At 45.4% G+C, this 244,565-nt stretch overlaps 2 protein-coding genes and 2 non-coding genes across 5 annotated transcripts; 1 reads left to right on the forward strand and 3 right to left on the reverse strand.

The window, feature by feature from the left end:
• Positions 1-2,692: 2,692 nt before the first annotated feature.
• PTCD3 (pentatricopeptide repeat domain 3) lies at positions 2,693-30,322 on the reverse strand. Its single transcript, XM_020889451.2, has 24 exons — positions 30,186-30,322; positions 28,499-28,551; positions 28,353-28,389; positions 24,705-24,750; positions 21,383-21,451; positions 20,793-20,897; positions 19,356-19,479; positions 17,393-17,508; positions 16,784-16,857; positions 15,097-15,184; positions 14,582-14,642; positions 14,017-14,102; positions 12,799-12,943; positions 12,092-12,142; positions 10,252-10,341; positions 9,930-9,958; positions 8,972-9,078; positions 7,784-7,862; positions 7,595-7,685; positions 6,646-6,731; positions 5,937-6,085; positions 4,190-4,231; positions 3,571-3,729; positions 2,693-3,285 (listed from the first exon to the last, which is right to left on the reverse strand). The coding sequence occupies exons 1-24, from the start codon at positions 30,287-30,289 to the stop codon at positions 3,207-3,209; spliced, it is 2,070 nt and encodes a 689-aa protein (XP_020745110.2). The 5' UTR covers positions 30,290-30,322; the 3' UTR covers positions 2,693-3,206.
• LOC139031756 (small nucleolar RNA SNORD94) lies at positions 4,664-4,799 on the reverse strand. The gene has a single exon (XR_011484233.1). It is a non-coding gene; the product is annotated as a small nucleolar RNA SNORD94 (small nucleolar RNA).
• A 313-nt stretch (positions 30,323-30,635) lies between the features above and the next one.
• On the forward strand, positions 30,636-114,261 carry POLR1A (RNA polymerase I subunit A). Of its 2 annotated transcripts, XM_020889449.2 has the most exons (34): positions 30,636-30,833; positions 36,998-37,202; positions 38,553-38,702; positions 42,359-42,466; positions 43,618-43,703; positions 44,116-44,219; positions 49,165-49,251; positions 49,879-49,984; positions 50,250-50,412; positions 52,205-52,375; positions 53,151-53,273; positions 55,919-56,149; positions 63,907-64,161; positions 69,852-70,043; positions 86,062-86,211; positions 87,834-88,017; positions 90,600-90,682; positions 90,798-90,956; positions 92,628-92,726; positions 93,714-93,866; positions 95,167-95,249; positions 95,693-95,858; positions 96,674-96,895; positions 98,002-98,216; positions 100,528-100,695; positions 101,702-101,837; positions 102,310-102,467; positions 107,291-107,417; positions 108,971-109,081; positions 109,694-109,996; positions 110,674-110,874; positions 112,113-112,230; positions 112,710-112,874; positions 113,251-114,261. In XM_020889449.2, exons 1-34 carry the CDS (start codon positions 30,757-30,759, stop codon positions 113,349-113,351), a joined length of 5,160 nt encoding a protein of 1,719 aa, XP_020745108.2. In that variant the 5' UTR covers positions 30,636-30,756; the 3' UTR covers positions 113,352-114,261. The 2 variants fall into 2 exon arrangements, with proteins under 2 accessions (XP_020745108.2, XP_070335477.1); XM_070479376.1 differs by lacking the exons at positions 30,636-30,833; positions 36,998-37,202; positions 38,553-38,702 and having other exon boundaries at positions 42,381-42,466; positions 43,618-43,668.
• LOC139031752 (small nucleolar RNA SNORA76) lies at positions 38,295-38,421 on the reverse strand. Its single transcript, XR_011484227.1, has one exon. It is a non-coding gene; the product is annotated as a small nucleolar RNA SNORA76 (small nucleolar RNA).
• Positions 114,262-244,565: the final 130,304 nt, after the last annotated feature.

Here is a 244,565-nt window from a genome sequence, read left to right on the forward strand (position 1 = left end):
TGGATTCAAGATTGCCGGGAGAAATATCAATAACCTCGGATATGCAGATGACACGACCCTTATGGCAGAAAGTAAAGAACTAAAAAGCCTTTTTATGAAAGGAGAGTGAAAAAGTTGGTTTAATGCTCAATATTCAGAAAACTAAGATCATGGCATGTGGACCCATCATTTCATGGCAAACAGATGGGTAAACAGTGGAAACAATGGCAGACTTTATTTTGGGGGGCTCCAAAATTACTGCAGATGGTGACTGCAGCCACGAAATTAAAAGATGCTTACTCCTTGGCAGGAAAGTTATGACCAACCTAGACAGCATATTACAAAGCAGACACATTACTTTGCCAACAAAGGTCCGTCCAGTCAAGGCTGTGGTTTTTCCAGTGGCCATGTATGGATGTGAGAGTTGGATAGTGAAGAAAGCTGAGTGCCGAAGAACTGTGGTGTTGAAGACTCTTGAGATTCCCTTGAACTACAAGGAGATCCAACCAGTCCATCCTAAAAGAGATCAGTCCTGAGTATTCACTGGAAGGACTGATGTTGAAGCTGAAACCCCAACACTTTGCCCACCTGATGCAAAGAGCTGACTCATCTGAAAAGACTCTGATGCTGGGAAAGATTGAAGGTAGAAGGGGACGACAGAGGATGAGATGGTTGGATGGCATTTCTGATTCAGTGGACTCAAGTTTGGGTAAATTCTGGGAGCTGGTGATGGACAGGGAGGCCTGGTGTGCTGCAGTCCATGGAGTTGCCAAGAGTTGGACATGACTGAGCAACTGAACTGAACTGAATTTGCTTTGTTGACTATGCCAAAGCCTTTGATTGTGTGAATTAGAACAAATTGTGGAAACTTCTTAAGAGATGGGAATACAGACCACCTTACCTGTCTTCTGAGAAATCTGTATGCAGGTCAAGAAGCAACAGTTAAAACTAGACATGGAGTAACAGACTGGTTCTAAATTGAGAAAAGGAGTGTTAAGGCTATATTGTCACCCTGCTTATTTAACTTACATGCAGAGTACATCATGCAAAATGCTGGGCTGGTGAACACAAACTGGAAGATTGCCAGGAGAAATATCAATAACCTCAGATATGCAGGTGACACCACCCTTATGGAAGAAAGTGAAGAAGAACTAAAGAGCCTTTTTATGAAAGGGGAGAGTGAAAAGTTGGCTTAAAGCTCAACATTCAGAAAACTAAGATCATGGCATCTGGTCCCATCATTCATGGCAAATAGATGGGGAAATAAGGGAAACAGTGACAGGCTCTATTTTGGAGGGCTCCAAAATCACTGCAGATGATGACTGCAGCCATGAAATTAAGATGCTTACTCCTTGGAAGAAAAGCTATGACCAACTCAGCATATTAAAAAGCAGGGACATTCCTTTACCAACAAAGATCTCAGCCTAGTCAAGGCTATGGTTTTTCCAGTGGTCATGTATGGATGTGAGAGTTGGACTATAAAGCAAGCTGAGCACCGAAGAATTGATGCTTTTGAACTGTGGTGTTGGAGAAGACTCTTGAGAGTCGCTTGGACTCAAGGAGATCCAACCAGTCCATCCTAAAGGACATCAGTCCTGAAGATTCATTGGAAGGACTGATGCTGAAGCTGAAACTCCAAGACTTTGGCCACCTGATGCAAAGACCTGACTCACTGGAAAAGACCCTGATGCTGGGAAAGGTTGAAGGCAGAAGGGGACAGAGGATGAAACGTTGGATGGCATCACTGATGCAATGGACAGGAGTTTGAGTGGGCTCCGGAAGTTGGTGATGGACAGGGAAACCTGGTGTGCTGTAGTCCATGGCATGCTGTAGAGTTGAACACGACTGAGCAACTGAAATGACTGTTGTCAAGTCTGCATGGCATCCAGTGTCCTTTGGTTTGGGAATCCAATAGGCTTTTTTGGCCTGGGTTGGGGTTAATTTTGGGGTGTGCTAGTTCTTCGTTGCTGCTGGAGGGTTTTCTCTAGTTGTGGAGAGCAGCGGCTACTCTCTAGCTCCAGCTCACAGGCTTAGTTGCTCAGCCGCATGTGGAATCTTCCTGGACCAGGGATCAAACCCATGTCCTCTGCATTGGCAGGTGGATTCTTATTCACTCTACCACCAGGGAAGTCCCTCAAGTCTTTCTGAGCTCTAACTGTTCTTGGGTTTGACCTTCTTTCTAAAATCTTTAAGCCCATGGTTGTGCAGGTCAACTAGATAACATTCTTTTACAGGTTAGTCTCTTTCCTGGGCTAAGCTGGAGACTCCTCCACCACCTCCCACCCTCTGCCCCTTTGTGTACCTTTCATTTCAGCATCCCATGCCCTAGCACACTGCCTTATCTCAAAGAAATAAGCCCATTTCTGGTATACTGCCACTCCACCACTAAGATCTAAATGTTTCTGTAAACCTTGCCTTACCTGTCCACACTAATGACTGCTATCTTATAGCTGGTCCTATTATCAGCAGTAAAACACCTTTACCTCATGACCAGGTACACTTACATGATGATATGATTACCAGCAACAGGCAATCATGTCAAGGAAACACTTCAGTTCTCTCATCAGAAGCCTTCATTCAGATCACTGGAAGTAGAGCACACCTGAGGAAGGTGCCAGCACTCAGAGAGAAAGGGAGAGAGGACACACTTGTGTAAGCCCCAAGCCCACTCTGAGACTGGGGTATACAGAAAGAAGGCAAACACACACATACATACCTTAGTTACAATATTTATTTACAGCCTTCATTTTCCCAGCTGTGCAGCCTAAAGTCCTGTAATTGTTCAGTTCTCAGATGCACCATGTTCCACATACAAACATCCCTGAACTTGGGATACTACTGACCCAGTATCAATGTGATGAAACTGCACAAACACTTCCTTTAGACCCTTTCTCTGAATTGGAGGAAGTGCCACTGCCACAGCATCAGCCAACAAAGGGTACAGTCCACAACAAGGCAGGGCAAATGGGCTGCAGGTGTGCGGAGCTCAGATGAGCCGCATCCCTCACCATGTGTCCAAAGAAATGAGGACAGGGGCGCTTCTGTTCACGTGGTAACCCTCACATGGAGGCTTAGCCTAGGAATCTAACCTAAATAAGCCAGTATGTATCAACTGTATTTCAAGGTTCACCAAATCTGTACCCTGTTTTCTTCAGATACCAACATCTCAGGTATCCGGTGTAATCACAGCTGTGCTTGGTCACAGCTGCTCCTGATTCACCCACTTCTTATTTGCCTTCGCTGATATTGCTATCACTGTCACTGTCGCTGTCACTGGTCATTGTGGTTAGGTCTCCCAGGGCTTCCCTGTAAGAAACATAAACAGGAGGGTCACACTGAAATGTAGGCTTAGGGGCTGGGGGTCTCTACAGCTCCACTATAGCAACAGAGGACAAGATCCATTAAGTCAACATATAGGCCTCCCTGACTCATATGACAAAAAAGATCATTAAACCAACACATCCTGACTTTCTGCAAAGAAAAGGAATTCAGGGCTAGAAAGCTACAGACATGTGAATGGGCAGACAGATGGACTGCTCCATCTTTAACTTTTCTTCATGGTGATGACACAGAGCCCAAGAGCCCACTTACTTCTGTTCTTGGCTGAGGCTGAAGTCAGCAATTAACCTCTGGGTGAGACCCTCACAAATAGGCAAGCTGAAGGAATTTGCCAGGTTAACGACCTCAATGGCCTGGGCAGGGCTGCTGGATGCTTTGGCACTATCCATAAACTCATTCAGCAACTCATTCCTGTAAAAGGCAAAATGTCAACATCTGCCAACTACACCCCTCACAGATTTACATACAGAATCTAGTATCTTACAAAGATCAGTAGCTTTGGAGAGAGTTACATGAAGTTTAAAGGGCTAATGAGATAATGAATACTGTTAATTCAACATGCCTTCATCCTCAACATCTTCAGCATCAAATTTACCATCTTCAACATGATTCAGCATGCCTTCATGTGGATCTATCCACAGTGTATTAACAACATGTTGTGATCACTGAGCACAGACTAAGAAAACTGCACTTGCCTCAGGATGCCTTAGATGGTGGGAGTGACTGTCCATTTGCTTGCCTAACAGAAAAGTGCCCAACTGCCACCACTGAGGTACATGAGAAAATTCCACACCGCCCCCCACCCTGTAAGAGTGAAACCCACATGGCTAATCTAGGATGTATGCAGGCAGGCCGGTTGACTTGAACTTACCTGGGGATCTTATTATGTTTCCTGAAAAGCCCCAGCATTTTCCTGTTCAAGATGAGACAGGAAAGAGATTAGGAATAGTAACAGAACAGATGGAAATCAAGTAACCAGAGCTATTTTCCCAGATGCAGACACTAAATGTCGTCCTCCCACCTACAGTGGAAGCTCCTAAAGACGTATGTCTGTAGGCTCCCAGCTCCCAGCTCCATCTCTACATGAGAATCACTCCAGGTGCCTCAACCCTCTTCTCCAACTTCATGTGTGAACATTACACACTGCCCAGGCAAATATGTTTTGTTATGAGCATTGAGAATTGCTGGGGTTCACCCTCCTCTAGAGGATCACTTCAGTACCCCCAAGGAGGGAATGTATCACGTGGGCAGTGGGAAAGGAGGCTGGCAAATAATGTACAATCTCTTCTGTCTTTTATGATCCAGCGTTTGAGTCCAGTGTGTCTTAAACTGATGTTATGAAGAGCAGGCTCAGATTAAGGCACAAGTTTCATGTAAGTGCTCACCAGCATCCTGCCACATGCAGGATGAAGGAGAAGCACATACACTCAGCTCCCATCATCAGCTGAGGTCCGTACCCCTGCGCCAATCATCACAGCCTGATTCACAACAAGAATGTGTGTCAACCTGCCCGAGTCAACGACTCCGAGCATCACAGGTCAGCACTGTGCAGCAGGCTGTGATTCACCACCAGTCAAGACCAGTTGAGGCAGCAAAGCCTCCACCAGCTTTTCCTAGAGAGAGTGAACACCCACACCTTGGACTGACAGTCCTATGTTCAAAATAAGGTCCTCTCTTGGGAACAACCATACACAACTACCCCCTCACTGGCCCTCAGAACTAACATTTACATCCAAAATAACACAGTGGAACCACGCAACTATGACCACCCCAACCAAGTATGCCTTTGTTGACGTCTCTTTTGGAAAAATGAATATGCATAAGATCTCCACTCACAATTAAACACTAGAAGTGAGTATGAGAACAAAGTGCCAGCACGAACACACAGAATACAGTGGCACAAACCAAAGATGGGTTCTAGTCAAGGCTAGGTTTAGTTGATACTGGTAAATGCCACTTTCCTCAAGTCCCAGTATACAGCCCACATTTTAAGCTGGGGCTGTGGGTGTGGGGAAACCATCCATAAATGAGATATCAATGCCCAAAACACTCTCAAAATTAAGATTCTCTGGTCACTGTGTTCTATTTAGGTGAAGAGAGATACAGAAAATGAAAATAAAGAGACTGAGCCCACTGAACCACATCCTCTCTTAAACACGCAACACTGATTCTTCTTTCCCAAGTTTGCTTTTAGTAGTATTTGTGCGTTCCCATAGAAAACTGATTACAGGGCTTCCCTGGTGGCTCAGTGGTAAAGAATCTGCCTGCCAATGCAGGAGACATGGGTTCGATCCCTGGTCTGGGAGGATTCCACATGCCATGCATCACAACTACTGAACTTGTGCTCTAGAGCCCAGGAGCCACAACTACTGAAGCCCGAGAGCCCACACTCCGCGACAAGAAGCCACTGCAGTAAGTCTGTGCACCACGAGGAGCCCCATTTTCTGCAACTGGAGAAAAGCGATGCAGCAACGAAGACCCAGCATAGCCAAAATTTAAAAAGCAAAACCAAAAAACACCTCATTATGTAGAAACTCAATTGTCTCCTGAGAAACCACACATCACACAGACATATTAGAGATGCTTCCAGTGACACGTGTGGTGCTTCGTGTACTCACCAGGCTTCCTGGGTTCTCCCAGCCCTTAAGAAGAGGATGGCTATGTAGTTCAGAGAACTGGCCGGCCACTCTGGAGCAGTCTGTCTGGCATCCTGGCTTTCGTAAGTCGATTTGATGTCTGCAGCACAGTCAGCAAATGCCGCCTGCAGCTGAGAGGCCCCGAGAGTCAGAACTGCCTCACTAGTTTTGAGTCACAACTGCCTCACTAGTTTTATGTCAATTTGAGAACAGGAGACTCCACAGGACCGTTATAATTTCTGACACTGCATTTTACCATTTGAACACATCGCATGTACAGCACATAGTGATACATATTAACAACAACAAAAAAAGGCAAAGCACCCGACCTTGATGTGATAATTTGTTTAGCCACATATTTCAAATCCAACCATGGGTTTTCTCTTTAAAGATAAAAAAGGAAAGAAAAAGGAAGGAAAGGTATTCTAATTGGTTATGTTGAGATGTGTCTTTTTTATGCTTTCAGCCACACCACACACATCCAATATCTTAACTTGGGCCCCCTGTTATGGAAGTGCAGAGTCTTAACCACTGGACTGCCAGGGAAGTCAGATGCGTAGATTTAAATCTGGGTTTAGATAGCAGAATTCTCCACAGAAATGAAACCATGAGAATTGCCCTCCCCAAGTCCTCAGTATTAGAGGATACGCTGGCTAGTGTATATCTAACAATGAGAGCAAAACAAGCCTACCTCTGGTGGGTGCTGATCCCTTGCCATGAGCATCAGAATCTCTTCTTTTAGGTCACTGCGATAAGTATGCCCATATTCTTTACTATCTTGAAACAAAAAGGAACAGAGTGAGAAGTGATCACCATCATTTAAAACCAACATTCTCTGACCTTTGTCCACTGTCAGCAGTCATCCCTACTGGGGCGGAGGAAGGGAGAAGAAAATAAGAAAATTCATTGCTGACATGTATTCCAGGATTCTAGAAACCAGCATGATTCACGGTAGGAAAAGGACAAGAGAGTAGTGAAGGCCAGCGCCAGTAACTGGCTGCTGGGCAATTGCTAACAGCATGTAGGCCACACTCAAGCAGACCCCCGCTCCCCGTGGTTTTACAGCACATGGGAATCATCAGTGCTCCTCATACATTATCATCAGAGCAGTCCTGTAAGGCAGGACGGCAGGGCTATGGTCTCAGTGTCTCATGTCAACTTGAGGCAAACAGGAACACGTTTTACGATCACAGTCACCTAGAGGGTGAGCTACAGCATCTTCTGCAGTCAGTTTACATGCATAAACCACACACACAAACCCAGTCATGGCTGTTCCTCAGAAACCATACTATCACCAATATCACTGTTAGCTACTGAAACACACAGATGCATCACAGTCCAGAGGAATGAATGGCACAGGCTTTGCAGGTTGAGATTCTGGGTGACCCATGTAACTAACACAAGTGCACAAAACCCAGCCTTTTCTGGTCACAAAGGAACCAACTGAAGTCCTTTCCACCCCACTGTTTCTCATGCAATCCAATATGAAACACAAGCAAGTCACCCTGAAGGTGACTTCAACTACAGTTTAATTTAGTGAAAAAATAGAAGCTTTCTTCCCTAACCACATTAACACACTTGTGAATCAAAACCTAAGACAACAGAGTAAGATGGGTCGGGACACACAAACTGAAACTGACCTTTCCAGATCTGAGGAATCATTTCTAGCCGATTGGCTACGTCTAATGCTTGGAGAAGATCTATTAACGTTTGGGAATGGGGAAAGAAGACCTGGTTAAGAAAAATACAAATACATTTTTAAAGTATTACTCAGCAAAGACACCCACAAACATCTACAATGATAAATGTTAAGTCATGAATCATCTTACCGAAGGTATTAGGTCCTTATACCATTTCAAGGTGACATCAATTTGTTCCATTAGACAAAGCAAACTAAAGAACTTGGAACTGTGATGGAGAAAGAAAACACATTTAGTCTGAAATCCCTACCTGGTAGGGGAATGATTACATTACAGCACAGTCATATAATGACATATTACATAGAATTTAAAGACAATTTATAAGTTACAATTTCAAGTGACACAGATCAATGTATGACTCAGGAGATGCTAACTGTGCTTTTTGGACTTTCCAGTTTGACACTTTCTTATCTTCAACTGGTCACTGGTATCTTCAACTGGTTTATACACTCTCAGCTCATGGTGGAGAGGAGTGAGGATACTACTCAACCAGTGTTCAGTGTGAAGAGAGGATTTGAACACATGGAAGAGAACCACCACACACCTTTCAACAGGCTGCCTCCTTACATTCTTGTTTTTATCTGCCTAAAAGCAAACCCATGTAAGGAGTCTCCTTGGGCTCTAACATCTTTAAAAACAAAAGAGGCTAAGATGAAAACTTTAGGGATTCACCCTGCTATGAATTCGAAAATATAAAATAGGAGGGTGTGGGTTCCTGAGTAGATCAGCTGGTAAAGATTCCGCCTGCAATGTAGGAAACCCCATTTCGACTCCTGGATTGGGAACATCCCCTTGAGAAGGGTTAGGCTACCTACTTCAGTATTCTTGGACTTCCCTGGTGGCTCAGAGGGTAAAGAATCCACCTGCAATGCGGAAGACCTGGTTCAATCCTGGGTTGGAAAACCAGATGCCCTGGAGGAGGGCATGGCAACCCATTCCAGTATTTGGCCTGGAGAACCCTCATGGAGAGGAGTCCTGCAGGCTACAGTCCACGGGGTCACAAAGAGTCTAACAGGACTGAGCAAATAAGCATAGAACAGCACAAGGAAAATATACATGGATTTAAAGTTACAAATAGCTTAAAAGATACACAGTGGATACCTCAGTCTGACAAATCAGTTTTATCACTGTTTGATCTACCAAGTGTTGACAAATCAGTTTTACCACTGAACCTTCCAAGTTTTCAACTAACTCATATTGTTAAGTCAGGATCATGCTATCTAAAATAAGGCTGCCAAGTCTCCCACCTGCAGAACTGACTACTGGCTGCATACAGGTGCTCCGTTAATGCAAAGGATACATTTCCAATGCACTTACTAATAAAAATTACGCCGAGGATCAGGACCAATGAATTTCCGGTTGTCTCCTGTGTTTAAAAGGCCATGGACCTGGTAAGCAAGCTCTAGATCTCTGAGAGAAGAGCACTGAAAATGTAAAAGCAGTAATAACCATCACTCAGTGATCCTTATCAGCCAAAGGTGGCTCATTACATAAAGCAAAACGGTAGATACCTGGGGAAACACGTATACTGATTTAACATATTACTGATTGACAGCAAATGAGTTATAAGAAATTGGAGGTGGGGATCAAATCACCAAGTTCGGTTAAATTTAAAACAAAATAATGTTCATCTAGTAATTACACCTTTATTTAGTATTAGACAAAAACACTTGGGATGCCATGCACAAGACAGATGGAGTGCTATCTCTAGCATCACTATGCTGGCAAAAGTCCCCATGAAATAACTCCAAAACCCACCCAAGGAGAAGTCATTCCCTTCTATGAAATACTATACTGCCATCAATAAACAAGATACCATGGAAATGAGTGTGGACATGCATGTCTGAATACCCAGAGGAAAGAACATGGAAAGATACACACTAAGTTGTGAAGCAATTATCCTCAGGGAATAAAACTGCTAAATTCATTCTGAAACTGCTTGAAAATTTTTCCTATGATTAGCATGATAAGCTGAAAAAACAAAATTAGACATAACCATCAATCTAATAAGTTAGCAACAGGCAAATATGAAATATTCTGAAACCTTATCTGAAGAAAGATATGAAAAAAGAACAAACACAATCAACACAGGGTAGGAATGCTGTGATTTTGCAGAGATTTTAGAGGAATAAAAAATTAGGACTAATGACATGAAAACAAGTTAAGAGTTAGGAAGTGAAAGAATCAGGGAGAGTCCTCCCAACCACCAATGACGAATTTAGGAAATGGATAAAAGAGGGGGAAAAAAAGGTTTTAAGCAAGAAATGGTACTTACAACCCTCATGGCTGACTGAAAAAACATATCTGAAAAATCAAAGTTCAGAAGAGCCTTGGTTACTATGCATAAAGTATGTTTTCAGGTCAGTAACATTAATTAAAAATCCTGTCAATGAAACTGGTAAGGTGTAGGACAAATCTAAAAAATGAAAACATAAGGAGAAGCAACATACAGCACAAGCCACTGACACGGTGCTTTCTCAGAATAATCACCCAAAGATGACTAAACTAAATCAAACGTCATCCTCATCATAAGGCTCTATAACCCAGCAGTCAGGGAAAGAGGCTGTCTGTCTTACGCCAGCAATTTCTGCACGTACCGTCATCGGGGTCCTGTGGAGAAAACTTCTTTCCCATTATTTCATCCATGATATCATAGATGATGAGGGATGATCCTTTTGAAGGGCTTTCTGCAGAAAAAAAAAGGCAATGGGGTTTTCTGAGGAGCCCACTTCCTGCACAACCATGGGGTAGGCAGAACTAGTCCTAAGGCTGCCTTTCTCATTCCTCCACCCAAGCCATGGAGCTGGCCAGGCACAGCCCCATGAGATGAATGAGTGCACCCTCTGCTGAATGCAGTTCTCCCCAAGGCCTGGGTCAGTTACAGTGCTCCCAACAGACTCGGCCCCTCCTTCTTAGTCCTCACAAGGCAGACTTGAACTGAAATGGGAGACAGACTGACACCTTCACCAAGCCTGCATACTTAGAAAAGAAGTATGTTTTCTGCTAATAAACATTTGTGCTCCTTTTAAATATGACCAGGATGAGAGCCAAGAAACAGAAAACTATAGAATTAAAATCCATCGATGACATTTCCAATTAAATGTTTCACATTATTTATCCATATTCCCTTCCCCACCTATCCACTTGTAAGTGATAATATAGTTTCAGTGACAGCATAGATGTACTTGTGAAGTTCTTCAAGGATGTTTACATTTGTTACAGTTCTAATTATTCTACTATCCTAATAACCTATTTTATATGTATCATCTCTTCATTATTTTAGGCTTTTTCCTTTGGGTAAATTCCTAGCAATTATTATTACAGACAGTCAATTTATATCCCTAAGTCACACTGACATTCCTACCCCTGTGACCCTGGGTGTTACTTAGGAAGCACAAGCACTAGGGACTTTAGTTAGCCAGGGTGATGTGTGATGTTGCAATGGAACAGGCTTTAGGGTGAGAATTACTTAGTTTTAGTACACCACCACCGAAGTTTAGTAAAATTTTATATGACAAAATTACTGTGGAAACGGTTCACCTGTTTTCAAGATAAAGTCATTAACTGCTCCTACTGTGCTCACTTCGGCAGCACATACATTAACTGCTCCTACTTCCCTATGTGTGAGATTGTGAATTTTGCAAGACTACCCTTCCAAAATAAAGGTTTTCTATTGTTTTCACACAAAAAGCCCATTACAGGAGAGAAAGACTGGAACTGCCATTTCTAAACCCAGGGTTGTTTCTCAGGTTGGGGCAAATGACTAAGAACCTACAGACTGTGAGTGCTTACTACATGCCTTCCACGCATGAACAGGGCACTATACATAATTCATTACATTGTGATGTCATCACTCAGGTAAGATATCCAGTCCCTTCCCACACATCTGGTAAATGGTAGAGATAAAATTTCAACTCAGGTGTGCCCTGCTCCAAAACCCATTCAACAGAGCACAGCTGACCTAAAATTAGGTAACAAATGGAGCCTTGAAGTTCTCCCATGAGGCTTCAAAATAATGTTAAGGCTTACTGTGGAGCAGCACTATCCAACAGCTTCCTGCAAAGATGGAAGTGTTCTATAATTGCATCACTGACAGTGCAGTCAGAAGTCCCAAGTGGCTACTGAGCACTAATGCTAGGAAGGAATTTAATTAAATTAGCCATGTGTGGCTAAGTGGCTACTGTGTTAGACAGCAGTTCTGCAGGGCAAAAGGAATCCCAAACTCAAGTACCTTCTGGCCAAAAACCATACACTGCCCCTGTTAGTACACTTAATGATCTTCCTCCACTCCGACTTAAGTTTTACATCACAAAAAGATGACACTACCCTCAACAGTAACTTTTTGCTCAGGCGGTAGACAATTCTATTATCCAATCTTAATTCATTGGCAGTGAAGTTAGCCTAATCTCTAAATAAATAACATAATGACATACATACCATGTTGATAAAACAGCTGAATAATATAATGGTATGTTGCAAGCGAGGGTTCTTATGTTACCAGGTACATAGAAAAAAGAAAAAAAAAAGTCAAACACAGCTATACGAAATATAGCTTACTGAGGTATAGTGAATAAAAACATTAATGGTGTTACTTAAGTAGAAGATGCATTCTGTTCTTCTGAACAAAGACATTTCCCAGCTGATATGATTACTCTAAAGGTAGAAAGGTGTCAAAGAGATAAAATTCCTCTTAGAAAGTCCAGACACCTATTACTAAAACATTACAGTCAATATTCTGTGAGTTTCATTTAAGAACACTAAAGGCTACTGAAGTGAACTGATTCAATAACATAAATACTGAAAAGCACACAATATACTAGCACACAATTGGGTTCAAATACTTAATTATACCAGAAAATGCCACAAGATTTTAAAACCAGCCAACTGTAAGTGAACAATTCTCCCCTGAATCAAGAAATCCATTAAAAAGTATCTAAAATCCTGAGTGTAATTTGCTATAAACAGCAAAAAGGATGATAGAGCTCCCATTATACTAAATATACATAATTAAAAAGTGTGAAATGGTGGAAAGGAAATTCCTACCATATTATGTAAACAGCACAGGAAAGTTTAGTCTCTCTTTTGATTGCCTGGACCTCAGGTCAGCACTGCCTTCAGAGAGGGACATGAGGATACACTCTCACCTATCCCGACGGCTTTCATTTCCCGGAAGGTCTGTAAGGCTGGCAATTTTCCAAATGCATAAAATCTTCGGAGGCATTTGAGAATAGTGTTAAAAGTCTGTAGATTGGGCTTCACGTTCTGTGCAACCATTTGTTTCAGTAGGTCCTAGTTGAATCAAAAGCAAGAGTATTATTTTTTTTTTAATGCCTGGTGGGTAATTTGTCCAATAAACTAACAGAACACACTAAAAGAATTGGGCTCTCTGCATACATTTAAAGCAGATTAATAAATAAGCCCCCCACTTAAGAATTATCTAGTGCCCCTGAGAGAACAAGGCCTTTTCAACAGTCACTAATCCCCACGTGATGTCAGTGTCCAACTGTCTTTAGCGGCCTAGTGAGTCTAAGATTGAAACAAAAGAAGAGACTAGAACAGACTGGTTTTTTCCTTTATACACAAGCAGTATGGTATGGTGTGCACTTCCCTGGTGGCTCAGTGGTAAAGAACCCAGCTGCCAATGTAGGACATGTGGGTTTGATCCCTGGGTCGGGAAGATTCCCTGGAGAAAGAAATGGCAGTCCACTCTAGTATTCTGGCCTGGAGAATCCCATGGACAGAGGAGAATGGTGGGCTACAGTACATGAGGCTGCAACGAGTTGGACACAACTGAGTGACTGGACAACAATGAACGGTACAGTGTGGTTTCTATTTCTGTTACTTTGTTACTGTGACTTCAATTTTTAAAAACTTTTCTAGTAGTTTTCTTCAATGCATGTCTTATTTTAATTAAAAAAAAAACACGATTATAAGGGAATAAATGAATATAATATAGCAAACTGGTCTTCCTGGATTCTAGCTGTATGCTTGGGTCACAGCTACTTAAACTAAGGGTTGCTAGAAGGGCGTGAACAGGTCACCACAAGTGGAGTGCCCAGTAGTGACCACCACAAAGATGCTCAGTGAATGCTCTCTCCATCCCAGGTACTCCTAGCAAAGGATGGTGGGTGGTGGTGGTGTAGCAGGTAAGTCATGTACAACTCTTGTAACCCCATGGACTGTAGCCCACCAGACTCTCCTGTTCATAGCATTTCCCAGGCAAGAATACTAGAGTGGGTTGCCATTTCCTTCTCCAGGAGATCTTCCCGACCCAGGGATCGAACTCGCATCTCCTGCATTTCAGGACTCCGAGCAAAGGATATTTTGGCCTATTAGTAGCCGAAGTGAGGGTTCCTCCTTACCAATATATTATTCCACTTTTCTTCAAATTTCTCATTCACCACCAATGCTGTTGCTTCAATCAATGAATTGAAAGTGTGCACATCAGCTATAAAAGAAAAAAACTACTTTAACAAAATTTGGGGTTGGTGATTAAAGGCCAAGTGTTCATGCACATGAGCCCACAAAAGTAGAAAACCATTCTTTTCTCTGGCTCTGGATTCTCGCTTCAATCACCAACATCACAGGAAAAGATTAAGAATGAGCAAATCATTAAGGTAAAATCCTATGATTTTATAGACTGCTGATATAAATGGTGCAGAGGTAAGAATGCAGAGGTGATGCAGAGGTAAAGAATTCACCAGCCAATGCAGGAGATGTGGGTTCAATCCCTGGGTTGGGAAGATCCCCTGGAGATGGAAATGGCAACCAATTTCAGTATTCTTGCCTGGGAAATCCCATTGACAGAGGAGCCTGACAAGCTACAGTCCATGAGGTCGCAGAGCTGGGAAATGACTGAGCACGCACACACGCCCACACAAGAGAAGGAAAGGAAGGACAGAGGGGAATTCTCCAAACACAACTCACCACGGAGTCTGTTGTTTAATAGTTCAGTGTACAAGCTTAATGCCTGTGTATGAGCTCGGTGCTGGAAGAGGGAAAGGATGGAAATTAAACACCATAAAAGTTGTCTTTAATAAATATTTGCATATCTACTGTTCTCAGAAGTAAAAGGATAGACCAGAATGGATAGTGTTTTTCCTTTTTACATGAGCAGTGTGGTATAATACAGTTTCTATTCCTGTTACTTCAACCCAGTGATTTCAATTTTTAAAAACTTTCCTAACAATTTTTTTCAATAAGTGTATCTTATTTTAATGAAAAAAACAACTCTGAGAATTACGTTGTCACAACTGGGGGATAGGAGGATGCATCACTGACATGAAGTGGGTAGAGGCAGTTCCCAAACATCCTTCAAGGCTCTGGAAACCCCCGATGACAACAAACTATGTGGCCCAGGTGAGAAGGGTTCTGAGGCTGAGAAACCCCAATTCAGTAGAAATTGAAGACAAAAACATAAAACTATCCAGAACAAATGTTACCTTCACCATTCCTCGAATCATTGTGCAGTAAGAATGTGCATTTTTCTCAGGCATCAGAGCAAAGATTCTCTCAGCATGGTTTTTGGCTCTAGACACAAGAGAGTAAACGTGAACCAGCAGAAACAGATAAAACCAGTAACGGCTACCACATGGAGTATTTGCAACGTTCCAAGCATTTTCTGCATATAATTTCAAGGAATTCTTTCCACCGAGAGAGGGAGATCTGGTTACTATCATTTTAAAAATGGGAAAAACTGAGGCTCAAAGACCTTAAATTGTCCAAAAATTTACTGGTTAAGTGGCAGAAGCAGGACTTGAAAGGTGTAATATATACTCAGCTTTGTCAACAAAAAGCAAACTGCACAGCAGGGTAAACAGTGAAGTTCCTCCACCCCCTTTCAACTGGATGTAATTAACAGAGGCAACCACAGACATGTGGTGTCCTGCAATCCTTTGTTCTATTCTAGCTTTTATAATCTGGCTCTTTCAGTCAGTCAGTCAATGTGTTCTGTTATACAAATCATGCTGCACCTTCATTTTCTCTGTTACCAACACATCTTGGAAAATAGAGCCTGGATTTGGGCCAAAATGGTACTCACAAGTCCCTCTCTTAACCACTATAAGAAATTATTAGTATCTACTGAAGAAAGTTTAATTTTTTTATTCTTTTCATTTTGATATTAACAGTAGTTTTCCTTTTCCAGATACCCTTATTAAATACCTTTCTTTTAGATAGTTTTACTCAGTTAATTTGAATTCTGAATCATTACATGATATTTATCTTTTGTTCAGTAGTGAATACCTGCTTGTTAGCCAGCAGTCTTAATTTAGAACTATGCCCTAGCATGCATGTATTCTAACATAATTTTAAAAATTCTGAACCTTTTTAGAATTAGAGGTATATAGTGCAAGTTCAACATTACTTTGCCAACAAAAGTCCATCTGGTCAAGGCTATTGTTCTTCCAGTGGTCATGTATGGATGTGAGAGTTGGACTGTGAAGAAAGCTGAGTGCTGAAAAATTGATGCTTTTGAACTATGGTGTTGGAGAAGACTCTTGAGAGTCCCTTGGACTGCAAGGAGATCTAACCAGTTCATCCTAAAGGAGATCAGTCCTGGGTGTTCATTGGAAGGACTGATGCTGAAGCCGAAACTCCAGTACTTTGGCCACCTCATGTGAAGAGTTGACTCATTGGAAAAGACCCTGATGCTGGGACGGATTGGGGGCAGGAGGAGAAGGGGACAACAGAGGATGAGATGGTTGGATGGCATCACTGACTCAATGGACATGGGTCTGAGTAAACTTCGGGAGTTGGTGATGGACAGGGAGGCCTGGCGTGCTGCGATTCATGCGGTTGCAGAGAATTAGACAGGATTGAGCAACTGAACTGAACTGGAGTGCAAGGTAGGACCACTAATGAAACTACCAAAACAACCATACCATTATGGTTACATGGAGTTAGGCGGGGGTGAGGGAAGAGAAATCAACACCAGTCCTGTACCTCTAGCTGGTTGGAGGTAAAGATCTAACAAAAAATGGTCCAAACACATATGAAAACCAACTGTGACATTTATATTGCACACAAAGAACAAATTGCATTTTAGAGTACTACAGGGTTGTATCTTCTTCAGGAGAGCATTCCACAACCCTACGGATCCATAAAAGTTCTAATTATACTGTAACATACCTCCAAATAACTCTAAGCTGATGGCCAGCTGCCTTCTTAGACTTCACGTGATCTCCCTCTTCGGCGGCCTCTTCCTGAAATGAGCCATCACCAACAGATATAAAACAGAATACAACAGAAAGCATTCTCCGAGTTATACTACTCAAAAGCAGTAAGGCAGAGGAAATTTTGGAAAAGCAAAGGAAATAAAGATTCGGTAGAAGGTAAAAAGAAGACCCAGTGTTTATTAAGAAATATTAATTTCTAGAGTATGCTCATTTCTCTCTGCCTACATATGTGTGAATTTTCAAGAGGGCTGGGCCAGGGGTTTTCCCCTCTGTCCCATGCACAACATATTGTCACTTTAAGGAACAACAAAAAAGGGTCCCGTCCAAACATTTCTGGTCACTGGTTTCTGCATGTGGCAGGTAAGGTCAAAATACATTTAAGGAGGGAACCAGGGTAAAACAATTGTTAAGATCCATCTCTTCCTTCACATCACATTTTGTCCAGGCTACATACTGTGCTACATCACACCTCAGCACAAATCTCTACCTTAACATAAGGCATAAGAACTCGCCTTGGAATGAGAAAGAATTACTATCAAAAGAAACTTAAAAAAATCATTACCAACTCTTCTGATTGTTCCTGTTGCTGGAAATTATAATTAGTGGAGGGTTCTTGGTTACCATAGTAACACAACAAATCCAAGAGACTGTTAGTTGTTTCCAGAGATACAGTGGTTCCTGTGGGTGGGGGAAAAAAAGGGTAGAGGGGAGAAACTTTGAAACATCAAAGAACTAAAGCCTACTGGATTAAAAGTCTTCACTCTTCCTATGAGGTGTGGCCCTCCTGGCTACATATCCAGTGTCATCTATTCTCCAAGGGTGAGTGTGCACCCCACATCAACTTAAGCATCTGGAGTGATGCAGACAGCACACAGTCCCTAACAGTGCTGTCTGATAGAAGAGATCAAATACAAGAGCCAAGTTTGACCCTGGGTTCATTTATTCTATGTACTCATACCCCCGGAGAAACTCTCATATCATTCTACCTATCATCTCTGAACTGAATGCTCTGGAAATGATTGACATGTAGCCCCCCAGGGCCCAGTTCCATCTCCACAAACACAATCGAACTCTTTCGCTTGGATCCAGGCCCTCGCTGAAATACATGCCTAAAGATAGCAGCCTTTAAAAATTACTGTCCCAAACATTATGTTCCCATCTTGACACTTATCAAGAGGGAGAAAAGGGAACAGGAAGAAGTATGAAATATAACTTAGTGCTTTAAAAAGAAAAGTAACTGCATTTTTCTTAAGAAAATATACTGATAATACAAATGCCTATCAGGAAACTTAAAAGCCTAAAAAAGACAAAATGGCACAGTGGAGAGGAAACAGGTGATGAAGTGTAACTTGACTGCCTCATAGCATCTCAGAGCTGTGTGACCCTGAAGATTACTTGAAGTCAGTCAGCTTCCTTTATAAATGACTACCAGCACACCAACTCATAAGGTGTTATAGAATTAAATGCCTACAAAGTGCTTGGCACTTATTAGAGCCTTGATAGTAAACTTTTCTGTATTTCCTCTCCTAGTATGTCAACTCATTCCACTACTCTGAATGAGTTGAGTGTTATAGCTCTGACCCTGTCTTTAGTAAGGTTCACTTAACAGCCACATGCACCTACACCACAAAGTGTGTAAAGCAGAGGAAGACAAGTCTTAATATAATGATGTTTATCATATTCAACAAGCAGAGTGAAAAGCCTCCCTAAATGACAATCTGCATCAGCAATTCATTTGTATACCTGATGCTTTAACAGGCTACACACCAAAATTCTTAAAAGTTTTCTGCAAATGGTTCTTGCCATATTCAAGACTATATTGAGTGATTCAGTCCAGTTTCTATCTCTTGTATGTTTGGCTGATTTTTATCCTAAACCACTGACCAGCACTCCATATTCCAGAACTTAAGCAATGCTGCTACCTTCCATGTCACCCCAGGTATATTCTCATCTCATGGTAGCTTACAAGCCCTGCCACCTATACCCCTGGAGGTTCATCCACATCAAATTCAGATAGCCACAGGATCTGAGAGACAGAAGGATTAAAGGAGTTGAGTTTTTCAAGGCTACAGTGCTAATCAGTGCCAGAACCTACCCAAGTTTCTGATCCTGCAGCTTAGTGCTCTTTCCTTTTTAAGTATTTATTTCTGGTCTGTTTTATACCTCTCAAACACACTTAAAAGAATAAAAGAAACGTGAATACAGCACGAACAAACCTGATGTTAAAAACAGAAGCTAAGGAAGAATGGCCGTAAGATTTCTCTACCTGCACAAGAGGACAACACACCAGCAAGAACAACTCTATCCTACCCACAATTTAAAAATGACACTAAAGCAGAACTTGAAACAGGACTTCTTGAACTATAAAAAATATAAACACAGCTACCAAGCAGAGGAAGTAGCATAGCACTTGTAACTCGTACTCACAACTATCTAGATCACGTGCACAACTGTGGCCTACTGCCATGCCCACATTCCCAGGGGAGCCTCACAAGAACGTGGGGGCTTCAAATGAACTCAGTCACCTGCTTGCAAAAGCTGATCAAATATGTCCACAGAAGCTTTGACTTTTTTGAGCTTGATTCGTTCTTGCAGAGCAGCCTCACTTATTTCTTCAATCTGAGGTTCAAAGTACTCAGGCATTAAACACTAGAAAATAAGATGGTTAAATGGAAACAGGTCAATGGGAAAGTACAACAAGATTTTGATTACACACCATAATATTCATGCTTCATGTATTAGATAGTACCTATCATTTTAACATGAATGCCTCTTTAGGTAATCTTACTTTACCTCTCCAGTCACCAAAATAAGATTACTTAGAGATCTCCTAAGTTGGGCCAGAAAATTTAAAAGCTCCTAATTACAGATGTTTAGTCTGTATTTGAAGAATCCTATATTGAACTAAATTCCCCAATTTCAAGCTTAACTTACTATTTTTCCTTTGCTAAAACCATCCTTCCTACGCTCCTCAATCTTGGTTGAAGGTTCCCCAGTATACCTAGTTTGTAAAGACAGAAACCTTCCATCCTTGATAACTTCTTTAACTGTAAACATTCAGTATTACCAAGGTATGTTGATTTTACCTCACTCACCAAATTATTCAAATACTTAGGGACCCAGGGAAGGCTTCAAGCAGAAGTGAACTAAACACAGAAGAGTAACTACTAGTCAGAAACATAGGAGAGGGTAGGCCCAACAAATGGTCATTCCACTGCTGTTACTGTCTTAGTTCAGGATTTCAGTATCTTTATGGACACAATCACACTGACATTCTAATTTGTCCCCAAGACTTACTGCTTGAGAAGCACAAGGGGTGTCTGGGTATGTGTGCTTAGAAAGTAGGGAGATGTGAGAGGAAGCAGTTTTAGACACAGTGAGTCTGAGTTACCATTTCCGCTACTTAACTCAGAGGCAGGGCCCACGTTCGGCTGCCCACTGTGTGACACAGGAAGCGCAATGCCGAGCACCCAGCGGGCGCGCCGCACTCACTCCTCACGACTACAGAACAGAGTGGACTGGAAAAACGCGTCTGGACTCCCAAGGAGAGACATCGAGGCCAACATACAAGAATGCCAAATGGAGTATAAGGGTTATTGAAGCAGGAAGATTCTAGTCAGAAAAAAAAGAGTGACCAAGTATGGAATCCTGAGAAAAAGACACCAAGGTTTGCGGAGTGGATGGAAAACCAACTAAGGGAACCAGAAAAGGAAGCCAGAGGTGAAGATCTGAGAGCCTGGTGTTGCAGAAGCCAAATAAAGAAAATAAAACGAAGAGCAAATACATGTAGTTTTAAAAATGATTAAATAAAGGTTAGTACTGTGAGCAATGATAACCATAAACATTAAAAGACTTTTCACCCAAATGCTGTAGGCATTCAAATGGCTACTTAAACGTTAGTTGTGACAGCTTAGTTTATATTTACATAGTAGTATCTAAAAATTGCAATTACCTCTCCTTACCGGTATATGAGGCTCAGCTATGTCTTTCTGAAAATATTTGGGATACGAATTAATAATAAATTTTGCTGCATTCTCTCCAGACTTCTTTGCCAACAAAAATGAATGCTGTTAAAGAAAAAGATATAGATGTAAATTGGTATTACATATAATTTAGATCAAAGTTACACCCTCAGCAAGAAGGTGCCCTCCCCCACCCGCCCGAAGAACACTGTAATACAAAGAATTCCAATTAGAAATTAAACTACCTCATTATTATTTACCCACCTCTGCTGAATGTGACATAATTTCAGGTTGGATCCTACATACAGCTTGAGGTGTGTAAAAACAACACATTTAAATTAAGTGAATTGCTCTGTGGTGGGAAAGATCTCTAAGTACTAAAAATCCAAACCAAATACCTTCTCCACAGCCAATCTCTAAAACTTTTTGATAAAAGAAGTAAAAGAATCAGAAAATCTACCAATTTATCTATCAGCCTCTATGAACTTTTCAAAGGTGTCTACAGGTAAAATAAGTCTTACGTGTAAGTCCTGTCACCCAAACCAACAAGGTAAAACATAATACTAGCTGAGTTACATAAAAATACTCACAGATTCCACAGAGGATGTCGGTATGAGGTAAGGATCATCCTGAAATGCATAAGGTGCAGCTGTGGTATCCTGTGGAGAAGACAAACAAGTCTCTTTAGCTGGGTTTTTATTAAGAGGACCTTGTGGAAGTTTTAACTATGCATGTATCACAGAAACAGAAATATGTATGTTGGTAGACACTAATACCTACGCTGTACCCTAGGCTCTGGGAGACTTGGTTACAGTTATGCACAATTTAAAGAAAACAATGGCTCAAATCCCCATGCATGGTTTTAACTAGGGGCTTCTATCAGCAGGGAAATCACTGTTTTAAATGCAAAGTCAAGAGCCTCTGAATTAACCAGCCTGGGCACCAGTTTCCTGAACTAGGGTGTCCCTTCAACACATGGTACTAACCACCCAAGAGGCTCCTTCAAATGAAGGATACTAATTATGGGGCCCTCTCAGGAAGTGGGAACAGCAGCAGTGTTCCCGTGTCCAGTTTCCCAAAGTTCCAAACTTCTTTAAGTTCTTTCAGGTAGAACCCTGAGCAAGATTAACTCTTTGGCACCAGCAGTCTCTCTTAGAAGGGCCCCCAAATTACTTCCTATATTCCCTCCTCTCCCCGAATTACTTCCTCTATTCCTCCCCTCTCCCTCACAGCCCCCTTCTCTGCGCCTCCTAGCAACTTTGTTTCACAGAAAAAACTCAACCTACATCCCAAATCTCTTCTGACAGTCCCCTTGCCACCCTGCACCCTGAAGTATTCACCTGGACTCTCTGGGGGAGAGCTTCCCTGTGGTTCTTAACAGGGATGCTCTGACCTAGGGCCTGAAAGCAGTACTTTTTGGGGCTCTCACTTCCTGATACCACTTTCAAATCCTGTATTCCCTTTACATTCCTCTGAGGCTCACTTCATGTGGTTCACAGGTGATCTCTGGGCTTCACAGGTGGCGAGAGTGGTAAAGAACCCGCCTGCCAATGCAGGAGAAGTAAGAGACACGGGTTTGATCCCTGGGTTGAGCAGATCCCCTGGAGGAGGGTATGGCAGTGTTCTTGCCTGGGAAATTCTATGGACAGAGGAGCCTAGTGAGCTACAGTCCATAGGATCAGAGTTGGACACGACTGAAACAACTTAGCACGCATGCATCCACTCTCTACCAAGATGTGACAGGTATGAAGGACAACTCAGAGGAAGCAGTTCTAGGATGGCTTCCTTGGACCATTACCCCATGATTCCCAACCACTGCCTGGTTCTGTCCTGTCCACCATCTTTATCAAATACCTGTTTGGGCCTCTAGATTTGGGTCAGATGCTGGACCTCTCTCACTTACTTATTCTTATTTGTTCCACACATTTTTCCCCCTCAGTGATTTCCAAGCCCTTAATGGTTTGAGAAACCACTCCTCAACTCTGGCCCTGTAGCTCAGATGCCTCACACCAAATCTACCCCCGACTGTACTTCTCTGACAGAGTCACCTCCCCTCTTATCGTCTCCATTTCAGTGAAGGATACCAAGCACTCTGCAACCCCAATCAAAGACCCTCTCCCGTTACTTCCATTCAACCAAGCTGTCATCAGTTGTGGCAGACTCCAGTTCCTTAAATCCTCTACCTACTCCACCATCCCTTTCCCCAGCCACCATTAGCTTAGTTGAGTGCCTGACTTATTCACTCACTCGGTATTTACTGAGCACCTCATACGTGCCAGGGAGACAACAGAATCCTATCCTCCACAGAACTCACAATCTAGTGGGGAACAAAATCTCCAGAAAACAAAGCAAGTAAAACATATAGTAAATTTAAAGGAAATATCTCCTACGGAAAAGGGAGGGAGGGAGGACAAACTGTCAGAGGAAATAAACATGCAATTCTACATGGTGTCATCCGGGAAGACCTCAAGGAAAAGATGTAAAGAGATAAAAGGAGGAATTTATAACAAATGAGAAGCCATTTGAGTTCTGAGTAGAAAAGTGATGTGAATCAACGTTTTAGCAGGGTCACTATGGCTGCTTAACGTGTGGAGGAAATCAAGAGAACAGAGGCTGCTGTAATTAATCCAACAGAGTAAGAGATGATGGTGGCTTGGATGACCTGGTAAGCACCATTAAGGGAAGAATGTGTGGTTCCTGAACGAATGAATAATTGTCCCCTGGATTTTATGAGCCCAAGCCCAAATCAGACAACTGTGCACATAATTCCACAACTTCTTTGATTTAAATGCGCGTTGGCTCAATCTCACTGAAAAACTGACAACAATCTTTGAGGTCTATTTCCCCGAGTTTACATTTCAAGTGCCTATTTATGGATATGTGAGCTGAAAATCTAAGTATCTTGCTAATATGGAGATGCAGTATTTTAAAAACAATCTCAGAAACTTCCAGGATGTATTTGGCCCACAAGTTTAACACCTACAATCGAAGAACAGTTCTGGAAATCTGTGACAACCACCTCAAGGAGGGTGAGAATCCACATAGATATTGTGGTTAAAAAAAAAAGAGAACTTGAAAATTCTATTTCTGAGGCATATACTATGGTTTCAGCTTATCTATCAAGACTACAGACCCTACTCTTGAATTGTGAAGGGAGGAATTTATTCACAAATAAATCGGATAGCTGGAGCAATAATAAAATAGCCAGTATTTACTGAGCATGTCCTTTGTGCCAGGTGATGTCCTAAGCCCTTTCACATGTACTAACTTATTTCTCACCCGAAACCTCAATGTTTGGTGCTCTAAGTAAACACCCATTTTACAGATAAGGAAACAGATTATCAACCAGATGTATTTTTCTAAAGTAAGTTTGATATAACATTCATAATACAAGCCATTAAAAAAAAAAGAAAAGGGGTAGGCAATTTTACACATCAAAACTAATTCCCTGATGTATCAAGAGAAAAGGTAACTTTGTGATAAAGATGAAACAGAGTATTTGGCCTCAAGACCCAGATTCTTAATCACTGAATTTCTTTCAGTATGGTGGGTAGGTACACTGTTCTCAAAGTGGTTCTACAGGTCACTTGCATATCACACCCACCCATTCCCTAGGAACATGTATTTCAACAAGCTCTTCAGGAGGTTAAAAATCACTGGCATAATATAAAAAGAAAGAATATGGAGGGGGAAAAACCATGGCACCAGGTCAAGGTTTTAATATCCTAAGCAGCCCTGGGCTAATCACTTTAAAAGCTTTAGATTTCTCATTTGTCTCATGAAGAGTCTGGACTAGATGGTGCTATGAAACTCTCTAGATCCACAACAGTTAAATTGTGAATAAAGAAGAGGTGTGAACATTAAGTTTATTATTAGCTGAATTAGATACAAAAACCTGAAATTCCTACTTACCCTGTGCACCGTGGATGCAAGTGCTTGAAGAACAGCCACTTTATCCCTAAGAATGAGAATCACAAGTTAAGCCTCACCAGGGCTTCTCACACTCACAACGTGAACAAGTGACTCTACTCTCAGAATGGACTGGCCATTAACAAAGACCATGTCTCAAGTAAAGCCAGTTCTGATCTCTAGAATAATGTCACTAGAATAGTAAGTTAGAAAATAAGAAAACTGTTCAATTCTTTTGACCAAAGGTGGTTAGTACATGTTCCTACTATGGTTTGCTACCCTCTCTGGCCTGGTCTCCATAAAACTGTTACCCCGGGCTAGCAATTTCCACCTTCATCTCATAAAACTTTCTTAACCCTGAATCTTACGTCCTATCCATTTTCCTCGGCATTCTTACTGCAGCTTTCTGTAATATTCCTGCCTTTATTATCTAAATTGGTGACTCCCAATTCAGCTATATATGGGAATAGACATATGAAAAAAAGAGAAAACATCTACAAAACTTTACATGTCAAGACTAATTCCCTGATGTATACAATATCTACTGGATTTTCTAAAATAGCAGTTAATGTAATTTTAGCGAGAAAGACATTCTTTCCTCAGTATTCCCTAACTAAATCTTTCATTAGCATATTTAAGTCTTATCAAGTGAGTACTCTTCATAACATACTCAACAAATCCAAGTGAAAACACTAAGAACATTCAAATCAGTCACCAGTTTCTTAAAGGGTTATTTTAAAAATAATCTCAGTGAGTACATTATACTGAAAAAAAAAAAAAAAAAAAAAAACTGGCAGAAAACAACCAAATTCTGTAAGGCAAGTATCCTTCAATTAAAAAATAAATTAAAAAAAAACTAGACTATTATATCTGATGTTATTTTGTGACCCCCTGCCCCCACTCTACTGTAGGTTTAGTGTTTATATTTCCAGAACTTTAGAGGGTACTTTTGCACACACACCACCATAAAAAACAAAACAAAAAGCATGTCATCATTCTGGGTATGTGTTCCATAAGTTTGCATTACCCATGTTACTATGTGCAAATCTAATTAATTTCTTTAAATGTTATATTGTATGATAACCATTTTTTAATCATCTCCTTACTATGGGCATTGGGGCCATTTCACTGTGTTATTCCCAAGTTGTAAAGAACACTCTCATCCATGTCTCTTTGGGTATATTTGCAAGTGTTCCTCCAGAATGGCTAACCAATTAGGTATTGCACATTTTAAAATGTGGTTCTGCCAAATTTCTCTCCAGTGTGTTGCTCCAGTTGACTGCTCTATCAACAAATGTATCTGAGTATCCATTTTCCACCTCTTCTGGCCAGTGTGGTAAACTTTAACATCCATTTCTTTCATGAGTCCAGTCACCTATGCACTGATCACAATTGGGCTCCATGCCCCCCCTAAAGTAACTACACAATACTGATTAACGTGCTCAAAATACTCTATCCTGTCACAGTTGTATGTGAAAACTCAGAATAACCCTCTACAATTTGTTAAAATCTTCTACAACACTTGTGATCTGGGAACTCACAGCCTTAAAAGATGCTTCATCTTTCAAATAAGGCAAGAGGAACTTACAGTCTTTATAGTTTCTTTTTGATCTAAAAGCACAAATTCTTGAGCCTGGAAAGCAGAATCTCTCTATTAGAGATTCTCTATCAATCACTTTGTCTCTAAGGGGACAGACAGTAAATATTTTGGGTTTTATGGGCCAGAAGGACTCTGTTACAACTACTCATCTCTGCCTTTGGAGCATAAAAGTAGCCACAGATAGTAAGTTATTAAGTGACTGAGGTTGTGTTCTAAAAAAGAAAAAAAAAATTTAATTGACACCGAAATTTGTGTTATGAAATAAGTCTTCTTTTAAACCCTTACTTAATGGGCTATAAACAAACAGGCCTCAATCTGTTAACCAAGGCTCTATATCAACTACCCTATTTCTCCTATTCTAAGAGCATTTTTTAGAGGCTGGCCTGCATGGTCTCCCACCGCCAGTTAGGTCATGATCACACCCCACCCTGCCTTACTGTTTTTCAGATTTGTGGGGCTTATACAGAAGAATTACCTGCAGGAACATGTATTTTAAACAAAATTCCCAGGTGATTCTGATGCCAATAAAATCATCTGACCCATTTTAAGGTACAGTTAAACAGCGTTTTCAACAAAGAAAAGTCAAAGTCACTCAGTTGTGTCCGACTCTTTAGGTGGGAATTCTCCAGGCCAGAATACTGGAGTGGGTAGCCTTCCCCATCTCCAGGGGATCTTCTCAATCCAGAGATCGAACCCAGGTCTCCTGCATTGCAGGTGGATTTTTTTTACCAGTTGAGCCACCAGGGAAGCAATAAAGTACAAAATATGCACTCTAACTAGACTGTAGGCCATCTGAACACACCCCCAATACACTTCCTCTCTTGTATTCCCCGTGGGACCTTTGTCAGAAGGGAAAGAGGCACAATGAGTTGGTAAAGCGTGCTGGACAGGAATGTCATTCAAGAAATGCCTCATTCAAGCTTATGTATATTCCTATTCTGATCTCGGCTCTGATTCTCTGGCCTGTGTTTTAGTTACTGGGTCATATCAGACTCTTTGCTACCCCATGGACTGTAGCCCGCCAGGCTCCTCTGTCTATGGGATTTCCCAGGCATGAATACTGGAGTGGGTTGCCATTTCCTTCTTGAGGGGATCTTCCCGACCTAGGGATTGAACCCACATCTCCTGCATTGGCAGGCAGATTCTTTACCACTGAGCCACTAGGGAAGGTAAAAATGAATCTGAATATATCCATACAATAAAATACTATGTAATCATTCAAAATTAAAATCAGAGTACAGAACAGTACATCTAACAAATCACTACTAAACTAAATGTCCACATACAACTTATATATAAAAAGTTATACAGCAGAACTTTAAAATAATAGCTGCCATCTACTGAGATCTGATTATGTGGTAGTAACTGTTGAAATGCTCATGTAATCCTCTGAGGCAGGTAGTATACCACCCACATTCTACTATAGCAAAGACAGATTAAGTAACTTGCCTTTGAATACAGTGATTGGTGGTAATTTTATTTCCTTTTTGCATGTTCAATTTATCGCACTCCCCTTTTGGCAATGATCATTAATTTGAGAGCCTTTTTTTAAAAAATGAGTCTGAATCTTCAAGTCATACTCAAAAAAGACCTAGTTTTTTTGAAGGATCTTTCAATGCATTCAGTAATATCATTACTATATGAATTTTTGTAAGTTTTAATTCTTACGTATTCAACAAATGTTGACTATGTATAAAGCAATTTGTTTAAGGATTTATCAAGTGGGTTAAAAAAGCTAAATTTTGCAGTCTGCACCATTTACCTACTAAAGATCATAAAGATAATTCTTTTTTGGGTCTCCTAACAATGTGAAACCTCCTTAAGAAAGAAAAACAGAAATTATTCTAATAATGATACTCATGACTGACCATCACTACGTGAATATTAACCCAAACTTAGTTCAGATAGGTCTTTTTAACTCTTAAGTAAATCTCACTCCCCATTCACTCACTACTCTCTACCTCCAATTGCTATTCCTGTCACTGGCTTCTTAGCTAACAACGTTTCTCATAAGCACTGAACCACTTTTTGAATGAACGCTGAATACTCACCAAGTTTTCTTTTTTGGAATGACTACTTCTTCAGTCCCTTAATGCAAAAAATAAAACAAAAGCAAATCAGTTTCCAATACTACTACTATAAAGAAGTATAATGCATTAACATAAAAATGGAGTCATTTCAATACATTTTTATATACCTGCTATATCAGCTCCTTCAACCTTTGGGACAGCTGCACTTCCAGAATAAAATCTGTAATAAATAAATAAATAAATAAATAAATAAATAAATAAATAAATAAAAGCTAATACTCATTAATGAACTTTCCAGCTCACCCCCAACTATGTGCAACTGAGCCAAAATTTTCCAATTACCACGGATCAAACTGATTGGATAATTCATTTCAAGGTATGCTGAGAAGACATGGCCTCAATGGCAAGTTCAAAACCATTACAAAATAAGTACAAAATACAGATATAACAGGGCCAACAATTTTTAAAATCAGGCAGTCTCATTAAATAAAATCATAGGAAAAAAAAGAAAAAATTTAGTAGTACTTGAACATCATTTTAACAGCTGACCTGAAATATGAAGGACTTTCAACTCTGAAGACCTAAAACACTGGGGCTAAAAGAAATGATTCAATGGGCTCCTGATTATACATGGATGATGATCTAATGATCATAATGATCTAATGATAATAAAAGACAAAGCCATTTAAAGCAAATTATGAAAGTAAGATCACTATGGTTTTTCATTCCACTTCCTTCAACACTCAGGAATGTACCAAACACCTGTATCCTAATATAAACTTGGAACTGTTATTCTTTTTTTAACCCAAAATATAGAACCACTGACCCCTGAATGAGTTTTAAAATGTTATCACGTTAAAAAAATAAGGTCAACATACCACACAGATCACATATATCTTGTAAGTATCTTCCTCCTAAACAGCACTGATACCCTTTAGAAAACTGTCAAGATGTGATTAAGATAGAAAATTACTTCCTTTCCTGGTTTTGGTCTCCAGTGTCCTCTTAAATCAACCCTTCTCTGCACTACCTGGTGGAGCGTTTTCTCTTTTGTGAGCCGAGTTGAGGGAAGGCCTTAATATAAAATGTATACTGCAAATTACACAACTCACTTATTCCTCACTGTTTTTCCATGGCTGCTACTAGCTCCAGTCTACACATAAGGAATTTGTCTACTATCACCTCGCAAAGGAAACGCAAACATCCAATCTAAAATTAGGTTATTTCCAACTTTCACAAGCAATTGCTGGCTTTCATACTTCCACAACGCTATTGCTTGTATTGAAAAGAAAACACACACACACACACAAATGATACATGTGCCAAGTTTTAACAATCACAGCGATTTCATTCAGATTGTGTTCACATCTTTTGGGCTTTCCTGTTTTTAAGAACACTTGGAAAATTTCTTCCGTCAAACATCCCCAAAACATCCAGGAGAACTCGTAAACTGCCTTTAATTTGAGAAAACCTGATATTCCCCCGTTCCTCCCGTGTGGGAGAAAACAAGTAAGGGCGGATAACGTTTGCCTTTTTTAAAAAATACGTGGAACGGGATGATTAATAGCCACACTTATTAGAATGCAGGATCCCCAAGAGAAGAATCCTAATCTCCCCGAGAGTTTAAACCCCGGCGTAGACCAGCCAAGTAAGAAATCTCCACCCCAAAAAAGCGCGTTTAGAGCCCTTGCGCAAAAACATGCCGCACCGCGTGCTGGCTTGCCGGGTCGCGCTGCCACGAGCGCGCGCATTCCACTCCACCGCATTTAGTTCTCCAGCACTAAGGGGGAAAGGGGATACAAAGAACCAAGGTGATCCCGATTCTTTCTCATGCGTCCTCCAAGCTTCCCTTACCTGCTACTAGGGCTCCGTCCACAGGGCCCTGTCCACCGAGCCGTCAGCGGTACGCAAAGCCCACGGCTGACCCTCAGCCACCTTGCGGACGCCAAGGACGCCATATTTGGCGTCTTCGCACAGTATGCTGGGAAAGCACGCCCTCCACCTTAAGGCGGGAGGTAGCAGGTGGGCGGGGAATAGCTCGGCTATTGGCTGAGACGGAACAAGAAGAAATCAATCATAAAATAGGTTACAAGCTCATGATGTGAAAGACTTTGCTTCAGAAGTTAAAGGCTCAGTAGGCCTCATTTCCCTCGAAATTCTTTCCTAAAAGATTATTTAAATTTCGTATATATGTTCGATTATTTTCCAAATACAGGGGCGCGCGAGAGTCGTGAAATTATTTTCTACCCCCCCCCCCCCCAGAGCGGAAATGATATTGTCCCTGTAAATCTCCTTAAGGCGAGCCTTTCTCGCGCGCAAGCGCAGTTTAAAATCACATGGTGGCAGACCGGAGGTGGTGTGAAAAGTACAACAGTGGTGACTGGGCCGTCTCTCTGGGTGTAGGAGCTCGGAACTGAACTGGAGGATGTTGGGCTCAAAGAACATGCCCTGGCGGCGGCTGCAGGGCATTTCCTTCGGGATGTATTCGGCCGAAGAACTCAAGTAAGGAGTTGGTGGGAAGCATGCAAGAGCCTCTTGGGGTCGGGGCCGTAAACTACTGTTCCCAGCAGGTCTTGCACCCGCTTTCTCCTCAGAGTCCATTGCTGTGTAGCGCATGGCCTGCTGGGACCTATAGTTCGGGGAACGTCTGGGACTAGTGAACGCTGCCTAGAGGCAAGTGTGACTGGTTTGCATTTGGGTAGGTGGGGGTTCCTAGGTGGAAGCGTTATCGTCCGCCAGTCTCCTCGTTAAATCAGCCTGGTTTGTGGAGTTACTGTAATGTCTCTGACGTAGTTTATTAAGCGCACGATGAGTCTCCTCTTGTCTGTAAGATGATTATGCCTCAAGACTCAATTCATGGGACAACTTCTTGGTTGGACCGGCTATATTCTCTGCCTAGTTACTAATACTAAATCAAAAAGACCCTCTAAAGTCCTCATTTTCGTCACCGTAACATTTGACAGAACTTTATTGTTTTCAGGTTCTTCTATTTCTGTGACATGTATTGTTTCCTTCCTAACTCAGTTTATCAACCTACTAACATTTATTGATCATCCACTTTTTGCCAGGCACTAAGCTAGGTGTTCATGAAAAGTGAAAATGTTAGTCTCTCATTCCTGTTCAACTCGTTGCCACCATGTGAACTGTAGCCCGCTGGTCTCCTCTGCCCATGGAATTCTCCAGGCAAGAATACTGGAGTGGGTTGCCATTCCCTTCGCCTGAGGATCTTCTCGACCTAGGGATCGAACCCAGGTCTCTTACATTGCAGGTAGATTCTTTACCGTCTGAGCCGCATTCCTGACGCACTGGTGGACAAGGTCCTTGCATTCAGTGGCTTATATTCGAATTCATCTCAGTCTCTTTAGCTGATTCCTCTTTTCCTTAAATTTTGCTGTTCCTTGAGATTCTATTCTATTCAAATAGCTTTTCTTTTCCAAAATGTCCTCCCTAGACAATTTCACCACTTTCATGATCTGTACTCTCAAATTTAAATCTCCAACCCAAATTTATTTCCCTGTTTTCTCAGGCTTGTTTTTTTCAGCTGCAGTTGGACATCTCTATTTGAATTTCACACTGAGATCTTAAACTCATATACCAAAAACTACACCTATCCCTACAGGGAGGGAGAACTTGCCCCTCCAAAATGGTATACCTTAATCTAGTGCAAAATGTTCACTATTTTGTGACAGGGCTGTAATTCTAGACCCATTTCTCTTGACATCTCATTTGCTTATTGGGATCTTATTGTGTGTCATCTATATATTTCTTTGTTCTCTACCCTCCTTTTCATCAGACCATATCTCTTGTTTGAATTGTCTTTTTCTTTTGTCTCCTTGCTCTTACACCACTCCAGTGCATCCTCTACCTTGCTGTTAAAATTATTCTTCCAAAGTGCAAATGTGATCATGCCCCTATTCCCCTTAAAATTCCCCAAAGGCTTTCCATTTCCCTTAGGTAAATAATACTTTCTTAGCTTAGCCTACAGGTTTACCCATGATCAGGCCAGTGCTGATTTTAGGTATAACATCATCCCTTCTTTCGCCCTACTAAACCACTTGCACATTCCATAAACTGCCATCAGGTTTCATCATCTGTGCCTTTCTTCAAGCTGTTTCCTCCACATGCATTATCCTCTCTGCCAGAGAGATCTACTTCCCTGCTTTCACCCTACCGCCCCCCCCTGGAGGCACTTGGAGAGCATCTCTTACAGTGAAAGTGCAGCTCAACCTCCCTCATTTCTGAGATCTTTCCACAACTAGTACAGTTGTATCATGGTTCCTCGATTACTTTTTGTGCTTATTTGGATTTTTGTCTCTCTCCACTGGCCTTTCTTTTATCCTCAGCTCTCATGACTGACTGGATGAATAAACTCCTGAGCTACAACAGTATGCTGCTCCTGAAATTTCAACTGTATCATCACTAGCCATAAATTGATACTATTTCATTCAAAAGCAATAGAATTGATTTTTTTAGAAGTGAATTGTGGAGTTTTCAGAGAACTGCATGAGTAAATTTATACCCATTACTAACATTTGATCTATTTGAGTCTAGGGTTGAGAAATTTCAGTAATTATGCTACCTTTTGTTGTGCTAAGTTCTAATAGCTTCCTAGCTCACTTGGAGTAAGAGCCAAGTCCTTAAAATGGCCTGGAAAGGTCATTCTGGCCTCTGGTATTTCTCTGAACTTACCTCTGTACTCACCCTGGCCTCCTAGCTCTTTCCAGAGTGCCATAGGCACACATCTATCTCAGGACCTTTGCACTCCCTGCTTCTTCCTCCTGTGAAGGTGACCCCCTGTGATGGCTGGATTCATCATCTTCAGGCCTTTGTTCAAGTATAAGCTTCTCAGTACGGACTCCCCCCAGCCATTGGCCCACTCTATCATCCTCCCCCTTTTCTTGCTTGCTTGCTTTTCTTCATAGCATTTTCTTCCATCTAATAAACTATGCGCTTACTAATTTTGGTTTTTGTCTGCCTGCTTTCAATAGGATGTAAAGCCCATGAGCACAAGGACTCTTGTCTGTTTTCCCAGCATCTAAAAGTGTGTCTGGCACATTAAAAGCATTATTTGTTAGGTGCGTGCATGGGTGGGCGGAGGAGCTGTCTGTTCCGCTCTTGGTCCTCTCCATTTTTACTACAACCGTTTGTGAGAGTGACTCTAGTTATAGGAGAGGAAATTCCTTTCCAGAGAATAGGGTGACTCTAGGAGGCAGCAAAGGTCATCCTGAAACCCAAGTTTGTTAGTCTTAAACTCTGTTCTCTCTGGTGGAATTCTTGCTGGTTGCCCTTCCTCTACATCCCATTCCTGCTATAATTAGAGGAATTTTCTCCTTTTCCCCAGCTAGAGAGAGGAGCTTTGTTCCTTACCATGGAAAGACTGAGGATGAAGACAAAAACATACATTCAGTTTTGGATATGAGCTCTTTGTATAGTCTTTATAAGCAGAGGACATAGTCCTGCCAATTGGCACAGGTCTGTGGTGGACCCACCGGCCTACTCTTTTTCTATCATTATAGGCTCCAGGCAAGGGAAGTGAAGTACCAACTTATGGAAGATGATAGAGGATCTAGTGGTAAAGGCTTTGCACCCAGACCTAATTAGTATTTGCCTCATTTTAATTAGTTTGTGTTTGCCTGATGCAGTAAATATTTTTATTTATAATTCCAGTTAAGTTTTAGAGCTCCAAGTGAAATGAGAGGCAGAAATGTAGATGAACATTTCTCCAAGTCCAGTGAAGAATGATTTAGCCTAAAGGTAGTGGGAGAAAGTAGTAATAGTAGTGAGTTTAAATCATTAAAAAATTTTAAACTATGCAAACAATATCATCAAGAAAGTGAAAAAACAGGACTCAGACAAAGTATGTGCACAGCATATGTCTGATAAAACGCATGTGTTCAGAATATATATAGCAGTCTTGCAACTCAGTAATAAAAAAGCAAATAACCCAGTTAAAAAATAGGTAAAGGATTTGAATAAACATTTCTCCAAAGAGGGTATACCAGTGGCCAATAGGTACATGGAGAAATGCTCACCATCATTAGTTATCAAACCACTGTGAGATACTACCTCATACCTGCTAAGATGACTGGAAACAGAAAGATCACAAAATATGCTGGCAAGAATTTGGAGATATTAGAGCCTTGCTGTGGAGAAGGAAATGGCAACCCACTCCAGTACTCTTGCCTGGAAAATTCCATGGATGGAGGAGCCTGGTAGACTACAGTCCATGGGGTCACAAAGAGTCGGACATGACTGAGTGACTTCACTTTCTTTTTATAGTTCCTTTTGGAGAAGGAAATGGCAACCCACTCCAGTGTTCTTGCCTGGAGAATCCCATGGACGGAGGGGTCTGGTGGGCTGCAGTCTATGGTATTGCAAAGAGTCGGATGCGACTAAGCAACTAACACACACACACAGAGCCTTGGTGTATTGCTGCTGGGAATATAAAATGGTGCAGCCACTTTGGAAAACAGTCTGGCAGTGTCTCAAAAAAGTTAAACATGTAACTCAGCACTTCCATTCCTTGGTATATATCCATGAGTAATAGACAAAATATATTCACACAGCAACTTGTATGCAGAAGTTTCTGTCACCTAGCCAAAGTGTAAAAGTAAGCCAATAAAAGTGGTATAGCCATACAGTGAAATATGGTGTGTACGTCCTCAGTCTCTCAGTCATGTCCAACTCCTTGCAGCCGCATGGACTGTAGCCCACCAGGCTCCTCTGCCCGTGGGGTTCTCCAGGCAAGAATACTGGAGTGGGTTGTCATTTCCTACTCCAGGAAACCTTCCTGATCCAGGAATCGAACCCTAATATGTTGTATCTCCTGCGTTGCCAGGCAAATTCTTTACCACTAACGCCACATGAGAAGCCCAAAATGGAATATTATTTGGCTATTAAAAAAAAAAAAGTATAGATAATAGGCTATAATGTGGATGAGCCTTAAAAATATGCGGGGACTTCCCTGGTGGCCCAGTGACAAGACTTTGTGCTACCAGTGCAGGGGGCCTGGGTTCAGTCAGGGAATTAGGTCCTGTGTGGTACAACTAAGAGTGGCACAGCCAAAATAAATAAAAATAAATATTTTTAAATAAATATTTTTAAATAAAAATGCATGCAAATAATAAGCCAGCTATAAGAGACCACATATCACATGATTTCCTTTATGTGAAATGTCTAGATGGGCAAGTCTCTGGAGACAAAAAGTAAATAAGTTACTGCCTAGGACTGGTGGAGGGAGGTAGAGATGGACGGAGAGTGACTGCTAATGTGTATACAATTTCTTTTCGAGTATGAAATGACTACCTACTCCAGTATTCTTACCTGGGAAATCCCATGGACAGGGGAGCCGGGCAGGCTATAGTCCATGGGATTGCAAAGAGCCGGACATGACTGAATGCTAATACTTCCCCTTTTTTGAACTGTGTGGGCTTTGGCATTAGGTCTGGTCTACGTCTTTCTCCTACCTTCAACACCACCTCTGCCATTCTGGGCTTTGTCACCTGGATTAAATCACCTGACCACTCTAAGCCTGTTTGTTCCTCTGAAAAACTTGTATTATAATGCCTCTCTCACACGTGCACCCCATTGTTCATCGCAGCACTGTTTATAATAGCCAGGACATGGAAGCAACCTAGATGCCCAGCAGCAGACGAATGAATAAGGAAGCTGTGGTACATATACACAATAGAGTATTACTCAGCCATTAAAAAGAATTCACTTGAATCAGTTCTAATGAGATGGATGAAACTGGAGCCCATTATACAGAGTGAAGTAAGCCAGAAAGATAAAGACCAATACAGTATACTAACGCATATATATGGAATTTAAAAATATGGTAACGATAACCCTATATGCAAAACAGAAAAAGAGACACAGATGTACAGAACAGACTTTTGGACTCTCTGGGAGAAGGCGAGGGTGGGATGTTCTGAGAGAAGAGCATTGAAACAAGTATACTATCAAGTGTGAAACAGATCGCCAGCCCGGGTTGGATGCATGAGACAAGTGCTCAGGGCTGGTGCACTGGGAAGACCCAGAGGGATGGGATGGAGAGGGAGGCGAGAGGGGGGTTCAGGATGGGGAACACCTGTAAATCCATGGCTGATTAATGTCAATGTGTGGCGAAAACCACTACAATATTGTAAAGTAATTAGCCTCCAGCTAATAAAAATAAATGAAAAAATATATATGTAATGCCTGTCTCAAAGGGTTAAAGTCACACACATGCATGCATGCTGTCATGTCAGACTCTTTTGTGATCCCGTGGACTATAGCCCCCCAGGCTCCTCTGTCCATGGAATTTTCCAGGCAAGAATACTGGAAAATCCTGGGTAGCTTGCTGCTTATAGAGCATTTGTCATGTAGTGAGTACTTAACTCCTTCGTATGAAGCCTTCCAGTGTGCTCTATTAGTGCAAGATGTGTCTAAATCTGGCTTTCAGAGACGTTACCACTCACTCTTCTTCATTCAGCCCCTGCTGTATGCAGGCCCTGTGCTAAGTGCTGAGCTGCAGTGAGGAGCAAGGCAGACACCAAGTCTGCCCTCTGGAGCTGTCAGCACAGCTGAGGATCCGGATGTTAAATCGTGAATTTGTAAGTGCTGAAGAGGAAACATCTGAGAAGTTGGGTAACCTTAGTCTTCCCTGCTGGTTTTTATCTCCTTAGGAAATTAAGCGTGAAGTCCATTACGAACCCTCGGTACCTGGATAGCCTGGGGAACCCCTCGGTGAATGGCCTGTATGATTTAGCTCTGGGCCCCGCTGACTCCAAAGAGGTGTGCTCTACCTGCGTGCAGGACTTCACCAACTGCTCTGGGCACCTGGGCCACATTGAGCTCCCGCTCACCGTGTACAACCCTCTCCTCTTCGATGTAAGTCCTGACCGGGCCACCCAGGCCACGTGGGTCTCAGGGCTTCAGGTGGGACTCGTGAGTGCCGGCCTGCTCCCCAGGGCAGGTGTCTCAGGAGGAGGTTAGCTCCAGACACTCTAAGTGAAAGTACTCTTTACTTGGAGATTTAAAACCTGGAGGAACCAGGTTAGCCTCTAGCCCTGCCTAGACGAACTTTCAATCTGATTCTTGTTGAGAATCGCCAAAGCTGGGTTATCTTTATGTAAAGCTAGGGGAAGGAAACGGAGGAAGAGGGACGAGGGGAGCAGTGTTCAGATCTATCCCCTTTTGTTTCAGAGGCTTTATGCCTTTCAGAAATGTGGGTGGGGTTTTCCTGGCAATAGAGCAAGAGTCCCTAACCCCCCAGATCTCATACCTGCTGATCTGAAGTGGAGCTGATGTAATAATAATAGAAATTAACTACACAATAAATGTAATGTGCTTGAATCATCCAGAAACCATCCCCTTCCACGCCATCGTCTGTGGAAAAATTGTCTTCCATGAAACCACTCCCTGGTGCCAAAAAGGTTGGGGACCGCTGCCATAGACGACTTTGGAATTTTCTAGGCCTCCCTGAGGCCTTCAGGCAGATTTGTAGGCTCTTGCTTAGTGACAGGAGGAACAGAGCACCAGAAGGCCCAACGCTGAGTTGAAAATGATGACCGTTCAGTCCTACTTAGACACTTCCAGCTTCTTAACATTGGTTAACTCAGCCTCCAGGATTCCCTTTAAGCTACTCAGATTAGTGTACATGGATGTGATTTTTGTCTTAATTGTATTAGGGGAAGAGGAATGTCTTGTTAAATACTAAGTATTTTAAACATTAAATATTTAAATAATTTTCAATATTTAAATAAGTATTAAATTTAGCATTTTAATAAAATAAAGGTAGTTCCCTACCTCAGATCCAAAGTAAAGTTCTAATGTTAATGGGTTAAAATAAAACTATGAGTGAAAAATACAGAAGAATATCTGTTAAGTTCTTAAAGCGAAGAAGGACTTTCCAGGTACATAGAGTGAGGTGGAATTCTTTTTCTTTTCCCCCCATACCCCAGCCCCAGCAACCCAGGGCTGCCTTGTCGATCATGGTTAAAAAAGGGCAGCCACTGAGGGGGCTGGTGACCCCAGTTATGCTCGATCACACATGCTCTGGCATTGTAGCCTGCCACGCCCAGGCAAGGTGGGGGCTCAAAGGCAACAGGTCAAAGTGGAATTCTTAAAGAGGTAAACTGCTCACATAGAAACAAAAATTGTAAGTATGTATGTTGAAAATCACTTTGACTGCTAACGTCACTTTCTAATATCCTGTCTCTGTTTATTCTCTCTCTTCAGAAACTCTACCTATTGCTCCGGGGCTCCTGTTTAAACTGTCACATGCTGACCTGCCCCCGGGCTGTGGTTCACCTCTTACTCTGCCAACTGAGAGTCCTGGAAGTTGGGGCCCTGCAAGCAGTGTATGAGCTGGAGAGAATTCTCTACCGGGTAGGTGATGTGACTGTCCTGGGAACCAGACAAGCCGGAGCAGAGGGCACAAGAGCTGTTTGTGTATGAATAGTCCCCTGAGAATAGTCACCAGGGCCTTCCCTGGTGGTCCAGTGGTAATGCAGGGTTCAGTCCCTGGTCTGGGAAGATTCCACATGCCTTGGAACAACTAAGCCTGTGTGCTGAACCCACACTCTAGAGTGTAAGCTCTGCAGCAAGAGAAGCCACTGCAATGAGAAGCCCCGAGCACCGCAACTAGAGAGGAGCCCCCCGCTCGCTGCAACCCCCACTCGCTGCCCCCACATGCACAGCAACAAAACCCTATGCAGCCAAAAAGAAAGGTCCCCAGAATTCTGGAGCTTTAAGTCTTGTGACTGGGTACAAATAACTAGGCTTGAAAATATGAAGCTATAAGAGTAATTAAAGAAATGTTTGTGAAAGCAACATACAAATAAAATTTTACCCATCAGTGAGCTTTTTCCCCCCCAAACCCAGGATCCAACCAAAGATCATGCATCACTTTGGATGATTATATCTCTTTGGTCTGCTTTCATGTAAAATATTTTAATACAGGGAATTCCTTTGCTTGACAATGACTTTTTTGAAGACATAAGACTAGTTGTCTTGTGGACTTCTCACATTCTAGATTTGTCTGATTATTTCCTCGTGAGATTCACAGTTTGGTAAGATTATACCTACCTGATGTAGGATCCTTTGTATTGCATTATTTTAGGAGGCACCTGCTGTCCAGTTGTCCCACTACTGGTAACACAGGGTTTGGTGATTTGGAGTGGATGGTGACCACCAGATCTCTATGTTGTAAAGAGACATTCTCTTCATGATTAATAATAACCTGGTGCTATTATAAATATCTTATTCATGATTAATAATTAATAACCTGGTAAAAAGTGAAAGTGTCAGTCACTCAGTCGTGTCCGACTCTTTGCAACCCTATGGACTGTAGCCCACCAGACTCCTTTGTCCATGAATTCTCCAGGCAAGAATACTGGAGTGGGTTGCCATTTCCTTCTCCAGGGAATCTTCCCAACCCAGCATTGAACCCAAGTCTCCTATGTTGCATGCTGATTCTTTACTGTCTAAGCAACCAGGGATAACCTGGTGTTATTATAAATATCTTACTTAAAATTCATTTCCAGTTGGTAGATCAAAATATTACTCACTTTTGTATGAAATAACCTGATTAAAGGGTTTCATCAATTCTGATACTTTATTTGTAGATTTTTTTCAGATTTTTGACACACTCATATTACTTGTGAATAATAGCAATTATATTTCTTTTCAGCCTTTAAATGTTTCATTTTTTGTTCAGACCTTGTTAGGGGCCTAGAATCTACATGACTTTGTTCAAGGGGCAGCATGCATCCTTGTCTTGTGTCTTATCACAAAGGGAAACCCTTCACCTTTCCTCTTCCCCTCCCCTTTCCTGAATAATTCAATCTTAATGACATTAGGTGAGCAGAGCAGATAGGCTTCCACACAGAAATGTGACCTGGTGTGGGTTGTCAGAGCCCAAACGAGGTGAGAAAAGCATTCAAAACAAGACCATATCTCTGTGTGCATGTGGCTGTAAAACTAATCTCAGGTCAGATTTGTCCAAGAGAGAGCTTGTGTGAGAGAGAGAAAAGGGTTTTCTTAAACCTTTACTCAGAGTAAATTATACTTTTTAGGAATCCCAGGTGTCCCTAGTGGTTAAAAAAAACCTACCTGCCAGGGCAGGAGACATGAGATGTGGGTTCCATCCTGGGTCAAGAAAATCCCTCAAGAAGGAAATGGCAACGCACTCCAGTATTCTTGCCTGGGAAATCCTTTGGACAGAGGAGCCTGGCAGGCTATGGTCCTTAGGGTTGCACAGAGTTGGACACGACTGAAATGACTTATCATGCAGGAATTTGTCCATTTTGTCTAAAGTGTCAAATCTGTTGGCATAAAATTATTCAGGATGCCCACTACCTTAAAATATTTTGGGGTGAAGTATACACACAGAAATGCATTAACTATACCCACAGTCCAATAGTTTTAAAGTAACCATCACTGGTATGAGCACCTTCAACATCAAACTATAGTCCATATTTCCAGAAACTTCTCTTTCTCCTCCTGGTGTGCTTATCTTTGACAGTTTGTCATTGTACTTGCTTCCCTGGTGGCTCAGTGGTAAAGAATTTGCCTGCCAATATAGGAGATGTGGTTTCAGTCCCTGGGTCAGGAAGGTCTCCTGGGGAAGGAAATGGCAACCCACTCCAGCATTCTTGGCCTGGGAAATCCCATGAACAGAGAAGTCTGGTGGGCTACAGTCCATGGGGTCACATAGAGTCTCACACAACTTAGCAACAACACTGTACTTAGCAAATTCTTTGTAGAAATAATTTGAGGTCTAGGATGCTGCCCCTTTTCTCCAGAGAGGCTTCTTACTGCTTCTGCCCTGTGCTTGGTGACCTGGGACCATCAGAGTCCACAGTCAAAGCTGAAGACTCCCTGGACTGCAGGCCATGGGTATCCAGGTGTTCTGTTCCAGGGCTCATCTAGTTCCTAGGGACACAGCCCTTAGGGTCCCCAGCTTCCCATGTTTGTGGGATGGGATGTGGCAGGAAGATACTTTGTTTGATTACTGTCCTTTCACTAACTCTAGGCTTTGATTTCTGTCCCATTCATCATTTAAGACCTTCAGAATGAAAAGTTCAAAATAACTCGATTGTAAAATGTTTCTGAGGCCACGCTGCCATGTTGTACAGCTCCAGGGAGCGTCCCACGTCTGTCAGCATCTTCCCCGGAGGGACATAGCTATGCTGAAGGCTGCCCCAGCGCTGGGCAGCGCGGCAGCCCTTGGCCCCTGGGCTCTTTGACCTGAATCCCCATTTTCCTTTTATTATGGCCTGGTTATCCCTCTCAGTTCTGACAACTCTTCAAAACTTTACATTTAAAAAAATATTTTATCCTGTTTTTGTTTTTTTTTTTACTTTTTCATTTGGTCTTAATAATCTGTGTGCTGTGCTGTGCTTAGTCACTCAGTCATGTCTGACTCTTTGCAACCCCATGGACTGTAGCCCGCCAGACTGCTCTGTCCGTTGGGATTCTCCAGGCAAGAATACTGGAATGGGTTGCAGTGCCCTCCTCCAGGGGATCTTCCCGACTCAGGGATTGCACCCAGGTCTCCAGCATTGCAGGCAGATTCTTTACCGTCTGAGCCACCAGGAAGGCTTAATAATCTAGCCCACTACCATTGGAAGCTGAATAATCTCATTTATGTATTATTTGTTTATTTGATCATGCTGTGTCTTTGGTGTGGCAGGTGGGATCTTCAGTCTTCGTTGTAACATGTGGACTCTTGCTTTTGGTATGTGGGATCTAGTTCCCTGACCAGGGATCAAACCTGGGCCCCCTGCATTGGGAACTTGGAGTTTTAGTCACAGGACCACCAGGGAAGTCCCAGGACATTCTCAATTTAGATTTTTTTTTTTTTTTTTTTTTTTAACCAGCAACATGACCAAACTGTTTTGAAAAGGCACCACAGCAGCCCTGAGGTTTCTCCTTTCTCTCCCCTCAGATAAAGCTTTCCCCTCCTTGGAGAGGCTGCCCCTGGTGCTGCTTGTCACGCGCTTGCTTTACTTTGATCACATGGTTTTTCTCTTGTTTTTCAGTTTCTGGAAGAAAATGCTAATCCTACTGCCTGTGAAATTCAGGAAGAGCTAGAACAATATACAGTCAAAATCCTGCAGAACAACCTCCTGGGATCCCAGGGTGCACAAGTGAGTTATCCCATCTCTTTGTTCCCTGTTTCGTTTTTAGCATAATTATCACAGTTCTGCTGCACTGTCTTTGAGTTATCCCTTGGCTCAGATGATAAAGAATCCCCCTGCCATGCGGGAGACCCAGGTTTGATCCCTGGTTGGGAAAGATTCCCTGGAGCAGGAAATGGCAACCCACTCCAGTATTCTTGCCTGGAGAATCCCATGGACAGAGAAGCCTGGCAGGCTGCACAGTTCATAGGGTTGCAAAGAGTCAAACACTTTTTTTTTTTTTTTTGGCTTCCCAAAGCAGACCTGGGTCAGCTTTGAATCCCAGCTCTGCCTCTTGTGAAGCCTGTGACCTTGTAAGTTGAAGCCTGTGACCTTGTAAGTTATATAACTATTCCCAAGCGACATGTTCCTCATTTTTGATGCCTGCCTGTAGAATTGAGAAGGTTAGAAGAAATTAGGTGCTTTGGGTACAGTGTCCAGTGAGGTTCTGACTTAGGTCTCACTTGGAGAATGAGGCCCATGTCCTGTTCCTGTTTCTCTCTCCAATGCTAAGTGACCACTGCCTCCCCATTCCCCCATAGCATCTGTGTAAGTATTAATTTGTTCAGCGAATGAATGGTGTAGGTAATCAACCTGCAGGGCTAATCTTGAGATCTGGTTCACCTAATGCCCAAGTTTCACACCAGAGATTATGACTTAATTGGTCTGGGTTGGGGCCCCACAGAGGGGGTTACAAAAGCCCCCAGGGTGGGTCTCATTTGCAAGACTAGCTCTGAACCACTGGTGTTGCTTAACTGTGGATGTGCCTTCCCTCAGAGCCCTGAGGTCCATCCAGGGGAGATAGCAGCTGCTGTCTCAGGTTTAATTTAAAATTAAAGTAGCATTTATTGATCCTTGCTTTCTTCCAAGCTTAACCACTGCCTTCATGATCTCTTTATCTTCGTAACAGCTTGGTAAGTTTCCCCTATTATGAATGAGGAAACTTGAAGAAAGAAGTCGCTTAGTGATTGACAGTGTTTGGTTATGTCAGGGTTTTGTGGAGAATTTTAAGAAATGGGGTGACTTCCTCTGATTTTTCAATAAAAGGTGAAAACTACAAAATATATTCCTACTAGATTCTCTTCAGGATCGCACTCAGGTTTTTTGACTTTTTTTAACAGGTGAAAAATGTCTGTGAGAGCAGGAGCAAACTCATCTCTGTCTTTTGGAAGGTACATATGACCGCTAAGAGATGTCCCCACTGCAAGTGAGTCCTAGTGTGCCACCTCCCCTCTGATTTTTTTTTATTTTGTTTTATGGATGTATAGTTGATTTACTATTTTGTGTTAATTTATGCTATATAGCAAAGTTGTGTGTGTGTGTATATATATACATATATATGTATTCTTTTTCATATTTCTCATTATGGTTATTGTAGGATATTGAATATCATTCTCTGTGCCGTTTATCCATTTTATACATAATAGTTTGCATCTGCTAATCCCAAATTCCCAATTCTTCCCTCACCTACCTGCCCTCTCCCTTGGCAACCACAGGTCTCTTCTCTAAATCTGTGAGTCTGTTTTTGTTTCTTAGATATGTTCATTTGTATCATATCTTAGATTTTACATTGTTGGGTTTTTTTCTCTCTCTCTCTTCACAACTGTCCTCATGTCTAGAACTGGGCGGTCAGTGGTCCGAAAGGAGCACAATAGCAAACTAACCATCACATATCCAGCCATGGTGCACAGGAGAGCTGACCAGAAGGACACTGAACCCCAGGGTAAGCAGGCCCTGGGCGGCCCTTGGTGTGTTTTTCATGTGTGACCATCAGATGTGTCCCAAGACTTGGGGATCCCTGGTCCTCTGTACCACATGCTTCTTGGCTGCGTGTTTGTGGTGGGCTAGCAGATGGTGGGTGTCCAGGGTCTTAGGAGCAATGGGCATCCTGGTGCATGCTCAGTCCTGGCCACTAGTGTAGAACCGCTAGGCTACAGTGCGAGGCAGTGCCCCACAGCCTGAAGGGGGCACCTCTTGCCACAGGTGGTCAGTGTTCTGAAAGATTTTTGAGGAAGAAGTTAAGAAATTTACTTGGTAAATAGTTCAAACCATTTTGTTGTCAAACAAGTGTGGATATATTTTGAACTAAAATGTAGGTGAGGGACATTTTCCTTGGTGGTCCAGTGGTTAAGAATCTACCTTCCAATGCAGAGGACGCTGGTTCCATCCCTGGTCCAGGAGATAAGATTCCACATGCCTCGGGACAACTCAGCCTGCATGCCACAACTATAAAGCCCGTGCACCACAACAAAGACCTAAGCGCAGCCAAAATAAAAATATATATATATTTAAAAATAAAAAATGTAGGTGAATTTTAAAGAAAAACTGTGAGCATCTAAAGAACATTAGCGCCTCCTGCAGGCTGCCCCTAGCTGTCCTCTCAGATCCCTGGAGTAGAGTGTCTCCCCTTCAGCTCTGCCCTCCCCTTAGGGGTACCTGGAAAGAAATTTGAGAGACTTAGTACTCCTGATTTTTCATTTTTGTAGTTTTAAGTTTGTTTAACAATGTTTTCTGGTTTTTCTTCTGAATTAGTACAGATTAAATAAGATTTTCCATTTGAAATATTGAGCCCAGTGCCTGCTATGTTGAATATGCTATGTAGATACTGGCCATTCATTTTTGATTATAATGCGGCCAGTGTGCCAGGGCAGAAAAAGCATCACCTGTTTTGGACACCTTGTGCCTGCGTGCATGCCAAGTTACCTCTGTTGTGCCTGACTCTTTTCAACCCCATGGACTGTAGCTTACCAGGTCCAGGCTCCTCTGTCCATGGGATTCTCCAGGCAAGAATACTGGAGTTGGGTGCCATGCCCTCTTCCAGGCGATCTTCCCGACCCAGGGATCGAACCCGAGGCTCTTGCATCTGCATTGGCAGGTGTATTCTTTACCAGTGATCCACCAGGGAAGCCCTTTCAACACATGAATCTTGAGGAAATATAAACGTTTAGACCATAGTATAGCAAACTTATTTATTACTTTAAAATAAATCTTCTATTTTAGACTAATTTTTAGATGTATAGAAGAATTGCAGACATGCTGCAGAAATTCCTATGTGTTTTTTTACTCAGTTTGCCCTGATGAAACATCTCAGATCACCATGGCACGTTTATCAAAACTAAGAAATTAACATTGGTATACTACTGTTAACTGACCCGCAAACTTTGTTTGAACGTCACCAGTTTATCCAGTGTGTGCTTGGTTGGTCAGTCACATCTGAGTCTTTGTGACCCCATGGACTGTAACCTGCATTGGCAGGTGGATTCTTTACCTTCTAAGCCATTGGGAAGCCCAGTTCATTCAGTAATGTCCTCCTTCTGTTCCGGGATCCAGTCCAGGATACTACACTGCATTTAGAAAATCTGTTTAATGCTTAACCATTAACAGACACAAGGATGGATTTTTCTACACTATACATAGCCCTTAAAACAATTTTTAAGGTTGGAAACTGCTACTCTAGACTTCAGGGCACTTTAGGGAATATTCATAGATTGAGAAGAAGGGTGGTCAGAATTCTAGAGGATAACTATTTGGGGCAAATATCTAACAGTTAGGCAGCCTTTAAGCGCCTTTGCCAAACCAATTCTTTGGAGTAATTGTCACTGCAACTACGAGAATATGATGGTGCTAACCAAAATCCTGTGCCTCAGAAACAAGTCAGCAGAGGTCTTGGACGGTTTTCGGATTGGATTGGTAGTATTTAGCAGGCATTTGTTTGTTGGGTACTCAGCCTTATGCCCAGGAACATCCTGTGGCTGAGCCCAGTGCCAAGCTGGGGACCTGACCTTGTGGCCTCCATTCTCAGGGAAGGCTGTGGGTGAGGCAGGTCAGTTACTGGGAGAGGTGATGCAGAGGCAGGTAGGCATTTGGACAAATGATCTGGCCACGTCCCTAGTATCTAATGGGGCCACGCAGTCAGGCCTGTGCTCAGTGGTCCCCACGTACTCCTGATCTCACTAGGAATGCTGTTAGCTTGTGAAATTCACACACTACCAGTGTGCTATTCAAGTCCCATTATGCCTGCTAGCGTTTTCAAGTGAGACATCTTAACACCCAAGGTGCTTCGCCCAGCATGATCCAATCTTCCTCACTGTTTGACTTCCCAACTTTTTTTTTTCCTTTCATACAGGAGCTCTTAGAGCTAAACTAAATACACGTTACAGTTGTTCTGAAGTCCTATGGAAGCAGATTTCATTTTTTTTTTTAAACAAGGTCAGCAGATAGTATTTGTTTCTTAATATTCATTTTTATTCATTTATTTGGCGGTACCAGGTCTTAGTTGTGGCATGCAAACTCTTGGCTGTGACATGTGGGATCTAGTTCCCTGACTAGGGATGGAACCCGGGCCCCCTCATTGGGAGCACGGAGTCTTAGCCACTGGACCACCAGGGAAGTTCCTGAGGCAAATAGCATTTTTGCAAGCTCAGAAAGTGCCTGGTTAGGAAGGGTGCAGTCCATGTGAGGAGGTGGCATTCTGCAAGTCTCTTCTGACTCAAACCTAGTGAGTGAATGACCTCCATCTGCCTTAATAGGGGTTAAACTGCGCTGGGGCCACTTCCTGCAATAGCAGCTCTTGAGTCAGGAGCTGAAGAGACCTACCAGATGCCGCTCATCTTCCTCAGCTCATCAAGCCAGCTTACTGAGACAGAAGTTTCCAGAAATGCCCACAGAATTGTCCTTTAGGTTAATGGGGTCTTTTCTCCCACTGAACACCCATAGCTTCCTATGTCTGGTTTATCCCCAAAGGTCAGAGCGTCTCTCCATTGCATTCCCCACACTTCCTTCAACTGCATTAACTGGTTGAATTGTTTTACTTTTATAAGAATCAAAATTTTAAATGTGTTAACTCTTGACCTAGCAGTCCCACTTTTATGATCTTATGCTAAGAATTATGCGTGCCCACAGTATTAAGTAGTTTTGAATTGAAAACCGCTTAATTGCCTGTTAGTAGAGACTAATTAAATAAATTATGGTACATTTTATTAATTGTTTTCTAAGTTACAGATTTCTATAAAAACTTTCCATGATGTATCTTCTACAGTTGGTAAGGAAACCAAGTAGAGAATTTGAGGTGAATGAAGCTGGGTTTTACAAATAAGAGTGGGGTTTTTAAATATAGATTATCTTATAGTATTTTGAACATGTGTATTTAAGCCAGTGAAAACTTAGTATCTGCTGGGTCCTAAATGCTGTTACTTGTTAGGAACACAGAGAAGACACAGAGCTACCCTGATAAGTGCATTAAAAAAAAAAATATTGAGTGATTTTATGGGGAGAGGTGGGTGCTGAGCCACAGGGTTTGTGGGATGTTAGTTCCCTGACCAGGGGTCAGAGCCAGGCCCTCGGCAGTGAGAGCACTGAGTCCTAATCAATAGACTGGCAGGAAATTCCCAAGCAGTATATAATTTCAATGAATGTGTTCCAAAAGAGGTTGATAGTTTTGACGGGAGGGGATATTCACCACTATACTAAGGCTGAAGTTGCTAGTTTTGAACCTAGAGGTCACATTACTCACTTTCTTAATCATCTAAATGCTTGGGGCCACACTTCCTGAATGTGACTTACTCTGGGAGTGGCTGATAAAAGAGTATCTCAGAGTGATCTTGCTTAAGCTGAGAAATCAAGAATCATCTACTTATCACCAGCATGACAGTTGTAAGAAGAAACTGAGTATACATTTATCCGTAAAAATGTTCATCTTCATTTATCCATAATTCTCCTGCTATGAACCTTTCTGGTAAAAGCCATGTGCATAAAGCTATTTATCAGTGTGACTTAATAACAGTAAAAAAAAATTGGGGTCAGCTCAGATGTCCAACTATTAGAGTGTGGTTAAGTCACTTACAAAACATCCTCTCAGGAATATCATGCTGCAATTAAAAATGATGGTGAGGGACTTCGATGGTGGTCCAGTGGTTAAGAATCCACCTTGCAGTGCAGGGGATGTGGGTTCAATCCCTGATTGGGGCACGAAGATCCCATGTGCCACGAAGCAAGTAAGCCTGCGCACTGCAACGGAAGATCCTGTGTGCCACCACTAAGTGACCCTATATAGCCAGATAAGTAAATAAGATAAAAATGATGGTGAGACTAAAGCTATAGGGCAACATGCAGAAATGCTCGTAAGATGACACTAAATGAGCAAAGTGGTACAAAGTAAATCCACACCTGAAATTATAATGATCTAAAACTGCATAAACCAAAGGACCAGAAAAGAATATATGAAAGTGGTCATGGTGATAACATGATATAATTGTGGGTGATTCCCCCCCCCCCCCCTTTGGCTCTACCTTTTAGGTTTCATACAATAGTTGTTTGGTTTCATTACTTGAAAAATTAGATTAAGGGGGAAAATATCCACCGCAGAGAATAGGTTGTCCTAGAGGTTGACTTTTTTAAAAAAAAATTTATTTATTTTAATTTGTTTCTTTGGCTGCCTCAGGTCTTAGTTGAAGCATGTGGGATCTCGTTCTCCTACCCAGGATCAAACCCAAGTCCCCTGCATTGGGAGTGTGGAGCCTTAGCCACTGGACCACTATGGAAGTCTCTAGAAATTGATTTTTTGGTCAGATTGCAGGCTTGGAGGAGTGGGGAAATGAATTGATAAATCCCATTATGGAAAGAGTGCCTCTAATTGACTTACTGTGCTCTATTACCCTCTTCCACTCCAGGAATTGAGGAAGCTCAGATGGGAAAACGAGGATACCTGACCCCTTCCAGTGCTCAAGAACATCTCATAGCTCTTTGGAAAAATGAAGGTGCTGTACCAGGCTAAAGAAACAGCCCATTGACTTCCTGGACTCCTTTACCCTGCCTTTTTATTTTTTCAAAATTGTGATTCTTGTAGATCTCTCCTGAAACTGAACCATAGATTTGGGGCAGGCTTAATGGTACATTGTCATTGATGATTTATAGTGTGGAAAAAGTCTTTATTCCTTGAACAATGAACTTGATGATTACTGTAACTGAGCCTGATCATTAAATGATAGCTGTGGGTGGGTATCGCTTAATACAGTTTGACATGTGTCTTGAAGGTGCAGTGTAACTCACCTAATTTTTTTAAATGTATTTTATTTGCTTATTTGTTTTTATTATTATTTTTTAATATTACATTTTTATTTGTTTATTTTTTTCGCTGCACCATGTGGCATGTGGGATTTTGGTTCCCTGACCAGGGATGGAACCTGCGCCCCTTGCAGTGGCAGCTCAGAGTCTTAACCACTGGACCACCAGGCAATTCCTTCATTAGTTTTTATTAAGACACATGGGATCTTACTCTCCCTATTGTCCTATATTCTGGGTTTTTTGTAAAAATTTTTGTGGTCATCCTTCCATGCTCTTAACGTATAGGTTTAAATGATCTTTTTGATTTATTTCAAATACAGGGTTCTTTCTGAATTACCTTTTTTTGGGACTGGAAGATGTTGGCATGGAGTCCAGGTTCAACCCCAGCATGTTCTTTCTGGATTTCTTGGTGGTACCACCCTCAAGGTAATACCCTTTCATTGGCTTTATTTCACCTAAAAAAGGTTTATGGAATAATTGAATAATGACCTCTGGGAGAGAAAGGAAGGGTCAAAGGTGCTGAAAAATAGAGCAGCAGTTCCACTCCCATGGCAGGTGCTGGGACTGTTTTCCTCTTCCTCTTTCCTGAGGGCAGGAGGAATGTGGGTTTCTTTTGGAGCTTGGGGTGTGTGAGTAGGGGTGGGTGAGAGACTGAGGGAAGTGTTCACTGATTCCACATGTCCTCCTGCAGGTATCGCCCTGTCAACCGCCTCGGGGACCAGATGTTCACCAACGGGCAGACGGTGAACCTGCAGGCTGTCATGAAGGACGTGGTTCTAATCCGAAAGCTTCTGGCACTGATGGCCCAAGAACAGGAGCTGCCAAGTGAGGTGGCAGCACCCACCACAGAAGAGGTCAGGAGCTGATGTCATAGTTCTAGCTTCCTACACTGTGGGTGCAGAATGCTATGGGTCCTGGGAGATACTGGTTGGCAATTCTGTATGGTTGTGTGTGAGCCATGAGTTTGGGAGGACCGGGCAGTGTCTGGGGGAAAGTATGGGTCTGAGCATGACCCCCGTGACCATGCCCAGTGACCTTGATTGACTTGCTTTGGTTTCTTGTTCTCATCTCCACAATAAAATGAGTGATCTATGGGGAGGTTTTATCTGTGGTTGTGGTCTGGGCTACCTGCTCTCACTGGCAGCTCTGGAAAGAACAGTGTGTGGTCCTCAGGCTCTAAGCCTGTCCCTACTGGGCTCTGGTACCAGAGACCCATGCCACCTAGCTCTGATTTTGGCTCATGAAGATCTCTAGCATCAGGGTCAGGAAAGCAGTGTTGGCATTTGGAAGTTTCCCGAAATAGGAGTGTCAGATTTGTGGCCCAGTTTTCTCCCCAATAAATGGTGGAGCTGAATTCCATTTTCCTGTTTCAGCAAACATTTCCTGAATCCCTTTTAGTGTCCTAGGTCTACAGTGGGTATAAGGATGAGTCAGGCACTCAGGAAGTTTGTTGAAATCGCTGACATCCTTCCCAGCTCTAAGATGCTTCCCAGATGCAAATAGGAAGGACTGTCTCAGCCTTGAGTATACCAGACAGGCTACCAGGCTCCCTTCCCCGGGTGGGACCCACCCGTCACCAGGTGGCGCCACAGTCTGTCAGGGACACCCGTGCTTGGGTAACTCAGCCTTTCTGCTTGAGTTTCTTTGGTTTTGCTTAAGTTTTCTGATCTGCCTGTGTAAATGTGCTTTTTAAAAAAATGCTCAATATTAGAGATATCTGCCATCTGCAGGTCCTGGTCTAGTTTCAAAGAGGTGGCCATAGGATTGCCACGTCCAGTGACCAGAGCTGAGGATTTCACGTTGATGTCTCTTGAAAGTAGGGTAGCCTTGGTCCAAGAAAAAAGCTAAATCTCGGCAGAAATGAGCAGCATCCTCTCTGATTCCTGAGGTCATTGCTGCCTGAAGTCACAGTGCCCTCTTTCCGTCTGATCAGTGGTAAGAGTTGTTTCTTCCCATACTTGCTCCACGACGGCCCTCTCATGAATCCTGAATGGCTGGGTGTGAATAGGCATGCACCATTCCAGGCACTGAGGATACACCAGTGAGACTGGTTTCACCCATTTCACAAGTAGTTGTGTGGCCCTGAGTCAGCTGATGCCTTCAGAAGTGGATTAGTCTGACAGGGGTGCTGTCATCATACAGGGGGCCCTGGGAGGCTCCTTCAGCCAGAATAGAAACCACACCTGTCTTCTCAGAAAACAGAAGTCTTCTGAGACCACAGAAGTCTTCTTTTCCTCAGGCTTGAGGACAAGCCCACTTTATCACCAGTGAGTTCCATGACATTCTCACTTACTGGATCCCCCTTCCATCAACGCTGACAGGTTTCTTCTCTCTTCTGATCCATTGGGTCAAGGGACCATCTGTCTCTCTCCTGTGTCATGCATACCCAGCCCAAGGGGGACAGTCCAGGTGGCCAGTCAGTAGGTGGTGCTCTAGGGCTGCTTACCGCCTCATGTGTTGTTGATACACACAGACAAGATCGATTTATGAGCACTTGGGCCACGAATCTATCAAGTTCAAAAGGCATAAAGGCCAACTTTAGAGTTCATAATTTGTCAGAGCTCAAGTAAAAAAGAAAAGTGGAACCAGGCCTGGCCTTCTTGAGGGCTTTCCATCACGCCCATTTTCTTGGTTGTGTCTTGGCAGGAAAAAGACTCTTCGATGGCTATGGACCGATCCTTTTTGAGTCAGCTTCCAGGGCAGTCCCTCACAGACAAACTTTACAACATTTGGATTCGCCTTCAGAGCCACGTTAATATTGTGTTTGATAGTGAGATGGACAAATTAATGATGGAAAAGTACCCTGGCATTAGACAGGTGAGCAATAAGTTGGATCCCCATTGCTAGCCAAAGGGGTTAAATAATAAACATATTTGTCTTAAGGAAGAAAATAGTAACCATACTTGTTTTTTTCCTAGCCTATGACTGTTTTATTTTAACTAATTGGCACTACTGTAGTTTTGGTTTACTTATTTTTATTTTATTATTTTTTTATGTAAAATATGAAAGATTTATTTTCAACTAGATAAATTAATTGAAAGAGGGGTAAAAGAAGATATTAATAAAAGATGGTCCTAACTGAAGAAGTGACTGAAATTAAAATTGCAGATCAAAAAACCTAAACATAATAAAGATGTGCATAGTATTGGGTTGGCCAAAAAGTTTGTTTGGGTTTTTCCATACTTTTTCGCCAACCCATTACCATTATACAAGCTTGTGGATAATAGAAGTGTCATCTTTCACGCTCGTGCTCAGTCACTAACTTGTGCCCACAATTAAATATGGCATATATATGTTCTAGAGCTGCCCTGGTGGCTCAGCAGTAAAGAACCCACGTGCCAATGCAGGAGATGCGGGTTCAACCCTTGGGTTGGACCGATCTCCTGGAGAACAAAATGGCAACCCACTCCAGAATTCTTGCCTGGAGAATCCCATGAACAGAGGAGACTGGTGGGCTACAGTCCATTTGGTCACAAAAGAGTTGGACACAATAACTAAAAAACAGCAACATATGTTTTCTAACAACTTCATATTTTTAAGTCTTGATTTTTTAATTTTTGTAATGATTTCTGTGGACTTTTCCCCCATAAAGATCCTGGAGAAGAAGGATGGTTTGTTCCGAAAGCACATGATGGGGAAGCGTGTAGACTACGCAGCGCGCTCGGTCATCTGCCCGGACATGTACATCAACACCAACGAAATTGGAATTCCCATGGTATGTGCTATTAGGTGGCAGATGGGAGTGGCGAGGGAGGGCTGGGGAGAAGGCGTGGGTGAAGACAGCATTTGCCTCTCCCCACATTGAGTCCTTAGAAGGGGACCCTGAGGCCACGGCGTGGCGTTGCTCTCACTCCCCACCAGGTCTCCAGACACCCTCCACCCACAAGGAAGACAGACCCCTGGGCTACCAGGGCGCAGCCCATAGGGTGCGTATCCCACCCACCTCTCCTCTTCCTGCCCATCTTGGTCTAGTTGTTAAACCTTCCTAGTCAGATGGAATACATGACAGAGACAAAGAGGACGAAGGGGGCTTTTTGTTCCGTGTACTTGCCTGGCATCAGGAGTCAGGGCTGCGGAGGAAGAGGGAGAGCCCCAGGGAGCAGGCATCACCCCTCTTCCCAGATCCTCAGGGGTAGGCGATTCGCCCCGTCCACCCATTAGTGTTTCCTCAGGGAACCAGTTTTCTTTTCTCACTTCCCCACCACTTGAGGCTGCGGTACTCATTAGCAGCAGCCCCTTCATCGACTTCCTCCTTAATGGGCCTTGAGGTCAGTAACAGAAGATGGTTTAATTCGCCCCGTGGAGAGGCTCGTTTCCTCGCACACGGCCCTGCTGCCACTCTCGGGGGAGGACTGGCAAGGAGCAGAGAGCAGAGCTCAGGTGTTCTGATGGCCTCCTGCATGCTGCCGCCTTGTCCCCCAGGCACACATGGGCTTCCCAGGCAGTGGCTCTCGTGTGAGGGGACAAGAGTCAGAGAAGAACACCCATTCCTGTGCCCACTGCCTCCTGGGCACCAGGGTCCTCTGCACCCGGAGGTGTCAGGGAAGAGCACTGGGAAGCCCAGTGGTGACTTTCCTGAGTCCGAGGCCCTGGGAGGAGAGGCCCGTGGCCTGTTCATTGCTTTCTTTGGACAGAGGAGAACAGGGACCTCTGTTGGCTTTAGCCTCATGGTGCCTCCAGGGTCCCCAGCTTCGGGAGAGACGTTTAGTGTTGCTCCTCTTTCCACCTTCAGCGGTCTTCTCTTTCTTGGATCTTGGTTCATTTGGTACTGGAGGGACTCTGAAGGTCCCCCTCTGCCCACATCCAGGCCTGCCCCAAGCCTAGGGCCACAGTGGCCTGTTGCTCACAGGATGGTTTTCAGGAGCAGAGTGTGTGAAACTGCCTGTTGGTCTCTTGTGCACACCCTTCCCATCGAGCACTCACTGTGGACTGGTGTTACAGAAGCAGAGGAAGTGAAGGTTGGGGGATAAGCTAGAGACCCAGTCGTGAACCAGACAGACTAGTGTGTCCCTGTGAGGCTTGTATTCCAGTGGTGGAGACACATAAACAGATAACACAAGTAAAGATATTCCTCTTCTTATGATGATGTGGTGGTAAGTTGAAAATGCCGTATGTCAAAAGTGCATTTAATGGACCTAACCTACTGAACAGCATAGCTTAGTCTAACCCACCTTAAACCTGCCCAGAACGCTTATGTTAGCCTACCACTGGCAAAATCATCCAATGCAAAGCTTATTTTGTGATAGTGTTGAATGTCTCATGGAAGTTATTGAACACTGTCCTGAAAATGAACAACGGGATGGCTCTAAGTGTATGGGATATTTATGATCCCAGGGCTGACAGCCAGCAGCTGAGGCTCACTGCCCCTGCCCACCTTCATAAGAATATTGCACCGTGTTTCACAGGCCCAGAAAAAGACCAGAATTCAAAATGGGGAGCATGATTTCTATCCAATACATGTTGCTTTCACACTGTCATAAAATCCGAAAAATCCTAAGCTGGGCACAGTCTGTACATAAGCGCTCTGTCAGGTAGTGGTCACTGCGTCGGCAGAGGTGGAGAGGGCCACAGGGCAGGGAGCACCGGTCAGGGTGGCGGGGATTGGGGTGGGGGTGCCATTCATGCAGAGACCTGGCCAGTGTTCAGCGAGTGCCTTTCCATGGGACTCCTCAAGAGTCTCTAACGTAGTTATATGCCTTTTGAAGCATCAGAGGGTTTTAATATTCAGTAGCTCAGAACTCGCTTCACCAGGGCACTCATTTTCCTTGGAGTGTGGTGCAGGCCTGGCTTGTCAAATGGAGCACTGCCATTTTCTCACGTATCAGGGGACTGAATCGGGTTTATCTCAGGCCAGGTAAAGAGATTAAGATGCCATGTCTGGGCTCAGGGCATGGCCACCATCAATTAGTGATGACTGCTGGGGGGTGAGGGGAGGGGAATTGTTGGTGGGGAAGGGTGATACTTGAGAGCAAGTATTCGCCAATTCTCTCAAGCTCATGTTCCAGGCTATATTCCATCTTTTGGGACTACGAATTTATTGGCAGACTAGGAAATGATGAAATTTTAAAATAGGTTAAAAAAAATTCTACTGCATAAATTACTATCCTCAGATAACTTTTTTTGGGCAGATTACTCTGCTAGAAAAGGAGACCTGCTCTCTTCCTTGGAGGGAGCAAATCTGGAAAAATGATTGTGGAAAAGACAGGGAGATGTTGCTTTTTTGGTTGAAGGACCTTTCTTGGCTCAGAGAGCACGTCCACATCTTAGGGGAAAAGTCACACAGCCTGTTGAGTCACACTGGGGGTCCTTCTGACCTTTTTCTGCCCACCCTGAATTTTCATATTCCCTCCTTGTTTCCAGGTGTTTGCCACAAAGCTGACCTACCCTCAACCAGTCACCCCCTGGAATGTTCAGGAACTGAGGCAGGCGGTCATCAACGGCCCCAACGTGCACCCCGGAGCCTCTATGGTCATCAACGAGGATGGCAGTCGCACAGCCCTGAGCGCCTCGGACCTCACGCAGCGGGAGGCCGTGGCCAAACAGCTCCTGACACCAGCTACGGGGGCCCCTAAGCCCCAGGGGACAAAAATTGTGAGTAACAGGCATATTTGGTCAGGGGCCTAGGCTGCTCCTTTTGGGCTCCCCCATCACTTCAGCCATGGTAGTGTAGGAGGGCTGTGAAAACTGTTCCTGCTCCTCCCACCCCACACCTACCCCCCACACCCCACAAGGGGCTGACCCCACCTGTGGGTATTCCCTAGGGCCTCAGCACCATGAATAAAACTTCATTTGATCATCCCATGCAGGCAGCACAATTCCAGTTACATACCAGGGGCTGGAGAAATGCCCTTTCATTGTAACTCCACAGTGATCTGCTGCCCTTAAACAGGGCTGCTCAAAAGTGGTCCTCGGCAGCAGCATTCCTCGAGCCAGTGGGAAATGCACGTTTGTCTCCCTTTTTTCCCCTTCCCTACCCCGAATTAGACTCTTTGGAAATGGAACACAGGAATCTGTATGTTAACAGGGCCTCTGGAGGGTTCCTCTGCATGCTGAAGTTGGAGAGCTGCCCTAGGAAGGAACCATTCTGTGTCTGTGAAAACTGACTGGTTTCAGCTGACGCTTCACTTTCTGGAGATTGCTAGTTCTCACCTGTAGCACTATGTTAAGGGATCTCCAGGCTTTCTCTGGGCTCCCACGGAAAGAGTACAAGATTCATTAGCAATGTCTGCTGAGGGCATAAGATGGGTGGGTAATATCATTTATGTTTGTGTCAGGTAACAGCCATTTCAGCTGGGAGGGGTATAGCAAACAACTCTCAACCAGGCAAGAGTCACAGAAATTGGAGTGAAACGGATTTGGGATTAATTTATAGTGACTGCCCAAGTCAGAGAGTGATGGAATGCGTCGTCCTTCCCCATCCACGTGTTTGTTAGGCTTCCCCTTGCCCTCTGACATGTCCAGACCCACTAGGTTTTCTTTTTGGTGGGTTCGAGCTCTGCAGAGGACTATTGACGCTTGAAGGGGCTTTGGTTGGAGAACAGAGAGGGAGAGGAAGCCTTGTCTCAGTGAGCACTGGTCCCCACTGCTCTTCACTGAGGCCTGTCCTCTTGCTTCCTCCCCATCTCACCATTGTCCCGAGGTCCAGTAGTAACAGGCCTTGAATCTTCTGCTTTGGCAGCTGGGGGCAGACAGGTCCAGCCACCTGTTCGTTCTTACGTGTTAAGTGACGTTTGTGTACAGATTCGCAGACTTATCCTGCCCCCTTTTTTTTTTTTTTTTAAATAATTTTATTCGGTTTTGAGTGTGTTGGGTTTTTGTTGCTGCATGGGCTTTTCTCTGCTTGCAGCAAGTGTGGGCTGCTCTGTGGTACACAGGCTTCTTATTACGGTGGCTTCTCTTATTGCAGGGCACCGGCTCTAGAGCACAGGCTTAGTAGTTGTGGCCCTTGGACTTAGTTGCTCTGTGGCATGTGGAACCTTCTGGACGGGGATTGAGCCCGCATCTCCTGCTTGGCAGGTGGATTCTTTACCACTGAGCCACCAGGGAAGCCCCTATTCTGCCATTTTTAAGAGCCCCATGTTTTGTTTGGAGCTATGTGAAAGATGCAAGAGAAATAAAGGTGTATTTTTCTTAACTCATGATGAAACAAGACAACCGCAAGATAACTTTCATACTATTAAGTCAAGCATGTGAGACAGTAGGACACTTTGAGAGAAAATTTGAGAGAGGAGAGCAGAGTGGGGTCAGGTGGTGGCAGGGCCCACTGCAAGCTCTGTGTTGCACTTTGCCAGGCACCATGGACAAGCTCTTGTTGCCCTAGGGTGGACAGCCTGGTGGGGGCACCCCCAGGGAATGAGTCCATAGGTGTGTCACCACTGTCGAGTGGTGTGGCAGACATAAGGGGACAGTGACGAGGGTGCTGACTGAACCCACATGATGCTGGAGAAGAAAGGAGGTGGGGCGGGCATGCAGGGCGAGTTTGGAGTCATCAGAAGATGATTGAGGACCAGCCTGGGGGCTGCAGGGGACCCCAGGGTGAAAGGAGGGTGTGTTTCCGAGGGAGAGGATGGGTTTGGGGGTAGGCTGCATGTCAGGGCTCTAGAAGAGGGAAGATGAAAAGGAAGCCATGGTTTCCAGTGCAGGAGATGGAATGCTCTGGAAGGAGGTGCGTCTGGGCCCCTCTAAACTGAGGTGATGGTGGAGAGCCTAAAGGCCTATCTCATGTGATAGGTAGAAGTATCGGACCTCAGTTAGGGGTCATAGTGTTAAGAAATGAAATTATCAGGACTTCTCTGGTGGTCCAGTGGTTAAGACTCCACACTTTCACTGTAGAGGGCACAGGTTTGATCCCTGGTTGGGAAACTTAAGATCTGGCAAGTCACATGGTGTGGCCAAAAAAAGAGAAATGAAATTTTCAGAGAATTAAGCTCTTTGAGCACAAAGTAGGACAGGCAGAAAGTGGGGGACCTGTGGGAGCATGAAGCAGGCGGGGAGGGTGGCCAGCCGGGCTTGCTCTCACCAGCGTCCGTCCCCCACCTGTGGTCAGGACCAACCCCAGAGTACCTTTGCATCTTCCCAAGGCACACAGAAGGTGTTTGTGGAATTAAATATGAAGTTTAAGGAGAGGGAGAAAGGAAGATGCATCAGATTTTGCCCAGACAGAAGCCACCTGTGACCCAGGAGAGCCGTTTGAACAAAGTGGGAGAAGTTGGGCCCCAGAACCTTTGTCATCTCCAACTAGAACAAAAGTAGAAGGATGGTGGGGTTCCTGACATTATTGGATGTGATGACGAGGCAGATACACAGGGACACTTCCTTCATGTGGCCTCTTTACATCTGTGAGGTCGGGAGTTGGCTTCAGAGAGGGCAGGTGGGCCTCACTGCACTCACTGGGCTGCTTACGAGAGGGGATGGAGATGAGTTCTGAGCTTCAGGGAAATAAGGGCGGTTGGCCTTATCTGTTTCCCAGCTGAAGTTCACATCAGCATACTGTCTCTGCTTCCTCCCCTAGCCCCACCTCTCAGCATCCTGTCCAGACTTGCCCTTCAGTCCTTGAACTTGCCGTGCCTGCTGGGAGCACTATCACTCCTCTAGGGGAGGAGCCTGCACACATTTTCAGCCAAGGTGCGTGTGTGTGCTCAGTCGCCCATTTGTGTCTGACTCTTTGCAACCCCCTGGACTGTAGGTGCCAGGCTCCTCTCTCTGTTCGTGAAATTTTTTAGGCAAGAATACTGGAGTGGGTTGCCATGCCCTCCTCCAGGGCATCTTCCCACGTCTCTTGCGTTGGCAGGCGGGTTCTTTACCACTGAGCCACCTGGGAACCTGAGAGGAAACATCTTAGGCTTTGTAGCCACGTGGTCTGTGTTGCAGCAACTCAGCCCCATTTTTGTAGCATGCACTGTGAAAGCCGCCAGGGCAGTGCAAAGCCATTGGATTGGGCCGTGTTCCCAAAAAACCCTAGTTATAAAGACAGGTGGTGTGCAGGTTGTCACTTTGACACTTGTGTGGGATCCCCCTCCCTGTGTGTCCCACCTCACCTCCCACCCTCATTGCCTTATGGGGTCATTCCATGGGCCTCCACCTATTCCACTTCAAGTCCTAAACCCCTGAGAACAAGGGCGGGGTATTAGACCCTCTACTCTCCCCAGCACCCAGCGTGGAGGAAATACTCAGGAAACCCCTGTGGACTGGACGGGTCCACGTTGAGGTGCAGGAGGCTCAATGGAGCGAGCTGAGGATGTGCCCCCCACCCCCCACCCCGCCCCGGGGCAAAGACAGGAAGGGGCCTTTTGAAACAGAAGCGCTCCTTATATCAGGACCTTGGGCTTCCCAGGTGGCGCTAGTGGTAAAGAACCTGCCTGCCAATGCAGGAAATGTAAGAGAGGCAGGTTCGATTCCTGGATCAGAAAGATCCCCTGGAGGGAGGGCATGGCAACCCACTCCAGTATTCTTGCCTGGAGAATCCCATGAACAGAGGAGCCTGGTGGGCTACGGTCCATGGGGTCACAAAGAGTCAGACACGACTCTAGTGACTGAGCATGCACGCACATATCAGGACCTGGGGACTAAGAATGATTCTTTTTAGTTTCCAAAACCTCAGTGATGTTATATGTAATGTTTATACACGTAGTCAGGTATATGTGCATTCACAGCCTACTTGTAATCTGTAAAGTAGTTTTGCTGAATACATTCCATATAGATAAGGACTAGGCCAAAGGACTGGGTTACGGGACTGGGAGGGAGAGACCCAGGTCAGGAGAGACTGCAGGTTCACTGGCAAGGGGGAGGAGTGGAGTCTCTGCCCCTTCCTCTGGCCCTCGTAAATGGAGGAGGAAGTGGCTGGGTTGGCCCAGCCTCATTTCCCGGTCCAGCAGTCAGCCCCAAGAGCAGCTTTTTGGCTCTGGGTCTGCTTCTGAGAACTCTGACCCGGGCACTGGAGCACACTAATTTTCACTGTGGTATTTATTTAGAGACAAGAGAAAGGAAGGGCCTCTGGTTTGGGTTGGCAAGGGGAGCACTCTGTGCTCCAGGGCTTCTGTTTGGATTGGCCGGAGCCTGCCAGATGGGCCTGCGAGCCTTCCCAGCTGTGGGGTTTGCTTATGCCGGAGGATGTCTTGAATTTGTGAGACTGTTCCGAGGCCCAGCCTGGGCTTCGGGGCCTGAGCCACAGGTCTGGGCAGTTCCTCCCTTGAGAAGCTAAAGAAATAGACCTTCAAAGTCAGCTCAGGCTCCATAACGTGCCCTGGGCAGACACTCATGGGAATCCTCAGAATCCAGGTCTCCTTGGAAACATGGATGTGGGGGCAGGAGAGGGATGGGTTTGGATTCCTTGAGGAGCAGAAAGACCGAGTTCCTGCTCACTGCTTTTAAGACTGCCTTTTAGAGTTTGAGGGGTTTGCTCTCTGCTTCCCTGAGTTGGAGGAAACTTTCAGCTCAGCTGAGCAGGAATGAGGGAAGGCCAGTAGGTGCATCTCTTGTTAACCTTTAGCCTCTCTCTATAACCAGCTCTCTGATCCAGCTTCATAATGTGGATGACGAGAAGAAAATAGACTCCGAGAAATTTGTTTCCTCCAACCTATTATCTGCTGAGTAATTTAGGGAAGACTTGGGATGGGAGGAGCACTCACTGAGTCTCCATAATTCCTCTGGACTGTTGAGGGCAGCCATGCGGAATGATTGGGGTAGCAGCTGCTTCATTAACTTTTTGGTTTTTTGTTTGTTTTATATTTTTGGCCACATTGAGTAGTTTGTGGGGTCTTAGTTCCCCAACCAGGGACTGAACACAGGCCCTTGGCGATGAGAGCACAGATTTTAAACCACTGGTCCCCAGGGAATTCCTGTGCATTTGTTTTTTAAAATAACATCTCTGTGCATCATTTAGGAAGCCCAGTAATTAATTATGCTGAAGCTCCAATACTTTGACCACCTGATATGAAGAGCCAACTTATTGGAAGAGACCCTGATTCTGGGAAAGATTGAGGGCAGGGGGAAAAGGGGACGACAGAGGATGAGATGATTGCATGGCATCACCGACTCAGTGGACATGAGTTTGAGCAAACTCTGGGAGGTGGTGAAGGGCAGGGAAGGCTGGCATGCTGCAGTCCATGGGATCTCAAAAGGGTTGTACACAACTTAGCGACTGAACAACAAAGATGAGAGGCCTTATACTAAAATCAGCTTTGTGGGAGGAGGTATCCTGTCAGGAGGACATGACCAATGGCATATTGATATTGGTAAAGAGCAAGAAAGTGTGAACAGTGGTTATCTTTGAAGAGTAAAACTACTTGTGGTTTTCATTCTCTTCTGTATTGTCTATATTTCCCCCCACAGTGAGCGTATCACTTGTGCAGTTTTTTGTGCTTTCTTTAGAAATAGTTGAAGATCTTTAAAAAAATTTTTTTTCTAAAAGTGGACATGCTCATTGTAACATGAATAGCACTAAGACATGTAAAGGTCCAGGTGGTGATCTTTCTCTTCTTCTATGTCCCCCTGCCCCGAGGATACCACGGAGCAGCTCAGCAAGGATCTAAATACCTTTGTCCTCGTGTGTATAAACAAGTAGAGTTGCATTGGGTTTAAAATCGCCTCATCCTGTCACCTTAGATGGCCTTCTCTGGTGGCTCAGATGATAAAAAATCTGCTTGCAGTGCAGGAGACCTGGGTTTGATCCCTAGGCTAGGAAGATCCTGGAGAAGGGAATGGCTGCCCACTCCAGTATTCTTGCCTGGAGAATTCCATGAACAGAGAAGCCTGCATACTACTGTCCATGGGTCTCAAAGAGTCAGACATGACTGAGCAACTGACACTAATACATCACCATAGATGGCACCTGGATGGTTTTTCTTTTACTGAAGTACATTATTGTCATTTCTTCAAGACTGGTCTACATTTAAATCATCCTTTTTAAAGGATCCCTGGCAGTCCCTGTTGACTCGGCTTCCACTTCTGGGGACCTGAGTTCAATCCCTGGTTGGGGAACTAAGATCCTGCATGCTCCATAGCCTGGACCCCCCCCCCCCCCCAACAAAATCCTTTTTCATCATTACATAATATTCCATAGTACATACTATGATTTATTCACTGATGCCCCTTTTTTGGGGCAGCCAGGTTTTTCCCAGTTTTTGCCACTGTTAACATGGCTGCATAAACATCATTCATAGAACCTTGCATTGGCACCTTTTTCGTTCTGAAAGCCCAAAGGAAATGAGTTTTTAATGTTCTAAAATCTGCTGTGAAATTACTTTCCCAAAAGACCATGGCAATTTAAACTTGTTATTAATTTTTAAGTGCCATAAAATACTTTCCGGGAGCATTGAACTGGGAATCAGGAACCCTGAGTTTCAGTCCTGGCTCTTGAGGATGAGGTTGGGCAAGTATTTCTGAAATGTGGAATTCACATTTGAACTAACGTACTCAGATGTGGCTACAGTGGAGATTCTAGAGGTCTGCCAGATCCTTTCAAGCCCAGGAGTTTTATGGTTATGTGTAGACCTGCTGTCTTAGGATGTGTCTATTTCTTTTTTCAGATTAATTCTCAGGAGAATTCAAACTCCAGAAAGATCATGCATGTCTGAAGAAGACAGACATTACTGGACAGGGGCTTGTAGCATCACTGCCTTATCCCTCCCCTGGAGGAGGAAATGGCAACCGACTCCAATATTCTTGCTTAGAGAATTCCGTGGACATAGGAGACAGGCGGGCTATAGTCCATGGGGTCGCGAAGAGCTGGACTTGGCTTAGCAACTAAACAACAGCAACAGTCTGAGCCCAGAGCTAGGACAGGACTCTGCTGGGTTAGCAGCTATTTCTCAGAGAACCTTAAGGCGTCTGTCTCGTAAACCAAAGAACCTTAACCGTGCCAGTTTGAGCCTTAACCATGCCTGGTTCTTGAGTTTGGATTCGGTAGTGGGGACCTGTTTCCTCTGCAAAGTGGCATTTTGGGATTCCTGGATGGCTCAGTAGTGAAGAATCTGCCAGCCATTGCCAAGAGACCTGGGTTTGGTCCCTGGGAAGATCCCCTGGAAAAGGAAATGCAACCCACTCCAGTATTCTTGCCTAGAAAATCCAATGGACAGAGGAGCCTGGTGGGCTGTAGTCTATGGGGTCACAAAAGGGTCGGACACGACATAGTAACTGAGCACGCACACACACTCTGAGACCCAGAGGGGCTTAGTAGTTATTTCTCATAGATTTCTAGGGTTTCACTCTGGACTGAAAGTTCCCCTTTTATTGAGTAAAACATGAGACAGACAGAAGCCACACTCAGCCTAGGGCGAGGTGAGCCCTTGGCATTGTAGCAGTGATGCCAGAGTGGCCGCTGCTCAGCCCGTCCTCTGCTGTGCCCGCAGGTGTGCCGGCATGTGAAGAACGGGGACATTCTCCTCCTGAACCGGCAGCCCACCCTGCACAGGCCCTCCATCCAGGCGCATCGCGCCCGCGTCCTCCCCGAGGAGAAAGTCCTGCGGCTCCACTACGCCAACTGCAAGGCCTACAACGCCGACTTCGATGGAGACGAGATGAACGCCCACTTCCCCCAGAGTGAACTGGGCCGGGCCGAGGCCTACGTCCTGGCCTGCACCGATCAGCAGTACCTTGTTCCCAAGGTGGGTCTGACCTTGAGGCCGTTCCATGGCCATCACCGGCTTCCAACTTGGCTGTTCAGGTCCAGGCCCCAGGCAGCTGCTGGAGTCAGTGGGGTCGCAAAGGGTCTTGGATTCTTCTGGGTGGGGTCTTCAGCCCCCTAGTTGCTTAGAGATAGGAGGTTTCGCTCTTGCTGCCTCTTAAGATGTCAGGAGAGAAATTGTAACAGTCATCCCAGGAAGCCGAGTTCAGTACCTGCATCTTAGGTCTTGTCTTCCAGCCTGTTTGGATTCTACAATATATCAGCCTCTGGCAAGCCTTAGCACCCCACCTATGAGGGTCCCCAGGGTCCACAGATGACTTTGATCCTTTAAGATAAGGAGGGTTTTAAGAGACAACTTAACCCCCAGGGTTTGATCCCTGGGTCGGGAAGATCCCCTGGAGAAGGAAATGGCAACCCAGTCCAGTATTCTTGCCTGGAAAAGTCCATGAACAGAGGATCCAGGCAGGCTGTAGTCCGTGGGGTCACGAAGAGTCAGACGTAACTGAGTGACTAACATAATCCTGAGGGTCCAGATGAAATTCCCTGCAGCCCATGAGGAATCTCCACTGTGAATCCCTTCTTTTATAAGCCGTTTGCATCGCACCATTAATTTGGGCTGTAATGTGGGGTAGTAATAACAATAAAGAACCGTGGCTGCTTGTTTACCAAGCACTTTTTCAAGGCCAGACACCATACATAGCACCTTGGAGGCCTCTCCTTTTCTCCTCCCCACAGTCCTTGGAGTAGATGCTGTTAACAGCCACATTCACATGTGAAGAAATGGTGTAACATGTCCAAGGACACAGCTGGAGTGGAAGCGGGTGGGGAGGAGGGGCCAGGAGCTCCCAGGTCTTTGTGGTTTTTCTTCTTTTTCCCAGCATGGGCCCTGCCACCCTTCCACAGGAGAGACAGAGGCATCTGCACCCAGGAAGCATAAGAGGCTGCTTAGAGATTGTCCCCCAGTTAGTGAGCTCTCCTCCTGGGAATTTCTCTTCCCCCATTCCACTAGGAGAATCAGGCAGGTGACCAGTATCCCAGCATTCCAGCCTCTTTTCCTCCCAGACACGCCAGCGTGGCTTCCTGTAGATCCAATTAGTTGAATATAACTTTCTTTCCCTTCTCTGCCCACCTTGGCTGGCTATTGATTAATGAAGGGGCTGACCATGAGCAGGAGGGGTTAAGGGCCCACTCAGGCCCCCCAGAAATTAGAAGAAATAGTTTGATTAATTTTTACTAACAGGGGTTTCCCTGATGGTCCAGTGGTTAAGACTTCGAGCTTCTACTGCAGGAGGTATGGGTTTGATCTCTGATTGGGGAACTAAGATCCTGCATGCCTTGTGGTACAGCAAAAAAAAAAAAATTAAACAAAATTTTTTATAATTAATAGTTTAGAAGAAATAATTATAAGGAAATTGACTAATTTGAAAATTGGCCTTTTGTGTTTTCATGTAAATTACGTCAGTTGTAGCTGTGATGGTGGTGGCAATAAAAGCCACTTTGCCCTGAGCACGCCGTGTGCCTCAGGTACCACTCTGAGCAGTCTGCAACATTCTGGCTTAGTCCTCACCACAGCCTTAGGCGGCAGGTACAGTTTTCAGGTGAGGAAACACAGGTGAGTGACTTGTCAGCCAGTGAAGAAGCTGGGACTCGAACCCAGCACCTTTGACCCCCCCAAGCCTGTGTGCTCAGCCTCCTGTGTTCTTAGTCCCCCAAGGCAAGGCTGGGCCTGGGTGAGGGTCTGTGGAAGGAAGTGGCTAACAGGACTGTGTTAGTTATCTAGCCTGCTAGAGAGACTATAACATTTCACCACAGTGGACACTACCAGTAAACAGCCGATGGTGCATTTTTCTTGCTGGCAGAGTGACCTTTGGATATTAGCCTCATGAAGAGTTGGGGTGCTCTGAAGTGCTTTTAGGCCAGTGAACCTGAGTATTCACTAGACCAATGTAAACTTGATTTTCATTGAATAAGATGGAATGGGGGACTTCATTGCTTACACCATGTCCTGCAAAGGACTGGCCTATTTATTTTATTATTTTTTTATTTTTATTTTTTCCATTTATTTTTATTAGTTGGAGGCTAATTACAATGTTTTGGTGGTTTTTGCCATACATTGACATGAATCAGCCATGAATTTACATGTATTCCCCATCCCCATCACCCCTCCCACCTCCCTCTCCACCCGATCCCTCTGGGTCTTCCCAGTGCCCCAGCCCCGAGCACTTGTCTCATGCATCCAGCTTGGGCTGGTGATCTGTTTCACCCTTGATAATGTACACGTTTCGATGCTGTTCTCTCTAAGGACTGGCCTATTTAATTCCAGATGTGCCTCATCACATGCTTACCTGCCTGTGAGTATAGGGTCAGAAATAGAACAAAAATAAAGTCTCATCAATAAATTAATTTCTTAAAAAGTAAAAAATGGGACTTTTCTGGTGGTTCAGTGATTAAGATTCTGAACTTCCCCTTCAGGGGGCAAAGGTTCTATCCCTGGTCTGGGAGCTAAGATCCCACATGCCATCTGTGCAGCTAAAAAAAAAAGAGAGAGAGAAATCAGGAAAAAGTAAGAAACAAAAACAAGACAATTCTAGGAGATGACCTAAGAATTCACTTTACTTTCAGACAACTTCTTTGGTCAACGGTAAAGAGCTTTTGATTCTTGATTAATTTTGTGTAGCCCTTAGTGTAAGTGCCAAGAGGAGAAATCCTATTCTTGGTGATAGTTATAAAAATGAAGGGCTTTCCAGGTGGTGCTAGTGGTAAAGAACCTGCCTGCCAATGCAGGAGACGTAAAAGATGTGCAATTGATCCCTGTGTAGGGAAGATCCCCTCCAGGAGAGCATGGCAACCCACTCTAGTATTCTTGCCTGGGAAATCCCATGGACAGAGAAGCCTAGTGGGCTACAGTCCCTAGGACCACAAAGAGTTGGACACGACTGAAGAGACTTAACACACACACACACACACACACACACACACATAAAAAGGAAACATGTACTTTGATGGCAAAGTCCTGAGATGGCAAGAGTCAGTTTTCTTAATCCAGGAAAGCCATTTTTTGTTAATTTTTCTTGATGTATCTTTATTTCCCTATTTCCTTTTCTCTTTGTTCATTGTCCCATTTCTTCTCTATTTTCAGGTTTCTTTTCCTTGACTAACCATAGTATCCAATTTAAGTACATTTTATTGCTAGTTTTATGTATTTAGTAGAGTTGCTTGTTGTCTTCTTAAAATAGATGAAGGGAATTTGAGATATTTCCTTTCCAAGAAAACAGTTAAACTTTTTCATTTACATGTTTCTTTGTGGATTCTTTTTTTTTTCCCTGTTCTGTTTGTTTTATCTACTAAGGGCCATTGTTTCATGGAAAGTTTTTTTAACAAGGCTTGAGACATACTTTCCTGACTTGGACTTACTCAAAAAATTCAAGTCACAGAATACGCTAATTCTCTAAGAATCCTGACCAAAGACATCGATTGTAATGTCATTTTGCTGTGATGTTAAGTGGAATAGGATAGCTGACAATTATGTGGGGTTTTGATCCAGATATGGTGTTTCTGATCCTAAGCAGATTTAGAAAATTCAGAATTAGAAGTAGACCCTTAGTAAATTGCTTTAATCAGCACTCCTTCCTAGAATTCATGATTATTTCATTGAAAGCAGTTTAGCCATTAAGGTAATTTTCTAGTCATGGAAAACTCTAGATGGAAAGAGAAGGCACTGACTAGATCCTGTAACTTGTAATTATGTTCTTTAAAAGGAAAAAAAAAGGGCAAAATCTATATCTGCCTCCAAAGACTGTTGTTGTTTAGTAGCTTAGTCATTTCTGACTCTTTGCAACCTCATGGGCTGTAGCCTGCTAGGCTCCTCTGTCCATGGGATTTCCAGGCAAGAATACTGGAGTGGGCTGCAATCTCCTTGCCTAAGGATCTTCCCCACCCAGGGATCAATGCCTGTCTCCTGCATTGCAGGCAAATTCTTTAACCACTGAGTCACCAGGGAAGCCCCCAAAGGGCTGTGGGATGAGTCAAATGCTTAATACTGTTTTCAGTTTTTCCCCTAAGCAAAATGAGACCTTGTCTTTGGAACAAGTTGCAGAGTATAATTTTTTGTCCGTGTTCATAACTCAAGGCCTTCATAAGAAGGGCTGAGTGCCCCATCTGATCTTGCCTTCTGTCTGCAACACCTATCTGGCTCCTCTGTAATAATTATCTCTGAGTTTACATAAACCCCATTGCCACAGTATTTAGACTGTTTGACAAGCATCCTTTTTAGCCTTTGAATTAGTGTGTGTAGCTAAATTCCTGGCACTTCTCCATGGCTGCACTTGAGAGTTCCTTAGTTATGCAATACAGCCATAATATTGGACAGTATTTAACAAATAAGCAAATGATAACAATCTTTAGATCCAAGATTTTTTTCTAGTTCCTATAAACAGGGAAAAGTTAGCAAAAACACCTTCTTAATAAATGTCAGTGGGCACATCTATTTTTACCCTAGTGTGCCTTATGTTGCCATGAATGCAGACCTGCAGATAGGGTTCAGGAGACTGGGGATCAGAAAAGATGACTGTATCCATCCAAACTGGGGCTGTTATAAAAGCCCTTGGGTTTGGGTTTTTTGGGGTTTTTTTTTTTTTTTGGCCCTGTTGCAGTTCTTGTGGGGTCTTAGTTCCCTGACGAGGGACTGAACTTGGGACCATGGCAGTGGAAGGGCTGAGTCCTAGCCACTGGACCACCAGGGAACTCTCTAAAAGCAAAATGTTTTGGCATCTGGTGGATAACAGCCTACCATGAATACATGCAAGATTGTGAAGACACACTGACATCAGGCCTTCTTTCCTTCAGTCACGTACATCAAAGCCCCCCTCCACCCATGACTCTCAAGGAACCTCTGCCCAAACCCCCCACTTTCTGCACTGGCTGAGTCCAAGTCACTCCGCAGGCCAAACTGCGGTACTGTACATGCCTCCAGAGAGACCATTCCTGACCATCGGCTCCTATCCCAAATCTATGTGATGACCCATCCCATTCTTTTCCTCCACAGGCGTTTAAAATTCTTTGTAATAATGCATCTCTCCAGTTATTTGTTTACCGTCTAGCTCTTTCTCGTTGTGAGGGATTGTGTCTGTTTCCGCCACTAAAATAGACTGAAGGCTGGTCTCACCCAGTGCCTCGGCGTACAGTAGGCTCTCCATAAATATTTGTTGAATGGGTGACTGGTTTAGAGGAGAACCAGGCCAGAAATGTGTGAAAAACACCAAAGCATAAAACCAAAATATAAAAACAAGAACACAGCCAATAGCAGCCAGACCAAATTTATCCGTAAATGCCAGAAATATGCCGAAGTTAACGAGAAGCAGATGGGATTAGGGAGAGAAGGCCAGGGGCCCTGCTTGAGTTTGAAGCACTCTTGCTATTAAACAGTGGGCAAAAGGCAAAGGTGGGAGCCGGTCAGGAATCCCTGGTCGTGTGCTCTGGGAGGCACTTTGCTCTCAAGATGGGAGGCCCAAGCACTGGCTAGGTGCGGCCATGACTGGACAACATGGGGATGTAAGGAGGGCTGTTGCTAGTGGGTGGCTCCCGAGCACAGGATTAGGAATTAGAAGGTGGTTTCTGGTTTGTTTGTTTTTTTTTTAATTTGTTCTTCTCTTTACCTGTTTTGACTTGTAGGATGGCCAGCCATTGGCGGGGCTGATCCAAGATCACATGGTTTCAGGAGCAAACATGACCATTCGAGGCTGCTTTTTCACCCGGGAGCAGTATATGGAGCTGGTGTACCGAGGACTCACAGACAAAGTGGGGCGTGTGAAGCTCTTTCCTCCTGCCATCCTGAAGCCCTTTCCTCTGTGGACAGGGAAGCAGGTAATTAGGGGGAAACAAATGGTGGATATTTATTTTAAAAAAAAGGAAACAGGCGACACTCAGTAAAAAGGTTTTGTTCCCAGGAGAGTCCAGGCCAGAAACAGAAATGACAAATCAAACAATAGTGTGACTTTCTCTTTAATGGAGTTTTTGGGTGTGGATGGTTTCAAAGGAGTGTCTACAACTGCATGTTTTCTGTCCTTTGCTTCTAACTGAAACTTCTAACTTGACACTGACCTCATCGTCTAGATATGGTGGTAATTGGCAGTGGTGCTGATGGTAGCAGTGGTTAACGTTTGTTGAGAGTGCTTCAAATATGTTAATTACTTAACCTTCACAACCAACCTGTGATGCAGGCACTATCATTATCACCATTCATCACCATTATCACCAGATGAGGATAATGAGGTTTGGAGAAGTTGTTACTTCTCCAAGTCCACAGGAGGTAGTGTTGAGATTCAAACTCAGGACTTTCTGACACCCAGAGCATCATATTATACTTAATCAATTATGTGATCTTGGCTCAGTGGGCCTCAGTTCATTATTTACAAAGCGAAAGTGTTCAGGTTGATGAGCTCTAAGGTCTCACACCCCTCTGCAGTTCTTTAAATCCATGGACCTGGTACTTGACTGGTTTTCTTATTAAGCCAACTTGTATTTCTGGGATAAACCTTACTTGGTTATGAGGTAGTATTTGCTAAATTTTTGTTCAGAAGTTTTTGCATCAGTGTACATGAGGAATTTTGATGTGTGGTTTTCTTTTCTTGCCATACGTTTACCTGGTTTTGCTATCGGGGTTAACATTGGCTTCACAGAATGAGTTAGGAAGTATTTACTCTTCTTCAGTTTTCTGTAAGAGTTTGTACAATATGAATATTATATTTTTCTTAAGTGTTTGGTGGAATTCACCAGTGTAGTCATCATTAGGAAAGCTATTTTTAACTGAAATTTCTGTTTCTCTAATTACATGTAGGGCTGTTTAGGTCATCTTTCTTCTTGGATGAGCTTTACTGCTTTGTTTTTTCTAGAAATTTGTCCTTTTCATCTAAATTGTTGGATATATAGGCATGAAATTATTCATCGTACTCTTTTATGTTCCTTTACTGTCTGTGGAACCTGAAGGTAGTCCCCCTTCTCATTCCTGATAGTGATAATTTCTGTCTTCTCTCTTTTTCCTCATCAGTTTGCTCTGAGTTTTATTCTCAAAGAACCAGCTTTTATTGACTTCCTCTATTTTTCTGTTTCTGTTTCATTTATTTCACTTTCATCTTTTTTATTTCCTTTCTTCTGCTTACTTTGGGTTTGATTTGCCCTTCTTTTTCTAGTTACTTAAGGTTGGAACTGAAGTCAGTAATTTGAGACTTTTTTCCTGTTTTAAAATTGGCATTTTATATATAAAATTTCTGCTGAATATATTGTATTTTCATTTTCATTCACTTCAAAAGACTTGCTAAATGCCTTTTTTATTTCTGTTTTTGACCCCTGAGATATTTAAAAGTCTTTGATTTAGTTTCCAAATATTTAAGAATTTTCCAGATATGTATATTACTGATTGCAGTTTTCATTCCACAGAGGCCAGAAAACATACCTTGAATAACTTGAATCCTTTTCAAATTACTGAGATTTGTTTTGTGGCTTCAAAGATAGTTTGTATTGATAAATGATCCGTGTGTCCTTAGAAATCACATGTATTCTGCTGTGTTGCATGAAGTGCTCTATAAATGTCAATTAGGTTCAAGTCTGAAGAACAGTGGATGGAAGTTCATGACCTTGTACAGGAGGTGGTGATCAAAACCATCCCGAAGAAAAAGAAATGCAAAAAGGCAAAATGCCTGTCTGAGGATGCCTTACTAATAGCTGAGAAAAGAAGAGAAGCAAAAAGCAAAGGAGAAAAGGAAAGATAAACCCATCTGAATACAGAGTTGCAGAGAATAGCAAGGAGAGATAAGAAAGCCTTCCTAAGTGAACAATACAAAGAAATAGAGGAAAACAGTAGAATGGGAGAGACTAGAGATCTCTTCAAGAAAATTAGAGATACCAAGGGAACATTTCCTGCAAAGATGGGCACAATTAAGGACAGAAATGGTATGGATCTAATAAAAGCAGAAGATATTAAGAAGAGGTGGCAAGAATACGCAGAAGAACTTCAAAAAAGATCTTATTGATCCAGACAACCATGATGGTGTGATCACTCACCTAGAGCCAGACATCCTGGACTGTGAAGTCAAGTGAACCTTAGGAAGCATCACTGCAAACAAAGGTAGTGCAGGTGATGGAATTCCAGCTGAGCTATTTCAGATCCTAAATGATGATGCTATGAAAGTGCCGCACTCAATATGCCAGCAAATACAGAAAACTCAGCAGTGGCCACAGGACTAGAAAAGATCAGTTTTCATTCCAATCCCAAAGAAGGGCAATGCCAAAAAATGTTCAAACTACTGCACAATTGCACTTATTTCACATGCTAGCAAAGTAATGCTCAAAATTCCCAAAGCCTGGCTTCAATAGTATGTGAACCGTGAACTTCCAGATATACAATCTGGATTTAGAAAAGGCAGAGGAACCAGAGATCAAATTGCCAACATCCATTAGATCATAGAAAAAGCAAGGGAGTTCCAGAAAAACATCTATTTCTGCTTTATTTGCTATGCCAAAGCTTTTGTGTGGGTCACAAAAAACTGAAAATTCTTAAAAGAGATGGGAATACCAGACCACCTTACCTGCCTCATGAGAAACCTGTATGAAGGTCAAGAAGCAATAGTTAGAACTGGGCATGAAACAATGGACTGGTTCCAGATTGGGAAAGGAGTATGTTAAGGCTGTATATAGTCACCCTGCTTATTTAACTTACATGCAGAGTACATCATGCAAAATGCCAGGCTGGATGAAGCACAAGATGGAATCAAGATTGCTGGGAGAAATATCAATAACCTCAGATATGCAGATGACACCACCCTTATGTCAGAAAGTGAAGAGGAACTAAAGAGCCTCTTGATGAAGGTGAAAGAGGAGAGTGAAAAGGCCAGCTTAAAATTCACCATTCAAAAAATGAAGATCATGGCATCTGGTCCTATCACTTCATGCCAACTAATGAGGAAACACTGGAAACAGTGAGAGACTTTATTTTCTTGGGCTCAAAATCACAGATTTTGACTGTAGATTGTGACTGCAGCCATGAAATTAAAAGATGGTTGCTGTTTGGAAGAAAAGCTATGCCCAACCTAGACAGCATATTAAAAAGCAGAGACATTACTTTGCCAACAAAGGTCCATCTAGTCAAAGCTACGGTTTTTCCAGTAGTCATGTATGGATGTGGGAGTTGGACCATAAAGAAAGCTGAGAGCCAAAAAATTGATGCTTTTGAACTGTGGTATTGGAGAACTCTTGAGAGTCCCTTGTACTGCAAGGAGATCAAACCAGTCAATCCTAAAGGAAATCAACCCTGAATATTAATTAGAAGGACCGATGCTGAAGCTGAAGCTCCAATGCTTTGGCCACCTGATGTGAAGAGCTGACTCATTGGAAAAGACCCTGATACTGGGAAAGACTGAAGGCAGGAGAAGGGGACAACAGAGGATAAAATGGTTGGATGGCATTACTGACTTGATGGACCTGAATTTGAGCAAGCTCCCTGAGTTGATGATGGACAGGGAAGCCTGGCATGCTGCAGTCCATGGGGTCACAAAGAGTTGGACACAACTAAGTGACTGAACAACAGCAAAACAAGGTTCGAGTCTACTATATCCTTGCTGTTCTCTGTCCTTCATTTCCTAATGCCCACTGTATTGAAACCAATGTTTCATATTCATGTCTGCTTTTGTTATTGTTATTTCTTGTGGATGTGAAATCAGGTCACCATGGCTCTATCCTGACCAGAAACAGAAGTCGATTTAACAGAATAGTAGGGGAATGTTGCAGTTTTAAGATTAAAATCTATAATTATGGATAGTCTAGTTCAGGAATTGGTAAGCTTTTTTTATAAAAACCAGATAGAAAATATTTTAGGCTTTATTGGCCATACGATCTGTGAATTACAGCTACTCAGCTCTGCCATGATAATGTGAAAGCAGACATAGACAAGGCTTTGGAATGAGCCTGACTGTGATTCATTTTGACTTCTTTTTTACAAAAACAGATGGTGGGCCACGTTTGGTCTATATGCTGTAGTTTGCTAGCCCCTAATTAAGTTGGATATATGTATTTGTCCAGGCTTCTCTGGTGGCTCAGTGGTAAAGAAATCCACCCACCAATGCAGGAGATGTGGGTTTGACTCCTGGGTTGGGAAGATCCCCTGGAGGAGGGGATGGCAACCCACTCCAGTATTCTTGCCTGGAGAATCCCATGTACAGAGGAGCCTGGCTGGCTACAGTCCATGGGGTCATGAAAAAGTTGTACAGAGCTTAGTGACTAAACAACAACAACATTTATTTGTTCACTAATTGTTCCTGTTTATAATTTTTTCATTGTTTCTTTTTTATGTATGTTTATTTTGTAAGCCATCTCAAGTTATCTTAGAAATAAAGGGATTTTAAGTGTTAAGTCAACTAAGATCATGGCATCTGGTCCCATCACTTCATGGGAAATAGATGGGGAAACAGTGGCTGACTTTATTTGTCTGGGATCCAAAATTACTGCAGATGGTGTTTGCAGCCATGAAATTAAAAGACACTTACTCCTTGGAAGGAAAGTTATGATCAACCTAGACAGCATATTGAAAAGCAGAGACATTACTTTGTCAACAAAGGTCCGTCTAGTCAAGGCTATGGTTTTTCCACTGGTCATGTATGGATGTGAGAGTTGGACTATAAAGAAAACTGAGCACCGAAGAATTGATGCTTTTGAAGTATGGTATTGGAAAAGACTCTTGAGAGACCCTTGGACTGCAAGGAGATCCAACCAGTCCATCCTAAAGGAGATCAGTCCTGGGTGTTCATTGGAAGGACTGATGCTGAAGCTGAAACTCCAGTACTTTGGCCACCTGATGCGAAAAGCTGACTCATTCGAAAAGACCCTGATGCTGGGAAAGATTGAGGGTAGGAGGAGAAGGGGACGACAGAGAATGAGATGGTTGGATGGCATCACTGACTCAATGGATATGGGTTCGGGTAAACTCTGGGAGCTGGTGATGGACAGGGAGGCCTGGCGTGCTGTGGTTCATGGGGTCGCAAAGAGCATGACTAAGCAACTGAACTGAACTGTACCATCCAGAATTTATTAGAATTTTGTTTAAACATAAGCAGTGTGTTCAAAATAGAACCAAATAATGGACAAAGACTACATAACTAGAGCTACAGGTATGTTCATCCACGTCAGTCTGAGAATCCAGCCAAAGGAAATCGTCTGAAATGTAGTATTGATAAAAGCTACTTGAAAAAAGTAGTCCATGACATCATGGTTTATAGTGGTGGAATATTAGAAAAACCTGGATACTCAGCACTGGGGCTGAGTAAATTGTGGGACATATATTTACTAAGATGTGCTGTGTTGTGCTTAGTTGCTCAGTCGTGTCCGACTCTTTGCAACGCCATGGACTGTAGCCCACCAGGTTCCTCTGTCCATGGGGATTCTTCAGGCAAGAATACTGGCGTGGGTTGCCATGCCCTCTTCCAGGGGATCTTCCCAATGTAGGGATTGAACACAGGTCTCCCACATGCAGGCGGATTCTTTACCGTCTGAGCCACCAGGGAAGCTTTGTGTAGTTTAAAATAGTGGCTTTAAAGCATTGTGTAACAGTCTGGAAAATTTTCAACGTAATGTTGAAAGAAGAAATAAACTACACAGTTCTATGCATAATAACAGAACCATGTTAAAAATGTATATGAGCAAAAATTTGATACAAAAAAGATTAAAATGATAGAATAATTTGGTTTGTGTTAGGAATAATTTAACATTTCTGGGCTCTGCTTACTGTATAACCAAGTAAAATTAGAAAATAGGCCCAGATTTTATTTATGTCACAGTTGAGATTTTTCCGGGTTTCTTGAAATGTTGGTACAGGCTGTTATTTCTGTACAAGTAGGTGAAAGAAGGGAACAGTTACTGCACTGCAGAAGAATTTGTTAGTGACCCAGTCTGATATTCTACAGAGAAAAGCCATGTTTTGAATCAGGAGAGAAGGAGCTTAGCTTGGGAAATTTTATTTGTACTGCCCTAAAAAATTAAGTCCTAGGCTATTTTTCCAGGGCATTTCATACAGCCTCTTGAGTGGTTTTCTTATATTATGTGACTGTACCATTATATACTTGTTCACTTTACCATTAATGGATGTTTGGGTTGTCTTCAGTCATCTTCATTTGACTGTTATTAATAGGGCTGCTATGAACATTCTTGTATATGTCTCTTATTGAACATATATATGCATTTTGATGGGTAAATACCAAGGAATCAAATTGCTGAGTTATAAGATTTACTTTCAACTATAATAGATAGTTTAGTAAACAGTTTTCCAAAGTGATTGTAGCAATTTATACCGCCGTCAGCAGGGCAGGAGGGTTATGGTTTCTCCTTATTCTCAGCAGTACCTGCCTGCCAATGCAAGAGAAGTAAGAGACATGGGTTCGATTCTTGTGTTGGGAAGATCTCCTGGAGGAGGACTTGGCAACCCACTCTATTGTTCTTGCCTGGAGAATCCCATGGACAGAGGAGGCTGGTGGGCTGCAGTCCATGGGGTCGCATAGAGTCAGACCTAACTGAAGCGACTTAGCACTCGCAGTAACGAATGAGTTTGAGCACCTCTTTATATCCTTATGGCCATTGGGATCTCACCTTTTGTGAAGTTCCTGTTCAGGTCTTTTGCCTTTTTTCGATCCTATGCCATTCTCTTATTAATAGGTAAGAGTTTTAGAAGTATATCCTTGTGTAGGTCCATTACCAGATTATAGGTATTACAAATACCTTCTACTTGATGGCTAGCCTTTTTGCCCTTTCACTTAATGCTGATCAGAAGCTCTTTCTAATGATCAGAAGCTCTTTATTTTATGTAATATAATTCACCAGGCTTTGCCTTTTATGGCTAGTTAGTCCTGTATAAAAATTATTTGCCTGCCCCAAAGTCATTAAGATATTTCTCTGTATCACTGTTTAGCAGTTTTATTGTTTTACCATTCATGTTTAGGTCTACTTATGCCCAGAGTTGGTTTTTGTGGGTGTGTTGATGTGAGGTAGGGGTCAGAATTCATTTTTTTCCTGTAGGACTATCCCATTGATGTGATGTAATTGATGAGAAGTGTTTGCTTTTCCTCTGCTCTTTAGTATTTCTTGTGTCCTAAATCAACTAATTGCATATGTGTAGGTCTACTCCTGGATTAATTTCAGTTCCTTTGGTTGTTTGATTCCATTGCACCAATACTATACTCTTAATTATTGTAGCTTTATAATAAGTTTTGATTTTTGATAGTAAGTCTCCAGCATTGTTTTTTAAGACTGTCTTGAATATTCTTGGCCCCATGAATTTCAAAGCATTCTTGTACATTTCTGCCAAAAAATAGCTACAAGGAGTTTTATTGGAGTTACATCACATTTACAGATCACTTTAGGAAGAATGGACATATTTCCAGTACTGAATATTCCATTCTTTCAGTGACATAGAAGTCTTGTTCATCTTTCCTTAGATTCATTTCTAGATATTGCTATTATAGATGATTTTATTATGGAATTTCCTATTTGTTTATGGTTAGTATATAGAAATACAAATAATTTTGTAGTATATAGAAATACAACTAATTTTGTATTGTCCTTGTATTCCACAACCTTGCTGATTTCATTTATTATATTAACTATAGAAGTGTAACGTAAGTTTTTATTTAAAGAGATAGTAATATCAAAGGAAAAAGGAAAAATTTCTTCTCTCTCCAACTCCATTGTTCATCTAAGTGCATACTCTCACAGAGAAGAAATAAAAATGGAATCATATACCTACTCAGGGGAACCATGAACCATGATTAAATTTGACAGTCAATTTTGAGCTTGTATTTAAAACTGCTTCTTTATCCATGTTATTCTGTTGCCTGAGACATGCATTTTCCTTATCCATAGGTATGTGGACCTCAGTTTTAACTGATCTGTAAGATGGCTTACTTTAAATGAGCTGTCAGGTCCTCCAAAGGGAATGCCATTATTTCCATTATTTCAGGAAATCCCATTATTTCAGGCAATTTGAACCACCCTAACATACTTCAGATGTGGCAAGAAGTTTATTTAACGTTTTCATGTGCTAGGGTAATAGAATGTTTCTTATAATTGTTTTGTGACATACTTAGTTCACTTAATGATCTATGAGTTTCTCAGAGGTCACAGTGATCAAAGAATCTGCCTGCCAGTGCAGGAGATGTGGGTTCGATCCCTGGATCGGGAAGATCCCCTGGAGTAAGAAATGGCAACCCACGCCAGTATTCTTGCCTGGAAAATTCCATGGACAGAGGAGCCTGGCAGGCTACAGTCCTTGGGATTGTAAAGAGTCAGACACGACTGAGTAGGCATGCTATGATATGGTCTATTGTGGGGTTCATCCTCTGTCTGTACGTGTAGATTGACTTCATTCTTCTTAACCCATTCTGTGTTTTACCCAGTAATATGGATATTCTATAGTTGATTTAACTGTCCCTCTAATGGCAGATATTTAATGAGTGTCCAGTTATTTTCCTTTTTGGCCACACCATACAACTTGTGGGATCTTAGTTCCCTGAGAATGTTGTGGTTGGTCTTTTATTCCTAGCATAGTTTATGACCAGAAAGTAAATTATACACTTCTACAATATTAGTGCAGGAAGAGACCTAGAATCTTGTCTGGCATCCTTGTTTGTTTTTTTTAATTGAGATATAATTCATACCATAAACTTTACCATTTTTAGTAAGTGTATAATTCCGTGCTTATTTTTAGTGTATTCTCTGTGGTGCAACCGTTTCTACTGTCTAATTCCAGAACATTTCCATAATCCCCAAAAGAAACTGTTCCTATTAGCATTCAGCCCTAATTCCTCCCTCCCCCATCCCCTGGAAATCACTTTCTGTCTCTATTGATTTGCCTGTTTGAGACATTTCATATAAATGTTATCATATAATAGGTACCTTTTTATGGCTTGTTTGTTTTAGTTAACATAATGGTTTCAAGATTTATTCATGTTGTAGCATAAAAAGTACCTCATTTCTTTTTGTGACTAAATAATATTCCATTGTATGGATATTCCACATGTTATTCACTTGTCAGTTGATAAATGGATAATTTGGCTTGTTTTCCACTTTTTGGCTATTACAAATAAGACTGCAGTGAGTATTTGTGCATAACTGGTGCATGAAACTGATGTACTCATTTATATGAATATGTACTTTCAATTCTCTTGAATATATAGCTAAGAGAGAAGCCACTGGGTCATAAGAGAATTCTGTATTTAACTTTTTTGAGGAACTAGCAAACCGTTTTCCAAGGCAGCTTACAATTTTAAATCCCCACCAACAGTACATGAGGGTTCTAATTTCTCCATATTCACTCCAACATTTATTTTTCTTTTGTTTTTAAAATAACCATCTTGGGGGAGTTCTCTGGCAGTGCAGTGGTTAGGACTTGGCACTTTCACTACCAGGGCCTGAGTTTGAACCCTGATCAGGGATCTAAGATCTTACAAGCTGAGCAGCACAGCCAAAAAATAATAATAATAATAATAAAATAGCCATCTTAGTGGGTGTGAAGTAGTCTTTCATTATGGTTTTCATTTGCCTTTTCCTAATGATTAATAATATTGAGCAGCTTTTCATGTGCTTACTGGCCATTTGTAATATCTTCTTTGGAGATATGTCTATTCATGCCTTTTGCCCATTTATTAATTGGGTGGTTTGTCTTTTTATTGCTAAATTCTAACAATTCTTTATATATTCTGGCTACCAGATCTGTATCACATATATGATAACACAGGTATTTTCTCCCATTGTATGGGTTCTTTTTTCCTTTCTTGACAGTGTCCTTTGACACATCACTTTTTAAAATTTTTATGAAATCCTATTTACGTTTTTTTGGTTCCTTGTACTTTTGGTGTCATATCTTAGAAACTTTTGCCAATTTCAAGGTCACACAGATTTACAGCTGTGTTTTCAACTAAGAGTTTTATGGTTTTATCCCTGACATTTATGTCTTTGATCCATTTTCAGTTAATTTTTCTGTGTATTATGAGATAGGGGTCCACCTTCATTCTTTTGTTGGTAGATACGCAGTTGTCTCAGCATCATTTGTTAATAAAACTATTCTTTCCCCATTGAATGTTCTTAGCACTCTTGTTAAAAATCAATTAGCCACTGAGTATGGGCTTACTTTTAGACTCTTACTTCTGTTCCATTGGTCAGTATGTCTGTCTTTGCGCCAATGAGTGCTGTGTGCTGTCGCTTCAGTTGTGTCCGACTCTTTGTGACCCCATGGACTGTATGTAGCCCGCCAGGCTCCTCTGTCCATGGGGATTCTCCAGGCGAGAATACTAGAGTGACTTGCCATGCCCTCCTTCAGGGGATCTTCCCATCCCAGAGATCAAGCCCATGCCTTATGTCTCCTGCATTGGCAGGTGGGTTCTTTACCACTCGTGCCACCTGGGAACCCATGTCCTGATTATTGTAGCTTTGTAGTAAATTTTAACATCTGGAAATATGAGTCCTTCAGCTTTGTCTACTTTCTCAAGATTGTTTTAACCGTTTGGGGTCCCTTGCATTCCCGTTTGAATTTTAGGGTCAGCTTGATAGTTATGCAAGTTGGAATTTTAATAGGGATTGCATTGAATCTGTAGATCAATTTGGAAAGTGTTGCCATCTTAACAACATTAAGTCTTCCAATCCATGATGTCTTTTCATTTACTTAGATTTTCTTTAACTTGTTTCTATAGTATGTTATTGTTTTCCACTTAAAAGTCTTAGAATTTTTTGGTTGAATTTATTCCTGAGTATTTTATTCTTTGTGATTCTATTGTACATGGAATTGTTTTTCTAATTTCATTTTCAGATTGTTCATTGTTAATGTATAGAAATATGATTGATTTTTGAATATTGATCTTATATTTTCCAGTTTTGCTCAAGTCATTTACTAGCGCTAACAAGTTCTTCTGAATTCTTTCAGATTTTCTCTGTATAAGATTATGTCATCTGCATTTAGAGGTTGTTTACTTTCTTACTCTCTAATCCAAAAGCCTTTTCTTCTTTCCATCCCTGATTGCCCTGACTCAAACCTCTAGAACATTATTGAATAGAGTGGCAAAAGCATGCTTCTTTCCTTGTTCCTGATCTTAGAAAGCATCACCTTTGCTTACTGAAAATGGCAGTGGTAGTTTTTGCATCAGTGCCTCCCCTTTATCAGGCAGATGATGTTGCCGCCTATTCCGAATCTGTTGACCGTTTGTGTCGTGAAAGGGTATTGAGATTGTCAGATGCTTTTCCTGCTCCCTTGATTTTACAGATGAAGTGGCAGATCTGTCTCCTTTCCTTAACATGTATTGGCTGCATGTGTTAGCCATCTCCCAGACTTTCCATCCTGACTGTGCCCAGCTGGCAGTTCCCACTGCGCAGGTGGCACTGTGGTTTAAGTGCAGCTCGTAGTCAGCATCCCAGGGAAGTCACCCTCCTACCTTTCCTCCTTATCTTCTGTCCTGGCAGTGCCGGCCTTTCTGAAGACTGAGGGCCAAGACCTTCCTGGTCATTTTCCTTGGAGATAACAAGGAGTACTGTCTGCTTTCTGTAACAATGTTGTTGCCAGTTGTCCCCCGTCTCCTGGTACACATGCATGAAGACAGCTGCTCTCGTAACTGCCCTGACCCCATTGTGTACATACAGATCCTTCTTTATGGGCCTGGTACAGGCATACAAAGAGCTGTCCATGCCAGTAGATGGCTCCCAATGCCTCCAACCCTGCCCCGCCTACCCACCCCCTCGCTGCTCCAGGATCTGTCCAACCGGTCTGCCTGCCTCAAGCCTATTGCTTCCTTGGGAATGCATGCCCTTGGCCTCTCCAGAACTGACCCATGGTCATCCCAGGTACAGCTGCTCCCATGTGGGCTGCTTGTGAAGTTGACCTCCTGTTGGTAGCTGCATAGGTAGTGTAGTGATAAAGAATCTGCCTGCCTATGCAGGAGATGCAAGAGATATGGGTTCAATCCCTGGGTTGGGGAGATTCCCTGGAGGAGGAAATAGCAACCTGCTCCAGTATTCTTGCCTGGAAATTTTCCATAGACAGAGGAGCCTGGCAGGCTGTAGTAGATGGGGTTGCAAAGAGTCAAACACGACTTTTTGAGCGTGTACACACACAGAGTGAATGAGAGCTTCCCAGATGGCTCAGTGGTAAAAAATCTGCCTGCCGGTGCAGGAGACACAGGAGAAGTGGGTTAGATCTCCAGGTCAGAAGGATCCCTTGGAGAAGGAAAGAACAACCCGCCCCAGTATTCTTGATTAGGAAATCCCATGGACAGAGGAGACTGGCAGGCTACAGTCCATGGGGTTGTAAAAGAGTCGTACACGACTCAGTGATTCGGCAGCAACAGATTGAGTGGATGGCCATACTGATTTAAGCAGGAGAAGGACTCCCCAGCCTTTCAGGTAGCCATAATTAATTCCAGTCAAATAAATCGATTTCTGGGATCAGCTCTGTAACAGTGAATCATGTGGAAGCCCATCGGGTGGCCAAGCTATCACCTCACCAGTGTGCCCTGTGATGGGCCTCACACAGAGACTCCGTCCTGCGTGCTTCCTGCTCACGTTGCCTTAATGACTGCTTCTAAAGTGCCAAGTCTTCTTGTCAGTGTCACTTGGGAGGCTTATTCTCTGCATCATTGATTTAGCCTCGAAGTCCAGGCCAGAAATGTGTTGGGTTGACCAAAAAGTTCATTTGGGTTTCTCCGTAACATTCTATGGGAAAACCCAAAGGAACTTTTTGGCCAGGTCAGTGTGTGTGGAACAAGGGATCCTGCTAAAAGTGAAATCTGAGCATGTCACTCCTGTGATCAAAACCTTCCAAATACTTCACACTTGAATGAAAAGCCTCCTGCCCAAAATGAATGATCTAACCTCCTCAGGGCTCCCGTCTCCGTTGTGGTAAGACCCTGCCTGTCTTATTCAAAATCCCAGGTATTCTCTCTTCCCTCTGCTCTACCCTAGCTGTTCCTTCCCCGCTTTATTTTCCTCCAAAGTGTGGATCCGCTTGGGACTGGAGGCTCCACTGAGGGCGGCGACTTTTTTATTCACCACTCCCCCCTAGTGCCTAGTTCGTAGTAAGCACTCAATATATAATTGCTGAATGAATGAATGGATCGTAACTGTATTCTATGCATGCGCAATGCTAAGGCTGAGAGCATAATCGTTTGCCCTGCAACTCACAACCAGTATGATGGCGTGGACATTGGGACACCCCCTGCATCTCAAAGCTTCACTTCAGTTCGCTTTTCAGTTAGATACTTGGGCCTCCTCTGTGAAGCTCTTTCAAGGGAAAGCTCTGAGTTCTTAGTCTTCACATTCTTTCCTCCTTAGCACCAGAGAGTCAACGCTATTCTGCAGAAGGATGTTACTGATTGTATGTGATAATTGTCACGTGCTTTGACGTGGCCTGAAAATGGGAGGAGGATGCTTCCGATGAGTGTTCCTGGACCTTTGCCCTGGTGCTGGGTCTGACATGTCAGCGCTGCCTCGGCCTCCCTCAATCCTGCTGTCCTTGTTTCTTTTCTTTTCTTTTCTTTTCCATTTATTTTTATTAGTTGGAGGCTAATTACTTTACATCATTACAGTAGTTTTTGTCATACATTGAAATGAATTAGCCATGGATTTACATGCATTCCCCATCCCGGTCCCCCCTCCCACCTCCCTCTCCACCCGATCCCTCTGGGTCTTCCCAGTGCACCAGGCCCGAGCACTTGTCTCATGCACCCAACCTGGGCTGGTGATCTGTTTCACCCTAGATAATATACATGTTTCGATGCTGTTCTCTTGAAACATCCCACCCTCGCCTTCTCCCAGAGTCCACAAGTCTGTTCTATACATCTGAGTCTCTTTTTCTGTTTTGCATATAGGGTTATCGTTACCATCTTTCTAAATTCCGTATATATGTGCTAGTATACTGTAATGGTCTTTATCTTTCTGGCTTACTTCGCTCTGTATAATGGGCTCCAGTTTCATCCATCTCATTAGAACTGATTCAAATGAATTCTTTTTAATGGCTGAGTAATATTCCATGGTGTATATGTACCACAGCTTCCTCATCCATTCGTCTGCTGATGGGCATCTGGGTTGCTTCCATGTCCTGGCTATTATAAACAGTGCTGCGATGAACATTGGGGTGCACGTGTCTCTTTCAGATCTGGTTTCCTTGGTGTGTATGCCCAGAAGTGGGATTGCTGGGTCATATGGCAGTTCTATTTCCAGCTTTTTAAGAAATCTCCACACTGTTTTCCATAGTGGCTGTACTAATTTGCATTCCCATATGCAAACCATATGATTATCTCAATAGATGCAGAAAAAGCCTTTGACAAAATTCAACATCCATTTATGATTAAAACTCTCCAGAAAGCAGGAATAGAAGGAACATACCTCAACATAATAAAAGCTATATATGACAAACCCACAGCAAGCATCACCCTCAATGGTGAAAAATTGAAAGCATTTCCCCTGAAATCAGGAACAAGACAAGGGTGCCCACTCTCACCACTACTATTCAACATAGTTTTGGAAGTTTTGGCCACAGCAATCAGGGCAGAAAAAGAAGTAAAAGGAATCCAGATAGGAAAAGAAGAAGTGAAACTCTCACTGTTTGTAGATGATGTGATCCTCTACATAGAAAACCCTAAAGACTCTACCAGAAAACTACTAGAGCTAATCAATGAATACAGTAAAGTTGCAGGATATAAAATTAACACACAGAAATCTCTTGCATTCCTATACACTAACAATGAGAAAACAGAAAGAGAAATTAAGGAAACAATACCATTCCCCATTGCAACAAAAAGAATAAAATACTTAGGAGTATATCTACCTAAAGAAACAAAAGACCTATACATAGAAAACTATAAAACACTGATGAAAGAAATCAAAGAGGACACAAACAGATGGAGAAATATACCGTGTTCATGGATTGGAAGAATCAATATTGTCAAAATGGCTATACTACCCAAAGCAATCTATAGATTCAATGCAATCCCTATCAAACTACCAACGGTATTTTTCACAGAACTAGAACAAATAATTTCTTTTTTTTTTTAAACCACATACAGATTTAAATCTTTCTGTGCTATGAGCCCACAGCAATTTATTTTCCTTTTCTTCCCTTGGTCTATTCAGGAATTTAATTTTCAGGTCAGGGGGTGATGCTCTCTAAGATGAAGTGAGGTTCTTAGTGGTGTGTGTTTGTTTCTAATCCTGTTGTTGTTCACTTGCTCAGTCATGTCTGACTCTTTGTGACCCCTGAACTGCAGCACACCAGGCTTCCCTATCCTTCATTATCTCCCAGAGTTTGTTCAAACTCATGTCCGTTGAGTCAGTGATGCTATCCAACTATCTCATCCTCTGTCACCCTCTTCTCTTTCCCTCAATCTTTCCTTGCATCAGGGTCGTTTCCAATGAGTTGGCTCTTCGTATCAGGTAGCCAAACTTTTGGAGCTTCAGCATCAGTCCTTCCAATGAATTCAGGGTTGAATTCCTTTAGGACTGACTGGTTTGATCTCCTTGCTGTCCAAGGGATTCTCAAGAGTCTTCTTCAGCACCATAGTTTGAAAGCATCAATTCTTCGGTGCTCAGCCTTCTTTATGGCCCAACTCTCACATGCTGTACATTATACATAAGTCACATAAGCAGAAAAGTAAAAACTGAGATCAGCTTGTCCCACAGACAAGAAACTGTCCCTTTGTTGGTGGTGGTGGTGGTGGTGTTTGGTTGGTTTGTTTTTTTCTGCTTCACCTACAGCTCATCAGAATGGAGTTGTCTGCCTTTCAGGATTAAGAAAGACAAGCAGACCTAAAAGGGAACATCTCAGCTTTTCTTCCTGCCATCAGCTTTGTCTTCTTTTTCTTTCCAGGTCGTGTCCACATTGCTCATCAACATAATCCCGGAGGACCATATCCCCCTGAACTTGTCGGGAAAGGCGAAGATCGGCGGAAAGGCCTGGGTGAAGGAGCCTCCTCGGTCCGTTCCCGGCTTTAACCCCGACTCCATGTGTGAGTCCCAGGTATGGCTGCCCAGCTGTGTACATTGGAGACTTCTAGTCCCAGGTTTAGGCAGCTTGACTTAAAACCAAGACAGAGAAGTCTTGCAAGAGGCAAGAGGAGTCATGCCTCGAAGGAAAGAGTTGTACTGATCTGTGTAGAGTCAACCACTAGCATTCCTTTTTAAATTTATATTTTTTATTTTCTTTATTTATTTGGCTGTAGGCTGTACTAGATCTTAGTTGTGGCACGTGGGGTCTTCAGTTGCAGCATGTGAACTCTTAGTTGTGGCATCCGGGATCTAGTTCCCTGACCTAGGGATTGAACCTGAGATCCCTGCATTGGGAGCTCAGACTCTTAGCCACCAGACCACCAGGGAAGTCCCCAACCATTAGCACTTGATTCTTACGTAAAGCTTATGACCAGCTTGGGAAGGTTCTTTCAGCAGAAGGCCTCAAACTTGACTCTGCAAAGCTTGGACATGCAGACCCTGAGACCCGTGATTGGCTGGCTATCATCACCTTGTGCTGAGGTTTCATACCTCCCAGCTCCATGGCTAGGAACCAGGCCTCGGCAGCATCTGCAGGACAGCCAAACCCCAGGGACACAGCACTGTTGCAGGAGAGTGAGACTGTGACCCCACATTGAAGATTTCCAGGGCCTCATATGCTCTTGGTGGGGAAGTATCCCCAGGGCCCCCGCTCACAAGGGCTTTGTCACAGGGTCTAATACACATGCCATTCATACTAGAACCCAAGCTGCCCCTTTTCTTTCCCTTCATAGATCATACGCTTAATGTGTACAGCACTCTTCTTTAAATTAGAAATCCTTTAAACTAGAAATTTAAATTGAGTTTTAAATTTAAACTAGAAATCCTTCTTTAAATTAGCTTCTGATGCTTGAAACAAGCTTTAGGGAAGTACAAATTCAGGCCTTAAAGGATATTAGAAAGGTTATCTTTTTCTTACTCCCAAGGTTCCAGGGAGGAAGTACCTAGGCCAAGGTCACGGTTACGAAGTTTAGACTCAAAATGTACTCCTTTTCAGTCACAAAGTTTTTGTCAAGGATGCGTGACCCCAAGTCAGAACGGATGGGTGATGGGAGTGGGGCCATGTTGGAACACACTGAACTGTCTATAGTTGGGGGGAGTGTAGTCCCCGAAAAGGAATTTTTTTTAATGTTCTTTTTTCTGTGCTATTTATTTTATTTTTGGCTGTGCTGAGTCTTTGTTGCTAGGTGGGCTTTTTTCTCTAGTTGGGAAGAGCCTGGAGGCTACTGTCTAGTTGTGGTGCACAGGCTTACTGCAGTGACTCCTCTGGTTGGACAGCACAGGCCTCAGTAGTTGTGGCTCCTGGGCTTTAGAGTACAGGCTCAGGTAGTTGTGCCTCACAGACTTAGTTGCTCCAAGGCATGTGGGATATTCCCATATCAGGGATTGAACCTATGTCTCCTGCATTGGCAGATGAATTCTTTACCACTGAGCCACCAGGGAAACCCTGAATGTTGTTCTCTATGTGCTCACCTGCTTTATCCGCTTCTTTGCATCAGGAATTTGAGGCAGGTGAAGGTTATAAGGTCAGTAAGACACTGAGTGAGGGAGGGGCTGGGTGCTCCCCCCCCAGCGCCAGTGGCCATCCGTCCGCAGGTGATCATCAGAGCTGGGGAGCTGCTCTGCGGGGTGCTGGACAAGGCGCACTACGGAAGCTCCGCCTACGGCCTGGTCCACTGCTGCTACGAGATCTACGGTGGGGAGACCAGCGGCAGGGTTCTCACCTGCCTGGCCCGCCTCTTCACCGCCTACCTGCAGCTCTACAGAGGCTTCACCTTAGGTGAGTCAGCCAGGTGGCTCTGGGGCCCCACCCGCCTCAGTCCGCTTCCCCATCCAGCACACCTGCCAGATTGTCTCTCCCGGTTCCAGGGGAACAGCCGGGCTCCCTTCGTGAGGCCATCTTCATGGGGCCACCAGTGACACTGCGCAGCCTTGCTTCTTCTCCGTGCTTCCACATCCCCCAACACACACCCATACACCCCAGTCTCTTCCTGTCTTCATAGAGCACAGAGTGACACCCCTTCCCCCATCTACATTTCCATTCTGTCCCTTTCTCAACACCTTTCTTTATGGTCTTCAGTCTCCTAGACTGATTTTTCTTCACTCATACCTCCATTCTGTCCTGCAAGTGCCCTTCCAGAATCTTCCGGGCACTCTGCGCTCCACCTGGAGTCTTCCTGTTGTCAGGACAGCCCACATCTCCCGACTCAGTGGGTTCTGTTGGAAACACCACGTTGAGGCAGACCTGTCAAGTGATCCTAAGATAGAAGGAGGAACTCTCTCCCTGGAAATGACAGCCCACTGTTTTAGGAAGTTGACTTTGATAAAGAAAACAAGGGGGCTGATATTTTCCATGCCGTGAGCTCATTCAGAGCCGTGTGTCTCTCGGTGTGCACAGCGGAGTCCAAGCCCTTCTGCAGTTTCCCATGCATGAGGAATGGGTGTCAGGCCTTGCACTGAGCAGGACCCCCAGCAAGTGTGGGAATCATCCAGCTGATGAGACTGAGTTCATGGACTGGCTCATGTGCACAGGGAGCCAGTGGGTCTACTAGAATTTGCTCATTGGCCTGAAGCAAGGCCATCATAATTATAAAATTTATATTGTGGAAAAGTCAAAATAAACACAGACATGAAAATAATTAAAAACCACCCAGCATTCAACTGCCAGAGATAACACCAATATTGACTTGATACGTGTCTTTATAGACTTTCCAAGTACAAACACTTTCAGGGAAAAAAAGGGGTTCCTACAGTAATACAGTGTTTTGTAATCTGCTCCCCTCTACCATTTACAGGTATGTTTATAAATGTCCTTCTGTAAGCAGATATAAACTGACTTCCTCAGGTCCGTGGCTATAAACTGTCCTGCTTTTGTAGATGTACCATGGTTTATTTTACCAGTTCCTGTTATTAGACATTTTAAGCTCTTTCCTGGTTCTCACAGTATTTCTCCGGTGAGCTTCCTTGAACAAATGTCTTTAAAAATGGAAAGTAGATGGACTTCCCTGGTGGCACAGTGGATAAGAATCCACCTGCCATTGCAGGAGACATGGGTTCGATCCCTGGTCCAGGAAGATCCCACAGGCCGCAGAGCAGGTAAGCCTGTGTGCCACAACTACTGAAGCCTGCACGCCTAAAGCCTGTGCTGCACAGAAGAGAAGCCATCACAATGAGAAGTCCACGCACGGCAACAAAGAGAACCCCCGCTCGCCACAACTAGAGAAAGCCTGAGCAAAGCAATGAAGACCCAGCACAGCCAAAAGTAAATAAATTTTAAAAAAAAAAAGTAGAGGAAGAATTCACACCCAGACCGTGATGAGTACCAAACCTAACAAGCAGCTATGCTCAGCATGTGATCCAAGGAGAAACTGACCAAAGACTGTCTGGTGCCGAGACTGAGAGGGAGCAGGGCCAAGCTGGGCGTCAAGCTTGAAGGGAAGTCCAGTCTAATGGAAGTGCCTTCAGCCCTTGCAGCCAAAGGTCACTGAAGGGACAGCAAGATGGCCTGGAGCTGACCCTGTGGAAGGGCCCATTGTCATGGTGTGGCTTGCTCACAGAGGGCAGATTCTTTCTCCTCAAGTTCTTTAGAGGCTCTCAGGCCTCTAGGACATTGCATGTGGGAGTCCCAGACATCTTAGCCCAGCTTTGCAATATGGCAGCCTTGAATTCCCTTCCCCCTGAGACCTTGACTGAGGGACTGTTGAGGTCAGTAGCTCTCAAATGTAGACAGAAAGTAGTTCATTGAAAAATGAAGTAGGAAGACTTCCTGCCTAAGATGGGGAACTCTTTAGCCCTTTGAAACCAGAAGGACAGGCTTCACTGAAGTGGCCCAGGCACTCTTCCTTCCAGAACAACAGAGAGAACCCTGCAGTTGTTGTCCCTGTCAGCCAGGCTTGGATGTGTCTGTGTGTGCTTGCCCACGGATTCTCACAGCTATATAGTGTGGTCCCTGCTGACATGTGATTTCTGGAAGTCAAAACCGGGATGTCTGCTTCCTCCCTCTTCTGTTTTCCTCAACCACAGAATGTCATCTTCACCTCTGTCCAATTCATCCAACATGTTTTTTTTTGAATGGAGGGCCTGTAGCTGGTGGCCAAGTATGGGACTTGGGCCTGGGTCGGCTTTCTACCTCTGTACCCATGGGCTCAAGTTTGAGCCTTAGCTTTGTCATTTGTAAGATGATAAGCACTTAAGAGATGGTAACAGTCTCTTTGAGGTGATGGGAATGTCACCATCATTATTTAGGTGCGCCCTGGGTGCCTGTCACCATGCCCCATGCCCCATGCCCTGACCTCACCAAGTTCACAGTCTGGTGAGAAGTCAGGCCTGGTTGCATCAAAACTGGTCTGTTTTACTTCACAGGAGTAGAAGACATTTTGGTCAAGCCGAAGGCGGATGTCAGGAGACATGGGATCATTGAAGAGTCCACCCACTGTGGGCCCCGGGTGAGAAGGGCCTGGGGGATACCGCTTGCCGCAGAGTCGGTCAGGCTCCAGCAGGATGGAGCCCACACCTTCCTCCCTTGCCTGCAGCCTCCAATGTTTCCTCTTTTAATCCTAGGCCGTCAGGGCTGCATTAAACCTGCCAGAGGCAGCATCATGTGATGAGGTCCGAGGGAAGTGGCAGGATGCCCATCTGGGTAAGGACCAGAGGGATTTTAACATGATTGACCTGAAGTTCAAGGAGGAAGTGAACCATTACAGCAATGAGATTAACAAGGTTAGTCCAGTGGCATGTGCACTTACCACCACCATTTTGAATGCTGTTTTGTTGTTGTTGTTTTTTAATTACATTTTGAGTCTCACTCTGGGCCTCTTGGAGCAATTTGACTGTTGGACAGCTGACTAGGTGAGACTTGAGATGGGGTGAGTAGAATTGATCACTTTGAAAAGCCAAGGGATTTGTACCCTCAGTGAGGGTCTGGAGAGGTTTTCCTTTGATTAATGTTGAGCATGAAGGCATTGCATTATTCTTTCTTTCTTTTACTTATTTATTTTTTGCCACAGTACCTGGCTTGTGGGATCTTAGTTCCCCAACCAGGGATTGAACCCAGGTCCTCAGCAGTGAAAGCGCCTTGTCCTAAGCACTGGACTGCCAGGGAGTTCTGCACTGGCTGTTGTATTAAATGTTTGTATTTTAGGGTAATGGCCTTAAAGGGGACTGAAGAAAGTCTTTTCCAGGGGTCTCTGCAGGGTGGAGGGGCACGGTAAAGGATCAGCACCTCCAGTGCTGCGTGTGTAGGAGAGCTGGGGTGAAGGCCCGTGTTTGAATCCTGGCTCTTCCATGGACTTGCTCTGAGATCTCCGGCCTTGTGTGATGTGAGCGATCTGAGCAAAGTGTCCTCCCCTGGGGCAGGGATGGGAGGAGCACCTGCTTCATGGATTTGCTGACAGAGTTCAGGAACTCATCTGTGCAGTGTCCTGGGTGAGGTCTGACCTTCCCGCCAGTCCTCCAAAGCCCCACAGCTGAGAAAGGAGAGGGAGCCCCATTCTTGCCCCAGAGCTGGGGCTCCCAGTCCTGCGGCTTGAAAGAGCCCGCCTGGCCCTCACCCCGGCCTCCTGGCCTTGACACCCCCCCTGAGGAGGAGGAGGGAGGACCAAGCCCAGCAGAAGTCAGTGTTTGCTGACTCAGTTCTGACTGGCTGTCAGCAGACCTTGTTGGTACAGTTCCGTCCTTGCGAGGTGAGGTTCCTTCCAGCCTTCCAGCATTGCTCGAGAACGGGGAGGCTCAGCTTCCAGGGCTCACTGGGGATACTGCACGTGGGGCATCATCTCAAGCGTCTCAGGATTACTGTACTTCTTTTCCTCTGTCTCTTCACATCCACTTTGTCTCTCCTGTGTGAGGGTGGATGTCTGCATCCCTAGGCAGAGGCTTAGATAAACTCAGAGCCACCCCCCACCTCTCCACAGCATCTCCCCAATCCACCTGGGGGCTCTGGCTACTCTTCTGCCCCAGGAACTGAAGTGAAGCACCTGTTTGCCACTTGGGCAGCATGTTGGCAGATAAGAGTATGACATGGGCACTGGTCATCATGGCTGCTTGTCCAGGGCCAGGCCATGCTCTGGTGGGTAAGTTCCCAAGGGCACCACCTTAGGTTTTATTTTTAATCAGCTGCATTTCAGCATCACAAACTAAAGATGGTTGCCCCTCTGCATCTGCCTTCCAGCTTCCCAGCAGAGGTGTTGAAAGCATGGCACCCGGAGCCACTCTTTAGACCTCTTTCCAGGGCTTCCATCCAAAAGGTTAATGACGATAAGACTTCTCCTTAACCTGAAATGGAATCTGGCACTGCTCTCCAGATTCATAGTCTAAGTGGGCTCCCGCATTTACCTTCTAAACCTGAGATTCCCAAGGAGGAGTCGCTGACTGATGTGTGTGTTCCATCCGCAGGCATGCATGCCCTTCGGCCTGCACAGACAGTTCCCAGAGAATAATCTGCAGATGATGGTGCAGTCTGGAGCCAAAGGTTCAACAGTGAACACCATGCAGGTGTGAGCAAAGGCGGGCTGGCCGCTTGGCAGAGGACTGGGGTGGTTGTAGGAGACACTTTTCAGATTTGTTTCTGTTTTTGAAAGAATCCATGTTCTATGTAAAGCATGGCAAGTACTGTGCAATACAAAAATATATATAGAAATCAGTACAGGAGCTAACCACTGTTAACATGCCAGTGTTGTAGACACATAGAGATAAATATCCAGATAGTGTATCGTGTGTGTACATGTTAAGTCGCTTCAGTCGTGTCTGACTCTTCGCGACCCCATGGACTGTAACCCACCAGGCTTCTCTGTCCATGGGATTCTCCAGGTAAGAATACTGGAGCGGGTTGCCATTTCCTTCTCCATAGTGTATCATATAGATGCCTATTATAAATTTAGATACTGTATGGTTATATATTTTCATGTTGCAGTGCTATCACAATGATTTCACAAATCTTAGCAACTTTTTTAAAAATTTGATGACCTTGAGAGAGTCTTAAGGACCATCTCATTGTTTGGTGAGTACAGAACAGTAGGAATGGGCTTTCAAGGCTCGAGGCCATCAGGAATTCCTTTTGACTAAGTAAAATCCAGACACACTGCCCCCAAGAGCATCACTAGGCAGTTTCATTCTCTTTTGACCTGAGAATATTCAGGATCACAATAAACTATATTTTCTGCTCATCTCAGTTTCCCCTTTAGGGAGGGTCCCTTTCAGATATAACACGAGATTATTCTGAAACATGGCTGCTTTTGCAAAGCACTGTCTATTTCACCTGACCCCAAATACGAAAATTCTAATCAGTAAGTGAAAGGAAGATACAGTTATTTTCCTGAAACATCAGCTTTCCTGGTTCATTAAGAAATGTAAGTTGACCTTCAGGAACTCCATTTCCATGCAGTTTTTCTTGAAGAGCAGGCGCTCCATCCTCTTCTGGGACAGAGTATCATTTAAGGCATGTGTGGGTGTTCAGTTCCATCTGGGTTTCCTTTCTCTCAGATCTCGTGCCTGCTGGGCCAGATCGAATTGGAAGGCCGGAGACCCCCTCTCATGGCATCTGGCAAGTCGTTACCCTGCTTTGAGCCTTATGAATTCACCCCCAGGGCTGGTGGCTTCGTCACTGGCAGGTTCCTCACTGGCATCAAGCCTCCGGTATGTATTTTTTGGTTTTTCCTTTTGGCTTTCCTCCTCATTTCTACGCTCAGGAGTAGGAAGCCTATGACCTTCACCAACAGCTTTAAGCAAAGATAGTCAAGAAATGAATGCCACCACATCCTTGCTTACCCTGTAGATGGCGGGGGCCCCTGAGGACTATAAGAGCCACATCATGTTCACCTTCGTAATGCCAGAGCCCAGCGTGGTGCCTGGCACATTGTGGGAGCTCGGGCAGGATTGCTGATGAGTGGGAAGATGAATAAGATCAGTCCCAGCTCGACCTCTTCCTGCCTCGTGCCTTCTCTCAGCCGGTTCTTCCCTGCCTCTGAGGGCAGCTGGGGCCAGGGAAGCCTTTCCCAGAGTGCTCTCCATTGCCAAAAGGAGCATCGCAGAGATTTAGTTTGCAAAGCTCCCCTAAGAGAGCCTCATGGCTCTTCCTTGACCCTGGGGAAACTGACCAGTTGTAGCAAATGCCTAGTTTTTCCTCCATCAACGATAGAACTCTCCTCTAAGAGAAAGGTTTTCTCCTCACACTTTGAGGTTTTCTCCTCACACTTTGAGAAATGGTTTTTCGATTAGTGCTTTCTGTTCCCTAATCCAGTGCATCTCTGCAAAGACGCCTCTTGTGGTCAGACAGTTAAGTCTAGGTTGTGAAGAGGACTGACCTTTTGTGTCAAGGCCATTGGCTACTCCCAGGGCTTCTCTCTTGGTCTCACACAGACTCTCCAGTGGTCGTCCATGGCCTCTGGCAAAGGGTGGTGGAGAGCTGATGTAGACCAGAGAGTTCTAAACTCTGGCTGCGACCCCTAAGTAAGTCATGAAACCATGGTAAAAGATAGCAGCTGGCTTTATGTGATGAAATAGAGTAGGGTGATAAAGAAGGCATCCGAGTGAGGGCTGGGGTTGTTTCATAAAGTTTCATAGTCTTAGCTTGACTTGTGTATCCTTATCTACACACGTGTGTGGATGTATGTACATGTTTGCTGATCATTGTTATAAATGCATGTCTCATTGTGGAAGTTTGGAAAACACTACGTGATGAGGCAAAAGTGCTATTTCTGTTTGAAAAATGGAGGGTGACCCTGAGGATGGACTCCTGAGAATGAGAACTGGCCCTTCTCCTCTACTTGTCCCCCTGCTCTCGGGCAGGATAAGACAGAGGTCACCGCACGGGAGGGCAGATGCCTCTGGTATCATCAGAGCTGTCAGAGCTGCTGGGGACATTGGCCTGAGCTGCCCTCCAGGAAGCAGGCTATCCTCACTGTGCCACCCCTGGACCTTCCCGCTTCTCCCACAGGAGTTCTTCTTCCACTGCATGGCCGGGCGAGAGGGTCTGGTGGACACTGCTGTGAAGACCAGCCGTTCCGGCTACCTCCAGAGGTAAAAAGCACCTGCCCTGCCACCTTTAGGTGGCTCAGTGTCCCAGGTCCATTCAACCTCTGTCACTTTTTCACATTTTCATTGCCAATTCGCTTAAGCTCCCTTTGGGGAAAAAAAAAAAAACTTCTGAAAAGTAATCCGTGGGTGTCCTGAGACAGAAAATAGCCAGTATTCTTCTCCTTCTAGAGGATTGGTCAGAGGTTTATAGGAAGGGCCTCGGCATCAGCAGGTATGCCCTTTCCTGGAGAGTGACTGGGCAGGCAACCAGGGCTGGAGATGGGAGCAAGGGTTGCACAGGGGCACGGGAGCCAGCCTGTCCTGGGGCTTGCTTGGCTGCAGAACAGCAGTCCCCTCTTCTGCGTCTGCCTGCCACCTGCCCCATCAAAGTCTGCTCCAAGAGGTGGGAAGTCCCAGTAAGCACTGAGCGAAGGATCTCTGTACAGGTGCATCATCAAACACCTGGAGGGGCTGGTGGTCCAGTACGACCTGACAGTCCGCGACAGCGACGGTAGCGTGGTGCAGTTCCTGTACGGGGAGGACGGCCTGGACATCCCCAAGACACAGTTCCTGCAGCCTAAGCAGTTCCCCTTCCTCACCAGCAACTATGAGGTAGTGTGCCGCCTTCCAGAGCTGGGGAGTTGGCAGGGTAGGGCCTGTGTGGTGGACCTCCCACCCTGAGCTTTGCCACCCAATCAGAGTGACCGCTGAAAACTAGAGTAGGGAGAATTTAAAAGCACCAAGCAATGAATGCCCTGGAACACCTGACTTGGCAGATGCTTCAAACAACTGCACTGTTGGGGGCATTTATGGTCCTAAACTCGAGTGCACTGTGGCTGCTGTCTGCCTGCCTCCTCACTGCTGCCTGGGCACATAGGGGCCCCTCTGCCCATTTTACAGCCAAGACAACTGAGTATCTGAGTTTAAGTGACGAGCTGGTGAGGAGCAGGACTTGTTTCTCCACCCAGACCCTCTGACTCACAAGCCCATCGTTTTCATTCCATGCCTTATTGGCCCAAGAGGGATCGTCAGCATTGGCTGAAGAGTCCCCCAGGTTTAGCAGTTTGGAAAACTGAAACTGACATGGCCTGTTGAAGGCCATGAGCAGGTGGTCAGATTGAAAGTTAAGGGCCAGCTCCTTTCACCGTGGTGCCTGTCCCCTCCTTTCTTCCCAGAAATACCCGTGTTCTGGAAGGACTCTGAGTGTCAGGGTTTCTGCCCCATGCCCTCAGCTCCTGAGACTGCCAGCTCCCGACTCTGGTTGGCATAGAGCGAGGCCCTGGTTAGCAGCGGGTGCTCAGCCCCCCAAGGGGCATCGTGAGGGCTCCACACGGGCCACCTCCTATGAAGTTGTGTGAATTGTGTGACATGGCTTTTGTGTTACACCCTCACCTCTTCATTCTTGCTTGTGTGATCTGTTTGTCTAGGTGATAATGAAATCGAAGCATCTCCATGAAGTTTTATCCAGAGCGGATCCCCAGAAAGCTCTCCGTCACTTCCGAGCCATCAAAAAATGGCACAGCAAGCATTCCAACACCCTCCTGAGGAAAGGTGCCTTCTTGAATTACTCCCAAAAAATTCAGGCGGCCGTGAAAGCCTTGAACCTTGAGGGCACAAACCAGAACGGCCGCAGCCCTGAGACTTACCAGGTGATGCTGAAGGAGGCGGGGGATCAGTGGGGTTGAGGGGATGAGGGGTGGTTTTCCTAGTGGAAGGTCCAGCCATGAAATCTAGCTTCATTCACTATTGGCCAGGAAAAATGGCCCTCAAATATCAATTTAAGGAGGGGAAATCTTTACAGAGTCCTCCCTGGTGGCTTAGAGGTAAAGAATCCACCCGCAATGCAGGAGACTCAGGTTCAATCCCTGGATCAGGAATATCCCCTGGAGGAGGGCATGGCAACCCACTCCAGTATTCTTGCCTGGAGAATCCCCATGGACTGAGGATCCTGGAGGGCTACGGCCCATAGGGTCACAAAGAGTCAGACATGACTGAAGCGACTGAGCACGCATGTCCACATCTTTACTAAGGCATGGGCAGGGTTCCAGGCAGCTCACTAGGGCTGGTAAGTTGGGTTCCCCAGCCTCCCTGAGGACGTGAACAGTCACCAGGAGGAGAGAAGGTGGCCGTGGGCAGAGACCACATGACAGGAGCCCTCAGTTGAGAGACTGGGGCTCAGAGACCCCTCAGGGTGGGGACTGGATGTCCAGCCTTACTCCTCCCTCTTTCCCCTCTTCTGCGATCTCCCACCTTCCAGGCATGGCTGAGCCAGGAGGCAGAGGAGCACTTGGAAGCAGTTGCTATGGGGCAGCTTTGGGGCATCAGGCGTGTGAAAGCCTGGACAGGGGACAGACGGGGATCAGCACAGTCACCTGGCTCATGGTGACTGTGTCCTTGTTGTCCTGAGGCAGCCCTGGTTTGCCTCTCATCCCAGGATGATTATTAATAACGTTGCATTTTATTCTACAAGTATCACAGTTTGGAGAGTAGCTTTCGTGGTCACCCTGCTTGTGCTTGAAGGGCTACAACGATTGGCTCCTAGAGTCGTGGTCAGGCAGTACGCCTTGGGATGGATTCGGTTTCTCTGTGCTTCCAATGTCAAGATGGCTTTCCTGTGCTGTCAGATTTCTCTCTCTTTCCCATGCTGTCATTTGAAGCAAAGGCCTTTGATCTTCCTCATCCTACTGGACACCCCAGGAAGAGAAGCCCATTCCTGGTGTTGTCCCACATAGCTGAGTCCTGTCCTTACTTCCAGATGCTGAGGATGTGGGCTGAGTTAGATGAACAAAGCCGGAGGAAGTACCAGAAGAAGGCGGCTCCTTGTCCCGACCCCAGTCTGTCTGTCTGGCGCCCGGACATCTACTTTGCATCTGTGTCAGAGACATTTGAAAAGAAGATGGACGACTACAGCTGTGAGTGGGCAGCTCAGGCAGAGAGGAGTTACGAGAAATCAGGGCTTTCTCTCGACAGGTAATAACACTGACCTTTTGCACCTGCAGAGGGAGACTCTGCTTCTTTCAGGCCCTTCCCTGCCTACTCCGACAGCCTCCTGGGTCTGAGACTCCAGTAGGAGGGAGGAAAGTGAAACAGAGGGCACCTTGCAATCCCTGAGGGCTGTGGGATAGATGAGAGCTTAGGCAGGAGTGCCTCCCCAACCTGGGCCAGGATGGAGGAGAGTGCTCTGCGGGGAAGGAGGCTTTCATAGTGCCCATTCTCTTGCGTGTGGGATGGTAGGTGTGCCTCAGTGAGAGGCAGGAAGTCTGGTCAGCAGCTGCCAACCCTGGGACCTGGCACAGATCATCCTTTGCCCTATGACACCACATCTCAGTAAGGAGCTGGGTCTGATGATTCCAGTGACCCTTGGAGCTTCGACTTTCAAGGCTTGGAGGAAGAAGGACCACATGGAGTCCCCAGCTTGGACTTGTTCACAGAAAAATAAAATGGGGAAAAGAAATTAATTAATATTTAAAGTTTTGTCAGCTGTAAATTTAGTATGGTGTAATGTGATATAATACATTATATTATAGCTCAAAGCTAATATAAATAACTGTAGTGATTATAAGTAGAATGTTAAGGAATTAATGAATGGCTCCTTGATCATTGCTGTCTTTGACTGCATCTGAAGTAGAGTTTGAGCTTGAGCTTCCCATTCCCAGGTGGCTCAGTGGTAAACAACCTGCCTGCCAGTGCATTAGACACAGGTTCAACGCTGGATCGGGAAGGTCCCCTGGAGAAGGAATAGCAGCCCACTCCAGTATTCTTGCCTGGAAAATTTCTTGGATAGTGAAGCCTGAGAGGCTACAGTCCATGGGGTTGCAAAGAGTCAGACACGACTTAGTGACTAGTGACTTAAGACAAGTGGGAAGCCAGGCATGGACCAGCACTGAGCCAGAGAGAATTGAAAGGTGACATGTGCCCCCAGGGAATGTCTGCTGGGGCACTGGTCTCAGAGCAGTCATCAAGGGGACCTTCCCGCTCAGTTCTCTTAGCCTGGCCTGCAGAGCTGGAGGCCTGAGATCATCTGCTCTAGCTTGGCTGCATGATGAAACCCTGCCAGATACACAGGGAGTCTGAGGGTCCAGGGAATGGGACTGTGACAGGGGGAGGAGCAAAGACAGATTCTTGTCTGGAGGACCTGGAGTGGAGGGATAGCTGTCACTTTTTATGCCTTAAACAGGTTTCTCCAGCCAGGCCTCAGAGGTATGAAGATGGAGTAATAAATCACAGGAGGTTGTGGTTTAGCTGCCAACTGGGTTTTCCCTAAAAGAGCAAGGCCCTGATTCCCTTTTACCTTCCTCCCTGCCGCTCAGGATGCTGCCATTTACTTTCAGAAGGACCATGTGGGTCCTCCCTCCAACTGTGCTGCATCAGGAGTGGTGCAGGCTTAGCCTTGGGGAGCATCAGTTGGGTTCAGCGGGCTGAGATGGGGAGGCAAGTGTGCTTCCATGACTCTCACAGAGGCTCTGTTAGCAAGCCCCAAGCTCTGGGGGCAACCCCAACATATTTGAAGGTTTTTTTCTGTCAGGAATACTGATATGCACTCAGACCTCACTGGTTTGAAGTAGTGGGGAGAGAATACACATCAGGTTAGTGAAAAGTCTGATTTTTATTAATAAAAAGAACTTGCATAGAAATGTAGTTTTATTACTTCCCTCTGCACTCACACATAATGTCCATTTAGTCTTGAATTATTGAGTCGATTCCTTGTCCTGTGTGCCGGGGTCACACAGTGTTCCTGTGGCTATTCTAAAAATAGGAAGAAGGGTTATTAGTAAGTTACAAATGTTATAAAATCATATGGCATGCATACTTCCAAAGTGGCCCATAGCCATTTGCACTAATTAAGAAGAGAAGTGCCCTACTCCTGCCTGCCCCACCTTATCCCCATGCTTGTTCCGTGAACCTCTCCCCAGTTTGTACAGAGGGAGGTTTCAGCCCTCTACAAGCTGTCATAGCCAGTGGGGAATAAAGAATTAGCCAAGGGAAATGTGAACAGTGAGTTCACAGGTTCCATGACATTCTCTGGGTAGACATGAGCAGTCTGAACGTCGACATCCAGAGCTTCAGCCACCCAGCTGGGCTCTGTGCTGCGTCATTTAGGGCATGTCAGGGTCATTGGCAGGAATTTAAGGCTTAGAAGGACCATTTGCCTGGTAAAACAAGCCCAGAAGGAGAGAGGTATCAGGTTCATGCACCCAGCTCACAGGGTCTGTCGTCAGCTCGTGACAGGCAGGTGGTATCGGTGTCCCTGACCCCTGATGTCCCCCCACCCTGTTTCCAGTTTGAGGACTCTGCTGCAGCTCAAGTGGCAGCGCTCACTATGTGACCCGGGTGAGGCTGTGGGCCTGCTGGCCGCCCAGAGCATCGGGGAGCCCTCCACACAAATGACCCTGAACACCTTCCACTTTGCCGGCAGAGGCGAGATGAACGTCACCCTGGGCATTCCGAGGTGGGCTTCAAGGGTACACGGGCTGGGTCTGTCCAAGCCTGCTCCTGGGAAGGAGGGCATTTCATTATTGTGTGAAAATGTGTGTGTGTGTGTGTGTGTGTGTGTGTATGTATGAGTGAGAGTGTGTATGTATGAATGTGAGAGTGAATGTGTGTATGAATGTATGAGTGTGTGGGTGAGGGTGTGTTTTAGTATGAATGTGAGAGTGGGGGGGTGTGTGTGTGTATGAATTTTTGAGAGTATGTGTATGTAAATGAGCTACAGGGTCATCAAAGTGGGGGGCGGGTCAGGGTTGGAATTTCCGGAGCCCAACTGGTTTCTGCACTTGGATCCATGCCCAGGCCTCTCAGCATCTCCATTTAGCTCTCCGCCAACTCCTGGATCCCAGTTTCCTGGAATGCTTGTGAAACTGCAGGCTCCCGGGATCAGGCCGTCTGGTTGCCCGGCTCCGGGGGCACCACTCACCTAGAACAGAATCCAGAGGGACCCTGGCTCTTCAGGTCAAAGTGTGCACCCTGCAGGTTGATGGCTGCTGGGCAAGGGGAAAGAACAGAGATGACACTCACCTGCCTGACCTGGCCGCTTTCTAGCTGAGTAACTCAGGCTCCTCAGCTCTCTCAGCCTTGGGGTTTGTGGGGAGGAGAAGGGCAGGGGCCACAGTGCAGTCTGGCCAGGCTGGCTCACGGAGCTGTGGCTGAGGCCTGGCCGTGGCCTTGTGCCCAGTCGGAGCCTTAGCAAGCACTGTAAGTGAGGCACAGGTGACAGGAAGCAAGAAGACACGGCCCTGTCCTTGAGCCCACACTTCAGTGGAGGAAGCTGACTGCAGAATCCCTTGCTGTCATACACAGGGCCAGAGCAGGGACACCCTGATCAGCGTATTTCCCCCTCAAGATCCTAAGGTCTCTTGCAGATCCTGAAAGAACTCCAGCATGTTGATGAGAAAGACTTCACAAAATAGAGACTCTGGGTGCTTCTTTGGCTCAAATGTGCCCTTGTTCCATGACAGGTTGCGGGAGATCCTCATGGTGGCCAGCGCCAACATCAAGACGCCGATGATGAGTGTACCTGTGTTCAATACCAAGAAAGCGCTGAAGAAAGTGAAAAGCCTGAAGAAGCAACTCACCAGAGTGTGTCTCGGGGAGGTAATGATCTCCTTCAGACCCAGCTGCGGGCGTTTTCCTGTGTCCCCTCCATCCATCCTCCCATCTGGGAAGAATGGCCTTTGTCAACTCTTCTGACCCTGGGCTCAGACTTCACCAGTGAGAGAGGCAGGCTTCCTCTGCTGGGTACTGAGCAGGGGTGGGTCAGGAAGCTTTGAAAGTAACCACTGGTTCTGCAGCATTCTTATGTGCCTTACAAACAAAGATACTTTCTGGGTTAACTTACCAGCCCCTCTTGAGCCCTCCCCCCACAGCCTCAGGCCCTTCTCAGGAGGTGTGACCTGCAGGATGGGGGTTCCTCTCCCTACCCTGAGAGGGATTTACATCAGCAGCGCACATTTGAAACTTTGGCCTGTGGTCCCAGTCCCTGTGCCTGCAAACTCAGTTTTCCCACTTGTAATGCTCAGTCCCAGGCATGGGGCACACTGGGCCCTATCTGTCTGTCTGGTTCTAGGTGTTGGAGAAAATTGATGTTCAGGAGTCCTTCTGTATGGGGGAGAAACAGAACAAGTTCCGGGTATACCAGCTGCGGTTTCAGTTCCTGCCACACGCGTACTACCAGCAGGAGAAGTGCATGAGGCCCGAGGACATCTTACACTTCATGGAAACCAGGTCAGGACTCAGGTCATTTGACTTTGGCAGATTCTTATTGTATGACTTTGTCATCAACCATGAGAGCTCCTGACCACAGAACTCCCAGGGCCTGAGGGCTCTTGCCCAGACGATTCGCCCAAGGGAAATGTTTAGGAAAATGGGAAGTCCTGCAGCTTCATCTGGCTTGTGGGTATGACTCCATTGCTCTGCCTGCCTCCTGCTCTCTGGCCCATGAGTTCCATCTACTTGTATTTGGAGGATTTAAGGTGTAGGAGTCCATGGACCATAAAGAGACCAGAACTTTATCAGAGTGATGGTGCTATGATGTCAGACCAGCATGTGGTATTCATTTCTGACATGACGTGGTTCCTAATACATTGATGTTCTGTCAGGAAGGAGCCCTGTGCTAACAACATGATGCTCTTAAACATAGTTCTATAACTGGGATTGACCTCCGAGTTTTTAAAATAATTTTATTTATTTATTTGTTTTGGCTCTGCTGGGTCTTGTCATGGTGCTGTGCGGCCTTTTGTCTAGTTGAGGCAAATGGGGGTTACTCTCTAGATGTGGTGTAGAGGCTTCTTATTGCAGTGGCTTCTCTTCTTTTGGAGCATGAACTCTAGGGCACTCGGGCTTCAATAGCTGCGTGGGCTCAGTAGTTGTGGCTCTTGGACTCTAGAGCACAGGCTCAATAGTTGTGGCACGTGGACTTAGTTGCTCCAAGACATGTGTTATCGTCCTGGATCAGGGATCAAACCTACGTCTCCTGCTTTGGCAGGCGGATTCTTTACCACTGACCCACCAGGGAGGTTCTACCTCCACCTTTTTATGGAGAAGATCTGGTTCCCTTCTGGTAGGAAGATTGAACATCCATTTTTCTCTCAAGTTCAAGTCACTGTCAGACACTGGACAGCACGGTCTGGACACTGGACACAGTGCTGAGTGCCCAGGATTCGGAAGGGGGTTTCCTGTCAGGGCTGGTGCAAGCCAGCAAGAGCCAGCAAAGCACTGCTGACTTGCCAGCTGACCTTGAATGGTGGAGCGCAGACTCAAATGGCTGCGGGGGTTGGCGGGTAAGAAGGCCAGTGAGGCATTTGGGAGCCCCTGGCCAGCTGGAGAGCACGTCAGCTGCCTCAAGAAGGCAGGAATGTGGGCCAGGGTGGCCAGACCTTCTGATTCAAAAAAAGTAATAAGAAAACTGCCTCTCATTTTTTTTCCTGTCTTTGGTTGGTTGGTGTTTTCTTTTGCGTGTGTGCTTGCTCAGTCATTTCAGTCATGTCTGACTTCTTGGCGACCCTATAGACTGTAGCCCACCAGGATCCTCTGTCCATTGGGATTCTCCAGGCAAGAATACTGGAGTGGGTTGCCATGCCTTCCTTCAGGGGATCTTCCCGACCCAGGATCGAACTCAGGTCTCATTATGTCTCCTGTGTTGGCAGGAGGATTCTTTACCTCACCTTTAGCATCACCTGGGAAGGCTTTGCTTGCTTTTACTTTTATAAATTAGTCTCTAATTTGTAAGCATTGACAGCTAAGTCATATCTTTGTAAAAGCCCATTGAGGCTCAGCTAGATATGTTAACAGGATTTGGCCTCAGACCCCTGGCCCCTGTCTTCAGTCTGGAACAGCCCTCAGGTCTTCCGATGCTACTCAGAATCAAAGAACCAAGGGCAGAGTAGAGGCAGGATGTCCACCCACACAGTGATCCCACAAATATTTGCTGAGTGCCGCCCACTCGCAGGGCAGTCCTGGGAAGCGTGGCCAGGAGGGAGCGACTGTCTTGCCCAAGCCCTCTTCTTCCCTCTCACCTGAAGACTCGTGCTGGCTGCAGTCTAGCCCCGCTAAGCAGGTGACGTGTAGGCCGGCCAGGGTTGTTTAGATGACCTTGGATATGAGCTCAGCCCTTTGGATGGGGCAGCCGGCTGGGCCCTGGGGAGCATGTGCGTCACCCCTCGCCAGGGTGGAGGACGCTCATTCTGTCAGGAGTGCTCGGAATGCTGGGTCACGTCGCAGGAGACCAGACGCCAGCTCATTAATTAACTGGGAGGAACATCCCTCCCAGCATGCCATGTGTTTGTGCTGGCCAGGCAGCCCTTGTCTGAGAAACGGGAATTAGGATCACGTGGCCTCTTGAGAATTACCGAGAGCGGGCCGATTGGCCCTGTTTCCATGCGTCTCAGGTGTAGGCTAGTAAGTCGCATGAGGTGTGCACCATGCTCTGCCCAGAGTTCTTCCTCTCTATCTTCATTTGGGGGGTTGAAAATCCATCACTGTTTAAAAATTTCTTCTTGTTAGGGAGAGCCCTGACTTCTCTTCTCAGTGGTGAAATACTTAGTTGGCTCCTACTTTGCATTTGGTTGGAGCACTTGAAAAGCTGTGATAAACAAAGCCATGTGCCCTCGCCCTTGGTGGAGCTACTCTGTGGCTTGGGCAGGCAGGGTTCAAGTGAGGGAGCGGCATGGGGGTGTGTGTGGTTGGGCTGCCTTTGGCAGGCCTGCCCCGTGTAGGCCCCATGCAGACCACGCGGAGATGGGAATGTGCCTTCAGAAGGGTGACCACCCCCTCTACACACCCCCAGAAGCTTTTTCTTTTTTCTTTCTCCTTCTCCCCTTTTTCATCTCTCTCCACGTCTTTTCTGTCTCTCTTCCCTTTTCCCCTCCTTTGAATCATGAGACTTTATTTTTTTGACCACACTGCACAGCTTGTGGGATCTTAGTTCCCCAACTGCGGGGATTGAACCCACAGCCCCTGCAGTGGAAGCATGGAGTCTCAACTGCTGGACTGCCAGGGAAGTCCCTCATGAGACTCTTTTTCCATAAATGAGAGAGGAAAAAGATAGACACACATGAGGTGCTTCCCTAATGGAGACAAATAAGTCGTGAAGCTCCCCTAAATATTCCTCCTGGCACCCATCCCTTTGGGTGTGTGTGTAAATGATTCAGAAGGCAGGCTGGGGATGTGAGGTAGGAAGGCTACTGAGCTCGGAGGCAGGAGGTGAGTTCCGACCTCCGGTCCCCAGCTGTGTCACACCAGTTGGCTTCTGTGAGGCTGACCTTGCACACGGCAGGTGGTGGAGCTGTTGGCAGGCACCTCGGAAACAGTCGAGAGTCATGTTCCCTGTGGTAATTAATTCATGTGGGAGGGAGGTTTCTCCACTGCTGCCCCCGTCCGGCTCCACCTCAGTTGTCACATTCCGACAGATGGTCTTCACAGAGTGATCACTGTGGGCCTGCAGTGACTGACTGCCCCCTGATCCTGGGCGTGTGGCGGGAGTGGTCCCCACAGTCGCAGATGAGGTCAAGGCCCTCGTCTATCTCTCTCGAGACTCTGGCAGAGCGGAGACCTGAACCTGTCCTTTCAGAAGCATCTCTTCCTCCCTCTCTTCCCAGTTGATTATATCTTTCTAAAGTCAAGCCGGGCATCTCCCTATCTGGCCCTCTCGTTCCTGTTCCTCCTGCCTGGTGACCAGGCTTTTTCCTGGATCAGTGGGTAAGGAGTCTTCCAAGGCAGAAACCTCAGCCAAAACCATGTGCAGCTTTAAAAAGTTGTGGGGGTGGGGGGGGGGGGGTGGAATTGGGAGGGAGAGTAGCAGTCTGTTGCTTTTACTGAACAAAATAGTAAACATGTGACCTGCCCATCCTCCAGTTAAGGCTCTGAGTGCCTGTCTTTTCATCCTGGCTTTGCCCCCCGAGCTGGCATGTGGCAGGCACATCACAGTTGCTCAGAGAACACAGGCTGGCTGACTGGGCAGATGAGGAACTGATAGTTTATATAATTAAAAGCAGTCTATGTGGTGTGCTGTTATAGCCTGACTCAGAAGACAGACAAGAGGATATATGAGGAAAAGAGCAGGGGACAGGAGACAGGGTGACGAATAGATAACCCAGGAGGAAGGGGCCGGGAAAGGCCTGCTGGGCTCTTTCTGCCTCACATTAGTCCTTTTAAATTCACTTGGTTCTGAACAGTCGATGGGCTTCCCTGGTGGCTCAGACTTTAGCTACCAACCAAACCCGTGGGTCGGGAAGATCCCCTGGAGAAGGAAATGGCAACCCACTCCAGTATTCTTGCCTGGCTATGGACAGAGGAGCCTGGCGGGCTACAGTCCATGGGGTCTCAAAAAAGTTGGACAGGACTGAGCAACTAAACAACAACCACCACAATCTGTTGACATGATTTACTACCATAAAGTACGTTACCACTGCCTTGGAGATTCTGTTAAGTTCTTCCACATCTTAGTTCTCTCATCAAATCGTCAGGGCTCCCACACCAAGGAGACAGAGGTTGTCAGCCCCAAGCACTTCCTGGAGATTCAGTAGGTGGGCTGGGGGCAGCCCTGGTCCCAGCCTTGATGCCCGTCCTACTGAAGGCCCTGCTGTACTAGTTAGATGGCCCCATGCGGTACCAACAACTGTCAGCCAGCCTACCAGGCCCCATGACATGTTTTGGTGGACGTGGGGGTGTTTCTGATCCCTAAAGCAAGATTGCATGACACCCACACTTTCCACACAAGAGAAGTAAAGTTCAGGAGATCATCGGTGGTGATCCAGGCCACACCCCTTGGGAATGGCCCAGGAGACCATTGGCGATGATCCAGGCCATGCCCCCTGCGAATGGGGAAGCACACTTTCAGCCCTGCCATTCTGATGCACCGTATGCCCCCACCCAGAAATAGCAAGAGGGGAAAAAATGAGCTGACTGGAGAGGCAAGGTCTCTGTCTCCTTAATCAGTCCCCAACATCACCTCAAGTGGGCGAAGCCCTTAGAGCATCTTATCCCTGCAGTGAAGGAAGAGTGGAGACGCTGGTACTGAACGGGGCTGCAGGGCTTTCTTCTCATTTTAGGTTCTTTAAAATTATGATGGAAGCCATCAGGAAGAAGAACAGTAAAGCATCGGCTTTCAGAAGTGTGAACACGCGGAGAGCCACCCAGCGGGATCTAGACAATGCTGGCGAGTCGGAGAGGAGTCGGGTGAGCGGGGGCCCCTTGGGGGGACCATCACAGGGAGGTCCAAGGCTGGGACCCTCTTAGGGTGGCGACTCACTGAGTCTGCTCTCCTGGGGTGGCTCTGTTTTCAGGGCTCCTTGCACCCCTTCCTAGGGTTGGCCCCTCTCTCTGCTTACCTTGGCTTGTGTGTGTATGGCCACATAGCATGTGGGGTCTTAGTTCCCCGACCAGGGATTGAACCTGTGCACCCTGCATTGGGAGCATGGAGTCTCAACCACTAGACCACCAGGGCAGTCCCTTACCTGAGGATTTATCTGCTGCTCTGAGTGCCAAGAAGCAGGGTTTCCTTCTTGGGTGTGGAGGGCCACGGAGGGGAGCTGCTGCTGGCAGCATGGCCTGCCTCGCCCGGGGTGCGGGCCTCAGCTCATCCATCTGTCTGCTCTCAGGACCCCCTCTCCTCTGTAGGTAATTTTTCTGTATCCTGAGGACACACTCAAAGTAATGATACCTACTAGACTTTTGGAAGTTTTCTATCTGTTTTCATTGGCTCTGCCTTTGACTTTCCAAGGCCAGATGAACTGAGACTCAGGGACCAGGGAGGCATTCTGAAGCAGGGAAGTTAGGCTCCAGTGATGGAAAAGGAAGGAGCCAGGGGGAAGCCATTGGAGGCAAAATAATCCAGGAATGATGATACCTTATCTGGGTCAGGAAGATCCCCTGGAGAAGGGAATGGCAACCCACTCCAGTATTCTTGCCTGGAAAATTCCATGGGCAGAGGAACCTGGCAGTCTACAGTCCATGGGGTTGCAAAGAGTCAGGCACAACTGAACGACTAAGATATACGTACATCTGCCCAGAGACGCAGAGGCAGTGTGGGGCTAGCTCCCTGGGTCTTGTCTGAGCCAACAGTTGGCTGTGCTCTACTTGGACAGGGGTGCAATGAAGACTAGTCCCATCCTTTTCCAGCTCCATGGTTTCAGCTATGACACCTCCTCTCTCTGGGCCTGTCTCCTCATCCCTAAAATGAGGGTCCGGCCTAGACAGAATGCCAGGTCTTCTGCCCTGGAGTCTACCAATTGGAATGTCTTTGGAAGGCTGCCCAGTCTTAATTCTTAAATCACCCAGAAGGAGATCATAAAGAACTAGGTGCCAGGGTCAGGAGAAAGAAATAAATATTTAGTTTCTAAAATGCCAAGGTAATTCTTTCTTTTCATCTCCACCCATGACATAAATACTTGGAACAATATTAGCACCATCTTCTTTATGACTTGGAAAGCCTTGGCACTTTTTTTTCCTTCTTAATACAAGGTTTTATGAGTGGTACGTGTAAAGATTCAGGCTGAAGAGAAGGAAATATGGAATCCAGGAGTGGGTAGGTGGGTGGAAGGGATGTAGATGAAATTGGGAAGGCGGTAGGTACTGTGTGATGAATGGATGGGTGAGAGGCAGGTGGGTGGCTGGATGGCTGAGTAAGGAGAGGCAGGTGGATGGGTGACCAGTTTGGTGCATGGATAGATGGATTCACCAGGCACGTGGTACTGGAGCTCATGTTTCTCTTCCTTGTCCCGGAACCCCAGGGAGGGCAGGAGGGCGATGAGGAAGAGGAGGGGTGCATTGTGGACGCTGAAGCTGAGGAGGGAGATGCTGACGCCTCGGATGCCAAACGCAAGGAAAAACAAGAGGAGGAGGTGAGGGGCCTTTGGCCGAGGTAACACCTCTGTCACACCTGAGGGCTCCCCCCACCCCGGTGCTTAAGGACATGCCTCTGCGTCAGGCTGGAACCATAGGGAACCTTGAAGCAAAACCGGCCTGCCTAGCACAACCACTCGATGGAGAAGGCAGTGTTCATGGGGTGGCGAGTAGGCAGCAGCTGGTCCAGGGCTGCCCTTCAGGACTGGCCATCCCTGTACCTGAATCAAACTGGGGGGGGTGGAGCCCAAGGCCTTCAGGAGGGAAAGTCAGGCCACCTTCTGTCTTTACCGTGAAAATGCATCCTTCCCCTTCTCAGTCCCGCTTTCAGCCACGATTGCTGCCAGGACAGAGGGTGGTGTGGAGGGGCCAGTGGGGCTCCCAGGTGAGAGAGCTGGGGTGGGGGCGCTCCGAGGAGGGGGCCCTGGGACCGAGGGGCTGTCGTCCCGAGGGGACAAACAGAGGGCAGAGGCCAGGCCGATAGAGCCGATGGGGCTGAGGTCGGCCAGCAGATGAGAGCTCTTCTCAGGGTGGGGGGACTTGTTCTGCAAGGTCAAGTTCAGGTCACTGGTCAGGCCCAAGTGACGTGGCCTGCACTCCATCCCCGCCAGGTTGACTATGACAGCGAGGAGGAGGAGGAGGAGAAGGAGGAGGAAGAGGAGAAGGAGGACGAGGACGGTCAGGAGGAAGGGGCCAGCCTCAAAGAAGGCGTTCAGCAGGAGCAGGAGGAAGGTGGCTGGGTCCCTGAGGAGAACTCGCTCCCCAGCGCCCCCCTGATGCGGCCACAGAAGCGCACCCTAAGCCGGGAGCCCCAGGGGGCTGAGGCGGTGGAGCGCCGGGTACAGGCCGTGCGCGAGTGCCACCCGTTCATAGAGGACTACCAGTACGACACACAGGGCGGCCTGTGGTGCCAGGTCAGTGCCCGTGAGGCGGTCAGTCAACCCCAGGTCACAGCCCCCTCCTGGGCCCACTCACTCTGATTTTCCAGTAACAGCATGTGGGGGTCCGAGCCATCAGGCCCTGTAGGTACTTTCACGTGGGAAGGGAACTTCAGTATAACCCGTGTGTTGATGCACATCACAGAGGCCGGCAGATGCTGCATTCCTCACACCACCTTTCTGCCTGGTCATCACTTCCAGGATTGCGGTGTCCCTGGAAGTCTCGCTGGTCTGGATGCCTAGACGTCTACACATAGACTGGCTTTAGTCCTTTCCTTTGATCCAGTTCAGTGATTCGTAAATGGTAGCACAGATACGAGTCATTGACCAGGATTACATGTACAGAGGGATGTGTGTTAACGCTTTGTGGTCATTGAAAGGATATCAAGGGTGATGTTGAATGGAGGTCATGTTGAGTGGAGGTGATTTTCACTAACGACATCTGTGAAAATGGTGCTCTGCCATTTTCACCTCAGTCTGTGGGACCGGACATGGCTGCCATGTGGTCATTAAGTCAGCCCATGTTCACGTGGGAAGCCAAGTCCACCACCCAGCTTGCCCCAGTGGGGCCCTGGAGGGGTCTCTCAGGGACCCTGAGTGATGTGGGGCTGGGTCAGCCCTGTCTCCTGGCTCTGCTTTCCTTCCTCTTGCAGGTGACACTGAAGCTCCCTCTCATGAAGGTCAACTTTGACATGAGCTCCCTGGTAGCATCCTTGGCCCAAGGAGCCGTAATCTATGCAACCAAGGGTATCACAAGGTGCCTCCTGAATGAGACCACCAACAGTAAGAATGAGAAGGAACTTGTCTTAAACACAGAAGGAATCAACCTCCCAGAGCTATTCAAGTATGCCGAGGTGCGTGTCTCCTCAGGGTCGCCTGCTGTCCTGCGGATGCGTCCTCACGCCAGCTGAGGCTCCAGCCGCTCTGTCCTGGACCTTCCTGGGCTATTCACACTTCTAACCCAGGGTCCCCAGACCAAGTCTGCAGCCTGGGCCACCTCTTGGGGATCTCCAGTGCACATGAGCCTAGTTAAGATTTGCAGAACAGAACCTGCTTAACTTTACTGAACCCAGAGTTTCCCACATTAATTTGTGTGCAGTTTCTTTTCTTTGAAATGAAAACCTCCGAACATAGACTTGTAAGAAATAGTTATACTGAGTGCTGGCTGGGGAGCTGCTTGATTTATCTGGTGAAGGGGGGCCCAGGCCTCCACACCCAGCAGAGTCCTATGTATCCCATTCCCCCTGCTTCCCAAGCACACCCACCCTTTTCTCTGAGCTCTCTCTTGCTTCCTCCCGGTTCACCTCATCTCCCAGAACCTTCTGAGATGCTCTCAACCCCCAGGCACAAGTTTTCCCCACTGCATTCCGAGTCGCTGGGACCAGCCCACTCTTCTCTCATCTGCACTAAGTTAGCAGGGCCCTCCAGCCTCACACACATCCTCCCACAGCATTGCCCCGCACACGCCCCACCTCTGCCCAGAGCCTTTCACCAGCTGCTTCTCCAGAGGACAGAGCGGGAAGGGCTCAGGCCTCCCCAGCGTCAGCCACTGATAGGGTGCACTCGAGTCATGCCCGTGGGATTTGTCTTAAGTCCAGGTGACCCGCCAGGGTCTCTGCTGTTTCCTGTGGGGGTGACATGCCCTAGCACACAGCCACTGTGAACCCTGCCCCGGGATGGCTGAATTGGAGCTGCAGGCCCCCGGTGAGGCCTGGCAGGCCCCCGTACCCGGGGAAGGAAATTGAATCTCTGCCAGGGAACTTGCCTCACCTACCAGCAGAGCCTCCACCCTCAGAAACAGGTCTCTCTGTTACACAAACACACACCTTTGTTCCTCACTCTGAAAGTGGGCGGCGAATCATCTCTCAGCCCTGGCTGATGGTGAGAGAGACCCTGGGCCCAGCCAGCATGCTGTTGGCTGCTCTGCTCACACCGCTGCTTAGGCTAGTCCTAGACTGCCTCACGCCCACTTTGTCATCAGCTGCACCTGAGCGCGCCAGCCGAGGAGGCAGCAAGGCCCAGGGGTGGGACGTGTCCATGGGAGGGAGCAGAAGGCAGGGCCCTCCACGCCGACCCCTCCTGCCTCCCCCAGGTTCTAGATCTGCGCCGTCTCTATTCCAATGACATCCATGCCATGGCCAGCACGTATGGCATCGAGGCTGCACTGCGCGTGATCGAGAAAGAGATCAAGGATGTGTTTGCTGTATATGGTGAGAGGGGATGCGAGTGGCAGGCAGGAGGCCCCGGGGTGCCAGTCTAGATCTTCAAGGAGCTGAAATATGGGTGCAATGAGGGTGGAGCCCACAGGGGACCCTCAGGGCCCCCATAAAGAAGGGTCCCTTGTGTATCAGTTTTGGCAGTCCCGTCCCCAAGGCCTCCCCACCCCCAGCATGTTTCTGATCTTGGCCTCAGAGGGAGAATCTCTTCCTCACCTCGCCTTCAGGATTTCAGTTCCCAGAGGCATACAGTATTGAGGCAGCTCGTGTCCTGCAAGGCTGCTGCTGCCCACGCTGCTAGATGCAGTCGTGAGGCCTGGGGACACAGGGCTTCCCACCGAGGTCGGGTCAGAGAGCTGAGTGAGTAGGTAAAGGAGCTGGGTTGGGGGGAGCCCTGGGGTTAGGTGATGCTGCTCCCCCCACCCCCTCTTCACTGCTGAACCCCCATCCTGCTGTTGCCACCCCTGTGACAGGCATCGCCGTTGACCCCCGCCACCTCTCCCTGGTGGCTGATTACATGTGCTTTGAGGGCGTTTACAAGCCCCTGAACCGCTTTGGAATCCGGTCAAACTCCTCGCCACTGCAGCAGATGACGTTTGAGACCAGCTTCCAGTTTCTGAAGCAGGCCACCCTCATGGGTCAGTTGTGGGCATGTCCTTGGCCTTCCCCAACCCCGCCTGAATCTCTTCTGGGCAGACAAGGCTCATCCCTCAGGCACCCTTCCACAGCCTCGCACTTTGGGGAGAGCCTGGGCTGTCACTACAGGAAGCGCTGGGGAGTGGGCACCAGACTGGAAGGCCACCTCTGCCTTTTGGAGGGGAGGGGAGGGTCTTCCTCTCTTCAAAATGCAGAAGCAACGCGGCCTCGTTCCTACCAGGCCCCAAGCTTCAGAACCACCCTCATGACTCTGGAGGTGCCCTAACCGCCAAGCCTCTTGCTGAGTGCCCCCCACACCCATCTCTTCTCCTCCCATCACCCCCAGCTACACCTCACAAGCGCTCTTGTGTCTCCCAGGATCCCATGACGAACTGAGGTCCCCATCAGCCTGCCTCGTGGTCGGGAAGGTCGTCAAGGGTGGGACCGGCCTCTTCGAGCTCAAGCAGCCACTGAGATAGCGCCCCCTGTGCACCAGCCCACCCGTCACAGGAGAGAACCGGGAGACCAGGGTCCTGGGCAGTTCACAGTGACGGCACAGGGCCTGGCAGTGACTTTGGGGGTCCAAAGAGCAGCTGGCCTTTGAGCTGGACTGAGATCACCTGGGAAGTGGATGAGTTGCTTATCCTCACCCCTTCCCATCTCAAGATGTGAATGAAGCCCTTACCAGATACCCCCGAGACCCCCTACCCCCGGCCCAAAGTGGCCGGGCCTCCCCCTGTGCTGCAGGACACTGCGGAGGTGGAACCCCCGGACACCCCAGGGTAGCGAGGTGAGGTCTCAGTGCTGTGAGCAGCCAGTGACTGCAGGCAGGCTTGCTGGGGGTTCACAACAGGCAGAACACTGCTGCCCCTTGTCCTGCTTCTGCTGGCTGCACCAGCCCCCTGGGACAGAGTTCTGTACGAGTCACTCCTGAGGCTCTCTGGACCAAGCACAAGATGATAGAGACCTCTCCCCACCCACTTTCTATGCCTGGGGCATGTGGCTTTACACCCCAGCCGGTCAGATCGGCCCTGAGCCTGGGGCAGGCCTCTCTGGAGCCCCAGCAGCTCGCCCCAACATGAAACCCTGACCCCTCAGCCGGGCTGCACTGTTGGAGGGAGTGGCCTGGCTGTCTTTCCCTAGCTCTGCTCTCAATCCAGCACTGGGTCCTGTGTCTCTCTGTAGGCTCTGCCCCATCCGGGGTCATCCAGGCTCCCTTGACCTCTGGTACCAGCAGCATGGGGCCCTGGCATGAACAGAAAAGTCAGAGGACTTGGACCCAGGCTTTGTAGAACCAGAGGCTGTTTCTATTTTCGTCTCATGTTATTCCAACTCAGGCTGAGTAATAAACATTGCTGGAACCAGCATCGGGAGGAGAAACATGGAAAAGACTTCAGGCTTTTGGTTTTGTTCTTCTTGGCTCTTTGGTTTATGGTTTCTGCGTTGTGATTTGAGAGCCCAGGACTGGAATTACTCAGTGCAGTCACAGCTCAGGTTCCTCTTCCTGTTTTTTTGGCAGAGGGTGTGGAAGGAGAACTCAGCCTTGGCAGCCTCCCCCTCTGACCCCAGCCAGTCTCTGCGGTGTCCCCCTTTCATAACCAGCTTCTAGCCCTGAGGCCAGGGGAGCAGAAGCTGGTGGGAAGGAGTGATGGCTGGGCTGGGAGGGGAGGCCTTGTCTGAGAAGAGTGACCACGCTGCTCCCTCCAGACACATGATGACCAGACTCAGCCTGTGTGTCCTGCACCAGCACCAGGGGAAACCTGGCAGAAACAGGACTCCCCTGGGATTTCCCTGATGATCCAGTGCCTAGGATTCTACTCTTCCACTGCAGGGGCCGCGGGTTCAATCCCTGTTTGGGGAATTAAGATCCTGCATACCCTACATGTGTGTGTGCTTGGTCGTGTCTGACTCTTTGCAAGCCTGTGGACTATAGCCCACCAAGTTCCTCTGTCCATGGGATTTCCCAGGCAGGAATACTGGAGTTGGTTGCCATTTCCTTCTCCAAAGGACCTTCCTGACTCAGGGATCGAACCCGAGTCTCTTGCTTTGGCAGGCAGATTCTCTACCACTGAGCAACAAGCATGAGTCTAATATGAGCAGGGTTGAGAATCACCAACTTATTAGAATAAGCCCTGGGTTGTGCCAAGTCACAGCCTGCATCCCCTCTAATTGGTGAGTTGACTTCTCCACGTGAGTCAGACACCTGATTTCCCTACAAAGATCTTAAGGTCTAATATCTGCCCTCAAGAAGCAGGTGTGTGTGTGTGTGTGTATGTGTGTGTGTGTAAGGTCTGATACCTGCCCTCAAGAAGCAGGTGTGTGTGTGTGTGTGTAAGGTCTGATACCTGCCCTCAAGCAGGTGTATGTGTGTGTGTGTGTGTGTGTAAGGTCTGATAGCTGCCCTCAAGAAACAGGTGTGTGTGTGTGTGTGTGTGTATGTGTGTGTGTGTATGAGATGAAGCTCTCATGGTGTCAAGAACACAGTGTGGTTCAAAGGACGCCTTGATTGGCTCTACCTGGAGCCTCAGCAAACAAAGAGGTGGTGATGCTTCTGGCCAGAAAGCGAGAGGTTCGTAGCTGCCTCTCAGCCCAGCACATCAGGGCACCTGCTCGCTCAACTTACAAGTTCCTAACAGCAGGGCTCCTGCAGGGGCAGGAGGAGGGGACATGAGCAGCAAGTGTTTCTAGAAGCAGCTCTGAGAAGTTCCTGTTTAAAAAGCTAAGCTTGAATTACTGAAAGAGAATTGTACCTTGAGTTCTTTAAGCAGCTCCTCACTTTTCCCTGGAGAAGTAATCAAGAGCTCTGTTGAGTTCAGACAGTCTGGTTTGTTCACAGCCTCAGGGAGAGGCCAGAACCTGGTACCAAGAACAGGGCTGAGCACCTCAGCTCACCTGGGCTGGGCTTGAGTGTCCCTGGAGCTGCTCAGCACTTAAGCAGTTGCTCCTCTTTCCCCCTCCTTCCCTCATCCTGCACTCACCCAATCTTTTTTTTTGTTTTTGATGTACTATCTTTCCATTCTGCATCTTTCCATGGTTATCTTTTTTTTTTTTTTTTTTCAGAAAGAGGTGGCAAGCTTCCCCAGTGGCTAAGCAGTAAAGAATCTGCCTGCCAATGCAGGAGACTCCGGTTTGATCCCTGAGTCGGGAAGATCCCCCTGGAGGAGGAAATGGCAACCTACTCCAGTATTCCTGCCTGAAGAATCTCAAGGACAGAGGAGCCTGGCAGGCTACAGTCCATAGGGTCACAAAGAGTCGGACACACCTAAAGCAGCTGAGCACAACAGGTTGTTTATTTTGTTTTTCTGACTGCATGCCGGCATGCAGGATCTTAGCTCCCTATTCAGGGATCAAACCCATGCCCCCTGCCATGAAAGCTCAGTGTCCTAACCACTGGACTGCCAGGGAATTCCTCCACACATGCAATCTTGATGCCCACTGCACCAGGCTCCCAAAGATAGGGGAAGTACATAGGCCCTGCTTTCACAGAGCTCAGTGTATAGGGCCCCAAACTGACAAGCACATGGGAAATTCAGACTGTGACCCAGCCAGAGGCTGAGGAAGTCACGAGACAGTGCATGAACATGCACCCTGCCCTCCCCTGCCACTCGGGGTGAGGCCCTCACCCTTGCAGCTGGCTTTGGGGTGAAGCCAGAGTGGGAAGGAAAAGTGAGGAGGCACTCGGGTGCCCAGAAACAGAAGGGAGGGGAATGAGAAAGAACCAGAAGTCCAGTCATCACCACCCTCCTCATGCACCCAGTCCCACCCAAGCTCCCCCACATTCTCCCTCTATGGTTCAGCCCCCCCACCCCCACCCCAAGCCTTTCTTTGCAAGTGGCAGTCAACCCTGTTCAGAGGTCAGGCATCCACTGACCACTGCTTTCCACATTGGCTGCCCAGCACTATTATCTCAGGGAGTGAAGCCAGCCAGAAACCACAGGCCTCGGGTCTTCTCTGATCCATGGTTCTTGCCTGGAAACATGAAGTGCTGGTATATTGAACCAGTCAAACCTCAGGAAGTGAACTGAGCAGCATGGCTGTGTTTCAGGCAAGAAACTAAGCTGTGAAATCAGACTCCTGGAATCTCGGGACCTCAGTTGGCCTCTCTGTGCCTCAGTTTCCTTATCTGTAAAACAGTGATTAAAATTAATTCAGTGTTCATAAAAGCACATGTGGCTATAAATGTTTACCTATATAGCAAGTGGCTTTTTAAGTGGGCGTGGGGGCCCCCTGGTCATTTGGCCATCCCATCTTTGATCATCACCGCTGGAGAGCAGGGGGCGCTACTGTTATCTAGTGGGTTGGGGCCTGAAATGATGCTACATAGCCTACACTCCAAGGACAGTAAAGAATTACCCCCCACTTTCTGCTTACTGGCAGGCTTCCCTGGTGGCCCAGTGAAGAATCCCCCCTGCCAATGCAGGAGACTCAGGTTCAATCCCTGGGTGGGGAAGATCCTCTGAAGGAGGAAATGGCAAGCCACTCCAGTATTCTTGCCAGGAGAATCCCATGGATAGAGGAGCCTGGTGGGCTACAGTCCACGGGGTCCCAAAAGTCAATGAGCTCGCAAAGGCCTATGTGGTCACAAAGAGTCAGGACACAACTTAGCCCATGAGCACACTCCCCTGGATGGCAATGCAGAGGCCCAGACATGCCTGGAGTTACTATAAAAGATGTGAACCAGCCGGAGTTCATCAGAGTCCTGGCAGCCTTCCTCACAAAGTCCAGGAAGCTGAAAGGTGGATGCTGTCAGGCTGGCCAAGCATAACGAGCTGCTTCCATAGCACAGCATCTGTACTTCCCAGGTTGTGCCGAGGTGGCTCCATGACCAACATCTCTAGAGAGTGTCAGAGAAACTCTGCCTGACCACTTCAGCACCAAGAGCAGGGCCCACCAGGTCCTCCTAGCCCTGGAGGGCCTGAAAGTGGTGGAAAATGACCAAAACGGGAGCTGCAAATGGACACGTCCAGAACAGAGATCTGGAGAGAATTGCCAGACTGGCGGCTTGTGTGAGTGCAAAGTGGCTTCAGTTGTGTCCGACTCTTTGTGACCCTATGAACTGTGTAGCTCACCAGGCTCCTCTTTGTCCATGAAATTCACCAGGCAAGAATACTGGAGCCCTCCTCTAGGGAATCTTCCCGATCTAGGGATCAAACCCGTGTCTCTTGCATCTCCTGCTTTGGCAGGTGGGTTCTTTACCACTAGCACCACCTGGGAAGACAGGTGGCAGCTGCCGACAAGAAGTATTACAACAGGGACTTCCCTGGCTGCTCAGTGGTTAGGACTTTGCTTTCCAATACAGGGGGTGCAGGTTGGATCCCTGGTCAGGGAGCCTCCAGGCCAAAAAACCAAAAGGTAAAACTGAAGCAATATTGTAGCAAATTCAATGAAATAAAAATGATCCACATCAAAAAAAAAAAAAAAAGCTTAAAAAAAAAGAAGCATTGCAACAAATGATACTGGGTTAATAAACTGCTTGATTCATAAAAAGAAAGACTGTACTTCCCTGGTGGTCCAGTGGTTAAAAACACACCCACCGATGGAGGAGACATGGGTTCGATCTCTGGTCCAGGAAGATTCCACGTGCTGCAGGGCAACTAAGCCTGTGTGCCAGAACTAGAGCCTGGGTGCTGCAACTACTGAAGCTGCGTGCTCTAGAGCTCATGCTCAGCAAAGAGAGAAGCCACTGCAGTGAGAAGCCTGCACAACTAGAGAGTAGCACTCAATCACTGTAACTAGAGAAAGCCCATGGGCAGCAATGGAAACTCAGCACGGCCAAATAAGTAAATGAATGGAATTTTCTGGCCCCAAATGTTGATGGTGCTAGAGTTGAGAAACCCTGCTTCCTACACATGTAAGGGGTTGGGGGTGTCAGGGGGTAACATTGTTTCTTTTACAAAATTGAATGATATAAATTTTAGCCACTCAGAGCCAAACAACAGCATCTCATTGTTGCTTTAGTTTGCAATTCCCTTGTCATAATTCTGAGCGTTTTTTCACAGGTGTATTGGCTAGTCTAATTTGCATTGTGAGAATTGTCTATTTGTATTGTTTGCCCATTTCCTATTGGTTGGTTTCCATTGACCTTTACTGTCAATGTTAAAGGGCTCTGATTTCTTACAGCTATTTTATTAGATAACCTTTTGTCAGCTGCATTACTTCCTCCCCCGCCCCCAAATTAAATGAATGAGATAAAGAGAAGTGAAAGTGTTAGTAGACTCTTTGCTACCCAGTGGACTGTGGCCCGCTAGGCTCCTCTTCTGTCCATGGAATTTTCCAGGCAAGAACACTGGAGTGAGTAGCCATTCTCTTCTCCAGCGGATCTTCCCAACCCAAGATTTGGGTCTCCTATACTGCAGGCAAAATTCTCCAAGCCAGGCTTCAGCAATACATGAACTGTGAACTTCCAGATGTTCAAGCTGGTTTTAGGAAAGGCAGAGGAACCAGAGATCAAATTGCCAACATCCTCTGGGTCATCGAAAAAGCAAGAGAGTTCCAGAAAAACATCTATTTCTGCTTTATTGACTATGCCAAAGCCTTTTATGGCAGAAAGTGAAGAGGAACTAAAAAGCCTCTTGATGAAAGTGAAAGAGGAGAGTGAAAAAGTTGGCTTAAAGCTCAACATTTAGAAAACTAAGATCATGGCATCTGGCCCCATCACTTCATGGCAAATAGATGGGGAAACAATGGAAACAGTGGCTGACTTTATTTTTGGGGCTCCAAAATAACTGCAGATGGTGATTGCAGCCATGAAATTAAAAGACGCTTACTCCTTGGAAGGAAAGTTATGACCAACCTAGATAGCATAGTGGAAAGCAGAGACATTACTTTGCCAACAAAGGTCAGTCTAGTCAAGACTATGGTTCTTCCAGTGGTCATGTATGGATGTGAGAGTTGGACTGTGAAGAAAACTGAGTGCCAAAGAATTGATGCTTTTGAACTGTGGTGTTGGAGAAGACTCTTGAGAGTCCTTTGGACTGCAAGGAGATCCAACCAGTCCATCCTAAAGGAGATCAGTCCTGGGTGTTCATTGGAACAACTGATGCTGAAGCTGAAACTCCAATACTTTGGCCACCTCGTGTGAAGAGTTGACTCATTGGAAAAGACCCTGATGCTGGGAGGGATTGGGGGCAGGAGGAGAAGGGGATGACAGAGGATGAGATGGCTGGATGGCATCACCGACTTGATGGACATGAGTTTGAGTAAACTCTGGGAGTTGGTGATGGACAGGGAGGCCTGGCGTGCTGCGATTCATGGGGTTGCAAAGAGTCAGACACGACTCAGCAACGGAACTGAACTGATATCGCAGGCAGATTGTTTACCGTCTGAGGCACCAGGGAAGCCCGAATGAGATCATACAGACCAAGAACTCATCACCTTGTGGTTAAGGAGGTTCACCGCTGGCTGCACAGAGCTGTGCTCACTCCTTGACTCTAGTTAGGACAGCTGGTCGTCTGCTGAGGTACTGAGCTTGACAAAGCAAGTTCTCCTTTGTGAGGAACTAACAAGAAATCTCCACATGTGACAGCATTTCCATGGTGCTAGAGAAGCCATGGTAACCACAGAAAGTTTCTGAAGTCAGGAGCAGAGCGTGGAGAGCCCTGCACTCCTGCGTGGCTGCTTTTAGCTGGGTTCCAGGCGCAGACACCCACTCTCCCCTGCATCTCATCCAGGGCGGTGAGGGATGCGGTTATGCTCCTCCTTTCACTGCAACGCTGCGCAGTCAACACATAGAAGCACGAGGAACTGAACCAGGCTGCTGGCTCGAGAGTCTGGGCTCCCGGTCTCCACACTGTGCCCACCCCCTCTGCTGAGGCACTGAGGAAAGGGTCTCACATCAGAGGAGCAGGTAAATGTGAGGATACCATATGCCTCCCCAGGCCAAGGAGCACCCCTTCTGAGTATGCCTCCTGGGTGTATAGACGGGACAGCCAGGTCTGGAGAGGGGCTCCTGTGCTTTACCTGGCTGGGGAACTGGCAGCTCACAAGATGAAACTGGAACGAACAAATGGCCAGCAGTCACCTTAAGGAGCTAAGAACTCTAATCTATGGCCCAAATCAAAGTGGAGGTAAAATTTTTTACTATTTATTATTTGGCTATGCTGGGCCTTAGTTGCAGCATGTAGGATCTTTGATCTTTGTTGCGCCGTGTTGTTCAGTTGCTAAATTGTGTCAGACTCTGCGACCCCATGAACTGTAGCATGCTAGCCTTCCCTGCCCTTCACCATCTCCCAGAGTTTGCTGAAACTCATGTCCATTGAGTCAGTGATGCCATCCAACTATCTCATCCTCTGTCTTCCTCTTCTCCTCCTGCCTTCAATCTTTGCCAGCATCAGGGTTTTTTCCAGTGAGTCAGCTCTTCATATCAGGTGGCCAAAGTTTTGGAGCTTCAGCTTCAGCATCAGTCCTTCAATGAATATTCAGGACTGATTTCCTTTAGCATTGACTGGTTTGATCTCCGTGCAGTCCAAGTGATTCTCAAGAGTCTTCCAGCACCAAAGTTCAAAAGCATCCACTTGCACCATGCAGGATCTTTAGTTGTGGCATGTGGGATTTAATTCCTTGACTAGGGATGGAACACGGGTCCCTGCATTGGGAACTCAGAGTCTTAGACACTGGACCACCAGGGAAATCCTTGGAGGTAAATTTTGAAGAGTTGGAGAAATATATCATGTGTGTTACTGGAAAGAATCTCAAAACCTGGGCGTGAGCCCTTGGCTGCCGAGGAGAGCAGTACCAGGTAGCAAGGATTCCTGTGATATTATCTGGTGTGATCCCCTCAGTCCAGCGGTACTCATCTTATCCACCCCATTTCATAGTTGAAGAAATAGATCTAGAGAAGGTGAGAGCAATGCTCTGGGGTCAGCGCAAATTCCAGGGAAGATGCCCAGGTCTGGCATCCCTCTTGGAGCTGAGCCTCTGCACATGCATCTCCTGGCAGTTGGAGAAGGCTAAGCACCAAAGAATTGATGCTTTTGAACTGTGGTGCTGGAGAAGACTCTTGAGAGTGAAAACATGGGCGTAAAACTCAACATTCAGAAAACTAAGATCATGGCATCCAGTGCATCACTTCATGGCAAATAGATGGGGAAACAATGGAAACAGTGAGAGATTTTATTTTGGGGGGCTCCAAAATCACTGCAGATGGTGACTGCAGCCATGAAATTAAAAGATGCTTACTCCTTGGAAGAAAAGCTCTGACCAACCTACAGAGCATATTAAAAAGCAGAGACATTACTCTGCCAACAAAGGTCCATCTAGTCAAAGATATGGTTTTCCAGTAGTCAAGTATGAAGGTGAGCATTGGACTATAAAGAAAGCTGAGCACCAAAGAATTCATGCTTTTGAGTTGTGTTGGAGAAGACTCTTTAGAGTCCCTTGGACTGCAAGGAGATTCAACCAGACCATCCTAAAGGAAATCAATTCTGAATATTCATTGGAAGGACTGACGCCAAAGCTGAAAGTCCAATACTTTGGCCACCTGATGGGAAGAACTGACTCATTGGAAAAGACCCTGATGCTGGAAAAGATTGAAGGCAGGAGGAAAAGGGGATGACAGAAGATGAGAAGGTTGGATGGCATCACCAACTCAATGGACATGAGTTTGAGCAAGCTCCGGGAGTTGGTGATGGACAGGGAATCCTGGTGTGCTGCAGTCCATGGGGGTCACAAAGAGTTAGATATGACTGAGTGACTGAACTCACTAACTGAGGATGAGTCTTAGGTTCTAATGATCAGATGGGTTTGTGATCTCCTTTGAAAATAGAAAAGGGAGCCCTGGGAAGACCCAGGTTGGGACCGGGTCGGGAGTTGGGGTCAGGGGGGAAGGTCCAGAGAAGTCTGATGGATGAGTCTTTGGGAAACTGGACGGCAGGGTTTACTGTGGGTCATGGGCAGGACAAGGGTAATGAGGCCGTCAAAGAAAAATATCACAACCTGGCTGGCCATCTAAGACCAAGGGCTGGCCATTCTCAGTGCCCACGGACCTCTGCCCTACTCGCTGAGCCTCTCAACCTGCTTTCCTGTCCTGCCTCCGAAGGCCTGGCCTGGCAAGCACCTTGGGGCCTGGCAAGCACCTTGGGGCCTGGCTGCTGCACCCGGCACAGTACTGTGTTAGGTGCCTCTCCCAAGACCAGTTCCTCACCCAGCAGTCTGCTGGCAGGGAACCAGCTGACCCTAGGTGAATGCTGCCCCAGCTTTGCACAGTGCCCTGGGCTCTCCCAGATCAGGGGTATTTTCCCTCCCCCAGCAGCTTGACTCACTTGGACTCCTCCGCATCCGGTCACAGCTCAGTCCCTGGGCAGTCAAGGTCTATCTGGTCAGTCTAGCCCAGACTCTGTGCTCTAATAACACATATCTGACGAAGGAGGAAGGAAAGAAATAAGAAAGGGAGGGGAGAGGAAAAGGGCGATGCAGGGAGCTCATGTGTCATGTCTTCAAAATAAGCACATTTTCTCCTCTGTTTTGCAGAGCCATGATTCTCAAAGTACGGTCCCCAGGTCAGCAGCCTAAGGGTCACCCAAGTGTGTGTAGAAACAAATCCTGGACCAGACCATAACCTTCCTGAGTCAGAGACTCTGGGGTGGGCCCCTGCTCTGTGCTTACAGCCCTCAGGGGGATTCTCAGTCAGGCTCTAATTTGCAAATCACTGCCCCAGAAATGTCAGGAGGAAGTGTTCTTACCGCACTGTCCTTTTTTAAAAAGCTAGTTCAGCCCCAGGGCTCTTCTGGCCTTCAGGAAACAGTCTCAGCTTTCCCAGACAGCTGCCCCTGCACTGCCCCGTGTTTGACCCATGAGGCAGGGTAGCATGTGGAGGGCAGCCTGGGCGGGGCGGTGGGTCTCCAGGAGGCTGCGGCACCTCTGTGTCACTCACATCCATTAATTCATTTGAGTTACCTGACAAATTTTTTTTTCTTTTTCTTTTTTTCATTTATTTTTATTAGTTGGAGGCTAATTACTTCACAACATTGCAGTGGGTTTTGTCATACATTGACATGAATCAGCCATGGATTTACATGTATTCCCCATCCCGATCCCCGCTCCCATCTCCCTCTCCACCCGATTCCTCTGGGTCTTCCCAGTGCACCAGGCCCGAGCACTTGTCTCATGCATCCCACCTGGGCTGGTGATCTGTTTCACTATAGATAATATACATGCTGTTTTTTCTAAACATCCCACCCTCCCCTTCTCCCACAGAGTCCAAAAGTCTGTTCTGTACATCTGTGTCTCTTTTTCTGTTTTGCATATAGGGTTATCGTTACCATCTTTCTAAATTCCATATATATATGTGTTAGTATGCTGTAATGTTCTTTATCTTTCTGGCTTACTTCACTCTGTATAATGGGCTCCAGTTTCATCCATCTCATTAGAACTGATTCAGATTAACGACTGAGTAATATTCCATGGTGTATATGTACCACAGCTTCCTTATCAATTCATCTGCTGATGGGTTGCTTCCATGTCCTGGCTATTATAAACAGTGCTGCGATGTACATTGGGGTGCACGTGTCTCTTTCAGATCTGGTTTCCTCAGTGTGTATGCCCAGAAGTGGTATTGCTGGGTCATATGACAGTTCTATTTCCAGTTTTTTAAGAAATCTCCACACTATTTTCCATAGTGGCTGTACTAGTTTGTATTCCCACCAACAGTGTAAGAGGGTTCCCTTTTCTCCACACCCTCTCCAGCATTTATTGCTTGTAGACTTTTGGATAGCAGCCATCCTGACTGGTGTGTAATGGTACCTCATTGTGGTTTTGATTTGCATTTCTCTGATAATGAGTGATGTTGAGCATCTTTTCATGTGTTTCTTAGCCATCTGTATGTCTTCTTTGGAGAAATGTCTGTTTAGTTCTTTGGCCCATTTTTTGATTGGGTCGTTTATTTTTCTGGAATTGAGCTGCAGGAGTTGCTTGTATATTTTTGAGATTAATCCTTTGTCTGTTGCTTCATTTGCTATTATTTTCTCCCATTCTGAGGGCTGTCTTTTCACCTTACTTGTAGTTTCCTTTGTTGTGCAAAAGCTTTTAAGTTTCATTAGGTCCCATTTGTTTATTTTTGCTTTTGTTTCTAAAATTCTGGGATGTGGGTCATAGAGGATCCTGCTGTGATTTATGTCGGAGAGTGTTTTGCCTATGTTCTCCTCTAGGAGTTTTATAATTTCTGGTCTTACATTTAGATCTTTAATCCATTTTGAGTTTATTTTCGTGTATGGTGTTAGAAAGTGTTCTAGTTTCATTCTTTTACAAGTGGTTGACCAGTTTTCCCAGCACCACTTGTTAAAGAGGTTGTCTTTTTTCCATTGTATATTCTTGCCTCCTTTGTGGAAGATAAGGTGTCTATGGGTTTGTGGATTTATCTCTGGGCTTTCTATTCTGTTCCGTTGATCTATATTTCTGTCTTTGTGCCAGTACCATACCGTCTTGATGACTGTGGCTTTGTAGTATAGTCTGAAGTCAGGCAGGTTGATTCCTCCAGTTTCATTCTTCTTTCTCAAGATTACTTTGGCTATTCGAGGTTTTTTGTATTTCCATACAAATTGTGAAATTATTTGTTCTAGTTCTGTGAAAAATACTGGTGGTAGTTTGATAGGGATTGCATTGAATCTATAGATTGCTTTGGGTAGAATAGCCATTTTGATAATATTGATTCTTCCAATCCATGAACACGGTATGTTTCTCCATCTGTTTATGTCCTCTTTGATTTCTTTCATCAGTGTTTTATAGTTTTCTATGTATAGGTCTTTTGTTTCTTTAGGTAGATATACTCCTAAGTATTTTATTCTTTTTGTTGCAATGGTGAATGGTATTGTTTCCTTAATTTCTCTTTCTGTTTTCTCATTGTTAGTGTATAGGAATGCAAGGGATTTCTGTGTGTTAATTTTATATCCTGCAACTTTACTATATTCATTGGTTAGCTCTAGTAATTGTCTGGTAGAGTCTTTAGGGTTTTCTATGTAGAGGATCATGTCATCTGCAAACAGCACGAGTTTCACTTCCTCTTTTCCTATCTGGATTCCTTTTACTTCTTTTCCTGCTCTGATTGCTGTGGCCAAAACTTCCAACACTATGTTGAGTAGTAGTTCACCTGACAAATTAAAAGACGCTTATTCCTTGGGAGGAAAGTTATGACCAACCTAGACAGCATATTAAAAAGCAGAGATGTTACTTTGCCAACAAAGGTCTGTCTAGTCAAGTCTACGATTTTTCCAGTAGTCATGTACAGATGTGAGAGTTGGACTATAAAGAAAGCTGAGCACTGAAGAATTGATGATTTTGAACTGTGGTGTTGGAGAAGACTCTTGAGAGTCCCTTGGACTGCAAGAAGATCCAACCAGTCCATTCTAAAGGACATCAGTCCTGAATATTCATTGGAAGGACTGACGATGTTGAGGCTGAAACTCCAATACTTTGGCCACCTGATGAGAACTGACTTGTCTGAGAAGAACTTGATGCTGGGAAAAATTGAAGGTGGGAAGAGAGGGGACGACAGAGGATGAGGTGGTTGGATGACATCACCAACTCAATGGACATGAGTTTGAATAAACTGCGGGAGCTGGTGATGGACAGGGAGGCCTGGCATGCTGCAGTCCATGGGGTTGCTAAGAGTCAGACCTGACTGAGTGACTGAACTGAACTGAACTGACAATCTGTGAGGGCAAATACAGCACCTCAGTTTAATAGACAGAAAAAGAGGCTCAGAGGGGTTCCCAACTCCTTGAGGGGCAAGATCTATGCCTGATAAGCAGTTTAAATAACCAGATAGAGAGACTTCCTGCACTTGAGTGGTAGGTCTGACCTCCTACAGCCCCACCTCTCCCCTCAGTAGGTGCGTGCCTGTGTACTAAGTCACTTCAGTCGTGTCCGACTCTTTGTGACCCTATGGATTGCTGCCCGCCAGGCTCCTCTGTCCATGGGATTATTTCAGCAAGAATACTGGAATGGGTTGCCATTCCCTTCTCCAGGGGATCTTCCAGATCCAGGGATCAAACCTGAGTCTACTGGGTCTCCTGCTTTGAAAGCAGATTCTTTACCGCTGAGCCACTGGGGAAGCACCTCAGCAGGTGAGGGGTGCCTAACTAGGACATCCTGGGGAAGGGGAGAAGTGAAGAACAAGGGGGACCTTGGGCCTCCTCCTACAGTGCTGGTGGGCAGCATTTTCCTCTGGACCCCAACAAAGCCCACCAATACCTCTCACCCACAAAAATTCCTCTATGTTAAAAATTCCTTCCAACAGAACAGTTCCACTTCTGGGTATATACACAAAAAATTAAAATCAGGGGCTCAGAAAGGTATTTGCATACCCATGCTCATAACAGCATTAGTCACAAGAGCCAAAAGGAGGAAATAACCCAGATATCTATCAATGGATGAATATGGTAAACAAAATGGGGTATATATATGCAGTGGGATATTATTGAGCCATTAAAATACATAATGACCTGAACCTAATCACTGGGTTGGGAAGATCTCCTAGAGAAGGGAAAGGCTACCCACTCCAGTATCCTGGCCTGGAGAATTCCATGGACTGTATAGTCCATGGGGTCGAAAAGAGTCGGACAAATCCAAGCAACTTTCACTTTCTTTCAGATACATGGTTCAAGAACTTTACTGGCAGTCCAGTGGTTAAGATTCCATGCCTCTACTGCAGGGAGTGAGGGTTTGATCCCTGGTCTAGGGAACTAAGGTCCTGCATGCTGTACAGTGTAGCCAAGAAAAAAAAAAAGCTTCTCCCCTCACCCACCACCCAAAACATGCTTGGGGCTTCCCTGGTGGCTCAGACAATAAAGGATCTGTCTGCAGTGCAGGAAACCAGAGTTCAATCCCTGGGGTGGGAAGATCCCCTGGAGAAGAGAATGGTAATCCACTCCAGCATTCTTGTCTGGAGAATCCCATGGACAGAGGAGCCTGGGGGGTTACAGTCCATGGGGTCACAAAGAGTCAGATGCGACTGAATGACTACCACTTTCCCTTTTTCAAAAACATGGTACAACTGGAAAGACATTATGCCAAGTGAAATAAGCCAGACATCCAAGGACAAATACTAAATGATTCCATCTCTACAGAATAAGGTAGTGAACTTCATAGAGACAAAAGGAAGAAGGGTATTGCCAGGGGCTGGTGAGAGGAATAATGGGAAGTTAGCATTTAATGGGTACGGAGTTTCAGTTTTGCAAGATGAATTTCAGTTTTGCAAGTCCAAGGTGGACGGTGCTGATGATTGTCCAACAATGTGAATGTACTTAATGCCCCTGAAACTGTACACTTAAAGATGGTTAATTTCATGTCATATCTATTTCACCACAATAAAAATTGCTATCCATTAATGAATCCCACTGCCCCCATCCCCAAATCCCCTGGAAATTGGAATAAATTTTGGGGAAACAAAGCATACAGATCATTTGGCAAATTCCCTACACAGCCACATGACTCCACTGTGACAAGAGAGAAAGTTCTGGACATTGGAAGCCCAGCCAGCTCAAATCCCACCTTTTTTGTGAAGCCTTTGGTAGCCTGCAGAATCGCTCACCGAACCACCTCCTCCTCTGTGTCTGATGTCGGGCACAGTCGTGCAACTTGAAAGAGTCAGATGGTGCTTTTTTTTTTAGAGTTTATTTTTTTAAATATTTATTTATTTGGCTGCCTTGTGCCTTAGTTGTGGCACACAGGATCCTCGATCTTTGTTGCAGTGTGTGTGTGTGTGTGTGTTAGTTGCTCAGTCGTGTCTGACTCTTTTTGACCCCATGGACTGTATGTGGAATTTTTAGCTGTGGCATGAGAACTCTTAGTTGAGGCATGCGGGATCTAAGTTCCCTGACCAGGGATCCAACCCGAGCCCCTTGCGTTGAGAGCATGGATTCTTAGCCACTGGATCACCCCAGATGGTGCTTTGCCAAGATGTCTCTCCTTTCACTCTGGTCACTTGACTCCTGGGAGCAAAGCCCTAGCAACTCACAGTGGACATGTCGAAACAAGCCTTTGTCATTGAAGCCTCTGAGATTTGGAGATTGCTTGTTTCCTTGGTGTAACCCAGCTCAGGGCTTTTGCAGCCTTGGCATCCCCTGGGGGCTGATTAGAGATGCAAATAATCAGGCCCCACCCTTGACCTACTGAACCAGATTCTGCATAAAGTGCTAAGCATGGCTTCTCTCCCAGAAAGGTGCTCAGTGGCTATTATTTCCTCCCCAGTCCTCTGAGGTTTCTACAGAAGACTCTGCTAATAGCCTACTTAAGAGTTGCCTTCCCCTTCTCCCTACTGAGAACCCAGGTTTCTGTTGTTGTTCAGTTGCTGAGTCTTGTCCGACTCTGCGAACCCATGGACTGCAGCACACAGGCTTTTCTGTCCTTCACCATCTGTGGAGCTTGCTCAAACTCATGTCCATGGAGTCATTGATGCCATCCAACCATCTCATCCTCTGTCGCCTCCTTCTCCTGCCCCCAGTCTCTCCCAGCATCAGGTCTTTTTCAGTGCAGCTCTTTGCATCAGGTGGCCAAAATATTGGAGCTTCAACTTCAGCATCAGTCCATCCAGTGTATGTTCAGGATTTATTTCCTTTAGGATTGACTGGTTTGATTTTGCTGTCCAAGGAACTCTCAAGAGTCTTCTCCAGCACTGAGGGACTGGCAATGTGCTCAGGTGAAAACACTCAGTTTCCCAGACTCCCTTGCAGCTAAGTGTAGTCATGTGACCTGGTCCTAGTCATGTTCATTTGGTTCATTTCTGACCCAAAGGAAGTCAGAGTAGGGCTTCAGGGACTTCTTGTCGAAGGCCACAGGCCCAGGTGGCAGGTTTCTCTGGCTTTGGGCCTTGTCCTTCCCCTTCCTTCCTGTCTGTTACTTCGACGTGGTGGCAGATTGCTACCCAGTGGCTCCCAGGACTCACACATTCCTGTGTTCACACCCTCAGGTCGCCCCCACCCACACTGGATCTGGGCTGGCCTGAGCCTAACTCTGACCAGTACAATGTGGTTGCAGTGAGGTTCCAGGGACTTTTTCTCTCAACCTGGGGCTTGCCTATAGGAGATCTCTTGATAGGAGATCACATTCCTGTCAGAGGGAGGGACATCCATCCAACCCATCATCCAGATCTGAAACCCGGGAGTCACCACACCTCCTTTTCATCTGCAGCTAATTGATCACCAGGACTGTCCCCTCCCGTGGCCCAAGTCCATCCCAGACTTGATCCAAGGGGCAGCCATCTACTGACCTCCTGTCTTCCTCCCGGCCTGGCTCCCCACCCCCCATCGAGCCTACATGTAGATGGATGTCATAGTGATCCTTCTAGGGAATTCCCGGATGGTCCAGTGATTAGAACTCTACACTTTCACTGCCAGGGACCCAGGAGCAATCCCTGGTCAAGGAACTAAGATCCTGAAAGCTATGTATTGCCACCAAAAAAACAAAAACAGAAGGTTGATCTTTCTAAATACAGATCTAAAGATCATTCCCCAATGCTTTATGGTAAGTCCCACGGCTCCAGCATGACCTACACATCCATATGTGACATAGCTACTGCCTCACTCTCCAGCCCCCTCTCTGTCCATTCCCCTCTCTAAATACCATGAACCCTGGACACGCCATGCTGCTCCCTGTTTCTCATACCAGCTTTGCCTATTGATAGCTCCATGTCTTTGCTTCAGCAACGACAAATGTCATCCTTCATGTTGACTCAGTATCATGGTCTGTTTAGGGTGCTCTAACAGAATACTACAGACTGGGTGGTTTAAACAACAGAAATTTATTTTCACAGTCTTGGAGGCTGGAAGTTCAAGATCAAGGTAGGTTTCATTCTCTATGTTTTTTTTTTTTTAATGTCTTTATCTTTTGTTCTACCTCATTTCAAGGAGATTAGCTTGCCTATTTGGAGGCCTGGGGTCCTCTGCTGTTGTTTAGAAGTTGCTCTGTAGGAGTTGTTCCATATTTTGATGAGTTTTTGATATATTTGTTGAGGAGGCAGGCAATCTCCCCATCTTACTCCTCTGCCACCTTCTTCTGCTCTCAAAGCATCTTTGTAGGTTTCATTCTGCTTCTTGTCTTGACTTGTAGGTGGCTGCAATCTGGCTATGTGCTCACATAATATGTGAGCATGGGGAGAGAGGCTGTGAGTTCTCTGGCATATCTTCCTTTAAGGACACTAATTCTATAAGATCAGGACCCCACCCTCATGACTTCACTTTGTCATAGTTACTTCTAGAGGGGCCCCATCTCTAATTACAGCCACCCTGGAGGTTAGGGCTTCAGTGTATGAATTTGGGAGGGAAACAGACATTCAATCCATAACATACATTCAATTAGTAGTGACTGGGAATTCTCTGATAGTCCAGTGCTTAGGACTGCACACTTTCACTACCAAGGGCACAAGTTCAACCCTGGTTGGGGAATTAAGATCCCACAAGCTTTGTGGCAGGGCAAAAAAGAAAGAGAGGGAGAAATTAGGAGTGGCTGCCTAGAGAAATGTGTCAAAAAGAATTCTGAGGTCCTTCCCAGATTCTGTGGTAAAAAGAGCAATGGTTGATTAGTCACGTCTACCTATGGTTGATTATTCATGTCTCCCTGGAGCTTCCCTGGTGGTCAGATGGTAAAGAATCTGCCTATAATACAAGAGACCCATCTTTGATCCCTGGTTCAGGAAGATTCCCCTGGAGGAGGGCATGACAACACATTCCAGTGTTCTTGTCTGGAGAATCCCCATGGACAGAGAAGCCTGGTGGGCTACAGTTCACAGGGTCACAAAGAGTCAAACATGACTGAGTGACTAATAGTTTCACTTTCATCCGGGGCTTAGAAAGGAGGGATTGTGGCGGCTCGTGTACTGTGTATTTTTCTTGTCTGTTTTATGTTTATCTTTTCCACTCTCTCTTTTGGCCCAAGCACAATGCCTGACACATTCTAGGCTCTCAATACATTTTTGATGAATGAATCAAGTGAGTAGTTGTCTTAAAGCACATTTCTCATCCATGATCTCACTTAAGCTTCACAACAGAATGTGAGGTCGGTCCGAACAATTAAAGATGCTTAGAAATCTCCTTGAAAGTGTTCACCCCTCTTTCTGTCTCTCACTCCACGCTGGAGTTGCTGCATTTGACCTAGAGGCTGCATGGATGCCTGGACCAGATTCTGTCCGGATCACAGGTGGCTCTTGCTGCCACTGTCTCCTAGAGCAGCTGAGGCCTTCGCCCTTCCTGCTGTCCCCCAACACCCCTGCATCCCCACTCATCCCAGAGCTGCCAACCCCATCCTCTGGCTACCAATCACTTCAAATGAGAAACAAACAAATACTGTGGCCTCTAAGTCTGATAGAGCAAGAGGGTGGGGTGGGGATTGATTAACCTTCTGATGGGAGTTGGGGGCACATGTTAACCATTGCTGTGATACAGGAAATTGAGAACAGGTAAGGGTATATGTAATGGGAGGAGGGTGTCACGCTTAAAGGGAAAATGTACTCAAGTCTCCAGTATACCACAGAGCTTTCCAGGTGACGCAGTGGTAAAGAATCCACCTGCCATAGGGTCACAGAGTTGAACGTGACTGAGCAACTGAGCATGCACTGAAGTCTCCAGTATCCCTGTTAGCAATGCAGCTCATGTAATTGTGAGCATGTGTCTGAGTGTGTGTGTGTTGGGGGGCTGCCTCTCCCCCACCTGTCACCCCTGTGCCCATGCTCAACCATGCTGCCTCTGCCAGCCTGGCCATGTGCTATGTGCCTGAGCCCCTTCAGGGCTGTGGATGGACACCCTGCCCTGGCATCGCTCCTGGTCTGCCTGCTAAGACTTCTCCCCACAGGGCAGCGCCATGCTTAGCCCTGTGACATGTGCTCCTGCCCAAGAGAAGCTCATGGCTAGTGTCAGCGGCTGGACTACCCTGGGCTGTGTTTGGGAAGGCCAGAGACTATGCCCCCATCTGGTTGGGTGGCAAGGACAGGTGAGCAGGCGCAGTGGTGTGTGGGTGTGTTTCAGGCCAGTGAACCCTGCTGTTTGCCTGAAGTCATGGTGGGAGCACGGAGCGGGGAAGGGGAGACCAGATCCGGAGGATTGTTGGAGGCACGTGCTAATGTGCTAAGTCACTTCACTTGTGTCCGACTCTCTGCAACCCTGTGTACTATAGCCCGCCAGGCTCCTCTGTCCATGGGATTCTCCAGGCAAGAATACTGGAGTGGGTTGCCGTGCCCTCCTCCAGGGGATCTTCCTGACTCAGGGATTGAACCCCAGTCTCCTCAGATTCTTTATTGTCTGAGCCACCAGGGAAGCCCCAGGCAGCAAAGAGCCAGCAGTAGCACCTGCTCTCTGGGCCTTGCAGCCTCAAGAACAAAGCAGGATTTCTTGCAGCCCTTTCACTCGGGATTCTCTCTGCTTACCATGGCCACTGTCTCATGAAGTTACTAATGGGAGAGAAGGAAGCTGAGCCCAGTTCTGCTACGTGCTTAAGGTGGGGGTCCAGGGCCCAGCTCTCAACCAGGGTGTAGCCTTTATCTTCCCAAGGCTAGATAAAGCTGGTGATCATCTCCCAGGCCCTTCCCAGGTCGTCTCAGGAGATCCACAAGGAGGGCGCTGGCTTTCCACTTCCTCAGCATCTTCCTGCAGGTCCCGCTAGTCCAGCCAAGAAGGCAGTGGAGCCCCTGGGGTGGAGTCACAGGGAGAAGGTGAGGCGCCCATGCTCTGGGGGACCAGCCTCACCACAGAGTACCCAACCCCTCCAGTGGTGTGTTGAGAAATGGTCAGGTCTCTGTTCAAAGCCTGCTTGTTGACAAACCTGAGTCCTGTGACAAGAACCCAGGGTGACTCACTCTTTATGAGGCTCCTGACTCCCCAGGAAAGTTGTTTCATGTTTATTGCTTTGTAAGAATGGAACTGGGGAATTTACTGGTGGTCCAGTGGTTAGGACGAGGTGCTTCTACTGAAGCGGGGTGAGGGTTCAATACATGGTCAGGGAACTAAAATCCCACAAGCCACATGGCTTGGCCAAAAAATAATTAAATAAAAAGTAAGAGGAATCTTTTCACAGCCATCTTCTGCCCATTATGTGTCTTCTACTGTGGGCTCCCATAATGGAGTCAGGGCTGTGCAGCCCCTATCAGCAACCCTGGGCCCCCTGCCTCCCTTACGAACAGAGCCCCACTTTCAACCAGGCTGCAATATACTCTGCTTGGTCTAAGCCAAGAGAAACTCCAATCCCTTTGCTCTTGACTCTGGCTGATGACAAGTAAGTAACTTCTGGGAAAATACATTTTTCACTTATATAGGGAAAGGGCCATTCTTATCATTCCTTTCCTGCTGTGTGTGGTCCTACAAGGGTATAGAGCTGAGGCAAACGTCCTGCCTGGAAGACCACATAACCACAGAGGTCCACCTCCGGTTGACATGATGGGGCCTGTTGTCACTGAGCAGGACCCTGTGGGGGCTTTCTGGGACAGACCTCTCCCCCATATCCTCTGCTTTAGCTCCTCTCTGTAGTCCCTAGATAATAGTATCTGATGTACACTTGCAGAGTTGTTTTACAGATGCTAAGACCCCAATCAAATGGAAGAAATTAACTAATCGATGACTAAAAGCATATAGCCCCCAGACCGACTGGTGCCTAAGGATTAATAAAGTTAACCCTTGTGACACCACCATGTTCCCTCACCATTAGCCAATCAGAGAACTGTGACGAGCTGTTCACATACCCTGGGACGCCCTCCCTCACCTGGCCTTTAAAATGCTTTGCTGAAATCCTTTAGGGAGTTTAGGGACTTTGAGCGTGAGCCATGTGATCTCTTTGCTTGGCGCCTTACAAGAAACATTGCACTCTGCCCCAGGCTGGTATCAGTAGATTGGCTTTACTGCATGTGCGTAAGAAGACCCAAGTTTGGTTCAGTAACATTGTGACCAATTTCAATTCTGCTTTGCATTTATTTAATTTATTTTTGTCTGTGCTGGGTCTTTGTTGCTGTGTACAGGCTTTCTCTACTTGCAACGAGCAGGGGTTAGTCTCTAGTTGCAATGTGTAGGCTTCTCATTGCAATGACTTCTCTTGTGGTGCTTCAGGAGTTGTAGTACACAGGCTGGGCTCCCCTGTGGCGTGTGGAATCTTCTCAGACCAGGGATCGAACCTGTGACCTCCACATGGGCAGGCAGACTCTCAATGACTGAACCAACAGGGAAGTCCTCTGCATAGTATTTTAAAGTTCACCTATTGCCATCACTCTTACATTTTACAAAGAGGACCATGCCTTTTGCTAATTTTCTAATTTTAAGAAAATCTGCACAGTTCTTGTATGTAAGTTGAGGAAATGAGAATGGATCAGTGAGGTCAAGAGAAGTTCACTATCACCTGGATCAGTGGATAAGATCAAATGCCTATCTAAATGAAATTTGAAATTTTATGTGAACAAATTAGAATCCCATAGACAGAGGAGCCTGACAGTCCTACAGTCCATAGGGTCCCAAAGAGTTAAACATGACTGAAACGACTTAGCATGCATGTGAACAAATTCAGTTTTCTACAAAAAATGTTCTGGTAAATATTGCTGGAATAAACATATTCTAGTTTCAAGGTTTTGTAAGTCAACATTTCAAGGTTTTGTAAGATTCTTAAACCTACGATTGCAAACCTTCCCTATTTCAGGAGAGATCTTGTCCCTCTCCATTAAGAAGTGAACCAGCAGAAACTGAATTTTATAATGAAATTATACCCCAAAAAGTATAGTTTTAACTTCAATTGTGTAGTAATAGGCATGTAAATATTTGCTTTTTCTTTATCTTACAAGATACAAAGGCTGGCTCAGGGCCTGTTTTCCTTAAGCATCTGTGTCATTGACTCCCATTCTGTCGAAGTTCTTCATTAACCTCAGGCTTGCAGCCTTGAACTTTAATTAAACTTGTCTAGCCAGGGCTGAATTAAAGAATATGTGGCTCATATAGTTTCCCCTTTCCACAAATTGCTGAACCAACTTGGTACTCCTGTTTTGCAGGCCTTTGTTATGCAATGTAATTAAACATCTTTATTATTAAACCCCAGTCATTGGGTTTTCTGTCACTAGCAGCCATTGCATTCCTGAATAGCAGAGATTTTCAGGAAGGATTCCAAGGAGATATTTCCCTTCTAGGATTCGCTGTCACAACTACTCACACCCAAAGCAGGAAGACACTGTTGACTCTTCCTTCCTTCACTGACCCCAACCCTCCCAACCTGTCACCTACCTCCCAAGTATATTTTATATTAGTTCATCTTTTTCTGTTCTTTGCCACTAGTGGAGTCACAGGAACTGTGTCATCTCTTGCCTCTGCTCTGTCATCTCAGTAGCCTCCCAAATGGTTCCCCTGCTCCCATACTCACCTTCTTTAAAGCAGAGTGAACTTTAAAAAATATATAGATTTGATCCTGACACTCTCATCCTTAAAAGGCCCATAGCTTCTCCTTGGACACAGGAGAAGAACTTAGATCCACAATAGGGTATATTAACTTTGTATTGGTTGCCTAACAAATAACCACAAACTTTATTTAAAAGAACACCCAAGTATAATAGTTTCCTTGAGTCTGGGCATGACTGAATTGGGCCATTGCTCAAGGTCCCACAAGGCTGCAGTCAAGCTGTCCACTGTCTGTGAATGCTCATCTAAGGACTCATCATGGAGTGTCTTCCTACTCACATTTCATTGACCAAAGCTATTTACATGATAACACCTAACTTCAAAGAAGGCAAGAAAATGCAACCCTGCCACTGATACCAAGCAGGACCCTGTAGGGTTCCTGGGCACAAAGGCCTTTCTGTGTCCCCCATTTATTTTTCATTTGTTGTTGTTATTCAGTCCCTCAGTCCTGTCCAACTCTTTGTGACCCCATGGACTGCACATACCAGGATTTCCTGTCCTTCACCATCTCCTGGAGTTTGCTCAAATTCAGGTCCATAGCATCAATGATGTCATCAGACCACAAAACCATCTCATCTTCTGTATTCCCTTTCTCCTCCTGCCATCAATCTTTCCCAGCTTCAGAGTCTTTTTCTAATGAGTCAGCTCGTCACATCAGGTGGTCAAAGGATTGGAGCTTCAGCTTCAGCATCAGTCCTTCCAATGAATATTCAGGGTTTATTTCCTTTAGGATTGACTGGTTTCATCTCCTTGCTGTCCAAGGGACTCTCAAGAGTCTTCTCCAGCACCACAGTTTGAAAGTTTGTTTTTTTTCAGTTCAGTCTTTCAGTCGTGTCTGACTCTTTGTGACCCCATGGACTGCAGCATGTCAGGCTTCCCCGTCCATCACCAACTCCCGGAGCCTGCTCAAACTCATGTTCATCAAGTTGGTGATGCCATCCAACCTTCTCATCCTCCAGCATCCCCTTCTACTCCTGCCTTCAATCTTTCCCAGCATCAGAGTCTTTTCAAATGAGTCAGTTCTTTGCTCAGGTGGCCAAAGTACTAGAGTTTCACCTTCAGCATCAGTCTTTACAATGAATATTCAGGACTGATTTCCTTTAGGATTGAATGGTTTGATCTCTTTGTAGTCCAAGGGACTCTCAAGAGTCTTCTCCAACATCACAGTTCAAAAGCACCAATTCTTCAGCACTCAGCTTTCTTTGTGTTCCAACTCTCACATCCATACATGACTACTGGAAAAACCATAGCTTTGTCAGCAAAGTAATGTCTCTGCTTTTTAATGTGCTGTCTAGCTTGGTCATAGCTTTTCTTCCAAGGAGCAAGCCTCTTTTAATTTCATGGCTGCAGCCACCATCTGTGGTGATTTTGGAGCCCCCCCAAATTAAGTCTCTCACTGTTTCCACTGTTTCCCCATCTATTTGCCATGAAGTGATGGGACCAGATGCCATGATATCAGTTTTTTGAATGTTGAGTTTTAAGCCAGATTTCTCACTCCCCTCTTTCACTTTCATCAAGAGGCTCTTTAGTTCCTCTTTGCTTTCTGCAATAAGGGTGGTGTCATCTGCATATCTGAGGTTATTGATATTTCTCCCAGTAATCTTGATTCCAGTTTGTGCTTCATCCAGCCTGACATTTATTTTTTAATATTTATTTATTTATTTGGCTGCACCAGGTCTTAGTTGCATCACCTAGGATTTTTGATCTTTGTTACAGCATGCAGGCTCTTAAGTTGAGGCATGCAAACTCTTAGTTGTGGCGTGTGGGACCTAGTTCCCTGAGTAGGGATCAAACTCCAGCCCCCTGCATTGGGTACATGGAGTCTTAGTCACTGAACCACCAGGAAAATCCCTGTTCTCCATTTCTTTGATCACACAAAATAGACTTTTTTCAGTCTCCATGACCTTCCCTGAGTTCCTACAGCAGGTTCAAATAGCTGCTAATTAGGGAAGGGAGGGGATGCAGAGACAGGAGTGAAAGTGTTAGTCTCTCAGTTGTGTCCGACTCTTTGGGACCTCATGGCCTGTGGCCCACCAGGCTCTTCTGTCCATTGGGATTCTCCTGGCAAGAATATTGGAGTGGTTTGCCATTTCCTTCTCCAGGGACTCTTCCCAACCCAGGGATTGAACCTGGGTCTCCTGCATTGCAGGCAGATTCCAGAGACAGAGACAGGGAAGTAACAGCCAAAAGAAACAATAGTGCTGGCTTGGGGCAAGGTTCTGGTTTCCCATCAAGGGATACACACAATATCTTTGGACTGTTTTACAGATACTGAAACCCCCACCAGGTGGGAGAAGTTAAAGGTTAATGATGGTAGACTGCCCACAAGCACAAAGACACCAGAAAGGTTGGAACCAGAAGGTAGAGGATGCTGACTCCCACTTATCTCACACCAACCAATCAGAAGAATGTCCACAAGTTGACCATGCCCTCTTTGAACCATTACTTCTCACTAGCTCCTCCAAGTTGGATCACACAGTTTTAAGAGCATTAGCCCACAGTGACCCTGTTTGCCTGGCAAAGCAATAATGCTATTCTTTTCTACTTCACCCAAAACTCTCTCTCCAAGATTTAGTTCAGTATTGGGGTTCAGATGCCAGATTCAGCCTCACTACATGGGTGAGAGGAGGAGAGAGGGAATCTTTGTGCACAGTGCTAATGCCTACCCCAGCTACTATGAGGGACTTTAGGATCCACCACTGGAAACCAATACACTGCACCTAATGCTCTTGGCCCATCTGTCTACAGTAGCTCTCTTGTCTATCAGCCTAGTGACTCTATAAAGAAAGAAAATGAAATTAGTTTGGCATGACTTAGTAAATTTAACACTGGCTCTGGGACCTCCTGTTGATCCAGTGGTTAAGAATCTGCCTTCTAATGCAGGGGACACAAGTCAATCCCTGGTCGAGGAACTAAGATTCCACATGCCACAGGGCAACTAAGCCTGAGAACCACAACTAGAGAAACCTGAGGTTGGCAATTACTGATCCTGTGTTCTGCAACTAGAGAACCCTGCGTGTCCCAACTAAGACACAGTGAAGCCAAAAAAACTCCAAAACAAAACAACACGACAGAAAAACACCGGCTCAAGTGACCAGTATATTCTCTATTTTTTTTATAAAAAACAGCTTTCTTTCTATTTTTGTCTGTGCTAGATTTTTGTTGCTGCACCGACTTTTCTCTAATGTGCTGCAGAGAGGGGGCTACTTCTAGTTGCAGTGCACACGATTCTCTTGTTGCGGAGCATGGGCTCTAGGGCGTGCAGGCTTCAGTAATTGTGGCTCCTGGGCTCTAGAGCACAGGCTCAGTAGTTGTGGTACACGGGCTTAGTTGCTCTGTGGCATGTGGGATCTTCCTGGATCAGGGATTGAACCCATGTCTCCTGCATTGGCAAGCGAATTCTTTACCACTGAGCCTCCAGGGAAGCCCTCTTCATTTTTTACAAACCTTAAAAATATTCTAATTTAATTTCCTTTTTTTTTGACATAAATTATTGAACCCTGCTTAATTTTCTATCTTTATCCTAAATCTGTTATTTTGAATATCATAGATCTAGGATTGCTAATGCCTGGTGATGACACAAGACCTCTAATAAATGAGCATAATGCTTTTACAAAAAGGCAATGCCCAATGTCACCAGGGTGGGGACCTAGGAGGCTCCTGAATTTCCCTCCTCTCATGGATCCACCGAAAGTACAGCACTACATGGAGCAATTCCCTGTAACAGAGATCAGAAACTGCTAAATCGTCTTCCAAAGTATGGTGCATTCTGCATTCCCCCCAGCATTGAATGAGAGCTTCGGCTATCCCACATCCTCATCAGCATTTAGTCTTGTTTTGTTCAGTGTATTGGCCATTCTAATAGATGAGTAGTGGCAATATTCAAGTTCCTTTTGTTTCCAATTTGTATTGTAAGTTATAACCGTCTAATGTGTAGCTAATAGTTCTGGCATTCTCTCAGGGATAAAAAGAAACTTACGAATCTATGGTTTCTTAACACATGCATAATCCACTGCCAAAAAAGTAATTGGATGATATTCATTGTAACAGTGTTGTAAAGGCATTTGTTTATAGTCAAGGCAATTACAGAGTCTGGGATGGATGATCAGAGTGTTATGAATACTCAAGGCTCTGTGTGTGTGTATAACCAAAGATGGTTGAAGCCAACTGAGGCTTAACTTCAAGGGTAGGAGAAGACTTGGGCTTTCTATATGGGTAGAAGAAGGCAGGTGGTGTCCTGATTTCCATGGGCCAGGTTGGGACTCCCCATCTGAAGATAAGCAGATCGTGCCGTGAGTGCACCTCTTAGAGGAAGCCCTTCCTGGTACTTGCTTAAGATTTCCAGTGAATGGAGATCAGCCCAGTCTCCAGAAATCCACGAGATGCTAACTTAACCTTTGACCTTTGACTCCGATGAGAGAGCCAGGGGTCCCAGGTTTGTCTGTGAAGAGGGAGGCTACTGGCACCACCGCGTGATGGAAGCAGACAGTGAATCCAGAGAATGGAGTGAAGAGGAGACACCAAGGGTCAACCCCTTGGCTTTTCTGGGATGGAGTTTGCTGAACTTCTGCACAGGCAGGCACACCCAAGTTCCCTAAGTGACCACGAGAGCTATCCAAGTGGGCAAGCACAGACTCTTTCATTGATGTGAACTCATTTATCCTTCCCTCAGCTCTCCCTCCTGGACTCTGCAGTCCTTTCTGGATCGTAGGAGTTCACTGAGAGGCGTCACCTTGGGCTGAGCGGGCAGGGACGGCTTACCTGGGGGTGGGATTTTTTTGTTTGGTTTTTGTTTTTTAATCTCTGGTGTTTTCTTTTTTTGTACATGGTTGCGCTGGGTCTTCTTGCTGTGTGAGGGCTTTTTCTAATTGCAGCAGGTGGGGACCACTCCTCTTTCAGTACTGTCATTTCAGCCTGTCATTGCAAGAGCATCTCTTGCTGCAAAACACAGGCTCTAGAGAGCAGGCTCAGTAGTTGTGGCACAAGGGGTTAGTTGCTCTTTGGCATGTGGGATTTTCCCAGACCAGGGATCAAATCCATGCTCCCTGCACTGGCAGGAGGATGCTTATCCACTGCACCAGCTGGGAAGTCCTGAGAGGTGGGATTTGAACTACATATTGATAAAAAGATGGAGCAGGTGAGGACTGAGGATTGGCAGGTCAGCATAGAATCTGATTGGTCAGGAGCAGGAAGTTCCTGGAAATGGTGGTGGGGGGGGGTTGGCCAGAAAGTTGAGTTGGGGACGAACTGCAGAGGCCTTGAAGGTCAGCTGAAGCTTTCAGATGTTTCACCAGGAAGCCATGGAATGCTTCTGATGTGGGACTTGACATCTATAAGCCTGAGTGAAGCCAAGACTAATCTGACAGTGAGCTGTGGAACAGACTGGACAAGACAGACTGGAGAGAGGGAGGTCTATCCTAGGCTATGGTCAAAGCCCAGAGTGAGATGTGCATGGGCCAAACTGGAAAAGGAAAGGGAAAGACAGAGACAGGGGTTTGATCCCTGCTCCGGGAAGATCCCACATGCCTCAGAGCAACTAAGCCCATGAGGCACAACTACTGAGCTGGTGCTCTAGAGCAGAAACCGAGACTACTGAGCTCTCATGCCACAACTACTGAGGCCTGTGTGCCTGAGACCGTGCTCCGCAGCAAGGGGAGCCACTGCAGTGAGAAGCCCGCGCATCACAACTAAGAGTGGCCCCCACTCACCGCAGCTAAAGAAAGCCCAGCTGCATGAACGGAAAGGAAATAAATACACCTTAAAAAAACAAACCTTCTGCTCACAACCCATATGACTGCTGGCTTTTAGGTAGCTCTGTTCTAAGAAAGAGAGCCCTAACTGAATTGGTAGCATATGTATATTTCCAACTCTTTAGAATGGGAAAGACTAACGATGTCTTCAAGAAAATTAGAGATACCAAGGGAACATGTCATGCAAAGATGGGCACAATAAAGGACAGAAATGGTAATGGTATGGACCTAACAGAAAACAGAGGATATTAAGAAGAGGTGGCAAGAATATACAAAAGAACTATACAAAAAAGATCTTAATGACCCAGATAACCATGATGGTATGATCACTCACCTAGAGCCAGACATCCTGGAATGTTAAGTCAAGTGGGCCTTAGGAAGCATCACTATGAAAAAAGCTAGCAGAGGTGATGGAATTTCAGCCAAGCTATTTCAAATCCTAAAAGATGATGCTGTGAAAGTGCTGCACTCAATATGCCAGCAAATTTGGAAAACTCAGCAGCGGCCACAGGACTGGAAAAGGTCAGTTTTCATTCCAATCCCAAAGAAAGGCAATGCCAAAGAATGTTTAAACTACGGCACAATTGCACTCATCTCACACACTAGCAAAGTAATGCTCAAAATTCTCCAAGCCAGGCTTCAACAGTGTGTGAACCGTGAACTTGCAGATGTTCAAGCTGGATTTAGAAAAGGCAGAGGAACCAGAGATCAAATTAGATCATGGAAAAAGCAAGAGAATTCCAGAAAAACATCTACTTCTGCTTTATTGACTATTCCAAAGCCTTTGACTGTGTGGATCACAACAAACTGTGGAAAATTCTGAAAGAGATGGGAATACCAGACCACCTGACCTACTTCTTGAGAAATCTGTATGCAGGTCAGGAAGCAACAGTTAGAACTGGACATAGAGCAACAGACTGGTTCCAAATAGGGAAAGGAGTACGTCAAGGCTGTATATTGTCACCCTGCTTATTTAACTTATATGCAGAGTACATCATGAAAAACGCTGGGTTAGAAGCACAAGCTGGAATCAAGGCTGCCAGGAGAAATATCAATAATGTCAGATATGCAGGTGACAGCACCCTTATGGCAGAAAGTGAAGAAGAACTAAAGAGCCTCCTGATGAAAGTGAAAGAGGAGAATGAAAAAGTTGGCTTAAAACTCAACATTCAGAAAACTAAGATCGTGGCATCTGGTCCCATCACTTCATGGCAAATAGATGGGGAAACTATGGAAACAGTGACAGACTTTATTTTCTTGAGCTCCAAAATCACTGCAGATGGTGACTACAGCCATGAAATTAACAGATGCTTACTCCTTGGAAGAAAAGCTATGACCAACCTAGGCAGCATATTAAAAAGCAGAGACATTACTTTGCCAACAAAGGTCTGTCTAGTCAAGGCTATGGTTTTTCCAGTAGTCATGTATGGATGTGAGAGTTGAACTATAAAGAAAGCTGAGTGCTGAAGAACTGATGCTTTTGAAGTTTGGTGTTTGAGAAGACTCTTGAGAGTACCTTGGACTGCAAGGAGATCCAACCTGTCAATCCTAAAGGAAATCAGTCCTGAATATTCATTGGAAGGACTTATGCTAAAGCTGAAACTCCAATGCTTTGGCCACCTGATGGGAAGAACTGACTCATTTGAAAAGATCCTGATGCTGGGAAAGATTGAAGGCAAGAAGAGAAGGGGATGACAGAGGATGAGATAATTGGACGACGGCAATGGACATGCGTTTGAGTAAATTCCAGGAGTTGGTGATGGACAGGGAAGCCTGGCGTGCTGCAGTCCATGGGGTCATGAAGAGTCTGACACGACTGAGCAACTGAAATGAACTGAACTATGTGGGTCACATTCTCCCAGGAAAATGGAGAGTTTCTTCCAAAAGAAGTACCCTCCCCACTCTCCACCCCCAGTGCACATGTATTGTTTTTTTCCTGCCAAAATAATCCTGGCAATCTTGAGTTTGGATACCTTGTGTATAATGTTTATCTCAAAGACCTTCTAGTTCTTTATCCACTTCCTGCCAGAGCCAGAGTAGAAGGTGGTGCAGGAAGACAACTGCCCTCCTTGACTCATGGCTCATCTGAGTCCCAGCAGGGGAGAGATGGCAAGAAAGTTACAGCTGTGTTATTGGAGAGAGCATAATAAACAGGATTTTTAGACACATGGGCGAGATGAAAGGAAAACAAGAAGGACCATGCAGCATCTCCAGGATAGAAACGTGGAGCGCCATCAGCTTGAAGGGACCAGGAGAGGAAGTGGTTAAAAGAACCCAGAGAGGCCTGTAGCTGAAGGATGGGGTTTCTGGAAAGCGGCTGGGTCCTTCCGTGTAGGAACCAGGTGTATAGCTGCCAAGCCATCCTCCGCTGGCAAGGCCGTTAGAATAGTCAATACTCTGCTGGCACTTTCCAAATCCCCTCCTGTTTCCTGCTGGTGTCTGCTGTGGGCTGAAATGAGCCAGAGCCCAGAAAGGAAGGGAGATCCAGTGACAACTGACACAGGTCAGCTCCTGAGGACAGAGCACAGTGGAGAAGAGAGAACAGATTTGGAGAGATGAAGGGAATATCCAGCACATTACTATTTGTGTTAGTTTCGTTTGTTTTTCAAATTTTTTATTTATTTTTATTTTTGGCTGTGTTGAGTCTTCATTGCTATGCGTGTACTCTCTCTAGTTGCAGTGAGTGGGGGCTGCTCTTTGTTGCTGTGCACAGGCTTCTTGTTGCAGTGGTTTCTCTTCTCCGGGAGCACAGGCTCTAGGCACACAGGGCCAGGGCCAGTGTTGGCTCAGTAGCTGTGGCCCAGGGGCTTAGTTGCCCCATAGCATAGTGCATTACTATTGACATACAAATCAAAGAAACACAGTTCAGTTCAGTTCAGTCGCTCAGTCGTGTCCAACTCTTTGTGACCCCATGAATCACAGCACGCCAGGCCTCCCTGTCCATCACCAACTCCCAGAGTTTACTCAGACTCATGCCCATCGAGTCGGTGATGCCATCCAGCCATCTCATCCTCTGTCGTCCCCGTATTCTCCTGCCCCCAATCCCTCCCAGCATCAGGGTCTTTTCCAATGAGTCAACTCTTCGCATGAGGTGGCCAAAGTACTGGAGTTTCAGCTTCAGATCAGTCCTTCCAGTGAACACCCAGGACTGATCTCCTTTAGGATGGACTGGTTGGATCTCCTTGCAGTCCAAGGGACTCTCAAGAGTCTTCTCAAACACTACAGTAGAAACTGGCTATTCTTTACTGAGCCCTGACTATGGACCTAGCATGAGGAAATGATGTCAAGCCAAGGCTGGTGAGTAAACAGGTCTTTCTCTTTGAAAGGTGGTCTGCAGGGAGAAGAGATGCTCCGAGACCCCAAAAAGCGGCCACCCAAGGGCATGTGGAGACAAAGCAGGATGAGGAACAATGTAGATCCATTTTCAGGGCCTGGTTTCAGCTCTCTGAGAGGGACTGAGGGCCTGTTTTCATGAAAGTCCCTGAATTCCATAGAAAAAGTTTCCCTTTTACATACAGCAGCTTGAGGGAGTTTCTATTTCTTACAACCAAAAAACTAGGGATACATTTAATTTGAAACAAAAGAACTTTAAGCACACATTTTCGTTTAACTCATGTAACAACCCTGAGAAGTAGGTTCCCTTGTTCCCATATTATTTTATTACTTTTTAATATTTATTTATTATTTATTTGGCTGTGCTAGGTCTTAGTGTGACACACAGGATCTTTTAGTTGCACCTTGCGAACACTTAGTTGCTCATGTAGAATCTAGTTCCCTAACCAGAGATTGAACCTGAGCCCCCTGCATTGGCAGCACAGTCTTAACCACTGGGAAACCAGGGAAGTCCCCCCATTTTATTGTATTTTTATTTTTTCCCCAATCAGGGACTGAAATGGGGGACCTTAGCCCTGAAAACATGGAGTCCTAACCACTGGACCCCCAGGGAATTCTGCTCTTATCGCCATTTTAAAGATGAGTCTATTCAAGGTTTAGGGTTTCTCAGTGGTGCAGTGGTAAAGAATCCGCCTGCCAATGCAGGAGACGCAGAAGTCTCCAGTTCAACTCTTGGGTCAGGAGGATCCCCTGGAGAAGGAAATGGCAACCCACTCCAGTATTCTTTCCTGGGAAATCCCATTGACAGAGGAGCCTGGCGGGCTACAGTCCATGGGATTGCAAAGACTGAGTGACGGAGCACGCACACATTCTAGGTCTAACATTAGGCAATCTTTATCTAGGGGTCTGGTACTTACACACTCAGGTCTGCCTGACTCCAACACTCTGGAATTTTCTAAGACTCCACGAGCTGGCAAGGCTGGTCAAAAGCACTTTCCAAAACCAGAAGGTAACTCCACCCTTGACCAAGGCACCCCATGGGAATGCTGGCCTCTCCATCAGCTTGCCAGCTAAAGCAGCTGGAGTCCTAGGAGGAGCCAGGAGGTGCGTCCACCCAGTGCCTAAATGTTTGAAAGGGACCAACCTTGGACTTGTAAAACTGCCGCCAAGTTTTTTTCAAGTACTCCTGGGAAAGCAGTGTATTTGCAAATGCCATAATTCCTCAGCTAAATACCAAGGACGAAGTTGAATGCACTTGAGATCATCTCTGTGCGCCCACATTGCAAAACCCCCAGCCCTAGAGGTAGACTGAGTTGTTGGAAGAGGGTGAGTGTCCCACCTCTGGCCCCCAGGAACCCGAAGGGGAAGGGCCTCTCAGCCTCCTCCAGCTCATCCCAGCCCCAGAACCACTCCCTGTCAGCCTCCCCATCTCAGAGCAGGAAGGTGAGGTGAGGTAACGTCTCTGCTGATCAGCAGCAGCCACGAAATGAAAAGAATCTCAGCAACGCTGTGTTTAATTTAAAGCAGACCCACCCGCCTTAGCCAGGCTGCAATTTCACTCAGAATAAGCAGTTTGTTTTTCTTGGACATTCCAGGAACTAACCAGCCACCCCATGTAAAACCCCAGGGGAAATGTTAGGGAGGGACTCTTGCCGGGGACCACATGCTCCCTGCCACCCCATCATTTGCTGCCTCGTTCTCCCTCAGGGACTCCTGCCTCAGGGGAGCTGGGCCTCTTTGGGAGTTGACTTGATGGCTGTCCCTTGCTCCCTGTGGCTCTTTTAGCTCCAAGCACCCGACGCAGTCCCCAGAGTTGTGGGGGTTAAAGGTTGTCAAATGGATAATAGCATCTGGTCCATTCCTCCAGGGTTCTCTGTGCCCTGCTGGGCTTCCCAGGTGGCATTAGTGGTAAAGAACCCCACTGCCAAGGCAGGAGGCATAAGAGATGCAGGTTCAATCCCTGGGTTGGGAATATCCCCTGGAGGAGGGCATGGCAACCCACTCCAGTATCTTTGCCTGGAGAATCCCAGGGACAGAGAAGCCTGGCAGGCTATAGTCCATTGGGTCACAAAGAGACAGATGTGACTGAGGCGACTTAGCGTGCACTCTTTACCATCCTGTCAAGTCCTTACCACATCCTAGTAAGGTGTGCCAAAAGTTTTGGTTTTCATTTTTTAATGTTTATTTGTTCATCAGGCTGTGTCACATCTTAGTTGCGACATGTGTGATCTAGTTTCCTTACCAGGGATGGAACCCCAGGCCCCCTGCTTTGGGAGCTCCGAGTCTTAGCCACTGGACCACCAGGGAAGTCCTATGTCAAGTTTTTCCTGCTCTTTTTTACAGATGGTATAGCTGAGGCTCACGGAGGTTACCTCACTTCTCCCAGGTTTCCAGCTGGAATTGAAGCTTTCCCGTGCCCCCGGACCCATCTGAAGCCCAGGATCCTCTGTTGCCCATCTGGACACCTCACTCCAGCCCCTGCCTGAGGGCTTCAAGGTTTTGCCTGAAGGCAGTGCCCTTGTTGGTTATATTATTATGTCACTCAAGTGACAGCTGGTGAGAAGGGGTGCTGTAGTCACCAAGTTCTGTCTTCTAATTGTTGTTCATGGTTTAATCGCTAAGTCATGTCCAACTCTTGCGACCCCATGGACTGTAGCCTGCCAGGCTCCTCTGTCCATGGGATTCTCCAGGCAAGAATACTGGAGTGAGTTGCCATTTTCTTCTCCAGGGGATCTTCCCGACCCAGGAATTGAACCCAGGTTCCTGCACTGCAGGCAGATTCTTTACTGACTGAGCTATGAGGGAAGTTGTTGACACTCCCACTTTGGATTGAGTTGACTTGACTTAGGGACTTCCAACCCCTGGGGGTGTTTTTGTTTCCAGGGATCTGCTGGACACCTGGTCCCAGCAGGACTAAGCGGCCCATGTGATGAGACAGTGTTAGATGGAGCAAGAGGCAGGCTTCTGGGATCTGGGTAAGTCCCGTCCCCTCTCCAGCAGCAGCTTCTTCTCTATAAGGTGGTGAATGGGGATGGAGAGGGAAGGGGCACAGACTTCTCAGGCCTCTTTTTAAAGAAACATATAACCCATGCTAAGGGCTTTGGGTTTTTGTCTATGTGTGCGTGAGTTCTCAGCCATATCCAACTCTGCGACCTCATGGACTATAGCCTGCGAGGCTTCTCTGTCCATGGGATTCTCCAGGCAAGAATACTGGAATGGGTTGCCATGCCCTCTCCAGGGGAGGAGGATCTTTCCGACCCAGGGATTGAACCTAGGTCTCCTGCGGCTCCTGCATTGCAGGGGAATTCTTTACCACCGAGACACCAGGGAAGCCCTTCTTAGGCCTCTTTCTATTTTTCACTTATTTTTTTTTTAAATTTATTTTTTGACTGCTGCATGGACTTTTTTCTAGTTGTGGTGAGCGGGGGCTACTCTCTAGTTGCAGTACCTGGGCTTCTCATTGCAGTGTCTCCTCTTGTTGTGGAGCACAGGCGCTAAGGCTTCTGTAGTTGTGACCCATGGGCTCAGTAGTTGCAGCTCCCTGGCCCTAGACTGCGGGCTCAATAGTGGTGGCACTCGGGCTAAGGGGCGGCACTCCGCCGCATGTGGAATCTTCTAGGATCAGGAATGGAACCCACGGAGAGAGGCGGGAGACAAGGACTCCCACACAATGTCCCCATTGACACTTGTGGATTGGCAGGTGGATTCTTCACCACTGAGCCACCAGGGGAACCCCTTAGGCCTCTTTTCAGATTCGTGCAGCTGGCCTAGGCTCCAGGAGCCCTGGGAGGGAGGTGATGGGAGGAGTGACAACCAGGGAGCAGCTTCCGGAGCAGTTTTCAAGGTTCAGGTGAGGAGAAGACAGTGGGCTGGGCCTCAGCCGAGCCCAGGCCCGGGTGGCCCAGATGGGTTTATTCTTGTGCCCCAAGGCCAGTTCCGGAGTCTGGTCTTCCTCCTCTAGGCCAACAGGACACAGCAGTTGGCACACTCTGGGCATAAAACTGCCCCAGCCAGAGGACAGAGACTGTAGTGCTGTGACCTACCAGCCTCCGGGGCCTCTCTGCCTGGCGTCTCCTGCACTCGCAGGGCTCAGGGTGGCTGGGAAATGAGCTCCCTGGCCTCACTGCTGGGCTGCCTTGGGTTTCACGGGGTGTGTGTAGGGAGAGCAGGATGGGTGGTGGCTCCCCGGGGGCCAGCACAGGGGTGGGGGGGGGCGGGGAGGGGAAGTGGGTGCCTCTAGTCGGGTGGGGAGCCTGGAGCCGAGGCCTGGCAGGGGGGAACAGTGATAAGGGCCCACTGAGGGAGGTCAGCTCAGGGGACAATGGGCTCAGTGTGGGAGGCCTGGGTTATTGCTTTCCCTCTCCACTCCCAAGAGAGGTTTCCATGGCACCCAGCCCCGACTTGGCCACAAGTGTCAATGGGGACATTGTGTGGGGGTCCTTGTCTCCCGCCTCTCTCCGGGGGGTGGAGGTAGGGGAGGGGAAACAGTCCTGTGAATGGCCCTTAGCGCTGTGCAGAGGCACCGTCTCCCCATCCCCTCCTCCACCTTGGGAAAGTGTGGGGATGTTGGAGGGCTTTCCTGGGACGGCACTGTGTGGGGTCTCCATTTAGGCTTGCTCATCCCAGGAGAGGGACTGCCTGGTGACACAGGTCAAAGGCCACTGGCCAGCGGATCTATTAAGCCATGTAAGATTCTCAAGGCTAGAATTTCTTTCTTTTTAAAATGAGCATATAATTTTTGTACTTAGGAAAAAAATTACATTTACCTTGTAAAAAATGGACTTTTGTTTGTCCATTTATACAGGGAGGAGGAAGGTGAGAGATTTTTGCATGGTCTCGGAAGGGACTGTGGGACAGGCGGTAATAGGTGTGTGGGGCTACATGCAAACCTATGACTCTGAACACCCGAAAGGCCTATACTCAGTCTCAGACAGAGAGACAAATCTCATAGATGTCATGTTGAGCAAGACATCCCCAAAGTGTACATCCTGCAGTATTCCATTTATATGAAATTCAGGAACAGGCAAAACTAATCTATGATGGAATCTGAATGGAGGTTACCTTGGATAGAAGGATTTGACCTGGGAGGGAGCAGAGGGAGACTTCTGAAATAGTCGGTGGTTATCTGGATGGTGCAAACCTGGGGAGCGGGATCTATCGTCTGTCTATCTATCTGTCTAATCTGTCTATCTACCATCTAGGTAATAAGTCATTTGGCCATACTATTGATGTGTGCTTTTAGCACTTTCCTGGTGGTTCAGTGGCTAAGACTCCATGCTCCCAATGCTGGGGGCCCAGGGTTTGATCCCTGATCAGGGAACTAGAGCCCACATGCCTCAACTAAAGATCCTGCATTCGTCAATAAAGACTCCATGTGCCACAACCAAGACTTAGTGCAACCAAAAAAAAAAGTATGCTCTTTATTACACATGTTGCATTAGAATTTTTAAAAAGACAATAAAAGGGCAATTTTCTTCTGAATTTTCACTGAAGTTCAGTAGGGATCTAGGCCAATAAAGTCATTGGCTCTAATGAAAGAACTTGACATTTTTCAAGAAGGCCAACAGAGACTTGAGGACCCCATTTTAGGCTCTGGGATTCCATTTTTGCCAGCTTTCTAAACTCTGCCTCTGAATTTCCTGATTCCCAGACCATTAATATCCTGCCCCACATGATAGGGACTATTTTTAGAGATGATTCAAGAACTTCCTCTGGACTCCTCCTATCTCTCTCCTGCAGAAAGGGATGCTGACTGAGCACAAGGCTCCTTGTGGGTGGTCTGCGCCTCGTGAAGACCTGGGTGATCTCTGGGCCCTGTGCTTACATTTAAAGACTGTTCAATAACGTATCAAGGGCTGCCTTGGTGGCTCAGTGGTAAAGAACCCACCTGCCAATGCAAGAGACGTGGGTTACATCCCTGATCCAGGAGGATCCCGCATGCTGCAGAGTGCATCACAACTATTGAGTCTGTGCTCTGGAGCCCAGGAGCCACAACGACTGAGCCGCTGTGCGAAAACTAGTGAAGCCAGAGCGCCCTGGAACCCATGCTCTGCAATGAGAGAAGCCACCGCAATGAGAAGCCTGTGCACCGCAACTAGAGAAAAGCTCCACACACCAAAAAAGACCCAGCACAGCCAAAAATAAATAAATTTGAAAAATAACGTATCAAACATGTTAAATACAACCCACAGTGACTATGATAGATGTATGCATAGGTATACATATAATATACTCACATATATGTTGTATATATTTTTTATTGCAAAGTGTTTTTAACTGGCTTTAATAATTTTGCTTTTTAAAATAGTAGGATATGAACAGCACATATTATTTCTTGGTGATCTCCACACACTGTTGCAAAGGAGAAAATGCTACTTTCATTTTTCAAATGTAATGAAATTATTATAAATACTAAATTTACCAGTTAATGTAGCTGACATAATGGTTCGCTTTGTAGGCATTTAATTAAACTTATATTCATTTTGATTATACAGTTTCTTTTTTTTTTTTTGTATACTTTGGAGCAAATTAATTTTTTTCCCTAGGATGCAAAGTTTTCCTGTGAGGATAGGGGTCAGTGGATAAACTGGATCTGCCTGGGCTCACCTTAAAGAGGCTTCCCATGTGGTGCTAGTGGTAAAGAGCCCACCTGCCAATGCAGCAGACATAAGAGGTGCAGGTTTGATCCCTGGGTCAGGAAGATCCCCTGAAGGAGGGCATGGCAACCCACTCCAGTATTCTTGCCTGGAGAATCCCATGGACAGAGGAGCCTGGTGGGCTGTGGTCCATAGGGTCACAAAGAGTCAGACTAGACTGAAGCAACTTAGCATGCATGCTGAGTCTCACCTTTTAGGCCAGGTGGGTGGGCCCAGTCAGGCCCGGAAGGGATCAACAGCAGAGCCCACAGCTGGGGTAGGCAGACAGGCTGTGGTTTGTGGGCAGTGAGCATGGGATGGTCTCAGAGAAGAGGTGGCCATTTCCTGGGAGTTTGTGAAAATCAACTTTTCTGCCCTGTGGTGACAAGGAAAATGTCAGATTTAGCAGACTCTCAGAATTACAGCATTCTACTGAGTCGGACAAAAATATGAACCTGATGAATCATTTTATTTAATTATTTATTTATTTGGCCATGGCTCACAGCATGAGGGATTCTATTAATAGTTCCCTAACCAGGATTGAACCCATGCCCCTGCTGTGGAAGCTCAGAGTCCCAACCACTGGACTACTAGGGAATCATTTCAAAACGTCCTCTCACATGGTAGATCTTTATGAACTGTATGTACACACAAGCACAGACAAATCTGGAAGAATGTACCAATGACTAGAAACACTGATTATATCTAGAAAGTGTAATTGTGGGGGCAGTTTCATTTTCTAAGTCACCCATATCAGTAATGTTTGAATTTTCACAATGATCATGTAAATCCATCTCTCTCTCTTTTTAAAAGTATTTATTTCTCTAGCTGTGCCAGGTCTTAGTTGCAACATGTGGGTTCTTTTTAGTTGAGACATGCTGGATCCATAGTTGCTGCATGTTGAATCTAGTTCCCTGACCAGGCATCAAACCCAGGTCCCCTGCATTGGGAGCATGGAGTCTTAGCCACTGGACCACCAGGGAAGTCCTGTTAATCCATCTCTTTTATGTGATGAGTAAGCTCTGAAATGTGCCAGTTCACTCAAGATGCTTACCTTGAAACTTCAAAATAAAGTTTTTCCTAAGAAAATAAAGAGAATACTAGTGATATGTTCCAGGAGATTGAAAATATCATGCCAGGAATGTCCTTTCTATCATTGATTAAAAATCAACAGAAAATTACCCATATAAACATATATTAATAATAATTTTTTTAAAAAAAGGCCACCTGGCAAAGAACAGTGAAGCTGTAGGTGGTGGCTTTGATCTATAACCAGTAAGAAAGTGTTTCTCATTTTTCTCCATTTTCAAAAAACTTGCTTCCAAAATATTTGTCATGGGTGACATTTCAGTCTTGGTCCTTTAAAAAAATTTGTGGCTCTGCTGTTTGACAAGGTGAGATTTGGTTGAAAGGTGAAGCTGGAGATAATTTCTCTAAGGGCTGACAACTTTTTGGTGATAAAGCTTTGGCCATTTCTTCATTGAGGACCTCCCAAGGGTACAGGCATGACTAGTCGCTTCAGTTGTGTCTGACTGTTTGCAACCCTATGTACTATAGCCCGCCAGTCTCCTCTGTTCATGGGATTCTCCAGGCAAGGATACTGGGGTGGGTTGCCATGCCCTCCTCCAGGGGATCTTCCCAACCTAGGGATCGAAACTGTCTTCTGCATTGCAGGTGGATTCTTTACCCACTGAGCCACTTGGGAAGCCCCCTCCCAAGGATATCAACTGACAATTTCTAGTCCTGAGAGCTGTACAAGCTAACCCACCCACCCGGGGAAATACACATTACAAATCATCATCTCCGAACTCCCACAGGACACAGCCTCCAGGCTAACTGGGAGCCCATGGCACTTTGCATTATGCTGTGATTGTCACCAGGCAAGTTTTTGAATTTGGTGGTCATAGAGAGGATCCAAAAAAGGGAGACAAGCAGGTTACCCCAAAACAAGCTCTGTATATTTTAAAGGAATTAATTTCTTTGGCAATTTTTTTCTAAAATGTGTAGATGAATACTATGTACGTTGATTAATCAGAGGAAGTTCTGCAAATAAAAATTTCAAAGGAGAGGCTTCACCTCTGGGTGTCCAACTTTCCACTGATTGATTGACTTATTCATTTATTTAGCATTGGCTGCCCCTAAAGGAAGGGCTGGGGGAGGCTGATGGAGCAAGTGGAGGAGATGTGTAGACAAGCCATGTATGACTGTAAGGAATTCACAGTCTAGGGATTTCCCTGGTGGTCCAGCGGCTAAGACTCTGGCCTCCTAATGCCAAGGGCAGAGGTTCAATCCCTGGTCTGGGAATGAGATCCCACGTGCCACAGCAAGGATCAAAGATCCTGCATGCTGCAACCAAGATCTGGAGTAACCAAACAAAGAAACAGTAAAAACAAATATCTTAAATAAATTTCTGTTGTTGGTAAGCCACTCTGTTTATGGTGGGTTTTTTTTTTTTTTCCTATAGCAGCCTGAACCAAGGCAGTATCACTGCGAAATTATAGACTGAATGTGATAGTCATAATTTTTCTAATACCCATTACAATAAATGAAAACTATAAAAAGTGGCCGAACAGCATGCAGGATCTTGTTTCCCAACCTGGGATGGAACCGGACCCCCTTAACCATCGAAGAGCCAGGGAAGTCCCTAAAATATTTTAAATACCAGCTCACATATCACCTTAAGGTATCTTGTGTGTCAGCCATGGTGTGAACAGCACTTGAGGAAACACTGACTTTGTAGAGGAAATTTGATACACATAATGTGTATTAATAATCATATCCTAAAACAGGGCCCAGCTCATAGGTGTGAGACCAGGGCAGTCACGGGCCCCATGGTCAGAAGGGTCCTGCATTGGGGGTTTAGTGCTTTGCTCTACATTGTCTTGAAGTTTCAAATTTCTTTTTAAGTTGAGATATAATTGACATATAACATTATGTTAGTTTCAGGTGATGCATGTTTTAGTTTCATAATGATTCTATATTTGTATACATTGCAGAATGTTCACCACGCTGTCTAGTTAACATCATTGTTCTTTGTTACTAGTTTTTTTTCTTGAGATGAGAATCTTAAGACCTTTATCAACTTTCAAATATGTAATACAGTATTATTAACTATAGTGACTATGCTGTACATTCCCATGGCTTATTTATTTTGTAGCTGCAAGTTTAACTTTACTCATTCCACCCACTCCCATTCCCACTCCACCCCCGCACTGTCCCACCTCTGGCCAGTCTGTTCTCTGTATGTGTGAGCTCAGTTTTGTGGATTTTTTTCTTTTTTTTTTTTGCTTTAGAATCCACGTGTTAGTGAGATCATACAGTATTTGCCTTTCCCTGTCTAACTCATTTCACTTGGCATAATGCCCTCAAGGTTCATCCATGCTGTTGCAAATGGCAAGATTTCATTCTTTTTATGACTGAGTAATATTCCATCGTGTATCTATCTATAGATAGATAGGGGTAGATAGACAGAGACCACATTTTCTTTATTCATCTGTTGATGGATGCTTAGGTTGTTTTCACATCCTGTCTATTGTGAATAATACTGTAATGAACATGAGGGTGCATGAAGTTTTTAATAATTTTATCTTTGAGTTCTTTTTTTAATTTAAAAAAATTTTGTGGCTGTGCCCCGTGGTGTGTGGGATCTTGGTTCTCTGAGCAGGGATTGGGCTTGGGCCCTCTGCTTTTTAAAAAATTTTAAAATTTATTTTTTACTGCATAGTGTCTTATTTGTGGCCCATGGGCTTCTTTCTAGTTATGGCATGCGGGCTTAGTTGCCTTGTGGCATTGTTCCTGGACCAGGGGTTGAACCTTCATCCCCTGCAGTGGTGGGCAGTCTTAACCACTGGACCATCAGAGAAGTCCCTTTGAGTTTCTGTTTTGTAAGTGAAGTCCAGTGAGACAATGAAGCATGTCCCAGTGGCTTGGAGCCTCGTCTCACACACCACACTTCCTCCTCCCTAAGATGTGGTTTTGGCTGCCCACTCTTCTGACTACCTGTGTCCTAAGCTCTTCCAACTCCCTTTCTTACCTCTGCCCAGAAACCACTGCCCCTCTCGGCCCTGGTGGAGGGTTCTGGGCATATGTGCCCTGCTGTGTCTCAGGATAGGGGATGGGGGCAGCCATCTCTCTCCTGGGCTGGTATCATGGGCCACTCAGCTCGGGCAGGGCTCTTGCTCTCCGCTGAGCCATGTACCTAGCACATCCCCCTTAGGATCACCTGTCTGCCAGGGGTCGGAGCACAGGCCCGCAGGGAGATGCTTGGCTCTCCATGTTGATCAAGCAGCTATGGTGGGAGGGGAATCAGACAACCAGTGATGTGTGAACACCCAGTTGAGGAGAGCAGGTTGGCTGGATGCCTGTGAGCATCTGCCATCAATATCCCCAAGCCTGAGGGACCAAGAACACTAAACAGAAAACAAAAGCACCATGACATATAGATGATCTTATTTGCAAAGCAGAAATAGAGACACAGACTTAGAAAACAAGCGTATGGATACCAAGGGGGGAAGGCAGGGATGGGGTGAATTGGGATTAACACATATACACAATTTTTAAAAATTATTTATTTATTGCTGCATTGGGTCTTTGTTGCTGCCCGGACTTTCTCTAGTTATAACAAGCGAGGGCGACTCTCTGGTTGTGGTGCACAAGGCTTCTCACTGTGGTGGCTTCTCTTGTTGCAGAGCACGGGCTCTAGGCATGGGCTTTAGTAGTTGTGGTTCACAGGCTCTAGGGCACAGGCTCAGTAGTTGTGACGTACTGGCCTAGTTGCTCTGACACACGTGAGATCTTCCTGGATCAGGGTCAAACCCTTGGCTCCTGCATTGTCAGGTAAATTCTTTACCACTGAGCCACCAGGGAAGCTTAACATATATACACTATTGATGTTCAGTTGCACAGTCATGTCTGACCCTTTGTGACCCCATGGACTGCAGCATGCCAGGCCTTCCTGTCCCTCACCATCTTCCAAAGTTTGCCCAAGTTCATCAAGCATTGGTGATGCCATCCAGCCATCTCATCCTCTAATGCTACTGATACTATGTATAAATTAGATAACTAATGAGAACCTACTGTATAGCACAGGGAACTCTACTTAATGCATTTGTGATGACCAGATTGTGAAGGAAATAAAAAAAAGAGGGGATATATGTTAACATACAGCTGATTCACTTTACTGCATATATTGTAAAGCAATTACACTCCAATTTTTAAAAGAAAAAAATAAACACCATGACAGATCAAGAAAGAGCTTTCAGCAGAGAAGAAAAACTTTATATTTTAGTACCTTTAATGATACATTTTCTTTTTTTTTTTAACAGGGGCTGCTATATTTTCCTTTTGTACTGAGTTCACAGGGCTTCCCATGTGGCACAGTGGTAAAAAATCTGCCTGCCAATGCAGGAGACTCGATATGCTGGTTCAATTCCTGGGCTGGGAAGATCCCCTGGAAGAGGAAATAGCAACTCAATCCAGTATTCTTGCCTGGGAAATCCCATGGACAGAGGAGCCTGGTGGGCTATAGTACATAGTGTTGCAAAGAGTCGAACACAACAGAGTACTTGTGCACACGCGTGTGCACACACACACACACACACACACACACACACACACACACTGAGCCCACAAAACATGCAGCCAGTCCTGACCCAAAGCAGCACCTGGGATGTCTTGCTGGGGCCATGCAGGTAGTTTCTGGGGGGCACTGGAGGATGTTTGCTGGAGGCTGGAGGCTCCAGGGAAGCATCAATGTAGATGGAGTCACTGCTTTGAGACTTGGAGTCAGATGGGATTTTAGACCTATAGGGCTGGGGCGAGGCAACCTCCAGAAAAGGAGCAGAGGTGGAAACTCAGGGTCTGCTCTGGGGACTGCAAAGGCATGGTCTGGCTGGAGCACTAGTCAGGGAACAGGAGCCATGGGAGATGACTCAGGAAGTGGGCGGGCTCCTGGAAACTGATCTGGGAAACTGGGCTTGGTCTGTGGTCACCGACAGGAAGACCCAGATAGTTTCTGATGAGGGAAACAATGGGTGTGAAATGTGATAATGGGGTTGGCAAAAGAGCCTAGAGAAGGAGATCTAAGTCTGGGAAGGGGCGAGATCAGGCCTCCTGTGTTGATCATACAAGTAACAAGTTACACTTTTTTTTCCAATTAAAAAATTTTATTTTTAATTTCTGGCTACGCTGGATCTTTGTTGCTGAGAGTGGGCTTTCACTAGTTGTGGTGAGTGGGGGCTACTCTCTAGCCCTGATGGGCGGGCTTCTCGTTGTGGTGGTTTCTCTTGTTGCCGAGCATGGGCTCTAGGGCATGCGGGCTCAGTAGCTGCACCTCTTGAACTTGGTTGCCCCGAGGCATATGGGATCCTCCAGGATCAGGGATCGAACCCGCATCCCCTGCACTGGCTGGCAAATCTCAACCACTGGACCACCAGGGAAGTCTCACACTAAAAAAACATGTGTGTCTATTTATTTCTTTCGTAACAGGTCTTGGTTGTGGTGTGATGGATACAGTGGGATCTAGTTCCCTGACCAGGAATCATACCCAGGCCACCTGCATTGAGAGTGCAGAGTCTCAGCCACTGGACCACCAGGGAAGTCCCCACAAGTTACACTTTTCTTTATAAACCCTGAGAGGTTAGGAACTGAACTGCAGCAAGAGGTAACTCTATGAAGAGAGCATGACACTAAAGGCAGGGTGGGGTGTTTCGCGAGTCCAGAGAGGAAAGAGGCCAGATGTATGTTATCCAGGCCAAGGAACAAAGATCTATTTATTCCAAGTCTCTCCAAACTTATTGGATCACACACTAATAAGATATTTTTGAGCACACACCCTAAGATCTGTATCTTATTTATGCATAAATTATGCACTTGCACAATTCTATTATGGTTGTTATGAAACAAAAGCAAAACCAACTTTTAAAAGGGTAACTGGGAAATTCCCTGGTGGCTCAGTGGTTAGGATTCTGGTCTTTCACTGCTGGGGGCCTGGGTTTGATTCCTGCTTGGGGAACTAAGATCCCAAAAGCTGTGTGAAGCAGCCAGAAATTTAAAAATAAAAGGAGTATAACCAAAAATGAGAATGGGCTTCCCTGGTGGCTCAGGGGTAAAGAACCCACCTGCCAATGCAGGAGATGTGGGTTAGATCCCTGGATCAGGAAGATCCCCTGGAGAAGGAAATAGCAACCTACTCCTGTCTGGAGAATTCTTGTCTGGAGCATTCTATGGACAGAGGAGCCTGGTGGACTATACAGTCCATGGGGTCGCGAAAGAGTTGGACATGACTGAGCAACTAAACAACAACAAATGAGGATAAAAAGAAGTTCTAAAGTCCTCTTTCAGCCTGCAGTGGGCTGCCATCTTTTCTCTGTTGGAGCCCGGGGCCTGATGTTCTACCTAGACACTGCTTGTCTCTCTCTGTGTTCCCTGTGGAAGCTCAGGACTGTCCTCCCAGATCTTCTCAAGTAGAAGGGGTCTGGGCTTCTAGGCAGGTTGTGTTTTCCATGTGTGTGAAGTGAGTTGTGTGCAGAGCTGCACAGAAGAGTTGGATGTGGGGGCAAAAGATGCTGACTTAGTTGAGTGTTAGAGAAATTCCTGGATGAGAAAGCCTCAGGGGATCCCCCCTAGCACCCTGTAGGCAGAAACTGTGGCCATTAGGTTACTAGGAGGATGCTGGGAATTTCAGTAACTCTCCAGAAGTCACACAACACGGACAGGCGTCGTCCCCAGGTTTGGCTGACTTCAGAGCCCATGTCTACCCCATCAGGCTGCATCACTTCCCCTGGTCAACTTTGGCTCAGGTCTACATTTCTGGAGGAGCAAATTGTTGGGGTTTTGCTCTGTTGCCTAGGGCTGGTTGTCTGGATGAGGAAGGCCAGTGGAGGAGGCCCTGCTGGGACCCTGCCCACACTTGCCAGGAACATCCATGTGCAGGCAGCCACCCCCATTCCAGGGCCTTGTCCTGGGGTTCACCAGAAGTCAAGGGACATGGGAGGACATCTTCCCCATCCCTCTCCTCTCAGGTGGGACAAGTCTGAAGTGTGGTCCCCATGCTCTCCTGGAGGATTCTTTACCACTGAGCCACCAGGGAAGCCCTACAGTACCTCTGTACATTTAATTGCAAATCTGAAATCATTTGTCCTACATGTCCTACATGTAATGTCTTTTGTTTTTTTAATATGGAGACCCTGATCATTGTTGTGTCTGAGCCAGACCTCCAGAGGGACTGAGGTGCTGTAGAAAAGCAGTGTTAAGTTAAGGGGTGTGAGTCACTGTTGCTGGCATTTCTGAGCCACTGGCCTCCATTACATCTTTGAGTTGGGCCTCCTTCTTTGGAAGGTGGGACTATCTAGGCCTTGGGGACAGAGTGATGCTTCCTTTCTAGTACACCCAGCACATTTGCATGCTTTCTTTTTGCATCTTGAACATTTCTGGGAAGTGCTACAGTTTTGTTTTTCTTTTTAAAAATATTTCTTAAACTAAGGAGTCAAGCTGCTGCATTTCCACACAGTTGAAATTTATTTTCATTCAGCACAGGTTGTAAGAAACCCGGTTTCTACTGTAGCTTCCTGTGTTTGGGATGCACACCTGGGGAGGTGAGGCTTCTGGGAAGAGCTGCTGGCACTCACCAGGAGCCAGAAATTTACCCCAGAAGCTTTTGCTCAGTGTCCTGTCATGCTCCTTGGTTGACCCCTCCCAACAAGTCAGCTCTGTGTAGATCCAACTGTTGACTTTTTAAGCCCAAGACATCTTTCCCAGCATGCCCCACATTTAAGATACATATATAATACCTCTTGGAAGGGTGACAGAAGGCTCAAGCTGGGTGTCCCTGAGGGCTGAGGGACAGGAAGATCCTAGACTCCAGGAATATCAACTTCCTTCTTGTCTGAGCTGTGGCAGCTCCTCTAGGTGATGTTCCCCCCATGACTGTAGGCTTCGCTTTCCTCTCATCTGGTTCTTCCATCTGAATCCTAGTCGGAGACGATGGTGTTTAAAATCCTGGATTTGCCTTAAGGTGGCGCAGTGGTAAGTAACCTGCCCAACAAGCAGGAGATGCAAGAGACGCAAGTTTGATCCCTGAATTGGGATGATCACCTGGAGTAGGAAACGGCAACCGACTTCAGTATTCTTGCCTCAAAAATCTCATGGACAGAGGAGCCTGGATGGCTTCAGTCCATGGAGTTGCAAAGAGTCAGGCATGACATAGCAACTAAACACAGACACAGAATTGGGACTAAGGTGAGGCAAATGAGGAAGCCAGGGCACAGAGTTAGGAGGCATTTGTTTTCAGAGTTGGGTTCCTCACCTGCTTTACCCTAGTCCCAGCTCTGGCTGCACAACAAATTACTCCAAAGTTGGTTGCTTCTCTTGTGGCTCAAACAGAGAAGAATCTGCCTGCAATGCGGGAAACCAGGTCTGATCCCTCGGTTGGGAAGATCCCCTGGAGAATGGCATGACTACCCACTCCAGTATTCTTGCCTGGAGAATTCCATGGACAGAGGAGCCTGGCAGGCTACAGTCCATGGGGTTGCAAAGAGTGAGTGAGTGACTAAGCATGCTCACACATTTGCCTGTAGGAAAGTCTTGGTTTTACCTCTTCTAAGAAGTGAGAGCTCCAGCCTCTTCCTCCTAGAGTAAATGTAGGGTTAAATTAAATGAGAGATCCTGGGAGAACTCTCACAGGGAGGCTTACCCTCAGAGGAGTGGGCTATCCCAGAAGGCAAGGCCGGTGACATGTGTTCACCACCTCAGTGTTCATATCTGTAAATGGTGATGGTTACGTTTCACTCACAAGAGATTTTTTTTTTCCTTTTTCAAAATCTTTATTGAATTTATTACAGTACTTCTTCTGTTTATGCTCTATGTTTTTTGGCCATGAGGCATGTAGGATCTTATCTCCCTGGCCAGGGATTGAGCCTGTACACTTTTCATTGAAAGACCAAATCTTAACCACTGGACTGCTAGGGAATTCCCTCAAGGGATTCTTGTGAAATGCAAATAAAATATTCCACGTAGAAAGTCCCTCCCAGTAAGTGGTGGCAATTAGTTCCCCATTGCTGACAATTGCTCTAGAAGCCTCTCTTGTCCCACCTAACCCCAGAGCTATGTGAACAGTGAGATTTGTGAGTCAGCCATTCATAGGAAAACTAATGGATACTGAGGACCAACCTAGTGTGAAGGACTGGGGATCAGAGGTGGAGGTGAGTGATGAGACACCGTGGTGTATTTAAGGAGCTGGCAGACAGACCAGAGGAGAAAGACAGACTGGTCCTCATCATCAACAAATGCTAAGAGAAGGTGTGCAAAACAGTGTGGTATTGCAGGATGGTGGGACCCTCTCCCAGGGGCCAAGAGCAGGCTCTTGTCTAACACTCAGAAATGAATTATTTGAGGAGACGTGTGTGCTGACAAAGGAGAGACTTTATCGGGAAGAAGCGCCCAGGCTGAGAACAGCAGGGTAAAGGAACCCAGAAAGACTACTCTGCCATGTGGCTCACAGTCTCAGTCTTATAGTAATGGGGTTAGTTTCTGAGTTGTCTCTGGCTAGTCATTCTGACTCAGGGTCCTTCCTTGTGGTGAAGGCATGGCTCAACCAAGATAGATTTCAGTGAGGATTCTGGGAGGCTGGTAGAACATATGGGCTGGTGTCTTCTCTCCTTTTGACCTTCCCCACGCTCCAGGTGTTTGGGAAGAGAGTGATGAGGATACCTGAGCAGGAAGTCACCTGGAGATGTGCAGGGAAGCTGTGCAGCTTGAAACATAAGACATGAGGTGAGGCTGGAGAAGTGCCAGGGTTTGGCTTTTGTTCCAGCATCGCTGACAGAACATCAAGGTCCCTGCCCTTCCCTGTTCTCTCTCTGTCTAGTGTCTGGGAGCTGCCACCCTGAGAAGAAAGGGTAAAGCAAGACTTGAAGGGGACAGGGAGACAGGGGCAGGGGTACGCTTGACACTTCTTGATAAAGAGCAATCAGAGAAGTCCTTTTGATAAGGTGACATCAAAAGTAAAGGAGCGTGTGACAATCTGGGAGAAACTGTCCTAGGAAGAAGGAGCAGGAAAATGAAAAAATCCTAGGACAAGAATGTGCTCAGTGTATCCAACAGGGGCCAGTGAAGCTGAAGCAGAGTGATGTGGGTAAGAAGGAAGAGATGAGGTCAGTGGCTTGGTGGAGACCAGATAATATAAGGCCTGTGGGCCATTGTAAGGACTTGGGCTTTTTTAGGGGGTGGTGCTGAGTGGCATGTGGGACCTTAGTTTCCCAACCGAAGATTGTACCCACACCCCCTCCACTGGGATTGAGGAGTTTTAACCACTGGACGGCCAGGGAAGTCCCAGAAATTGGGCTTTGGTTTCATACGAGATGAGAAGCCACAGGAGGATTTTGAGCAAAGGAGTAATTTGATCTGACTTGAGCTTTAAAAGGTTTTCGTTAGTTATTTGAGTGGATGGTAAAGATGAGAGCAGGGACAGGGAGACAAGGTCGGAGGCTCCAGCGATAATTCGGGTGAGAGATGGTCATGGCTTGGACCATGTTAGAAGCAATGAAACGGAGCACTGGGTTCTGATGTATTTTGAAGGCAAGCCAACATGATTTAGTATTTATTGTATGTAGGACATGAGAAGAGAGGGGTCAAGGATAACTTCCAAGGGTTGTTTCGCCTGAGCAACTGGAATTGTCCTTTTCAAGGATAAAGAAGGTCAGGAGAAACACTTGGAGGGATAGGAGGTGGTAAGTCTGGAATGTCCATTCGACATCTAAGTAGAGAGGTCACGTTGTAAGTTGGAGATAGAAGTTTGCAATTCAGGGGAGAGGTTTGGGCTGGAGATCTAACTCTGGGAGTCATTCAGTCCCTGAGAACTGGATGAGGCAGTATGAAGTGGTAGAGGGAAGGGTCAAGGGCTGAATCCTGGTGCGTCCCAGTGTTTAGGGTCAGGGAGATGTGAAGAATTGGCCAATGAGGAAGAAAATCCGGTGGGGGAGAGTGCATGTCCACACCAGGAGTGTGTCAGGAGGGTCGGGTGAGCTGCTCCATCAAAAGGTCAAACAAGATGAGGTCAGAGAATCACCCATTAGATTTGGCAACAGAAGGTCCTCAGAGGTCTTGACACAAGCTGTTTCAGGGGAGTGAGGCAGCAAAGCCAGTAACGTTAGCGTTCCAGCAGGAGGGGAGAAGAGGAATTGGCGATAGTAAATGGATAATTGTCTTAGGGGGAGCAGAGAAAGGAAACAGTGGGAAGTGGGATGAGAGATAAAGGGAGAGACCTCTGTGTTGTTTTGTTTCTCCATCTTGTCACTGAATAGGCCAGCTGTGCTCAGGTTCTGCCAGGCATATACAACAGAGGATGTGGGTGTGGGCAGGAAATTCTGTAACGATGAGCTGTGAATTCTACGTTGGGTCAGAAGGGGAAAGAGGCAAGGAAGGGGCTAGTTACCAGTGAAAACATGGTTGAGTCAGAGATTGTAGGTCTCAACTGGAAGAAGAGTTACTGGAATCTAAGAGGAGTGAGCTGGAAAGACAGGGTATGGTGCCTGGAAAGTGGGCCACCAGCAATGAAGATAAGGAAGACCTATAGTCAGTGGGGATGACAGGTTCCAGGGTGTGAAGGTGGGAGGGAGTGCTAGGGTTGGAGGTGTCATGGTCAGGAGTGGAGAGTAAGTCATGACCTGAAAGGACACTGCGTGATTGTGTCCCCTCAATTCTTTTCTTTAAGATTTATTTACTTTTTAAATTTATTTACAACCGCCCTGGGTCTTTGTTGCTGCGCGTGGGCCTTCTCCAGTTGCAGCCAGTGGGGGCTTCTCTCTAGTTGTGGTGCCTGAGCTTCTCATTGTAATGGCTTTCCTTGCTGTGGAGCACGAGCTCTAGGCACTTGGGCTTCAGTAGTAGTGGCCCATGGGTTTAGTTGCCCCGAGGCATGTGGAATCTTCTAGGACCAGGTATTGAACTCTAGTCCCCTAACACTGGAAGGTGGATTCTTTACCACTGGACCACCAGGGAAGCTCTCCCTTAAATTCTCACGTAGAAACCTAGCCCCCAAGGTGATGGTGTTAGGAGGTGGGCTTTGGGGAGGTGATTAGGTCATAAGAGTGGAGCCATCATGTGTGGGATTAGTGTCCTTGTAAAGAAGACCCAGAGCATTCCCTTGCACCTTCCATGAGGTGAGGACACAACAGAAAGATGGCCTGTTTCTAGGAGCCAGCAAGTGGGCTATCATCTGTGTGTGGCTGGATGGTTTGACTTCCCAGTGTCCGGAAATGTGAGAAATAATTTTCTGTTGTTTATAAGCCACTCAGTCTGTGGTCCTCTGTTACATCAACCAGACAGACAAAGTCACTGGGATGTGGAGAGGATCTTCTATGTGGGTGTTGAAATCATCATGAGATAAATAAAAGTAGTGTTGGAGATGGAACTTCCCTGGTGGTCCAGTGGTTAAGGGGCTTTCCAGGTGGCACTCATGGTAAAGAACCCACCTGCCAATGCAGGAAACATAAGAGACACAGGTATGATCCCTGAGTCAGGAACATCCCCGGGAGGGAGGTCATGGCAACACACTCCAGTATTCTTGCCTAGGGAATCCCATGGACAGTGGAGCCTGGTGGGTTACAATCCATAGGATCACAAACAGCTGGACATGACGGAAGCAACTTAGCAGGCAGGCCAGTGGTTAAAATTCCCAAAGCAGGGGCCTGGGGTTCGATCCCTGGTCAGGGAACTAGTCCCACATGCTACATCTAAAGATCCTGCATGCTGCAACTTAGACCTGGCACAGCCAAAAACAAAAAAGAAAGTAAAGTCGTGCTGGAGAGAGTGAGGTGTGAACTCAAAACCCTCATGGAGCCTGGGGTCAGCACGTGCTGGCAACAAGCAGAGGGGTCAGTAGTGAAGTTTGATGAGATTCAAAGGGCGATTTAACTGGGTGTTTTTTTAGGAAGGAAGGAGGGAGAATGGTTTGGAAGCAGCATTGAGGAGCTAAGATGACATTGCCCTTCTCTCCCCTGAGACCTGAGGTCTGAGAGCTGGAAAGCAAACAGGACTTGACTGGCTGCAGGAAACTAACAGCCTCTCAGGGAGCATTTTCTGAGCCTACAACTCAGTTTTCTACATCTCATTTTCACATCATCTAAATTGCTTGAGAGGTGGTACTTTCTGAACACACATGTGATACTGACATTGGAAGTCTCACCCCAAACAACAATTACCCACCCACATACCATTAGGACGGTTTTTCTCCTGCATTTACCCAGTAGGTATATATATAGCTGTCATCTTCAGAGCTCGTATTTTTAAATGACCTTTAAAAATCTTGTTTATGAAAACAAACCACTCTTTTTGTGGTGAGGTCTTATCCCCAGGGAGACTCACTCTATTTGTGTTTAAAATTTTTTGCCTATTTTTTTTCACCAGTGTCATCAGAATACCTTTATAAGCAGACAAACTAACACTGGTTGAGGTCATTTCAGGCTAAAACAGACTCTCCAGACAGTTGTCATCACTTAAGCAGAGGAAGGAAGAAAGAAAGGAGGGAGGGAGGGAGAAAAAAAAGAGGGAAGGAAGAGGGAATGAAGGAAGGGGTAGGAAGGAAGGAAGGCAGCATACAAGCAAGGACTCCAAAGTAAGACTCCTTGGAGTTAGTCTTTTCTGGGGAATCATTTTCAGAAAAAAACACCCTTGCCTTATATTCATCCATCTTTGGTGCTCATTTTTATAGGCTCAGTGTCTAGAACAATGCCTATTCGAAGAATGAATTATTACTATTGGTGTAGTGGTAAAGAATCTACCTGCCAAAGCAGGAGATGCAGGAGACATGGATTTGATCCCTGGGTCAGGAAGATCCCCTGAAGTAAGGAAGTGGCAATCCACTCCAGTATTCTAGCCTGGAAAATTTCACGGACAGAGGAGCCTGGTGGGCTACAGTTCGTGGAGTCACAGAGAGTTGGACATAACTGAACACATGGCACAATGATATTGTCTCCTAGCAAGGATTCCTTCTTGGCCCTTAGGACCTTGTGCCTATGGTCCTGAGAGAACCATCTTCCCCCCAACACCCACCCCATGCCCTATGTCTGCTCAGTTGCTGAGGTCTAACTTGCTTCTTTCCTCTTCCAACATGTGTGTTCAGAAGTTCTTTGGCTTTTATTAAATGCAACTCTCCTGTTAATCCATTACAGAACTCCATCTCGCGCCAGTCACACGCTGGCTCTGAACCCCACTGGGCAGAGGGCCAGGTGTGGAAGAAATTTCTCCCCGTCAGTGATGAAGTATGGTTAAAAGGTGAGATATTCACTGCCGGATGCAAAAACTCCAGAATGTTTTCCATCTGCATTGAGGAACCTGGTGATGGAGTTTAGAGGCCATCTCAACTGGGAGGGATGAGAGGCAGGAGCTATCATAGAAAGATATGAATAGGGCTTCTGGTAGCTCCGGTGGTAAAGAATCCACCTGCCAATGCAGGAGACACGGGTTCGAATCCTGGTCCGGGAAGATCCCACATGTGGCAGAGCAGCTAAGCCCATACGCCACAGCTACTGAGCTCACACCCCATAAAGCCCATGCTTCACAACAAGAGAAGTCAACACAATGAGAAGCCTGTGCACTGCAACTAGAGGAAAGCAGCAGAGACCCGGCTATAAATAAATAAGTGATATTTTTAAAAAAAGAAAGATGTCAATAAAACATAACTGAGGGCAATCAGAGAAGCTGGGTCTGGACAGGAGGAGGAGAAAATAAACTGTGTTGCTAAAAGCCTCTCCAACCTTCTATGTCCCTAACCCTATCTCTCTCTCCAGGAAGCCTGTCAGTGAAAATTCAATGAACTATCAAGTTAAGAAGGAAAAAAGAGAAAGACTTCCCAGGCAGTCCAGTGGCTAAGACTCTGTACTTTCATTGCAGGGGGAGTAGGTTCGACCCCTAGTGGGGAAACTAAGATCCCACATGCCACACACAGCGTTACCAAATATAGGGGGCAAAAAAAGAAGAGAATTTTACTTGAGCCAAACTCAGGATTTTAACCTAGGAAGCAGATTCTCAGAAAGCTCTGAGAACTGTTCCACTTGTTAGAAGTCAAAGGCACAATCATACACATCTTGGAGTCAAAGCATCACACATTAAAATGACATATTGCTATTTTACATAAAGTTCATCAAGGATACATAGTTCAAGTAGCTAGGTACAAAGCAAGCAGCAAGTCACCTTGCTGCTCATGACCTGCTACAGAGCTGGGGAAGAACCTTCTTTTAAGAAGTAAACCAGTGCTGTGATGACCTAGAGGAGTGGGATGGGGTTGGAGGTGGGAGGGAGGCTCAAGAGGAAGGGGACATATGTATACCTGTGGGTGATGCATGCTGATGTATGGCAGAAACCAACACAATAGTGTAACTATCTTTCAATTAAAAATAAATAAATTATAAAAATAATAAATATAACAAAAAAAGAAGTTACATGGCTCACATCAGAAGAAAGGAAAAAAATGGATCTTGTGTGTCGGATCAGGCCCCCCATCTTTGAGGAGTTCTGGTTAATGGGTAATGCAGATACACACTGCAGATTAGGGGGAGAGGGGGCCCAAACACACAGAAAATTTTATATTTAACTTTTTTCTTGTCTTACCTTAAAACTATAAATTTTATTTCAGCGAGCAATTGTCTGGAGTAGAGTTGGCTTTGAGAGTTCTGAGGTTACACATTCTGATAACATATAATGAGTTTCTGTAAAGTGAAAGTGAAAATGTCATCACTCAGGTTTGCTCAACTCTCTGCGACCCCATAGACTGTAGGTCCTCAGGCTCCTCTGTCCATGGGATTCTCCAGGCAAAAATATTGGAGTGGCTGCCATTCTCTTCTCCAGGGATCTTCCCAACCCAGGGAGTGAACCCAGGTCTCCCACATCACACAGGCAGATTCTTTACCATCAGAGCCACCAGGGAGCCCCAAATCATATTGAGGTGGTTGTCATCAAGGAAATATATGGCTCATTTTGCAGCCTCCTGTGGGGTTGGGTAGCTTTGTTTGGTTCCACGAAGCGCTGTTTCGACCATGAGGGCACAGGGCTATGGTTTGGGGAAGAGTCCTCACAAGCCATCCCATTGGCTCTTGAGTGTATGATACAATCCTCATCTGATGACCAAAATGCTTATGTTCTCCAGCAAGATGAAGAGGAGAAACTTTCAGAGTGAGGCTCTACAAGCACTTTTGAGGATACCCTAGGAAACATCAATCAATAATAATGATGCAAAGGGACTTCCCTGCTGGTCCAGTGGTTAAGAATCTGCCTTCCAATGCGGGGGACATGGGTTTAATCCCTGGTCAGAGAACCAAGATCCCACGTGCCTCGGAGTAACAGGAGAAGCCCATGTGCCGCAACAAAGGGCATTCATGTTGCAATGAAAATCCAGCGCAGCCAAAAATTTAAAAAATAATAAAGATTAAAAATCAGTAATAATAGGGTTGGAGAGGCAAGTGTTCTTCCCATCTCTACACCTGTCTTTCTGGAGTCTGGGAATTCCTGAGACCTCCACAATGCACTCAAGGCTGAAAGTGAAAAAAAAGTGTTAAGTCACTCAGTTGTGTCCAACTCTTTGTGGCCCTATGGACTGTAGCTCACCACGCCCCTCTGTCCACGGAATTTCCCAGGCAAGAATACTGGAGAGGGTTGCCATTTCCTTCTCCAGGGGAATCTTCCCAACCCAGGGATCAAACCCATGTGTCCTGCTTGGCAGGCAGATTCTTTACCACTGAGCCAAGACAAATACAACTTTAGCATAAAAAAGTAGAGAAAAAAATGCTGGCAGGAGGTTGACTCTTTGTATAATTGAACATCTAATGCTATAGATGCACTGCCACAAAGCTGATCCTTACAAGACCTAGTCAAAGCCACCATCCCACCTCTTACCTCTCCTTGCCCATTACCAGTCATGGAACCAAACATGGCTGGGAAGGACCTGCCATCCATACTGGAGGCCGGGTGCAGTGGGAAGCATGTAAAAAGGACCCAGGGGCTGGAGGTGTCGGGAGAGTAAGAAGTAGGGACTCCAAAGGAAAGAGAAGGTGGTCTATGCTTGTGGACACATCAAGAGCTCTGAGTTTTCCACGCTGGGACACATTTTCCATAGGGACACATTGAGTGGGATGGGGGATCACAGCAAACCCTGATACTCTGTGGCTTCTCTGGGAGACACCAGAAGCCAGGGATCCTGGGAGCCCCTGGCATGATGGAGGCCAGGTGGAAAGATGGTTTGGCTTGTGCCCTGGGCCACCGCTCCCTTCACAGCAAGAGCCCGAGTTGGGGTTACTCTGACCTTGTTGACTGCCTGCTGCGTGCCAGGTACTCTCACACACGTTGTTCCCCCCAGCTGAGAGAAGCTACGTCCCCTGGCCAAGTTTCCATGGCAAGTGACATAACAGGGCAGCGGCTGAAGTCAGGCTGATGTGTGTACCACAGATGAAGCCTTCTTTCTTTCTTCCTTCCCTTCCTGCCTCCCTTCTTTCCTTCTTTTCTTCCTCTCTTACTTCTTTCCTTTCTTCCTTCTTTATTTCACAGACTGAGGCCCACCTTTGAGACCCTGTCACACCTGCCAAGTCCTCCAGTCCAGCTGCTTTCCTTCCTGGCTTGCACGTGTGGAGTGTGAATCCATTTCACATCCCTCTCGGATTTGTTCCATGCTGCCAAACATACCACACCTATTGTGTTCACTCTGGCATTCTGTTGAAGGCAAAAAAAAAAAAATGTTGGATGAAAGCTGGGAGAAAAACCAAAAAAGAAAAAAAGAAAAAAAACACATTCTTGATGCAATTTCTTCTTTTCATCCTATTTCCTCCTTGGCAAAGACCTTGAGCACAGATCAGCAGTCCTGCCTTGGGAAAGGCAAGATTAACAGACACCGTCCACACACATGTGCTCTTATTTGTTCCCTTCTCAAACCTTGTTGTGCCAATGAGGCACCTGCAGAGCCTGCTAAAACACTGCTGGCCCCCCACCTCCAAACTGAAGTTTCAGTAGGTCTGGGTTGGGGTGGGGAAGAATCATCATTTCTTTTTTTTTTTTTTTTCTTTTTTTGGCTGCACTGAGAGGCATGCAGAATCTTAGTTCCGTGACCAGTGATGGAACCTGTGCTCCCTGCAGGAGCTGAGTCCTAACCACTGAACCATCAAGGAATCCCTAGAATCATAATTTCTGACAAGCTCCCATATGTATATAATGGGGTTCAGGATGTGCATACATGCTCATTTGCTAAGTCATGTTCAACTCTTTGCCACCCCATTGAGTGTAGCTTGCCAGACTCCTCCATTCATGGGATTTCCTAGGCAAGAACACTGGAGTGGGTTGCCATTTCCTTTTCCAGGGGATCTTCCCAATCCAGGGATTGAACCCAAATCTCCTGCTTTGCAAGTGGATTCTTTATCACTGAGCTACCTGGGAAGCCCTGGGTTCAGGACATACTACACCAAAATATTGCACTTTGACATGTTGAATACCTTAAACTGAGTCTGAGAAAACGGCAGGTCATTCTGATCACTGCCCACTTCTTGCCTGAAACAAGTCATCAAACTCCCATGTGAAAGGTCCCTAGGAAGAAGGAATACATTCTCATCACCAGAGACAGGGAACCAGGGCCAAGAAATCTGTACAAACACTGTTAAATCAACCCTTATCTTCCTAGCTAATTCTTTACCACTTATTGCCCCTAGCCCCAACCTCTTTGTTTTGTCAAATCTTCACAAATAATTTCTTTGTCTAAGGACATAGAAGTTCTTGCTCTGGTCACTTCTTTGTGTTTTCATTCTCTTGTGAAGGCTCTATGTGCATATAAAAGTTCAACAAATTTTGTATGAATTTAATTTCCTGTTAATCTGTGTTTGTCCATTTAATTTCCAGATCCAGTCAGGGTAAACCCTAAGAGGGTTGAGGAAAACTTTCTCCTCGTCCACACATTGGCTGTTAGTCAGCAAGTTTACTGAGTGGCCCTGCCTTAGGTCAATTATAAGTGGACCCTCTTGCATCCTGGCTGGATTCGTCTGCCAGTGCTGGGAGAACCTATAATTTTCTAGATTGTCTTGACGGCTCCTGGGAAATGTGGTTCCTTAGGGTGTTACTCTCACCCAGGAATACCAGACTATTTTCACCTTTCTTTTCTTCAAAACAAGCTTGCTGAACAATCATTTTGCTGAGACCATATCTGAAAAGGTTTGTAAGAAAACAATAGCTGTGTTTGACCCAGATCTTAAGACTTGAGGTTGGACATGCATATTAGTTTCCTTACTAGTGAAATACAAAAAAATTCTACTACCTAACTGTTAGGATTAAAGTCACAAATAGTAAGTGAAGCACCAGAGCCCAAATCTGGCTTCTCAGACTCTCAGAACAGTGCATGTATTAGTAACAACAGTATTAGTGGTTCCCATGGACTGAGTCCAGGCACTGTGCTAACTGCTCCACAGACCATTTAAATCTCACAATACCCCAAAGAGGAAGATATTAGTCTTCCAGCACCTTTGCAGAAGCCCAAGCTGCGAGATGAAATAACTTGCCGCTGGTCTCAGAGCCAGGGGTCCCACCCACCATAAGGTTGTTACCACCTCATTAATTCTATCAGTGGCAGAAAATAGAAGCTAAACATCAAAGTCAAGTTCAAGTAAAAAATACGGGGTCCTGACATTTTCTGAATCAAGATCCAGATTTCCTGGGATTCACTTCTTGCCACATGGTGTCTCAGGTCCTAAGGAGGCTGTAAACCCTGCCTGTGTGCTCACCACCCCTCAAAGCAGAAATATGCCTTTCCCTTTGCATTTAGTGCCACTAAAGACAGATTTATTTGCTGTCCATTTACTATAGAGTGAGCGCCTATGGGGTCCAGGCATGGTGTTAACTGTTCCATAGACAGTGTTCCATTTAAATCTCACAATACCCCAAGGAGGAAGATACTATTATTCTTATGGTACCTCTGGGGTGCCATCAGTGTCTCTAAGTAAATTGTCAGACTGTCTGCAGCCCCAAATAGCGCTGGCAGTGGGGAGACTTGGGATGCGGTACTGAGTTTGCTAGCTTTTCCAGGTGGCTCAGTGGTAAAGAATCTGCCTGCAATGCAGGAAACATAGGAGTCTCGGGTTTGATCCCTGGGTTGGGAAGATCCCTGGAAGAGGTCTTGGCAACCCACCCCAGTATTCTTGCCTGGAGAATCCCATGGACAGAGGAGACTGGTGGGCTACAGTCCATGGGGTCGCAAAGAGTCAAACATGACTGAAGCAACTTAGCACGCACACACACGCACACACACACACACACACACACGCACTGACTTTGCTATCACAGAGCTGTGAGGGCATTTCCCTTGTCTGGACCTGTTCCCTTACTGGTACACTAGTGTCTAAGGCCCCTTCAGTGCTAGCATGTCTGCACTCTACTACTTTTTCCTTAGGGCTTAGGAAACAAGTTGGGTTCCAGAACTTTCTCACACTGCCCTGGAACCTCCAGGATTCCAGCAATAAACCAGGTCTTAGAAGACTACTTGCTGCTGTTGCTGCCGCTAAGTCACTTCAGTCGTGTCTGACTCTGTGCGACCCCATAGACGGCAGCCCACCACGCTCCACTGTCCCTGGGATTCACTTAGATATCTGTAGTTCTCCTCCAGATAGCAAAGAAGGGACATCTGCATTAATGAAAAATTTAAAAATCTAGATTTAAATACAAAAATTTTCTAAGAAAATACAAATTACCAAAATCTATACAAGGGGACATAGAAAACTTGAATAGACCAATAAACACAGAGGAAATTAGAAGTCAAAGTTCTTTCCCTAAAAAAAAAAAACCCTTAACAGGTTAAGATGGTTTTATTGGCGAATTACATCTAATTTTCAAGGATCTGATCATTTCTACAGTGCATAACTTTTTCCAGAGTCTAGGAAATGAACAAGACATCACACCAAGCTGGAAAAGGTAGCGTGTGTGTGTCAGCTGGGGCTCTGGGAAGCAGATGCTGACTGGAAATGGGCGTGCAGTTTTAGGGCAAGTAACAGCTGTGAAAGGGAAAGGGCAGAATCCAAACTGGGTGGGGAAAGCTGTCAGGCCAGGAGGTAGATCTGACCAAGTCTTTGCTAGCCTAACAAGAAGCTCCAGAGCAAAGACTGCATTAGAGCAGGGGTCCCCAACCTCTAGGATCTAATGCCTGGTGGTCTGAGGTGGAGCTGATGTAATAATAATAGAAATAAAGTGCGTAATAAATGTAATGCCCTTGAATCATCCCGAAACTATCCCGCCAACCCACCCCACCCCCACATCCCAGTCCGTGGAAAGATTGTCTTCCACAAAATCAGTCCCTGGTGCCAAAAATATTGGGGACTGCTGCCTTAGAGGATCCTACAGAAATGGCCAGGCACTTGTATCTTTTTTAGTCTTGCTTAGTCATTACCTGGAAGCACCCTGAGAAAAGCGTGACCTTGGTTCACTATATCCCATTAAGGAAAGATAGAAGGAAAGAAGGAGGGATGGAAGGGAGGATAGAAGCAAGGGAGGTAAGAAGGAAACTAATCATACTAAACACTTAGAGGCAAAAATTCTCAATAGACCATTAGCCAAGGAAATCCAATGGTATTTTAAAAGGGTTATATGTAAATAATCCAAAGATGGTTTTAAGCAGAAAACAATTAATTTGCTATAGGAATAGATTAAAAGGGAGCACATGTATTCCCATTACAATAAATGTTTTGAAAAATGAATTAGATAACACAGACACCTATTTCTAAGTAAGAACATAAAATTCTCGGGAAGCTAAGGCAGAAGGGACTTTTCTTACCCTGATAAAGCCTAACTACCAAAAGCTGTTTGTAATTACCCTATTCGATGATGAAAAATCAGACATTCCAGAAAAATCAGGAAGGAGACAAAGTTGACCATGATCATCATCACTATTAAACAGTCTACTGGTGACACTAACCAATTCAATAAGGGAAAATTTTTCTTTTAAATTGCCATTCATTTTTCTGAAGTTGATTGTGGTGATGATGGCCCAACTCTGTGAATATACTAAAGAAACATTGGATTATATCCCTTAAATAGGCAAATTGTGTGGTATGTGAATTATATCCCCAAAAGCTGTTAAAAATCAATATCTTCTCTACAAGATTCTATTACTTAGAAAATACTTCTCTACTTAGCAAATCAAAGAGAATAAACTTAAAAACTAGTAGCCAATTTCAATGGCTCAGCAGGTAAAGAATCCGCCCACAATGCAGGAGACACAGGAGACAGAGGTTGGATCCCTGGGTTGGGAAGAGCCCCTGGAGAAGGACATGGCAACCCACTCCAGTACTCTTTCTTGGGAAGTCCCATGGACAAAGGAGCCTGATGGGCTACAGTTCATGGGATTGCAAAGAGTTAGACATGACTGAACACTCCACAGCCCATTTCAAAGCAACACAGAAAAAGCATCGTATTTACTACACATAAAACTAAGAATAGACCCAATAAGAAATGTGGAAGACTTAAATTAAAGAACAGATAGGTCTTTCCTTGTGATCTAGTGGCTAAGACTCTGCACTCCTAATGCAGGAGGTCTGGGTTCAATCCCTGGTCAGGGAACTAGATCTTGCATGACTCAACTAAGACCTGGCACAGTCAAATAAATAAATAAAAATATAACAAAGTAACTTTAAAAAATAAATAAAAACAACACAATTTTTATTGCCAGAAACAAACTGAGGTGTAGAGCATTTTCCCTGTGTGCCCCTCCCCCCCATTCAGGAATGGCTGTGGGGAGAATTCTTTTTAGACGTGCCTCTGGACCTCACAGGGACCGTGAAGCATGTGACTAATGAACTACTTTAAACACCTGGCACAAAGTCTGGGAAATAGCATTTAACAAACGTTAATTATTTTTCCAGATTCCATGCATGGCTAGAACTCAGGGTCACAGAAATCAAAAGTTGAATTTGATCCAGTGGTGTTAGTGGATTGGCTGGACTGACAGAAATACTCAGGAAGGAGTGTGACATTTCTCTGAATTAAATATGCCACTGAGATGAGGGGGGCTGACTGAAGGTAGGGCTTCCCCGGTAGTTCAGCTGGTAAATAATTTGCCTGCAAGGATGGAGACCCCGGTTTGATTTCTGGGTCGGGAAGATCTGCTGGAGAAAGGATAGGCTACCCACTCCAGTGTTCTTGGGCTTCCCTGGTAAGAGATAGGAAGAGATTGGACGTAAGAGCTCATAGGAAAATGAGCCATTATAGTTTAGAAACAAGACTCACTCAGTGTGTGTGTGCTGGTGGGGAGAGCAGATCATGAGAACATGGGGCACCCTTAAGTGCATCCCCAAACACCCCAAATTAGCGACTATTCCAGTCTCCTCTGCATGGCATATTAAGCTCAAATTCCTCTCTAGCTGTAATCTGGCCCCACACGGTGGACAATGCCAGTGCTTAGCTTGACTTTCTTAAAAAATCACTTTGTTCTCCTTCCCCCACTGCACCCCCCAACATCCAGCACCTGCAGTTCATTCTCAGAAGGCCATCCTGAGGCTACAGAGAGCTGAACATGCCTGGGAATGTACTTTCCCCTAACAATTAACAGAGTGCTACAGCGACCTCTGTTCCAGTAGGTTGGGGTCTGAATTAATAAGGATAAAGTACTGGTGGCTCAGACTGTAAAGAATCTGCCCGTAAGGCAGGAGATCTGGATTTGATACCTGGGTCAGGAAGATCCCCTGGAGAGGAAAATGGCAACTCACTCCAGTATTCTTGCCTAGAGAATCCCATCAACCAAGGAGCCTAGTGGGCTGCAGTCTGTGGAGCTGCAGAGTCAGAAATGACTGAACGACTAACACTTCCATTTTTTCAAGATGCTGTAACAAAAAATGTAGAGAGACTCAAGGATGAACACAGCTTATTTTTCAGATAATGTCTAAAGTGGATATCCCTGGGATTTCCCTGGTGGTCCAGTGGTTAAGACTCCGCATCTCCAATGTGAGAGATGTGGGTTTGATTCCTGATCTGGGGCTTCCCTGATGGCTCAGATGGTAAAGAATCTGCCTGCAATGTATGAGACCTGGGTTCAATCCCTGGGTCGGGAAGATTCCCCGGAGAAGGAAATGGCTACTCACACCAACATTCTTGCCTGAAAAATTCCATGGACAGAGGAGCCTGGTGGGCTACAGTCCTTGAGGTTGCAAAGAGTTGGACATGTCTGAGCAACTAACATTTTCACTGGGAATTATAATCCCACATGCCACAGGCTTGACCAAAAAAAAAAAAAAAAAAAAAAAGAAGACCACAAAGTGGTTATTCCTGATTTGTGATTGGGTCTCCTCTAAGCAGGCATCTGGAGCCCAGGCTCCTCCTTCTACACTTTGCCCTCTGAATGCATGTCTTCCAGAGTCACTGTTTCAAGTTAGAAGAGGGAGAAAGAGCACGAAGGGACTTTGTGTGAAAGATTTGGGGGTTGGCTGGGAAATGACACACACCACTCTAATTACAAGGAGGCTGGGAAATCTAGTCTAGGTGTCTATCCAAGAAGAAGAGGAAATGGGTTAGGTTGCACCACATTCACTGTTAATTATTTTGGATGCCAAGTCCAGGCAGAGAATATAAATTTGAAGCTATGCTTGAATTGTAACTGAGACACCTTGAAGAAGATTTTTAACCTTTCTGAACCTCAGGTTTTCTTTAGCCTAGAACAGTGATGAGAATAATGATAATAACAACCACTTCAGGGTTATACAGAAGGCTGTTGGCTAAAGTCACCTATAAGCATCAAAATCCCCTGGACCTGCTCTTCATCCATTTGCCTGGAATTCACTGTCCCCTCATCCCCAGCCTTTATCTAATTTCTATCCCCCATTCAGAGGCTGGGTCTAATTCCCTGCTTTTTTTGGTTTGTTTATGGAGTTAGGTAGTATGTTATTATGTTGTTCAGTCGCTAAGTCATGTCTGACTCTTTGTGACCCCATGGACTGCAGCATGCCAGGCTCCTCTATCCTCCACTGTCTCCTGGAGTTCACTCACATTCATATCCATTAAGTTGATGATGCTATATAACTATATCATTCTCTGCTGCCCCCTTCTCCTTTTGCCTTCAGTTTTTCTCAGCATTAGGGTCTTTTCCAATGAGTTGGCTCTTTGCATCAGGTGGCCAAAGTACTGGAGCTTCAGCATCAGCATCAGCATCAGTTCAGTAGCTCAGTTTTGTTCAACTCTTTGGGATCCCATGGACTGCAGCATGCCAGGCTTCCCTGTCCATCACCAACTCCCAGATCTTGCTCAAATTCATGTCCATCAATCAAGTCAGTGATGCCATCCAACTATCTTATCCTCTGTCTTCCCCTTCTCTTCCTGCCTTCAGTCTTTCCCAGCATTGGGTCTTTTCCAATGAGTCAAGTCTTTGCATCAGGTGGCCAAAGTATATGCTTCAGCATCAGTCCTTCTAATGAATATTCATGACTGATATCCTTTAGGATTGACTGGTTGGATCTCCTTGCAGTCCACGGGACTCTCAAGAGTCTTTTCCAACACCACAGTTTAAAAGCACCAATTCTTCAATGCTCAGCTTTCTTTAGGGTCCAACTCTCACATCCATGCATGACTATTGGAAAAATGACAGGTTTGACTGGAACAACATTTGTCAGCCAAGTAATATCTCTGCTTTTTAATATGTTGTCTAGTTTGGTCATAACTGTTCTTCCAAGGAGCAAGCGTCTTTTAATTTCATGGCTGCAGTCACCATCTGCAGTGATTTTGGATTCCAAGAAAATAAAGTCTCTCACTGTTTCCATAGTTTCCCCATCTATTTGCCCTGAGGTGATGAGACCAGATGCCCTGATCTTTATTTTTTGAAAGTTGAGTTTTAAGCCAGATTTTTCACTCTCCCCTTTCACTTTCATCAAGAGGCTCTTTAGTTCCTCTTTGCTTTCTGACATAAGGGCGGTGTCATCTGCATATCTGACATTACTGGTATTTCTCCCGGCAATCTTGATTTCAGCTTGTGCTTCGTTCAGCCTGGCATTTCGCATGATGTACTCTTCATGTAAGTAAATAAGCAGAGTGACAATATGCAGCCTTGATGTACTCCTTTCCCAATTTGGAGCCAGTCCATTGTTCCATATCTAGTTCTAACTGTTGCTTCTTGACCTGCATACAGGTTTCTCAGGAGGCAGATAAGATGGTCTGGTATTCCCATCTCTTTCAGATAAGATGGTCTGGTATTCCCATCTCTTTCATTCCCATCTCCACAGTTTGTTTTGATGCACGCAGTCAAAGGCTTTAGCGTAATCGATGAAGCAGAAGTAGTTACTTTTCTGGAATTCTCTTGCTTTTTCTATGATACAGCGGATGTTGGCAATTTAATCTCTGGTTCCTCTGCCTTTTCTAACTCCAGCTTGAACATCGGGAAGTTCTCAATTCATGTACTGTTGAAGCCTGGCTTGGGAATTTTAAGCATTACTTTGCTAGCATGTGAAATGAGTGCAATTGTGTGGTAGTTTGAGCATTCTTTGGCACTGCCTTTCTTTGGGATTGGAAAGAAAACTGACCTTTTCTAGTCCTGTGGCCACTGCTGAGTTTTCCAAATTTGCTGGCATATTGAGTACAGCACTTTCACAGCATCATCTTTTAGGATTTGAAATAGCTTGGCTGAAATTCCATCACCTCCTCTAGCTTTTTTCGTAGTGATTCTTCCTAAGGCCCATTTGACTTCGAACTCCAGGATGTCTGGCTCTAGGTGAGTGATCACACCATCATGGCTATCTGGGTCATGAAGATCTTTTTTGTACAGTTCTTTTGTATATTCTTATCACCTCTTCTTAATATCTTATGCTTCTGTTAGGTCCATACTATTTCTGTCCTTTATTGTGCCCGTCTTTGCATGAAATGTTCCCTTGGTATCTCTAATTTTCTTGAAGAGATCTCTAGTCTTTCCCATTCCATTGTTTTCCTCTATTTCTTTGCACTGATCACTGAGGAAGGCTTTCTTATCTCTCCTTGCTATTCTTTAGAACTCTGCATTCAGATGAGTATATCTTTCCTTTTCTCCTTTGCCTTTCATTTCTCTTCTTTCCTAAGCTATTTGTAAGGCATCAGCATCAGTCCTTCCAATGAATGTTCAGGGTTGATTTCCTGAACATTGACTGGTTTGATGGTAGGCAGTATGTATACTTATTATTCATTTATTTATTTAGCTGTGAGGAATCTTCGTTTCAGCATGCAGGATCTAGTTCCTTGACCAGGGATTGAACCTTGGCCCCCTCCTTTGGGAGCATGGAGTTTTAGCCACTGGATAACCAGGGAAGTCCCCAGTTCCCTATTAAGAGTGCTAGAGTCCCCTATTCTAGCAACTATGGCCCTTTGAGTCCTGGTCCCAGTAAAGAGAAGACAAAATCCAGATTCCTTTGAAGTAGTTTGGGACTTTTTGTTTTGTACTTTTTTTTTCTCTTCTTTTTTCTGGTCACCCGACGCTGCCTGTGGGATCTTAGTTCCCTGACCAGGGATAGAACCCACAGCCCCTGGATTGGAAGCTCAGAGTCTTAACCACTGGACTACTAGAGAAGTCTCAGCTTGAGACTTTTTATTACCTGGGAAACCTGTGAGCAATCCGGGCCACTCCAGCATGTGTGTTATGCTAAGTCACTTCAACCATGTCTGACTCTTTGTGACCCTATGGACTGCAGCCTGCCAGACTCCTCTGTCTATGGGATTCTCCAGGCAAGAATACTGGAGTGGGCTGCCATGCCCTCCTCCAGGGTATCTCCCTGACCCAGGGATCAAACCCACATCTCTTCTCTTTCCTGCATTGGCAGGCAGGTCCTTTACCACTAGAGCTACCTGGGAAGCCTTGGATACTCCAGCACTTACTCCTAACTCAGAAATGTTTGCTTCCTCTCCTGGTGAGCTTTTGACAATATGTGACATTCCTCCCAAAATACTGAATTCTTGACCAAGTAGCCAAATCCAAGAACCAAGAAGGTGAATTACTCAGCTTAAGAAACATAGAAACAATGCTAGAGACTTTTTAGTGCTTCGTATTAGAAGAGCTATGACTTCAGGTCCTCCCAGAGGTAAGTGGGGTGCCTACGGCGGCTCTCTAATCCTCACGAATGTCCCTTTAACAGCTGCCTCTTTGATAAAATATTCTCAAATGTTTCCAGCTCAAATTAGGCTCCCCTTTCCCCAAGGGATTGAGTTTCCTAAATGTCACAGGACAGAGCTCCCACTTCAAATCCTTTTCTGGTTAGTTTTCCTTCTCACAGAGATTAAGTTACTGGAGATCAGGGACTGTGTCTTTTGATTCCACACTAAAGATATGAAGATTTCAGTAAAAATGTGTTAGTCAAGGACATTCCATGGGGAGTGTCATTCCTGGAATGGGACGGTTGTGTTCTGATTCTAAACACCCAATATAATGGTTAAGATATCAGGATCTTTGAAATGTGATCTTCTTGAGCATTTATCAACCCAGGTGTGTGCGTGTGTGTGCGTGCTCAGTCGTGTCTGACTCTTTGCAACTCCATGGACTGTAGACTGCCAGGCTCCTCTGTCCATGGAATTTTCCAGACTAGAATACTGGAGTGGGTTACCATTTCCTACTCCAAGGGGTCTATCTTCTCGATACAGGAATTGAACCTGCATCTCTTGCATTGGCAGGTGGATTCTTTACCATTGGCACCACCTGGGAACCCTGCAATATTTTTAGATACCAACAGAAATTAGACAAACAAATCCCTGGTGGCTCAGACGGTAAAGAATCTGTCAGCAAAGCAGGAGACCTGGGTTCGATACCTGGGTTGGAAAGATCTCCTGGAGAAGGGAATGGCTACCCACTCCAGTATTCTGGCCTGGAAAATCCCAGGGACAGAGAAGCCTGGTGGGCTACAGTCCATGGAGTAGCAAAAAGTTGGACTCGACTGAGCGACTAACAACCCAGGTTAGCACTGACTCAAATACATATAGTATGGCTTCCCTGGTGGTTCAGAGGTTAAAGCATCTGCCTGCAATGCAGGAGACCTGAGTTCGATCCCTGAGTCGGGAAGATCCCCTGGAGAAGGAAACGGCAACCCACGCCAGTATTCTTGCCTGGAGAATCCCATGGAGGGAGGAGCCTGGTAGGCTACAGTCCATGGGGTCGCAAAGAGTCGGACATGACTGAGCGACTTCTCTTTCACTTTTCAAATACATAGTACCGCTCAAAATTGAACAGAGAAAGGGTGAATGATAGAAGAGTGTTCATTCACTCCACTCATTCACTCATTGAACAAATAATTATTAGGTTCTAAACTGTTCCTAGGGCTTCCCAGGTGGTGCTAGTGGTAAAGAACCTGCTTGCCAATACAGGAGACCTAAGAGACACAGGTTTGATCTCTGGGTTGGGAAGATCCCCTGGAGAAGGAAATGGCAACCCACTCCAGTATTCTTGTCTGGAAAATCCCATGGACAGAGGATTCTGGTGGGCTACAGTCCATAAGGTCGCAAAGAGTCAGACACGACTGAAGCGACTTAGCATGCACGCATGCAGGCAGGCATGTTAGATAGTTCAGTTCTTAGCATTGGCAAGGACCTTAAAGAGAAAAGGGAGAGAAAGACTCATGTTCCAGTCTAGTAGAGTGAAACAAGGACAGAAGAGACTGATAAAGTTGGACAAAGGACTAGACAAGCAATTTAGAAGCAAGGTTGGGGGTAGGTAACTTTAGGGGCAGGCATGCACGAGCATGACCCAGAAGGAGGCCCAGAATGGAACAGATTTCAACAGCTGTCTTCTCTTTTCAGGCTGGCAGACATTTAAAGACTGACAACACCAGGTGTTGCCAGGGTGTGCAGAGCCAACACACATATTGCTGGGTTGGTGTAAATTTGGGCCAGTCTTTCCACAGGGCAACTTCATACAATGTGCCCGTGTTGAAAATGCATATACACATGACTCAACAATTCCAAACCAGGCCTACGGGAATGAAAATGAAAAAAGATGTCTGTGCCAGTATAGTATATTCATTGCATCATTACTCAAAGAGGGGGAAATTGTAAGCACTGGATTGGGTCATGTGCCCTTATGACAACCAGAGGGATCAGGTCCTCTGACTGGCTGAACCTCAGTCATGCATCTCTCCTTTGTTGCCAGGGGATGGAGGAGAACCATGATGGACAGGATTAGGACTAGGAGAGGGGCAGTTCCCCCAAAGGAAAAAAAATAAAAAAGAAGAGTACTATTACAGAATACTGAGGATGAGGAAAAATTATTGAATAAATAAAATTTATAGGTACTTCCAACCACTATAGCAGGAGTAACTGGGGCAGAGAGAGAGATGTTTCGTTTAGAGAGAATATCGTTTTTTAAAATTTATTTTTATTAATTTGGTTGCACCAGGTCTTAGTTGTGGCATGCAGGATATTTGATCTTCACTGAGGCATGTAGGGTCTTTAGTTGTGACACGCGAACTCTTAGTTGTGGCATTTGGGATCTAGCTCCCTGACCAGGGATTGAACCCAGGTCCTCTGCATTGGGAGCATGGAGTCTTGGCCATTTGACTACCAGGGAAGTTCCTATCCTATTCTTAACAGATCCTCAGAGAGTCTCTATAGTCTGTGATGACGCTCCTTTCCTAAGAAGATGAGAAGGGGCATTGGGGAAGGTCAAGCCTTGTGAAGAAGCTGAATTGATAAATCCAGACACATGAATGACTGAATAACTTGAAAGATGTGGTTGAGGTCAGGGGAGGGGGCAGTTTTTAAGAAAAACACAAACAGGACAATTGAGAATGCTATGAGTAGGATTAGGAAAGGTTCGGATGGGCTCGTGTTATGTCCACACATGCCAGTGTGACATTGGCCAGCAGTGCCTGGTCACCTTGAACAGATGATTCAATGATTCAATCACTCAAAAACTGTTTCTTTATCTCGAAAACTGAGAGAAGTAACCAATCTCATGGGCTGCCTGGGAGAATTTCATGAGACTGTGCAGGTGGAAACCTCTAACACTATGTGGTTTGAATCTAAGGAGAAGGGCAGACCAGAAGGAGCCGTCAAATTTAAACAAAAGGAAAAACAATTTGCACGGAAGACATTAATTATGGTGGCCCCAGGAAGTCTGAAAGGCAGAGCTTTGTTCTGGGGCAAAGGGATCCTGGAATTTAACTTGGGCTCAGTAATAAGGGTTACAAGTAATAAGGGTTACAAGTCTACTTGTGACCTGAAACTATGTAGAAAAACCAGAAATTTCCCTTCTGCAAGCTCTTAACTATGTACAAATGGAACAATTGTTTACTTTTATGTTTTTACTTTTCATGTGCACTTTGGCTAGCTGATTAAACATTTCAGGACAGGAGCCACTTAAACTCCCGGAGGCAAGGATCTGGCACCCACAAGCCACTACCCTGTTGTTCCACTCTGCCCTGCGCTCAGAGCACCGTGGGCTCTGCTTCCACCTTGAATGTCTTTTCTCAGGACAGAGATGGACCACTCTTACAGGGACTGCCCCGAATTTCCTTCATCTCAAGCTCAAAACCAGTGAGTCACATGCCACCAGGGTGGCCGGCGTGTGTTGCTCTGTCCAGGAGTGAAGGAGAGGGGACTCCCCTGGGAAGGAGAGGAACGGAACAGATGCTTCCATTGCTTCTGACCCCCACGTGGTCCAGTCTGTGTACAGTGAGCCTTGAACCAGCGTGATATGGGCCAAGCCCCAGCCCCTTTCTTCACTCTGAACATGTCGGCCATGCTTTCTCAGAGGGCAGCCGTGGAGAATGGGAGAAACCCTGTGATGACAGAGCCTCATAAACAGTGGGGTCTCAAGCAGGTGCCTGCTATTATCACCCTGCCTCGGCCCACAGGGTTTCCAGGGTGTCAGAGCTGCCGTCTGTGTCCCAGGATGAGAAGCAGGTGGTCGATCTGGGTCAGATTACCAGGCACGAAGCCAAAGAACCAGCAGTCATTTCGGAGAGCCCGGCTTGGCTTTCTGTCTGGGATCCAAAGCAGGGTTGTTGCCATGGACACCAGAAGTCCCTTGCCTGCATCTAGAGGGAGAACTGAAGTGGCGGCCAGGAACTCTCAGAGCTGGTTGGGGAGTAGGATGGAAGCAACTCAGAAGCGAGTGCCCACGGAGAGCAGCAGGGAACAGAAGAGGGAACAAGGAAGGAAGCAGAAGAGAACTTTCTTTCCCATCCTTGGCTCCTCATCACACGTCCAAGGCACAACCAACCCTAGTGTCAGAGCCCCAGCTGAACCAAATGGCCCCACCTACTATCTAGCTTTGGGCTTTCCCTAGAGCTGAGGAGGCTGTTGCTGCTAAGTTGCTTCAGTTGTGTCCGACTCTATGTGACCCCATGGACTGCAGCCTACCTGGCTCCTCCATCCATGGGATTTTCCAGGCAAGAGTACTGGAGTGGGGATGCCATTGCCTTCTCCAGAGCTGAGGCAGGGGCTCCATCAAAAGATGGTAGGGCCCCATAGTCTAACAATGCATTCCAAGCTGCACACAGGACACAATTCTTTGTACCTGCCCAGTACTTGCTGCTTTGGGAAGAAACTGCAGGCCCAAGAGAAAGGACCTGTGGCCACAAGCTACTCATAACAAACAGCTGTTTTTGTACTCCCAACCCTGGAAAGGGGCTCCCCTAGGTCTAAGCCACCAAGCAACATAGGTGCTGCTAGGCTCACTGTCAGGCTTCCCAGGTGGTGCTAGTGGTAAAAAAGCCAATACAGGAGACATGGGTTCGATCCCTGCGTTGGGAAGATCCCCTGGAGGAGGGCGCAGCAACCCACTGCAGTATTCTGCCTAGAGAATCCCATGGACAGAGGAGTCTTATGGGCTACAGTCCATGGGATTGCGAAGAGTCAGACATGACTGAAGCAACTTGGCATGCATACCTGAGCACGCTCACCTCCAGGTCCATCGCTGGTGTCCTGACCAGAGGGATGGCCTGAGCCCCCAGCCAACATGGAAAAGGTCCTCTGTAGGTTGAGACAGATTAGTTAGCTTGAGAAAAAACACCAGATCAGGATAGGGCAGATTCAGCAGAAGGAAGCCTGGGCCACCAAAGGGTGGCAAAGGCTCCATCAGGAATACGAGGAGCGGGCAGTTGACAAGGGGCAGGGCCCCTGCTTGCTTATGGCTCCAGAGGATCAAGTCCTCTTCCTTCCCTCCCCTCATGCTTCCTCTTCCCCTTTTTCTTTCTTTCCTTTGATTTAGCAGCTTAAAAAAAAGTTATTTTTAAAATAGTATTTATTTATATTTATATATTTATTTGGCTGCCCTGGATCTTAGTTGTGGCACGTAGGATCTAGTTCACCAACCAGGGATTGAACTTGGGTCCCTGCATTAGGAGTACAGAGTCTTAGCCGCTAGATGCAGTCTAGCAGCTTCTGACTCAGTTATTTCCCAAATAAACAAAGCCACCCCAATGGTTCCAGTTCTTCAATACTCCTTGGTTGTTCAAAATCATTTCTTCTGAGGTGAAAGAGCAGCTGTGCCTCTCAGGCTTCTGTTGATCTTGTGTCAGTTGACTCCTATCCCGGGGTTGGGGGAGACTTTGGGAAGACACGTCCTGCCACAGGAAACCACGGGTCTCATCAATAGCGTGCAGCCATCTCTTAGGTGGATCATTTCCTTGCAAGGTCATAAACTTTATCCAACTCCCTGGAGTGTTGCTGTGACACTCTGGACCACGTGGATTGATTCATCCCCTCATGTATAGAGGCATAAGAACTCTGTTTGCCTCTAGGCTCTTCCTTGGGTCATCACATTATCACAGGGTGATATTTGCCTGAAGTTTAGCTGCTTGGAGTGGAACCAGACTTCCAAGTGGCTGGGCACACCCAGACTGTATAGTTCCTGTGGAACTCATGCCCTGGTGTGTCGAGACCTGACTGCAATCTTTTTAGACCACAGACACATTATCAGCCTCCCTTATGTCCTCGACCACCCCCAGACTGGCCAGAACTACTTAAAATGCCCATCTGAGCCATCTGTCCAGTTGATAAGTATATCTGATCTTCACTGTTACATCTGCATCTCAATTGCCCTTTATTCTGCCCCAACAAACTGCTCAGAATACTCTACCTTCCCTCCTGCCAGCACGCACTGCACCCAGCACTGGTTCCTAATGACATCCTGTGTGCACACACCGTGCCTCTCCTGGAAAATTGGTCCTTATCCTCCTAGATCCGGAGCAGAAGTGGTTCCACCTTCTCTTTCCATGAGCATGCTTGTCACTCTGTTCTCAGAAGCTTGCTGTGACTTCCACACAGGGCCTCAGTGCCTCAGCTCTGAGTGCTGAGTGCCCCCATGCCTCTACCAGGGCAACCTGAAGGCAGGGGCTGAACTTAGCACCTGGCAGGTGCTTGTTACTCACCTATTGCTACAGATAAGACAAGGCTCAGTTGAGTTCAGTTCAGTCACTCAGTCATGTCCAACTCTTTGTGATCCCATGGACTGCAGCATGCCAGGCTTCCCTGTCCATCACCAACTCCTGGAGCTTTCTCAAACTCATGTCACTGAGTTGGTGATGCCATCCAACCATCTCATCTTCTGTCATCCCCTTCTCCTCCTGCCTTCAATCTTTCCCAGCATCAGGGTCTTTTCCAATGAGTCAGTTCTTCCCATTAGGTGGCCAAAGTATTGGAGCTTCAACTTCAGCAGCAGTCCTTCCAATGAATATTCAGGACTGATTTCCTTTAAGATGGACTAGTTTGACCTCCTTGCTGTCCAAAGGACTCTCAAGAGTCTTCTTCAACACCACAGGTCAAAAATATCAATTCTTCGGCTCTCAGCCTTCTTTATGGTCAACTCTCACATCGTACATGACTACTGAAAAATCATAGCTTTGATAATACAGACCTTTGTCAGTAATGTCTCTGCTTTTTAATATGCTGTCCAGGTTGGTCATAGCTTTTCTTCCAAGGAGCAAGGGTCTTTTAATTTCAAGGCCACAGCCACCATATGCAGTGATTTTGGAGCCCAAGAAAATAATGTCTCTCACTGTTTCCATTGTTTCCCCATCTATTTGCCATGAGGTGATGGGATGGGATGCCATGATCTTCGTTTTTTGAATGTTGAGTTTTAAGCCAGCTTTTCCACTCTCCTCTTTATCAAGAGGCTCTTTAGTTCCTCTTTGCTTTCTGCCATAAGGGTGGCATCATCTGCATATCTGAAGTTATTGATTTTTTTCCTGGAAGTCTTGATTCCAGCTTGTGCTTCATCCAGCCTGGCATTTCCCATGATGTACTCTTCATGTAAGTAAATAAGCAGGGTGACAATACGCAGCCTTGACGTACTCCTTTCCCAATTTGGAACCAGTCCATTGTTTCATGTCCAGTTCTAACTGTTGCTTCCTGACCTGCATACAGGAGGCAGGTCACGTGGTCTGGTATTCCCACACGTGGTCTTGTATTCCCATCTCTTTCAGAATTTTTTACAGTTTGTTGTGATCCACACAGTCAAAGGCTTCAGCATACTCAATAAAGCAGAAGTAGATGTTTTTCTGTAATTCTCTTGCTTTTTCTATGATCCAGCAGATGTTGGCAATTTGAGATCTGGTTTCTCTGCCTTTTCTAAATCCAGCTAGACTATCTGGAAGTTCTTGGTTCACATACTATTGAAGCATAGCTTGGAGAATTTTGAGCATTACTTTGCCAGTGTGTAAGATGAATGCAATTGTGAAGTAGTTTGAACATTCTTTGGCATTGCCTTTCTTTGGGATTGGAAAGAAAACTGACCTTTTCTGGTCCTGTGGCCACTGCTGAGTTTTCCAAATTTGCTGGCATATTGAGTGCAGCACTTTCATAGCATCATCTTTTAGGATTTGAAATAGCTCAGCTGGAGTTCCATCACCTCCACTATCTTTGTTCATAGTGATATTTCCTAAGTACCACTTGACTTGGAACTCCAAGACATCTGGCTCTATGTGAGTGATCACACCATCATGACTATCTGGGTCATTAAGATCTTTTTTGTAAGACAGACACTAGAAGCTCTATTTAGAGAAGAAGATAACAGTGCATCGAGGGATCTTCCCTGGTGGTCCAGTGGTTAAGAATCTGCCTTTCAATGCAGGAGATATGGGTTCAATCCCAGTTGGAGGAACTAAGATCCCACATGCTAAAGGGCAACTTGGTCCACTTGATAACAATTACTGAGCCCATGTGCTCTGGAGACCATATTCCAAAACAAGAGAAGCCCAAGTGCCACAACTAGAGAAAGTCCTTGCACCGCAAAGAAGACCCAGTGCAAAAAATTGGGGACATCCCTGATGGTACACTGGATAAGAATATTGTACACTGGATAAGCCTGCCAGTGCAGGGCTTATGGGCTCAATCTCTGGTCTGGAAGGAGTCCATAGGCCTTGGAGCAACTAAGCCTGTGCACCACAACTACCAAGTCTGTGTTCTAGAGCCTGGAAGCTATAACTACTGATGGTTGCACGCCCTGGAGCCTGTGCTCTGCAACAAGAGAAGCCACCACAATGGGAAGCCTGTGCGGTGAGAAGCGTGCCCTGCAGGGAAGAGTAGCCCCAGCTCATCACAACTAGAGAAAACCCACACACAGCAGTGAAGACCCAGCACAACCAAAAATAAATAAATAAATAAAGTTGTGTGTGTTTTTTTTTGAGTGCAGTAAGTACCTACTATATATCAGGAATTATTCTACGTTCAGTTAATGCTCAGAACAGCCCCACGAAACAAGTACCATTCCACTCCTTACTTCACAGTTAAAAAAGCAAGGACTGGTTATGTAACACATTAAATCTCTCAGCTACTAAGTAATAAAGCCAGGATTTGAACCCACAGTTTCCACTCTTAACCACTAACATGTAAGGCTTTTCAAACTAAGAATGGTCAAGAACTCAGTTTTAGAAGTCTAGAGCCCTCAGCAAATGGACCAGAGTAAAAATTTTGGTTCTGATCTTGACCTTACTCAACCAGACTAAGCCTCAATCTCCTCAAATGTAAAGTGAGCACAGGGACTTCTCTCGTGGTCCAGTGGCTTAGACTGCAAGCTTCCAGTAAAGGGGGCCCAGGTTCAATCCCTGGTCAGGGAACTAGATCCCATATGCTACAACTAAAGATTGTGCATGCCACAACTAAGATCTGGCACAGCCAAATAAATAAATAGATTAGATAAATTAATATTTTTTGAAAATCTTTAGGGACTTCCCCGGTAGTCCAGTGGTTAAGAATCTGTCTGCCAATGCAGGGGACACAGGTTCAATTCCTGGTCTGGAAAGATCCCACTTGCCTCGAAGGAATTAAGTCCATGCGCCACAATTCTAGGTGTGAAGCCCGCATGCCTAGAGCCCATGCTGCATAAGAGAAGCCACCACAATGAGAAGCCCTCCCACCGCAACTAAGAACAGCCCCCACTTGTCGCAAATAGAGAAAGCCCTCAAGCAGCAAAGAAGACCCAGCACAGCCAATAAAATAAAATAAAGTTTTAAAAAATCTTTAAAAAATGAGCACAGTAATAGTATTTTATCCTATTATTTAAAAAGTTTTAAAATTTTAGTTGCTCAGTTGTGTCTGACTCTTCGTGACCCCATGGACTATAGTCTGCCAGGCTCCTCTGTCCGTGGAATCTTTCAGGAAAGAATACCATTGGCAAGGTAGCCATTCCCTTCTCCAGGAGGTCTTCCCAGCCCAAGGATCAAACTGGGCCTTCTGCTTTGCAGGCAAATTCTTTACTGTTTGAGCCACCAGGGTGATTTGAAAACTGCAGATCTGCTCTGTTCTACAACTGCAATGCCGGGGTGTGGTGGCCTTGTGAGGCTTTTAGATTTGAACTACTACCGCCAGCTCTAATCTCAACCCTCACGGAGAATTTTCTGGAGAACACTCAGGGTATTTATCCTTCAGATTTGATGGAGCCAGACTGTGCACTTGAGTTCAAGGCTATGCACTTGAACTCCTTTTTTTGGACACTGACTTTCCCTACAAGTCTTTCACTTGCTTCCACGACTGTTGCCCTTGGGTTCAGGGTCCACACTGTGTACTTGAGATGATTGGGTTTCTTGTGGACACTGGTGGTGGACACCCTGAACATGACTCAGTGTCCTTTACGTGAGGGTCATAGGGACGCCTCTCTACCACAAGTGTTGTCTTCATTGAAGGCACAATGCTAAAAGGAGGGGAACTGTTTTGAGCTTCAGTTGCTGGTATTGCTTAGGCTGAAAATAGTCCTTGTTTGGTAAAATATTTTGATAAACTGTGAGGCATGGGGTAGGAGCCCAAGATCTGTGTGTTACCATATATATGGCCAAGCAGCTTAAGCTATGGCACAGTCTACTTTGCCTGAGATAAAGAGGGGAATCTAACCTCTGAGAAAGAGAAGAGGAAATTCAGCAAAGCCAGAGGAGGTATGGGGAGGGATGTCCGTAAGGTGATGGGTGAGGTGAAGGCCAGCGGCTGGGGGACTATATTAATTTGCTAGGGCTGTCACAACAAAGTACTGTGGGCCAGGTGGCTTAAAAGAAATTTAATTTTCTCACAGTTCTGGAGACTCAGTCTGAGATTAAGGTGGCCACAGGGTAGATTTCTTCCAGGTCCTCTTTCCTTGGCTTGCAGGTGGTTGCCATCTCCCTGTGCCCTCACGTGGCCTTCCCTCTGTGCCTGCCTGTGTCCTAATCTCATAAGGACACCAGTCATACTGGTCATACATACCAGTCATACTTCTAGTGACCTCATTTTAAACTTTATGATTGTGTATTTACTTTTTATTGTTTATGAAAATTATTTTATTTTAAATTAATTTTTATTGGAGTATAGTTGCTTTACAATATTGTATTTGAGTCTACTATACAGCAAAGTGAATCAGCTATATATATACACCCATATCCCCTCTTTATTGGATTTCCTTTCCACTCAGGTCACCGCAGAGCACTGAGTAGAGTTCCCAAAGTTATATGGTAGGTTCTCATTAGTTATCTATTTTATACACAGTATCAATAATGTATGAAAGTGAAAATGTTAGTTGTTTAGTCGACTCTTTGCCACCCCATGGACTGTAGCCCACAAGGCTCCTCTATCTATGGGATTTCCCAGGCAAGAATACTGGAGTGGGCTGCCATTTCCTTCTCCAGGGCCAACCTAGGGATTGAACCGGGGTTTCCTGCATTGCAAGCAGATTCTTCACTCCCTGAGCCACCAGAGAAGCCTAATGTCAATAGTGTATAGAGCATCCCTGGTAACTCAGTTGGTTAGAATGAGACTCCGCCTGCAATACAGGAGACCAGGGTTCTATCCCTGGGTTGGGAAGATCCCCTGGAGAAGGAAATGGCAACCCACTCTAGTATTCTTGCTTGGAGAATTCCATGGACAGAGGAGCCTGGCAGGCTACAATCCATGGGGTCTCAAGAGATGGACATAACTTAGTGACTAAACCTAAACCACCATCCATCAATAATGTATAGATGTCCATCCCAATCTCCCAATTCATCCCACCACCACCACCCCTTACTTCATCTTTAAAGACACTATCTCTAAACACAGTCACATTCTGAGGCACTGGGCTTAGGACTTCAATGTATCAATTTGGGCAGGGGAGTTTAGCACAATTCAATCCATAACCAGAGCCAAAGGATATTTGAAGACCACCCTCCATCTTCCCAACCTTGTCTTCCTGTGAAAATCTTCACTAGCTACTTTGTGTGAGTGGAATCTTTTGTAGAAGTCAAATAAAAGGTAAGCCTTATGTCTGGGAGCCATGTGGAGGGAAGGTAGCGCTTGTGGGATCAAGAGCCATGAGAAAGAAGGCTCCAGGGTAACAGAAGGAAACTTGGGACATGCTGCAGACTTCCTAGGGCCTGGAGACCTGGACTAGTATCTGTTTGTGTCACTATGTTTCCTTCTTGGTTTTCATTGTCAGGAAACTCAGGGTGGTACTGGAAGTCCCTTGTAAGAAATGTTCAGGAACTTGTGCGGAATTACTCCCTAAGCCTCATCCTGCTCTTTGGCCTTGTTTTCTCTTGCCCCTCTATTGTGAACTTTTCTTGTCTTTGTCTATTCAGCATTCCTTCCTTGAAAGCACTTTACCCACCTTCATATAATCCCTACAGAGCTGTCAATCATAGTTCCGGGGCCCCTCCGCTCCCCTCATTACCTGCTGACCCAAGTGCCCCACCCACATGGTCACTAGGGTGGTCATGTGACTCAAGATAAACCAATCAGAGAATTACCTGAAATGGATACAGGGAGACAGATGTTCTCTTAGCTATTTGCTAATGTGAAAGGGTAGCAATCTCAGGCTTCCAAGAACTATTTTTCCCACCATCTGGACACAGGCTGATTTAGCATGAGGCCAAGTAGAAGCAAGCTGAACTGAGAGATGAAAGACAGAGTCTGGACATCGTTTAAGCTTCAGGATCTAGCTTGGCTTATAATCAGGTCTGGGGCTTCCCAGGTGGTGCTAGTGGTAAAGAACCCCCTGCCAATGGAGGAGAAATAAGAGACATGGGTTTGATCCCTGGTTGGAAAGATCCCTTGGAGGAGGGCATGGAAACACTCTCCAGTATCCGTGCCTGGAGAATCCTATGGACAGAGGAGCCTGGCTGTCTACAGTCCATAGGGTTGCAAAGAGTTGGACATGACTGAAACAACTTAGCACACACTCACACACAACCAGGTCTATCACTGAATCTACCTGTAATTGGACTTAATAAATTGTCTCTTTCCCCAACATGCACTGGAATACAGACTGGAGGTAAAGGTCAGAGTAGCTCTGTTTCTTCTTTCAAGTTCCTGAGACAGCCCTCAGTTAGAGCATGAGACCAAAGGGGCAATGCTTATCTCCGAGTCAGAAACCATAGGGGCAAGTCCAGTTCCAGATCTATGGCCTGGATAGACCTCTGGAGTAAGTTATTAGATAACAGAGTTTGTAAACTCAAATAGAATACATGACCACTAGGACTGCAAGGATGTATTTCCAGAAAATCCCCAAGTTTGGCGAACAGTGGTTTTGCTCAAACCCCAGGACAGTCCAGGCCCTTCAAGGATGCTGAGAAGAAGGGGCCACTAAAGCAGTCTCTGACGGGGAGTCCTCCCCTACACTGTAGTCAGCAGTGGCCTTGGAAAAATCCCTAGACAAGGGGTGTCCTTGAAGTTAGTAGGAAGGGGGGCGGTTGGGTTGGCTGGCCTAGACACTGACTGCTTTGCCTGGGATGTCCCTGTTTCTGCCCTTTAGAGCATGGAGCATTCTAGGAGCTGCTTTGCATGGTTTTCCCTTCTTTTCATCTAATGGAGTGAACGCTATATCAATTAGTGTGGAATTCTATGCAAGTCAAGCATTTTTGTATTGTGCAAATCATCAATATTCCTACTGATTTTTAATTTTTATCTACTTGGCCTGTAAATTACAGAGAAATGTATTAAAATCTCCTCATGATGACAGATAAGTCCATTTCTTCTTGTTATTCTAATTTTTGCTTTTCATTTTTTTAACCTTTTGTTTTTTTGGCCACTCTTCAAGGCATGTGGGATCTTAGTTCTCCAACCATGGATTGAACTTGCACCCCCTGCATTGACAGCACAAAGTTTTAGCCATCTGGATCATCCAGGAAGTCCCTTGCTTTCCATTTTTTAAAAAAAACTACTTTTTAAGAGCAGTTTTAAGTTCACAGCTAAATTGAGCAGAAGGCATAGAGATTTCCCATATAGCCACTGTCTGCACACATGCATAGTGTCCCCACCATCAATATATTCCACCAGCATGGTACATTTGTTACAACTGATAAATTTACATTGATGCATCATCATGCAAAGTCCATAGTTTGCATTAGTGCAGCTTGGTGTTGTATATTCTATGAGTCTGAACTAATCTGTGGTATGTATCCACCATTAGAGTCTCATACAGGATTGTTTCACTGTCCTGAAAATCCTCCTTTTATCTCATCACTCCACTGCTTTATTGCCCATGGTTCCCTTACTCAAGGTCCAAGTTGGCTTCTGGAACTACAGCCCTCACACCTCTATTCCAGTCAGTTGGATGGTGTAAGGGAGGGATAGACTCTATATGACATAAAGATCCTTTGTGTTCACAGCTCTGCCTTCTCAGGTTCTTTTCTGTCTCTCATCCTCCATGGCCACATCTGGGTGGGCACTGGAAGGCCTGCTTCTTGGAGCTGCATTGCCTTCATGGTCTGCTTCTGCTGGTGCAGACTTGGGGTTTAGAGTGTGCTTTGGAAATGAGTGGATTAACTCTCAGAGGTTGTAGCAGGCCAGTCTTGGGATTTTTTTTTTTTTTTTTGCAATAAAATTCCCTTGAAAACTTAGTAGGCTTCCAGGCTTTTTTTGCTTTCTTTGGAACCAAGATTGTTTCTTATAAACCTCAAGACCATCATCTTTCAGTTACTGTCTCTGTTCTGTCCATACTTCTCCCCTTGAAATAGTCCATTTCATTGCCTCCCTGGAACAACTTTCTTGAATTTTTCACTGAAAGGTAACATATGTATATAAAAGCATACAAGTTAGAGTAAACATTTTGACAAATTTTCACAAGCTGATCACACCTGTGTGACTGATACTCAATTCAAGAAACAGAACATTATCCATAGTATAAATCTTCCAGTCACTACTCCCCTCAAGGGCAACCACTATCCTGACTTATGGATTTGTTTTGAATATTTTAAAATTATATAAGATTATGTATAAATAGAATAATCTGTGTACATTCTTTTTGTGTCTGGATTGTTGTTCAAAGCCCTAAATGTTTGTGGATATCATGTATGTTGTTGTGTGTGACCATGATTTGTTTATTCTTATTGTTATATAGCATTCCACTGTGTGAATATACTGCAAATTATTTATTCCACTGTTGATGGGCATTTTGAGGGTCACCAGCTTGGAGCTAGTACAAATAGTGCTTCTATTCTCATATTTATCTTTTAATGAATTTATGTACACGTTTCTGTTGGGTGTTGTCTCAGTTATCTATTGCTGCATGACAGCCTGATTGTGTTTTATTCTATTTTTGTGGCCATGCCCTGTGGCTTTTGACAGAATTCAACACTCATTTATGATAAAAACTCTCAACAAAGTGGGTATAGAGGGAACCTACCTACATATAAAGGCCATATTTGACAAATCCACAGCCAACATAATGTTAATAATGAAAAGTTGAAAGCATCCTTGCATCCCTGGAATAAATCCCACTTGATCATGGTGTACTGTGCCATGTTAAGTTGCTTTAGTCGTGTCCAACTCTTCGTGACCCTGTGGACTGTAGCCAGCCAGGTTCCTCTGTCCATGGGATTCTCCAGGCAAGAATACTGGAGTGGGTTGCCATTCCCTCCTCCAGGGTGATCATGGTGTAAGAAACCTTTAATGGTCTGTTGAATTCAGTTGTCTATTATTTTACTGAGGATTTTTGCATCTATATTCATCAGTGATGTTGGGTAGTAATTTTCTTTTTGTGTGTCTTTTCTGGTTTTGGTATCAGGGTGATGCTGTCCTCATGGAATGAATTTGGACGCATTCCTTCTCCTACAATTTTTTGAAATAGTTATAGAAGGATAAAGGTTAATTCTTCTTTAAGAAGAATCACAGTGTTTTGTAGAATTCACCTGTGAGGTCATCTGGCCTTAAACTTTTGTTTGCTTAGAGATTTTTAAATTGCTGATTCAATTTAATTACTGGTAACCTGTCTGTTTATATTTTCTATTTCTTCCAGACTCAGTCTTGGGAGACTGCATACTTCTAAGAATTTATCCATTTTTTATAGTTTGTCCATTTTATTGGCATATAATTGTTTATAGTCACCTCATTTTGTATATCTATAGTGTCAGTTTTAACTTCTCCTCTTTTGCTTCTTTTTTTTTTATTCTCCAGAGACATAAATGGTTTAATGGATAGGGGAACTTACACGTCTGAAACAAGGCACTGGAGTGACACCCTACCATGTGCAACAGACAGTGGTAGCAGTCTTTGTTCTCATTCCAGATTTTATTTATTTGGGCCCTCTCTTTTTTCTTGATAGCTACCTTTTCTTTTTTTTTTCCTTGATAGCTATTGTTGGTGGCTCAAGTGGTAAAGAATGTGCCTGCAATGTGGGAGATCCGGGTTTGATCCCTGGGTTGGGAAGATACCTTGGAGAAGGGAATGACAACCCACTCTTGTATTCTTCCTTGGAGAATCCCATGGACAGAGGAGCCTGGTGGGTTATAGATAGTGCATAGGATAGCAAAGAGTCAGACATGACTGAGTGACTTACACTTTGTTTTGTTTCTTGATGAGTCTGGCTAAAGGTTTTGCATTTTTTTCAAACAAGCAGCTCTTAGTTTCATTGATGTTTTCTATTGTTTTCCAGTCTCTGCTTCATTTATTAATATTTATGCTCTGATATTTATTATTAATTTTCTTTTATTCATTTTGGGTGTTGTTTGTTCTTCTTTTTCTAATTCTTTAAGCTGTAAAAGTAGATGATTTAATTGAGGTTTTTGTTGTTTCTTGAGGTAGGGCTGTGTCACTAAAAAATTCTCTCATAGAAATGATTTTGCTGCATCCCATAGAATTTGTATTGTTCTGTTTTCATTTTCATTTGTCTCTGTGTATTTTTAAAATTTTCTCCTTGATTTTCTTTAGTGGTTTTCAATTTCTCTTTTTATATTGTTACATTTGCTTTATGTATTTAAGTGTTCCTATTTAGGGTGCATACATATTTTCCAGTGCCATCTTATTTTTGTATTGATCCATTTATCATTATATAATGTTTTTCTTTGTCTCTTGTTTTAAATTCTATTTTTTTCTGATGTAAGTATTGTTCCTTCACCCTTCTTTCTTTCTTTTTTGCCATGCAGTTTGCAGGATCTTAGTTCCCTGACCAGAGATTGAACCTGGACCATGGCAGTGAAAGCCCAGAATCCTAACTACTATCATCAGGGAACTCCCTTCTTTTCATTTCTGTTTACATGAAATACCCTTTTCCAAACCCTAACTTTGAGTCTCTGTGTATCTTTAGATCTGAAGTGAGACAGCACATATGTGGGTCTTGTTTTTGTATCCATCCAGCCTCTCTATGTGATTAGAACACTTACATTTAAGCAATTATTGATATTTACATTTAAAGCAATTACTGATAGCTATTAACTTATTGCCATTTTGCTAATTGCTTTGGTGGTGTTTTCATAATTCTGTTTTTGTTCTTTTCTTCTTGTTTTGCTCTCTTTATTTGTGATTTGATTTTTTTTTTTTTTTTTTTTATGGCCACACAGCTTCATAGTTCCCCAACCAGGAATCAAACTTGCATGTTTTTCTAGTTCACCCACCAAGAGTTTTACATTTCAGAGGACTGGTTTGATGAAAGAGTCTCTAATCCTACTGTCCAGACCACACAGATTCCGAAACTTGCTCCTACTGCCAGTACATAAGACCTAGGACAATACACAAGCTCTAGGCCCTCAAGGATTGGCAGGTGTCTTCTGGATGAGTTCGAACGTTAGCATTTGCTCAGCCCTGTATTTCAGTTTTCTCCTCTTGAACCTTTTTACTTTCCTTCTACTTTAACTCTATATTTTCAAAGATGTTTGTGAAAATATTGTATCCAGCATTTCTGGGTGGTCTAATTGTCAGGGTTTCTCTAGCACTTCTGCTGGGAATGGTCACTTTTGGATGGCTGCCTGATGACAAATCCAGCTCCAAGTTGACCTGAGCATGTCCAAATCTATCAGGTGATCAGAGCTGAACCAAAAGGCCTATTGCATAACAGATTTTCTTCTTTATAAGGCAGTTGTGGTTGATCATAAAAATTTTCCCCTGCTGTTACAGTTCATACAAACGATTTCACAATGATGAGCTGCTCTCAGAGGGGGGAAATTTTGTGCCTTCTTTCCCTACAGGAGACATTTGGCAGCGTCTGAAGACATTTTTGGTTGGCACAGTTGAGAAGGGGATGCTATTGGCATCCAGTGAGTAAAGGTCAAGGTTGTTGCTAAACAACCTATGATACACAGCTCCCAGGCAACAAAGATGATCTGGTCCCAAATGTCAAAAGAAATTTTGGAAAATAACTATAATATCTCTTAAAAATCTTCCTATCTCAAGTACAAGATGTGACTGCTGTTTATTCTAACTCCTCTAGCTTAGATATAAACTTTGAAAATGTTTATTTGTCAAAAAAGGATGAAGGAAAATGAACATTGCAACCATTGACAGACCATCTTTTCTGCTTCAGGCATGGTGCTAAATGTGTTAATGAAGATAGTATCACTCATTTCATCATTTTCTCCAGTACTCTGGGTCAAAAGTTGACATAAAACGTTCAGATAAAACCATAAGTAGACTGCAATTTTCAAGTAAATTATGCAACTCAAAGCAGAAACAACTTTAGTTAAATTTCTAGGAATGAAAACATGTGGCATTTCTTTTTAAAAAATTTTTATTTGTTTTTGGCTGTGCTGGGTTTTCATTGCTGCTTGTGGACTTTCTCCAGTTGTGATGAGTCGGGGTTATTCTTCACTGTGGTACTCAGGCTCCTCATTGCAGTGGCTTCTCTTGTCCCGAGGCACAGGCTCTAGGGTGCTCAGGCTTCAGCAGTTGTAGCACATGGGCTTAGTTGCCCCTTGGCATGTGGAATCTTCCCCACCTAGGGATCAAACCCATGTCCTCTGCATTGGCAGGTGGATTCTTAACCACTGGCTCGATCACCAGAGAAATCCTACCTGTGGCATTTTAAAGTTTAACTTTACAAGGTCAACGTATCATGCTGTGATCAATGTAACCAAATAACTTTCTTCTGACTTTCAGAAAAGCTAGAGATGCAAACACAAGCCTGACTTTGCAGCATTGTGGGTCAGGCTGCCGGTAAGAAATGCTCCTAAGATCACTCCCAGGCCTCCATCTTAGACTCTACCTACGTCAGCCTGTAAGGTCGTCCTTACAGGGTCTCCCTTTCAGGGAAGGGAAAATCAAATGATGACTTGAAAATCTGATCGGTAGCATTGAGCCCACTTGACTGGTTAGAAAGAAAATAAGAGAGGGCTTCACTGGTAGCTCAGTGGTAAAGAATCTGCCTGCCAGTGCAGGGACATGTGTTTGATTCCTGGTACAGAGAGATCCCACATACCCAGGGGCAACTAAGACCATGTGCCGCGACTGCTAAGCCGATGCTCTGGAGCCCAAGAACCTTAACTACTGAAGCCTGTGCTCTACGATAAGAGAAGCCACCACAATGAGAAGCCTGAACACTGCAATTAGAAAGCAGCCCCTGTTCGCCACAACTAGAGAAAACCCAGCACAAACAGCAGAGAAGACCCAGTGCAGCCAAAAGTAAATAATTTTTCTTAAAAGAAAGAAAAAAAAGAATAGATATCATCACAAATATAGTGCCATTTGACTTGAGGAATCCCACAGGGTTGTCCAGAGAGCAGGGCAGTGGACAGGGATGGAGCGAGCAGGTATGAATAACAAATGGAATAAAAGTTGTATCTTGATTAGGAAGGACTGTGTAGGTTATACTGAGAATGATTCTGAGGTAGTGTCCAAATCCAATGGGAAAGAGTACAGTTATTAACTCAGGATAGTTGGTTTATGTCTTATTTGTTTTGTCCGCTCTCATGTCCTGATTTCATTTGAGAAAGGCACAATTAATCAGGAAAAATTGATGGTCTCAGTTATGCTATTGATACAGGGTTAGGAGAGGAGTCATTACACAGTAGAAAGGGTATATATCCTGCTGAGTGTTGGCTCATGTCATCAAAGTCATCCACACGTCCTCACTGTCTTATAACACTTTGTGGCTTTCATCTTTCCTGGACCTAGAATTGGTGGGATTCACATTTATAATCTTGGTAGAGACTGCCAGATACCCTACAGCAGTATCACTCAAATTTTTTTTAACTCCCATCAGCAGTAGATGACTGTGCTTGTTCACTCACAACCTGCCAAACTTGGGTGTTGTCATTCTTCTTAATATTTGCCAATCTGATGGTTGAAGATAGCTGCTGATTTTGATCTAGTCTTGTTGGCTCAATTTTCAAGCTTGTGTTCCCATGTTCCTGCCCCTAAAATTACCCCATAGTCTAACTTTTACCTAATCACTGTGTGATTGACTGATTGAGTCACTATCACGAGAAACAGATCTCAGAGATCAGGATTCTTCTATTTCAAAATTTCCTGTCTTCTTCCAGGGCCTTAAATATCCTGTGGGGGGTAGAGGAAAGTGAAAGTGAGAGTTATTCAGTCAAGGCCAACTCTTGGCTACCCCATGGACTATACAGTCCGTGGAATTCTCTAGGCCAGAATTCTGGAGTGGGTAGCCCATTCCCTTCTCCAGGGGAGCTTCCCAGCCTAGGGATCGAACCCAGGTCTCTCGCATTGCAGGTGGATTCCTTGCCAGCTGAGCCACAAGGGAAGTCCAAGAATACTGGAGTGGGTAGCCTTTCCCTTCTCCAGGGGATCTTCCTGACCCAGGAACAGAACCAGGGTCTCCTGCATTGCAGGCAGATTCTTTACCAATTGAGCTATCAGGGAAGCCCTATGTGGGCAGCCCCTGAAATCCTTCTTAAAATGAACGACCTTGGGCCAATGTACATGTGGAAGAAGAGTTTACTGTTGGCTCTCGCACGGTTGGGAATTGGGTGTGTTCAGCAGATTTGGGATGTGTAACCCCCAAAGACCTTTTAATTGGGAGGTTATCTGCACCCTTCCAGAAAGGTGGGGGCAGCCTGAGTGACCATGTTTTCCCGGGAGACCCACCTTTGGCCATAACCAATTAGACCACAAGGAAGAGCTGATCCAAGCTGAGCAAACTAGATTTTCTGGCATTCACAGTAAGAGACACAGAAACCAATCTATTGTGTTATTTTGTGGGCCACAGGAGTTGTAAGATCATGCAGGGTTGAAGCTGTTCAGGGTAGCATGGTAACCCCAAAACAATGAGTTATTGCAAAGCAGGAGATATCGAAAGCCTGCAGAAAAAATTCTTAACTTTGAAGCAGAGACGAAAGAACTCAGGGAGAGAGGGGTTGAGGGGGGTGGGTGGGTGGAGGAAGCAGTCACCAGATTAGAATTCTGGCTTCAGGAGGTGTGCTCCCTGAGGTTACTGTGAAAGTGAAAGTGTTAGTCAGTCCTGTGGACTCTCCATAACCCCATGGACTGTAGCCCACCAGGCCCCTCTGTCCATGGGATTCTCCAGGCAAGAATACTGGAGTGGGTTGCCATTCCCTTCTCCAGGGGATCTTCCTGACCCAGGGATTGAATCCAGGTCCCCTACAATGAAGGCAAATTCTTTACCACTGAGCCACCAAGGAAACCTTACAATCAATCCTCTTTGTATGGACCCATCCTGACCAAGACTATGAAACAATTGCCCAAGTCCAGCTCTTTTTGCTCATTTTTCACAGTACTCAAACAACCTTCTGAGAACTGCCCTTGACATCAGGACATAGGAATACACACCTACCTAGGTATGTTTGCTCATCATAGGTGTATGATTACCAAGGGGTTACTGAGTAACCTCAAGTGTCTAGCACTAAGCTAGGGGTCAGGTACACGGCAGAAAAGCAGAGGACATAGTTCCTCACTCCAGGGAGTTAAAGTGGGAGAGAAAGCTAATATATGAAAGAATTATACCCCAATCTCTCATAAGGGCGTGGCCAAGGATGCTGTTGCTTGAAAGCACTGCTGAGATCAGACTGACATGTGCCAGACCCAGCTGGAAGGGCAGCTATTGGGTCAGGGCAGCCCTAACAAGGAGACGTCAGGTTGTACCTGGAGAGACCATACTTCGTGCATCCACCCAACACCCAGCCACATCCTGGTGACTTGGGGACCTCCCAGGAGGTTGATGAGCCTTCTGGGGAGCAGCGCTAAGGGCCAGTATGTGTGTCTACAGTCAGGTTGCTCAAAAGACAGTCCTTTGAAAGGAAGGAGTTATTATTCTCTTATTTGTCTTGGCACAGTGACAGGGAAGTGGCAGGGGGCATCGAGCTTACGTGACCAGATAGGATGGAGGGAACAAAGAAACTGACACACTCCAGGCCATGGACACCCCAGGTGAAAAGTCTTTTTTCTCTAAAAAGGAGGACATTGTGCTTCCTTCACAGGAAAAGTTTTAAGACTTTGGCAAGCCAAACTGGAAATTACATTGCCACTCTCAAAATGCTGCTTGAAAGAGCATTGTACCTATCCTGTTGATAGTGTTGAATGTATTCTTAATTTATTTATTTATGTTTGGATTGGCTGCACAGCTTGTGGGATCTTAATTCCTGAGCCAGGAATCAAACCCAGGCTCCCAGAAATCCTAACCACTGGACCGCCAGTATTTTTTATTTGACACTGAGTGCTTCTTTGAAGGTAGCAGTCTATTGACTAGCTGCAAGTCCAGGCTGCAGGCCGAGCCTGTTCCCCCTTTCTGGAACCACTTCTGACCTGGGATTTAGGGGCCCAGTAATGGCTGATATGAATGGACACATCATATGCCATACAGTTCTAGGTGTGCTACATGCATTATCTGTCTCCATCCTGCAGAAGTAAGCATTACAACCATTCTACTGAGGTAGAGGAGGTCAAATGACCTTCCAAACGTCACACAGCTAGGAAGCTTATCCTGCAGCCCTTGCACTTGATTCACTCATTCTGTTGCCCTTGGAAACCTGCCTGCCCACATGCTTCCCTCCTGATCCACGCCAGCCTCATGGGCTACCCCGGCTGTCATGTGCTCCAAGCATTCAGATTTGAGAAATTCCTTCCCACTCTCTGAATAAACCCATTTGTCTCTTGCCTCCAGGTCTTTGCACATACTGTTCCTTCCTCTTCATTAAGAGTTTACTTGAGGAGCTTCCCTGGTGGCTCAGTGGTAAAGAATCTGCCTGCCAGTGCAGGAGACACAGGTTTGATCACTGATCGGGAGGATCTCACATACTGTGGAGCAGCTAAGCCCATGTGTGGGCCACAACTATCGAGCCTGTGCTCGAGCCTGGGAGCCACAACTTCTGAAGGCTGTGTGCTCTAGAGCCTGTGCCCTGCAGTGAGAAGCCACCACAATGAGAAGCCCGTGCACGGCAAATAGAGAGTAGCCCCTGCTCCCTGAAACTAGAGAAGAGCTCTCATAGCAACAAAGACTCAGCACAGCCATAAATAAATAAATAAAATTATATGTAAGAAAATAATTTATTTGAACAACTTTCCCAGTTGTCAGGGTCTCAGCTTAGATCATATGCCCTCTGGAGAAGCACTTCCTGAACACTCTGGGTCTGAATCGGTGAACCTACTCTGGGCTCTGACAGCACTCCCCCTATTAGTGGGGCTTATCACTTTGGATTGGAATTGCCTTTTTTCCTCCCTTAGGCCATACCGGGGAGCATGAGGCATCTTAGTTGGCCAGCCAGGGGTGGAACCAAGCCCCCTGGCCAGGAAGCACAGAATGTTAACCACTGGACACCCAGGGAAGTCCCTGGAATTGCCTTGTTACATTTCTGTCTACCCTGCAGTTAGCATGAGTGCTGCCTACACTTCCCCCAGGGGTTAATCTTGCTCCCTAAGTATCCTGAGGGGTTAGTACAGTGCCTGGCACATAGACGTACCATAGGCACTTGCAGGAGAAGGAAATAACCGATGCCTGCTTGGCCCCGCCCCCTCACTGTCAGTCCCCGCCCTCTCTCCATCTTCGACCTCCTGCAGGCTCTCTGGGTTCCTGCGCGATCAACATGGCAATGGGGCCTACTGGTGTTTGGTGCTGACTGCTGGCCCAGAGCCTGCCTGTTGCTGTCCAGCCACCCCTGCCCCCAGACCCATTGTTTGTCTGCTGGACTGGATGCTCTTTCTGTGCCCCGTGTCTGCCCCACCTGGAGATTAGGTCTGGCAGGTAAAAGTTCCTCCTGGGACTCTGGGAGGTATTCAACTGAGTATCCACCTATGGCGCCATTCAGAGATGGGCTTAATCCATACATAAACAATCTATGTTTGACAATCTTAACAGACTGAAAAGAGGGCAAAGCTACTTCTCACCCATTCCTTGAGAAAGGGAATGAAGAATAAGGGAAATACGAATAACAGATACATCGCTTACTCCCAGCCAAACACAACCCAGGACCAGAGTCTGGGGCTCTCTTGTTATGCAAAGCTATAACCCTTTAGTTGCTGAATGTGGGGAGCCCAGGATAGGGGCCAGAGCTGAGGGAGTGTGGTCTTCAGGTGGAACAGGACAGCAGATGTATGACAACCAGTATAGAATAATTTCAATACCTTAACAACCGATAATAGCACCTTGCTGTGGTCTAGCTGAGTGTGTTGTTTCTTCTACGAGTGACTGTGGTCGTCGGCAGGATGGTACGGAACTGGAGTGATTGGGTTGAATGACTGAAAGGACAGCTTGTCTACTATTGCCTAAAATAGCATCATCCGTGTGCATCAGCAAGTTATTCATGGTCCAGATGGGGAGAGAACAATCCACTCTGGTGATGTTTCCTTGTGACTTGGGGATTGAGAAACACACTGGGAATACAAAAGCTAGTATCGACTCTGTTCCTGCCCAGAACAAGCATTGACAAGAGTCGAGTGTGTGTGTTTGTCTAGATACGTATTGTATGTGTGTGATGTGTGGTCTGTGTGTGCATGTGATGTGGGGAGTAATATAAAAGTTTCTAAACTGGGTGCCATGGTTGTGGTATGAAGGTGTGGTTGTGTGTACAAGGCCCTGCATTCTGGATGGGACTGTGAAGATGGAGTCTGGGGAAAAAAAATGGAGGGAGCCATCTCTTAGCCAAGCCCTTAAAGTGAGTTGTACACCATCATCCCAGAAGGCCAACTGAACAGGAGACTGACTGGGACCACCTAGCAACTGACATCATTCAGTGGTGGTCCCCCTGCTTGGGTGGGCTCCCTACCTCAGCAAGAACATTTTGACCAAAAAGGAGAGACAGGACATCCCAGTTTTATTTGTAACTTCTCTACTGTTTCTTGTTAGTATGCTGGGTTTTTTTTTTTGTTGTTTTTTTTTTCAGTATAGCTTTTTGCCAAAAGAACTTGCCCTAGAGAGCTTGTGAGGAAAACTTAAGGCCTGAGTCAGTCTCAGACCACATCAGACAAAGCAAAGCTGGCCCAGAGGAGAAGGCTTTGTCTCGTTTCCCGGCAGTGACAGTAGCACAGGGATTAAAAAGGATTTTGGTCATGGGAGTATTATAAAGAACAACCTGTTCTAGGAGCCTGAGGACCCGGATAGATCCCAGGAGAGGCAACAAACACCTTGTCCAAGGTCACTGCACAGCTTCTCTCTGATTGAGTGTTGGCAGGGCTCGGGTGGAGTTACTGGTCAGCGTAGATGATTGAGGGCTTCCCAGGTGGCCCTAGTGGTAGAGAACCCGCCTGCCAAATCGGGAGATATAAGAGACACCAGTTAGATCCCAGGGTGGGGAAGATCCCCTAGAGGAAGAAATGGCAACCTACTCCAGTATTCTCACCTGGAGAATCCAATGTAGATTGTTGGAAGAGCGGAGTCTCACTCTGGGCTCCCTGACCCCCAGCTAACAGGATCCTCCAATTCCCTGGCACCTTCAGAATCTCATGGATCATGTGGGGCTGTGACCCAATTGTCATGGTCTCTCCAAGCCCCAGGTCTGAGGGCTTGGACTGTCTTGGTCCTCAGTAAGGGCGCACCATGGGGCCTTGACATAAATGTCACCAGTAATGACATGTGAGTTTACTGAGGTCCACTTGTAAAATTAGGGGCTTCCCTGGTGGCTCAGATGGCAAAGGATCTGCCCACAATTCGAAAGACCTAGGTGCAATCCCTGGGTTGGGAAGACCCCATGGAGAAGGGAATGGCTACCCACTCCATTGTTCTTGCCTGGAGAATTTCATGGACAGGGGATGCTGTCAGGCTGCATGCCGTCCATGGGGTCGCAAAGAGTTGGACACAACTGAGAGACTAACACTTTCACTTGTAAAATTATTTTAAGAAACGAATTGAATGGGCCTCATTCTCCATTTTTGGAAAACCCCTTCCTAAATGATTAACTGATGATACAAAATGAAAATGTTTCCAGCTGGTTTCTGACCACGTTATCAACCATGTCTCCAGCTCAGAGGTCTTTGATGTCTCCATAAATGTTCAGGACACAGTTCTCCCAAGTTCAGTCTTAGACCATTTGAGGAATAGCCTGATTTTTTAAAAAAATCTTTTCTATTGAGGTATAATTTACACACAGTGAAATGCTCAGATCTAACCTATAGAGTTTGATGATTTTTGACATATATTTACAGAGTGGAACCACTACACCAATCAAGACATAAAACATTTTTATTTCCTGGAAAGTTCCTCTTTGTTATTTTCCAGTCAATCCAATTCTTCTAACTTCTATCATCATAAACTGTTTTTTCTTTTTTCTCGTGTCTATTACGGACTGAATGTTTATATCCCTCCAAAATTCATATGTTGATGGTATTAGGAGATGAGGTCTTTGGGAAATGATCAGGTCATGAAGGTAGAGCCTTCATGAATGGTAGTGCCCTTATAGAAGGGATCCTGGAGAGATCCCTCACCCATTCCACTATGTAAGACACAGTGAGAGCATGGAAACGCTATGAACCAGGAAGAAAGCCCTCACCAGACACCAAAACTGCTGGTGTTTTAACCTTGGACTTCCCAGCCTCCAAACTGTAAGAGAGAAATTTCTGCTGTTTTTGTCACCCAATCTGTGGTATTCTGTTATAGCAGCCCAGATGAACTAAGATTGTGTAATATAAATGAAATCAAACAGTACATAATCTTCTGTGTCTTGTTTCCTTCACTCAGCATAATATCTATGAGATTCATCTATGTTGTTTTATATATTGGTAATTCTTTCCTTTTTATTGCAGAAGAGTTTCCCATTGTATGTATAGTCCACAATTTGTTTATCCATTCATCTGTTGATGAACCGTTGGGTTTTCCCAGCATTTGGCTACCAAGAATAAAGTTGCTATAAACATTTACACAGATTTCTTTGTGTGGGCTGGATAAAAATTTTCTTTGTCTAAGGTTAAAGTATCTAGGAGTAGGACTACTGTGCCATAAAGCAGGTGGATATTTAACTTTACAGGAAAAGTATGGCTTGTTTTTTAGATAACTATTGTGAGAGGATGTTTAGAAATCAGCTTGCAAAAACCACATCAAAAAAATCTATACAGGGAGAAGGTGGTAACAGAGAGGTCACAGCTTTTATGAAAATGGCCGTTTTAACCAACTCCTGAGTATGCGCTGAGTTTGGACTGTACTCAAGAAAATGCTGTTCACATTACTAATGGAACTGGACTAAGTAGAGTGGCAATACTGAGATACACAAAAGGTTATTTGTGCCAAAATGTTGACCAAACCTTTCGGAATTTTGCCTTAAGCTCAACCAATTACAGTTTAGCAGGTTGATTTATTGAGAATGTAAACTCTGGAAAGGTCACACTTTGAAAAGCTCATCTGAGTTCTAAATTTTCACTTCTGTAGACTCCGTCTTACCCCAGGAAAGATAAACAAGCTTTTCTGTGATTTGAGGGTTTGGCTAACTGGGCCTTCACTGTCTGCCAGATGTACTGTCAACCCTTATTCTATGAGACAGCAGCTCTAGGAAGCTTTTGCATTTGGGGGACTAAACAGGAGAAATGCATCTGACTTTGGCTGGACCCTTGGGAACTGGAGTAAGGGAAAATGATGGCTGGTCCCACATGGGGGAGTCCTGAACACAATGGAGACCCTGCTTCTCTGGGGAAGACCTCCAAGAAACCAACTACAGGGTAGCTGGTGAGGTGGGGAGCCAGGAATTGTGGCCTAGAAAGCTTATGTGAGAGGCTGGACTAGCCTTGTTCTCTTACCTGGAAAGTGGGGCCGTCAGAAGTAGGAAAGTAGAGCATGAAACCACAGTTAGAGAAACAGCAGCACCGGTAGGCTCCTGGGAGGTCTCAGGGGACCAAAACCACGGATACTGCCTTTCCTGGCAGTGTTAGTTGTTCTCTGCCATGGGATGAATCATTGTTTACTGTTTTTCAGACTGTTCACGTATTAGAGTTTTATACTTGCATCCTAACTTGTGACTCTGCAGTGGTACACATTAGTATGAAGGAAATATACTTCTGCCTTTGATGTTGGCATGGCCACGTGACCAGTTTTAATCAATGAAGTGTGGGCAAGAGGTACTCACGAGGCCTCAGGAGGCATCAAGGGTCTCTGCTCATCTTCCTGGGCTCCTGCCACTTGCCATGAAAGGAACGTGCCCTGGCAGGGCCGGTTCAAAGGAAATAAAGAGAAAGGTGGATGTGAGCCAGTTTGAAGGCTTAATCCACGCCCGGGAGGTTGTGGCTTCAAGCAGAGCTTTCCCAGCCAAACTACAGATCTGAGAGAGAAAAATCAATGCTTGTTGTTGTATGCCATTGAGTTTTGTGTGATTTGTTATGCAGAATTATTATAGCATTTGCGACTGATACATAACACTAACATTGTTCTCCTTTTTTTTCACAGTACTGCAAATCCAAGTTTTCACTTGGGCTTCCCTCATGGCTCAGACTGTAAAGAAAATGCCTGTGATGCAGGAGACCTAGGTTTGATCCCTGAGTTGGGACAATCCCCAGGAGAAGGAAATGGCTATCCACTCCAGTATTCTTGTCTGGAGAATCCCATGGATAGAGGAGCCTGACAGGCTACAATCTGTGGGGTCACAAAGTTTTCACTGGCTCTTTGGAATAAAGCTAAATACCCCAGCTTTCCCTGCAACTAAATATGGTCATGTAATTGAGTTATGGTGAATGAGATGTTAATAGAAGTGTTGTGTGGTAGCTTCTGAGACTTTTCTTTGAAGGCCAACAACATGCAATGTTCATCCTTTCTGCATCCTGCTATCCAGAATAAGGATATAATGGCTGGCGCTCCAGCTATTTTGGATCCTGAGGAAGAAGGCCATATCCTTTCTCCTCTGGCACTCTCTTCCCTCTGGCCACCCTCTCTTCTGTCAGCTGCCCCAGTTGTTCAGCATCCCTGCCCACTCTATTTTGCAAGCATTCTTATCAGAAATATAAGAAGATATTTGACTGATATAAATTAACATATGACATAATTGCAAGTAGTTTTCCCTACATTGCCAGGTACCCAACTCCCAAGTGTGCCTCCCCCACCACTAAGGGTGATGAGAGGTGGAAAACCCCTCCATCATCTGCGGGGCTTTCAGTTGACAGCAACACACATTTATGGGCATTTTCCTACAAACTGGTAAACTTGATGAATTCTTAGATGCATCTAACAAATTTCCCCACAATCCATAGAATATGTGCACTGATGAGCCCATTTTATAGATAAGGAAACCAAAGCTCAGTGAGGTTAGGGAACCTACCCAATTCTTACAGAGTGTGAGTGACCAAGCCAGGGTCCCAGCCCAGGTCTCCCAATTCAAAGTCCCACATCCTTTTCCTTATTTTGCACACCCATTTGTTTCTCAGTATCCCCTTGGGGTCTACTGCAGACCTGGAGCAGTGGAGATGTTCAGAAAGGGGGTGAAAAGGAGCTGAATGAAAGCTTATCTTTGCCAGGTTGCTCAAAGGTTTTTTTTTCTTTAAAAATTTTTTCCACTTTATCATTTATTAATTTAATTTATTTTTGGTTGTGCTGGGTCTTTGTTGTGGCACACAGGGCTCTTCATAGCTGCATCAAGGGTTTTCTCTAGTTGTGGAGAACGGGGGCTACTCTCCAGTTGTAGAACTAGGGCTTCTCATTGCAGTGGCTTCTCTTGTTGTGGAGCATGGGCTCAAAAGCGTGCGAGCTTCAGTGGTTGTGGCTCCTGGGCTCTAGAGCACAGGCTCAGTAGTTGTGGCACAAGAGCTTTGCTGTCCTGCGGCCTGTGGAATCTTCCCGGACCAGGGATCAAACCCACGTCCCCTACATTGCCAGGCAGATTTTTAACCACTGGACCACCAGGGACGTCCCAGGCTTTTTTCCTTCATGTAAGATGAATCCATCTTCATCACCAACATACACATGTGTGACAAGAAGGCTCACTCTGGGAGATTCATTTGCAAGAGAAGAGTACCCACTGCCCTGCATGGGCACAGTTGGGGACATAAAATGGACAGTAGAAAGATGCAGGTGGGGAGAAAGGCCCAAAAGGTGTTGCTTGCTCTTCTGAGAGGCAACAAGAGCTGCTTAAACATCTGCTGAGAAGATGGAGATAGGAGCCTGAGAGAGGAACCCCTTGGGAGAGTTTGAAGGAGATTGAATGTCAAGGAAACTCAGAAACCACAGAAAGAAAGGGAATGTTGGAAAAGGCACAAGCTGGCAAAATGCAGAAACTCTGGTAAAACTAACATCCTATCACGTCATCTGTAACATCTGGCCTCTTTCAAACTGGATTGTAAGTAACTGGATGCTAGACCCTCTGCTTGCACTGTGGCCACTGCTAGCCTAGGTACTATGAATGCCACCAGACACTGAATGCCTTAGCCATCAGTCCCATCAGAAGGAATTTCCATTACATTGTTCAGCCTGAATTGAAAATACCAAGTGAGGTTCTGATGGGTTATACTTAGTTCATGTGTCTTTGCTCCTCCTATCAGAGTTCAAGGGGAGCTTTTTCACCCCTTCGGGCTCCAGAGGCAGACCCTCACACAAGGGCAGATTCCCCACAATCAGGAAGCAGGCTCAGATGCTACACAAACTATTAATCACCGCTCTATAATCCTCTCCAGCACCACATGTCTGGGACAAACCACCGAGGGACTGCCAGCTTCCACTGCTGTGGACCATGCCTTTGCAAACCTCAGCAGCCAGTTCATTTAAAGCTGCCATCTTTTCCACATTTGTGTTTGCTAGGCTGGCTTGCATTTTATGCAATTGGTTTTAAATCAGTTTTCTCCCCCTTTGCCTAGGAATATTGGCAGAAGTAAACAAGAAGTAAGTGAGAAGATGCCAAAGATGGATGGGATGAGAGCAAAACCATTTACAGGGTCATGGTTGATTTGCCATGACACAGCCTGGCAGGAGATGGGTCTTTAACCATCAATTTTCCATTAATTCTTGGAACCAGACCCTCTGTGGCACAGTGGTGAGGAAGGCAAGGTTGATTTTTATGCTCAAAAATGTTGTGACTGGGAATTCCCTGGCAGTCAAATGGTTAGAACTCTGTGCTTTCACTACTGAGGGAAGCGTTCAATCCCTGGTTGGAAAACTAAGATCCCACTAGCTGCATGACATGACAGAAAAAAAAATGTCGGGACTGGAAGGGACCTTAGAATTATCTAGCCCACGTTTTTTTTGTCAAGCATTTTTAAAGCCTTGGAATTCATGCTTTAAAGCAGTGGTCCCCAGCCTATTTGGTGCCAGGGACAGATTTCATGAAAGACAGTTTTTCCATGGACCAGGGCTTGGGTGGGGGGGGGGGATGGTTTGGGGATGATTCAACCATTTATTGTGTAATTTATTTCTAATCTAAAGCTGCTGCTGATCTGATTGGAGGTAGCGGTCTGAAGCCTGGAGGTTGGGGACACCCGCTTTAAAGGAAATCTTCATGAAAGCCCAAATTCTAAAAATAGATCAAACAGGAAGCACTCTGGCTAAAGTGATATTGAAGGCCCAGGGTAGCTAAAGAATCACTGAGTCCACAGAGACACAGAAAACAAATATGTGATTACCAAAGAGGAAAACAGTTACGGTAGGGAATAAATCAACAGTATGGGATCATCAGATACCAGTCAATTCAGTTGCTCAGTCATGTCCAACTCTTTGCGACCCCATGGACTGCAGCACGTCAGGCTTCCCTGTCCATCACCAACTCCCGGAACCTGCTCAAAGTCATGTCTGTTGAGTTGGTGATGCCATCCAACTGTCTCATCCTCTGTCATCCCCTTTCCTCCTGGCTTCAATCTTTCCCAGCGTCAGGGTCTTTTACAGTGAGTCAGTTCTTCCCATCAGGTGGCCAAAGTATTGGAGCTTCAGCTTCAGCATCAGTCTTTCCAATGAACATTCAGGATTGATTTCCGTTAGGATTGACTGCTTTGATCTCCTTGGAACCCAAGGGACTCTCAAGAGTCTTCTCCAACACCACAGTTCAAAAGCATCAATTCTTCAGAGCTCAGCTTTATTCATGGTCCAACTCTCACATCCATACATGGCTACTGGAAAAACCATAGCTTTGACTAGACAGACCTTTGTTGGCAAAGTGATGTTTCTGCTTTTTAATATGCTGTCTAGGTTGGTCATAGCTTTTCTTCCAAGAAGCAAACATCTTTTAATCTCATTAGATATAAACTATTATATATAAAATAGATAAGCAACAAGTTCCTACTGTATAGCACAGGGAACTGTATTCAATATCTTATGATAACTATAATGAAAAAATATATATATGTTCATATTCATATATGAATTACTTTGCTATACATCAGAAATGAACACAACTTCCTTTCACTTAAAAACCAAAAAAACAATAAATGCAAATCACTATGATCAGGGGCTTCCCTGGTGGTCCCATAGTTAAGAATCTGCCCACCAACACAAGGGGCACAGATTTGATCCCTGCTCAAGATCAGTTCCGTTCAGTTCAATTGCTCAGTCGTGTCCGACTCTTTGTGACCCCATGAATCGCAGCATGCCAGGCCTCCCTGTCCATCAACAACTCCCGGAGTTTACTCAAACTCATGTCCATCGAGTCGGTGATGCCATCCAGCCATCTCATCCTCTGTCGTCCCCTTCCCCTCCTGCCCCCAGTCCCTCACACCATCATGTGGGATCAGTTAAGGTCGCACATGCCTCAGAGCAGTGAGATCATGTGCCACAGCTGCAGAGCCTGCGTCCTGCAACCACTGAAGCCCTCGTGGTCTATAGCCCATCCTCTGCAGCTAGAGAAAGCCTCGACACAGCAACAAAGGCCCAACACAGCCGAAAATAAATTTTAAAATTAATAAATAAAATTTTTTTAAAAGAGAAAAAATGAACAATGCAAAAAAAAAAAAAGCACTAAGTCCAACTCTTGTATTACAGATGAGGAAACTGATACCTAAATATGAGAGTGACTTACATAAGGACACGGAGCCATTTAGTAGCAGAGACAGCTCCCAGACCCAGGCCTCTCAGGACTCCTCCTCTAGCCTCATGCAGGTCAAAAAGAGGCTATTTCAACTTATAAATTCTAGAAGACAGTGGAGCACAAGCAGTACACTGCTGAGACCCCCTCTAACAAAGGGACACAGAGTGGGACACAGCCTCTCTCCCACGCTGAGGTAGGCACTAGACTGGGCAGGACTGGGTAGAATTATTGGTCATGCCCAAAGGGAGGTGGGGTGGTCCTGAGCATGTATATCCAGTGGAAACAGCAGTGGTCAGGGTTCTAACAGGAAACAAATGGCATCTCAAACTGAAGAGAGTTTGAAGAAGGACCATGTACAAAGATGTGGGCAGTGTGAGGGGCTTCCCAAGTGGCCCAGTGGTAAAGAATCTGTCTGCCAGTGCAGGAGAGGTGGGTTTGACCCCTGGGTCGGGAAGATCCCCTGGAGGAGGAAATGGCAATCCACTTCAGTATTCTTGCCTGGGAAATCCCCTGGATGGAGGAGTCTGCCGGGCCACAGTCCATGGGGTCGCAAAAAGTCAGACCCGACTGAGTGACTAAGCACGCACGGGCAGTATGAAGGGAAACTTCCAAGGGGTGAGGAATCCCAGGGTGAGCAGGCTTCATCTCTCCTAGACCTGAAGGCACAAGTGCTGAAGTGGTTAGAATATGGCCACCTGGTCAGAGCTGCAGCCTTTGTTAGGAGAATTAGACAACTCACTGCAAGTTTGAGTAAGCAATAACTTCCTTTCCCCAGTGCCTTCCATTGGCTGAACCTGACCAGATGCCAGGGCCAAGTAGACTTGGATGAGGCCATTCACAAAGGTCAGCATTGCAGGACACCGAGCATGGCTGGAGGGTGGGGAGGTGGTCTGGAGGGGCAAGGGGAAGACACCTACCACAGTGTGGTCTGGTGGAAGCACAGGGTCCAGTAGACCTTTGCGTGTTCATGAGCACACCCCCCAGGGGCTCCCAGAAATTCTCATGGGGCACAGGCGCTTTGCAGGGGAGGATGCTGGCAAGAACTTGGGAAACAAGGTCATGAATGTGACCTCATATGTACCTACAGGGTCTGGGGAAATTCGCATACTTCATTACTGAAGCCCAGCTCCTCTCATGTTGGCAGTGGAGGAACATGCCCTGTTTGCAAGTTCAGGTGAGGTCTGTAAAGGTACATTTTGCCCTTGGAGATTTCCTCATCTCCAGCACTTGCTACCATGGCAGCCTCAGGGGACTGTGGCTTCCTCTTTGCTTTTCACATCTGCATTCCTGCAATGTAACTCCCATCCCACAATATGGGATCTAGGTTAGCTCAGACTCCACAGGCTAAGGGCACAGTCTCCGATGAGACTGCCTTTGTACCACAAGCAAGCCACAGATTTGGATTGGGGGGGTTGGTCCTCAAGCCACCCAGATTTCTGAATAACCAGCTAGATATTTGGGGGATCCCACTACCCCCTCAGGTTGATAATTCACTAGAGTGACTCAGAACTCAGGCAAGTACTAGACTTAAAATTTCAATTTTATTATAAAGGATACAAATCAGGTGGCATTAATGGTAAAGAACCCACCTGCCAATGTAGGAGACATAAGAGATGCAGGTTCAATTCCTGGGTTTGGAAGATTCCCTGGAGGAGGGCATGGCAACTCACTCTAGTATTCTTGCCTGGAGAATCCCATGGACAGAGGAGCCTGGCTGGCTACAGTCCATGGGGTTGCAAAGAGTCAGACAGGACTGAAGTGACTTAGCACGCATGCACGTAAAAATCAGGACCAGCCAACTGAAGAGGCACATGGGGAAATGTCTGGGAGGGTCCCAAACTCGGAGCTCCTGTTTCCTTTCCAGGTGGAATCCAGAGCACATCGCCCACCCAGCACGTGTACATATTCACTAGCCAGGACTTCAGCTGAGCCTCAGGGTCCTGAGTTTTTCTTGGGGTTTCATTACACTGGCTTGATTAATGGAATCACGAGCCACATAACTGAACTCAATCTTCAGCCCCTCAGCCCCTCTGGACCAATATCACCTGACTCAAGCCCCAACTCTGTAATCACACAGTTGGTCTTTCTGGCTTGGCCAGAAGCTGAAGCTCTGGGCCAGCCTGAAGCTCTCTAGGGCCAATCAGAAGTCACCTCATCAGCATGAACTCAGGTGTGGCCCCGGTGCCCCCTGCAAATAACAAAGATACTCCTAAGTCAGGGAATGCCAGGAGTTTAGAAACAGGATCCCAGGAGTCCAGGACAAAGACCAGATAAATTATTATACAACGATATCCCATAACATGGTTGTCACAGGCTGAAACATTTACTTTGGGCCTGACTAAAGGTGAGCAGGGGGATGGTTAGGATTTTCCTTGGGTCCCTACCTACCATGATTTCAGTGATGACAGAGTGCTATGCAGGGTTTGGGGAGGATATTCTGAGGCCACATCCAGGATCAACTGGAAGGAGTGATATGATTAACCAGCCATATCAGTCTTGAGGAATTCCCAGGTGACTCAGTGGTAAAGAATCCTCCTGCCAGTGCAGGAGATGCAGGAGACCTGGGTTCTATCCCTGCATCGTGGAAGATCCTCTGGAGGAGGAAATGGCAACCCACTCCAGTATTCTTGCCTGGGAAATCCCATGGGAAGAGGAGCCTGGCAGGCTATGGTCCATGGGGTCACAGAGAGTCAACTTAGTGACTGAGCACGTACGCATGCATGTCAACTTTGGCATAGAAGAGGATTGAAAGGGGAAGGCAAGATCATACAGGTACTTACTAGGGATAAAGGGATAAAATTTTTAAAAGGGAATAACCTCAGAGTAATAAAAATGATAATACTGTTTGCAAAGACTGCTTGTTAGAACACACAAATCCAATCCCACTTTGGCTCCCATCCTACAAGCAGTGGGTACCATGTTTAACTTGTACCACCCAGGAGGTCATATCTTTTAATTTCTCCTCCTTAAAATCTATCTTTATGAGAGAGAGACTCAGAGAGAGATGGGAGTGCCTCTCTTGCCCACCATATTCTGGTTTCCAAGCTAAGGAATCACTTCTACAGCCGAACAGCTGTCCTAGTGGATGTGGGTCCTCTTATGTCAACCTACTCTGGGCTGATATGCACTAGTTGCCGTACAAATTGTTAAAGAATCAAACACTTCATAGTACTAGGACTTAATCACTTCAGTCATGTCTGACTCTTTGTGACTCTATGGACCATAGCCCTCTAGGCTCCTATATCCATGGGATTTTCCAGTCAAGAATACTGGAGTGGGTTGCCATTTCCTCCTCCAGGGGATCTTCCTGACCCTGGGATCAAACCTGTGTCTCTTACATCCATCTACTGCACTGGCAAGTGGGTTCTTTACCATTAGCACCACTTGGGAAAAGCCCCAAACGTTTCATACAGGTTGGTTAAAAAATTGCTGCTTCCTATTTCTAGAATGCACTTCTACTATTCTTTCATAGCCCCTCCACTGGACCAGGAAGGTTACCTACAATAATTTCCAGAGCTCTGTGCAAAATAAAAATGCAAGGCTCCTTGTTTAAAAATTATCGAGGGTTTCAAGACAGAGTCAGGTGAGCATTAAAGCAAGCACAGGACTCTTCTGAGCACATGTGGGTCTATGCGGCTGCACAAGTCACATGACCATGAAACCAGCCCTGTCTGGGACCCCTCCACACCGCCTCACAATCTCAGAAAAGAATTGATCCTGGCACACCTGGCACCTCCAGGATCTTGTCCAGTTCCACAGCCAGCATCCTTGTGATGAACTGTAGTTGGCAGAATACGTCTCCTACCTCCCACGTTGCTACCAATGCAGGAGGAGCAGGGAGTGTGAGCAAGAAATAAATCTATTTTAAGATGCTGACGGAAGGTTGATTGTTACTACAGCATAAAATGGTGCATCCTTTTCTTTCTTTCTTTTTTAAATTCTGGCTGTGCTGGGTCTTCATTGCTGCATAGGCTTTCCCAGTTGCGGAGATGGGCGCTACTCTTTAGTTGCAGTGCGTGGGCTTCTCATTATGGTGTCTTCTCTTGTGGAGCATGGGCCCCAGGGTGTGTGGGCTTCAGTAGTTGCAGACATGGGCTCAATAGTTACTGATCTCTAGAGCAAGGGCTCAGTAGTTGTGGAGCAGTGGCTCAGTTGCCCCGAGGCTTGTGGAATCTTCCTGGACCAGGGTTCGAACTGGCATCCCATGCATTGCAAGATGAATTCTTAACCACTGGACCACCAGGAAAGCCCACAACCTGGTGCATCCTGACAAATACATACCAATCCTGGGTGTTCAGTGTAATCATGTCCAACTCTTTGCAACCGTATGGACTGTGGCTCACCAGGCTCCTCTGTGAAATTCCCAACTCAGGGATCAAACCTGAGTCTCATGTGTTTCCTGCATTGGCAGGCAGATTCTGTACCACTGAACCACCTGGGAAGACCAATATGTATTGATATTCTATACATTCTTACATATTTTGACAGTCATCTTGCCCATGTGGGTGTCTCCTTGATGCCCAGACAGGACAAGCCGGGTTGTGTATTGTGTGAGCAGAAGAAAAGAACAAAGCACTGAGAAATGCAGCCTCCTCTGGAAGCTCCCAGCCCTTTCACCCCCTCCCCACTCCATCCCAGTGAAGAAGAGCACAGAGGCAGATATGATGGGTACATCAACTTTTTTTTTTCTTTTTTCTTTTTCATTTATTTTTATTAGTTGGAGGCTAATTACTTTACAATACTGTAGTGGTTTTTGCCATACATTGACATGAATCAGCCATGGATTTACATGTGTTCCCCATCCCAATCCCCCCTCCCACCTCCCTCTCCATCCCATCCCTCTGGGTCTTCCCAGTGCACCAGCCCTGAGCACTTGTCTCATGCATCCAACCTGGGCTGGTGATCTGTTTCACCCTTGATAGTATACTTGTTTCAATGCTGTTCTCTCTGAACATCCCACCCTCGCCTTCTCCCACAGAGTCCCAAAGTCTGTTCTGTACATCTGTGTCTCTCTTTCTGTTTTGCATATTGGGTTATTGTTACCATCTTTTAAAATTCCATATATATGCGTTAGTATATTGTATTGGTGTTTATCTTTCTGGCTTACTTCACTCTGTATACTGGGCTCCAGTTTCATCCATCTCATTAGAACTGATTCAAATGAATTCTTTTTAATGGCTGAGTAATATTCCATTGTGTATATGTGTCATATCTTCCTTATCCATTTGTCTGCTGATGGGCATCTAGGTTGCTCCCATGTCCTGGCTATTATAAACAGTGCTGTGATGAACATTGGGGTGCACGTGTCTCTTTCAGATCTAGTTTCCTCAGTGTGTATGCCCAGGAGTGGTATTGCTGGGTCATATGGCAATTCTATTCCCAGTTTTTTAAGGAATCTCCACACTGTTCTCCATAGTGGCTGTACTAGTTTGCATTCCCACCAACAGTGTAAGAGGGTTCCCTTTTCTCCACACCCTCTCCAGCATTTATTGCTTGTAGACTTTTGGATAGCAGCCATCCTGACTGGTGTGTAATAGTACCTCATTGAGGTTTTGATTTGCATTTCTCTGATAATGAGTGATGTTGAGCATCTTTTCATGTGTTTCTTAGCCATCTGTATGTCTTCTATGGAGAAATGTCTGTTTAGTTCTTTGGCCCATTTTTTGATTGGGTCATTTATTTTTCTGGAATTGAGCTGCAGGAGCTGCTTGTATATTTTTGAGATTAATCCTTTGTCTGTTACTTTGTTTGCTATTATTTTCTCCCATTCTGAGGGCTGTCTTTTCACCTTGCTTATAGTTTCCTTTGTTGTGCAAAAGCTTTTAAGTTTAATTAGGTCCCATTTGTGTATTTTTGTTTTTATTTTCAATATTCTGGGAGGTGGATCATAGAGGATCCTGCTGTGATCTATGTCGGAGAGTGTTTTGCCTATGTTCTCCTCTAGGAGTTTTATAGTTTCTGGTCTTACATTTAGATCTTTAATCCATTTTGAGTTTATTTTTGTGTATGGTGTTAGAAGGTGTTCTAGTTTCATTCTTTTACAAGTGGTTGACCAGTTTTCCCAGCACCACTTGTTAAAGAGGTTGTCTTTTTTCCATTGTATATCCTTGCCTCCTTTGTCGAAGATAAGGTGTCTATAGGTATGTGGATTTATCTCTGGGCTTTCTATCCTGTTCCATTGATCTATATTTCTGTCTTTGTGCCAGTACCATACTGTCTTGATGACTGTGGCTTTGTAGTAGAGCCTGGTCAGGCAGGTTGATTCCTCCAGTTCCATTCTTCTTTCTCAAGATTGCTTTGGCTATTCGAGGTTTTTTGTATTTCCATACAAATTGTGAAATTATTTGTTCTAGTTATGTGGAGAATACCATTGGTAGCTTGATAGGGATTGCATTGAATCTATAGATTGCCTTGGGTAGTATAGCCATTTTCACAATATTGAGTCTTCCAATGCATGAACACGGTATATTTCTCCATCTATTTGTGTCCTCTTTGACTTCTTTCATCAGTGTTTTATAGTTTTCTACATATAGGTCTTTTGTTTCTTTAGGTAGATACACTCCTAAGTATTTTATTCTTTTTGTTGCAATGGTGAATGGTATTGTTTCCTTAATTTCTCTTTCTGTTTTATCATTGTTAGTGTATAGGAATGCAAGGGATTTCTGTGGGTAATTTTATATCCTGCAACATTACTGTGTTCATTGATTAGCTGTAGTAATTTTCTGGTAGAGTCTTTAGGGTTTTCTATGTAGAGGATCAGGTCTCCTGCAAACAGTGAGAGTTTTACTTCTTCTTTTCCTATCTGGATTCCCTTTATTTCTTTTTTGGCTCTGATTGCTGTGGCCAACACTTCCAAAACTATGTTGAATAGTAGTGGTGAAAGTGGACACCCTTGTCTTGTTCCTGACTTTAAGGGAAATATTTTCAATTTTTCACCATTGAGGATAATGTTTGCTGTGGGTTTGTCATATATAGCTTTTATTATGCTGAGGTATGTTCCTTCTATTCCTGCTTTCCGGAGAGTTTTTATCATAAATGGATGTTGAATTTTGTCAAAGGCTTTTTCTGCATCTATTGAGATAATCATATGGTTTTTATCTTTCAATTTGTTAATGTGGTGTATTATATTGATTGATTTGCAGATATTAAAGAATCCTTGCACTCCTGGGATAAAGCCCACTTGGTCATGATGTATGATCTTTTTAATATGTTGTTGGATTCTGTTTGCTAGAATTTTGTTAAGGATTTTTGCATCTATGTTCATCAGTGATATTGGCCTGTAGTTTTCTTTTCTTGTGGCATCCTTGTCTGGTTTTGGTATTAGGGTGATGGTGGCCTCATAGAATGAGTTTGGAAGTTTGCCTTCTTCTGCAATTTTCTGGAAGAGTTTGAATAAGATAGGTGTTAGCTATTCTCTAAATTTTTGTTAGAATTCAGCTGTGAAGCCATCTGGTCCTGGGCTTTTGTTTGCTGGAAGATTTCTGATTACAGTTTTGATTTCTGTGCTTGTGATGGGTCTATTAAGATCTTCTATTTCTTCCTGGTTCAGTTTTGGAAAGTTATACTTTTCTAAGAATTTGTCCATTTTTTCCAAGTTGTCCATTTTATTGGCATAGAGCTGCTGGTAGTAGTCTCTTATGGTCCTTTGTATTTCGGAGTTGTCTGTTGTGATCTCTCCATTTTCATTTCTAATTTTGTTGATTTGGTTCTTCTCCCTTTGTTTCTTAATGAGTCTGGCTAATGGCTTGTCAATTTTATTTACCTTTTCAAAAAACTAACTTTTAGCTTTGTTGATTTTTGCTATGGTCTCTTTTGTTTCTTTTGCATTTATTTCTGCCCTAACTTTTAAGATTTCTTTCCTTCTACTAACCCTGGCATTCTTCACTTCTTCCTTCTCTAGTTGCTTTAGGTGTAGAGTTAGGTTGTTTATTTGACTTTTTTCCTGTTTCTTGAGGTAAGCCTGTATTGCTATGAACCTTCCCCTTAGCACTGCTTTTACAGTGTCCCATAGGTTTTGGGTTGTTGTGTTTTCATTTTCATTTGTTTTTATGCATATTTTGATTTCTTTTTTGATTTGTTCTATGATTTGTTCATTATTCAGAAGCATGTTATTTAGCCTCCATATGTTGGAATTTTTAATAGTTTTTTTTTTCCTGTAATTGAGATCTAATCTTACTGCATTGATTGTGGTCAGAAAAGATGACTGGAATGATTTCAATTTTTTTGAATTTACCAAGGCTAGATTTATGGCCCAGGATGTGATCTATTCTGGAGAAGGTTCCATGTGCACTTGAGAAAAAGGTGAAATTGATTGTTTTGGGGTGAAATGTCCTATAGATATCAATTAGGTCTAGCTGGACCATTGTGTCATTTAAAGTTTGTGTTTCCTTGTTAATTTTCTGTTTAGTTGATCTGTCCATAGGTGTGAGTGGGGTATTAAAGTCTCCCACTATTATTGTGTTATTGTTAATTTCCCCCTTCATTCTTGTTAGCATTTGCCTAACATATTGTGGTGCTCCTATGTTGGGTGCATATATATTTATAATTGTTATATCTTCTTCTTGAATTGATCCTTTGATCATTATGTAGTGTCTTTCTTTGTCTCTTTTCACAGCCTTTATTTTGAAGTCTATTTTATTGATATGAGTATTGCAACTCCTGCTTTCTTTTGGTCTCCGTTTGCGTGGAATATTTTTTTCCAGCCCTTCACTTTCAGTCTGTATGTGTCCCTTGCTTTGAGGTGGGTCTCTTGTAGACAGCATATATAGGGCTCTTGATTTTGTATCCATTCAGCCAGCCTTTGTCTTTTGGTTGGGGCATTCAACCCATTTACATTTAAGGTAATTATTGATAAGAATGGTCCTGTTGCCATTTGCTTTGTTGTTTTGGGTTCACTTTCATACAACCTTTCTGTGTTTCCTGGCTAGAGAAGATCCTTTAGTATTTGTTGAAGAGCTGGTTTGGTGGTGCTGAATTCTCTCAGGCTTTTGCTTGTCTGTAAAGCTTTTGAATTCTCCTTCATATCTGAATGAGATCCTTGCTGGGTACAGTAATCTGGGTTGTAGGTTATTCTCTTTCATTACTTTAAGTATGTCCTGCCATTCCCTTCTGGCCTGAAGAGTTTCTATTGATAGATCAGCTGTTATCCTTATGGAAATCCCCTTGTGTGTTATTTGTTGTTTCTCCCTTGCTGCTTTTAATATTTGTTCTTTGTGTTTGATCTTTGTTAATTTGACTAATATGTGTCTTGGGCTGTTTTGCCTTGGGTTTATCCTGTTTGGACTCTCTGGGTTTCTTGGACTTGGGTGGCTATTTCCTTCCCCATTTTGGGGAAGTTTTCAGCTCTTGTCTCCTCGAGTATCTTCTCATGGCCTTTCTTTTTGTCTTCTTCTGGGACTCCTATGATTCGAATGTTGGGGCATTTCACATTGTCCCAGAGGTCCCTGAGGTTGTCCTCATTTCTTTTAATTCTTTTTTCTTCTCTGCTTCATTTATTTCCACCATTTTATCTTCTGCCTCACTTATCCTATCTTCTGCCTCCGTTATTCTACTGTTGGTTCCCTCCAGAGTGTTTTTGATCTCATTTATTGCATTATTCATTTTTAATTGACTCTTTTTTATTTCTTCTAGGTCCTTGTTAAACATTTCTTGCATCTTCTCAATCCTTGTCTCCAGGTTATTTATCTGTAACTCCCTTTTGCTTTCAAGATTTTGGATCATTTTTATTATCATTATTCTAAATTATTTTCCAGGTAGATTCCCTATCTCCTCCTCTTGTTTGACTTGGTGGGCATTTTTCATGTTCCTTTACCTGCTGGGTATTTCTCTGCCTTTTCATCTTATTTAGATTGCTGGGTTTGGGGTGGCCTTTTTGCATTCTGGTAGTCTGTGGTTCCTTTTTATTGTGGAGGTTTCTCCCAGTGAGTGGGCTGGGTGTTTGGCTTGTCGAGGTTTGCTGGTTAGAGAAACTTGTGTCGGTGTTCTGGTGGGTGGAGCTGGATTTCTTCTCTCTGGAGTGCACTGGAGTGTCCAGTAGTGAGTTTTGAGATGGGTCTATGGGTTTGGTGTGACTTTGGGCAGCCTGTATATTGACGCTCAGGGCTATCTTCCTGCGTTGCTGGAGAATTTGCATGGTATGTCTTGCTTTGGAATTTATTGGCTCTTGGGTGGTGGTTGGTTTCAGTGTATGTATGGAGGCTTTTGGATGATCTCTTGTTAATTAATGTTCCCTGTAGTCAGGAGTTCTCTGGTGTTCTCAGGTTTGGGGCTTAAGCCTCTTGCCTCTAGGTTTCAGTCTTATTCTTTCAGTAGCCTCAAGACTTCTCCCTCCATACAGCACTGATAATAAAACTTCTAGGTTAATGGTGAAAGGATTCTCCACAGTGAGGGACACCCAGAGAGGTTCACAGAGTTACATGAAGAAGAGGAGAGGGAGGAAGGAGATAGAGGTGAGCAGGAGGAGAAAAGGGGGGATTCAAGAGAGGAGAGACAGATCTAGGTTATACTCTATTCCCTACGTGTTCTCCACAGCCCAGAACACCCATAGAGATTCACAGAATTGGATTGAGAAGAGAAGGGGGAGGGAGGAAACAGAGGTGATCTGGGGGAGAAAAAGGAGAATCAAAAGGGGGAGAGAGTGATCAAACCAGTAATCACACTCCTGAGTAAAAATGGGTACTGAAGTTTGGATTCTTAAATGTCCAAAATTGATATCAAATACTGAAAAACAAAGATTAAAAATCTAGAATATAGGTTAGACTCTTAAAAATACAATAGTAAAGACCATTACAGTATACTAACACATATATATGAAATTTAGAAAGATGGTAACGATAACCCTATATGCAAAACAGAAAAAGAGACTCAGATGTGTAGAACAGACTTGTGGACTCTGGGATAAGGCGAGGGTGGGATGTTTCAAGAGAACAGCATCGAAACATGTATATTATCTAGGGTGAAACAGATCACCAGCCCAGGTTGGGTGCATGAGACACATGCTCGGGCCTGGTACACTGGGAAGACCCAGAGGGATCGGGTGGAGAGGGAGGTGGGAGGGGGGACCGGGATGGGGAATACATGTAAATCCATGGCTAATTCATTTCAATGTATGACAAAAACCACTGCAATGATGTAAAGTAATTAGCCTCCAACTAATAAAAATAAATGGAAAAAACAAAAACAAAAAAAATACAATAGTAAAAAACCACAAAAACACACAAAAATTTAAGAAATATATATGGAGTTCGCTTTAAAAATAGGGTCCTTTTTTTTCTTGCCAGGTTATAGTGGGTTATAAAAATGAAAATTAAGGAGTAATAGAGGACTTTTTTAAAAAAAGAAAAAGTAAAAAAAGAAAGAGAAAAAAAATTTTTAATTAAAAATAAAAAAATAGTAGTAAAATTATATCTAGGAATTTCTCTGGAGCTGTTGCGGGCAGTGTGGGTTCAGTTCAGTTTCAGATAGCTCCTTGTTTGAGCTTACACTTCTCGATATCTATAGGCCCCTTCAGTGTAGTCGGTGTTAACTACAGGGATTTAAATCTGTTGCACCTGTCACTTCTGAAGCGGTTCCCTTTGTTTATTTGGCTTCTGTTTGCAGGTCTCTTCAGTGTCTAATTTCTGCCCTGACACACGCGGGCAGAGGTGGTCTCTTGTTCAGGTTCGCTTGTTCAGTCGTGCTGTGGGGAAGGGGGGCGCTGCAGACAAGAGTCACTGGCCTGGGTGGGGAGCACTCGTGGTTTTCCGGCCACACGGGGTTTGTCCCCGCTCACGGGAGTGTGTGCTTTCTCTGTCTACACTGCTCAGGCTCCAAGCTGCTCTCCAGGGAGCAGACCCTGCGTTGTGTGGACTTCCCAGGCCTAAGCTGCTCAGATTCAGGTTTTCGGGTACTCCACAAAAGCACAGACTCGTTGGGCCTGCGTTTTGTGCCTTCCCCGGCCGGAGCAGCTCAGGCAGCCAGGAGCTTGACGAGCGCAGTCTCCCAGGGTGCAGGGTGCCTTCTCCCCTCCGCGGTCCCAGCCTCAGTTTCTATGCGAGCCGGTTGGGTGCGCCTTGTGTCAGTTCTGGGGAGCTGGACTCTAGCTGCGACCCTCCCGGCAGATGTCGACCATCCAGAATCTCAAGGAAGTCTTTGGTTAGAAGCTGGAAGCCTGTTTGCAGTTTGGTAGGGGTGCCGTCTCTGGGGCCGAGTTTGCCCCTTTCCCCTCCCCCTGCCTCCTGCCTCCGGTGGGGGATTGGCTGGTCTGCTGCTGGGTAGCTCTTCTGGTATTTGCTCAGTCCTTCATTCTGGGAACCGGCGGGTAGTGCCTAAGTTTAGGGCTTTTCCCAACTTAATTCTCTCTCTCTTGCTATCCCACAGTTTAAGTTGCTATCTCAGGTTAGCTCCCTCCAATTGCCCTCAGGGCATTCAGGCCGGGTCCTTACCCTAAGCACTGCGCCTGCTCCTCTCCGTTCCGCCCCCACTTGCTGGTGGCAGATGCGGGCGTCAGGGGTACTTTTCTGCTGGGAGTTGCTTTTAGGCATGTAATCTGTGGGTTTTATTTATTTTTCCTCCCAGTTAGGTTGCCCTCCGAGATTTGAAAACTTCCCCCAGACCCGCCAGTGAGAGGGTTTCCTGGTGTTTGGAAACTTCCTCTATTAAGACTCCCTTCCTGGGACGGGTCTCTGTCCCTAACTCTATTGTCTCTCTTTTTATCTTTTATATTTTGTCCTCCCTCCTTTCGAAGACAATGGGCTGCTTTTCTAGGTGTCTGATGTCTTCTGCTAGCGATCAGAAGTTGTTTTGTGGAGTTTACTCAGCATTCAAATGTTCTTTCAATGAATTTGTAGGGGAGAAAGTGGTCTCCCCGTCCTATTCCTCTGCCATCTTAGTTCGATTCCAATACATCAACTTTTAAGTAGAGTGTTCAAGATTTAAAAACTAAACATGTTATGTTAAGTTACTTCAGTCATGTTTAACTCTTTGTGACTTAATGGACTATACTTGCCAGGCTCCTCTGTCCATGGGATTCTCCAGGCAAGAATACTGGAGTAGGTTGCCGTTTCCTCCTCCAGGGGATCTTCCCAACCCAGGGATCAAACCTGTGTCACTTAAATCTCCTGCATTGGCAAGCATTGGCTCTTTACCACTAGTGCTACCTGGGAAGCCCAGCACCCCGCCCCCCCAAACTAAACATAGCCAGAGGAATTTTTTTTTAGGGCAGTGAAAATATTCTGTATGACATTTTAATGGTGAATCCATATTATTATACATTTGTCAAAGCCCATAGACTGTACAGAACAAAGAATGAACCCTGGACTTCCCTGGTAGTACAGTGGTTAAGAATTTGCCTGCCAATGCAGGGGATGTGGGTTTGATCCCTGGTCTGAGAAGATTCCATATCCCCCAGGCAACTGGGCCTGTGTGCCACAACTACTGAGTCTATGTTCTAAAGTCTGTGTTCCACAACAAGAGAAGCCACAGAGATGAGAAGCCAGCGCACCACAACTAGAGCGTAGCACCTTCTGGCTGACACTAGAGGAAGTCTGCATGCATCAAGGAAAACCCAGCACCACCAAAAATAAATAAAAGAAAATTAAAAACAACTACAGCAACCAAAAAACCCTCTCCGCATTTACCTTTCTTCAGAGTCCTAAGGAGTGGCAGGTTGTGGGGAGCCCTGTGTATGGGAAGCCCAGAAATGGACATAAATGGAAACTCTAAAGCCGGGTCACCCAGTTGCAGAAGAGGAGAGATGGCCCAGCTCAGCCACAAGGTCAAGGCTCGGAACACATGTGGAGCTGAGCAGTGTTGCTTCCTGAATGGCAGAGCTACGGTCACATATAAGAATGTAAATGGCTTTAGGCTGCTGACATGGCTGGGGGTATCCAAGACAGAGTGCCTGATGCTCTTGGCACTTCCACTCAGGCGGCTGAGACCACTGAGTTTTGTGCCTGCCCATGTGAGGCACGAGGAGGAGGTGAGTCCATCCACTTCTCATCACCTTTTGCATGGCTTATTTGCTGTTTCAAGAGCACGGCCAAGTAGGTGCCCTGAATGCACACAGGCCTGTCCCCTGCACTTAACTTATGGTATGGCCTTGGGCAGGATGCAGGTGTGGGGAGTTGGTAGTGGCAAGTAAGATGCGTGGGCAACTCTCTCCATAGAGATAAACATCTCTCGGCCCACTAGTGTACTTACAGAGATGCTTTGTGCGGAAGAATCTGAGGGAGAAATAATAGCAATAACATTTTGGAAGTAGGAAAGCAAACCAAGGTAGAATAACTGGCTAGGCAGCCTTTCGAACCCAATCCCAAGTATAACTTGGAAAGAGATAGAGCAAATGTTTCATACCACAGACTCCTCAGAGGGAGGAAACTGGAGCCGCAGGAACTTCTGGGTCCAGCAGGCAGGAGTTATGTGGTTAATTGGGTGAGGACTAGGAGAAGCATGGTCTGAGGAGTAGTCAGAATATGTGAGTGGGCTTCCCAGGTAGCTCAGTGGTAAAGAACACACCTGCTAATGCAGGAGACAAAGGTTCAATCTCTGGATTAGGACAATCCCCTGGAGAAGGAAGTGACAACCCACTCCATTATTCTTGCCTGGGAAATCCCACAGAGATGCACAGTCCATGGGGTAGCGAAGAGTAGGTCATAACCTCATGACTAGAACAACAAGAACAAACAACAAGTGTAAATATATGTTTATAGATGCAAACCAAGCTAGGATATGTAAATTACCTTGAGCTTATCAAAAGCAATGTTTGCGCTTGGTAAGCAATCTATGAGTATCTACTGTTACTGTCTTTCCTAGGTCCCTTAAAACCCTTTTGATTCCACTGGGCACTTTCTACTTCTTGCTGAAGTAGAAATCTGGAGTTTCACTCTCTGCAGAGGGTAACAGAGTGGGTCTCTGGATTGACGGCCAAAAGACTAGAAAATGTGGCATGTAGAACAGAAGGATGGAGGACTCATGCCATTAATTTCTAAATTCAAGGACTTACAATTCTTCTTGCTGCTCAGGGTTCAGAATATGCTGGCAGCCTGACCCACCTTTCAGGAAGGAATCTGGAAGATTTTCCTCTAGGAGTCTGGGCAACTCTGGGCTATGTGGGAAACTGCCCACCCAGATCTCCTACAATATGATCAGGCTCCATCCACACAGGCTGGACTGATGAGGAAGTGCCATCTGAGATAGCTCTTGGGAGGTTTTAAGAGGGAAGTTAAAGAGTTGGGGTGGAAGGAATAGTATAATAAATATAGGTGAGGATAGGTGAAGATAGGTGAGGCCTTGGAGAAAGGGGGTGAATGGGAACTGGGCCAGGGAGCAGGGCAAGAGTAGGGAGAAATGGGAGATGAGGTTGGAAAGAGTGTCTGGGATCAACAGGTGTCTGACAAAGGGATGAGTGAGCAGGAGCAACCAGTTCATCTGCAAGTCTGTGCTGGTTGTTGCCTTGGGGACCAGAGGGAAGAAGGCCCTTAAGACCAAGCTTATGAGAAGAAAGCTATTTCAGTAGATAATAAGGAGCCTGATGAAAAGTTTGCAAACAGGAAAGTGATGTGCAGAATTGATTAAGACTTGAAAGATGAATTAATTTATGAACCAGATGCTGAGCAAGGCGATGTGTAGCTACACCAAGGTTAACTGGGAAACTCTTGGATGAAACAGTGTCCATATTTAGAGGATGAAGAAGAGATCAGAGACTACAAAACAGAAATTGCTCAAAAAGGAATTGAGCCCCTTGGACAGGAAAGAAGAACTCTGATGGAATGCAGGAGAAAGGATTAAGCAAGAGAGAAAGAAAGCAGCTGCCAGCCATCCGATGAAAACAAACACCTTGAACTCGACAGGCGACTTCAAATGTTACTAAACTTTTTTGGCAGCCTAACAAGGAATGCCAGGAAAGACTCATTTCCGTTTTTCACTGATGTGGTCTCTTTTCAGCTTTCCAACTGAAAACAGCCTCATGGAAGCATTAACTTGTTTAAAGCAGCTTACAAATGGAGGAAGTTTGGGAAGTTGACTTTCCTAGCGAGTGTTTTGTCCTTGGAAATTCTTTTCCCCTCAGCGTTCTGCACGGGACTTCCCTGACTACGTAGGTAATTACTAGGTCCGTCCTTTTGTGATGAGAGGTGGCAATGTCAGCAAAGTAGCCCATGAAGGAAACAGGATCCTCCCCTCCAACTGGAAAGTTGGGTTTTCCCACCTGCCTGCAAACTTGAAATTGATCCCCTTCTCTTTTCTCTGAATAAAGGCATGGAGGTCTTGGTTACAAGGGCAAATAGTGGTTCGAAAAGGGAAACAAAAAGTTCGTTACTCACCATTTACACCTTGGTTCATGTAGCAGGGCCCAAAGGAAGGAAGGCCTCCCAGGATAAATAGTAATTCATACTGATCACACTTGAGAGTAAATTAAAGACTTCCACACTCATCATCTTGATCCTCAAAGTAACAATGGGGGTCTTGTAAGAGTATCATCTCCCGCTGACAGCTGAGGGAGTCAAGACCCTGAGAAGTTCAGTGACTTGCCCAAGAGCACACAGGGAGCTGGCACTGGCAGAACAGGTGTGGAGGTGGACAGTCTGGGGCACCCTCCCAGGGTTCTGTGAAGTGGCAGGACATCCAGGGGACCTTGGGCACAACACCACCTTCTAGGGTTGAAGCCACATTGTTTGTTTGTTTAGTCCCTAATTCATGTCTGACTCTTTGTAACTCCATGGACTGCAGCCCTCCAGACTGCTCTGTCCATGACATTTCCCAGGCAAGAATACTGGAGTGGATTGCCATTTCCTTCTCCAGGGGATCGTCCTGATCCAGGGATTGAACCTGTGTCTCCTGCATTAGCAGGTGTGTTCTTTACCACTGAGCCACCAGGAAAGCCCTGAAGCCACATTAGGCTCCCATAAATTTCACTCATTGCCAAGGCCTCTTCCTTCTGAGTGAAATAGAAAAAAGGAAAGAAGAGAATCATGGGCAGTAAACCCCAGACCACCCATCAACCCTGAAACCCACATCTCCATTCCAGTTCTTTGTTCCTCTGTGGGAGAAGGTTCTGGAGATCCAGGCCTACAGTCACTACCTGCTCCAGATTTCCCTCCAAGAGCCAAGATTTCTGCCTAAGAACCTGGCCCTTTCTGGGAATTCTGTCCTCCTGACATGTGATCACTTTAGTTCACAGTCCAAGGTACCTGAGGTGCTCAGAGCTGGGAGTTGACTGCCAGTAGGTCAGCCCACCAAGATCGGTAAACACAGAGGTGGCTCCAGACCTTCTCCAGAAAGGACTTTGTCCCCCAACCTCAGGTCCTGGATGGACGTTCATAGGAACTACATCTGAAGAAGGCAAAAACATGGCCGTGACTCTGGATTCAAATAATCCCAAATAAGTTGCCACTATGACAAACTTTCCCAGGCTTCCCAAATGGCACTAGTGGTAAAGAACCTGCCTGCCAATGCAGGAAATGCAAAAGACATGCGTTCGATCCCTGGGTCTAGAAGATCTCTTGGCATGGCAACCCACTCCAGTATTCTTGCCTGGAAAATTCCATGGACAGAAAAGACTGGTGGGCTATAGTCTGTAGGGTCGCAAAGAGTTGGACATGATTGAAAGGACTTAGCCCACACGCACATGTCAAACCTAGACAGCATAGTGAAAAGCAGAGACATCACTTTGCTGACAAAGGTCCATCTAGTCAAAGCTATGGTTTTTCCAGTAGTCATGTATGGATGTGAGAGTTGGACCATAAAGAGGGCTGAGTGCCAAAGAATTGATGGTTTTGAACGGTGTTGCTGTATGACTCTTGAGAGTCCCTTGGACTTCAAGGAGATCAAACCAGTCAATCCTAAAGGAAATCAACCCTGAATATTCATTGGAAGGACTGTTGCTGAAGCTGAAGCTCCAATACTTTGGCCACCTGATTCAAAGAGCCAATTCATTGGAAAAGACATTGGTGCTGGGAAAAACTGAGGGCAGGAGGAGAAGGGGGCGACAGAGTATGAGATGATTAGATGGCATCATCGACTCAGTGGACATCAATTTAAGCAAACTCTGCAGATAATGAAGGACAGGGAAGCCTGGTGTGCTGCAGTCCACGGAATTGCAAAGACTCGGACAAGGCTTACGACTGAACAATAGCAACGAGGCCAGTGCTACTCTTCCTCAGGATCCCCATGGCAGATCCTTGCAGAGAGGAAAAACCCAGCTGTTCAGCTGATAATTTGCAGAAGCTTTGACCCAATCTCAGATGTGGAGCTCAGCAAGCCTGCCTTCATTGTCAAGGCCACAGGAAGGAAGGAATGAAGGACGCATAAGTGTTCTTTGGAGCCGAGCCCCTCTGGGAATTCAAGGAGAGCTCTGAGGCTTCTCCCTGTCCCTGCCCCCATCCACACTTCCCCAAGGGGCACCCTCACTCGACAGCTTGCAAGGGACCACTGGGGTTTATCGGACCAATGCTGCCCATCTGAGGACCTTGGCTAAAGGACCCAGGACCCATAATAAAACTGGATGATTGCTTCCTTGCCCCTTTACCTCAGACCTCAGGGGAAGAATTAGAGACTGGAAAGAACCCCGTCCCCTACCTGGGACCCCACCCTTGACTCAGACCATCTCATCAATATATCATTTGAAAATAAATAATCATTAAAAATGCCCAGAATGGGGGTTCTCTGATGGCTCAGTGGTAAAGAGTCCACCTGCCAATCCCGGAGACACAGGTTCAATCCCTGGTCTGGGAAGATCCCACATGCCGAGGTAAAACTATGTGGCCTATGTGCCACAGCTGTTGAGCCTGCACTCTAGAGCCCAGGACCCACAACTCCTGAAGCCCTAGAGTCCATGTGTACAACAGAAACCACCAGAATGAGAAGCCCGTGCACTGCAACAAAGGGTAGCCCCTGCTCGCTACAAACTAGAGAGAAAGCACACCCACAGCAATGAAGACCCCGCACAGCCAAATATAAATGAATGAATGAATAAATGAATAAATAAAAAGTTTTAAAAAATGACCATGATAGGCATTCATCTGTGACTCATCAGAGTATCTTTCACATCTGAATGCTCTTGATGGCCCAATGAATGCAATTTAATTCAACATAGCACAGTGAAGGGACTATTTGAGTCAGAAAGAGGAATACAGCATGAGCATTCAAAGCAGCGATCGCAGCGTCATCAGGAAAACACATACACACTAGTGGCCATCCAGGCCAGTTATAAGTTAAAGTTTTGGAAGAACAGGAGAGGCAACCATTCTTTCTGGATGGAGGAGAAAAGTTGGGCAGTGGGCTGAGAAAGGAAGAGGTATTTGGTTAGAACTTTGGGCCTCTGCTGGGAAAGGCTTGTGATCAAAGCAGAGATGTGAAGTACAGGTGTGTTTGAGAAAAGGTGAGCACTCTGGAAGGGCGATATAGGACTGATGTGAGTGTTGAGTTAGGGGAGAGAAGGAATGAGCCAGCTGTGGCCCAGGTAGATCCAAGACCCAGCAGCAAGTGGAGCAGGGCAGGGAAGGGAGTATAAGAGCGAGATTTGTAAGCAACATGGAACACTTGGGCATTGTTATCAGAACAGACCGGTTTTCCCCCTGAGAAATAACATATATGGTGAGAAGGGCATTGAATCAGGGACTTCCTTGGTCATCCAGTGGCTAAGACTCTGGGGTCCCAATGCAGGGGGCCTGGGTTCTATCCCTGACTGGGGAGCTAAATCCCACATGCCGCAATGCTGCAACTAAATGCCATAATGAAGACCAAAGATTCCAAATGCTGCAGGTAAAACCCAGCGCAGCAAAAGAAAGAAAGATTTAAAAAAGAAGAAGAAGTGCATTGAACCAAGAAGGCCATTCCTAACTCTGGCACTCATAGCCAAGGGACCTTGGATGAGTGGGTTCCCTCTTGGGTATCAGCTAGCTCCTGTATAGGTGGAAGGAATGAACGCTTTCCATTGGTGATGCTTGACATCACATCCCTCCTAGCAGAAAGTAGATAGCCCATGAAAGGGGGAAGCTGACGACAGCTCAGTGAAGAAATTGTTGACCAAGTGCACGCATGCTAAGTCATTTCAGTCAGGTTGGACTCGGTGCAATGCTATGAACTGTAGTCCACCAGGCTTTTCTGTCCATGGGATTCTCTGAGCAAGAATACTGGAGTGGATTGCCATGCCCTCCTCCAAGGGATCTTCCTGACCCAGGGATCAAACCCACGTCTCTTAAATCTTATGCGTTGGCAGGTAGGTTCTTTACCACTACTGCCACCTCAGAAGCCCAATTAAGGGAGCCAAAAGGAGAAGGTAAAATGCCAGAGACTTGCAACATCTGGAAGCCATTATCACTCCTTGACCTGAAGGGATATGTTGAGAAACCAGAAGCTGGTGTTCTTAATTAAGAATATGCTGATTAAGACCTGCAGAGTGCAGAGGCAGAGCCACTCCCATGGGGGTCGGTGGGGGGCGGTTGCCAGGATGGAGCTCCCTCAGCATCCAAACTTCCACTTTGAGGAAGTGAAACCCATGGGTCATGTTGATTGAAGGCACAGTTTCAATACACCTACACAAAGTAAGTAGAGTCATAAGATTTATTACTGTCAAGATTCTAAGAGCTGGGGGAAGGGGGTGGGGGAAGGCCAGTCATCCATCGAAAGGTCATGAATGGGCAGGACAGACAGAGCAGGTCAGCAAGCACCTAATACTTACAAGATAGTGAATGTGGAGGTTACTACGTTTTCCAGCACTTAACTCTGAATGGGTATTTAAAAATATATATTTATTTATTTTTTTTTTTTTTGGCTGTGCTGTGTGCAGGCTTTTCTCTAGTTGCAGCAAGCAGGGGGTACTCTCTGGTTTCTGTGCACCAAGCTTCTCATTGCGGTGATTCTCTTGTTGGCAGAGAACTGGCTCTAGGGAGAGACGGCTTTAGAAGTTGTGGGGCAGGGGCTTAGTTGCTCTGTGGCAAGTGGAAACTTTCCGTACCAAGGATCAAACCCGTGTCTTCTACACTGGCAAGTGAATTCTGAACCACTGGACTACCAGGGAAGTCCTAAATGGTCATTTTAAAGCTGCCTCTGGGAATTCCCTGGTGGTGCAGTGGTTAGGACTCTGCACTTTCACTGCTGTGGGTCTGAGTTTGATCCCACATGCCATGCCGACAAAATCAGTAAGAACACAAGTAAATAGATAAATAAATAAATAAAGCTACCTCATAAAGCAGGAATCCTGAGGGCAGGAATCCTAAATTCAAGTCCGTGTGAGAGTTGGACCATAAAGAAGGCTGAGTGCTGAAGAATTGATTCTTTCAAACTATGGTGCTGAAGACCCTTGAGAGTCCCTTGGACTGCAAGGAGATCCAACCAGTCAATCCTGAAGGAAATCAACCCTGAATATTCATTGGAACGACTGTTGCTTTGGCCACCTGATGCCAAGAGCCAATTCATTGGAAAAGATACTGATGCTGGGAAAGATTGAGGGCAGGAGGAAAAGGGGGTGATAAAGGATGAGATGGTTGGATGACATCATTGACTCAATGGACATGAATTTGAGCAAACTCTGGGAGATAGTGAAGGACAGGAAAGCCTGGCATGGTGCAGTCCATGGGGTGGCAAAGAGTCAGACATGACTGAGTGGTTGAACAATACTAAAATGTCCAGACTCTGAGTGTGAGCAGGACTATCATACTGTAAAATACCTAGGCAGCAACTCAGAAAAAAACAAAAATTGCTTTTCTGATCACAAGGGGTGACAACATGAAACTATTAGCTGTGAGAGAGGGTCTGCAGGACCAAACCTGTAGCCTTTGGTAGAGAATATGGCCACTGACAACTGGGGAAGAATAGGTCAGAGGCCAGAGCTGTGAACACCCTGATCTGCAGTTACCCTCCGTGGCTCTCAGCTGAACACACGCAAAAGCCAGAGAGCAAGGGTGCAGGTGGAGGCGGTCTGCAAGGCTCAGCTTCTCATTCAGAGCAAGGTGGAGATGGACCTGAAGGAGGTGTGGGGAATGTCTCACACAGGTAGCAGGCTAACAAATTAAATAGCTATGTGTTTATTTTCATGTGTAATAGAGAGAATATAGCTATCATATCAAAGCCATCCATACATTCACAGCTGTCATTGAGTAGGGAAAGGCTGGAGCAGATCTTTCAGGGATAAAACATTAGATGGTTGAGAGAAAAATATGAAGTGATGGTAAGGTCAAGGCTATGGTTTTTCCAGTGGTCATGTACGTATGTGAGAGTTGGACTGTGAAGAAAGCTGAGTGCCGAAGAATTGATGCTTTTGAACTGTGGTGTTGGAGAAGATTCTTGAGAGTCCCTTGGACTGCAAAGAGATCCAACCAGTCCAACCTAAAGGAGATCAGTCCCGGGTGTTCATTGGAAGGACTGATGCTGAAACTGAAACTCCAATACTTTGGCCACTTCATGCCAAGAGTCGACTCACTGAAAAGACCCTGATGCTGGAGGGATTGGGGGCAGGAGGAGAAGGGGATGACAGAGGATGAGATGGCTGGATGGCATCACCGACTCGATGGGCATGAGTTTGAGTAAACTCTGGGAGTTGGTGATGGACAGGGAGGCCTGGAGTGCTGCGATTCATAGGGTTGCAAAGAGTCAGACATGACTGAGCGACTAAACTGAACGGAACTGAACTGAACTGAAGGCAGTACAAAAATATGGCAAAAATCACAGAGACAGCATTTCTACAACTGAAGTTTGGGAAATTCTGGGCTGGATGATATATAAGATTTCTTCCCTCTCTGACTCTAAATTTCTAAGTGTCTCCATGTAGCTGTAACTGAGTGCAAGAACTATGTAGGTTCAGTTAAATGTTATGATCATTTAACAGGGTGGGATGACACTGGGACTTCTAGTGACTTCAATACTCTTTTAAGACTGTTCTTGCTCTTCTTCTCTTTTTTCAAGTTGGAAGATTTAAAAAATTTTTTAATTTATTTGTTTTTGGCTGCACTGGTTTTTGTTGCTCATGGGCTTTCTCTAGGTGTGGCAAGCGGGAGCTACTCTTCCTCGTGGTACCCAGGCTTCTCACTGCAAGGGCTTCTCATTACTGTGGCTTCTCTTATTGCAGAGCACGGGCTCTATGATGTAACGGCTTCAGTAGCTGAGACTCCCAGGCTCCAGAGGGTGGAATGAATGGTTTTCCACGGGCTTAGTTGCCCAGTGGCATGTGGAACCTTTTCAGACCAGGGATCAAACCTCTGTCCCTTGCATTGGAAGACAGGCTCTTAACCACTAGACCACCAGGGAAGTCCATTCTTCCTCTTCTTGAAGGTTAAAAAAGCATAAGACACAGAGGTAGAGAACAAACTATGAATACCAAGGAGGAAAGGTAAGGGGTGGGATGAATTGGGGGTTTGGGACTGACATATATGCACTACTGATACTATGTATAAAATAGATAACTAATGAGAACCTACTGTTTAGTACAGGGAACTCTACTTGGTGCTCTGGGAAAGAAATCCAAAAAAGAGCAGGTACATGTAAACATATAGCTGACTCACTTTGCTGCACAGCAGAAATGAATACAACATTGTAAAGCAATTATACACCATTAAAAATCAATAAAAAAATAAAATGGAGATAATAATAGTACTCACTGACTAGGGTTATCATGAGAATCATAACGTTTCCCATTACTGTTTTTTAAATTGTTACTATTTTTTTAAAATTGTTATTATTGTTGTAATTGGAATGTCTTAAAAAAAAAGTTGTGTCTATTTATGTGCCCACAAGCATATTTTAAGAGTATTGCCCGATTGCTTCAGAAAGAATTATAAAGGAATCAGGAGGAAAAAAGAAAAAAAACACAAACCAAAATACATGAACAAGAACATTTACAGCAGCATTACTTGTTATAGTCTCCAACTGGAAGCAATCTAAACATCAATCAAGGGGATAAAAAAATGTTATATATCCATAATAGGCAGCAATGAAAATGAACACATTTAAGCTGCATGTGGCTACATAGATGAAATCCACCAACCCAACACTGAATGAAAGGAACCAGACAGAGTGGGATTTCTTTTGGAAACAGGTAAAACACAGGCTAGACAAATCTATGAGGTAGAAACCAGAAGAGTGGCTACCATCACAGGGAGGAGGGTGAGTGAGGGTGGTGACCACAAGAGCATGAGGCTTGCTTTGGGAATGTAGGCAACACTCTTCCCCCTGCCTACCTCTCCGCCCCGCCACAATAACTACTGTTTATTGAGCACTTACTATGTACCAGGCTCTTTACACATTACAATCCTCCAACAAGCCTACAGAGCTGACATTGGATTTCTGTTCCATTAACGAGGACATGGAGGCAGAGTTACCATCTGCCAGGGTCAGTATGTTCATGTCCGTGTTCCACCATCACAAAGACTACTGTTTATTGAGCATTTACTATGTACCAGGCTGTGTACACGTTGTTGTTTAGGCTCTAAGTCATGTCTGAATCTTTGTGACCTCGTGGACTGCAGCCCACCAGGCTCCTCTGTCTGTGGGATTTCCCAGGCAAGAATACTGGAGTGGGCTGCCATTTCCTTCTCCAACACTCTTTCTTGACATGGTGTCTTCACTGAGACAGAATTCATTGAGCTGTACATTTGTGATTTTTAATCTTCTTGGTTGGTCTCATACTACAGTAAAAAATTTTAATTTATGTGTATAGATAATAGAAAAGTTGTGATGTTTCCCTCGTTGATCTTAGTAAAATGGCCACAAAGGATGAATTGTCTCTCTGGGTGGTGTGCTGCTAATGATCAAAGGAACTTTGTGGGAATGGTCTTCGGCTTGGGTCTATGAAGCATGTCCCTAGAGGTGATCTGCTTGTTACAGGCATCTGAGAAAACCATCAACCTGGGACCAGTTTCAAAGGTTTTGGGGGAACTTCCCTGTGGTCCAGTGGCTAAGACTCAGTGGTATCTACGCAGGGGATCCCCAAGCCTCATCCCTGGTCAGGGAACTAGATCTCACATGATGCCATTAAAACAACGAAGATCAAAGATCTGTGCTGCAACTAAGACCAATCGCAGCAAAATAAATAAATAAATATTTAAAAATAAATAAGAAAAAGGATTTTGGTTCCAAAAGTGATATGATTTCCAGCCCCAAACCTGCATGAGTGCTGGCTTTTGGTTGGAATTCTCTGAGGAAACCTCTTTATTTTGGTTCCACTCTGAAATAAAAGTAGGTGTGTGTGTGCTCAGTCACTTCAGTCATGTCCGACTCTTTGCAACCTTGTGGACTGTAGCTCGCCAGGGTCCTCTGTCCATGGGGATTCTCCAGGCAAGAATACTGGAGTAGGTTGCCATGCCCTCCTGCAGGGGATCTTTCCGACTCAGAGATCAGACCCGGGTCTCCTGTGGCTCTTGCATCGAAGGCAGATTCTTTTATCGCTGGACTTCTGCTGAGCCACAGGGAAGCCCAAAAGAAGGTATCTTAAGGCTAGTAATTATCTATGGTGAGTATCCCACTGTTTCCCTTGGGGAGTGAGATCTGACTACATCTGTTGAAATTTCCACCCTTTGAGGGTTCTGGGTACCCATAAGGATCTCCAAACAGTTTTGACTCCGTCTCTGATCTACCTGGCCAGAATTAACAGATGGATCCAAGGCAACTCTGACTCCTGCTCATCTTTCTGTAGGCACGTTTTTTTCATTGTTTCTGCCTCAGAGGAGCAACTTAGCCTTCCTGTAAAAATATGCTTTTGATAGTTTCCTCAGCAACTTAAGGATTTTTGACAGATTTCTACAGCAGCTAGCCTGCCGTATTGCTGGAGCATGGCATTCATTTATTTATCTTCATTTTCTGACAGTCCCTTGGAATCCTTTGCTCATCCTATTTTCTCTTCCTGGATTGATCTTCTTCATTTTCTCCATTTGCTAAGTCCTACTGGAGAGCAAGGAGATCAACCCAGTCAATCCTAAAGGAAGTCAGCCCTTAACATTCATTGGAGGGACTAATGCTGAAGCTGAAGCTCCAATATTTTTGCCAACTGATGCAAAGAGCCAATTTATTGGAAAAGACCCCAGTGCTGGGAAGGATTGAGGGCAGGAGGACAAGGGGGCCACAGAGGATGAGATGGTTGGATGGCATCATCAATTCAGTGAACATGAGTTTGAGGAATCTCTGGGAGATAGTGAAGGACAGGGAAGCCTGCCGTGTTGTAGTCCATTAGGCTGCAAAGTCAGACAGTACTGAGCAACTGAATAAGAACAACAATTGTAATGGGCAGAAAATTCTAAAACAGCTCCCAAATCCCAAGCCTCTGGTGGACACATACTTTCTCCTGGTTCTTCAATCGAACACCAATCTAGGTTACTGTGAACAGATTTTCTAAGTGTAATTAATGTCGCAAGTCAGTTGATCTTAAAATAAGGAGAGAAGATGGCGGAGGAATAGGACGGGGAGACCACTTTCTCCCCTACAAATTCATCGAAAGAACATTTGAACGCTGAGCAAATTTCACAAAACAACTTCTGATCACTAGCAGAGGACATCAGGCGCCCAGAAAAGCAGCCCATTGTCTTCGAAGGGAGGTAGGACAAAATATAAAAGATAAAAAGGGAGTCAAAAGAGCTACGGCCGGAGACCCGTCCCGGGAAGGGAGTCTTAATAGAGGAAGTTTCCAATCACCAGGAAACCCTCGCACTGGCGGGACTGGGGGAAGTTTTCGGCAATCTAACTGGGAGGAAAAGTTAAACAAGGCCCACAGATTACGTGCCTAAAAGCAACTCCCAGCAGAAAAGTACCCCAGACGTCTGTACCCGCCAGCAACAAGCGGGGGTGGAACGGAGAGGAGCGGGCGGCATTGCTTAGGGTAAGGACCAGCCCGAAGACCCTGAGAGCAATCGGAAGGAGCTTTTTTAAACTCTGGGATAGCAAGGGTCAAAATTAACCGGCCCGAACACACTGCCGGCGGATCGCAAAACAAAGGGACTGAGAAACTCCAGAGAAGAGCCGGCCCATCCCCGCTGGAGGTAGGAGGCAGGGGGGAGGGGAAAAGGGCAAACTCAGCCCCTGAGAAGCCACCCCCTCCCACACTGCAAACAGGCCCCCGGTTCCTATCTAAAGACTTCCTGAGACCCGACTGGCGGCACGCGCTGGGGCCGCGGAGGGGAAAAGCGCGCCGTACCCGGGGAGAGTGCTCCCAAGCCTCTGGCTGCCTGAGCCGCTCGCTGCGGAGGGAAAAGGCGCGCCGCATCAGGGGAGAGTGCGCCCAAGCCTCTGGCTGCCTGGGCCGCTCGCCGCGGAGGGATAAGGCGTGCTGCACACGGGGAGAGTACGCCCAAGCCTCTGGCTGCCTGAATCGCTCAGGCCGGGGAAGGCACAAAACGCAGGCGCAACCTAATCTGCGCTTTTGTGGAGTACCCAAAAACTGGAACCGCACTCAACGCAGGGCCCGCTCCATATAGAGCAGCCGGGAGCCTGACCAGGGTAGACGGGGAAAGCACTGACACCCGTGAGTGGGGCAAACCCAGTGTGGCCGGAACACGGTGAGTGCTAGCCACATGGAGCGGTATCTGTCTGCAGCGCCCTGCCCTCCCCGTAGCAGGACTGAACTGAACTAGCGAACCTAAATAAGAGATCACCTCCACCCACCTGTGTCAGGGCGGAAATTAGACACCAAAGAGACGGCAAACAGAAGTCAAATAAACAAAGGGAACCGCTTCAGAAAGGACCGGTGCAACAGATTAAAATCCCTGAAGGTAACACCGACTACACCGGAAGGGGCCTACAGATATCTAGAAGTGTAAGCTGGAAAGAGGAGCTATCTGAAATTGAACAGAACCTACGCTGACCGCAACAACTCCAGAGAAATTCCTAGATATATATGTATATATATATTTTTAATTAAAAAATTTTTTTTTCTTTCCTTTTTTAAAAAAAATTTTTAATTTTTCTCTTTCATTTTCTTTTAAAATTCCCTATTACTCCCCCATTACTCCTCAACTTTCATTTTCATATATTTTTACGATTTTTTTAATTAGGGGAAAAAATTTTTTTTCTTTTTTTTTATTTTTTTTTTCTTTTTCTTGTTTTTCTCTCCTATTTCCTTTTAAAGTCCTCTAATACTCCTCTATTATTCCTTAATTTTCATTTTCATTTCACTATAACCTTGCCATAAAAAAGAGAGAGAGAAACCCTATTTTTAAACCGAACTTCATATACATTTCTAAATTTTTTGTGTGTTTTTGTTTTTGTTTTTAAATATTGTATTTCAAAGAGTCTAACCTCTACACTAGATTTTTAATCTTTGTTTTTCAGTAGTATGTGATATAAATTTTGGTCATTTAAGAATCCAATATTCAGTTCCCATTTCTATTCAGGAGTGTGGTGATTACTCTCCCACTTTTGACTCTCTGTTTTCTACCTCAGAACACCTCTATTTCCTCCTTTCCCCTTCTCTTCCCAATCCAACTCTGTGAATCTTTGTGGGTGTCTGGGCTACGGAGAACACTTTGGGAACAGATAACTGCGTAGATCTGTCTCTCTCCTCTTGAGTCCCCCTTTTCTCCTTCTTCTCACCTCTATCTCCTTCCTCCCTCTCCTATTCTTCATGTAACTCTGTGAACCTCTCTGGTTGTCTCTCATGGTGGAGAATCTTTTCACCATTAACCTAGAAGTTTTATTATCAGTGCAGTATAGTTGGAGAAGTATTGAGACTATTGGAAGAATAAAACTGAAATCCAGAGGCAGGAGACTTAAGCCCAAATCCTGAGAAAACCAGAAAACTCCTGACTACACAGAACATTAAGGAATAAGAGACCATCCAAAAGCCTCCATACCTACACCAAAACCAACCACCACCCAAGAGCCAATAAGCTCCAGTACAAGACATACCATGCAAATTCTTTAGCAACGCAGGAACATAGACCTGAGTGTCAACATACAGGCTGTCCAAAGTCACACCTAACACATAGACCCATTGCAAAACTCATTACTGGACACTCCATTGCACTCCAGAGAGAAGAAATCCAATTCCATGCACCAGAACGCTGACACAAGCTTCCCTAACCAGGAAACCTTGACAAACCAATCGTCCAACCCCACCCACTGGGTGAAACCTCCACAATAAAAAGGAACCTCAGACCACAAGAATACAGAAAGCCCACTCCAGACACAGCAATCTAAACAAGATGAAAAAGCAGAGAAATACCCAACAGGTAAAGGAACATGAAAAAAGCCCACCAAGTCAAACAAAAGAGGAGGAAATAGGGAATCTACCTGAAAAAGAATTTAGAATAATGATAATAAAAATGATCCAAAATCTTGAAAACAAAATGGAGTTACAAATAAATAGCCTGGAGACAAAGATTGAGAAGATGCAAGAAATGTTTAACAAGGACCTAGAAGAAATTTTAAAAAGTCAATTAAAAATTAATAATGAAATAAATGAGATCAAAAACACTCTGGAGGGAACCATGAGTATAATAACAGAGACAGAAGATAGGATAAGTGAGTTAGAAGATAAAATGGTGGAAATAAATGAAGCAGAGAGGAAAAAAGAAAAAAGAATCAAAAGAAATGAGGACAACCTCAGGGACCTCTGGGACAATGTGAAACACCCCAACATTCGAATCATAGGAGTCCCAGAAGAAGAAGACAAAAAGAAAGGCCATGAGAAGATATTCGAGGAGATAATAGCTGAAAACTTCCCTAAAATGGGGAAGGAAATAGCCACCCAAGTCCAAGAAACCCAGAGAGTCCCAAACAGGATAAACCCAAGGCGAAACGCCCCAAGACACATATTAGTCAAATTAACAAAGATCAAACACAAAGAACAAATATTAAAAGCAGCAAGGGAGAAACAACAAATAACACACAAAGGGATTCCCATAAAGATAACAGCTGATCTATCAATAGAAACTCTTCAGGCCAGAAGGGAATGGCAGGACATACTTAGAGTAATGAAAGAGAATAACCTACAACCTAGATTACTCTACCCAGCAAGGATCTCATTCAGATATGAAGAGAACTCAAAAGCTTTACAGACAAGCAAAAGCTGAGAGAATTCAGCACCACCAAACCAGCTCTTCAACAAATACTAAAGGATCTTCTCTAGCCAGGAAACACAGAAAGGTGGTATAAACGTGAACCCCAAACAACAAAATAAATGGCAACAGGACCATACCTATCAATAATTACCTTAAATGTAAATGGGTTGAATGCCCCAACCAAAAGACAAAGGCTGGCTGAATGGATACAAAAGCAAGACCCCTATATATGCTGTCTACAAGAGACCCACCTCAAAGCAAGGGACACATACAGACTAAAAGTGAAGGGCTGGAAAAAAATATTCCACGCAAACGGAGACCAAAAGAAAGCAGGAGTCACAATACTCATATCAGATAAAATAGACTTTCAAATTAAGTCTGTGAAAAGAGACAAAGATGGACACTACATAATGATCAAAGGATCAATCCAAGAAGAAGATATAACAATTATAAATATATATGCACCCAACATAGGAGCACCACAATATGTAAGGCAAACGCTAACGAGTATGAAAGAGGAAATTAATAGTAACACAATAATAGTAGGAGACTTTAATACCCCACTCACAACTATGGATAGATCAGCTAAACAGAAAATGAACAAGGAAACACAAACTTTAAAGGACACAATGGACCAGCTAGACCTAATTGACATCTATAGGACGTTTCACCCCAAAACAATCAACGTCACCTTTTTCTCAAGTGCACACGGAACCTTCTCCAGAATAGATCACATCCTGGGCCATAAATCTAGTCTTGGTAAATT

The sequence above is a fragment of the Odocoileus virginianus genome, chromosome 2, assembly GCF_023699985.2.
Source record: "Odocoileus virginianus isolate 20LAN1187 ecotype Illinois chromosome 2, Ovbor_1.2, whole genome shotgun sequence".
Lineage (NCBI taxonomy): Eukaryota > Metazoa > Chordata > Mammalia > Artiodactyla > Cervidae > Odocoileus > Odocoileus virginianus.

Excerpts from the sequence above, each read along its gene's own strand:
- POLR1A (XM_020889449.2), top strand. The coding sequence starts at position 30,757 with ATGTTGGGCTCAAAGAACATGCCCTGGCGGCGGCTGCAGGGCATTTCC. Across the intron at positions 109,082-109,693 it reads AGGAAAAACAAGAGGAGGAG|GTTGACTATGACAGCGAGGA; the intron begins GTGAGGGGCCTT and ends CATCCCCGCCAG. Across the intron at positions 112,875-113,250 it reads GAAGCAGGCCACCCTCATGG|GATCCCATGACGAACTGAGG; the intron begins GTCAGTTGTGGG and ends TGTGTCTCCCAG.
- PTCD3 (XM_020889451.2), bottom strand. The coding sequence starts at position 30,289 with ATGGCGTCCTTGGCGTCCGCAAGGTGGCTGAGGGTCAGCCGTGGGCTT. Across the intron at positions 12,143-12,798 it reads AATGAAAGCCGTCGGGATAG|AACCCTCGCTTGCAACATAC; the intron begins GTGAGAGTGTAT and ends TGGTAACATAAG. Across the intron at positions 7,863-8,971 it reads CCTCGGCGTAATTTTTATTA|TTCCAAGTTCTTTAGTTTGC; the intron begins GTAAGTGCATTG and ends TCTCCATCACAG.